Below are 288,358 nucleotides of genomic sequence, written 5' to 3'. Positions count from 1 at the left end.
TGGGTGTGGAGGAGCGGAAGCAAGGTCATATATTTTGATGCAAATACCAGATGCAAATAGGAATGAACATCTGGAAATGGGTCATTTATAATAACACTATTATAGGTGAGTGAATTTTTTTAGGGTATTTCAGGGACTACATATTTACATAGAGTTTATAAAAATACTCTTAAAAGAGTAAGTAATTGACCTATTTGCAATTGTGTCCTTGTTGTCAGTAAGAGGTTTCTTCATATAAATTCACAACTGTCACTTACAAAGAAATGCTCTGAGGCTGAACTCTTTTATATGAGCATTGTAATTTTAGACTGACTTCTGAGCTCCAAACCACTTAGAAACTTTTTGCCAGCTCTGGAATAGATAGCAAGCAGGGTAATACTCATTTAATTCCTTTGCACAGTCATCTGATGGCTGAATATGAATATGCTTCAGAGATTCTTTTAGGACTAGCTAGGGAATGAAATCAATCAGAGTGCATAAATTACAAGAAAAGTGCTGTTGGTATCAATTACCTAAGCTCTGTGAATGTAAGTCTTCTAATTTCCTGTTAAATCACTAATGTTACCAATCTCACTCTATTATTTTAAATACGACTGCTAACTGCAGTTGCTAGGAGTTGAATGAGGGCAGACAAATGTGAATAGTAAATGAGTGTCACCAGCTAATAACAAATTGAAGGTGTCAATAACACCAATATTATAACGTGGCTCTCAGTGCTCCACCCTGATGTCTGCAAAAGAGAATTTGATTCTGTTTCCTTTTTAATTTGTGTCCCTACCCTCTTCCTGAATCTGTTTTGTACACAGCAGATGCCAAGTAGCTGAGGTGTTCCTCTTGCCACAGCAAGTCTCTATCTTCCCCCAAAGATAATGATCCTGAGCGGGCACAGGAAGTCTTGGCTGCACTTTCCCTCGTAATCTACCCACCCGCCCCGCTCACGGCTACATTTCACTGACTCATAATTTCCAAGTATGATCAGCATGCTAACAGGAAAGATCCAGTCACTGGGCAGAGCAGCCACCCTAGAGGCTGGCCAAGGTCTATCCAATGACCGCTGGTGGCTGCCACCATTGATGGTGAGACAGAAATAAGGACAACCACAGAAACAACAGCACCAAAACCTAGAGTACGAGGACGCTGAGTATCAAAGTCCTGCCTTCTGGTTGCTTCCTCAGCACAGCACACACCTCCCATGACACACCAACTGAACTGAATGGGGTTGGGGGGAGTGCAGCTTTATTTAGCATCTAGCTAGTAGTTCACTTCCTATTCTCCAGAAATAATAAAATTAGCAAATGGCATATCACACTGAGTGGCGTCACGGGAATCAAACTTGCTGGGATCCAAGTTACAACTGAGGTTTGGACAGTCCTAGATGCGAGTCCCAGAAATCCCATATGGGATGGTCAGGTCAGGTCTCTTTCCTGTGAGGAGACATCCTCTCAGGTGCACGCTGGTAGCGCCATTCCGCTGGTTCTGACAGGAAACATAACTCCGCCCTTCTTCTTTCCTCTGTAAAGCCTCATCTTTTATTGAAGAAACCCTAAATCACCCCCATTCTTTTTCAGTTTGCATTCTTCTGTTTGTCATCACCTTGCAAACGTAAAGGTGCCTACAATTCTCTAAATCCATTTACAAAGTGCCCTCCTTAGTTCTACTTATACTCACAGAACTCCTGATGAACGAAGAAGATTCTCGAAACAAAGGATAACTATTAATAAGTTGGTTGTCAACCAGCCCGATGAACCAAATAGCTAAATGCTGAATAGTCTTAAGGAACTGGTGGGGAGCTCAAGTTAAGTCAGGTTTTAGTTTTATTTAGTCACTTGGTCAGTTCACTCCTTGCCCAACAGACTTTCTCAGAAGAGAAGTTTGCTTTAGTGCTACAGAAATTAAACGTAGAAATGAACCGATGAGTCAAGGAAGGCAGGCCAGGGAAGGGAGTGGGAAGAAGGCAGCCCAGGTCAACCCCAGTATCACTCGTTGCTCCAGGAGCTTTTGGTAGAACTGAAGAGAATTAAGATCAAGGAAGCTGGCAGGCCTCCCAGGACATACTTCTTTTTTTTATGTATACATTTTATTTATTAATTGACAGAGACACAGCGAGAGAGGGAACACAAGCAGGGGTAGTGGGAGAGGGAGAAGCAGGCTTCCCGCTGAGCAGGGAGCCCAACTCGGGGCTCGATCCCAGGACCCTGGGATCATGACCTGAGCTGAAGGCAGACACTTAATGACTGAGCCACCCAGGTGCCCCCAGGACATACTTCTTAGGTTCGGAAAAAAACCACCGCAGTCCTACATGTGGCCCTGGTCCGTCTTGTACCACGACTGAAGACAATGTAGCAAATTAAGTTGAAATACTTAGAAAATGAGGATGCTGTACTGTATGAGGATGGGAGAGATACTGAGAGAAACAAACTGAATTTGCACATACAGCAACGGGGTCACGAGAAATCAAGGAACTGTAGGAGTCACAGGACTCATTAATAGCCGACTAGAAGCAGGCCCCCCTGTCCAAAACCCCTGCCATGCCCCACATGGCTTCCACTCCTAGGGCAGCTGGATTACTTCATGGACTGTAAAGTACTTAAATGCTGATTATCTATTTTCAACCTCTGTGACTGTAAATGAGATTAGAAAGTTTGTATGATGGGAAATTCAATGGTGTATCATGTGATAGCAAGAAAAGAAATGTACTTACGATAAAATCCTTTCTGACACAAATAACTCAGCAAGCTGTCGAGGAAGGCCAGGTCTGTACACATCGAGGTGTTATTATTAGCCAAGACTCTGGCTACCTTTATGTTTCTGGTCAGGAGCAAAGAATAAAAGACACCAAATTCCTAAAGAAAGATTTACCTAGTACGCAGTTCTTCAGAAACAGAGTTATTTCCTGTTTCAATACGAAAATGTCTATTTTTGTGAAATCATCTCTCCAGAAACATGCCTTCTCAAGGAATATTGTAAGACTTTCTCACATCAGAAAATGCTCTGATAGAATCATCAGAGACTTTTTGAGTGGCAAAAACAAAACAAACAGAACCTCGTACACTCAAAAGCCTGTATTTACTACCAGGAATTATGGTCGTTGTTATTTCAGCCTCTTTTCCCGGGAGGATCATATATGAACATGATTCAAAAGTCTCAGAGGGACCCAGCCGATCCCAGATTGTGGCAGCCTGGCTCAAAGTTGGAAGGTGGAACGGGCTGTCGCTGGGAGTGACACAGGAAGGGCAGGGGAGAAAGGTACGGTGGCGGGAAGGAGCGCCTGGTCACCCTGAGATACTTTACTGCTAGAAGTTCGAAGCAGCCTGTCCTGCCTCGGGCCTTCCCCACAGAAGCTGAACATAAAAGTACCGATTTCTAAAGAACAGCAACATTAACTGTTCATGTGAATCCTGTGCTTGCCACATGCCAAACCCCGAGCCTAGCACTTTCTCCTTCCAACAACTCTGAGAGGGTATAAGGGTGAAGAGGGAGAGGAGGGGAAGGGGTGGGCGAGGCCTGCTCACTCTGCATTGGCCCAGTTCAGTCACATGGTCCCACCTGAGTGCAAAGATGATAGAAATATGCTCTGGTTTGGCCCCTGAAGAAGCCGAGAACGTGGGTATTGGGGAGCACCAGTAGCCTTTGCCTCAGGAACCAGAATCTTCACTGGATTCACTATTTAGTTCCTTCTCTCTTTGCTGCCCAACAGTTATTTTTACAAAACGGTTTTTAGGAACAGTAGATACAGAAGATTTCCTGAAGGACATGGGATCTACTGCTTTCTAGACAGTGCCGTGTATATTTAGATCCATTACTTGCTCCCACACTCAATACCCTGAAAACACGTTTTCTGATTTGCATTAGGTGTTGTGCCTTTGGCTTGCACTAAGGAGTACAGTGAGAAATCGCGGCATGAAAAACACTGTTGTATCTACCCCAAATGATAGTTTTAAGGGGAAAATATTCTCTCTGGTCTTAGTATGAGTAAAAGCTATGCTTCTCTTGAATTGATTTTTTTTAATCTTATGAATATTCAGAATCTTAAAATTGCTCTTCTATCCCACTTTGCTAAGTCTACTAAGCAACTGAGAGCCAACGTTGACACACTCTTCCACACACTAAACAAAGACTTTATCATATTCATTTCTTTGTACAGACTTTACCTATCTTTATCATTTTCTTGTCAAACACACAACCACTTTCCCTTCACCCTAATTGTTCCTATTATTTATTTTCTAGTTTTGTATTTTACATATAGAGATAGAACCTTATAATACAAGATGGGGAAAACAACATTAATTTGGTCATAGTTGCAATTTGGAATCTATGCCAAATTCCAGCTTCACTCTCAGGGTTATTCGGAAAGACAAATGTGATAGATACTCCCCAGCTGTCACACTGCCTCCGTGAACAGGAAACTCTGTGAGCAGCTGACCCTCAAAGCTGATCTTAGGCCAATGGCATTCTTGGTGGAATCCCTACATCTTAGAGGTGAAAAGTGCCTGATGTGGAATGTGTGACAAAATTGCTCTTTTAGTTAGGGCCTTTGCTTAATGAGGAGCTGTGAAAACATGGGAGCTGTGGGAATGGTTTAAGAATGACCCGTGTGCTCACACTGCAAATCTACTGGGACCGGCTAGCTGAGTGACCTTGAATAATGAACTTAACCTCTCTGGGCTTCTCATGTTTTTATCTGTAAAATAAAAGGCATTGGACCATTGGACTAGATACTCTCTAAAACCTCCTGTAGCACAATAAATCTGTGATGAATTCTTTATACACATTATAAAAAGTATAATCTCAAAATTTCCCCAAACATTTTAGAAATATATGATTATGCCAAGGAAAAAAAAAAAGAAAGCTAGTGGGACACTTACACATGATAAAGCAGGCTAGTAGTAAAGGTATTTAGAAACCACCACAGTAAAAGGTCGCTGCTTATCCTTCCTCTGTGTACAACGGGAGGTCACAGCTCCACTGTATAGACATAAAGTTTGTATCGGCACAATGTATTAATCTGAGCTGGAATCTCACTGGGGCACCTAGGCAGTTAATCCATCTCTTGGCTCCAGGAATCCAATACTGCCTTAAGAACCCTGCTGTGGAATTTCCAGGGCACGCTGGACATGGGAATCAGCTTGCTCCACTGGTGGGCTACGGAGAGGCTCATGTCAATGGACCACATCTCCCCGAACCATCCCAGTTTCCTGATTGCCCAAATCAACATGAACAGTGTAAAGCATCTCTCCACTGTAACCCAGGAGGACTATGAGTCGGCCACACCACTTGAAGTTCAGGACCTTATGCTGAAAAGACATTTTATGGTGAAACAAGGGATTAGCTAATCTTTCGGGCTAACGGAGGGCCAGCTACAAATGTTTCCTGTGTGTATTGTGAAACCCTAAGATGACAGAGAAGTTCCACATTGCACTCCGAATTTCCCTTCCCCCATGACTTCCATTGGTCACACAAGCTGGCCAAAGCATGATGTTGTAATTTTTCTTGGTTCAGACTTCTAAATTAAATCTGCTTAGAAAAAGAAAAGACTTTAAAAAAAAATTTAGTCCTTTCTTGAATTATGGAAGATTTTTCTTATTTTTCTTCACCTATTGGCTAGTCTTATTCTTTGTTAACAAATCCATTCTTTGGATACTTACTCAGGGGCCAAAAACAAAAGAAAAAAAAACAACACCCTAGAAACTGGGCACTTAAGCAATAAGAACTCAGACACTTGTGGTTTGAGACAAATGCACTGACAGAGAACACAGCCCCTGAAATTTCACATTTTCAGCCAACACCAATGATCCACTTTGATGAATAAATGTTAATACTATTTTCTTTGACTCATGGTGTATGCATTTCATATTCTCTTTGGCCTTACTTACAAGAGAGTTTCTCTCTTTCTTTCTTTCTTTTTTTTTTTTTTTAAGGGTAAAGGTGTGGGAATTTCCCAACCACATTGTTCCACTTCATATCTTCTTCTTTCTCTTCTGATTTTATTTTCACTGCAGCCCAGAGTGAAGGCAAATGTGTATTGTCTAATAGCCTATGGGAACTGAGGAGAAAATGACTAGGGACTACTAGAGCAAGGCATGCTTTGGAACCAGTAGGACTCTCACATTGACGTGCTCCTGGTTAGTAGAAGTGGAGTCCTAAAACATCTAACACCTCTCATAGCCGTGTTTTATTAATCTGTAAACACAAGCATACATGTCTAACGTAAAAGAGTGGGCGACTTTACTTTGTAAGGTAAATGGGGAAAATATGAGTATGCATTGGTATTTATTTATATTTACTTAAAAATATTGGAATGATACACAAAAAACTACAAAACAGATTTCCTGAAGAAAAAAAAAAGAGCAAATGACTATCTGCCAATGATCATTTGCTGATTTTGTCTGACTTCTTTCTTTATTTCTTCAATAATAAATCTATTGTCATGCAGTTAGAGTAGGCTGAACTCCCCCAAAACCCAGGCTGAGAGCACACTCACCCTCCCCAAAAGCATGAGATTGTTTCTCCTTAGTTTCATTAATGCCATGAAAATTCCAGAATGATACTGAACGAGAATATTTTGGATGTTATCACATTACCAGCTGAGAACTCCCCATGTACATTGCTGTTTCACTTACACTCAGCACACGGCAAAGCAAACATGGCGTTTCAAAACCCAGCGAGTTAAAGCTCCGTTAAGAGAAGTCTGTAGCCACAGCTTCCTGAGTCCTGTTTACATATCTCATTTGTTAAACCAGATTCCTCCCAGAACTCATCTCACCAAAGTTCGTGTTTGACTCCACTGTGGTGTGCATCTCTGTGAAAACAGTTTAGTGGCCAAGATGCAGGAAGGCTGCTTAAAACACACATCGAGTCAGGAATTACTGCCCGCAGCTGCCTGGGGATGGAACAGTTCACCAAGGGCCAAAGATCTGTGCAGACCCTCCACACGAAAGGTTTTCGGAGGCAAGGTTTCAGGAGAAATGTTTAGAAGCTGCATACCACACAGCTGGAAATGAAGGCTGAGCTATTTTCTGGGGAATTTGAATTATGTGTACAGCCAATCAGGAACAATAAATGGATTTGTGTCCAGTGATAATAACTCCCCATAGTTACAGATGGATTTACAGTTGATACAGCGTTTCCTATACATTCTCTCTCCCTGAGCCTCAAAACACTCCCGTGCAGGGCAAACAGGGCTGCTACACTCCTGCTGTCTTAGAATGAGAGCTCCAAGGCCTGGAACATGTAATGGTTTGTCCCTTTGAACCAGATACACAGGGCAAGCTGGAACTCCCATGTAGGTTTTCTGAGGATACTCTCTACTGAGCAGGCTGCCTTGGACCTTCAAATCCAGTCACTGAATTAAGGAATTCGCCCACTTAGCCAACTTTCCATCAGACAAACGTGAGTGTCCTATTCATCTAATACTGAACTTTCCATCAGGCTATTTGCATTATACTGAGACACGGAAGACACATTCCCATCATTAAGTAACTTGCGACAGTGGTGGTGTTTTAGGTCTCTTTCCCCCTCCTGCCTGGGTTGTCTTTTCATTTTTTTTTCACAGCTTTTGTAACTCAGGCTTCATGAGCAATTAAAGGCTTGAAACTAGATATATGGGTAACAAAGGTCTGGAAGGGGAAATACAGCCCCTATTTCTAGGCTTTTGTGGGGAAATCTGACAATAGGAGCAGTCCCGTCAGGCATGTTCTCCACAGCGTCATTTTATTTTCCTGAAAACATTTGTCCTTGCTACAAGTGGATTAGACGTTAGAATGCAGGATTGGCAGGCAGGATTTGTGGTTTCTATTATTAGCCCCACCACAGTTTTATCTCACAAGGTTGAGCCCTGGGCAGTGTCGTTTATTGGAGAAAGGACTTGACTGGGAGATGGTGCCGGCCTTCCTGTGAATGAGAGGGGTAAGCGCCATAGTCAAGTGCCAGCCAAGCATCAGGGTCCACAGGACAGTGTCGCTGGCTGCCAGGGTTGATATGACTAATGTCCACAAGTCCTCTCTGGACAGGGGAATTGCAAGGAGATCCTATGAGTCCTTTCTTCCCCAACTTTCTACAATAGGAACAGAAACCACTCTTTTGGGAAGTCTCGTTCAAGGAAGAGGGGAAAACCCTGAGATTGTTTTCCCAGTGTGCTTTGGGGTCTGTGTGCAAACCTGTAGGTTTCCATCAGTGAGTGTGTGTGTGTGTGTGTGTCAGTCCAAATGTACACTAAGGTTGTTTGGAGAGGTAGAGATGAAGGTTGTGGTGGTATGTTCTCAGACCATCACTGGTGTTTCCTTGATGACAGATATCATAATTCAAGCTGGATCAAAGAATCTAGGTAGAGAAGGGAAGAAAAATAATTTTGCATGTGCTCAACTCTGTAAGAGATCTACAATCACCTTCAGAGCTTAAAAAAGATGAATTAAATCAAATATGTTCAAAACACAATGTGTCAGCCATGCATTGCTTCAGACAACATAACCCCAAGACCACTCCACGCTGCTGAGAACACCTGTGGGCACATATGCTCAGTCCTAATCCAAAGCCCCAGGACCTCACATTACCCTAGGCAGGAGAGACAAAGAACTTTGGCCCTGGATTCTGAGTCTCAGCATCGAAGACTTACTTCTCTGGTCCCAACCCATCTTCGTTTGATAACTGTGATGTTTGCCTTTGTCATCAACAAAGCACTGTGTGCCAACCCTACCAGTTAGCCCAGCCCCTCTGAGAATGAATGCAATGAGCTCAAATTAATTCACTTATCCAGTCAAGAAATATATACATGCCTGGTTATTATGTGCCAAACACTGTGCTAAGCCTGAGGATAAGGGAGCAATGATAAAACAAGACAAAAATGCATAGTGTTTGCCAAAGGGAAAACAGATGTCAACTGCGCGCCTTCCTGGACATTTCGGTATTGCCCACCGACCAAGTCTCTCTCTTTTCCTGGGTTCTGTCCACTTCTGAGGAATTATTGCTCTAGAACCAGACCTTCTCCTAGAACATGTGGTGGACCACCTCCCCCAGATGCTGCCTTCACTCTGACACCCCGCTCAGCTCCATCAGACCACGATGAACTCATCAGAACTCAGTATAAGATTCTGACACTTGGTCTCTTAGCAATGGCCCTAATGTATAGGAAAATTTCATTCTTTTTCAAAAGAAAAAATTTTAAAAGCAAAACTAGTCCTAAATTTGTGGTAACAGAACAGATCCGTTCATGGAAAGGAGAGTCCTCAGGCAGCCCAGGGCTGGTGCCTCATAGGTCCCTCCTTTCTACTCTTCCTATAAGATGGCATGGGCACCATGGACTGAATATTTGTGTCCCTCCCAAGTTCATATGTGGAAATCCTAACCGGCCCCCCTACCCAGGGTGATGGGTATTTGGAGATGCACCTTGGGAGGTAATTAGGTTTAGATGATCTTGAAAGTGGAGCCCCCATAATGGGGTTGGTGCTCTTAGAAGAAGACACCAGCCCAGAGCAGTCCCTCTCTGTCCCTCCCCCAGGAACTCCTCCCCAATGTGTGAGGACACAGTGAAACTGTATCTGTCTGCAAACCAGGAAGCGGGCCCTCACCAGACACTGACTCTGCCAGCACCCTAATCTTGGACTTCCCAGCCTCCAGAACTGTGAGAACTGTGAGAATAAATGCCCGTTGTATAAGCCACCCAGTCTACGGTATTTCGTGATGGCAGCCCAAGCTGACCTAGACAGGAGGATACTCAGAAGACACTGTTGTAAATGCCAGGAAACCTGGTCCCTGGCTCTACCACTAACCTTGTCACCTGTGTCACTGTCTACAGATCACTGAGGAGTTTGGTTTGCTTAGGATTGGGGTGAGGCTCAGCTGTGGGGTAAGACTATCTGTTGAGCACATTTATGGATTCTTTTCTGAAAGCTGAAAGTTCAGTGGTTTATTTTTTAAGTTATATCAAAAAGCTGCTTCTCTGTCAAAGCTCCCACTTCTAGATGCCATGTACACTTTGTACATTATCTGTGACAGCCCAGCATCTTGCCACTCTAAGTCATCCACTCTGGCTCTTGGATAACAAGCAAAGAAACCAGCTGGGAAAGAGTGAGGGCTCAATATGGAAGGGGGTGGGTATAGAAAGGGAGAGAGCATGAGAATACGTGACTCTGTTTGTAGCTGTGAGTACATTTTTTCTTGATTTTTCTTTTTTGTATTAATAACATTCTATTTAACTGAAATTAGAGTTTAGTGAATGATAAGCATGGGTCAGCCACTTGGGTAGGATCTCAAAATGAAATGATAAACAAGGTTGCCATGGTCTCAGCTTTCAAAAGAGCACAAAATCTTTCCAAGATAATACAGTGAAGTGTATAAACACCACAGGAATAATCAGTCTTAAAGGCAGAATCCAAGAGGGCACCCAATTCAGATATGGGAAATAGAGAAGGACACAAGCCTAGAAGAAGAGGCATCTCGGTGGACGCTGTTGCCATCTAGTTACAATGTTTTAATGGTAGTTGATAATAGGAGACTGATGGGCCATAATTTGCTTAAACACTCTTCAGCTGTGGAAAATTTAAGTTCCTCTCCCTCTCCTTCTCTCTCTCCCTTCCCCAAGGCATCTCCTCTACTGTAAATAATAACAATAACTAACTCTAGCAAGTGGTTTGTTGCTACAGTGAGCCTCATTTTTGCCTGTCAAATGAGTGGGGCTTATGCTGGTGAAGTTTATCCAGGAGGAGAGCTCTCTCATCTCTAATATGAAATGCAACCTCATGTAGGTGATTTCACTTTGCAGATTGCAGACAGGCAAAAACACACATCTCCGGACCATTTCTGACACACAGGTATTTCTTTCTTCCAGTAATCAGCATATATACGAGGAAAATGAATTCATTGTAGATTTTGTTTAAGTAAAGCATAATTATGTTTTCATGTGGTTTTATGAAAAAAGTTATATAGTGCATTCTAAAATCAAATATAAGTGATTTTGGATTAGCCGCATTTTTAAAACTATCTTTGCCATTGTTCATTGAGTAGAAGTGGTTTGGGTATGATCTGTGGTTTGTATTATCTGTGCTTTTCTCCACTGGGACATATAGTCATTGAAAGTTGAGTACAGACTTTATGACTATGTTTTTGAATTGACCAAATCATCTTACAGTTGCTTTGTAAAACTTAATTAATGCTTCTTAAATGCTTCAAGATTTTAAAGGCATGGAAAGAAAGTTTTATTCTGAATTCTAAAATATTAGACTTCCACATTATATCTACAAAGAATATGAGGTTTCTTTTATGTCAAAATCTGCTAAAGCAAAGTAGGAAATGAAGGAATTGAAGAGATGATCCTGTCCAAAATAAAACATAAATGATGACATTTCCACTCTGCTTCTTTGTGCAACGCACTGCCTAGGAGAATTATTCCTATCTTCAAAGCTCCTGTAATTCACATCTTACAATTCATAATGTCTAGGCTCATTGTGTGCCATGCTTACCAAAAGATGACCTCCAACATTCAATCAGAGAAGTTTCCTATGCAATTTACTCAAAGTCTGTATGCATAAAGGGGAAAAAAGTAATGCTAAAATACTCTTCTTGAATCCGTATGTACAGTTTCCACTTCAATGATAAATGTGAAATAAAGAGATTCCAATTTCTTTGTCTCTTTGTTAATAATAGTCTCTTTAAACCAATGAGATGCTTATTCTTTTACAATAAATTACATGGGCTGGATTTGATTATCAATTATGAAGAAGAAACTTTAATTTTTTTAAATTATTTGAAAAATAGATCATTCTTCTACCTGGGATGGCTAAAAATCATAATAATAACAATCCCCTTTATTCATTCTATTCAGGATAAAAGTCTTTGTGGAAATGTTAGGCAACTATTTTGTTTTTGTCATATTCTTTTGCATGTAAGGCATTCAACAGAATAATTGTTTAAAGAAATGACAAGTACATACTCTTCTGTAAAAAAAAAAAAAATCTTGGCTCACCGTCATTTTGTTATGTAGATGTGTATGTACTAAGGATTTTTAAAAAGTTAATTAAAGACTGGATTGCTAAAAGGGATTCAAAATCATGATGGTGATTCAGGAATATTAAATGGGAACATTTTCAAGGGAGAAAACAATTAGTACCCAAAGGACCTCCACTGATCAAACTGTCTCTTGTTTGGAATACCATCCCCACATCATTCGCCACCACCCCAATATTCTCTTCAAGGTCCCACTAAGATGTCACTTTTCTTTCTTTCTTTTTTTTTTTCTTCAAACACAGTTAGTGACAGAGCTAGTCACTCCCTTCTGAGAGCCAAGCCTTGGACTGAGATATCAGGACCAATAGGAAACAGCCTCTGTTCTGCCTCTGAAATGGGGGAAAATTACAGTCAAACAAAGGAGACCTCGTTAGAATATGATCAAGTGGGCTCTGGGTAAAAACAGGAACATATATTTATAAATCCTGATGTTTTCACAAAACTCTATCTATACTTCTACCTCAATAGTTTATTTGTATTCAGGTCAATTCTCAAAAGTATGCATTTAGTTTTCTTCTGTGGGCCAAACACACCAAGCCTCACCCTGGTTCTGACACAAAGGTAACCCTCGCCACAGTGGACGCAGAGCCCAGGACAAGCCCAACAAACATATAATAGGGGTTTGATGGATTCTTATAGAATAAGCAAACAAATAACAAAGTACCAAACGAATTCATGTTGGCAAACAGGGAAGGCTTTAGAAAGTACCATGCAAAACATATTCATTCGGGTGTAACTGGGCATGGCCCAGGAAGCCGATGCATACCTGGCTGCAGGGAACCTGTGGCTTCATTTGGTCCTGCTCAATATGGTACCTATCCCTTATCAGTCACTTCTGACAATTTAACGTTTCCCAAATTCTTCAATCTTAATAACAATTGCAGAAAATCAAAGCAAAGTGAAGAACCAGGCAACCGTTCGTAGGAGTTACTGTTGGATAACTTTTACTGCTCTGAGAGATTTAGACTGGAAAATGAGAATTTAAACATACATTTTAATAATTTTAGGAAAGTGTTTAGAGCAGCCTTAGTTGTGAAAGTTGGAAACAAGAAACAACCCAAATATCCCCCAACAGGATGATGGACAAACAGACTGTAGTATCTTCATACCATATAAAAAGGAATAAGCTTCTGATATATGTAGGGATGTGCATGGACCTCAAAAACATCGAGTGAAAAAATGCCAGGTGTAAAAAAAGTACATACTGATTGACTACATCTCTATGAAGGTCAAGAAAAGGCAAAACTAATCTCTGGTGATAGAACAGTGGTTGCCCAGGAGGCTGGAGGAGGAACTGACTGAGAAAGAGCAGAAGGGGACTTTCTGGGATGATGGAAAGATTTTACATCTTATATTGAGTGGTGATTACACGGGTACATACAATTGTCCGAATTCATTGAACTGAACCCTTATGGCCAGTGCATTGTATATAAATTGTACTACAATAATAGAAAAAAAAAATCCTTAGGAACATTGCACATGTTCTAATTATGGTTTCGTTTTCAGGATTTTTATTTAAAATGTAAACTTAGAATCCTCACCTTCAGTCTGCAGAATTGTAAAGATGCTTCTTAAAATCCATAGCATTTCTGTAAATCATACCATAATATGCACATTTTCAGGGTAAAATGTTTAGTGCCGATAAGAGATGGCACTAAACCCATTGATAATAGAGCCTTTTGCCATATCAGAGTCTATTCAGAAACTAGAGGCACTTGGTTTGATGTATTTCTTTTTTGTGAATTAGTTCAGATGGCAGGAGCGTGTTCTCTCCTTCAGAAGCACTCACACAGATTACAGGCATATCTATAGGACGCTGAGTTTCTGCCCTTGGAGATGGCAAGGCTTCTTGCTGACTCACTCACACCTTCTCACCTGGCCTCCCGTTACTCAGCACACATATTTGTAAGGCAGTTGTGTGCGTTAGGGATTTAATCTGTGGTGACTGAACTTCTCTCTCCCTAAGTGTATTTGACTGTATGAAAATGAGAGCCTTGACCTTGGCCTCATTAGCACTCTCTTCCAAACAGCTAAGTGAATCAGCCACTGGCACATAACAGTAATAAACTGAAAACATGTTGGGTTGATGGTGATACTAAGGTGCACACAAAGCCCTTCTTTTCCCTTCAAGCCCTTGATGAGAGAAAGCAAATTCTCAAGCTCTCTAATACCCAAGACCACAGTCCCATCATCACCACTGCCCTGCTTTTTCCTTCTGTGCCCCAAAATAAATACCCAAGTAGGAGGTGTGACTTTTACTCCACACAAAGGATTTTATGAGAGATGCCACAATACTTCATTTTGTTCCAAAATCAAAATACATCTGAGTGTAAGTCCTCATCTTGAGGGCCTCCCTGTGCTGTATAAAAGCCGCTGGGAACTTACCTAGATCACATCACTTGGATGAAGCCCTCTTGTCCTCAACCCAGACCAATCACCACCCACGTGCTCATTGTCCAAACGCTCACAGTCTGTCAAGTTCAGACAGCTCTGCGATGCCTGCCAAGTTTGGCACAGAGCTCTGCCAAAGCTGAAAAGGCCCAGAGCCTAATATCCAGCCTCGCTAGCTACACTGCATAGCCATTCCCCTCCAAGCTCTTGCCCAGGCTGCTTCAAGGAATCTGGGTGTGCATCTCTGTTCCATGAAGAACAAACTAAAGACCACCATTCTTTCCCAGTCTTAAAAAAGTCTCTTCTATTCCTCTTATGATAGGAATTGTGAAGGGAGAAAAGAAGAGAGGAAAAAAAAGACCAAAATATGTAAATTAACATTTCAGTTATGTAAACATATGCACACCTCCCTAATAATATCACCTGTATCAGTATATCAATCAATTTAGCTGGTTTTGGTTTGAAACTCTGTTACTGATCAACTGTGAGAACTCGGGCAAGTTACCTGAACATGGAACACCTCACTTTCTTCATCTGTCCACAAAGAATGCACCTTAGCCTGTTTTACACGTCTATTATAAGAACTCAAGTAAACAGCTGTGACCTTGCACCATTTACAGAGTTTGTTTTCCATTATTGATTCATGTATCTTCCAAATAATTCTTTAAAGATGTGACAGTGTTTTATAATGAGCAAAGAATGGTACAAAAGTCATATGATGTCCTTTTTAAATGAAGACCCAGTAATCCCATCTTGACATGTTTTTTAGAAGTGTCTTCCACGGCTGCTCCCAACCACCATATTAGATGCCACATACTCCACATTCTATTAATTGTGAAGAATTTTATTCCAAATATTTTCCCATTATCTTCCAGGCCCAATTCTAACCTTCTATATGATGGCCCTATATTTGGGCAGCTGTTATTCTAATAAATGCTTTTTCCTCCATATCTGTTTAAAATGTCAAATGGACTACCAGAAAATACCTTCATCATTTTGTCTTAGGGCCATGTCAAGTCTCTTGGCATAATCTAGTCTGCAAGGAACTTAATCCCACAAGAGATTAAACCGGTCCATTGCACAGAGGACATTTTGACATTTGAATCTGATGAACAATAGGTAGCACTTCCATTAGTTACCCAAGACAGATGTTTATCAGAGGGTAAAAGTTACAACCTATGGAATTCAGGAGCCAGTCACCTAGATGAGATTTCTAGGAATCAAATATTCTGGACCATCCTGGGATATTCCCTCCAAAGTGAACAACAGTTTCTTACACCTTGCACCAACTATAACCAAAATCAATTTTCACCATTTGGTGGGCCTCCATAATTTGGAGGCAACATACAGCATATTTTCAGTGTGCTTCTCTAATCAATTCAATGTTTAACCCATATGCGGCCAGAATTGAGTGATGACAAAGTAAAAGGAGGTTCAACTAGTCCAGCGTGTAGCCTGTCGACTAATCCAGTGTAAACTAATCTTTCTACTACATGGGCTTTATGTCTCAGTAGATCCAGTAACACTGGATGTCTCTATGGTAAATAGGGATGCTATATGGAGTCCATGGCAAGCCCCCCAAAGTTGACCATGGTGCATACCCTGAGGATTTGAAGGAAAGTGGTGCCCTCTTTTCCAGAGAGCTATTCTCCTTTTGAAAAACTGTCCTTGCCTTTCTCCTGGACCTTGCAGAGAATGAATCTCTGACCTTGTGACGAGCTGCCCGTAATTGACTGGGTATTATCTGATTCATTCGACCACACAATTAGGCATGCATAGCAACACTTCATCCTCAGCTAGAAATGGTATGTGCGATATCACGCTCAGGCAGGTCTCAAAGGAACAATAAAGCCATGTGTGCTGATGACTCAGGCTCCTGTGTACATTCTTCTGCTGCATATCTATCTTCCTTTCATCCAGTGCTAGATTTTTATGGAGATATCCCTGTGAACAAATGACTGAGAAGTGTTCTGGTTTACAGATGTTTCTTCCTCAGTATACTGGTAAACTAGGAATAGAGCTCTATAGCCACAAGCAGGAGTATGCTAGCCACACAGAGTATGCAAACCAAAAGAGCACAAGGAAAGAAAAGTCTTCTCAGTAGGCAGAATGTTAAGCAGTATGTCTCACTGTCCACTTTGACTGGACTGAAAGACGCCCCCAGATATGGGTGGACCTACACTGCTTTCTGGGTAATAACTAATGGTTCAGCTGGATCATCAGAGATTTAGAAAGAAAGGATCAGAAGATGGTCTGCAAAGCAGTATACAGATGGACCTCTCAAACCGGCACCAAGCATGGGGACATTTGTATGAATTTTAATTATGTGAATGTTCCCAAAGATATATGTTGCAGACAAAGCTCTCAATAATCAGGTAGAAAAGAGAATCTGTCTGTCCATTTCTTTCCCCAAACACCCATGTACTTGGCCAATAAGCTCATGTACATAAGATGCAGTAGCCAGAACAGAGACTGTATTTGGATCCAACAACTTGGTCTTCCCATCATCAGTTGTGATCTGGTTATCACCACTACTCAGTGCTCAAGCTGCCAGTAGCAGGATCCAATGCCAGCTCCTACTATGGCACCATCTGATGGGGAAGGAGGATAATTCAGCCACCCTCTATACTGCACCCCTTCCATAAAGGAGGGGCCGCAATTGTCTTCATTGGAATAGACAGTTGTTTTGGTTATGGATTTGTCATCTCTGCTTGCAATACTTCTGTGAACATACCATCCGTGTTCTTATGGATTACCTTATTCACCTTCCTGGTATCCCATATAAACTGCTTCAGACTTAGCAACTCATTTCACAGCAAAAAAAGAAAAAAGAAAAAAAAAAGAAAGAAAAGAAAAGATTATAGCAGTGAGTTCATGCCCACGGAACTCACTTGTCTTACCTCGGATACCTAGAAGTAGTGGGTCTGAGAAACGTCACATGGTCTCTTAAAAAATTCATATATGTTTCTGGTTGAGAGAACATCCTATGAGGTAGAATCACTATCCTACAGGATGCAGCATATGTTTTTTTCTTTTTTTTTTAATTATTTTATTATGTTATGTTTAGTCACCCTACAGTACATCATTCATTTTTGATGTAGTATTCCATGATTCATTGTTTGTGTATAACACCCAAAGCTCCATGAAATCCATGCCCTCCTTAATATCCATCACCGGGCTCACCCATCCTCCCACCCCCTCCCCTCTAAAACCCTCAGTTTGTTTCCCAGAGTCCATAATCTCTCATGGTTTGTTTCCCCTCTATTTCCCCCCCTTCATTTTTCCCTTCCTTTTCCTAATGTCCTCCATGCAATTCCGTACAATTCCACATATAAACAAAACCATAGGATAATTGTCTTTCCCTACTTGACTTATTTCACCTAGCATAATCTCCTCCAGTTCCATCCATGTTGATGTGAATGGTGGTTATTCAGCAATTGTACTATTGTATATTTACCCCAAAGATACAGATGTAGTGAAAAGAAAAGACACATGCACCCCAATGTCCATAGCAGCAATGTCCACAACAGCCAAACTGTGGAAGGAGCCAAGACGCCCTTCAACAGACAAAAGGATAAAGAAGATGTGGTCGGGGCACCTGGGTGGCTCAGTGGGTTAAAGCCTCTGCCTTCGGCTCAGGTCATGATCCCAGGGTCCTGGGATCGAGCCCCGTATCGGGCTCTCTGCTCAGTGGGGAGCCTGCTTCCTCCTCTCTCTCTCTCTGCCTGCCTCTCCACCTACTTGTGATCTCTCTCTCTGTCACATAAATAAAATCTTAAAAAAAAAAAAGAAGATGTGGTCCTGGGGCACCTGGGTGGCTCAGTGAGTTAAAGCCTCTGCCTTTGGCTCAGGTCATGATCCCAGGGTCCTAGGACCGAGCCCCACATCGGGCTCTCTGCTCCTCTCTCTCTGCCTGCTTCTGTGCCTACTTGTGATTTCTGTCTGTCAAATAAATAAATAAAATCTTTAAAAAAAAAAAAAAAAAGATGTGGTCCATACATACAATGGAATATTATGCAACATATGCTTTAAACCAATGACCAAAATATGTTTTTCTCCCATTGTCAGAATCTGTGGATCTGGAAACAAAGAGGTAAAATTGACCCCATTTCCTCTGTTATCCCTAATAATTCACTTACTGAATTTTTGCTTCCTATTCCCACAAATCTGTGTAAGGAGCACTTGTTAGAAAGCTTGGTTTCAAAAGGAAGAGCAACAATTTTTTCTATTGAATTGGCAATTAAGATTGCTATCTGGCAACTTAGGTTTCTTCATGCCACCGAACCAATGGACACAGGAAGGAGTTAGTGTACTGGGTAGGAATGATAGAGTCTGTTGACCTCCATCGGTTGCTACACAACACAGGCGGGAAAGACTGGGTTTAGAACTGAGGGGATTCTCTAAGTCATCTGTTAGTCATTTATTATGTCCAAAAAAGACGAGAGGAGCTAGATGTGATGCAGGTAGGGAGACTAGAAGGAAGAAGAGATTTGTGTCCTGCCTCTTACAGCTGTCACATCTCTCCAGCACAGATAGACAACATATTTGTCTATCATACCTTTGGGCACCCATGACAGCCACGAAGAACCCTCTTTGGGGCCTGGATGCCAGTCAGGTAGTGCCCTCTCAGAAGTCCCAGCTTCCCCAATACTAGCCAAGAGAATCCCCCTCCAAACTGGAGGCAGCCGACTGATGCCCTCCGGAGTCTGAGTACGACTGCATGGCTCCCTGTCAGCTTGCTCAGTGCATGTAGGCAGGGCCTTCCTCCCACATCCCCTTCTGAGGCAACAGTTTCTCAGCCCAGCTCCCTGGTTCTGCTCTCTCTGCCTTCTTTTTGTCCTCCCATCTGAAGGGTGGTAGCTGCTTCCAACTGACTAATTTCTGGGTTGGCTCACCATCCTGTGTTTTATTTTGTTTTGTTCTCTCAGGCTATTCCTTGTGTTGAATCCCCTCGGTTTAAAATACCTCATGTGGTTTCTGTTTTCCTGACTGGACTTTGACAGATACTGGCATATATCTTAGAAGTAGATTAATAAAATATCTTAAGACACATAGCCAAAATAAAAATATTTAATGTTTACGAACACCTTTTATTATCCTGAGTTTTAAAGAATATTAAACCTCCTGCAGAATCCAACCCGTTTTTCTCTGTGGATAGTATGAAACTTCGGTATCCCCTGGGGTCACATAACTATATATCAGTCTACCAAGAGGTGTTTTGCCTGGCTTCTGAGCTTCTTTCCCCAAACACAGAAACAGGATATATAACCCCTCCCAGAGTGTGAAGAGCAGAGATGAAACACATTATTTGGATATGAGGGTCAGGAAGTCAAAACAATGACTTTTTCCGAAATCGCAGCCTCAGCATGTGCCCATTACACAGAATGTTTTCTACTTCTCAGCTCATGTGCTATAAAAACATAGTGATCCACTTCCTGTCTGCTGTTGGAGGGGTCACGTGGGTCAATCATTAGGCTGACTCAAGAACTTCCTAGTTCTAGCAACTATCAGATTGGAAATGAGGACTTAAGTAAACGTGTGTGCCAGTGGAAGAAATCTTCTAAAGGACTGAAAGAAAAACAAGCTTCCCTGAGAATGTGACATTTACAGGCTTCCTAAATGTTCTATACAAGTGAGGTAGTTTCAAAATGAGACAGTGAGCAGAACAATAATGTGTTCCTCCTTTGATTTTCATTTTATTTCTGTAACCCACCTGTACATAAGAACATGAAGCAGTTTTCCATTTGGGCATTACTTTGTAAGCTGAGAGGAAGAGAGACTCTAGCATAAAGTGAGGGCTCCAACTGCCACAAGGTATTAGAATTCCTATTGTAGATAAACAAGTAAGGGTGAAACTTCTAGAAATATGCTTTTCTTTCCCTCATTTGGTTTGTCCCACACAGGTGGAGATGACAACTTAAAAACCTTTGCACTGGGAGACCAGGACTTGGGTTTAGTGTTGTGCCAGCTTCCACAGACGGGCAACAAGCACATACAAGATAATGCGTTTGTCCACACTGCCATCATGGGCCTCCTGTTACCCTATCCCCACCAGGTTCTAATTTTATTTTTTTTTTAAAGATTTTATTTATTTATTTGACAGAGAGAGATCACAAGTAGATGGAGAGGCAGGCAGAGAGAGAGAGAGGGAAGCAGGATCTCTGCCGAGCAGAGAACCCGATGCGGGACTCGATCCCAGGACCCTGGGACCATGACCTGAGCCGAAGGCAGCCGCTTAACCCACTGAGCCACCCAGGCGCCCCAGGTTCTAATTTTAAAGGGGTCCTGGCCTCTAATTTGAGCCATGTTACTTGTCACACGAGCTTGAATCATCGTCAGGCTACTGGAAAAAGAATGAAGAGGGAAAAAAAATTCAGCCACTTAAAAAAATATTTTTATATGCAAAGAAGGGGACAATGGCATCATTCAGAATGTGAACTGCTGTTGATTACAAGAACAGTCATTTTGACCATGCCCTGCAGATGAGGTAGGAGAGGAAACAGCACAAGAATATTGAGGAAGGGTGCTATTGTTTCTTGGAGGCTTTCTAGAAGTGCTCTGCCTAAATCTTCTCCTTGATCCAAACCACAGGTACAGAATAAATTGCCCCACTGAGAGTGGAAATTTAAGATTAGAGAGAACGAAAAGAATCTGTGAAATCCAATAGAAACATCACCTCCTCCAGGGAGGATTAATTTCTCCTTCTTTGTACACCGATGTTCACATTGGTTGTAATTATTTACTTAGATCTGTCTCTTTGCTAGAAGGCAGGAAACACGTCTTACTCCCCTTGGTGTGTGCCCAGCATTAGCCAGTGCCTGGCACAAAGGGTTCAATGAATGTTTGTCGTCATGATTGAACAAAGGAGGCATGCTTGGAAACTATGTCTTATGTTCACCTCAGTAATGAAATGCCTGATTATTCAGAATGAAATTGTCGGCAGAAGTTGGTTTAAAACATTCTTGAAGCACATTTCCCAAAGTTTCAGGATTTTAGCAACAAGATAAGGGACGATAAACAATCTGGAGACCCCAGGTGAAGAACATGGTGAAGGAAGGGGGAAAACAGTGGGAAGGACTTCCTGCTGACTTGATGTGCCCCATATCCCAAAGACCTTACCTCTGAAAGCCATCTTCCTTCTCCCTCCCTCGGAGACTTAGACTATCAACTGCTAAGATACCCCCAAGTGCATGCTTATATGCACAAACTCACACATTTGGGAAAAATATGTTTTTATTGTCCATCAGTCTTCTAGTTATCTGAAATATTTTGTAAGAGTACCTACCAGCAAAGAAAAAACAAAGCAAAACAAAATTCCAAGAAGCAAATAGTGAGAAATAAATGGTGAAGAGTTGAAGTCTTGAAAACAACATTCATTCAAAATGATTGATTATTGTCTAGAGAAAAGAAATGCTCCTTTATTTTTCTGGATATGAGGAGGGCTGGCATAGCCATGCTGCAGGCATCTTTCCTGCATTGTTCCCTTCAGAAACTAACTAGATCTGGGAATCAAGACCCTAATGACTAGTGGGAGACTGAAATGCTGCCCAAGCACTGGAAATCTCTCCAAATTATGTTCCCTTTTCTCAGAACAAGCATCCGCTTTAGTTCTAATCATATTCTTGCCCACATCTCCCTCAGGCATTAGAGTTCTGTGCCTACCTTAGACAGGTGATTAGAGCCTTCTGAGATGGTAACCAGGCTGCCTGACATCAAAGTACCATCCTCTCTGGATTCTCTATTCTTTCAAACTGTTGCCTGTACCTGTCAAAGATAATACACAGAAGAAATCAAGATAACTAGCCCACTTATGAACCATAGATTTAAAAAAAAAAAAAAAAAAAAAAAAGCCTAAGTAAAATGGTGGCCATTCCAATTCAACATTGGATTGGAATGATACGCAAATGGTGGCGGACTTCATAATGGATGGCCCAGACTGCAAGCAACATCGAAACCACCAATCAATCCTGCCGCCATGAAAAGTAGGACAATGAGGTTTTTGCATGCCTCCTACTGTGGTACAAAATCAAGCACACAGCACCACCTCTGAAATATTCTTGCCTAAAATTTGAACATTAGTCAATCAAGTCTCCATGTCTAACTCCAAGTTATAGGAAATGCAGGGGAACTCGTCAAATGTCTTATTGGAATTAAACCCGTAGTGTTTACAGTGTTCCCAGTGCAATAATGTTATCCGAATAAACATCAGAAGCCCTACTGGAACAGTGTTCATATTAAACTCCTTGAACTACCCTGAGGTAATTAAGTTACAGCAACTATATTTTTAAATAATTCCTATTTTACAACTTTGCATATATATGTCACAAAGTCTGAGAAAATACAAAAATGGAATCAGCTTTTATATGATAGGAGATTCAGGAATTTCTTCTTTTCCATGTTTGTGATGATGTTATAAAGAACAAGAAACTATGGAGAACATTTGAGAATGACTTGTATCCAGAGTGGATTCAACTGTTAAAATTTCAGTCAAAGAGGTAGCTCAGTCATCCCACACACACATATAGACACACACAAATGCAGTACTTCCTGATACTACTTTCATGAAAAAATAGGAGATAAACCCATAATTTTCTTAATCAAATACAAAACAAGTTATTGGGAAATAGATTAAAGTTTTATTTTCAGGGTGCCTGGGTGGCTCAGTGGGTTAAGCCGCTGCCTTCGGCTCAGGTCATGATCTCAGGTTCCTGGGATCGAGTCCCACATCGGACTCTCTGCTCAGTGGGGAGCCTGCTTCCCTCTCTCTCTCTCTCTGCCTGCCTCTCTGCCTACTTGTGAACTCTGTCTGTCAAATAAATAAATAAAATCTTTAAAAAAAAAAAGTTTTATTTTCAACCGTGTTGCTAAAAATCTAATCGTTGCGTGAACCATATACTGATAGTACTGAAGTGCAAAAAAGGACCCAAAAAATGAAATAAACTAAAAGGATTTAGATTCAACAAACAACCTCCTAAACTTGATATTCTCTGAAATTCTGTCACTGAGCCTGACACTTCAGCTCCGTTGTAAATCAGACTGAACTGCTCTTCATGAGTGGATTTGCTTTATCTTCAGCCTAATTATTAAATTTACATGGTAGATATGTACTTGCTTACAAAAGGGCATTCCCTAAGAAAAGGTAGTTTTATAATTAACCTTTAAAAATAAACTCCTGTGATGGCTGGAGGAACAGCAAACAGGCTTCTGTCCTCATTCAAACACCCCCCCCCCCGCAATTAGCATGAAGACCACTGTGACCTCAGAGGGAGGTTGGCCTTATGACGGTCAGTTGGACTGCATGTAAATGAAGTGCAGGAATATTGTTTAGCATTTAGGACTATTGACCTTCTCCCTATATTCTGTTTTTTTGCATCCTCGAAAATATTAAACTATCTTGAAAATTCTCATTTTCCAAATGGCCAGGGTAGACCTGATATAGATGATCCTTGACTGATATGGCCTGACAGTGGTATGATATCACATTCTTCATTCTTCTCCTAATAATAGAAATACATGCACCCAAGGTCTTAAATAATCTAAATCAGCACACCCAATTTCCACGTAAGTTGTTGCACTGCGATTTTAGATGATTAGGTTTTAGCCTATGTTTTCTCATCTCTTTGACATGGGTTCCAAACCACAGTTAAAGGACATGAAATATATAATATTGAAAGTAAAATTTATAATACTGAAAGTTTCAACTTGAGCCAAGTTTTGAAATACCATAAGACTTACCTTAATAATAGCATTGTTTATTCATTTAATTCCAGTGAATTCAAGGGCTACATGATATATCAAAGAACCTAACAAACTGCCATTTTTAAAGTATTTTTAAAAATTTTTGATACATGTCTTATTGGCATGCAAACATGCAACTGTAGAAACTCAAAGAGAAGTAGAACATTTAGCCTACCCTTTTTTTTTTCCTTTTTTACTGTAATAAAATCTAAAGTAGAGGTGAAGATACCACCCGATATGATAAGATATTCCTTAGGGTTGAAGTTTTTGTTTCTTGCCAGTCTAAAATTTATCAGAGAAAAAGAAAATGGACACACACGTAAACTACAGAAAATAGAACCCAGTGTTAATATTAATACATTTTTTTAGAGTGGAATGATTATAACCATTGCGAAGTGGTCCACACTTAATTTCGAGTCATAAAACTTGAGATAAATAGTCCTTTTCAATTGGGCACTAGGATTTCTACAGGGATTTCTCCAGAAGCTATAGTTCTATCCATGTTCTTTCTTTCCTGAGCTCTAGATCCAAATTTCTACTTGCCACCTCATCATCTCCATCTGGATTACCTATAGATCATGTAGGTAACTGGAACTCATTTCCCCAGCTCTACACCCACCCATGTCTTCCCCTGAACTCCTAAACTCAGAAAATGGTGCTGCTATCCACATAGTCATACGGTTGTGAGGGATGGAAACTTTCTCTCACCACCATTGCTTAATTAGGCATCAAGTCCCATGAAACCTTCTTCAAATCTGTATATGTATTCTATTATATTACCAATGGCTTTGTCCTATTTGGGTTATCCTTTCTCCCCAAGAATAATATTTTAAAGGACTCTAACTGGACTTCTCTTTCTGGTCAACATGAAAGAACAATAACTGAATTCATTCTCCCTCCTGAAACAACTGAACAAATATATGAAACAATGGTTCACAAAACCTTGGTCATCAGGCCGCCAAGGACGGTAATTCTTGAGAGATGGGAAACAAATAAGGTTAGCTCAGGGACAGCCCTTGCTTTGTGCCTAGACAAAGTTTCCAGGTTTGGCACAGGAAAGGGAAAATCAAGCACAGCCTGACTGTCTCCCTGAGCTGGAGACAGAGCTGTGAGTGTGAGAAAGCCAAAGCATCTGGAATCCACAGGGCAGGTTACCAGACAGAAGAGAACTGGGCATCTATAAGAGTGACCCTGGGTTTTTAGCTGAGTACTTACTAATCACTCACGTAGGTATGGAAACTACCTGAGGCAAGGTGAGAAAAAAAAAAAAAAAACTGAAAATATTAAAGGGAACAATACCCTAATCTCATGTGGAATGAAAAAATTGCCTGTTCTCATCAGTGAAACCAGAAAACCTCATCCTTCAAGAGGGCATCAGTTGGAGTACTTACAAGGGGGTTGCCCCAGTAAAGGGGAAAAACAAGTCCTAGACTAAACATTGCTTTGGTTCTGCTTAACGAAGTTTTAAAGCCAGACACAAAAGGAGCTACTGTTTCCAAGAAATTTAGGCGCAACCCAGAACAGAGCTCAAGAATATTTATAGAAATATAAAAATATCCAACAAGATAAAAATCACATGTCTAGCGTCCAACCAAAATTTACAAGGCAAGAAGAGAAGCAGGAAAAAGTGACCCAGGATGACTGGAACAATTGATCAAAATCGACCTACAAATTCACATGGTGATTGTACAGATGATATATGTAGTGGATAAGGATATTAAAAACAGTTATTATAACTGTATTCTATGTGCTCAAGAAGCTATAGGGAAGATTAAATGTGTTAACTAGAGACATGGAATATATAAAGACTCCAGCTGAATTTCTAGAGATAGAAACTGAAGTGTCTGAGATGAAAAATGTCCTGGATGGAACTGATGGCAGATTAGACATTGCAGAAGAAAACAGTGATGGATTTGAATACATAACAAAAGAAACCATCCAAAATGAAAGTGAGATTTTAAAAATCTGAGAAAACTAAAAAGAGCTTCAGTGAGCTGTGGGTGTACCTTCAAGAAATCTAATATGCCTGCAATTGGAATTCCCAAAGGAAAGGGAGAGGGGCAGAAAAATATTTAAGTAATAGTGTCTACAATTTTCCCCAATTTGATGAAAATTATTTACCCACAGATCCAAAAACTGAAAAGACACATGAATAAAACTGCACGAGGGCACATTACAATCATATTACTTAAAACCAGTGATAATTAGAAAATCTTAAAAACAGCCAGTGACGTTATATGCTAATTTAAAAAAAAAAAAAAAAAGCCAGTGACAAAAGAAGCATTACATAGAGAATAATGTATATATATTTTCTTGTTGGAAAGCAGATTTCTTGTTGGAAACAACACAATCTAGAAGATACTGGCATATAGCCTTTAAAATGCTGAAAGAAAAAAATTGTCAACCTAGAATACTTTAGCAGTGAAAATATCTTAAAAAAAATGAAGGCAAATAAAGACTTTTTCAAACTCAAAAAAAAAAAAAGCTTCAAAAATTTATCATCAGCAGACATGCAATACCATAAATGTTAAAAGTGGTACTTCAACAAGAAAGACAATGACACTATATGGTAATATATATGTCTATACAAAGAAATGAAGAGCACCAGAAATAGAAACTATGAAGTATAAGAAATTTTTGTCAGATTTTAAAGTATCTTTAAGAGATAACTGATTGCTGGGGCACCTGGGTGGCTCATTCAGTAACTGTCTGCCTTCTGCTCAGGTCATTATCTCAGGCCCTGGGATTGAGCCCTGCATCCTGCTCCCTGCTCAGTGGGGAGTCTGCTTTCCCTCCCCTCTCCCCCTCCCCCTGCCCCTGCTCATGCTCTCTCTCTCTAATAATTAAATAAAATCTTTATTAAAAAGATAACTGACTGTTTAAGGCAAAAAATAATAACAATGTATTGTGGGTAGATAGTATCTGGAGGCCTTAAGTGAATGGAATCAAAGCACAAAGCCTGAGAAGGAAGAAAGGGAGGTACACTGTGGTAAGATTTGTAGACTTTATGTGAAGTAGAATAACAGCAGTTGAAAGGAGGTGATGATAAGTTATGTATACTACACTACCCATAAAGAAACCTCTTAAATAACATAACAGAGATATGGCTAACAAGCCAATAAAAGAGATAAAATTAAGTCATAAAAAAGACTCAATGAATTCAAAGAAGGCAGCAAAAAGGGAACCAAAAACAGATAACAGTGGGTTTCAAGTTTTGCTCTTTTTTTTCTCTCAGCAAAACCTTGTATATATATACAACCTTATGGTTAAGCTGAATATAATAAGCAGATAAAAGTAAGACTGCTCTGGTTAAAGCAGGAGTGGGAGAGCCCAGAGCCCTCTCTGAGGATGCACCTGAGCGATCCTCGAGGAAGAGCCAATCCGCAGGCACCTGTGTGGGCACGCCCCCGCCCTTGGAAAGTGTCCTTTCTGAGATGGACACCAGAGACCCAAGGACAGAAAGACTGAGAGAACACACACCTACTGCCCTGTGATAAATGCTGGGTGTTTTTACTCATGATTAACTCCACCATGCTGCTGAGAATAGAAAAACATGGGAAGCACATGCAAACTACCAACTATTGAAGCAGAAGAGTGAAGAGAGTCAAAAAAGCGTAATGTGTATATCTTGACAAACCAAACCATAAATCTTTTTTTTTTTAACCCAAGGTGAAAGAAAGCCTGTATTAAGTATTTGACCTGACATTTCTATTAATGCACATTAGTATTTGTTTTTCTCAATCTGTGTTGGCCTTTTTTGGATCCATGACACACAAGGACAGCCCAGACAGTGAACTTCAGATAGGCTGAATCTGAAATAAAAACAACTTATTAGTTTCAGTGAATAAAAACACCACACCCTGCATGTCCTGCCAAATCAGCTAAAGGCTGAGGAAATATATAATTCTTTCAAAGAGGGCTCTTTCTCCCTTTTTTCTTTTTTCTAACCATGAAACAATGGTATAATAAGTTCTGTAATAATGACCTTCCTTATAGTATACTGAAATCAAGGTTTCCATTTTCAATCTCTGTTTCAGGTCTGAAATAATTATGCTAATAAGTAGTAAAGAAAACAGAACTATAAGGGACATACTCCCAAATAATGTGATGGATCTATTTCAATATAACATGAGTCCTAAAAACAAACTCAGCCAAAACATACTGAAGAACTGGGTTACAGGGGCGCCTGGGTGGCTCAGTGGGTTAAAGCCTCTGCCTTCGGCTCAGGTCATGATCCCAGGGTCCTGGGATTGAGCCCCACATCGGGCTTTCTGCTCAAGTGGGAGACTGCTTCCCTCTCTCTGCCTGCCTCTCTGCCTACTTGTGATCTCTCTCTGTCAAATAAATAAATAAAATTTAAAAAAAAAAGAACTGGGTTATAAATTTCAGTGGATGATTCCCTGAACTATAGCAGTAGGAATAGCGTTTCTAGGGTAAGTATTTAAATGTTGGGTTGAGAGGACCATTTCATGAACACAGGTATGGCTTCACTGTGGACAGTGAAGCAGTCATTCTCCAAGGACAAGAACAGTCTTGGGTTCTGACCAGCGTCAACACTTCATCTCAAGTCTGTACTTAACAAATAATGGACACCCTGACTGTTGTCTTGCGACTCGATTTCTCTGACTGCCATTGAGTTCTAGTGCTACAGGAAACAGTACACAGATTACATAGATTCATTATTACAGTAGACTAAATGAATGCAAAAGCAATACCATCACTTCTTAAACTAAAATTAAAAACCATAATCACCATATAAAGAGTTTCTTTTAAAACTCCTCAATCCAATATTGCTCCCACCCAAACCAAGATTATTTTGAAAGCATGAACAAAGTGGAACACAAAATCAATGATGTCAATGAGCTTATTTGACTTTCCAGAATGTGTGAGGGTATGAAACCTAGTCCTGTGTACTGACTGCCTTTTTAAAAATGTGTATTTAAGAAGGAAATTTTTAAAAAATCAGCAATGTTGAAGTTGAATAAATAAAACCTCAGTTTTCACAATAAAACTGCTAAGTGAATAACTCATTTGGTTTGCATGATTCAGGCTTAGTATTATTATAAACAAGGTTTATTACTCAAGTCTCTGTGGTCAAAGCTTTCATAGCTCTTCTCCTTCAAGCCAGTAGAGAACATATCTCTCATGCCTATGTTTTGAAAAGAATCTTAAAATTAAGAACAGTGCAAATCTCTTGAAATCCAAAAGGAACCATGTAAATATTAAATCAATTAATGCTATTAACTCTTTAATATAAGGGTTGCTTGGACATCCTATGCATATTTATGAAAACATAGAGCTATAAGATAACTTAGTCACCTGCCTTCAGGTAGGTAAACCTCTAACCTCTTACCTCCCAGGGGAGATGAGAGATCAAAGACAGAATAAGCTAAAAACATCCTTCAAAGCCTGCACATCCCTCTCCCTATCAGGTGAAGAACAGGGAGAAGGGAATGCCTGGAAAAACTCCCTGGCTTAAGCAGGTCAGCCACCTGACCCTGTTGAATTCCGTTCCAGAGGACTCTGGTCTAACCATCTTTACAACAATCTTTACAAATAAAAGCTCAATAACAGTAACTGTAACAACAAAACAATGATAACATCTTATATGAAATGCCGCTTGGCTATTTACAAAACCCTTTTATTTAATTACCTTATTTGAGCTTCACAATAGCTTTCTGAAATAGTCACGGTTGACAATGTCATCCTATTTTACAGCTGGCAAAGATGAGGTGCTTTCCTCAGTTTCAGCTGTGCTTGCTGGAGCTATGGACTAGAACTGAAGGTTATCTGATGCTCAGTTTGGGTCTCCTTCCCTGTGCCATCCAGTCTACTATGTCATAATGAGATGATGCTCCCTAAATTTAAAACAATAATTGCTCTGATTTAAATATAGATCGATTTCTTCATTTAATTCCCTCTCCTATCATTCCAACTTCTGGGTTAAGTCTTCGAAAACCATGAAAGGGAAACAAAAGAAAGACTTTCTCTCCTCTAATACATAAAATTTGAGCAAAATATAGATTTCAGAACACTTTTAGGCAACCAAGCAAGGAAAAGGGTATAACCTGATGTCATATTTCAAAATGTAATGGCTAGGGAAAGAGAAGATTCTGAGGAAAAAGAAAGAAAGAGCTGGTCTAACACAGTTACTAACCCAAAGATCAGACCTTCAAAGCTAGATTAGCTTCATAAAACAAATAAAAGAAAAAGTACTCAGCTTCAAACCCTTTCTCAAGAGAAGAAATCACATTGGATTCATTGGGAATCAAGTTAAGAAGTCTTCCACACGGTTAGAGGCAACAGAACTGAACAAGCAAGTATGGGGTGAATATAAACACCATGAGGCACCTGGGTGGCTCAGGCGGTTAAGTGTCTGCCTTTGGCTCAGGTCATGATCCTAGGGTCCCACGTCGGACTCTTTGCTCAGCAGGGAGTCTGCTTCTCCCTCTCCTTATTCCTCTGTCCTCTCTCTCTCAAACAAAATCAATCAATGAATCAATTTTTAAAAAAACAAAGAGAAATTTAAAAAAAATAGAAAGAAATTAAATGCCCTGAAAACAATACAGGGAAAGAAGGAAGAATGGGAGGGAGGGAGGGAGGGAGGGAGGAAAAAAGGATAGGTAAAAACTTAGAAGGACAGCATTAACATTTGCTTTATGTCATATCATAAATTAAAGAGAATATGAAATCAATAAAGTGTGAGCACAGAGATGATGAAACAGTAGATGAGAGTAAAAAGACTTGATCAAAGTATTATCATCATAGGACTAATTGATAAACTAGAGATGGCAAGGAAGACTACACACCAGTGAATATGAAATTGTAAAAGACAAACTATGAATTCAATTAGGATGACACTAATAAATGTAGATGAAAAATTACTAAAATCTCAAATAATGGTCATTGGTGCCTCTGTGTTACAGAAATTACAAATGAGGCATAAGGTGTGATGAAAGATAAAGTAGCAAAAAAAAAAAAAAATCCCCCATATGCACACCCCAAGTGAAGGAAAAAACTGGACATGCAAATTAGTTCCGAGAAAATTTGAAACAGAAGGCTCAATACAGACATTACCTGGGTTAATCAACTGTTGAACCCTACTGAACATCAAGAGTAAACAAAGAATACCTTAGATGTCCAGAAAATCACATTCCCACTGTGATGGTTAGTTTTATGTGTCAACTTGACTAGACCACAGTGTGTCTAAATATTTGACTAAACATGACTCTGGTTGTGTCTGTGAGGGTGTTGTTGGATGAAAGTAACAGTTGAATTGGGAGAATGGTGGTTCTCACCCAGTCAACTAAAGACCTAAATAGAATAAAAAGCTGACTGAGAGGGAACTCCTGCCTGGTCACTGAGCTGAAACATTCATCTTTTCCAGCACATGGGCTGGGACTGAAACATGAACTCTTCTCGGGTCCACTGGCTTTCAGACTGGACTTCACACCATCAGCTCCCCGATTTCTCCGGCCTTCATCTATGACTAGAACTTCACATCAGTTCTCATGGACCTCCATTTTTCTGATTACAGATCCTGGGACTTCTCTGACTCCATGATCACAGGAGCCAATTCTTTCTCATAAATCTCTATATAAATATCCTGCATACAGGATGGATATACACCCACACACACAATGAGTTCTGCTTCTCTGAAAGACTCTGAACAACACACCTCCTAAGGTGAAAAATATCAGATTGGCCTCATCTTATAGGTCTTCATAACAACATGCAATAGCAGAAGATGAGAGAAATAGACACAAAATTCAAGTGAAAAGGACTCAAGAGCATTGATACAGTCATGATACCTTTCTAGTATAAAAACAACAGATTTTTTTTCAAACATGAAAGAGCCAGGGAATATGGTTCTGATGTGCCCCTTTTGAAAAAAAAAAAAATATTTGACAATGAAAGCCAAACAGATAAGGGATGAATCAAAGTAAAGATCAAAGAAATTATAGTATGAAGACTGATGGGGAACAATATTTCCATTTAAACAAAGAAGTCATACTAAAACAATGGAATAATAATTACAAAATATAAACATTTTCAACCTGGATAATTTGAAAGTAATAATACAATAGCATTTGCGAAATGGGCAAAGGGGACATGGAAGAGTGACATTGTTAACGGTTGCCCTTTATACCATCTAAAATGGGATAAATGTTAATTAATGTTCTTCACAACCTCTTTTATCACTGTAGAGAGGTACTTAGGAAATACCCCTCGTGAAGAAGAAATAGTTACTTAAGTATCAGTAAATTCCTCCAGTTGGGTTCTATTTGATTTTTCATCTATTAAATTCAAAGTTTCTTGTTAAGAAATAATGCTATATCATGAGGCCACCTTTATTATTTTTCATTTAAATTCAATTAATTAACATACAGTGTATTACCAGTTTCAGAGGTAGAGTTCAGTGAGTCATCAGTGTTATGTAATACCCAGTGCTCATTATATCATGTCTCCTCCTTAATGCCCATCACCCAGTTACCCCACCCCCCACCCACCTCCTCTCCAGCAACCCTCAGTTTGTTTCCTATGATTAAGAGTCTCTTATGGCTTTTCTCCCTCTTTGATTTCATCTTGTTTTATTTTTCCCTTCCTTCCCCTATGCTCCTCTGTTTTGTTTCTAAAATTCTGTGTGTGAGTGATATTATATGATAATTGTCTTTCTCTGATTGACTTATTTCACTTAATGTAATACCGCTTAGTTTCATCCATGTCATTGCAAATGGCAAGATATCATTTTTTTGATGGCTGAGTAGTATTCCGTTCTGTATATATACCACATCTTCTTTATCCATTCATCTTCCTGATGCCATCTTTATATAACGTCTATCTATTTGAGTGCATGCATAGAAAAATACATGTCTGTCCAGTACTAGTTGTGACGATTTCTGGACTACGGATTCTGGGTGATTTATTTTCACTTTACATTTTTGCTTTCCTAAATAGTTTGAATTATTTTTAAAACAGTCAAACAGTTTCTCTTTAAAAGAAAATATTAGAAGCTAATATGCCAAGGACTTAACCATAATTCTTTACTTTTTAAAATAAATTTTTAATTTCTAAAAATATCAAGTCAATTCCTAGCTACTGTCTTACTATTAAAATTTGACACAGTGCCCAAAAACATGACCCAAAATTTTCTCATATACCTTTCCCTATGCTCTATCTCAATGGAAAGATCCAGAGAATGTTTAGAAGGAAAAAAATTAGAACTCTTACCCCCTTCTACTTAAAACATGCATGACTATAAGACCTGCATTGTACCTCCACAGTAAATAAGTAAAAATGACCTAGATACTGCCTTAAATACGTAGAATTTGTGTAAGTGTAGAGGGTGGCAGTAGGTAGGCCTAGGGATGTATGTAGACTCCCTCATTTTCTAGGTGTATGACTTTGGCAAGTTTTTCTTTCTGATTCTCAGGCAATAATACTACTGAACATGATACGTGATGGGAAGAATTAAACACAACATGTGTAGATAAATTGGTACATATTAGGTCCTCAGTAAATGGTAGCTATTACTACTTTCAAGATAATTAATTATTTCATTTAACTGAAGGGAGAAACTGGAGGAAGGAGCAAGGGGTACACTCTAGAAACCTCTAGAAAGATAGCTGTTCCCACTTCATGACGCCTTTTAAAGTAGTGATTCGTGGGTGGGAGTCTGAGAACCCTTCCAGAGGAGCTGAGCATGCCAGTTGCAACAAAGGAAAGTAGCACAAGAGCCTTGTTCCTCCTTGGCATAACTTGGCCCATTCTGAACTCAAAATCAAAAGGAGACCTTTGCTCATTCTTTCATTTCATGGTATCAGTTTTGTAGCATGTATCTGGACTAATTTTTATGAGGCCTTAGAATATATCATTTACCAAGTTGTAAAGTGCAATCAGGTTGCCTGACCTCTCAGAAACCAGGTTCATGAGATAGTGTTGAGACTTTCTGGGTGAATGAGCGCCCGACATGAACGCCCTTCCTAGCCCTTCACTGAACCATGGCACTCCAGGGTGTCACTCGGCTTACATCACTGGGCCACAGAAATGCTTCACAGGCCAGCTCTCAGAGGGCGCACATTTCTCCTCTGTCTGCCTCCTTTGTAGGAGGGTGTTTATAGGGAGCACAGCTGTCCAAAGAGGAATAAATCCTTAATAAAATAGGCAGTGTACCTTAGGCTTGGCTTTTGTGAGAGAAGAATAAACACATGCTTTGTGGAGATTAAAGATAAGAAAATACTGTTTTCTGGCTACAGGTCCAAGTCCAATCTTTTATGCTCCTGGAGTCCATCTGAGTCACAAGCACAGAGTTTACCAGGTGTAAGGGCATTCTCTCCAGCTCTGGGCCAAATCCTGAGTCAGTCTAGAAGACAAACTCTCCCTCCCTTAGGAGCTGACAAGATAATACTTACATCAGGTTCATAATTACTGGAATTATTTTCCCCACTTCCATTTGGACTTTTGTTTTCTCTTACTATGAGACAATGTATGAACAAGGGACGAAAGTACTTTGTAACACTCTCTTAGGGTGTCTCTTAGACACCCTGAAAAACCTTTGAACTTTCAATTCTGTGTTGAAACAGATGTGGGCCTGGCCTCAGGCCTAAGTACAGAAGAGGGGGAAATAGTTGGGGAAATAGTTCCCCAAGCGTTTGCTTACAGTTCTTCTACCATATATATATCTCCCCAGAATGGTGGGCTCTTCAGAAACCATAAGTGTCTGGTGAATTAAAGAATCAAGGAATTAATGTGGAGATAATTATAATAACTTTTCAAATGGATTCCTTATTCCTAGTCTTTTCCTTCTAAATCACTCAATGTTGCACTGCCAGCTCCCTCTCCTCCAAATATTTCACTCCCTCATTCAGAAATCCTCCCTGGATTGTACTTGCCTACACAGAAAAGGCCAAACATCTTGGGTTAGCAATCAAGGCCAGACAACCCTTTTCCAATATAAGAGATCCATAATTCCCTTCAGACTTCCTACACATGTGCTATTCTTTCCCACTCCCTCCCACAAGCCCATGTACCTCTACATGCTCCCAGCCCAGGTTGTTTTATTAACCTGAACCTCCTTTCTCTCCCATCCCTACATATTCACTGGGTTTTAAGACCTGGCAGAAAGAGGTTCTCAATAAATAATGAACAGTCACTGGTCTTTGCAAAACTAATTTCTTCTCTCTTGTTATACTCTGAGTATAAGGCTACGCAACAGCTTCCATGATTTAAGAAGAGTTGTGAGTAGACAATGTTTGTGTAAAGTTTAGTCCTCAGAATAGCTTCCATACGAATTAGGGCTCTCCACAGAAACAGATCTAATAGGATGTGTGTACGTGTGTGTGTATAGAGAAAGAGATTTATTTCAAGGCCTTGGCTCATGTAATCGTGGAGGCTTGGTAAATCTAAAACCTGTAGGACAGGCCAAAGACCCAGGAAGGAGTCCAAAAGCAGTCTGCTGGTACAATTTCTTCTAGTTCAGGGAAGGCTAGTCTTTGTTCTATTCGTGCTTTCAAACAATTGGATGAGGCCCACCCATGTTACAGAGGATAATCTGCTTTACTCAAAGTCCACCAATTTAAATGTTAACCTCATCCAAACCTTCACAGAAACATCCAGAATGATGTTTTACCAACTATCTGGCACCATGGTCCAGACAAGTTGTCACATAAAATTAACCATCACAGCTTCTAAACACCTATTATAGCTTCCTCCTAGTACCATCCTTACCAACCATGAGAGTGGGAGCTTCTCTTCACCCTTGGAATTTTCTCACTATTATTCCAGAGCCATTACCTAGATAACCCCATGGATATTAGGCTCCTCCCATAAAGAATGGACACAGAAAGTCAGAGGGTTTGAATGTGGGGGTAAGGGGATACAAGGTTCCTCCAACACAGCTGAAATATGCCCAAAATAAAAGGAAATGATTACAGAAAACTCTAGTAGCACTAGTTGCTAAGTTCCCAAAGAACAGATCTCTGGTCCCAGCATCATATGCTCTTTCACAGTTGTCTCAATCTGGCCACACCTGATCCCTGCCTGGGAATCAAGAAGTTCTTACCCAACAATTCCTCTTTTTAATTTCTAGAATTATGGCTCCTCCTCCCCAAGTTTTTCTCTCTTCCTCCCCCTGGAAGACTGGTTGAAACATCTGTAGATAGACCTTCCTAGGAAGACTAAGTAGTTGGAATTTCAAGTCCAGCCAAAACCTTCATCCTTGTCTCACTGACACTTGTCATTTAAGGAAATAGTTATTTTCTCATAGCTCTTTTCTTACCAGTTTTACCCTTAAACCAGAAGCTCTAGAACAAACCCCTACCATGCAGACCCACGGCTTGAACAGAGAGATTACATTCTCTATAGTGGGGAAGATGTGGCCTCCTTGAAGCTAATGACCTGTGGAGTTTCCATAATATATAGTCATTCTCCTGAGGATTCTGCTGATAGGCCACCAGTGCATAGCATGGAGTATAAACCTATAAGATTTTCTGCCCAGCACATCTTTTCCAGGAAATTGTCCCCTCCCTTCCTCTATTCTCACAACTCCTCCATATATACATTTTGTCACAGGAGCCACCATATGGGCCCAGTTCCTTGGCTACTGTTCATGTATCCACAGGCTACAACAGACTTGGGCTGAGCCACAGCCCTTCTTTGTGGCTTGTGGTCTTGCAGTGAAGTACAAGTCAAACTAATCTTTCTCCTGTAGGTCCACACAAGATCTAAAACTCAGTTACTTTTGGCAAGCATGTGTTCCATCAAGTGCAGAGAGCACTTGATTTAGCATTCATGCACATTTTACTTCCTACACTATAATATACCCAGGTTTGCTCTCATATAAAGCTTGGCAGCACATAGACCTAACCCTGTAAGAAGATGCACTCCATTACATTCTGGCCATAGGTGACCCTGTGAACACTGTCCAGCCAGTTGAGGAACAAGCCTGGGAAGCACAGAACCCCCACAGAAGTCAGAGGAGGAAGGCATTGAAATAGTGGTAGGTGAGTACCCAAGCCAGTGTATGAGACCATGGGACGTGTTTGTCACTGTGGGCGGGCCCATTCAATGGGAGACTTCCCTACTGGACCCTGGGAGTGGGAGGAGGGGCAGAGGAGCTGTGGGAGCCGGGAAATGAAGAGGTAGGCCGGGTTCTTCCTCAGGAGGCTCTGCTCCCTTCGCTTCTGGCCAAGAAGGCTGCTCTGGGCCCACAGTAACCTTTCCTTCCACTTCCTCTTTCCTCTTCTGCTCCTTTACCTTATTTTTGTTCCTCCTTCCCCTCATTTTCTTTATTTCCTCTTACACTGTCCCCTTAATCCAAATGTAGGCTTTCCTACTGTCTGTGTGTTGGAAGGTGGGGGGATCAATATTGTATCATCTCGGGGCACCTGGGTGGCTGGGTGGGTTAAACTGTCTGCCTTTGGCTCAGGTCATGATCCCAGGGTCCTGGGATTGAGCCCCGCATCAGGCTCTCTGCTCAGCAGGGAGCCTGCTTCCTCCTCTCTCTCTGCCTGCCTCTCTGCCTACTTGTGATCTCTGTCAAATAAATAAATAAATACATAAATAATTAAATCTTTAACAAACAGACAGACAGACAAACAATGTACCATCTCTTCATGAAGAAGAAAACATTTCCGGTTCCTTTAATTTCACGCCAAAAGATCTAAATGGATGCAAACACAATGGGGAAGGGGAAAAAAAGAACATTCTGCCACTTTTTTCCACTCTGTACTAATGGGTATTAATGCCAGTGTTGGAAGTGGCTTTCAACGTCACTGAGATGTACTGATTCTCAAGCTTTTGCAACAGAGAAACTCTTTCTCAAATTGATTTATCAGAAACAAACAAACAAAAACAGTATTATTTTTAGTGTATATATTTAATCATTGTGTTCAATATTTGGAGCCCATGAAAAGCAACAGAAAAAAACCTCATGCCTTTCTCCCCACTGTCCCTGCATGGCCTGCCATGCTTTGGGGCTGGCGCTCCTTATCCTCTGATGCAAGACAGAGCCAGCCCTCTCTGGTCCTTCTCAGAGTTAACCAAGAAAAAAAGAAAGCCTTCTGCTCACTGTATTCCTCCAAACAATTTCAGGTCAGTGATTAGTCCGATGAGTCCCATGCAACCAAAACTCTGAGCTCCTTTCAAAGTTTATGATTTTTCCTCTTCTTGAGGCTGAGCTCCAGAAGTAGGGAAAGAACACTGGGCAGGCAGAATCTTTACCTTCCAACTTTCCCACATTTTTGTATCTCTTTTGCTCCCAGCTAATTAACGAAGTTTCTGACACTTCCAGGATGAAGGGTCAGGAGAAAGCGGGGAGGCAAAGGGGCAGGGAAAGTTTGACTCAGCAGGTGCTGTGATGTGTGGCACGGGTGCCTGTGGGACCCAGGAAGTATGTAAAGTTGCCTCTTTCTCTCCTGGGCTGCAGTCATAAGTTCTTAGGAGACTCTCGCTTCTATGGACTTTCATTCACTGTTCCTGTGACAAAGGTCTTTAGACTGGTGATTAATGAGACTTCCATTGATCCCTATCTCCAGGCTCTTCTCCTGAGGTCATCTTGCCATCCTAGGTAGCTCTCTTAAACAAAATCCAAGGCAACTCCCAGCTAGCTCTTGCTCTTTCTTACCTACATCTGTCCCCAAGAAGCATGAACCTCTGGTCTTTCATTCAAGTGCGGCCATGTCCTAAACCACACCCTCCACTCCACATGAAGGGCTTTAGTCAGCCCTGGTACTAAGTCTCTGACAGGGTCCATGGGGTCTGCTTAAACCACAGGAGGACAGATCAAGTACGCCAAGTGGTCTCCCTGAAGCTCCTCTCAATGATCATGGGGTGAAGGAAAAGCACCCGCTTTTACCCCCTCCGTGGGGACAGAATACTACCACCATCCGACAACCCTCTCCAAAAACATCTTCCAACTCCATCCATCCTTGGCCTCTTCAACTTTGACTGTTTTGTCTTACAAATGGGGTGAGGGATGAAGTTTGCAAAACTAGTGTTGGTTCTACATATCAATCTGGTTTCTCCAACAATATTTTAAGTTCACATTGATAACAGTTGAACTAAAATACTATTGATATGAACTGAGACATTTGTAAACAGGAGTTAAAAATAGTCAAAGATCAACCTCTGCCTCCATGCTGTCAGCCAGGCATTTGCAGAGCCTTGGAAACACCCCACATGAGGCCATCCCACTGACAAACACTGGTCTGGTCAAGCTCTTCCTATTAGAAAGGAGGAAACTGAGGCCTCAATGAGTTAAGAAATTCTCAGGATCACACAACTACAGGCAGCAGAATGGCAACCAAATCACAGTCCCTGCATGTGTGGGTGGTACAGTCGGTTGAGTGTCCAACTGGATTTCAGCTCAGGTCATGACCTCAGGGTTGTGAGATCGAGCCCCAGGTCACGCTCCACACGCAGAGCAGTGTGTGCCTGAGATTCTCTCTCTCCCTCTCCTGCCCCTCTCCCTACTTGTGTTCTCTATCTCTCTTTAAAAATAAAATAAAAAATACAGTACAATATAATACAATAAAATAAAAATCACAGTCCCTTGATGCCTACCCTGATACGTTTATCACCACATAGTCCTGGTTGGCTCCTGGGTTTCTTGGAGAAGTATAGGAAACTTGCATGGGCTGGGTAGCCCCTGTGACTCTAAAGTCAGAAGCCTGGCCTCACATCCTAGCTCCTCATGCACCCCCCGAGTGATTGTGGGCAACTCTTCTGTCCTCTACAAACCTCGGGTTCCTATCCATAAAATGACATTGATAATGGTATGAGGAACGTAATGGGTAATTTCCAGGGAAATACTTCCCAAACTACTATGCCTTGGGCAAATGTTAGTTTTCGTTATTATTATGACATGAGGGAGGTGGTGATCACAGTTTGTTCAGGATAACCTTCGTCTTAGAATTATTACGAGGTTTATAATTTGTGACGGTGCTTAGTCACGAGAAATGCATGACCTAAACAAATTCCAAAAGCCTTTTAGAAAACCTTTATGCAACTGTAAGGCTATCTATTATCTAGCCTATTTATATATATATATATATATACTTAAAGAAAACAATACCCATGTTCTACAAGTACTGTGGCATTAAAGAACAAACAGCAAAGGACAGATACATTTAGTCTCCATCCAAGAGCTGTAAAGACAGAGCTAGATAAACAAAGAGAGATTACAGAACACCCTAGAACAAAGGCACCGGCATTGCCACAGGCCAGGGCAACACCTGTCCAGAGCCATAGGACTTTAAATCCCAAGTCTGTGGAAGAGGGAAGGGCCTTGCCCTGAGGAATCATTCAATAACAGGGCACAGGGCACCCACTTCAACACCACATGCTGTCTGATAGTCTTCCCAACACACGGAGGAAAAACACAAGCCAGGTGCATCCCCCGGCAGTTGATGCAGAACCTAAGCCAAGTCAAAGGCACAGAAAATGTCAGGGGACCTCAGGGAGTGTCTATAGAGGCTCAGAGGGAAGGCTGCTGGTGTTGGAGGGTGCCCCAAGGAGGAAACCCCACCCTTTACCCTTGCTTGATCTCTTCGGGTTGCAAAATATGTGCAATGCTCTTGTCTGACCTAAGAGCCCTTCACAAAGAGGAAAAGAGGGTGGAGAAAGAAACACTCTATAGAGGGAAAAGCTTTTATCTTCATGTCACCATTTTGTGAGAGAAATAAGATGTCAAAAGGGAAAGGGCTTCACTCAGACCAGAAAACTCGAGTACTTACTAGCCAATTTCAGCCTTCCTAGAAGGGATCACAAGGCCAAGCTTATATCTGTTGTTGTTGTTGTTGTTTTAAGATTTTATTTATTTATGAGAGAGAGAGAGAGACAGCATGAGTGGGGGAGGGGTAGAGAAAGAGGGAGAAGCAGACTCCCTGCTGAGCAGGGAGCCCAACAAGGAGCTCAGTCCCAGGACCCTAGGATCATTACCGGAGCCGAAGGCAGACGTTTAACCGACTGAGCCACCCAGGCGCTCCTACATCTGTTTTTATTTACATTTATTAAAAGCAAGAAAAGCAAGTTTGGGATTAACCACATGTAAGTAAAAGCACTGAGCTAAAGGACCAACGTGTGGGAAACTAACACCTGGGTACACCATGACCTAAGGTGACTCAGGTCCACCAAAGGGCACAGTGGCCCAGCGAACTCCAACAGGCAGCTCAGATCATTTACGCCTGATACTTATAGCTATGTCAACTTGCAGAATTTTCTCAATATAATCATACATATACATGCTGAATCAATTTAAAAGAACATATGCACACCAACTTTATTTTGTTTTCTATTTAAAAGGTCATTTCCCCTTCAGTTTTAGGGCACAAGGGCTCTGAGAATGATTGCTCCACCAGTCTCAACTGTGAGTCTAGTCAGACCGACCCTATTGCGAAAGGCCAGATCTCGCCCAGCCCTGAAGAGATACTGTGCAGCCTGTTCAGGACACCTGGGAGACCCTTGGGCATCTAGGCAAGATATGCCTGAGTGTGGTTAAGTGAGGAATGGGAAGAGCAGTGAGCAGTTTGGAAAGTGGCCTTAAAATTAAAATCTCTTATAAAAATCTGCATTCAGCCAGCATCCATTGGCCAAGTTGGGGACCAATTCTGGATGTGCTCTGGAGTTTTCAGACTTACAGCGTATGCGTTCTGTGACTCTGAGCCCTTCCACTGGAGACATAGAGTTTTAACAATGCATGTCCACAAAGAGAGAAGCCTAGTCCCTGGAACATAGTACTGGCTTGACAGACATTGAACTATATGACTCTTAAGCCCCAAACGTATTTTTTTTTTTTTAATCTAACCCTCCTCCCCTCATTTACTTCTTATCTCTCATAGAGATCAGTGCTGTACAGGCAGGAACTAGTGAGTGAATGAATGAATAAATGGTTGTGTTAATTAATGTATATTGTCTGATTACACATGAAAGTATTTGTATAGCTCATGAATGTAATAGTGTTTTTTTTCTAATGCTGTTTGCTTGAATGAAGTGCCATTATTCATTATGATAAATGCACCTTTATATTTGTAAGACTTTGTGCTATTTACAAAATGCTTTCACATGCATTATCTTATTTAATCCTCGTAGTACTGCAAAGTGGATATTATTATCCCCCACTTTAGATAAGATAGGTGATTTGTCCAAAGTACACACTGAGCACAGAGCCAGACTTGAATCCAAGTTTTGCCGCATTTAATGAGCAGTCTTTTCCCCTGGGCTGACGCATGAGTCGGGAGGCAGAAGTTCTATGCATTTGTAAACAGACACCTGTTTTGGAAGATGTACTAGTGTTTACTGTCCAAATAGGGGAAGTGGCATCTCTAAACTCGGACAGGCTCTGCCACAAGGCACCTGGCTTGCTGCTAGCTGCATCTGTTCTTGAATCACAGCCGTCTTATGCCAGGCCACTCCACAGGACTTACATTTGATGATAACCACTTGATTCTAACATAACTAGTGTGAAGGGAGGATATTCAGACAATTATCCAGTTATTATTTTATTCACACAATGATAAACAATCTTTGGGGGAGATTTTTGTCCTTGAGTTGAGTTGCTCTATTCACGGAGATACCACAGTTGTTTCCTTTCCAGTTAAATGTCAGCCCACAACAAAGAAGCCAGCAGGCTCGAACAGCAGGAGTCAATATTAAAAAAAAAAAAAAAATACTAGGCTCAAAATATGGCCTGCTTCCTAAGCCCCCTGGTGCTCTTTTTGTGTACTAATGATCTGTGTTGTGAGCACTGCGACTATGGACGCCCTTATGATCCTAGAGCTGTAAGGACCTTAGAAACATTTCAGTGTAGTAGTTTTCAAGCTTTGGAAAGATGGTACTGAACAATTTATTTAAATGAAATCTACTATAGAAGCCTGATGAGTAAAGCAAATCGAAGCACATTTGCTTTGGTTGATGAGAAGACTGTGATGAGCCTAAGGGTCCCCTCCCAAAAGAATTCTAAAGATAGGGGAGCCCTTGTTTTACATATGAGGAAAGGAGGCTAAGAAAGAGAAATGACAAAGGTGAAGAATGAGGGAATGCACTCACGTAGTTCTGCTACCGTTTGGATTTCTCCATACCCCATCTCCATTCAGTTTTTATTTCTACGTGGTTTCTAGTCTCCTCCCACATCCCATCCTAATTCCACCACTGACCCCTACTTCTGGCACACAGAGCCACCCTGACATTCTAAGTGTGCCCCTACTGCTGAGAGAACATCCTATTTCCCAAATATGCTTGGTCAGAAGACTTAACAGGATCCCTGTTTCCAGAGTCCAGGGAAAGAGGATATTAAACTCATGTTAGGGGTTTCCTCATGGACAAACTCTAGTTACTAATCTTGTTTCTGTCTCTTGAGGTCTTCAGAGAGATCTCCCTCCATAATCCCTCACTATATGAATAAGGATCCTCTCTCCATAAATTATATTTACCCAACATACACACACCAACCATACCCATATTACTCCCCAACACACACACACACACACACACACACACACACACACACACACAGACCTATATGCATGCACATCAGGACAATTCATAAGATAAATAATCCATAGCAACATTCTAAGAATATCACACCTATTCATGAGCAGGGGACACGAAGACAGTTTGGGCTAGGCTCCAGGGCTCCATATCCTGTTTATTACAGGATTGTGGTGCACACAGAAGATAAAGCTATACCACTACATTATTTTGTAGTTTCCTCATTATAAGTTTGCTTCTGTTAAGGTATCATTGTCCAATGATCACCAACATCTACTGTAACAGTGGCCTCCCTCTAACCTAGGAGCTTAAGTGTACAGCACTTCTGGAAACAATGACTTCTTTCTCTTTGGCAGGTTTAGCAGGAAATTTACAGTCTTGAAACTTAAAGGCAGAAAACTTATAACCAACAAGGATAAGAGAAGCTTAACAAATAAGTAGAGGAAATGGAAGATCTAAATAATGAGAGCTAATTTCTACTGACTCAGTAAATGTAACTCCCTCCCTTGATCCTTTTCCAACAATCCTGCTAAGACCCACAGTGGGTAAAAGTGAAATGACATTATCATTGCAAAAAAAACCACTGGGAGGCAGAAATTTAATTTTAAACCACCATTCCTCAACCTCACCAGAAGAATAAATCATCATTTGACAACACCACGCTAACTCAATCCAAAGAATGGATGTTATTAACCCCATTTTTGTATTTGCTTTAATAACTAATAAGCAAACTCAGGTAGCATTTACTATGACCCAACAACATTCTATGCGATTTTCACATACTGGCTCTCCTTTTCCTGACACCTCTATAGGTACAACCGCAGGTACAATTGTTTTTCCCATTTTGCAGACAAGGAAGCCAAAGGCACAGATACATTTCACAAGCTCACTAGTAGACTAACTATATCTTAGTAGGTGTGGAAAATGCCATCTTGCAGAGATTTTATTGTTGTTGTTGTTGATGATATGCTGAGTGTTAGTTTTTGATGAGCTGTGACTATTTACAATTTCACTCACCATTTCCCTTCCCCAAAATTACACTCCACAGAAGCTAATCTGCTTCCTCAGTGGGAAAAAAAAAAAAAATCTACCTGACTGTTCTCTTGTTCAAGAAATTACATCTTCATGATTTTTTGTTGTTGAGGGGGTTGTTGTTTGGTTGTGTGTGTGGGTTTTTTGTTTTTTGTTTTTTTATTTTTATTTATTTATTTGACAGAGAGAGAGCACAAACAGGGAGAGCAGCAGGCAGAGGAAAAGGGAGAAGCAGGCTCCTAACTAAACAGGGCACCCCATGTGGGGCTCAATCCCAGGACCCTGGGATCATGACCTGAGCCAAAGGCAGATGCTAAACAACTGAGCCCCCCAGACACCCTGCATCTTCATGTTTTACAGAGCACAGATCTCAGTGTTGAAAGTTTTCATGTTTTACAATTTATTTATTATCACTCCAGTTTTTTTTTAATAGAACATCTGGTTTATTGCTATATAAATGCCCATAAGAACTAGAATACTAATATTTATCTTTGCTTTAGAAAAAAATGAGTATTTAAATACTTTCAAAAATCTATACTCAGTGAGAATCGACACTTAACAAAGACTCCACAAAAGGTACAATGGATTTTGAACATTTTAGTTTCGAGGCAGCTCTTCCAATGGAATTTATTTGTAACTCTCTGTTTTCTTTGAATAATTCCAAAGATTTTTTATAACTTTTTAGTATCAAGACAATACTATTGTATTGTATTGTCACATTGTTTTATACTATCCAATTCTACCATTGAAATGTTGAAATATTTTGTTTTGCTGCTTGTCAATTCAAACAGTCCAAACTGCTTTTCTTTTTTAAATAATACTAATTTTTGCCTATGCTATATATGGCAATAATTCAAAATTTTCTCCTTTCTCACCTTTTTCCATTTGGGACAGCAAAATGCTTGACCAAAAACTGACTAACTAAAAAACTAACTAAATGTCTTAACACTATTCCCTTGCAGATAGAAGTGGCCATGTGTTCTGACCAATGAGATATAAATGGATGTCACTGATTGCGAGCGACCTCGTTAAAAGCAGCAGTACAGGGGCGCCTGGGTGGCTCAGTCAGTTAAGCACCTGCCTTTGGCTCAGGTCATGATCTTAGGGTTCTGGATCAAGCCCTGTATTGGGATCACTGCTCAGTGTGGGGGGAGACTGCTTATCTCTCTACCTCTGTCCCTTCCCCCCCACCCATGCTTGCACATGCGCACACTCTCACTCTCTCTCAAATAAAATCTTTTTTTTAAGATTTTACTTATGTATTTGACAGAGAGAGAGAGAGAGAGATGGCGAGAGAGGGATACAAGCAGGGGGAGTGGGAGAGAGAGAACTGGGCCTTCTGCTGAGCAGGGAGACTGATGTGGGGCTCGATCCCAGGGCCCCAGGATCATAATCTGAGCCAAAAGCAGACAGTGAGTGACTGAGCCACCCAAGCGCCCCTCAAATAAATAAAATCTTTAAAAAAAAAATTTTTTTAAGCAGCAGTGCAGACTCAGCTAACAAATATTTTCCTTTGCCCTTACTCTTCTTCTTCCTTCCTTCTTAGAGAGTAGATACAATACCAAAACAGGTTCAGGGAGCTTGGGCTCAGGAGGCAACACGGATCCAGTAAGGAGAGCTGAATGGAGGCACAGAAGGGTCCTGAATTATATTGGGATTATATTGGTAACAGGCAGCTACTGCACCAACCCTGTAAAGCCTGGCTCCAGACATCACAGAATTTGAAGAAATAAAAACCTTCATTTGTTTAAGCTTCTGTTTTTCTGGTTTCTGTTACTCACAGTCAAGTTCTAAGTGATTAAATAGTAGCAGAGAATATAAAGGTTTTCAACATCTTGAAACTTAAAAATTGGGATAGGTCTACAAAGCATGGTTAAACATTCTGTTATACAGCCATTAGGTATTTTCCAACAATATTGGAAATCAAATCATCTGTTGGTGAATCAGATCAATCATTTGAAAATATGATTCAGTTATTAAGAAAGACAAAAATACTAATGCTACCGTCCACCCTCCATTTATTTCAATAAAATAAATTTGGACATGAGGGAAAAAAACATGTAGTATTATTTTTTTCCTTTGGAAATTGATAGGAAGTACAGAAGGTCTGGGGATTTTCAACATGAAAAATTCTTGTGCTCAGGAATATGCATATATGTAGTAGGAACCTCTAAATTGTAGAGTCTTTAAAAGTATGAAAGTATTAATATATAGGTATACCTATATATTATATATACATATACCTAAATATATAATATATAGTTATACCTATATACACATGTATAGATGTATATCACAATAGTGACAAGGGCCTCCATTTAGAACATGTCAATCATAGCCAAGTTATGTACTAGATCTTGGGACCCAGAGGCAGGCCTTTAGACTAACCCTAAAATCTGGGTTTTCTTTTCTAAATCACCATTCAAAACATAAGAATCCTATACCTGAGGAAGAGAGGTATTCAGCTGGTTCAATGATGTATTGTTGAGTTTACTCTCTTCTTGTCCCATATCCCTGAGAAAGTCTCCATTCCCAAAGCATATATAAAGTGAAGAGGTAGGGCACCTGGGTGGGTCAGTTAAGCATCTGCCTTCGGCTCAGGTCATGATCCCAGGGTCTTGGGATCAAGCCCCACATTGGGCTCCCTGCTCTGAGCTCCCTGCTTAGGGGGAAGCCTGCTTCTCCCTCTCCCACCCCCCTGGCTGTGTTCCTTCTCTTGCTGTGTCTCTCTAAAATAAATAAAATCTTTTTTAAAAATAAAAAATAAAGTGAAGACACGTGGAGAGGTATTTTACATGATTAAAATTTCTCTCAGTGATAGCTCCTAACCACAACTACATTAGTTTTCTATTGCTGTATAACAAATTACCACACACTTAGTGACTTAAGCAATAACATTTGTCACTTTCAGTAGATCAGAAGTTCAGCAGGAATAGCAGGTTATTTGCTCAGGGTCTTGCAAGATTAAAACTAAAATGTCAGTCAAGCCACATTTTCATCTGGAGGCTAGAACTCTCTTCTAAGTGCACTCAAGTCGGTTGGCACAACCCAGGTCTTTGTGGTATAAAACTGAAGTCCCTATTTTCTTGCTAGCTTTCAGCCAGAGGTATCTAGGTTTTAGCTTTGTGTCCTTCTTCTCTCACTACCTGGCAGTTAGCTTGTCTTCAAGTCCAGAAAGAGAATATTTTACAGGTGCTATACTTTTTAGAAAGAGATCATTTGATGAAGTCAGAACAACCTAGGATAATCTCCCTTGTGGTCCATTCAAGGCATTGGCACTCCCTCACTTTCCCTGTCGCCACCCACCCTCCAGAGGAGGGGATTTTGGAGGGTCTGTGTACCAGGTGACAGAATCTTGGGTCCATTTCAGAATCTTTCCTGCCACAACAACCAGGAGCATTTTGTTTTTCCAAGAAGTAGTCATTATGGTCATTTTTAGTGCACAGCTCTGAAAAGGGAAGCAATGCCTACATTCTCAACCTGATCTGGGAATATCACTGTCAACACTGCACTGTCACCACTGCTTTGAAATTAGGTATTCAAAATTTCAGGATGACTATTCTTTCAAACTAGCATTTTTAAAAAGATTAACTGTTTCTATTTCATTCTTTTGTATATATGCCATAAGCAGTAACACTTTGACACCTACCCATGGGGTTGGAGCCCAAGAGCTACAATGATGACAATCCCCTCACTAGGCTAGTTCTTTAGTGTGGCCCTGGGCTTTACTGATGGAAACTTAGCAGTTTTCTCTAGCCTTCTCGATTATCCACCAAGCTACTTAATAATCTTTATTAAATCTATTTCAACTAAAGCTAGCTAGAGTGAATTCTTATTTGCAAATAAGAACGTTGACCAAGGTAATAGTTGATGGCAGATGCGGTGACAGTAAGAATCCAGAGAATCCAGACCATGGCAGCAGTGGAGAGGGAGTTACTTAAATTATCACTTGGTCAAGGATACATGAGGAGTCTATCAATGGCAGGACTTTGGCAGAGATCAAGTGATTGCAGGTGTACAAGAATAGGCAGGAATATGGAAGAAAAGAGTGAAGATCAGTCTGGGTGCTTCTAATAGTGATGAGACAAAAAGACAGTGTGATGGCTAATTTTATGTGCCAGCTTGGCTAGGCCATCATACCTAGATATTTAGTCAATGTATACCTATATAATCATTATATGTATATACATCTCTCTCTCTCTCTCTCTCTTTATTGATTCTGTTTCTTTGAAGAACTCTAATACAGATAGGCTTAAAGTTTGACCATGACCTGAATCAAGTTATGATAACAGAACTGTATATGATCTTAAAAAGAATGTCTTATGTGGCTTGTAAGGTTGTAACAGAAAAGGTTGTAACAGAAAATATAACACACAGGAGTATTCTATGTATTGCTGAACTATACCAGCTTATTTCAGTCTTATCGCTTCTCTTGTATGAAAATGAAGATATTTAGGGAAGAGTAGTACCACTTCTCAGACCCCTAATAATAAGAATGGGAGATATGGGAGGAGTCTGAGGATTCATCACACTTCAAACTTCCTAATTTCACTGAGCCAATTCTGATCTGTCTAAAGAGGTTGTTCCTGTCTTTCTTGAATTCCATGTAATGGCCTAGATAGAGGCAATTATTGTATAAGGAAAATCTACTTCTCCTTACTCTCCTCTTCTGAGAATCCTCATGGCCTATTGGCTAATAATTAGAAATTTCCAAAGGCCCATTACAAAATCAAACCAGAAAAGAGAAAGCTTACACCCATGAATATTACACACATACAAGCAAGCACAATTTTGCTAATTTAAATCAGCCCAGAACCTACCAAATATATGTGGAAATGGATTTTGAACATGTTTGAAATAGATTTTCTAATAATGGCAGAACAGTATCTTTCATCCCATATGCTTCCCTTTGTTTTTCCTTTCATTAAGAGTTGAATTCTCTCATTCCTTCACCTTGAATTTGAGTGGGCTTATAGCAAAAGTGAAGTTATATAAAGTTATACAGCTTCAAGGCTGGGTCATAAAGAGCAATAGTTTCCACTTGGACCTCTTTTTGGAATGCTTACCCTAGACATCATACTGTGTGCAATCCAAGAAACCCACAAAGAGGCCACATGTGGAGTTCTTATCCCATGGCATCAGTTGAGTTCCCCAGCAGAGGCTTGGCATTGGTCACAAGACAGGTGAGTAAGCAGGCCTTCACTTGGCTCCCCACCATACCTCAGCTTTTGAATCTTCCCAGTTGAGGCCTCAGACCATCGTGGAACAAATATGACCTGTCCCCACCACACCCTCTCAATTCCTAATGTTCAGAAGCCATGAGGTCAACAACAACAAACTTTATGGCACGGAGCTTGGAGTAGCTTGTTACATGGCCCTAGTAACTGAAGCCACACCAAGGCCAATGAACATAAATTTAGATTGGTCCTGGTGACTGATAGGATTATACTTATTACAGATTCTAGAGTCAATATGCTAGGTCAAGTAGTTAGAATTTGAAGTTTTGTTCAACTGGTTCACTGAAATCTGAGTTCTATAGCCGTCTTCTCAAATGAAGATGTAAAAGAAGTTGTCTGACATTATGAAGAAGAAGAAGTACAAAGATTTAGGGATGAATAAGAATGTTGGTGAATATTTATAATTTGTAAACCACACACACACTGTGGCCCTCAAGAGAGCCCAGAAGAAACTCTTCCCACCAAACCATTGAAAAATGCATTGGTGAGAGCCAACACCTTTGAAAAGGGCTATTCTCTGTGGACAAGGGACACTGCCATGGAAATGAACTCTCTGATTAGCAGATCTTTAGTTGATTTAGTAGCTCTTCTTAACTTCAAAAGACAAAGTGAACATGGGTATGGTAACAGACAATTGGGCCAGCACAATAATCATTTGATTAATGAGAAAGTGATCTTTGACAGTACTAATTGGTCAAGTGATTCCCAGTACAAAAACATAAGAGCAACCCACTAAAATCCTTTTTGATATAAAAAGAAAACAAAAATGGGGCACCTGGGTGGTTCAGGTGATTAAGCAGTTGCCTTTAACTCAGGTCATGATCCTGGGGTGCTGGGATCGAGCCCCATATTGGGTTCCTCGTTCAGCTGGGAGCCTGCTTCCCCTCTCCCATTGTCTCTGACCCTCCCTCCTCTCGTGCTCTCTCTCTTTCTCTCAAAATAAATAAAATCTTAAAAAAAAAAAGGTAAATGACAGAACAGTAAAAGCTTCAGAATTTTGAAGAACAAAGGCATAAAATGATCTGCCATGATAGAGTTTGAGCCCAACAACCAATGCCCAGATCTGAGTCATTTCACAGACCTGGAAGCCCACCAGTGAAGGAGGGAGCCCCAAAAATCCTTGAGAAAAGACCTTAAGATAACATCACATGTAAATGATGTATAAATCTTTCTTCTGGCTTCTTCTGTGGGATCTACAGCCATTTTGCAAGGATGAGAGAAAGAAAAATACTTTTGGATATTACTGAACATTGGCTCTGAGCTACAATTAATCTATGAAAATCCAAGTTTTTACTATGTCCCACTGGTAAGAATATAAGCTAATGGGGGCCAGTTGATAAGTGAGTTTGGTAGACTTAGTCACTCTTAAAGGGGATCTGGGACTTCCACAAAACCATCTTGTTACCATTTTCCTGGTTCTTAAAATAGAATTTGAATAAAAATACTCAGCAACTGGCAAAAACCCCATATTGGCCCTTGACTCCCATGATAAAAATTTAAATTATGGTAGAAATTACCAAATGTAAGTCCCTAAAGGTACCTACACTCCCAAAACATTGAATCAAAGTCAGTACCACACATCTGGGGTAATCATAGAGACTAAAAGCCGCCATTTGACTATTATCATATTCTTATCTAATTTACCTATGTGGCCTTTGCAGAAGAGAGATGGATCTTGCAGAATGACAAAGAATTATTTTACAGTTAGTTGGGCTGTCACATCATAAGGATGCTATCATTTGGCAGAGAAAATCAATCCAGCCCCTGGACACTAGCTGGAACATAACTATTGAACTGGCCAATGCTTTTTTCTCTGTCCCAATAAATAGAAAACACTAGGTGTAGTTTGTTTTTACCTAGCAGGGACAGACACATACCTTCACTGGCTTTGCTATCTAAGAGCATTGAACTCACTGAATGTCCCATAATTTAGCCCACAGAACATCACAGTGGTCTGTAAACTGATAATTTTATGCTAATGCAACCCAGTGCAAAGGAAGAGTAAGTATTCTAGACATGTTCCTAATGTACACATACATATCAAAAAATTAGAAGACATAAAATATACAAAGACCTATTACTTCAGTGAAATTTCCACAGACCAAAGATCTCAGAACTTCTCAAAATATCACTCTCATCATGAAAGAAAAGTATCTCCTTTTATACCCCCATCACTAAGAAAGAGAAGCTGTGTTTGCTCAACTCTTGTATTTTGTAGAAAATACACATGACTTTAATTAGGCTTCCCTAAATAATTAATTGGTCATCCAAAAGTCTTCAAGCTTTGAGTGTGGTACAGAGCAGTAGAACATTCTTTAGAAGATCTATACTTTAATACATTTCCTCAAATTTCAAAGTACAGTATCTTTTTCAGTAAGTATAGCATTTTCCTTTTGAGAAACCCTTGGCTTTCTATTGGACCCTGGTAGAGACTGAATGTTTAAAAGCAGTACACCATGTGACTATAGAAATTAAGCACCCCACCATGAACTGTGTATTATCTCATTTACTGAGCTCTAGTCAGCTATTCCTTGCAACATTCCATCACCCCAGGAAATGGTTTATATTTGAACAGGCTCAAGTAGGTCCTAACAACTCAAGTTGCAAGAGAAGCTGACTCATATTCTCAGTGCATCTCCTCATGCCAAGCTGCTGGTCTTCTCTCAAACCACACCTCTGCTTCATTAAGAGAGCTCTATGACCAGGTGACTGAGAAGAAAAATAATCCAGTTTATATTGACTCCATTGGACATAACAATACTAAGAAGCTCCCTATAGGAACCTCTGTATAGTCTTCTGGCCCACATTGTGTAGCAGTATTTCTTTGTCCCTTTTAATGCAGCTCAATCACCCCTCCTATAGATGTGGACTGCAACATCATGCCAGTCTCACTTGGGGGTGACATGATGGTCAGTGTAGAAAAGTAAATAATCCCAATGGGCAGAACTTCAAACAGTACACATCATGATCCATTTATCTGTAAAGGGAGATAAGCTACAGGTCTACATTAATTTATGAACAAGAGCTAATAATTTCATTGGAAAGCCAGGGATTTGGGAAGAATAAGATTGGAGAATTAGTGAACAAAGATTACAGTAAAAACCAGTCTAGACTTTTAGACTATTTTATAGTTGAGAAAGTTTGTGTCCCATGTGAATACACAAAAAGACTGATAACTTACACAGAAAGTTTTCAGTAGATGGTTGGACAAGATGACCAGCCATGTGCATTTGCTAACCTCTTTCAATAGTCACGCAGTAATTCTTAAATTATAAATATATATAAATATAAATAAATACACATAAACCGCTCATGGGAAAAAAGTGGTCATTGTTTCAGCACTTATGCATGAGCTTAACAATTTAGACTTCCTCTTCCCCAGATGTCTGGATATTACTTCTGCTGAGTACCCAGTTTGAAAGCAACACTGAACAAACATGAGCTCTGCCATATGGTACCATACCCCAAAAGGAATAACCAGCCACCTGATGGCAGGTTAATTACATAGGGCCTCTTCCAACATGGTGAGTGTTGGAATCTGTCCTCTCTGAAATTGATACATTCTAGATATAGATTTGTCTGTCTTGTCTACCGAGCTTCTGCCAGCAACACCATCTGTGGACTTACCAAATGCTCACTTGCTGTCACTATAATTCACATAACATCACTTCCAACTAGGGGTCTTATTTTATACCAAAATTATTAGGACATTAGATTGATGCATTTACAATGCATTAAGATTCCCAACCAGAAGCAATTGGATTTATAAACCAGTGAAATGACTTATTATAGATTTAGTTTTGGTACCTATCAGGAGCTACCTTACAAAGTTGCAATGACCTCTTGTAAAACACAGTATATCTACAAAATAGTAACCAATGCTTAGTGTTTTTTCAGCCATGGCCAGAACATAGGAGCTTAGGAACCAAGAAGTGAAAATGGGAGTGGCACTTCTCATTATTCCCTTAATGGCCCACTAACATAAATTTTATTTCACATCCTTGCTACTTTCAACTACATTAGCTTAAAGATCTTAGTACTTGAGGAAGGAATACTTTCACCAAGAAACAACAATGTCTCAAATCACTTAATGAAGCAGACAAGATTACTATGTCGGCTGCAGGGTTAAGCAAGTTTAAAAAGTAATAATTACGGCTGCACAGTGTAAACATAATATTTCTTTAACACAAGAATCTCCATAAGGTGCTCCTTAGTATTTCCGTGTGCATGAGCAAATATTAATGGAAAGCTAGAGTGCCCTCATCGATGCAGAACCACCAGGAGCTCAAACCCTAAGGAATAAATTTCTTAAGTAAAGAACGCCAGTTAACTGAGCCAATACTAAGCTAAAGATAAAAGTAATATGGAATGGTTAGTTGTTGATGAAGAAAGGTATACGTACCCAACTAAAGACAATATACAGAAAACATAACAGATTTTCTGTTTTATCCTTGCTTTATTCAGTATATTTTGATAATATTTACTTTATAATTCAGTCCACATTTAAAAATATCAAGGCAAATTTGAGGAAATATAACCATCATTACATATATTAGATCTAAAAAAGATTGTACTAACTAGAGGATCTTAGAGTCTCCTCATCTGGGAAGAGGGCAAAGATTTTGTTTATAAGAAAAATTATCAACTTATTGGGTGGGACCATAGTTTTTGTTGCTATTGTGGTTTTCAGTCTGGAAAATGGATATATGTCCAGATAAGGGATGACAGCTGTTTTCCTTGACTGCTCAAAAAATTTTCAATACTCGTCTTGTTTTGGATTGTTTCTTATTTTATAAATCTTACTTTGCCAGGTAGAATCCTAGAAACCTCCTCTTTACAGATTCCTTTACAAACAGCACAAACCACGTTATCTGGTTTCTGCCATGTGGGAAAAGAGGATCTGCATGGGGAATTCATTTTTTTGGTGGTGTGAATGGCACCGAGGTAAAGGTAGAGATGGAGGCCCTCTATGGAACCAATCTATGGCGTGGTTCTGGAGTTCATGGTGGTGACAAACCACAGCTCCCCAGTTAGCCCAGTTCTGTGGTGTACCTCAAGGTATTGTCCCTGGAAGCTTAATTTATTTTTCTGGCTCTTCCAATGACTCTGTGGAGGGAACCCTATGGTTTATCATTTGAACTAAGATACATTTGGGAGGGAAAGGAACTGCTATTAATAATGTCAAGGATAAACTAGAATTACACTGAACAGATGGGACATGTAGTAACTCTAATGCTATGATTTACTTCATACATTTTGCTGATTGAATTAGTCAGAATAGACTTGTTTTTTTATTAAAAACCCTAACCAAAATACCATCAGATTTTTAAGATTATAAAATGAGTTAACAATATAAGTGGACCCTATGTACTATATTGTGCCTATATAATGTGGGGGAGAATATTCTATTCTACAAATTCATAAAGCAAGTTCAAATTAATTCAAATTCATTGTCTAAAATATCAATATTAGTTGACTTAATGTAACCATATGTTGTTTGTCTAAAGAACTATGACTTGCACTGATGTTATATGTCCTTAATGAAGCTTAGGGAATGGAAATAAAGATTGTAATGTTCTTATAAATAGTGACTCACTAACACGTAGGTGAGTTAAGGTTGTTAAATGCAATCCTACTTGTACAGAATATATACTTTAAGAAATCTTTAAGTTAATTTCCATGTTAAAATTGTCATTATCGAATTTCTATGTAAGTTGCTATAGACATATAGCTATAGGCATATTGTCGTGTGCTATAAATATAAATATTTGCACTATCATACCACTGATGTCAGAAATCCAAGAAGAAAATGTGTCACTCTCACTCATCATTCCAGTGTCTTTATTAAAAAAATATTACTGAACAGTTACTGGCACTTTTCTGACTATTAAGCAATTCATGTAGGCACTAGGCTAGCAGCTGAGAAGACCATGACAAGCAAAACAGATGTAATCGTAGAGACAGGAATCTAGGTTTCTCAAACAGGAAATGGAGCAATCAAGTCATAATACAAATAAATAAATGGTTACAAATTCAAATCAGTGCTGTGAAGGCAATACATAGGATGCTCCGGAGCCCCAGGGTGGGTGCTGGGTGAGGGAAGAGCTTTCTGAGAAAGTGGATTTGGATGGATACCTGAAAATGAGGAGACAGTGACTGAAAGTAGGAGTTTGTGTGGGAGAAGAGGCAGCTCTAGACACAGAAAAAGCACAACAAAGGCTATGAAGCATACCTGGGCATGGAATTCTGTTCAAAGCACTGAACAGAGACTTGTGCAGGTAGAGCTGAGAGCAAGGGTGAGTGGTACCTTGGGGACACTCGAGGCAGCAGCCACCCACCCCCAACAAAGCCCTAGGGAAATGAACAGAAAAGAGGTCTTGCCTAAGTCCCCTCTGCTATGCTGGGGCACTGGGTAGGTCAGTAACAGCCTTAAACAGAATACCAGGAGCTAGTGCAGAAGTTCAAAGCAGAGAAAGGAGAGGGACACTCACACCAAAGCCCTTGCAGGAAAGCCCAAAATTAGGAGTCCAGACAAAACAATCAACACCAAAAAATGACATTTAGATCAAGAGGTCGGACTGAAACAGATATTACCTATTCTCTCTTTCCCAAATCCCTTAGCCCAAGGGGTAAAAAAAATTAATTATTATTTACAAAGGATAATTGTGCTGAAAAACCAACCAAAATAATTATACCATCACGTAACCAGAAATTCGAGGAAGAAATAAAGCAGATGGGAAATTGGAGGGGAATAAGAGCCAGTAAATCCCAAACAAAATAAACAAAAACTCCACCCAGCCTAAAACGCAAACAGGAGAAAAGTATTTAAGTGAATTTGCAGTTTATAAAAATTGTTTCTAATCAAAATCACCATTGAAGCAGGCTTTATTCTCACTGCACTCATTTGTATATTTAAATGTAATGCATTATGCATGTATTATGTTGGGAATCCTTTCAGGAGACCCAGGTCTGCTAGGGGCTTAGAACACCTGGAAAAACAGCCCAAGAAATTGATCTCCAATTCATCCATTCTTAAAGTAAGCTCTCTGGAATGTGCTGGAGTGGTCACGAGTCAGTTTGCATCTGGTGAGCATTAGAAATTTAACCAAAGTCTCCAGAACAGTTGAGAGTGATCAAAAGGGAGTAAAAACCTCTGAGTAAAAGCAAAAAGATGTTTTAAAAACCCTGAAGAGTTCTCTTTGTCAACAGTGGGTGCTACGAGCAGCAAGACACCTTGGGGTGAATGATAGTCTCCTACATACGCTGTCACTCCAACAGAGTGATTGCCGTTGGGCCTTTTGCCCCCAGAACTGTCCAGATAGAGCAACTTATATCTTCTCTACTCCAAGTTAAGGAAGTTGTGTTGTGTATCTGAAATTGTGTTGTCTTCCAGTCAACACAACCATCTTTATAAAAACTGCACAATTACCTATTTTTTAAAAATAAATGAAAAATTATCCTTGTTAAGCTCTTGAGAATCAAAATATCTCTGAAGCTCCCAGCACAAGTGATATTTCCTTATTGGAACAGAATATTTCTTTGGTTAAACACTTTACATTTAGAATCCATGCTACAAAGGACAAAGCTGTATCTCTAATCATTATCGTCACAATAAATGTAGTGAATGCTTTCAGGACAAGAGGTGTGTGGATGCCAAATATGGTGGAAAGAACAACAGAAATACATCTCCCATCTGAGATTTGCATGATCTGGGACAAACCTGATAGAACAGAATGACAGGCAAAATCACTTACCATATTTAAAATTTTGTTTTTCTTTATGTTTCTCCTATAATGTAATTGAATTCTGGAAAATTAAGTATGAATGTAATATAATTCCACTGCAAAAATAAGAGCCATTCCAGATATACTCTAAGCTTAGAGGCAAGAAAAATAAAAAGTGGAGTAGCTTCAACACAATTATCAGAGTAATTCTTAAAATTGTGAATTCAGTAAATTCATTAAATTCAATAAGAAAGTGATTTATTAAATCATTTGTGAGTCAGGAAATTGGGCAAATGTCAATGGCGTGATTTTTCTATTCCTTGTGTCATCAACTGATTTCACTTGATCATATGCAGCTGGCAGAAAAAGGGGGCTAAAGTTTCAAAGACAGATTATTCAATACCTGGTGGTGGCTAGAAGAATGGACTCAATGGGAACTCTCAACCAGACACCTACAAGTTGACTCTCAACTTGGCAGCCTCAGAGTAGTAAAACTTCTTACATAATGGCTAGCTTCCCCAGAACAACAATTCTAAGAAACCCATGTGAAAGAGTCTTAGGACCTAGGGTTTCTTGTGAAACCCAAGACTATCACTTCTGCCCACATTTTAATGGCTCACATAACTAAGGCCACACCAGATTCAAAGGTAGAGAATGAGAGTCCACCTCTGATTGGAAGGAATAGCAAAGAATTTGTGACCATGTTGAATCTACCACAGATAGAGAGTTTCCACTTATAGCCATGATGGAATATATGCAAGGTCAACATACAAAATTCACTTGCATTTATATATATTAGCAACAAATAATGGGAAAATGAAATGCGAATAATATCATTTAAGATAGCATTGAAATACAAAAGATGCTTAACAAAGTACATACAAAACCTGTGTTTTGAAAATTATGAAGCACTGCCAAGAGAAATTAAAGAAACCCTAAATAAATAGAAAGATATACCATATTCATGGTTTGCAAGACTAAATGCAGTTATGATGTAAATTCTCTCCAAAGTTATATATAAATTTAAAGTAGTCTCAATCAAAATGTTTTTTTGCATAAATTGGCATACTGATTCTAAACTTGTATGGAAATGCAAAAGGCCAAGAAAAATCAAAACTATTTTAGAAAATAAAATTGGAGGACATACACTACCTGATTTTAAGACAAAGAAAAACATGATATTGGCATAAAGACAGACATATAGATTAATAAAACAAAATTGAAAGTCCAGAAATAGGCCTAAACATATATGGACAGTTCAATTTTTCAAAGGTGCCAAAGTAACTCAATAGGGAAAGAACTGTCTTCAACAAGTTTGCTGAAGCAACTGGATACCTAGGTTTCCAACTGGGGGGTAGGGGGAAAGAACCTTGTTTTTTTTTTAATTTCTAGTTTTTTTTTTAATTTTTATTTTTTATAAACATATAATATATTTTTATCCCCAGGGCTACAGGTCTGTGAATCGCCAGGTTTACACACTTCACAGCACTCACCTTAGCACATACCCTAGGGGGAAAGAACCTTGAATAATTCATTGCATCACACACCAAAAGCACTAACCATAGAAGAAAAAAATTAAAAATACAGTTATAAATACTTCATGAAAATTAAAATTCTCTATTCTCCAAAAGATAGCACTTTTCAAAAAATACCAAGAAATAAGAAAATAATGTTAAGCCACAGACAAGGAAAACCTATCTGCAACACATATAAAGGTCTTGTAACCAGAATCCTTATGAATCAGTAAGATGACAAATGACTCAATTTAAAAATGGGCAAAAAGATTTAAACAGGTATCTCCAGGAAGACACATGAATTTCTCCAAAGCACACAGAAAGATACACCACATCATTACACATTTGGGAAATGCATGTTTGAACTATGACATACATGCCTATTAGAATGGCAAAAGTTTGAAAGCCTGAAAATAACAAATGTTGATGGCGATGTAGAGCAAATGAAACACCCATACATTGCTGGTAGGAATGCAAAATAGTAGAGCTACTTGGAGCTACCAGTCTTATGAACTTAAACATATATTTACCATACAACCTAGCAGTTTCACTCATTGGTATTAACCTAAGAGATGTAAAAGCACATGTCCACACGAAGACTTGCAAGTGAATGATGTTTGTAGCTTCATTCATAAGGTCCACAAATGGGAAACAACACAAATGCCCATCCACTGGGAAGGTGATAGATAAATTGCGATATATCCCTACAAAGGAATACTACTAAGGACTAAAAAGAAGAAATTACTGCTATATGCAACAACATAGATGGGCCACACAGACATTATAATTAGCAAAGAAAGCCAGATAGAAAAGACTACTTATTGATCCTATTTATATAATCCTATATGATCCTATTTATATAAAGTTCTAGATTGTGCATAACTATAGTGATAAATTGCAGATAAATGGTTTCCTGGTATGAGGAGAATCGGGGAGTATTTTCTACACCAAAGCACCATGAAACTTGGAAGTGATGAAGATGTTCTATATTTGGGTTGGAGATGAGTATATATTCTATACAAGAGTGTATACATTTGTCAAAACCCATCTAATTACTTAAAATTGGACTATTTTGTTATATGTACATCATACCTCTATTAAGTTGATTTTTAAAAAATAAAAACCTTGGGGTGCCTGGGTGACTCAGTTGGTTAAGTGTCCAACTCTTGATTTTGGCTCAGGTCATGATCTGAGGGTCATGAGATCAAGCCCCCCCCCATCAGACTCTGTGCTGTCTATGGAGTCTGCTCAAAATTCTCTCTCTCCCTCTGCCCCTACTTCCTCCAAAGAGGACCAAACAAAACAAAACAAAACCCCACTTTATTTTATAAATGAGAAAAGTATATCTCTGAAATTAAAAGGTCAATATGTGGGATAAATATGTCCTATAGACTCAGTCGAAGATCAAATCAGTATACTAAAAGATCAAAAGCAATGTTTCTTAGCCCAAAAGGTCATGGCAATCTGAAATATTATAAAGTAGTAGGATATTTCAGAAAACTGAAAAGTTCTAGCAGTCATCAACAGAAGTTCTATAAAGAGGAAATAAAGAGAAAGAATTTTTTATAGAAGGAAAATACAATTTCCCAGAGCTGAAGAAATGTCAAGAGGCTTCACATGATGAGTATCACTGGCTGTGGAGAAATCAAGACAGATGAAAAATTTTTTTTTCAATTCCAACATAAATACTGGTGAAACTTCAGGATTCTCAAGAAAACAAGAAAATCCTAATAGCTTTTGGACACCAGACAACATACAAAGGAACAAAGATCAGTTGGAATCAGATTTCACATTGGCAACACTGATTGTTAGAAGACAATAGTGTCTTTAGTATTCTGAGGAAAAAGTAATGATTTGTAGTCTAAATTTTAGAAGCAAGTCAAATCAGCATCTACTTATGAAGGTAGAATAAAGATATTTTCAGACACACAAGAACTCAGAAAAGTCACCCTCCTAAGGCTTTTGCTCAATACCTCAGATCTTTCCCCTGATTTCCATCTCCACTTGATTTACTGTCTAGTCTCTCTACATCTGCTTCTGGTCTGTCCCATATATTTTTCACTCTGCTGCTGGTTTTGAAAATGGTATATCTCTTGGGCCTGGGTGGCTCTTGGTTAGGTGGCTGCCTTCAGCTCAGGTCATGACCCCAGAGTCCTAGGATTGAGCCCAGTTTCGGGCTCCCTGCTCAGCGGGGAGCCTGCCTCTCCCCTTCCCTCTGCCTGCTGCTCTGCGTGCTTGTGCTCTCTCGCTCTCTCTCTGTCAAATAAACAAATAAATGAAGAAGAAGGGAAGGAAGGAAGGAAGGAAAACAAGACAAGGAAATGGCAAATCTCATCAATTACTCCTCTAGTAAAACCCTTCACTGAATTTCTTCTCCACATTCATCTCCAGCCACTTTCCTTTTACTCCAGCTACTTCTGTCTCCTGGGAGCCCTTCTTTCTCCCCTATTTCTCTCTGAGCTATAGTCTCTGAGTCTCTAGAATGTACCATGTACCTTCCTGATTATCTTTGCTGGGGAATGCTCTTCCCTTGCCTCATTCTTCATCTTCCTTCAGGCCTTTCTTGGTCTTAATGTTATTTCCTCAGAAAAGTGTACCTTGGACCCTCACTCCCACCCCTCACCCCTCCAGCAGATTAAATTTGACTCCTTTGTTCATGAAGCTAACAGCACCTGTACTTTTACTCATAATTATAGTAATTACATGATACAGCTATAACTAAATACGTACTGGTATAACCATTTGTTTAGTGTCTCTTCTACCCCAGTAGGTAGTAAACTCTACAGATGTAGTCTCATTTATCCCAGAGCTCTGTGGGTGAGAATGCTGTCTGTCCCTAATGTTTGTTCTTCCCTTCATGAGGAACAGACAAGATTTTCCCATCTCCCTTGGCTATGTGTCCAGGTTCTAGCTAATGAGGTGTGAGCACAACCTATGGGTTGTACACTTACAGGAAACAGGTTTGATCTTCAGTTCCCCACTTGACCTACCTGATTGCTAGTAAACCAGCACAAACCTTACTAAGGTCAAAATCTTAGAGGAAGATAATCAACAAGGCAGGAACAAGCAAGCATCCCTGACTCTGAGGGGCCACTCATACCAATCCTGGCATGATATTCTTGAACTATTACATGAATGAAAAAAGAAAAACACTCCAGATGAGGTTGCCAGACCACAGTTTGAAAAATATTACTCCTTCCCCCAAACAAAGAGTTCTAGAATTGCCTCTCGTTTCACTTATGATTTCTTACACACTTTCTCCTTTCACTCCTGGGTACCATAAATATTTATTGTATTCAATGATCTATTTATACAATCTTTCAATTTTTTATTATCTATTTATCTAGATGTCCTCTATAAGACCCCCTGCTTCCATGTTATCAATCTTAAATTATAATGGGGAAAGAAGACGTAACTGAGAAATACCTTCTTATGAGTTCTATGTGGAGTCCTAAAGTGTCCTCACCTCAAGCAGAGATAGGCTTGCCACGCCAAAAAAAGGAAATCTGAAGTCCGTCTGGAAAGGTCTTACTGTATCTTGAGTTTCAAGGGACACTGGCAAGGACAAGCTCACACAGACGGGACAGTCAGTCGTGTAAGTGTAGCTATCCACAGAGGAACACACTAGTCCCTGAACTGATCTACCTATTTTCCGCTATGAAGCCCTCAAACTGTCTGCAAAATGATCTTTCTAAAATGAAAATTTGATGATGTTATTTCCCTGCTCAAAATCCTTCATTGGCTTCCCACTGCTTTTAGGATACACACCAAACCCTCCGTGTGGCTTGCAAGCCTCTGTAGGATCCTCTCTCTGCTTCTCTAAATTTCATGCCTCGTCCTCCCTTGCTGAGTCACTGCCATGCTTGCCTTCTTCAGTGGCCTCCAAAACACCAAACCTTTACCTTTGAAGAGCAAAAGGTTATTCCTTTTGCTCGAAATATTTTTCTCCCTCATGCCTCCCTCTACTTATTTCATTCCTACTTAGCCGACCGAACTCACACATTACCTTCTTAGGAAAGAAGGCCTTGCATGAGTCTTCAGTCGCTCACACTCCCCCATTCTATCTATACTTATACACTGTTGGGCTTTTTCCTAGAACTTATACCACTGGAATTATCTATTTGTAAACATATCTGATTCAACTATATCTTGAATCAGAGTTTCTCAACTATAGCTCATGGACCACAAGACTCATGAGAGCAAGGGCCCTATTCTGCACACCATTGTATCTCATGGTTTATGAGGGGATTTAATAAATTTTGATTGAATAAAATGAATAAATGCATGGTGTGTGATTTATAAGGTAAAGGTAAAAGGCAGTCCTGACTATCTTCGCTTTTTTAAGATTTTATTTATTTATTTGACACAGAGAGAGAGAGCATAAGGGGGGAAAGAGAAAAGCAGGCTTCCTGCTGAGCAGGGAGCCCAGTTTGGGCCTGGATCCTAGGATCCTGGGATCATGACCTGAGCTGAAGGCAGACTCTTAACTTCTTAACAGACTGAGCCACCCAGGCATCCCTGTCTATCTTTTCCAACACCCTGCTATTAGGGCCTGGAATTCTGTGTTTTAATCTAATCTAACATGGATTGAGGACTTCTGGAATTTAACTGTTAAGACAGAAACATATGCTTATGAGGCTCTATTTCCACCTGTACCTGTCAACTAGAAGTAAAAGAGCTATGCCCTGTGGAAATTTTAGGCAATCCCCTACTATGTACATTCTGGGGTAAAACGGGAAAAAAGGCTTCCAAGAAAAGAGGTAGCATGGAGTGGTGGTTATGAGCTTGGACTTTGCACAGTGCTGGCCTGCATGGCCCAGGCCCACTCACCTAAGCAAGGGAATGAAGAGTTCTCTTCAGTAGATCGTGAACAAAGTGTTGGGTGGTACTTTCAAGCCATGATGGTTCTACTCTCCTTTACACATCTAAGAATCTTAAGACTCTGATACCCTCTTGGAGCAAAGAACCTTCTCCAATTCCAATCCAACATTTTTCTTTGTTATGTGAGTTTAAGATTAAAGCCTAGGGGTCTTTTCAATAGGTTGTCATTACTGAGAAGCTTGATGAATAGCTTTATATTTAAAAACTATAGCTTACATGAAGTTATAGACTCATATTAGACTATTATGGGAGCGAGAAATAAAATTTTTATTGTTAAACCATTGAGACGTGGGGGTCATTTGATTCAGTGTACTCTGACGAACACCCAAGGAATGGGTTGGGTACTTGGATCCATTTATGTAATTCGGTTCCAACTAAGATTTCCACAACCATTGTAATCCAGATATGCCCTTCAAGTCTCAAGTTCTTCTGCAAGATTCCCAGACGTCTATAAGGGTATATTCTTTTTTTTTTTTTTTTCAGTGAGAATTTTAGACAGGCTTCACGCCCAGCATGGAGCCTGACTCGGGGGGTCGCTCTCACAACCCTGAGATCATGACCTGAGCCCACATCAAGGGTGAGAAGCTTAACCAACTAAGCCACCAGGCAACCCTATGAAGGTAGATTGTCACACTCACCTCTGGTACCGATCTCTTGGTTCTGCTGAATTAAAACTTACTCTGGCCACTTCTCAAGTGCTTCTTTATCCTCAGCAGCATCAACTAAACATGAAATGCAGGCTCTCCTCCATGTCCCCCTCCTCCTCCCCCTGCAAATTCCACTCTCACAATACTTTCATTATCCAGTTAACTTCACTGCACACTAGAAGCACAGTGAGACAGTACAGGCATATTTACCTTGTACAGTCCATGGAGCTTCAAAGAGAACAGCAGACATTTTGTGTGACATTCTCTTTAGCTCCACTCCACCCCAGGAAATGACGAGACGTGATCCACAACCTCACTAGAACCTTTCTATTCCTTGATGCTCTGCCTTTGCCCCAAATATGAGAACATCAAATTTTTCTCCCTGGTGTATGGACTCCAGCAGTTTTAATTTCATGAAATTCACCTCTAAACTCTAACTTTCGTGCCCATCTTTGCAATGCCACACTCATTAAGGTCATCCTCACTGCAAGAGGACCCTCTGCATTTCGAGATCCTTTTCCAGAGACCCCCAAAATACATGATCACCTTCACAGGAGATGTATAGTCTCGTGGAAAAGAAAAATACACCAATAATGATAAATCAGAGTGTGTGATTACACCTTCACAACCAAGCTACTTCTTTCACACCCCACAGGATTCTGGGAGGGAGAAGCAAAGCTGGCATGGTTCCTCTCCACTCGGCTCACTAACAAAGATCTCTGAGCTTTGGGGGAATTAAAAACCATTTCCCCTCACAAAAGGAGAAGGACCTTTGGTCTACAGCTTTTTAACTTCATGACAGTCTTCTCTCTCCCCACGGAGAATGAATTAAATTGCAACTCTCCACTCCAACTCCTCAAACAGTAAATTGAGGCTATAAAGACAATTCCAATTCAAGGTTTCTTTTTGTTATGTGAGCTTAAATTGGAGCCCTGGAGTTATTTTAATGATACTTTCTTTGCTGAACAGTGTTGTGAATGGTTTTATATTTAATACTAGCTTTGTTATTGAAGCTATAGATAAATGACTCGCAGTAATAGTAACCTTTGGTGCTTCGGTTCTGAGACGGTACATTTTAATTAAAGTGCAATGCAGAAAACAACTCCAACCCTGTAACAGTTTGATTTTAGTGTATTGCTGATCCTGGGCCAAATGGTTTAGTGCATCAGATGATGTAAATTAGAGTCAGAGTGCAGAAGGGAATATTGAGCACTTATAATCACCCATTATAGGGCTGATAGTTGATAAAAAGTGTTAACTCATTTTCATTATAAGTATCCCCTGAAAATGCTATCATATCATAGTAGTATGATATAGATACTATCATAATAATATGATCTCTGAATGACTCATATTTTTATTAGAATTTAATGATTAAACATGTCTTCACTGATAAATTAAAATAATAAAGCTTTTTCCACTTAAGATGATACATTTTTAGGCCTCAAAATCCTTGTTTTCTCTTTTGTCCTTTAAATATTAATAGATATAATCTTCCTTTTACTGTGGTCATAAAGAAAAGTTAAATTCTATTACTATTTACTTTTAAAATATAACATAGACTCTAAGTTTTTCCTCTGATTCACTGTCTTTATTCCTTTGACGTAGAAGATATAAAGATTAATATGAAACTGAGGTGAGTTAGAAATATTTTAGCTGCCCTTATTTAAGGATGAAAAATGAAAATACTACATATTATTTCTCAGCCTTCTATATTAGCCCCATTGAACTGATATTCAAAAACAGCTGAAAACACATCTTAGATAAACTATGTGTTCTAAATTATTGGTTGACTGTACCTTTGAATCAGTATATTATGTTTTCTTCTCCCAGAAAGAGCTGAATTTCAATAAACCTTTTATGTTAACGTGTTCCCCATAGAGTTAGAGAGTCGGACCTGCCAACAATCTGTGTATTTTTCTAGCATCTATAAGACTATCTGAAATAAAATCATAGATTTTCAGAATTACAAGTGACTTCAGACTCTTGAATTATAATCTAAACAGCCCACTTGCCATTTGTCAGATGGCATCTCTTTGAACACCAAGAAAAACCTTAATCGGGCTTTGAAAAAGAATAAAATGGAATTTGGGGGAGAATTTATTTAAACCAACATTTTAATAACTTAAATAATAGATAAACTAATAAGAGGCAGCAGAAGTGAGATTATTTTATCTTGGTTTTAATCTCCTGCTTTTTAAAAAAGATTTTATGTTTTTATTTTATTTAAGGTGGGGGTGGGGAGGTGGGGAGGGCCTTGATCCCAGGACCTTGGGATCATGACCTAAGCCGAGGGCAGATGCTTAACTGAGCCCCTTAATCTGCTTTTTTTTTTTTTTTTTAATTTATTTGACAGAGATCACAAGTAGGCAGAGAGGCAGGCAGAGAGAGAGGGAGAGGGAAGCAGGCTCCCTGCTGAGCTGAGAGCCCAATGCGGGACTCAATCCCAGGACTCTGAGATCATGACCTGAGCCGAAGGCAGTGGCTTAACCCACTGAGCCACCCAGGCGCCCCCTTAATCTGCTTTTTAAAAATGGTTCAAGAACTTCATTTTCTTAACTTCATTAAGGAGCCCCGTAATCGGTTTTTTAAAAATGGTTTGAGAACTTCATTTTTTTAAAACTAACTTTGTTTCCATGTTTTCTTTGTGTTATTACACATAATCTATCTGGCTGCAAGGAAAACTGTGTGGGACCCTAAGGAGATGAGGAGGGGAAAGGATGGAATAGTTCTAGTAGAGGAGAAGCCTTGAGACATGACCTGTTTTAGTAGGTCCCAGGCTACAAGGCATTGGAAATACTCAGGGAGTTTCTAAAAATGCAGATTCCCAGGACACCTGGGTGGCTCAGTGGGTTAAGCCTCTGCCTTCGGCTCAGGTCATGATCTCAGAGTCCTGGGATTGAGTCCCGCATCGAGCTCTCTGCTCGGCAGGAGCCTGCTTCTCCCTCTCTCTCTGCCTGCTTCACTGCCTACTTGTGATCTCTGTCTGTCAAATAAATAAATAAAATCTTAAAAATGCAGATTCCCAAGTCTTGTCCTAGAAATGTAGATCTGAAAGCTCTAAGTCAAGACTCAGAAATACATATTAAATTTCTCAGGTAACTCAGGTGATCAGTTGACCTGTTGCCCCTCATCTTAGTCCCGTTTCCCACGTTAAAGAAACTGAAATGGTTTTCATAAAGTTAAGTAATTAAAATTGAGATTAAATCCAGTTATCTCTAACCCATGGATAATAATTATTCTAACTAGTAACTGGAAATGAGACTGAAATCCACATCCATGTTCTTTTGATGTTACTGTGCTTGAGGAAGAGAGGAATGAAGGTACCACAGGCTGAACATTGAGAACAGATGAACCAGCTCCATGCTTGACCCTTGAATAGGGCTAATATCTACTCTGGAGGATTTGATTCAGCCATTCCATTAAGAATAATGAAGATAGTGGAAAATTAGAAACATTTTAACTAACCAACAACAGGATATTTGGTACATAAGTTATAGTACATGATATGGTACAAGGGAAAATGTGTGTCTTTAACAAAGACAATATAGGTGCATTCTTGGGACAGGAAAATATATTCACAACATATATACATACACAGAAAAAAGTCTGAAGGACATACATAAAAATATTGTCAGTGATTTTCTCCGTGAGTGGTTTTCTCGGTGGTAGTAAAATTGAGGACATTTTTCTAAAGTTTTGCTCATCATGCTTCACAGGTTTTGACAACAATCACATATTGATTGTAATCAACATGCACACACAACACACTCACATACAAATCCTGAAGTTTTATGGCTTTGGAGGCAACTTTTCAGTGATTCTGTTGAACTGAGGTTCAGCCCAACTAGAATAAAGACAGTGAGAAGGCTGCAGGTTTTTTCCACTTCTCTGTGGGCTCTTTAGTGTGTGTGTCCTGTAAAACCCAAATAAAATTATGCATATGTGTATATTTAAATTAATTGTGTAGTTGTTGAAGGTCTGCATTTATGTAATGACTCTCCCACAGTTCCTAACATATAAATGTTAGTATAACAATAAATGTTAGTTTCCCTTTCCCTTAGGGATTTGATTGGTGGTGTAGAAGGGGTTATAATAATACAAACGTATAGCCATTTTTTATTGGAGGAAAGGAGAGATTCTGTAATTGACCTAATAATAGATCTACGGCTCTACCAAAGACCTTGCCTTCTACTGTATCTATTAATAATTTAGCTGTAGTGGTGTACAAAGGAAGTGGGGTGTATTTACAGAGAAAATATTGAAACCTCCGTTGAAGATAAGGTTGTGCAGTCTAGCAATAAAAATGTGTGCATGGGTAATATATTACTATCTTTTCTGTGTGGACTGCAGCTCTAGTAAGTCAAAAGTGGCTATTTCTTCTATAAGACAGGGTGTGAAGGAAAGACCATTTGCTGATTTCATGATTCCTGTACTAGCTCCACGGTTTGGGGCAACAGATAAATGTTCAGCTCGGGATTCAAGACAAATCTAACACCCTCTGTAGGAAGTGCCACATTGAAATGTGTGTGGGTCTACACAATTGCAAGTATACGTCTACACATGTGCTATGTATCCATAAGCCAAACACACAACATTCTTACAATATATTCCCTTTATTTTAAGTTTTTATTTAGATGAGCTCTATACCCACCATGGGGCTTAAACTCATGACCCAAGATCAAGAGTCACGCACTCTTCTGACTGAGCCAGCCAGACATCCCTCATAATATATTCTTAAGCTGAGGATTTCAGAGTCCATAAACTAGACTTATCACTCTTTTATAGGCCATCTAAAAATAGATCATTATCTTTGGTTAAGTCAGATGCCCTGGAACCTTAAAAATTAAACATTAAAAATAGAGGCATGACAGCACAAGGTGTTTTTCATAATCCCTGCTGCTTACTGCCTTGGGAATTTTTTGCTCATTTTCTGATGGTAGGTACAGCACGCTGGGGCACAGGGCAAACTGCTGGGCTGGGGATGGGATTTGGTGAGGTCGACTCCATATTCTGAGGTTATGACTTTGTATACCCACAGGAACCTGGGCAAAATCCTGGCTCATGGCCCCAAAAGTGATAACAACTAGTGTTTATTGAGTGTTTATTGTTTGTCAAATCCTGTGCTAAATATTTTATATAAATTAACTGGTTTACTCTTAATTTCTAGATGAGAAGATGAGGCAGTAAAAGGTTAATTAACTTGCCTAAGCTGACCCAACTAATGAGAGATAGAGCCAGGATTTTCACTTAGGGCATCTGGTGCTGGAACCATACCCTTAACAGTGTCCTATACAGTCTCTTCTGATATGACGGCCATGCTCCATGAGGAGAGAGGCCAGGTCTCTTGTGCTGGCATTTTATTCACAAAGCCTGGTCCTGGGTATATACTCAATAAATATACCAAAATAATGAATAGATAATATTGGCGTTTCTCAAATCAGTTGCAAGGTATTTTGCAAATGATTTGTTTCAAGGGATAAAGTGCCAAAATTTTAAACTGTTGGCTTTAAAAAAATAAAATAGAGCAGAATCGAGGTTGACTGGGGGGAGGGAAAAAATGTGATAATTCTTTACTCATTTGCCTTTCGATGTCATAATAAACAAGCCCAAATATCTCAGTGGCTTAACACCTAAGAATTTATATCTCACTTACAACATGTCCACTGGAAGGTGAGCAAGTTAGCCAGGTACCTGTCCTCATGCATTGCCTCCATACCCAGGCTGCTCCCATGAGGCCCCACCATCCCAAGGTAAGACTTAGGAAAAAAAGCTGCAAGGTCAAGCAGGACTTCACACTTCAGCCTAAGGTAACAGAGTCAGGCTATGCCACTCCCACTCAAAAGTCATTGGCCAGAACCAGTCACACAGCCCCAGCCAACTACATGGGATCCCATAACTACAGTCTTCTGTGTACCCAGGAGAGAATTGTATAAAGGTGAGCTCAATAATGTCCTCCATAGAGAGAAAGGAATAGGTATTTAGTAGGTGCTGGAATTGCTCATAACCTTAGAAAAGCCTGTTGAAATGTGTCACACTGACTAGTGCAGCTTTAAGGGTAGGAGAGAAATAAGAAGTGGGAAGACATAATTAAAAAGGCACAGGAGGAGAGAATGTTATCATATCTCCTTTCACTTGTGAGTTGGAGAATTTGTACACAATTTGTCATTCACATACAGAATGAAGGAAATTACCTCGCTGTATACAAACAAAACATTTTCAATGGGTTAAGGTGCTAAATGTAAAAAGAAAAGCTATACAAGTATTTGCAAACATGCAAAAGTATATGAGTATTTCCTTAGGGTAGGAAAGTCTATCTTAAAAAAAAAACATAGTACAAACTCTATAGAGGAAAAGACTGATTTTTTAACCACATGAAAATTAAAACCTCTCTTTGACAGAAGATACCGCAAACAAAGTTGAAAGAAAATTGATATACCAGGAAAATATATTTTCAACCTGTCCAACAGAAAAAAGAATTAACGATCAAAACGTATAAAAAATTCTAAATGTAAAAATAAACCAACAACAACACCACCTCATCAAAGAGGAAATGCCAAATGCCACTAAACTTACGAAAAGACACTTTTCCTTAATAATAATTAAGAAAAAGCAAACTAAAACAGCAGTGAGCTAATTTAAACTCCTCTGATTGGTAAAAATCAACATGTTAGGAAGAGTCTTGGAAACATTGTACAGAATTATGCCTTTCTCTGTAATGTTGATGGAATGTAGATGGCAGTACCTTTCTGAAGATCACTGGCAGTAGTTATTAACATATATATTTCATTAACCAGGCAGTTCTACTTCTAGGTTTTTATTCTACACAAATTTGTATGTACACAAAACTACATGGGCAAAATGTTCATTAAAGCATTATGCATAGGAAAAAAGTGAAAGCAATTTAAATGTTAACAATAGGGAATGTGAGATAAATTACAGTGCATCTATGTCATAGACTATCACACATCGCAGTAAAAAAGAGAAAACGGTAATTAGAAACACTAGGGAAAGGGGCACCTGGGTGGCTCGGTCGGTTAGGCACCTGCCTTAGGTTTGGGTCATGATCTTAGGGTCCCAGGATTGAGCCTTGTGTCAGGCTCCCTGCTCAGTGGGGAGTCTGCTTCTCCCTCTCCTCCACCCCTCCCACTACTTGTGCTCTCTCGCTCTCTCTCAAATAAATAATTAATCTTTAAAAAAAATCAGGAAGAATAAAACAGAACTCCATAAGAAAAGGTCTGATGCTAATATTTTTAAATGAAGCATGATTTGAGCAATTGGTAGACTAGAATAGGGAGAATTCATTCTAGTATTCCATCACCAGTGTTGTTACATTGGAACAGCAGAGAAGGAAGTACATTAACACTATTTATCTCTGCAGTGAACAATATTTACAGTCAAGATAATGTAAGTGCTGCTTATTACTTTTCATCTTTCAGAACCAAGTTACAAAGCATTAAAGACTTAATCAAGGTTATAAAAGACTCAAAAAGTTACCAACAGAAAAATGTTACTGACCATAATAACACTGTTACAATAAAAGTAACAATGGCTAATGTGGTTGGTAGAGGCTCAAAGCAATATGATGGCAAAGGTCAGTCAGCTCACATCCTGTCTCTAGAAGGAGAGACCTTCCAGGCGGACTTTTGCTTCGTGTGTAAGCTTCAAATTTTTGTAAATATCCTATATTCTTTGTAGACTTAATAATAAATTAAAAATTCTAACTTCAGCTTTTAAGAAAAAGAAAACAAAATGTGGGAATAATTTCTCGAAAGCCCTCTAAGACCTATATAAATATCTAGATACATCTGAGTGTATTTTTTATCTAATTATCTGAAAAATTCTATTTTCCATTTTAAAGCAGAATCATTGTTGAAATCCAACACACTTTTTAAAATGTTTCCTAGTATGAATGTATGTATGAATGTATGTGTATACACACACACACACACACACACACACACACACACATATATATATATATATATATATATATATATATATATATACATAAAGAAGCCACAGTATCCACCTTTAATTTTCCTATTTAGATCAATGTGTATTAAGTAACACATGTGAAATTCCTATAATATTAATATAAGACCAAATGACAAAAACAGAACAGAAACATCATCCTAAGGTGATGTTAAAAGCATTTAATCAGGAGCACCTGGGAGGCTCAGTCAGTTAAACGTCTGCCCTCGGCTCAGGTCATGATCCCAGGGTTCTGGGATCAAGCCCTGTGCAGGGCTCCCAGCTCCACGGGAAGCCTGTTTCTCCCTCTCCTACTCCCCCTGCTTGTGTTCCCTCTCTCACTGTCTCTCCCTCTGTGCAAATAAATAAAATCTTTAAAAGAAAAAAAGCATGCACTATAATTCCCTCTTAAGCTCCAATTATAATATATTATTATCCTTACTGAAATTCCAACTGTCCTGGTTCATAGATAAAATTAGTAGCATTAAAAAAAAAAAAAAAAAAAGCATTCCTGGTCTGATAGTCAATACCTATTTACCATTTAAAAATACCTTGGTGTCTATTCTCCTGAAGCTGTTTCAAAAAATTGAAGCAGAAGGAAAACTTCCAGACTCTTTTTATGAAGCCAGCATTACCCTGATCCCCAAACCAGGCAAAGACCACAACAAAAAGGAGATTTTCAGACCAATATCACTGATGAATAGGGACGCTAAGATTCTCAACAAGATCCTAGCAAACAGGATCCAACAGCACATTAAAAAGACTATCCATCATGACCAGGTGGGATTCATCCCTGGGTTACAAGGATGGTTCAACATTCGCAAATCAATCAATGTGATAGAACAAATCAATAAGAGAAGAGAGAAGAACCACATGGTCCTCTCAATTGATGCAGAAAAAGCATTTGACAAAATCCAGCATCCATTCCTGATTAAAACGCTTCAAAGTATAGGGATAGAGGGAACATTCCTGAACTTCATAAAATCTATCTATGAAAGACCCACAGCAAATATCATCCTCAATGGGAAAAAGCTCACAGCCTTCCCATTGAGATCAAGAACACGGCAAGGATGCCCACTCTCACCACTCTTGTTCAACATAGTATTAGAAGTCCTAGCAACAGCAATCAGACAACAAAGAGAAATAAAAGGTATCCAAATTGGCAATGAAGAAGTCATACTCTCTCTCTTTGCAGATGACATGATACTTTATATGGAAAACCCAAAAGACTCCACCCCCAAACTACTAGAACTCATACAGCAATTCAGTAACGTGACAGGATACAAAGTCAATGTACAGAAATCAGTGGCTTTCTTATACACTAACAATGAAAATACAGAAAGGGAAATTAGAAAATCAATTCCATTTACTATAGCACCAAGAACCATAAGATAGCTGGGAATAAACCTAACCAAAGAGGTAAAGGATCTGTACTCGAGGAACTACAGAACACTCATGAAAGAAATTGAAGAAGACATAAAAAGATGGAAGACCATTCCATGCTCTTGGATCAGAAGAATAAACATTGTTAAAATGTCTATACTGCCTAGAGCAATCTATACTTTTAATGCCATTCCGATCAAAATTCCACTGGTATTTTTCTTTCTTTTTTTTTTTTAATTTTATTTATTTCACAGACAGAGATCACAAGTAGGCAGAGAGGCAGGCAGAGAGAGAGAGAGAGGAGGAAACAGGCTCCCCATGCAGCAGAGAGCCCGATGCGGGGCTCGATTCCAGGACCCCGGGATCATGACCTGAGCCAAAGGCAGAGGCTTTAACCCACAGAGACATCCAGGTGCCCCACCACCGGTATTTTTCAAGGAGCTGGAGCAAATAATCCTAAAATGTGTATGGAATCAGAAGAGACCCCCGAAATGCTAAGGAAATGTTGAAAAACAAAAATAAAACTGGCGGCATCACATTACCTGATTTCAAGCTTTACTACAAAGACACCAAGACAGCATGGTACTGGCATAAAAACAGACACATAGACCAGCGGAACAGAATGGAGAGCCCAGATATGGACCCTCAACTCTATGGTCAAATAATCTTCGACAAAGCAGGAAAAAATATACAGTGGAAAAAAGACAGTCTCTTCAATAAATGGTGCTGGGAAAATTGGACAGCTATACTTAGAAGAATGAAACTTGACCATTCTCTTACACCGTACACAAAGATAAACTCAAAATGGATAAAAGACCTCAACGTGAGACAGGAATCCATCAGAATCATAGATGAGAACATAGGCAGTAACCTCTTCGATATCAGCCACAGCAACTTCTTTCAAGATATGTCTCCAAAGGCAAAGGAAACTAAAGCGAAAATGAACTTTTGGGACTTCATCAAGATCAAAAGCTTCTGCACAGCAAAGGAAACGTCAACAAAACAAAGAGGCAACCCACGGAATGGGAGAAGATATTTGCAAATGACAGTACAGACAAAAGGTTGATATCCAGGATCTACAAAGAACTTCTCAAACTCAACACACACAAAACAGATAATCATGTCAAAAAATGGACAGAAGACATGAAGAGACACTTCTCCAATGAAGACATACAAATGGCTATCAGACACATGAAAAAATGTTCATCATCACTAGCCATCAGGGAGATCCAAATTAAAAAGCACATTGAGATACCACCTTACACCAGTTAGAATGGCCAAAATTAGCAAGACAGAAAACAATGTGTGTTGGAGGGGATGTGGAGAAAGGGGAACCCTATTACACTGTTGGTGGGAATGCAAGTTGGTGCAGCCACTTTGGAGAACACTGTGGAGATTCCTCAAGAAATTAAAAATAGAGCTTCCCTATGACCCTGCAATTGCACTACTGGGTATTTACCCCAAAGATACAGATGTAGTGAAAAGAAGGGCCATCTGTACCCCAATATTTATAGCAGCAATGGCCACGGTCACCAAACTGTGGAAAGAACCAAGATGCCCTTCAACGGACGAATGGATAAGGAAGATGTGGTCCATATACACTATGGAGTATTATGCCTCCATCAGAAAGGATGAATACCCAACTTTTGTAGCAACATGGACGGGACTGGAAGAGATTATGCTGAGTGAAGTAAGTCAAGCAGAGAGAGTCAATTATCATATGGTTTCACTTATTTGTGGAGCATAACAAATAACATGGAGGACAAGAGGAGATGGAGAGGAGAAGGGAGTTGAGGGAAATTGGAAGGGGAGGTGAACCATGAGAGACTATGGACTCTGAAAAACAATTTGAGGGTTTTGAATGGGGCAGGGGGTGGGAAGTTGGGGGAGCCAGGTGGTGGGTATTAAGGAGGGCACATATTGCATGGAGCCCTGGGTGTGGTGCAAAAACAATGAATTCTGATACGCTGAAAAGAAATTTTTTAAAGAAAGTAAATAAAATAAAATTTTGAGATTTTGTCCATCAAAAACAAACAAACAAACAAACAAACCTTGGTGTCCTACAAGTTCCTTTGCTATGTTGCTTCCAATCTCAAATTAAAAAGAAGGGGAGAGTTGAGGCATGTGAAATGTATGAGTGAGAGCATTTTACTCTTTGCATTTTTACTCTTACTCTTTGCTTCCTCTTTATCTTCCTTGGTGCCTGCAATAACCTTGCACAGAGCATCAAAGAGTTTCTGCCTCCTAAGGTCTGGAGGCTGCCAGAAACTCTGCTGACGTTATACTCTTGAGCCCCAGGGGCTGAAATGACAAAGGCTGCCCATCATCATCAACAGAGGAAAAAGCCAAGGGAGGCTGCTTTCTGTCTTCTGCCTTCCAAATCCCTCACCAATACATTTGTTTGGCAGAGCCCAAATTATATCTGAAACCCTACTGGCAATGGAATATGAAATATGTTGTTCCCAGGTTTCTAGCCCCTGCAAAACAGGGGAGATACAAGAGTATAAAGGGGAACCAGATACATATAGACAATATCTAGCCCCTTTGTGTATTACTAAATTAATATGAATAGCCCTGTTTGACTAGAATAGAAGTATTGAATATATACAGAGAAGACTGATACTGGTTGGAGAGAGTTGAAGAGGGGCAAGGAAAGGGAAAGAAAACCAGACCTAAATATGGAATGGGATAAATGGCTATTTACTAGAGATCTGTTATAGACCATAACCGGGAAAGTTACGTCATTAAAGGCAGTCCTTGAGGATGGCGATATCATTGATGTGACAGAAAGACTTTTTTAGTGTGTTATGGGAGTAGAAAAAAAAGAGGAAGGTAGAGACTTGAAGTAGGGAAACCTTTTAAGAGACAATTTTAGGAAATCACAAGTAAGGTTAGAGAGGCTGTGGATTAGGATCAAAGTGGCAAGAATGGAGATAAAGGGCACATGTGAGAGGTATGGTCTTGGGGTCCAGAAACAGAATGTTGTTCCCAGGAGCATTCTAGGGTTCACAGCAGCAGCATACCACCTGACTTATCCGGGTCCCCTGGAGGTGCAGCTGGCTGACTGAAGAAACTCAGAGCCTCCCTAACCAGCCATTCATGTTTGCTTCTTCCATGTTATCTCCTTTTCCAATTTCTTTGGGGTAGATACACTAAATATGGAAACAAAGTAAGATGAGCTGAGGAATTCCATGATGTTTCCTCTCTCTCTCTCTCCCATTGCCTAAAGAAGACTCCAAACTTTCTTGTCTCAAAGCCAAAAGTTTTACAACGAACTAACTGCATTTTCTATCTCAACCCCATTGGAACACTGTCCCCATCAGACTGATCTTACCATTCATTCATTCACATCCTCTTCAGTCAACAAATGTTTACTGAGTAGCTACTCTATGCTAAGCCTCACTGAAGATTGAAAAGTTAAAGTAACAACAACAACAACATCCTCGAATTGAGGATCATATATTGTAGTAGGGAGAGGTCAACACATTAAGTACAGCATATGTCATAAGGGAAGAAAAACAGAGCAAGGCCCACCTTCATAGAATTCTCTCTATACATTTTTTCCCCACCTTTCCAAACTCAGTCCATTTTTCAAGATCCAAAGTAAATTTTCTTTCTACTCTATGTCTTCCATAACCCTTCAGCCCACAATGACCTCATCTCACTCCATTTCTCCTACTGTCCGTGTCAAGTTTTTGTGTACTGTTCATGCAGACAACACTCCTCTCTTCCGAAAACCATTATATAGATGTGGTTACATGTAAACACAGGAGCTTGAAAATTTTTCCTTTTTTTTTTTAAAGATTTTATTTATTTATTTATTTACTTACTTACTTATTTGACAGAGAGATAGAGAGCACAAGTAGGCAGAGTGGCAGGCAGAGGGAGAGGGAGGGACCCCAAAGTGGGGATCAATCCCAGGACCCTGACATCATGACCCAAAGCAAACATAGACACTTAACTGACTGAGGCACCCAGGCACTCGAAGAATTTTTCTTTTAAATGTTCAGTGAGATCACATGGTTTTAAGAATTTTTCTTTTAAATGTCCAGTGAGATCACATGGTTTTTGTAGCAAGATGATAATATTTTATATGTTTGATTGATGTATCTGAAGTAACAAAGTAAAACTTTAAAGCAAAAGACATAATGGCCTGTATTGGAAATTCAGGGTTAAGCAATAAAAAGGAAGGATAAGGTCACAGTCTGAGTGGGATGGATTTAAAAGAGGAAGAGAAGTCTTTGCCATGAAGCCATGGACACAGAAGAGATGGGATAGAAGGAATTTATCTGGAATAGAACATTCTGAGAGGAACACATGAGAGTAACATTTGAAAGAAAGAATATGAGGACATAGAACTATGGTAATATAACCCTGTTCATGATGATGTCCTAAGAAGTTGAGTATTTATGACCAGAGCAAGAATAATCAGAAATAGCCTGTGAAGTAACAGCCCTCAAATTTGTTTGATAAGAAAAAAAATCCTGGGGCACCTGCATGGCTTGTTTCTTTTGCTCAGGTCATAATCCCAGGGTCCTGGGATTGAGCCCCACATTGGGCTCCTTGCTCAACGGGAACCTGCTTTCCCCTCTCCCTCTGCCTGCTACTCTCCCTGCTTGTATTCTCTCTCTCCCCCTCTCCCTCCTTATTTATAAATAAATAAATAAGAAAGAAAAAAATTTTAAAAATCCACTGGTGTCTCTCTGTGTGTGTGTGTGTATACACATGTGAGTTTAATAAAATTCCTGACTCTCTCTCTAGACCAACTAAGTTAGACTCTTCTAAGGAAATGCCAAGGAATGTGTACTTCTGTTTATTATGTATTCTAAGTGATTCTTTTGATTTGGTAAGTTTAGAAAACAGGTTGACTAAAACCATGATAGTAGTTATCAGATTTTGCTATCCACAATGCTTTCTGGTTGTCATTAGCCTTGAGAAGAACAATAAAAAACAATGGTCTAGGTCTAGGAAAATGCTGGCAAAGCTGGTTATGTCAAATCTCCACCATTTATAGTGGAAAGTTGTGGTAGATACTGTTGCTTGGCTGACCAAGAGTCACTCTAAGCTACCTTGCCATTTTCATTAGTGTCTGGAAAAGCTAAATACTCACCTTCCCTAGTATTCTTACTGCTAGACATGTCCATGTGACACATACTGGTCGATGAGATCTAAGCTGAGGTTTCCTGGGGTTTCTAGGAATGCTTTTGTTTCCTTGGCCTGAAAGACAGACATGACTGGTACCATTCCATGTTTTCTTCTTGGCCCAAAATCAGGTATGATGCTTCTCTAACCACAACAGCCATGGTAGGATTGAAGGGAACTAGCAGGAAGGACAAGTCAAGAGAGACAATGACCCTAATATTATGGACCTGGATTGTTTGCAGTGAAGAGGAAGAAGGAGGAAGGAGTGGAGGAGGGGGAAGAGGAGGAAAGGGGGCTGGAGCTCATTTCTCAAGAGCTGAGGAGAGAAAAGAAGGGAAAGGAGGAGGAAAGAAGACTTCTATTTTTAAAAGCGGGTTTTCTGTTACTTACAACTGAAATCATTCTTAACTGAATCAAAGGAAAAGTGGGGTAAGCCTAGGCCCGAGGCAAGAAAAGACCCTTCATCTTGAGAAGTGCGCCTGAGTGAAAGAATAATCTCATCTTCTCATTAGGGCTAGATGAGAACAGGAGTGCAAGGATTTGGAACACTGGAATCTGAGTCTCGGGGAGAATTACAGAAGGGAATAAAACAGAGAGAGCTGATACTTTAGGTCTGTGCTATCTCAATAATATATTTTCCCAGTATAAGGCAAAATTAATTTGCCTTAACCACATAAATAGTAGCTTCACATTCCCTCAATGAAATGTAAAATGGGCATGAGCAAAGTATAGTAGTAATGGGGTTTCAACTCTTAGGATGTCTTTTAGAGGTCTTGCTGCTAAAAGCGAAACTCTGATAAATTAGTAATTTATTTTTCTGAGAATTTCACCTCTGATAGGGTAAAGAAAACAATCAGATGAACTGGTACTTTGTATTTAATTCGAACCAAAAAGATAGTTGGGGTGCCTGGGTGGCTCAGTCAGTTAAGTGTCTGCCTTCAGCTCAAATCATGATCCTGGGGTCCTGGGATCAAGCCCTGCATCAGGCTCTCTTTTCAGCAAGGATTCTGCTTCTTCCTCTGCCTGCCACTCCCCTGCTTATAAATACAATCTTTAAAGAGATAGAGAGAAATAAGTTGTACAATGGATGTGGAGTCAGAGAAGAAAGGGCCCAGGTCACCCTAGACTCTTATTTCAACTCTCCATAATTCTTATTCTCAAGGAATTTATATTCTGTGGATCGAGGAAAACAAGACAAGTACTCAAATGCACAGCTACCATTTATTGAACATCTACTGTGAAAAACAGTATGATTAATCATTTATATATAACATTTAAAATATTTACATATGCTCTGCAAGGTAGATATTATCCTCAGTTAACAAATAGAGAGACTAAATGTTTATCCTGGTTAAGTAAATTGTTCAAAGTCACGCAGCTCATGAGGAAACTAGCCCCAGTCCCACTCCTCTCTCATTTATTGTATCAGCTTGATCCTAGGGGCCTAGTAAGGCAAAAGGAAGCTTTACTCTCTTCTGCTCTCTCCTATGTATATTCAAGAACACCAAGAGTTCCTTTGCGTGGATTTGGCCCTTAAAACTAACAACTTTTTAACAACTGACTACAAAGGAGTAAAATTAGTCCCACCTTTGAAATCAGAATATCTGCGGAGCTTCTGGTAGGAGAACTCATTCCCTGAATGAATGACCATCACCAATCCTTCCATAATTTAAAAATATTTCTCCTGAATTGTCAGGAGCACTTAAGATAGAACTCCTTAATGATAGAATATGTTTAAAAAAAAAAAACTTTATCTTAGCATTGTAAGAGAATTTACATGTTAAAAAAAATAGATCAACTCTTTAATGTTGAAAATAACTTAGTTGTGCAATGCATTGAAGGCTTAAAATGTTAAGTAAATAAAATTATAACATGAAAGTTTTATTTTAAACTTTTAATGAATTATGTGCTAGATTAAATGGCTGACCAAATACTACTGAAGATGACCGATTACTGACCAATTCAGGCATATATATATATATATATATATATATATATATATATACATACATATGTATACCTGAAAAAGAAATATATATACATATATGTATTGTGTATATGTATTATGTACATATACAGGTGTACATATGTATACCAGAAAAAGAAATATATATATATTTCTTTTTCTGGTTTCAGTGAAATAAGCTAATTATTCACTTTCTTCATTATAGCAGTTAATCCTTGACTGAATTATTGGAAAACTAAATTTACACTCCACATTTATTTACCTATGTAGTATCAGCTTACATGTTTTATACATAAATAATAAAGTCAATGAAGTCACTAGATGTGAGTATTCTAGGAAACACATCTTAAGGTTCACAGGCTTTGGTTAGATACCAGTAACAAGAGGCAGTTTCAGCCAAAGATCTTCACTGAATTGAAAGAGCCACATAACTAACGATACCCCAGATCTTGTATATTCCTGGAAGGGGAAAATATCCAATAAACTGAACACAAAGATTACATTACAACAACTTTTAGGGTACATAACACCAGCTCTCCTGAAAATTGAGGGAACAGTTGTCCATGCTGTTCTTTCAGTGGTAAAAAAGAATTATGTTCAGACATAAGTAACAATAAAATCTGGTCCATTCACGTTTCCCCAGATGCAGAGAAATTAAGAGAAAAATCACAAGGCACGTTGAATTGGTTATTTGCTTTGTACTGATATGCATGTAGATTATTTCAAAATCTTCTCATTACCTTGAGTGCTGCTGTGTTGCTAGATAGGGCTGAGCACATGCAGCGCGACTGGGGGTTAAATCCTAGCCTGCCTCTCTGGCCACACCCTGCAGCTCAGCACTCAGTGAGGGCCCAGCGGAGGAAGGTATATCTAATTCTAACTGGTCCACTCAGAGGGAGTACAAAGGACCTGCGTAAGTTGCCCGAGTTCCTCAGCAGCCCTGCTCTCATGAGTGACAAGGACAGAAGAGGTAGTCCAGAAAGACTTTCTTATGGGAATGAATGTATAAATGCAAATTCGATGGGGCCCTTCTGGGCTCTGGGTATTCTGGGCAGCACAGATCTGAGACTGCAGCATGAAGGGCCACATCCTTGGCACTTTGCTAAAGGGAGTGGGATGGTCCTATGGCTGCACATAAATATGCACTTCTAGACAGAGGGCATTCCTATGATCCTGTCGCTCTCCTTATTGGTCTGCTAAAAATCTGACCTCAAAGAGACCCCTGGCCAATATTATTATATGGCTCTGCTGGAAAATATTCAACAATTTGCTCTCCTCTAACTGCCTTGCAGTTCCTTTTTTTCCCCTTGACCCTAATTACTCCTTGACCTAGAATCCCAGGGTGTTAGAAAGTGAAGAATCCTTTGAGGTCAAACCCAGCAGCCTCATGCTTTCTGCATGATAGAACTGAGGCCACTTTGTGCTTCCTGCCCCACTTAATTCTTCTGATATCTGCTCATATTCTGCATCATTCACAAGTTCCTGGAAAATATGAGCTAGAAAATTTGCTTGCCGCAAAATCTTGCTCTGCCTCGTCCCAAACCCAAACTAAAGAGTATAAGAAAAGGAAAGAAAACAAGAAACCTACATGCTTTGAAATTTAAGGAACTGTTGATCTTCATTATATTATTTATACCCTATATGAACTTTTTGTTTCACTGGTTAAAACTTACTTTGAGTGTAGGTAGGGGCTGTGTTTTTTAAATTATCTTTAAATATACACAGAGTCTAGTACAGCATCACAAATGCCCAAGAGCTTAATAAATATTATTTGTTGATGATAAGCTGGTCTATCCCCTTAGCTAACAAGGAGTATCCTACATAATCTTCCTAGACAAGTGAGAATCCATCCTGCTCTTAAAGACCTCCTGGGAGTGAGAATCTAAACCTTCTTCCATAACTCATTTCAGTGTTTAATAAGGCTTAGACTTTGCTAGAAAATTCTTCCCAAAGAGGTGGCATTTAGGAATGTTGTGTAGTAAACCCTGGACACTCCCTATAGTATTGGAACCAGTCACTCGAATGACAAGGAACTGTCCTGGGAGATGGGGTGAGGGAGCCTAGGTAGGTGTTTGAGGGGAAGGTAGTCACATGAAGAAGAGATTAGGTTTCTTTCCTGTTCAGAGGAAGTGACATTGTTCATACTTGTGAGACTTGCCCAGCATTAAAGGGATTTGGGATGGGTAGAAGTCAGGAAGTTGAGAATGTGGGGAGAGCTCTATAGATGGTGGTGGAAGGCAAGTCTGCCTTTGGCTACCTAGCTCTTTACATCCCTCCCTGGAGCTGTCTGTGAGGATAAAATTGCCATTACTATCCCATGCACATCAATGTTAGTCCTGTTAATAGAAAGGAAATCCTCATACCCTAACCATGCTACAAGTGATCTGGATATTTCCTCTGCAGAGAGAGAGAGAGAGAGAGAGAGAGAGAAACAGAAAGAAAGAGAGAGAGCGTGCCCACATAAATGAAAGGCTCGTGGAGGCAAAGGGCTACAGTGACAGGAGGTGAAGGAAAGATTAGTAGGCACATTGCAACCTCTCAACCCAAAGTGGACTCAGGCAAGGGACCCAAGTCAGGACTGAAAATCCAAGCTGATGACCAAACAGAGGAATTGCAAATTCAGTGACAATCCTAGTGGAAGTTGGAGGGCAGAGTTGGAGGGAGAAAAAGGGCAGAAGTTAGGCAGTGCAGGTCAGAGAAAGTAGGTATGCTGAGATACCTGTCCTGGAAGGGATACAATATAAGCTGTGCCTCCAGGAAAATGGGTTGGCAAGATCCACTTGAGAAGTCAGTTTCAGCCTAATGGTTGAGATACACATCAGGGCTTCCACCTACACTGTGCCCATATCATGGGCTGCTGGAAGGGCAGGAGGAGTGTGATCCAAGGACCTAGGCAGGGGGAAGGTAGGTTGGTGGCCTGGCTTTCCTTCTGGGGGCCTGGGATGAAATGCACCTGGATGAAGTAGGTACCACTGGATAGATCCGAGGAAATACTCAAATTAGGAACAATTAAGACAAATTTCAAATTCTGCCATGCTCTGATTGTTTGGAGGAGAGACATAGCTTATACCTAGCTAGAAGTTTGCTTTGAGGTGGCTGAGACCAGGCAGGGTTGGGGCACGCAAAGCCAGCAGAGTGAACTGGTACATCCATGATGACCAAATAATTAGTCACTAAGGAGAACCCAGGTCAGTTTGGGTGACAAATGCCCTGGTCCACCATGCCTTAGCCAGTCTTTCTCAGGGTCCACATAAACAGAGAATGTAGTTGATTGGAGAACAGTAGGAAGCAGTGGAATTAAAAATCCGAGATAACACAAGAAGTCCAAAGTGGTATTAAGAGTCTGGAGAGGAAGTGTGGGTGGAAGGGAATGAGTCATAAACAGTGGGTTATAAGCCTTCTAGGATTGTCAACCCCATGGAATAGAACAAAGGCCCCATACACTTGTTCCATTCCCTATTTCTTACTAGCTCCCACAAGTCATTTTCTATAGCTCTGCAGGAACCTGATGTCATTGTGTTCAAATTATAAATGATTTATTTTATAAATGCTGAATCACAGGACCACGATTAAAGAAAATAATCTCCACATATAAGAAAAGAGTCCCTAATCTGTTCCCCAAATTCTTCTTTTCCTTCCTCACTTGTGTGTGCAAATGTGTGTGTTTGTGTTGATTTGGATGTCTGTTGCAGATATCAGCATTGTCCTTAAAGCACCAGTTTTGAGGAGGCTTCAAGTAAAAAACTTGAATTCAAATCCAAAGCTGGCCAGAGCCCTAAATACCAGTCCTGCTTTTCTTGGCATTTTCTAATTTCTCTGGCACATACCCATGAAAAGTAATGAAATACCATTTATTAAATATTTTGTTATAGTGGTCCTTACATACACTTTTGCTTATATGTTATTAAGTCTCTGTTTTATATCAAATCAAGCTGGGTAACTTATTTAAGGTGTTTACTAGATGCAAGGCTGATCTGTCTGTGATAGTACTGGGATAAGAGTCTACTAGCTCAAATATTTCTTCTATAAATCAGGGAGATGTATATATTTCATATATATGAATATATAAAAATATGTATATATATGTATATATATATATATATATATATATATATATATATTTAAATATGAGACTCTTCACTTTAGAAAACAATGCTTTACCACATTCTGATTCAGGCTTAAGAAATTGCTAGGGTGTGGGCATGGATATTACTTATTACTAATATTCTAATCTCACATTTTAATAAGATTAGAGAGAAAGGAATCCTTTCTCCATATTTAGGATGTATTTTGTAATCTTCTTTTTTATACACTTGTCAACATTCCCACTATGCTATTCTTTTTTTTTTTTTTAAAGATTTTACTTATTATTTATTTGACAGACAGAGATCACAAGTAGGCAGAGAGGCAAGCAGAGAGAGAGGGGGAAGCAGGCTCCCTGCTGAGCAGAGAGCCCGATGTGGGGCTCCATCCCAGGACCCTGGGATCATGACCTGAGCTGAAGGCAGAGGCTTCAACCCACTGAGCCACCCAGGCGCCCCCCACTATGCTATTCTTAATGGTAGAACTTGTGCCCCTATAGGTTGGCTGAGAATGGCGGTGGCATAAGTCTGAAGAGCATGCCCTAAAGTTTCTGCCCCCAACTCAAAGGTCTTTAAATTTTCTTTTATCTTACAATTCTATAATATCTCTTTGTTATGCTATAAAAATGTCCCCTACAGTACCCCATGAATGAATTGACCCTTCCGAACAATATGCCAGGTTTATCTAATAGCTTGTTTTGTGTTTCTTCTAATTTGATTGACTACTTTGGCATCATTCTTATGCATTGGTTAATTTTTGTGTATGTCAATTTTGTTAGTAGTAAGCTTGTAGAGAGCATTCTAAAAGACTCCAGATGAAGCACTGGTCTGCTGTTCCAGATGTATATAATGAAAGCTCACCTTGAATGCTTACCTGTGCCTTGTACATTAATAAATAAAACAAGCATAACCTTTACCATGAGAAGATCATGGTCTAGTAGATGAGACAGACTGTAAATCAAATAATCAGACAGAAACATACAAAATGGCCATTGTGATAAGCACTGTAATGGGGCAGAAACCTGTTATCAAGAGACCATATGAATGATAGGGAGATTTGATTCTTGTCCAGGGGTCAGGAAAGTTTTCCCAAGAAAGTCATGCTTGAACTGAGATCTAGAGGAATAGTAGTAGTACTGGGTTAAATAAGGAGAGGGGATGCAACATGGGGGGGGGTCCCCCAAATTTGTGAAAATTTGTGGTGGGAAGGAGCATAGCAAATATTAGAACCAGAAGAAACTCAATGTGGCAGCAACACAGAGTCCAGTGTCAGAATGGTGCATGTAGTTGGGCTTCAGAGAAGTTTGGACATTCAAGGTTTTTAAGCTGCTTTGTGCAAACATTTTGGAAGGAAGCAGGGAGTTCGGAGTTTATTGCCAACGAGAGATACTGTCTCTCTGTTTATGTATATTTAATCAATTCATAGGATTTAAAGAGATCTCTAAGATAAAATTTATTTCAAAGCTTCCAAGTATTAATTTACCTAGACCACTCCAAGTAGATCATTGTTGATGAGTTTAAACCCCCAAGGATCAAGTTCCTAAAATTTGTTATGGGACAATTCTCTTATTACTGTTTCTTGGTTAATATGTAGTCTAGGTGGCATGCCTTGGTCAACACAGGTGCCCTTATCAGGGAGATCTTATTGGGCTGCCCAGAAAAGGGGAAATGCAACGAGTTCATTAGGGAATTCCTACAGTTGCTGTTAAGCAAGGAATTGTAGGTTGGGTAAAATGGCTTCCAAAACTTTTCTGCGCAGCCAGTGGCTCTTCTCTGGCCTCTAAGCTGTGGTGAAAGAAAACTGCCCTACTGGGCATTTGGCTTGGCACCCGTTCTCTCATTTTTTTCCTTCTCAAACTTATTGCCTCATACCATAAAATCTTCCCCTCTATTCCATTTTAAGAGGTCTCTCTGACACAGTAATTCGTGTTAAATGTACTGGAAAGTTCTCATAATTATTATTATATAATATATATATTATTATATATATATGTAATATATATAATAATTATTTGGAAACCATGGATTCCTATTCAATTCTTAGGAGAGAAACAAAAAGTGAGTTGTACGTACCCTCCCCTCCCCACCTCCCTGCCTTAAAACCAAGGCTTTGTTGTTATCAAAGAGTCATTTGACTTTCAGTTCAAGTTCAAGGTGAGGTGAGAGGACTCTTTTCTGTCAGATAGCTTTGGGCAGATGGTAGGACAATGAGCTATCTCTCTAATAACAAGATATATAAAGTTGCTTGTTTTTAATAAATGGAACTTCCTTATTGTATAGCTAGGCTCTCTACGGGAGACATTATAACTGAGAGTCATGTTTACTAAAAAGTACTGTTTCCTGGGGTGCCCGGCTGTCTCAGTAGAGCAAGACTCTTGATCTCAGGATTGTGTGTTCAAGCCCCACATTGGGTATAGAGGTCACTTAAAAAAAAAAAAAAAAAGTGCAGTTTCTTCCTGCTGTGGGCAGGCTTTTCCTAAATACATTGAGATTTTCCATTTTGGGGTACTGAGTAAGGTGACTCCTCCATTTTCCCTGAAATGGAGTAACACTGAGTTTCAATGCTTTGCAATACTGTCTTGGGCCTAAGTTCCCTAATGGAATGTGGCATGAAACAGAATTCTTGCCAAGTTGCTCATGTGAGCAGCTGTGCATGGCATGGAAATCCCCAGAGCAAACCTTCAGACTGCCAGAAAGAGCTAGTTCCGAAGCTCCTCGGCGGAACGTACTTCAGGTTTCACAAAGCATCACCAGAGTCAGAACTATACACCTGTTCCTCAACAGAGCGTCTCTCCAGCTCCTTGGGGCCCTCATTCGGGCTGAATGGCCAACAGGGGAGAAGGCAGGGTCGGATCAGGGAAAGTAGTGAGGTTTACAGTTTATTTCTTTAGAGCAGGAGTTGGCAAGATATAACCCGCAACCAAATCCAGCCACAGCCTGGAGCTACGAATGGTCAATAAATGTTTAAAGATAACGGCAGAAAACAACAACAGCAACAAGGAAGCCTATGGTCCAAGAAGCCTCCAGAAGTTAGTACCTAGCTCTTTACAGGAAAAGTTTGCCCACACAGCTCCAGAGCCCTCCCAGCTCCCTTTCTCTGCACTCACTGCTCTTTGGCTCCCAGGAGGAAAGGAGTCTGGCCCAGCCCTCATCTCCAGGTTTATTTACTCAGCAATTAGAGCCCACCCACCCACCCAAAGGCAAACCCATCGAACTGTCCTTTCCCAGCTGGATGAAGAGTTGCTCCCCCACTTCTTCCTCCCCTTTTGCCCCTTCTTACTTCCCTTAGATTCCACTACATGCTATGGTTGGAGGTGCCCTCCTCAGGCTATGGGTACAGGTTTCTCTGCTAGCTATCCCAAAGTAGAGCATTCCTATGGAAACGTTCATAAACCAAAGTGGCATCAGGCAAAGAGGCAATTACCGTCAATTTATATGGAAAAAATTTCAAACATTCCCAGACCCGAAAAAACACCTCTCTTAGGTTTTTTCTGATACATTAGAGCACATCTTGCTAACGGATGCAGAAAATAAATGGAGAAAAGCACAGATGCTCACCAACACAGGCCAACACCTTGTGACATGGCGGCTGGACGCTGAGACCAGGAGTGTAGCTCCCAGGGAAGGAGCCTGGTGGAGCCTCTCTTCCTGCTAAGGCCATGCACTCCTCTAGAACAACTTGCTATCCAACAAATGGTGAATGCTAGCTTTTTGCTTTTTGCCTCTGCTGTAAAAGGGAAAATTCTCTCTGGATTTTTTTTGTTGTTGTTGTTAGCGAAAATGGGTATGAATGGAGGACTTTTGTAAAAGCAGAGATGTAACATTAACTTTGAAAAGTGAGGGATACCTGTACCCCAGTTTTCAATGTCCTGAGGTAAGCATTCCCACCAGCCAAAAGCATCTGGAGACCCAGGGGCTTGTATATTCTCTGCAAAAGTAGTGAAGAGGTCTGCTCCTTGGGACTTCCTTGAGTTATAAAACCTGAGAGAGGCTTTCCAGGACCTCTGAGATCAGCTCGTGACCCATAATGCTCTCTGGTTCCACCCCTATAGCAGTTCGCTCCCCTGCCAGGCTCGGATCTGTTTGCTCTACAGAGAGGTGGTTAAGGGCATGAACTCATCCACCTAGATGAAAACGAAACTGATATTTACAAGCTAGGAAACCTCAGGCAAGTCACTTAATCAGCCTGTAATTCAGTTTCCTCATCTGTGGACAGGGGATAATAATGGTTCCTCACTCATATGTCTGTGACTGGGATTAAATGAGTTAATCTGTGTAAAATTAAACAAGGCCTAAACACATGGTAAGTACTCAATAAAGTGCTAGCTCTTACTACTGTTTGATATTCTGAGATTAAGCTGTGTCATGGGCTGGTCTTGGCTCAGGTCTCCACTTTCTCAGGCTCTTGCTCAAAGTGTTGTCTGCTCTCAAACTTAGTCGGGCTACCTCCAGAGCGTAGGCAAGACTGTTAACAGGTGAAATGTGTTTAAGAGGCTTCCCATCTTCCTTATTCCTTTTTTGTAAAAAGATTTTATTTATTTATTTGACAAAGATCACAAGTAGGCAGAGAGGCAGAGAGAGAGGAGGAAGCAGGCTTCCCGCAGAGCAGAGAGCCCCATGCGGGGCTTGATCCCAGGACCCTGGGATCATGACCCAAGCCAAAGGCAGAGGCCTCAACCCACTGAGCCACCCAGGTGCCCCTTCCTTATTCTTTATACCTTTAGTATTCAGGATAATAATGATTAAAAATCCCTTGCTTCTGTACGGAGGTGGTGATCAAACATTTGATTCACAAACATTATTTAATTAGGTCCATACAACAGCCCTGTGAGATGGCTGGCATGTGGTAGGCACCCCTAAATGTGGACTGAGTGAGAGAGGTGAGCTGCGAGGCTGCCAGTCAGCAGAATGACCTGGCATGGCCATGTAGAGCAGGTTAATAAATATTTTTAATATCTGCTCTCGAGCAATATTGTTAATGTGGTCCTTATTTTATCAACGAAGATGCTGAATTTCTGAGTTGGTTCAAGTGTTGTCTAATATCACACAGTAATGCAGGTAGAGCTGCATCTAGAGCCAGGTTCCTTGGGCTTCTAAACTAGCCCTGTGGCTGTTATACGGTCATTAAATAGGTATAAAATCAAATTTGTTTCACTTTTTCCAATAACAACCTTGTTACTGGGCGGTACAGTCTTCTCAGTTTGTTGCCCAAAGAGGATTGCAATATTAGAAGGTTGTAGAGGGCAAGGGAGCTCCCCTGCCTCACGGGAAAGTTCTCTGCAGGCCTTTTTCCCCAAAGGACAGGTGACTTACAAGATTGTGGGAAGGAAGTGAGAACAAGGTGCTCAGTGACTTCCCCTCTCTTTTTGGTGGGGACTTGCCACAGGACACAGTTTCTCTCAAGGGTGAGCATTTTTCTCTGTAGGGAAGGGCTGCAACCGTTCAGTTCTGTCTATGGCTGGGTGGGATAAGTTTAGGAGAAGGGAAATATTAGGAAGCTCACTTGGTTGTATATTTGAGCTTCAACCTCCCGAAAACAAAAAATAAGAGTTTAAGAAATAAAATAAAAACATTTGACTAAATCTGAACACAATTTACCAGTGTTCCACAGAATGCGAGCTCTGGCAAGTTTTAAAAGATATGTGTTTAAAAAAGAGATTCTCCAATGGGTGGCTCAATCTGTTAGGTGTCTGACTTTTGATCTCATCTTGGGTCTTGATCTCAAGGTCATGAGTTCAAACCCCTCAATGGGCTGCATGCTGGGTGTGGAGCCTACTTAAAAAAGGAAAAAAAAAATTCATTGGGTTTACAAGATTTTCATACTGCAAAGTATCTCCGTCTTTAATGTGCTAATAAACACTGCAAATCTCTAGAAGGTGGATTTAACATGTGAGATTTCCCAAACTTCTTTAATCCTAGAAACTTTTACTCCCAAAAGCAAAGTCTATGTGCCCATGATGAATGGCACACAGTCTGAGAAATCTTGACTTAAGGATATAATAGTATCTATTTTTTAAAAGGGGGGAAAAAAAAAAGGCTGTACCTCTCAAAGGGCATTTTGGGCATTCTTTTCCTAAAGCTAAGTCTGCTCACTTTTCAGTGGCTATAATAAGGGGGGGGGTGTGGTTGGAGTCTGCAAAGTCAGTCACAGACATGAGAGTGTGCAAAGTTAATTTTCATAATTGTAGTCCTGCCAGAAAAGAAAAAAGAGTGAAAACAATTCAGAATAACAGGAAGTAGTAGATAAACTGTTTGACTCCAGCTATGTGTGTCAGCAATGTACCCACAGGGGTACAGATTCCAATCTTTTGGAAGCATTAAGTGCAGCCAGCATCTGTGGATATCAACTATGGCCAAGCCACTGATTTGAAAGCAAGAATGTAGTTTTCCCATTGGTGGTCATTAAGGAGGGTTCAGCATGTCTCATCAACTGTGGGAAATACTGTCCTGATGTCTGCATCAGAGCCAGAACCTCTCAGGACAATAAGCCACTCAGCCCACTGGAAAGGCATTCCAGCTCACCTGGGCCAGTAGCATTGTTTACTTACTGCATGAATTTTATTAGCTTCAGGAAAGCATCAAGTAAAGAGATGAAGTCAAGTCATACTACTATTATTTTTATTTTTAAAGATTTGCTTATTTTAGAGAGAGAGGGAGCATGTGAGTGAAAGTGCATGAATTAGGGGAAGGACAGAGGGAGAGAATGAATCTCAAGCAGACTCCCCCCCATCCCCAACATACCCCACCTTCTACACTGAGTGCAGAGTCCAGTGCAGAGCTCCCTCTCTTGACCCTGAGATCATAAGCTGAGGCTGAAATGAAGAGTCAGACGCTTATCTGACTGAACCATGCAGGCACCCTGCTATTATTTTTATTTTATGTTTGGAAATAATTTCTGCATATTTGCATTTGGTATTTTAAACATTTGTAATGTTTAAGATAATTTGACATTTTAGAATGCCTAACAGGTTGTACTTGTGATGCCAATTCAAAACATCTACGTGGATCTGTAATTGATTTAGGTTTGTGATTTCAAGTGAAAAGATATGAGGATTTTATTAAATCTGTAAACATTTTTGCAATGTTCAAGAGAACTTAAGATTCATCATATTTTATAATTAGTTTATCATATTTATAAGCATTACTTAACTACTTGTGATTCTTTTGTTTGTTGAGCACTGTAATATTTTTAAAAGAAAATTGAATACATTAAATGTATAAACGCAGTTTAATAATTCAAGGGAATTTAATTAACCAAATTGTAAATATTTCCTTAGAAGGACAGTTAGATATACAACTTGAAATTCAAAGCTTAAAGAAAAAGTAGGTTTTCAGATTTGTAATAAATGAAATTAAATTACTGTATGTTATCTTCTCACCCACAAAACTTGTCTTCAGGAACATTCCAGACCCAAATTGCCCTGTGGTGGCAGGGGTGATGGTGATGAGAGGTAGGGAGCGAGTGGGACAAAAATCTCTCCTGTGAAATCAGTAGATACACTAAGACTATCAAAGAGTGGATCTAATTGATTGATTAAAACCACATCTATTCAATAAACATTTTTTGAGATTCTGACCTAGGAAACGATGGGTCACATAAATGTGATTGAGACATGGTTCCTCCCCTCAAGCAGTTTCTCCTTTTCCTCACTTTGCATTTTTTCTGTTCTCCTCACACACTGAAGGGCTTTTCGGTGAATGCTTGCACTTTCTGGCTTGAACTGCTTAATTTCATTCAGTGGGTCAACAGATGCTACAATCAGAGAGCCTTGAGTTCAAATCCTTATTTTGCCATTTGCAGCATGTTAGATAAGCTCTTTGGTCTGATTACTTGATTTCCTCATTTATCAAACCAAGATAATATTATTTACTGCTTCAAGTTGTTGAGAAAGTTGGCGACAACAGGCAAGTGCTTGGCAACAAGCTAAATAAATGGTACCAGTTAACATCCACAGTGTCCATCAACACCCTCACCCAAAGAGAAAGTCACTTTATGCCCACCTATGATAAAATGATTGGGCTTCTGTCCCCATCAAGAGCAGAGGAGTACTGATGATAAGAGAAAACATTCGAGGTAGGAGTCAATTGAAGGGAGTAGAGGACTTTTCTTTACTGACACTCACCCTCTAGTCAATGGTATCTTGACCTATGATTTCAAATATCATTACTGAGAAACCCCAAAATTGTGTTTCCAGCTCCAATACCCCTTCTAGAGGTACCTACACTAGATTTGTATATCTAGCTGCCTATTCAACATTTTCACTGGAATGTCTGATAGCCACATCAAACTCCAAAATGAACCTCTGGATTTTTCTCATAAGCTTTCTCTTCTCCCAGCCTTTTCCATCTCAGTAAACAGCAACTCCATTCTTCTACTTGTTTGGTCTAAAGTCTTGGAATCACCTTTGACTCTTCTGTTTCTCTGACATGCCACAAAATATATCTGGATTCTCTTGTTTAACAGGTACACAGCGTGTACCTGTACTTCTAGTCTGCTGCGGCCACCATCACCCATGCTACCGTTCCCCAACTGGGATTTCTGCCAGCCCCTAACTACGCATACCCCCTCCTCTGTTGCACTGTTGCAGTGGATCTTCTGCCTAGTAGTCTTTTTAAAACAGAAGGTGGGTCAAGTCTCTTTTCTGCTCAAAACCTTCCAGTGGCTTTCCAAACTCATGAGAAGAAAAAGGCCCTTCACGTCAGACCCCTGGCTCCTTTTCCTGCTACTCTTTGGCTTACTTCATGCCAGTCAACTGGGATCATTTTTATTTCTGGAATATAGCACTCTTGATTTTGCCTCTGCTCCTTAGTACTCGATATTCTCCCTACCTGGAATGCTCCTTCTTCTGGTATTTGCACCCCTTCCTCCCAGCCCACTCCCCAGCTCTCTGGCTTCACTAAGTTTTCTGATCACACATCACCTTAATTGAGCAGCCTTCTCTAAAAGTCCTTTCTAAAAGAACATATGCTCCCAACTCTCTCCCCACCTTATTTTACTTAGGCTGGATAGCTGTCATTTACCTGACTTGCTAGGGTAGGTATGGTCAAATGCCCAGGTTCTGGCTAATGGGGATGAGTAGAAGTGGTAAGTGCCACTGCTAGGACAAGCCCTGAGGGGGAGGCATCTGCTCTCTATTTCTTTTTTTTTTTTTTTTTTTTCCCCTGGCTCAATGCCTGGAATCTGAATGTGATGGCAGGAGCGGGGGGGGGGGGGGGGGAAGCATTTTTAGGTCAACAGGTAGAAGATGTATGTGGAGATAGCAGAGCTATCTGGGTCCTTGATACCTTATCAGCTCTGGAATGCTTATATTTGAATGGCCACATAAGAGAAGAAACATTTATCATGCTTAAGCCATTTTTATATTACCTTTGTTAGAGAAGTCAAACTATAGCCTAACCCAGACAAGTTTCTGGGACATCTGTCTGTCCTTCCAACCCTTACTGGCTGGACTCAGGACTGGCACGTACATTCCATGAGGATAAGAGCTGTGTTTGGTTCATTGTAAATAGCTTCTGGAACAGAGTCTAGCACACTAAATATTCAATAAATGTTGGTTGCATGAATGAAAATAGCAAAACCATTGACATGATGCAGGATCTTGGTGAGTGCTGCCCTGAGGAAGCACAGAGCTGGTCAGTATAAGCAGGTGATGGCTATGGAAAAGAGCTCTGTGTGTGGTTGGGTTTCTATTCTGACTGAATCACAAAGACAGGATACAACCTGCTATTTCCATTATCTGAGAGGCATAAATACTTGTAAGATGGTTATGTGTTGCTTTTGTAATTTAAATGAAGACTCCCAAGTAAAGTTCATTGTTGTAATGAAATCAGGTCACAGAGTCAAGGAAAACTGTGACAAGGTTCACACTGATGAGGAAAGGTCAGAAGGCGCATGCTAAGCACAGATGGAGAAAAGGAGCGTGTATGTTGAGATCTTGAGATGTGTGGCTGAGATGTGCATCAGTCCGGATGGCAAAAGCTGATAGCTGGAAGAACCACAGACGAAGAATTGCACAAACTGAGTCAAAATGAAACAGAAACATATCACAGGGTATCAGCAAGATGTTTGGGGGTAAATACTGCAGACAGAAAGCCACTGAGTTCCTGGGTGAGTAAAGATATAAAGAGTTATAGTTGCCAGGCTAATATTTTTGGTATTAAATATCTTTTTATGCTATTAAGTTTGTTCTGAACACTTTAATTACATAGATCAACTAATGTAAACAACTTAATATATGGTGGCTTTAAAAACATATATAGTAATGAGATCTTGTAGGCTTGGGATTAAGCCACTTTAATTAAAAAATGTTCTATTTCCTGGGTAAGGAGAGTTGCAAAGGTTAGGCAATCTTGCCATACCACACCCCCTCGGGTGTGATATTACTGAAATAAAACAAGTCAGGATTTGTTTAGTCATTTTATAATATATATGTAACTTCTGGTAACAGTTACTGGTACGAGGTTTCTCTTTGTTGAGTAATTAGCTGAGGAGTTCAAGGGAACTTTCTTAATAATGTGCCTCTTTGCTTTAAAATTTCTTAGTAACCATAATTCCTCCTTTTTAGAAACATACTAACATTTATATTCAAAGCACAAGGATAGCTTTACAATTAGGACAAAGCACTGAAAATTAGTAACAATTGTTATTTCTTTGTCTTTGCCTCACTCTTGTGCCTAGTTCTTGTTTGAATTTTGGTGAGATCTCTGACCATGTGTACTGGATATGTTGGAATGATTAGAGGGTGCGGGTGACAATACATGTGACCTTTTTTTATGGCTGCTCACTTATCTGAACATTTCATGTTGAGGCCACTCTGTCATTTCAGATAGGTACCAGGATGTAATTTAAAGTGATCAAAATATGGTTTCATATAAAACTCCTTCCTGATGGGAATCATGGTTTTTCCCATTCAGCACATTTTTTTTTGTTTGTTTTTGTTTTTTTGTTCAAAAAGGCTTTAAGGTAAAGCCTTGTTAGCATGGCAGAAGAGGTGTACTTTACTGGAATTAGTTCATGGCATAGGTCCCACCTTTGGTGATTTTTATTATGATATTTGTATGAAGTAATTTATGCACAGAGATACCTTGTAAAGTACAAAGATGTAAACAAAATACATGGATTCTTATTATGGTGATAATAACTTCATTAGGAAAGGAAGCAGCTTGGTGGAACGTATAAGAATTTCAGGCTGTGGGGCTGGCTTTTTCGGGGAAGAGATTGTGACTCTGGATCTTAGGGTTGTGAGTACAAGTCCCACGTTGGTTGTAGCAATTACTAAAACAAAAAAAAAAAAAAAAAAAAGAAGAAGAAGAAGATAGAACAGAAAAAAAGAATTTCCGGCTGGAAGACACCAGACCCTGTTACCTGAAGGAAGGTGGGCAGAAAGGTAGAGGTCATTTTGAGGGAGACCAGGCTCCAGGTATGGAGTTGACTCTATTAAGAATCAGTGTGGGGGCGCCTGGGTGGCTCAGTGGGTTAAGGCCTCTGCCTTCGGCTCAGGTCATGATCCCAGGGTCCTGGGATCGAGCCCCGCATCGGGAATCTCTGCTCACCAGGGAGCCTGCTTCCCTTCCTCTCTCTCTGCCTGCCTCTCTGCCTACTTGTGATCTCTGTCTGTCAAATAAATAAATAAAATCTTAAAAAAAAAAAAAAAGAATCAGTGTGGCTGGGAGCTTTTATTCCCTGGAAGAGTGGTTTGACTTCAGAGTAGCCATTGCCTAGAGATGACCCATGCATGGTGGCACAAAGTGACCCTTCAAAAACAAGCTAGGACTATACATTTGTTTCATTTGGTAGCTCAGATAATGAACTCTAATTATACTGAGTTTACTTACTGAAGAGAGGATTATGTTTAGTGAAATACAGGTGTCATTAATCAAAGCTTAAAAAAAAGAGGATACTATACTCCTCACTTCTGAAACAGTCTTTGCCAAGGTGCTGGTTCTACAGTAAATAAGCCTCATTTTATAATCTTACTAAAGTGCAAACCTTGCTTCCTTTGTGCTGTTTCCCTGTATACTCAACACAGTGTTTTGGAAACCTTCAGTTATCTAAATTCCCATCAGGTGACATTGTTTAATCTAACATTCTCTCTTTCATATATGAAAACAGCTCTAAGGACAAACTGTGGAGCTTTGAACTCTCTGGTGGTTGGGTGGGAATTTCCAATATCTCTCCCTTTCCTCTGTGCCCCACCCCCTCTCAGGAAAAATCTCTGGCTGCTTTCCCCTAACCCACCCTACCCAAGCAAGGGCACAAGGGGAAAGAACCTTTGACCTTCGCTAAAGGAAGTCACTGTCTAATCAGTGAGCGTTTTAGGCCACCAGGAGTCCACATGTGTAAAAGGTACTTGGAATGAACTTTTTTCTTTTTGGTGTGAAAATTTAGGTCTTTGAGACTGAGAGGAAAAGTCTATGCTTTAAAATAACGAATACACCTATTTAAAATATTACGACCAAAGTATGAAAACAGAACCCCTTTACCAAAAGAGGCCGCAAAAAATATTTTATTTTGAAGACAGCAATAACTGAAAAAAACAAAAACAAAAACAAAAAACCCCCACACAAAACCTAAAACAACAAAAAGATTTCTTTCAGGTCAAATCTTAAAAAGGTCCTAGGATTATGCAAAGGTCTAAAACTCCCAACCCCTGCTTTCTGAGGGCCTTAGAAAGATTAACACATATGTTTTAAAAACTGGGGTGCCTCCCTTTTTAAAAACAACCGGCTGCCCTCCTTTCCTTAATCATATTGTCCCATTATCACTCATCTAAGTTATACTTTATAAACCGCTTTGATGTGGTACACACATGCAAAAAGTACACAGAGTGGTTAAACTTCTACTGTCAATGCTGCCGTAGAGGTATATATTTAGTAAACATTTAGTTACATTATTTTATTTTTGTGAAATGAGAACTGATCGACCAAACCTTTCAAACAGACCCACCAGACGATAAATATCACCATATGTTTGATTCACAGTACATTTGGGCATAAACACTTCAATTACAGCTTTGTGTTTAGTATCAAAAACCTTTTCTTGTGTGCGTGTGTTTTCTCTACAGATCCCGTGCTCTGGATTACATTCTGAAAATCGCTTATTACAGATAAAGCCCCCTTCCAGGTACGCTTCCGAGAAACATATGTATTTATGCACACAAAGGTGTGTGCAGATCTTTTCACAAACAAATGTCCATATGATGCCTGCGTCGCGCTCCCCTGCACATGCCCACCGCGTGGTGCGCCCAGCCGGCCACGCCGCGCAGCCGGGGAGCCCATGAGGACAGGCTTGCCCCCGAACACGCGGGAGCCCCGCGGGCCTCCCGGGGAAAGTTAACCGGCGTTTCTGCTCTGGCTGCGGCGCGAGCCTCCCCGCCCCCACCCGGCCTCGGGCCGCGCGGCCAACACCCAAGCCGCCCCGCACCCGGCAGCGCGCGGCGGTGGGGGCGGGGCGGCCAGTGCCCCGGCGGCGCCTCGCAGCGCCTGCGGGTCTTTATTTTGAAAAGACTGCGCCGCACAGTTCCAGCCCCCAGCACCTCCAGGACTGGAGGGAGCGAAGAGGAGCGAGGCCGGCGGAGGCCCCCACCATTTCCCCCCCCCCACGCCCCCCCTGCCGCGCCGCCACCTCCCCCCCCACCCTCTCCCCCCCCCCCCCCCCGGCCGCGGCGCCCCTCCCCCGCCGGCCCCTCCCCCGCGCGCCAGCCCGGCGCAGGCCGCTCGGGTTTGTTTTGCTGCGCGGCCGCCGCCGCCGCGGGCCTCGCGAGCTCATTTGTGCCTGGCTGGTCCCCATTCCTCTCTCCCCAGTGTTGAGTGTCTGAGCCGTTGGCTGCTCCGAACCGTTTGGCTCTTTCCCTTAGTAACAGCTTTTACCTTCTGCCTCAATTCCTCTCCCCGCTCGCGCCCTTCCCCCGCGCGCCGCCTCCCCCCGCCGCCGGCCGCGTGCGCCCCCGCCCCTCCCCCCGCGGCGGGAGCACCTCCGCTCGCCACCTGGGGACCCGCGCCGCGCTCCCCGCCCCCGCCCGCCTGGCGCCCATCCCCCGCGCCCTCCGCTCGCCGGGGTTATAATTGCCTCTCACCCCCCGGAGGGGTTATTTTGGGGGTGGTTGGAGGCGGCGGCGGCGGCGGCGAGGAGGGGAATTTCCTTGTGCCTCCATTCCCGGGAGGGGGGAGCGGCGTCGGAGGCCACCGTTTCCAGGTAAGCGCTGGGGGCCGGACCCCGGGGTGGGGGCGGCCGCGGGCCGGGCGGGGGGCGCGAGCGGAGGCGGCCGGGGGGCGCCGGGCCGCGGGGGGGATGGGCGCAAGTGGAACATGCATTTTTCAACTTGGCCCTTTGGGGAGCTGGGGTTTTGGTGGGGGAGGGGAAGGCAAGGAAGGCATTTAGGGTGCCCCATCCCCCCCTTTTCCTCTCTCAGGCTTCTTTGAAATGCTCACGTGCCTGCCCACCCCCTACCCTTTCCTGATCTCCGGGGATCCTCACCCTTATGTTGTCCCCGAAAATGTGCACCTCGGCCTTCTCCCCTGCTTCCACCCTTCGTGCATTTACACCCCCTTTTTGTGTGTGTGTGTGTGTGTATGTGGGGGGGAGGCTTTCAGGAAAGAATTTGCAGCAAATTGAATCAAGGAGCCATCATGAGGCCGACTCTTTTATAGCCTATTTTTAGCAGAGGAGAGGGATCTTTTCGGTGCATGTTATTCTGTTAGCCATGGAAATCTGCTCCCCTCCCCAGGCGCGTCCCCGGTGCAGGCGCGGCGACCCGGGCCGGCGTGCTGGGGGCTGCGGGCGGCAGTTGGGGCCGCGCGCGGCAGTTGGGGCCGCGCGTCCCGGGCGGGGGCGCCAGCGGGGGAGGGGCGCGCGGCCGAGAGGCCGCACTCCGGGACGTGTTTATTTGTAACTTAGTGCCTTTTATCGTCTTAAGGAGGTATTTGCTAGAGCCTCTTTGAAGTTGGGTTCAGAAGTGTAGAATTGGCAAAGTTATTGCCAGCTTCCTGGTAAGTTTTGGGTGGCACAAAGTCACATTATTTTCTGACAGTGTAAAGGCCACGTTGTGAGGGTGGTTTCTCGGGAACTTCCTCTTTGCAACCGATGTCTTTTTTTTTTTAACAGAAGCAGACTTTTATTCAAGTGAAATTATTAATCTTAAATGGCAGCTCGAGGGAAACCATGCATGTGTTAACATGTTCAGTATTTTTGGAAGTTCCGAATTTGCTGAAAGAGGCATCACTTTGCAGTGGCAACCGAGATTAAATTTAGGTTGTGAAAATGGTGTGTTTCATGTAAAATTTGGGTTGTAATGGTGTTTAAAAGAATGTTCCTTTTACTAGGTTACCCAGTAACATTCTCTAAAATGATTTAGTGATTACAAATGATAAATATTGTTACCTAATTAGAAACTAGATTTTTTTCAATGTCTGGAGTTTACTTAATACTTAAAATCTTGGACTATGCAGGCACCAAGGTGAGGAGTTTTAATAGCTATGTCATTTATAGTCGGCTTAGGAAGTTTACTATTGGTTTTCTTGTTTTCCCAACAAGAACCTTATGCTGTTTTAAACAAGCTTGTTAATAAAATGTAGTGGGTGAAATGATGGGTTATTTTTAGTGTGAATTGTCCCCCCTCATGTAATTAAGTAATCATTTGCCTCCTCCTTTTTTCCTAAAGGCTTCTTTATCAGATTGGATAATATAAGGCCCTAGTGGTGGTTTCATTTACTTACTAAAGCAAATTATAAAAAGTGTCCTGGTTACACATTGAAGATACAAGCAAGTGACTTTTTGGCTTTCCCACTGTGGTTCGTTTTCACTTTGTTAAATAAGACCTGTGCTACGTTGGTGTATTTAAGTAATCCTATTTCCCGGGACTGTGTGTTCTCACCGTTTTAATAAGTTTATAGTCTGGGGAGATAGGGCAGCTCTGTCTGCATGAAAACTGTTGTGTTGTATCATGGGAGTTCATGGCAAGCAAGCTTCCGAGATCATCACTGAGGGTTCTAGACGTAATTGTCATTTACCTGTGGAGGAAGCGTGGGGGAAAGAAAATATGCCTGAGAGTGGTTAAGCATGTGGTGTGTGTTTATACTTTTTGCTCTGAAATCGTGTTTTCCTGCCTGTTTAGAATATGATTTTTTCCCCAGTTTTCTGTAATACATTGTGTGATGTATATAACCACAGCTATTAAATCCACAAATAACCACTATTTATTTTTGCTATTTGAGTAGTTAAGATTCAGACCTATAGAGCAAAATACTACACTGGATGGAGTAGTAAAACAATATGTATGTGGAAAAAGTTTTTCTTACTTTTCTGGAACTTACTTAATGGACTTGTTAATGGCTTAAAAATTGTTGCAAGGATCGCCTCAGTTTTTAAAATGCCTTTCTTCTGTATCAACTTCTGTTACTAATATGGGAGACCCATGTGGTAAATGGTGTGGCCCCTTGTGGAGCTGGTATTTCTGCATTGGTTGCCTCAAAGAAGTGAGAATCATTTTAATAACTTTTTACATGTGCCAGGAAATTTTTTGTTACTTGTGTTCTCAACATCCAGTGAAGGTTTATCATGATTACCTTAATAAGTGTCTACCAAGAGAATAAGAAGTAACTATTTTCTAGGAGCCTTTCAAGCTAATAAGCAGAAAGGGCAAAAGATTAATATAAAAATAGGGGTTACTGATAAAAAGAGATATGACTAATGGACCTTTGGAACAACAACCTGTTGAATAAATACATCTGTTCATGTATAGCAATGAAATGTAAGTATAGCCTTGTCAATGAGTAGCTGACAAAGGAATTCTTGTACAAGTTACTCCATCCGTATTACTATAAAGAATTTTTTACTTGATGCACTTTGATGAAGTTAGTAGAAATAATTTGTTGGGTTTATTCAGTTCCTTTGTTTTTTTTATATAGAAGAGAGGAATGTGAACGACAGGGGAGAGAGATGCCAGAAATACTGGCACCATCCGGGACTGTATTTTTCTAGTGCATGTGAATTTGACTCCATTCATAAAAAATATTTACAGTATAAGTCACTAAAATGCAAAAAAAGGAAATCAGTAACATTAAGATATTTATAATCCCCATAGTATAGAAGGGTTAGGACCAGGGATTGTTTAGTAAGAATGTGGTCCAGTTTGTAGACCACCATAGTGGTATCTCCTGTTCTGACACCAACAGAAACTTGAGTTTAAAAAAAAAAGAAAGCTGTGTGAGAGCACTGATGCTGGAGAGGTTTACTATACACCACCTATGGGATTAGACTCCAGAAGAGTACAATTAATTACCCTGTTAACAAGAGCCAGAGGAAAGGGACTTCACTTGGGTTAGGCTCTAGGAAAGGTGTGAGGTGCTTTCTGTGCTAATCCCATGAAGTAGGGAGTACTGGACTCTGCAGATGATGAAATAGGTGCAAAGTTAATTCACTTGTCCAAGGCCACAGAGCCATCAAATGATGTGTCAGGGTTCATATCTAGGTCTGTCTAAATGCTCGTCTGTGCTCCCTCTAGATGACTGCAACACTGCGAAATTTTCCAGCTGTTTTGTCAATGTCCTTGCAAAAAATTAGTGTTTTTAATCAAGTTTATAATTCTATAGTTGGGCGGCTCTACTGACTGGGTCAAATAATTGTGTGGATAAATGGAATTCATAGGAATCAAACATTATTGTGTTTACTCTCTAGAACCATTTAATAAGGTGCAGTCTTCTTGCAAACTGCTGTATTTCCTATTTTAGGACTGACAGTGGTGAAGTAGCCTCTTCAGGTACTGCCTTCAGAAATAATAAAATATGGTTCTATACCTGCAGTTAAGAAGGAAAGGCAAATAAGAGTATGTCCAACTATCCTTCTGAGTTAGTTTTCCTGAAAATTTCTATAAGAACCTCGCATTAAAGCTTTTGTGTAGCATAGTGGTTTGTCAGGGGTCCTTGAGGCAAACTGCCTGGGTTCAAACTCAGGCCCCATCCCTTACTAGCTATGCAACTTTGGAAGAGTAACTCCCTCTTTATCTCAATTTTCTCTTCTGTGTAATGGGGACAGTCAGCTTTGTATAGTTGAGAAGATTGAAAGAACTCTATGTGTAAGGTGCTGAGAGTAGTGCTTGACATACAAGCATCGTGGAAATGTAGGCTGTTAAGGATAATGATGATGGGTTTGGATTTGAGTTTTGCTTCTTTGTATTATATTTTGTGTGCTTGTTACTTATTTTAGTGAGGACATTTCATAGAATACATTTGGCAGTTTTAGTTCCTGAGTAAAATATTTGAAATAAAGTTTGCTTAATGTATTTACTCTTGAAGTTATGATTGAAGGCTTACCTTGAAAAATTAGATTGGATTTTAACACCAGATATCAAGTTACATTGTGTAGGTACGGTGTTTGGTTTTTTGGGTGACTTTTCTTGGTTTTTCTTTTGTCACTTGGGCTTCTTAAATCTTGCACCATTTGAAACATTTTCCAACTCTTTAAATAAAGGAATTTTGTTTTTCAGGGCTGGACCCATCAGTACACCTAGGGTCTCCTTTGTAGATTGGAGTGATGACTTTAAGTAGGTTATTGTTTTCTCCAAGCTTGACCTTTCATCTGTGTTCTTGTTCTATATTTTCAGCTGCTGTCAGGTCAGTTCTATTTGGAAGTTCTGTTGCTCTGACGTATCTGTAAGCCTTGTCTTATTTTCGCTTCCCATTTTTTTAAACCATTTTTAATTCAGTAATATTAACTACCGATATGATTTACGTGTCAGGACTACACAGCTGCTTTGACAAGGACTTTGACAATCTGAGTGGCTGATACCCAGATTTTGAAGAGGGAGGAAACCTAGGCTCAGGTAGTAAGGGATGCACAGAGGGATTTAGGCCCTAAGTACCTGGTTTTTAGGCCAGTATTCTTAACTAGCAGTTTACGGTCTTCACTGTGAATGAATGAAAGACTGAATGGCTTTAGGTCTGCGTTACTACATTAATTTTTGAGCGGGTTGCAGCCCTTCTTCTCCATTCTGTCTTCTGTAACTTCTTGGCAGTATCATTTATCTGAAGTACTGGTTTCATCATGTCAGTTTCTTTGCTGGAGAACCCATTATGGCTTCCCTTTGCCAACTGTATAGAGTTCATAAGCTTCAGTGGGGCTTTTAAAGCTCTCTTCTACCTATTCAGCTCTATTTCCCTCTCTTCCCCGACTGTGATTCTGGCCTGCCTATCAGAGACTGCAGTTTCGCCATACTCATTACTCCTCTGCTTTTGCTTATGCTGTTCTTTTCCTTTGTCCTTTCTATATTCTAGTTTCAGTCCTACTTCTTTGCTGAAGCTTTTTCTGGCCATCTTGACTCAGGATAGTTCTTTACTGAGATTCCATTTTGTTTAGGGCATATCACAAACTCCATAATTATTTACTGTTTCATGGGTTTGTGTCTCGCTCATAGCCCCAACTACGTGTTCTGTTTTTTGAAGGAAGGGACCTTTTTTCTTATGGTATTAGCAGAATTTTTTGATTTTTGTACCATACCATCTGTGTGTATTAGACTGGATTATTTCTACAAGGGACCATGTTAAAATAAGCAGTGATGGATCCTGTACTACTGGTGTTGATGTTGTAGAAGTTTCTTTCTGAATTAGGCCTTCACGATTTAGGTGTACTATGGTAGCACTTACCTGCTAATTGGAGTTTTAATGCCAGTGTTGATGAGGAAGAGAAAAAAAACTTTATCAAAATTTAGAATGAAATAAAAGTTGCTGGTTTTGTCCTCTTAATCCTGGAATTGTAGCCATGACATTGGTGAAGAACCTAGTCTGGTTGGGAATCCTGTCACACTAAGTTGGCTTTGTTTGGTTGTATTTGTTACAATGAAATTTAAGATTTTGGACTTTATTTTTTTTAATCTCTTTGGGTTTTTTGCTCATTATTTTCTCTGTAGTGTGTCAAGTAAGATGGTGTTTTTAGCTTTGTTTTACAGCATTCTGACCACATTGGAGTCTCATTTGAGTCATTACTGTGAGGGTATTAATACTCCAGATAGAGTGTATATTTTGTATAGTGTAAATGGGTTTAATCTACCAGAAGAAAGTCATCATAACCATCTCTCTCCAGTAGGTAAGGCTGTGGCATATCAGTTCTACATAACCTGGGTAATTTATTCTAAAGTGACTAAGTTGGTATTACATCCTTTTGAAATTTTTAATATTTGGAGTTCTAAAGTATGAGCTTTCAGCATAATTTTATTTGCGTCAAACAAAATGAGTTGGTTTCTGAGAGCTTAGATTCTTAACTTAGAATTAATACAATCAAACTGTAAAGGTCATGTTGAAAGAGGAACAATTAAATTTCAGTAAACATAGAAAGAGTATCCAGATTAAGGAAAAGATTTATGTGAAATGAATAATTTGAAGAGTGAATGAGGAAGAATAGGTATTGAATGTTTAAACTGGGGAGTTTGCCACTTGTTTTCCTCTATGTGATTGTAAATTTTTTCAGGAGGTAGAACAGAAAAGAGCATGGAAAACGTAGGTCAGAGATGGTCATTTCAATATCTTAATAGAATAATTTTTCTTTATATGAAATTGTACTCTGGACTCTCCAACTTTTATTTTCAGTGAGATGTTTAACATTTTTAATTATCTTAAAACAAAAGCAGTGAAGAATTTTTACTTTTTAGGAATTAGATATCAGTGTACTTCTTATCTTCATTTTGTTTGGGATCAAAGGTGGTATCAGTACTTTTCTTTCACTTTTTTTCCTTGTGTCCTTTTCAGCACACTGTGTGATAGGACGTTGTAATGAGATAATCAGTTGTTAAGTGGATGCTTGCTATATTGTTACTATGCATCTACTTGAATGGTGGGTAGCATTTTAACATGGATTCGGCATTAAGCAAATGAAGTTTTACTATTTTTTGCAAAGCCATAGTTACATGGGTAAATCATTTAGTTTCTAGAAATGCATGTGAAGTGTTATGTAAAGTTAGCTAATTCATTCAAGCAATAGGTATATAATCAATTACTGTATTAAAATTCCGAGATTCTGTCATTTAATTTTATGTAATTTTTTTGAGGAAGATCTACATGGAAAATTTGCTTAGAGTGTTTAAAGGCTAAAAATCCATAGCCTTACATAGAGTAATAGAAAATACTTGGCATTAGCATAAGCGAACACCTCCAGAGAAGTTAGAGTAATAAGGATATTTTGCTAGTTACCTTCAACTGCTAATAGAATACAGTTTATAGGTTAGTGAGAGGTGTTTTATGCTTTTCCCTTAATTTGAACAGCCTAATTGGGTAGAGTGTATACTAATTTTGTTCCATTTCTATTTTTTGGCTATCAGATGTCATTAACTCACAGTATAAGGCAATTGGGTCATCTACTTTGGGTTTCTGAAGTAAGGTAATGGAAATAGATAATGAATGAATTTCCTTAATGTCTTTTTTTTACCCCCTGTATAATTGTTCTTTTATGGGCTAGAATTTATCATACATGAGTGAATTTTTAGATTCTATTTGTAGCTGTAGTAGTGGTCTTTGGCACCTTTTTATATAAAAATGTGATATACTCTGTACTTAAATTGTGGCCCACTAAAGTGACGAGTTATCTTTAAATCACCTTTCTCTGTCTTCATTAATAAGAAATGAACATTTGTGAGATCATAGACTGGGGTTAGGAGTGCAGTTTGTTACTGTGTTAGGGAAATAGTCTTCCTATTCTGTGTAAAAACTAACACGCTCTCATGAGGGGTGGGGTTACTTCTTTGACCTTGGACTTCCTTCTGTCCTGCTAACAGAGGTCACCAGTTTTAACATCTGTGAGAAATGTTTTGTGTGAATTGTTTCTTTACAGATTTGTTTAGAATTGATGTTGATGACTTTCTTGTTAGTATTTATAGGATATTTCTCAAAAATACATTTAAGTGAAAAAAGAGGCAGAAGATGAAGTCTGCTGCCATTTTAGTTTATAAAATGAGAAGAGTAGAAAGGACATAAACATGATGGGAGGGTGTATGAGTTCTGTGTGTGTGCTTTATATGCTTAAGATGACTTCAGAAAGGTACACAGGAGACTAGTAACAATGATTTTAGGGGGAGGGGTTGGGATGGGGTGATCATGTGGTCAGATGTGGGAGAAACTTAATTTCATGGATAATCTTTTGAACTGAATCTTGCAATGCGAGTATTACCATTTTTTAATAAGTATTGACTTTGAAAAATCAAGGCATCTGGTTAGGAATTCTAAATCTTTCTATTGCTTTTGATTTGGGCAGTCAAAAGAGAGGAAAAATTTATTTTTTCCCATGTTTTTCAGTTTTTAAAGAGTTGGAATTGTGTACATTTCTGCAAACACTTCTTTTTATTTCTCAGATTTGTTGACAAAATTAGAGCCACTGAGTGATTAGAAGCTGTTAGTTATGTTTCATGATTGGGTGATCAGAGCAGTTGAAGTATTTAGTGATAGTGATGTGATTTTCAAGTCCTGTCCAATGTTGATAATTAGGAATTAGTTCAGTGGAAATATTAGAAGGCGATAACTGGTACAGAAGTACATAGATGTTGTCCTATTTCAAAGGTGTTTTGCCAAGGGTTTGGAAATCTGGTGAGAATTATGTTTCTTATAATTCATTAGTTGATTTTTAATAATTTTGATAGTCTCTGGTATAATGGGATTTGTGGGACCATAGATTCTAATATGCACGGACCCTGCCATGACTTGTGAATTTAGATGTATGTATTGTTGACACAAAGGAGATAGAGAAATTCAATTCTCATTCCATTTTAGGTTGCAGTTGGTGTTACTTGTTAATTGTTCATTGGTTGTTTAGTGTACTGTAAAAGATTTTGCCTACTAGTTGTGCTTATCATTTTCAACTTAAGCTGGAAAATTTCAAGAGAAAGGTGGTACCTGTTTTTGTACATTTAATTCTGCTTCAGTGTGACCTGCTTCCCTCAGAGTTTTGTCTCTCTCTTTAGTGATAAGAGGGCTAGGTAGGGTGTGTGTTTGGTCTTAGGTAGTTAACTCTTAACTGTAGAATGTTTAGTGTGGTGAGAAGCTCAGTCTCTGGAGCCCGGCATACCTGGCTTGTCACCCCTACTTGTTATTGCATGGCTTTGGACAATTATGTAACCAAATCCATTTGGTTTCCACTGTGAAAAATGGAAAAAAAGAATATTTAATACTTTCCTTTTAGAGCAGTTGTGAGGATTAAAATGTGAATGTATGTAAAGCAGTTATAAGGGCCCAGCACATAGGAAGCACTCAATAAACGCTCGCTACTACTTGGTAGCTTTGTTAGCAACAGCAGCAACAGCTGTAGAGAGAGGGAGAAAAGTGACACTTGTCGAGGCTTCCTGTGGTGACTGCAGGGAACTGGATGCTAGAATTCCCGATTCAGAGGGCTATGACTGCATTTGGTGACTGAGCTTTTGTTGCTCTAATTCTCTGAAATGAGAATGTGGGGATGCCTGGCGAGGTCAGTTGGTGGAGCATGTGACTCTTGATCTCTGTCTGGCTCCTGAGTTTGAGCTCCATGTTGGGTGTAGAAATTACCTAAATGAAAATAAAACTTAAAATGTGAATGTGTACTGTGTTTCATTTCTAATACATATGTCATTTTGTATAATATTTTGTATTGAGTTTGGTCATATCTTGATATTTCAAGAAAAAAATGTTACTACCTTTCTTAAAAAAGAATTCTGTTTGCTTTGATCAGACACTGCTCTCTGACTCTCCAGTGGATGCTGCTTGTATGGATCAATGATTTCAAATACACATATTACATGGTAGGCAAACTTTGATTTGCACTTTCATATATATGACATGACAGGGTATGTATGTATGCAAAAATACTGAAGGAAGTTGCTTTAATAGTACACCTTTTCTGTAGTTTCTGATTTAAAAACATGATTTTACAAAGTTCTAATTTGATTTTATTATTTTATGATTTTTTTTTTTTTTACCAAGTTTAGGGAACACTGGTTTAAAGTAGTGTCAAATTATAATTCTCTTAAGCTTTATGGATGTAGAATCAGTAATCAAAATTAGAAACAAAATTTCATTTTGAATGATAGAACATAGCACATTTATTGGTGCTGATTTCTGAGGCTCTATTAGGATTCTGAAGTTCTGATCCTCCAGTTTTGTAAGGTATATAGAATAAGATACAGAGGATAAGGAAATTTGATTGCTAATAAAAGGGAATACAAGAAAATTTTTTGAGGGTTAATGTGCAAGCTGATTAAGAACTATGAATGCTTCTCATAAAGAACAGTAATTGGGGTACCTGGGTGGCTCCGTTGGTTAAGCATCTGACTTTGGTTTAGGTCGAGATCTTAGGGTCCCGGAATTGAGCTCTGCGTCTGGCTCCTCACTTGGAAAGGAGTCTGCTTGTCCCTCTCCCTGTGCCTCTCCCCATGCTCCTGTAAGCATGCATGTAGGGGTGCGTGGTCTCTCCATAAATAAATAAAATCTTAAAAAAAAAATAGAGAATAGTAAGTATTACCAAAAGAATAACCATCATACTCAGTTTCTTATATTTCATTAAAGAAATTTGGGTATATTATTTTATATAGTTTAAAAACTGCTATACCACAGCATGTTGGCTGAATGAAGTTACACCATCTGATTGAAGATTAAGGTTCCTTCTGTGAGAGTCTTAAATTGACGTCCTGGCCTGTGACCCCTAATCATCTGTTTCTAGCACAGACCTCTCCTTGATTGAATTGTTTGTTGACTCCTGTCTTGGGGCAGGGCCTTCTTTGAGGACAGTTGTTTTTCACCCATCTTTATTGTTAGCATCTGGTATAGTGCTTAGCACAGCCTTCAGTGATATTTTAATTAACTCTTTGTAAATCAGAGTTTTAAAATTCATCAATAAAAATGTTTTGAGACTGTGTCATGCACATTGAGTGGGGGAGGGGCAGAGGGAGAAGGAGAATCTCAAGCAGCCTCCACACACAGTGTGGACCCCCAGACAGGTTCAATCCCACAACCCTGAGAACATGACCTGAGGCCATATCAAGAGGCGTATGCTTAACCCGGGAAGCCAGCCAGGTGCTTTTATTTTTTTTTTTTTTTATTTTTTTTTTTTTAAAGATTTTATTTATTTATTTGACAGAGAGAAATCACAAGTAAGCAGAGAGGCAGGCAGAGAGAGAGGAGGAAGCAGGCTCCCTGCCGAGCAGAAAGCCCGATGCGGGGCTTGAACCCAGGACCTGGGATCATGACCTGAGTCGAAGGCAGCGGCTTAACCCACTGAGCCACTCAGGCGCCCCAGCCAGGTGCTTTTAAAACAATGGATTTAAAAAGTACCAGGGATGGTACATTTAAAAAATAATTATTTTCACTTTTCTCAGAATGTTGTTAAAACAGGCAAGGTATTATGAAATGAGAACAGAATTTATCTTTGAAGGTCTTACATTAGTTACTCTTTTCTCCTTGTCTGTAGGAAAGTACTTTTTGTTGAAGTAGATAGCTTAATCTTTTATATCCTTAGACCCTCTGCTTCTTGAATGTGGGTTTGTTTTCTAGTTTGGTGCTCCTCTGCTTGGTTTGTTCCCTTTTTTGGGTCATATACTTTCATGAGTAGCTAGTTGCTTTACTTCATCTAGTCTTGTTTGCCCTTACTGCATTTTCTTCTTAATGTGACTCATGTATGTTCTAGTAGATAACATTGGTTGGTTTATTTGGTCTGACAAATCAACGTAGAGGTGACTTCCTGCAAGTGAGAACTGGTACTAACAGGAAGAGTTACCTGTTCTTTAGATCGTGTGTAATAGCATACTAATGAGCTTTGATAAATATGATAAATGCACATGGCATAACTTACAGAAATTGCATATACTGTTTTCTAGGATACACAGTGGAAACATGCATACATACTGTTTTGCTTGGCACTGTAAAAGGTGCTCAGTAAATGTCAGTTTTCTTCCCTATTCCTTATCTGATGGGTTTTTCATCACACTCACTATAAAATCTGAAAGTCCTTCCTTAGACTGTGAGGGACCCCCACCACTAATCTGCCCTGTGACCACCTCACAGTCCTTACCCTGTTTCACATCACCCTTCTTCCCCTTGTGCACTGTGCCTGGCCATACCAGCTGCACTCCCACCGAACAAGCTTGTTCCTGTCTCAGTGCCTTAATTGCTTTGCTCTCTGCCTCAGGCTTTGCCCTGAGATTGTCATATGGTTAATTCTTTTATGTCCTTCAGATTGTAGTTCCAGTGCTACCACCTGAGAGGTCACACTGAAATAGTTGCTCAGTCCTTAGTCATTTTCAGTTTCCTCATAGCACTTACCTCTCTGAAATAGCCTTGATCATTGTTTTTGTTTGTTTGTTTTACTCATCTCTGGAACTTATACTTTACAAGAACAGGGACGGGTTCTGTCTTGTCACTCCAGGACATAAAACAGGACCTGGTGGGTGTTGTGTAAATATTTGAGCAAATTGTTCTCTCAGAAATGCTTTTGTAACCATCTGATAGCTTTAACCTTGTTCATCCTTACAGCAGAATACTGGAAATAACTCATTAAAGGTCAGCATTTAGGGAAGGGTCAGAAGAGGCTTTATTACATTGGTATTTACCATTTGGAAGCCCAGGGACATATGTGAGTGCTGGATGCTTTTCTTGGAGGAACTATTTACAGATGGTATTTGAATCAATCTGGAAAAAACAAGTAAATGATTAATTGATGAACCAATTTGAAAATGTGCTTCTGTTATAATAAATGTTAGATTTTAAGGAGTAACACTTTATTTTTAAGTTAAAGTACATATTCAAGTTTATGATGACAGCTAGATACCCATTTTATAATTTGCCTTTAGTTACATTTACCTGTGATAATTCTGTTGTGGATTAATCTTGGCCAGTTTCACCAAGTTGGTGTATGAGTCAGAGCTCTTAGTTGTACAATAGAAACTCCATTCAAGTTAGCTTAAGCCAAAAAGGGGGATTCATTGACACATGGAATCCCCAAGTGGATTGAGTAACTCAACTAGGGGAAGAGCATTGAGGCTGTAAGGCTTTAGGCACAACAGGACTAGAGCCATTTGAATGTTAACAGAAATCTCTGCTGACAGAATGTGTTGTGTGTGTTTTGGTAGGTTAGTTTCATTCTCTCACAGAAGATTTTGAGTTTCTTCACATGGTGGAAAATGTAACTTGTCAGTGCCAAGAGTTTTTTGTCCTTTGTTTTCCCCTGCTGTAGAGGAGGGACTGTCTCTATCTCATTTGGAAAATTCTTGAAGTACTGATTAGTTTGGTTTGGGAAGTTGCCCACCATGGCCAGAGGCCATATAGAAACTGTAGGTGTGTCCAAGTACCTGGTGGGGGCGGGGGTAGAGCAGTGGGAATGATAGTTGAGTAAACAGGGGAGCTGCTGGGCAGACAGCCTTTTTTCCCCATCTGCCACACCAAAATGTGTGCCCATTTCTACTTGGGAAGGTTGTGCCATTAATCCGTGATAGATTGTCACTTAAATTTCTCCTTTAACTGGAACTGGCACATACTTTATTGTCAACCTTTCAAATGGATATCACTTAAAATGAGAAGTTGAGGTTCCTCATGTGATAGTAACTGTAATCTTATGTACTCTGTGGCTAATATGAGTGTTCAAATGAATTTATCTTCTCAAAATGAGTTACATATGAGTTACATAGTAAAAAATTTGATACTATTTGTTCTGGCTTTGTTTTTAAACCTCATTCTGCTACTTTAGCAGCCAATGGAAACCTAAATTTGATGGCAACTGTTAGAAAAGTATCAATAGGTTAATTATACATATTTAGGGGACATTTTAGATCTTGAGGAAGATATAACTACCTAGCATATAGCAAAGTTAGTGAGTTGTATATTCTGAGCAGTTATTTTCAGTAATATTTCATCAGTCCATTAAAATAAGAAAATTGTTAGCCTTGTAGAAAAAAAGTAACCCAAGAGATAGTAATTTTGTGGACTTCAGTTGCTTCATTTTTAAAATACCGAAGTGGGTTTCTGAAGGTCTCCTTTGGATCAAATGTTCTTTGACCCTATGATTGCATATATAACTAAAAATTAAGTCAGTGTTCAGCCAAATTAAGTGGGAAATAATGCAGTACTGATTTCCTTAGGTTAATTATTATCTGAACTGGTTTTTCCTAAAGAAATATTTCTCTGACATCGTCTCCATTTTGAACAGATATTGTCAGGGAAAATATTTTTTAGATCTCTGAAGAAGGAACTTCTATTTTATCCATTAATCTCTGAGTTGTGATGTATTTGTTATCTCCCATTTTACCATTGGGAAAACTAAAAGAAATGGCACCAAACATATTGATGACAATTTTTTCTTTCATTACCTTATTTTTAATTATATGATTATTGACTATCATAGCCAGTAATTTTTTTTTTTTTTAGCAGTTTAGGTTTGATCTTTGTGTGCCACACATTTTAGAAATTGCACTAAAAGTATGTCTAAGTACAATGAGAAGCTGTTCATATGAATAATTTTTTAACTAAAATATATGTGAAGTGTTACCCACATTAACTACTAATTTAAAATCTGTGTATGTTAAAAGAATTTACAATGAAAAACAGATGTGTGAGTGGTATAACAGAAAAGCATAAAGATGCCAAACATGTTGGTCTTTTCTGGGAGAGTTTGGTTTATGTGTAGCATATGGTTGGTGAATTGTAGAGTGATGAGAACCAACAGGAAAGGTAAGCAGGGGTCATATCATGAAGTGACTTCTTTGCTGTGTTAAGGGATTTGGACATTCTTCTGTGACAGGAAACTCGTGAAGGATTTTAAGCAGAACAGCAGGATTATGTTTCAGCCCTGTTGATGTAGTGCAATGAAGAATGAGCTGATGGTTTGAGAAGGAAAGTGGCTTAGCTCTGAATGGGAGAAAGTTGAGCGGTAGTGTGATGATGGGTGAGAATGTCACCACATAATTTTGAGAGTATTGCAGATAGGTCCACATTTCTGAATTCTGAAAGAAAGCATTTGAAAATTCAAAAGAGAGATACTAAAAAGAGCTAAGCATCAATTTTCTTCTCTCTGGCTCTCTTTCCTTGTGGAGAACAGGGTTATAAAGGATGGGGGTCTATAGGGATGAGGAATTAATATGATAATCCAGATAGCTAATGGACAGAAACTGGAGGGCAACACCAGGCCGGGGGGGGGGGGGGGGGGGGGAGGGGGTGGAGAGAAATGGCCATATGGGAATGGGAAATTCCCTTCTCATCATGACACCTTAACCAAGGGGTAATTAAATTAGGTGCTTATTTGAGAATAGTTATAAACATAGATTGGTATAGAATAACTAATTCATGAAGTTTCTAGTGAGTGTAATTTTTATGGAGTTCTAGGTTAATTACTATGTATTTTCAAAACTTTTCTAAAGGTTTTACATTAATATAAGTAATTCAACCTCAGTTTGATAACTTTAGGAAGTTGATCTGAATTAAGTACTATTTAATTCATTAAAATTACATAAATATTGCTTTTTTAAAAACCATCTTGAAATAACTTTAGACTTATTGCAAAGATAGTGCAAAATTCCTGTGTACCCTTCATTCAGCTTCCTCAGTGTTAAAAATCTTACATAACTGGTGTGCTTAGCAAATGTAAGAAATTAACATTGATAACAGTTAACTAAACTACAGACTTTATTTGGATATCCCCAATTCTCCCCCCCCCCTTTTTTTTTCTTATTTAGGATTCAATCCAGGATCTACAAGTCAACAGGAAATACTAAGAGCTCAAAGAGAGCAAAGGTTGCTTTTAGGAGCATATGAGAGGGAGTTCTTAACACTCTCTTGGGCCAGGTAGAGAGAATGGAGCAAGTCTTGGAAAATGACTATATCTTAGTTGGATGTGGGATTGAATGGGGAGGTAGAGGAAAGGTAGGAGGAAGGGAAGCCATTTCATGATGAGTAATAGCAGTGCAATGACAACTAGGGTTAATAATTTATTAATTAGATCTAGAGGTAAGCACCTGGCTACGAGAGGGGTTGGTGGAGGGGATGGGAGGAGGTGGTGGCAGGATCCATATCACGAAAGTCCTGAAGGTAAACTAAGGGCTTGGAAAGTTGAGGGACTTTTGAAGGAATTTGAGTTGGAAGGTAATGTAATCAAACCATCTTGACATCACCTTGGAGTGTCTGTTGACTTCTAAGAGGCTATTGCTATGATAGAGGTAAAAAGTGAAAGTCCTATCTAAGAACTGTGTCAAGAGTTCTCAGATGTAGGGTGAATCAACAGGAGAGCTTATTAAACACATATTTTAATATTGTTCAGCTCTACCCCCAGAGTTTCTGATTTACTGGATTTGGGTTGGAGCCTGAGAATTTACATTCTTAGTAGATTCCCAGGTGAACTACTGATGCTGATATTGCTGGTTTGGGGACCACACTTGGTATTCTCTGGACTGTGATACAGAGAATGAAGAAAAGTGAATAATAGGTGGAGGGATTTAAGGAGGTGGCCACTGGATATTTATACTTTATGATCTTTTTGTTCACTGCTCATATGCTGTCTTGATCTTGGTTTCTTGTGTCCTTTTAGAGTTGTTGGTTTTTTTGACTAGTGAGGAAAGGGTGGGGATTAGTTTTTGAAAACATTTATGTGGACATATGTGCAGTTCTGTATATTAACTGAAAAATTGTATGCTCCCTCCATTACTAGAAATCTGTGTCATTTCTCTGTTGAGGTCCGATTATAATAGCAACTGGTTTTACGGTGGTGCTGCCTAGTGTATATGCAGTGCCTAGTTTCCAAAATGGTTCAGTGTGGTAGAGTTATTTCAGATAGTTTTTTTAAAAGCATATATGGTATGTCTCTTTGGCTCTTGAATGATGTTCCATGAAGAAATATGACTGAAAGGGGAATTTGATTTTTTTAAAAATAATTATTAATCTGAACATGTCAAAATAGTGTTTCTTTTTAAAGTATGTATAGTTTTAAGATTTGGAGATTTAGCTTTTTTTTGGTTGCAAGGTGGTTATAATTACTTTTCTTTAGACTGGTGATTATACAGTATATAACTCTAGAATTAAAATCTGTAAAATATGTATCCATAAGATTCAGTTCTGAATGAAATATGGACATACTGAAGTGATAAATCCCCATTTTTCTCTGTTGACTCCTCAGTATTATCCAAGAAAATAATAAAATGTAAGGGCATGTGGGTGGCTCAGTTGGTTAAGTGCTCTGCTCTTGATTTCAGCTGGGTCATGATCCTCAGGACGCTGAGATGGAGCCCCATGTTGGACTCTGTGCTCAGCATGGAGCCTGCTTGAGATTCTCTCTCTCTTTCTCTCTCTCTCCACCCCTCATCCACTTGTGTGCATGATCTCAAAAAAAAAAACCACCAAAAAATAAAAACGAAATTAAAAATAAAAGAAAATGTAAGCACCATCACTACATTAACAGCTGAAATGGAGTTTTCATTTTGTTAAAAGGACATAAATAATGTGTGTGTATGTAAACATGCATTTAAGTTTTAGGGTTCAAGAATACTAAAATAGTAAAGGAAAGCGAATTTTGTGAAAGGTTAGAGGACAGAATGATAAAAAGCTGATTGCTTAGATTAAGATGATTGGTTATGGAGCTAGGTACGTGTTTTTAGAGGTATATGCCTCTTTCAGACTTGGACAAAGTAGTGCTTAATATTTCCTATTCAATTGTAGTAACTTAAATTCAGACTTTGAGGGGGCTCTGAGTGGCTCAGTCGGCTAAATGTCTGCCTTTGGCTTCACGTCATGATCTCAGAGTCTTGGGATCCAGCCCTCCATCGGGCTCTTTGCTCTCCCTCTGCCCTTCCCCGCCCACTTGTGTTTTCTCTTGCTTGCTTTGCTCTCTCAAATAAGTAAATAAAATATCTTTAAGAATTCAGACTTGATACTTTTTAAGGATTAAAAATATAACAACAAAATAGGGGCACCTGGGTGGCTCAGTGGGTTGGGCCCCTGCCTTTGGCTCATGTCATGGTCTCAGGGTTCTGGGATCGAGCCCTGCATCAGGCTCTCTGCTCACCAGGAAGCCTGCTTCCCTCTCTCTCTGCCTGCCTCTCTGCCTACTTGTGATCTCTGAAATAAATAAACAAAATCTTAAAATATATATATATAAAAAACAACAAAATAATCAGATTAAGGTACTTTTTTTGGAGAATCTATGATCATTAGATACTTTGCACATTTATACAACTAACTGTATAGTAAGTGATGTATAGGAAGTGAAGCTGATAACTCCTTCAAAAATGATTTGACTTTCTAATAATGTGAACATGTTATCTAAGCAAAAGTATTCTTTCTCCTCTTGTTCCCCCGAGACCCCCATTCAGTTACTTCCCTGGAATCAGCCAGTGTTATCAGTTTCCTCTGTGTCTTTTCAGAGAAATACTATATGCTATGTAAAAAAGCCAGTAAGTGTGTACTTTACGTCCTCTCCTTGATATTGCTATAAACACAAATGTAGTCATTGCTGTAACTTTTTTTCACTAGTATGTTTGGATTTCAAATCAACACTTAAACAGAGCCTTCCCTCTTTTTAGTGGTGGCAAGGTATTTTATTCTGTGGATATACCATAATTTAACTGGTTCCCCCAGTTGATGGATATTTAAGTTGCTTTAGTCTATTGCAATGATAGTGTTGCAGTGAATAACCTTGGTGCATGTATCATCGTGTATGCATGCAAGGATGTCTGATGATAAATCACTAGAATTGGAACTGCTGGATCAAAGGATGTGTATATTTGAAAGTAGATAACTACTACCAGACGGACTTCACAGAGGCTTCCTGCTCCCAACTGGAGTCTCTGCCTATACTCTTGCCAACATAGTATAGTGTTGCCAAATGTTTTGCTCTTCCCTAAACCGATAGTAAAGATGGTATTTTAGGGAGCCTGGGTGGCTCAGTGGATTAAGCCTTTGCCTTCGGCTCAGGTCATGATCTCAGGGTCCTGGGATAGAGCCCCGAATCGGGCTCCCTGCTCAGCGGGGAGCCTACTTCTCCCTTTGCCTCTGTCTGCCTCTCTGCTTCTCTGGCTACTTGTAACTTCTCTCTCTGTCAAATAAATAAATAAAATCTTTAAAAAAAAGAAAAAAGGATGGTATATTAGTGTCTAATTTTTTTTTAAAGTAAACTGCATGCCCAATGTGGGGTAGATTTTACAACCCCAGAATTAAGAGTCACATGCTCCACTGACTGAGCCAGCCAGGCACCCCTTGTTTTTTATTTTGAGTGAGGTTGAGTGTCTTGTATATATTTGAGTCGTTTCTTTTAGTGGATTATTGTATTTTGGACTCTTCCACCATTTTTTATTGTGACATAATTACATAAGGTAAAGTACATAAATTTTAAATGTATAACTTTGTAAACTTTATTTGAGGTATAATTTACTTCCAATAAAAATAACAGATTTTAAATGTACAGTTCTGGTGAGTTTTGACAGCTTTATATGACCATAAAATTCATCCGGGTCAAGATTTAGAACATGACCTCACCCAGAAAGGAGTGCCTTCAGACCCCCCTTTCATTCAGTTTTCTTTTCTTTGCACTTCAGGTAATCATTGTCTTCTCTTCTCTTACTGTAAATGAATTTTTGTTGTAGTATACATGCATATCATTACCAACAAGATCAAGCTACAGGACATTTCCTGCCATGCAGCAGACTCCATTGTACTCCCCCCCACGCTCTCCCCACCGAAAGAGACCATTCTACTGGCCTGTACCCACTGCGGAGCATAGATTAGTAGAGCTGGGAGTCGTCATCTTTGTTGCCTTGAGCAAGACTTATTTTCTTTTCCATTGCTATGAATATGGATAAAGCACTATTAACTTTTTGTGAAGGATGCATTTGGGTTTTTCCACCTTTGAGCCGTTTTGATTAAAACTGCAGTTAATATTACTGTGTGTGTGTATTTGTGTGTTTTGGAAGATTTAAGTACTTGTATCTTTTTGGTGTATTAGAAATGGAATTGATGGGTTACAGGGTATATGTATGTGTGTGTTTAACTTTAGTAGATACTGGAAAACAGTTCCTCAGTTTGTACCAATTTGTACTTGTGCTAGCAGTGTTTGAGAGTTGCACTTGCTCCATATCTTTGCTGGCACTTAGTATTTGTCAGTTCTGTCAGTTTTAGCCATCCTGATGGGAGTATAGTAGTTTCTCATGGTGATTATAATTTGAATTTTATTGGTGACAACTGATGGTGAATGCCTTTTCACGAGTTGATTGTTGATTTGTTGATGCGTGTTCTTTAACTGGGTGATGGCCCATCTTGGAGGTTTCTGGGTTTTTTTCCCAACATGATCTGCAAATATATTTTTTTAGTAGTTTTCCCAGTGTGTCTGCAAATACATTTTTTAGTGGTTTGCCATATGTCTTTTGATTTTCTGGCAAATTTGCTGGATTTGGTATGTAAGGTTTAAAAGAGAGGCTAACAATTGTTTTCAGGATTTTTCTCCCCATCCTGTAGAATGGCTGACTGCCATTCTACAAATGTTGTTGCTGATTGTATACTTAAAAGCAAGGACAGAGATGACATGATGATAGCTGGCCCACACCAGTTATAACATAAAGTCTGATTTTACACTGTGTGTCTTTTAGTTAATGAATACAGTATGAAATCAAAGAAATGCATTTTTATCTAGATTGACCTGTTTGAAATATTGTCCTAATTTAAATAAATGAAAATATTTGTCCTGTTAAATGACTGTAATTTTTACACATGCATGCGTGTGTGTGTGTGTGTGTGTGTGTGTGTATAAAATTTAGTTCAGAAAGGGGGAAAATAAACTGTTATGTGTGTGGCTGAACTATTTACTGCCTTTGGGTATTCACAGCCTTGCCCAGTGTTTCTTGGGGGAATCGGTCTGGTGGTCATCGTACAATCCTTTATGTAGAATTATACATGCTTACTACTGAATTCAGAGTCTTTGACTTGCATTTTATTAATTGAAAACGGAATTAGCCTAACAGGTTCATTAGGTACATAAAAATGTGAAGTAGTGCAGGAAATAATCTGTTTACCTACTGCTTGTAGAAATCTCTAGTAAGAGATTTGGGGAAAAGAAAAAGGGCACATAGCCTAGCTAAAATAATCATGTGAAAAGTGAGAAAGGCAAGAACTGGCAGGGTTATTGAGATAATAGGAAGGGAGAACAGAAAAATGGCAAATCATAACTTAGAATATAACAATTGGAAAAGTATGGTGTTAAATAAACATTTGTCAAATAAAAAAAATCCCTAGGCGTGTTTGTGTATACTTATGTACATAAGATTGTTATTTAACTGGATTTGATTGTTTAGTACTTAATTATACATTTATAACTTTATTAAGGATTCTAGAGTGTTGTAGACTTTAGACTTGTTTGATTTAGGGCTCTTGAGTTTTCAATAAAACCCAGTAATTGAGAGGTTGTTGAAAAAGCAGAAGTTACTGGAAATTATCTCATGAACTTGGTGCAGGGATATGTTCTGGAATTGGAAACAGTGGGAACTAGGGACTCAGTGGAGTCTGTGTTGGACATTATTTCATTCCCTTTTCTCTCTGTAGACCAGATATTTCTTACGTGGTCCACCAATCCACAAAACACGGCATCCAGCAGCTCTTTAATTTATATGTTATTTGTCTAAGCTCCTAGAGAAAAGGACTCCTCTTCCTCTTGTCCTCATATTTTTCTTTTTTGCTCAGGTTAATAATATACTCAGCATCACAGGCAAATATGGCTCACTAGCTAGCTTTTAACCACTACTGAATATTAAATTAAATGAGATCTCAACTATGAGGTTAGATATATGAACCCCGGGGGTAGTATCAATGACCTTGACCTACTGATAAAGCTTTTTGAAAATTTTAACGGATGAACGTGCTAAATTTTACTCAAACAAAATATCGAGTCCTTATGAAGATGTGTAAGTAGTGTCTTTGAAACTCAGCAGCATAGCAAGTTGAGTTTGGGGCCAGCACAACTTGTGGTAAAAGCATGAATGGCCATCATCAGTCTTAGCCAAGCCTTCTATACCAAGGTGGCTGCAGGAGTATTATCTGCTTAGAGAGGGCTTTCTTGGTGTCATAGGAGCTGGTACTTTTTCTTAATATTTACCTCTGATTATAATTGTACATTTACATGGGTGACCTTTTTTTTCTCCTTTCCCAGTAGAATGTTAAGGACTAATATACCTTTGTGCTTGGAAGCAGTGTTAGAAATGCTTATTTTAAGAAAGGAGAGAGAATGGATACAAGAATCCATGCTGCTAAAATGGGATGAGAATTTTATGTCTTTGTGTTTTCAAGTAGTTATTTTGATCAGATTTGTCATTTATATGTGTGTAAATTATATATATTGACTTTATATAGTTTTCTTCTTAATAAATCATGCACTTCTCATAACAGCATTGAACGTGTTCTATTTTAAAATAGAGGGTCCTTATTTTCATAAATTGGTGCTCTAAATTGTACTGTGAGTGGTAAATTACTTACCATTTTAGAGGGAATCTTTTTAGCATTAGAGAATTGATATAATTTCAAGAAGCTTGTTCATTCAGTTTTGGAACTGAGCTGTTTACTTTCCTCAGTAGCAGGAATCAGGCCTAGCATTTTAAACCCGGGGTGGAGACTGATTTCTATTCTTTTCCCTTTGAGAAAATCCAGCTCAGTGCCACATAAGTGAAAAACATCCTTGTCATTACAGGACTTAAAAAAGATTTTTTCCTGTTATTTTTACATTTTAGAGTAGGAGAGCTAAGGTTCTAACAGAATATCTCTACGTTGAGGCTTTTTGAATGTTAATAATTTTAGAGACCATATTGTATTTTTTATAGCTTTTATAGTTTTGGAGGTGGGGCCTTAAGTCTTTTTAGTCGTCTCAGTAGTTTAAGTGTGACCCATAGGGTGGATGTTCCTGTTTTTGATTTGTACTGAGTCGTGTGTAGAAGAAGAATACTAATTTAGTATTATTTCAGGAAGTTACATTAATCTGGGGAGTTGATACAACCTTAAGTTTTGTTAGTGGTTGTGCACTTTTCTTGAAGGTAGTGGTGGTTGATCAAGGTGTTTAAAGTGCTACAGATGATTTCCTAATCACTTCCACACACAGGTTAGTAAGCTTCTTAGCTCCTCTTGCTGTTTCTGAACTGTCTCCTAGAAGCAACACCATGGCAACACACAGGATTCCTAGTCATTAATGTATAATATGTAATTTAGGAATATGTGAATACCAGAGTTGTGGCCTTGTTGCCAATTCCCATATTTGCACTGGAGTTTACAACAGGCTTTTCTTCAGAAATAATCTATAAAAGGTGTTTAGTTCTCCAGTGGTTAATATTATTTCTTCCCTAGTCCTAGTGTGTTTTACTGAACAGTGCCATGGTGGGAACTTAAGGTATATGAGAAAGGTTGGAGAATTGAAGTTACGGCAAACCTGTTAAAGCTTTTGGTGGGGGGCAGGGTACGTAACCAAAATAAAACACCTGATAAAGATATTATTTATGAATTTAATATACACTGGGTTGAGGTATACTTAGCATACAGTAAAATAAACCCATTTGAAATGGTTAATTCACTGAGTTTTGATAAACGTATATATTCATATATACATATGTATGTGTGTATGTATATGTTTGTACAACCACCACAATTCAAGCCAAGGCACATGTTTGTTACAGAAACATTTCCTTGTTCTCAGGTGCAGTCGTTTACACTATTCACTCCCAACCCAGGCAACCACTGATATGCTTCCTAACAGTACAGATTAGTTGTGCTGCTTCTAGATTTTGTATAAATGGAATTCCATTCCATTTTATGGTAGGCAAAATAAAAGCCTTTCAAAGATGTCCATACTTGAATCCACAGAACCAATGATTAAGTTAAGGGCCTTGAGATGGGAGATTATCCAGGTGGGTCTAATCTCATCCTTCCAGTCCTTAAAAACCATAATCTGAGAGATGACTGTTGAAGAATGGTCAGATCCAGTTAGCAAAAAAGCAGGCTTTGAAGATGGAGGAAGGAAAGTGTAGGAGCCAAGGCTGCCTCTTAGTTGGAAGGGTCAAAGAAATGATCTCTTTTGTAAGCCTCCAAAGAGGAATATGGTCCTGCTCTCTCACATTTTCATCCATTGAGACCTGTGTCAGCATTTGGGATAATAAATTTGTGTTGTTTTTAAGTTACTAAGTTTGGTAATTTGTTACAGAAGCAATAAAAAGTAATACTCTGTGCTGTTTTCTTTTGTGGCCCCCCCTTTTTTCAAGATTCATCATACTGTTTCCTATATTAGTAATTAGTTCCTTTTTCATAACTCATACTGTGGAAATACGCTTTTTAAAATTTACTCACCTATTGATGGACATTTGGATTGTTTCCAATTTTGAGCTATTAGAAGTGAAGCTATTTGTGAGTATTTGTGTTCCAGTCTTCGTAGGGACATGATGTTTCTTCTTTTTACCTTGGAGTGGGATTGCTAGGTCAGGTGGTAAGTGTATGTTGAATTTTATGAGAAACTGCCAAACCTGTTTTCCAAGTACCAGTTTACATTCCCACCAATAGTTTTTCCACCTTGGAATCCCTTCCTTTTTATTCTTAGCCCTTCTAATTGAACTGTAGTATTATCTTCTTGTGTTTGTTCATTTTGTTGAGGACATTCATGTATCTTCTGTGAATGGTTTAAATACTTTGCTCATTATTTGGATTGTATATCTTCATATTATTGTGGATTTTTATATATATATATATTTTGAATACAAGTCCTTTGTCAGAACTTCATAGAATATTTTTTTTCCAGTATATGGCTGGCTTTTTCTTTCGTGCTTTTTTGTAGAGTAAAAGTTTTAAATTTGATCAAGTCTAGATTATACATTTATTTCATGATCTGTGCCTTTTGAATTTATCCTATGTTGTCTTTTAGAAGTTTTGGGATTTTAGCTTTTATTTTTAGGTCTGTGATCAGACATTAAATCACTTGGATTTAATTTTTGTTATGGGATGAGATAAATTCATTTCTTTTTCCATGTGAATACCCAGTTGTCCAGTACTGTTTGTTTGTTGAAAAGACTATCCTTTCACTATGAATGATCTTTGCACCTTTGTAAAAAAAAAAATTTTTTTTCAACTGAGTAGGCACATCCAGTACAATGTTACATTAGGTGTTGGTGATGTAGGACATTCATGCCTTGTTCTCAGTTTTAGGGGCAAAGCATTCTTTTGTCATCAGTTATGATGTTAGCTGTAGGTTTTTCCGATACTCTGTCACATTGGGGATGTTTTCTTCTGTTCTGACTTTGCTGAGAATTTTTATTGTGAATGGGTATTGAGTTTTTTTTGGTCAGATTTTTGTTGCATCTATTGATATGATCATTTATGTATTTTCTCCTCTGTATTGTTAATATGATGGATTATATTGCTTTAACATTTGAAATCATCCTTGCTTGCATTCCAGAGTCATGATGTATTATCCTTTTTATTTATTGTTGATTTAATTTCCTGATATTTTATTAAGGATTTGTCTGGTTATGAGGAATTGACTTACAGTTTTTGTGTTTTTGCTACTGTCTTTGGTTTTGGTATTGGGGTAATGCTAATTTCAGGAAATGAGAAATGTTTGCCTTTTGTATTTTTTCAGAATTTATGTAGATTTGGTGTATTTTTAATGTTTGATACAGTTCACCAGAAAAGTCATCTCGGCGTAGAGTTTTCTTTGTAAGGTTTTTAATATATTTTAATGTATTTTATAGATATAGCAGTGTAGATTTTCTCTCTTTTCTTGAGACATTTTGGTAATTTGTCTTTTCAAATTTTTTTCTTTTAATTGCAGAACTTACTGGCTTAAGACCCTTATTTTAATGAGTGTGGAATCTGGTTAAATTACCATTTTCATTGCTCATGGTTAGCAGTGTGTCTTCATCAGTTTAGGAAGAAGTATATAAATTTCATTGATTTATTCACAGACTTGTCTCACTGCCTTTTCTCTATATTGTGTCTATTTTCTTTTGCTCTTATTTCTACTTTATATTCTTCCATTTACTGAGTTTAATTTGATCTTTTTATAACTTCTTAAGCTTAGATCTGTGATATCAAAAGCTAGCTCTTTTGTAATAGGGTATTTAGTGCTATAAATTTCTCTTTAAGTGCTGTTTTAGCTGCATCCCACAATTTTTGATAAGCCCCTTTCATTTTCATTTAATTAGTGATGATTTCTAGTTTTCCTTGTGATTTTTTTTTTTACCCCCCCTTGGCCCATTAGTTATTTTAGGCATGTGTTTCCTGATTTCTGTATATTTGAGAACTTTCTACATGTTTTTTCTTTGTGGTTAGTGAAAATACTCTGTGACTTAAATCTTTTAGATTTGTATCTGTTTAGTAGCTCTGCATATGGTCTATCCTGGAGATGTTCTGTTTGCGCTTAACTGTGTACTATTTTTGTTGTGTGGTGCTTTTCATAGATGCCAATTGAAGTCAAGTTGGTTAGGTGTTCAGATCTTCTATATTTTTATGATTTTTATATTTATTTTCATTATTTATGGAGTGAAAAGTGTTAATATCCAAGTTGATTTATTTGTTTCTCCTTTAAGTGCTCCCAGGTTTCATATCTCATATTTCCAAGAGTGTTAGATGTACACATTTAAGATTTTTATGTCTTTCTGATGGATTAAGCATTTTCTCATTATGAAATGTTCCTTAGTCCTTTTCATGAAAGTACCTTGTTTGATATCACTGTAATCACTTCAGCCTCCTTATATGTAATTTTTGCATAGTATGTGTTTTCTATTCTTTTTACCTTTAATCTGTATATTGTTAAAGTGGGTTTCTTTTAAACAGCGTGTAATTGGGTCTTTAAAAAAAACTCGGTTGACAGTTTTTTAATTGATTTAGATCATTTACATTTAATGTAATTACTAATGTGGTTGAATTTAAGTATACTACCTTTTTATTTTATTGTCTCAGTTTTTTCTTTTGTCAATTAGTAATTTTTAGCAATTCATTTTGTTTCCATTATTGGCTTATAAGCCATACCTCTGTTTATTAACTTACTTAGTGGCTACCCTGTATTTTACTTTTTGCATACTTTCACAGTGTGTCTTCATGTAAAATTTATAGCACTTCATGTGTATTGTTATGATAGTCTGTTTTTTCTCCTTTTTTTGTACTGTTATTGCTCTACATTTTATTACCAGAGGTGTTACAAACTTGAGGATATATTATTTTTGCCTTGAACAGTTAAATACATTTTAGAGGAAAGTTAAAGATAAAAAGTTCTTTATATTTGCACGCATATTTACCAATTCTGGCGTTCTTCATTCTTTTGGGTATATCAAAGTGTTTACCTGCCTGTGATATGTTTTTTCTTTCTTCTTGAGAACTTTTTTCAGCATTTCTGCTAGTCAGGTCTGTTGGTAAGGAATTCTATCAGCTTTAGTTTTGTTTTCCTATTTTTGGATGAATATTTTGACCAAATATAGAATTATGTGTTGTTTTCTTTATACTTGAACAGTTTAAAGAAGTCTTTCCATTATCTTCTTACTCTCATAGTTTTTGATGAGGAGGCAACAGTTCTTTGTTTCTTTTTTGTTGTTGTTGTTTTCCTGGCTGCTTTTACGGTATATCTCTTCACTGATTTTCAACAATTTAAGAGTAGCATGTATAGCTTTCTGTATATAATTGTGAAGTTTTCTGTTTATTTTACTTGGGTTTATTTGAGTTTCTTAGATCTGTGGATTTATACTTTAATAGAATTTCAAAAATTTTTAAGATTTTTTTTTTCTTTTCCATCTTACTTTTGCAGCTCCAATTCAATGTTTGACTGTTATTCACACAGATCACTATGACTCCCCCCCCTCAATTATAAATAATCTAATTTCTTTTAAAAATAAATTTAAGTCTTGCAGAATTGTGGCTTCTGATAGATGCTGGGTATTACTGTTTTCTTCTCAGATTTAAAATATTTTGTGTTGTTCTTATGAGTTCACTCGGCCCCTGTAAGGTGCTTCATGGCCTGTTGGGGAACTGTGAGCCTGTATCTCTATTCAGAAATTTTTATGAAGGTCTTGAGATCTACTCTTGTGTGTTGAGGACCTGTTACATATAGGTTTTATATTATTGAAGATGCTGTTCATTATCTTCCAGTGTCTTTTCTGTAAGTACTTACGATAGAAATGTCTTTATGGGTTTAGGAATAGGAATTGATGTGCTGTTTAGTAGTTGTGGCTATGAAGTTTCGAATCTTTTAGCACATTTAGGTTGTTCAGCAAGAAAACTGTTTTTTTTTTTTTTGTAAAATAGAATATACAATTTACCATTTTAGCTGGTTTTAAGTGTACAGTTCAGTGGCATTGAGTACATTCATGATGTTGTGAATCATCACCATTACTCATTTCCAGAACTTTTTCGTCATCCTAAACAGAAACTCTGTATGCATTAAAGAATAATTCCTCAATCACTTTTTACTCCAGGTAAACCTTTATTGTACTTTTTGTGTCTAAGAATGTCTATTTAGGTACTTTACGTAAGTGGGAACTTCATGTTTTTCTTTTGTGCCTGATTTATTTTACTTAGTATAATGTTTATATTATTTTAAGTATAAAGTATGTAAGTATAACATTACCCCTCCAACTTTGTTGATATATAATTGACATAAGCATTGCATTAGTTTAATTAGTTTATATCATAAAATGATTATTATATGCTATATAGCTTCACATAGTTACAAATTTTTTTTTCTTGTGGTGAGAACTTTTAAGATTTACTCTCTTAACAGCTTTCAAATACACAATTCAGTATTGTTAATTATAGTCCTCATGTTGTGTGTTACATCTCCAGACTTACCTTATAACTGGAAGTTTGCTGATCACCAATGAAAAAATATTTCATTTCTTTTTATGACAAAATTATACTCAGTTATGTCTGTGTTTATACTACATTTTGTATATCCATTCATTTCCTGATAAATACTTGTCTTCTTTTCACCATTTGGTTACTGTGAGTAATGCTTCCTCCGGCATTGGTGTACAAATGTCCCTGTTTTCAATTCTTTTGGGTATATACCCAGAATTTCTGGGTCAAATGGTAGTTCATTGTTTAATATTTTGAGGAACAGCCATACTGTATATTTGTCATAGTGGGTATACCATTTTACATTCTCAGTGTGCAAGGGTTCCAGTTCATATATATTCTCACCAAAACTTGTTATTTTCTTTTTTTTTTTTTAACATTATTTTGGTTATGGTAAAATACAACTTAAAATTTACCATGTGTACTTTTTTTTTTTTTTTTTTTTTTTTTTTAGATTTTATTTACTTGAGAGCAAGACAGATGGTGATAGACATAGGGAGAGAGAGCATGAGGTGGGAGAGAGGGAGAAGAGAGGGGAAAGAGAGATTAAGGTGAGGCTAGATCCCAGGACCCTGAGTCAAAGGCAGATGCTTCACAGATTTAGCTACTTGAGTGGCCCATCACCGTGTGTGTGTGTGTGTGTGTGTGTTTAAAGATTTTATTTATTCATTTGACAGAGGTCACAAGTAGGCAGAGAGGCTTGCAGAGAGAGAGGAAAGGCACCAGGCTCCCTGCTGAGCAGAGAGCCCGATGTGGGGCTCGATCCCACGACCCTGGGATCATGACCTGAGCCGAAGGCAGAGGCTTTCACCCACTGAGCCACCCAGGTGCCACCTGCCACCATGTGTGTTTTTTTAAGTATACCTTTTAATTGTGTTAATAAGTAAATTTATGTTGTTGTGCAACCAATCTCTAGAACTCTTTTTAATCTGCTGAATTGAAATTACATTCATTAAGTAATTCCCTGTTTCCCCCTCCTAGTCCATGGCAGCCACTCCTCCAGCTTCCATTTCTATGAATTTGAGTACTCTGGATATCTCATAAGTGGCATTATATGGTATTTGACTGGTTTCTTTCATTTAATATAATGTTCTTCAAGGTTCACCTTTGTTGTAGCATGTATCAGAATTTGTTCCCTTTTTAAGGTTGTATAGTATTTCATTGTATGGGTAGACTATGTTTTGTTTATTTATTCATCTTTTGATAAACAGTTGGGGTGCTTCCAGCTTTTGGCTGTTATGAATGATGCTGCCATGAACATGAGTGGATAGGTCTTCACGTCCCTGCTCTCAGTTCTTTCACACCCATAAGTGGAATTTCTGGATCATACCGTTAATTTTACTTGAAATTTCTTGTGGAGCTGCTGTACTGTTTTCCATAGAGACTGCACCACTTTGCGTATTCACCAGCATTGCAGAGATTCCATTTTCTCCACCTCTTGGCCAATAATGTTATTGGTATTATTATTTGATAATAGCTTTCCTAATGGATGTGAGATAATGTGGTTTTGATTTGTTAATTCCCTAATGGTCAGTGATATTGAACATCTTCCCATATGCTTGTTGGTGATTTGTTTCTCTTACTAGGAGAACTGTCTTTTCAAGTCTTTCTCCATTTAAAAGTAGGATTTTTTTATTTTACTTTTTTCCTAATTGTTGTGTTGTAGGAGTGCTTTATTTTTGATATTAATCTTCTACCAGATATGAGTTGCAAATATTTTGTTCTATTCACTATATTGTCTTTTCACTTTGTTGATTGTGTAATTTGATGCACAGATTTCTTTTTTGTTCATTTGAAAGAAGCTGTTCTAACAGGTGTAGGGTGGTATCTCACTGTGTTTTTGATTTACAAATCCCTAATGATGAGCATCTTTTCATGTGCTTATTGGCCATTTTTGTATCTCTTTTGGGAAAGCATAAGATTTAAACAGATGTTTTTGTTCATCAGCTTCATTCCGATTTCCATTTACTTTTCTACTTTTATTTGTATTATGTATTAGTTTTAAATTTTAATTAATATTTTATTCATTTTTTTATAATCCTCTGAATTAATTTTGAAGCCATGCTGGTTTAATTCTAGGTAAGATGTATTTTTGGCTGGTGGAGAATTACTTTACTGTATTATATGTTGAATTTGACATTAACCAAATAAGAGGCACTGGGCAGGTCAGTTTACTTTTTTTCTGGGTCCATAAAAGACAATAATGATAAATGATTTGGTTGCAAACCAAGTCTTCAAGGACTGTGGTTCTGCAGGGTAGCATCAGCTGAATAGGAATGTGAGTCTGGGAATTGTAAAGAGCAGGACTTGGACAGACTTCTAGGAAAGATGTGTGGAAAACTGAAAAAGAACAGAGGGAGATGGAAGCAATAATAGTTTGATTAGGGCTAATCAAGAGCAAAGTAAATGGGATGGGATGTCAGATGCAGAAGAGGCTCTCTCTGTAAATGATGGCTACAGAGATTGCCATGGAGAATACGGAAATATGCAGAACCAGGATCAACATTGCCTGAGTAGGTGAGGGAAATTAAATACGGATAAGCCTTCTAAGTTTTCTGCAAAAGCTTAGAGTAGAATGGGGCTCAAAATAGTCAATCATTTGGCTCTGGAGAAACCAAAGAGAGAAGGGATAGTGGTCTAGGAGTGAGAAGTAAGTTGTATCATCCGTGAGTATAGCAACTTAAAAGTCTTATAGACTGAAAAAGAAGGATGACTGTTGGGAGCATTTTTGGAAGAATTTTTGCAACACAGCCAGGCCAATTTAATTGAGCAATCTAAATAAACTTTTAATTTGCTGTAATTGTAATTTTATCCTGAAATTTCCTCATATTGTTATCCATTTGAATCAACTTAGAACAAACTGTAGTTAGCAGCATTTGGGACGAAAAAGTATTGTATCTAATGGGAAAATTCCTTTTACCTTTAGGAGGTGAAAAATTACTCTGGGATTTCACCATACCTGATACAGGGAATATATCACAGGTGTTCTGGAGTAGACCTGGGTTCACACTGCTTTATGTAAACCATCACCAACTGAGAGAATGTGATGCGACTGGTTTTTAAGACACACTGATAAAATTAAGCTATATTGAGATACATACATAAAAATATTTCATAAGTGGTGGTGGTGTAGTCTGAAAATACAGGGTTTTAAGCGTCAAAGATCTGGCTCTCTTTCCTGCTTTGGTTTTATTTATTTTTATTTATTTTTTTGAGTAATCTCCATGCCAGCATGGAGCCCAACGCAGGGGTTGAACTCATGACCCTAAGATCAAGACCCTAGCAGAGATCATGAGTTGGAAGCTTAACTGGCTGAGCCACCCAGGTGCCCCACTGCATTGATATTAAATAGGGCAAGTGACCCATTTTCTCTTCACCAGAGCTGCATTATCTGTAAAATAAGGGAGTTGAACAGCGTCTTTAAAATCAGCATCACATCTGATTCTGTGATCCTGTTTTATTACTGTTTTTTTCTGAGCCATCTTAGAAACAAGTACATTATATGTAACCTTATTTCTAGAATAGAATGAGTTTTAAGTTCTGCTCAACCAGCTCACATCAGTGAGTCTTTTCATCAGTGGTGGACTTGTATTACATGGTGAGATGAAATCGAGGTTCTCACAAGTTCTTTCAATGTTGTATCCTAATTTTTAAATGAAGGTAATGTAAAACTTTGAGTGTTTCTCATTAATTAATACCTTTCTCTACTCCACTGTCAGCCTACTTTAACTGGGATTGTGTCGAAAAAACCCTACACAGTTATATTTTGGTTGCTTTCCTCATGGCACTTGAACAAAGACATATATGGCCTGTATTTTTCCACACAGAGCTAGTCCTTGTGGGGGTTGCAGATAACAGATAGAGCTGGGAATACTACCAATAAAGAGGAATTTTTTTTTTCTTCCCCCCCCCCCCAAAACATTGAACTAGATGGGAGGAAAAGTAGTGTCAGAATCTGAGTACTTTGAAGGTCAAATTATTTTCTTTTTGCTAGGTAACTGTAGTTGCTGAAAAAGGAAGAAAGATTCAGGGACTGGTCAGTTTTCAATTTTAGTGATCTAGTGACTTTTGAGCCCTGAATTTTGGTAAGCAGAGCAGGCACCCTGCTATGAACATTTCTTAACAGCTGCATGATCCAATCATTTGTCTTTGAGTTTTCTCTTCTTTTGACTCACTTTGCTTTGAGGACTATACCCTGCTTAAAGTGTAAGCCCCTTTGACACCGGACTATTTTTTCCTCTTCTGAATTCTTGAACCATGTTCTCTCAACCCCCTCCCCTCAAAAAGAAAATTGAGTTAAAAAAAAAAATCTGCTTTGCTGCAAGTTTGTTAATTAAGAATTTAATTTCTAATTTAGAAATTAGAAATTTCTATAATTTTTTCCATTTTCTAAAGGAGATGAATAGTCAGGCACATTTGACACTTGGTTACATGCATTCTGATTGTCCTGAAAGTAGCCTTTTGACACTGACTTCTAGTCTGATGTTTACTCTTGTTCAATAGTAGAGGTAGGTGAGAGGAAAAAAAAATGGGACTTTCTGGTTTAACCTTAATTATGGGGTAAATTGTGCAGTGTTACAGGTCTCATGTTCTCAAAGTAGGTAATCAAAGATGACAGAAGTACATATATTTCTGCTTGAAGATTTGCCTACATTGGCATTTCCTCAGTTGTTTAGAATAATTTTAGAGCAGAAGATGGCATACTGTTCGTTCTGTAAAGGGTCAGGTAGTAAATATTTTAGGTAACCACTCAAGTCAGCTTATTTGTGGTACCATAGACAATATGTAAGCGAATGGACAATACCGTTTTACTGACACCAGACACCGAAATTTGAAGTTAAGGTGATTTTTTCATTCTCCTTCCCCAACCATTTAAGAATGTAAATACTATTTTTAGCTTGTGGATTGTACAAAAACGGGTTGGATTTGGCCCATGGGCCATAGGTTTTAGAAGAATGACAAGTTTGTTTCAATTGCTGTCTTATGCTATTTCAGTAATTAATTATAAAATTAGTAGAATATGAAGTTAGCAAAATAAGCTTTGAGATCTAAGAAACTTGTCATCAGCATAGTATGTAGCCATTTTAAGCCTTAGATTTCTTATACATAAAATTAGAATAATACAAGTACTGCAAATTATACTTCTTTATTATAAACAACAATCCACCCTGGCTATTATAAGCAGAGTAGGGAATTTTTAAAGATTATCAGGTAGCTTCCAGAGTCATGGGGGGGGAGTGCTAGAGATACAGACTTGAGTCCAAACTTCTGGGAACCTTTCTAAAGATGTACAGTGGAGCTAGGTTTTAGAAAGTTGCTGATGCTGAGCAGTAAATGCTAGATACTCAACTTGATTACAAGTGCTATTACTGTTGGCTCTGCTGCTTTCCCAGTGATAGGAGCTCTTAAGTTGTAACCAATTGGAAATGTTTGGTTTGCTGCTGCCACCATCAAAAACCCAGTATGTCTGTTGTTTTGGTCATGAGCAAAAATGGACACATTGCTTACCTCTGTGTCAAAGTTTCTTGGAGGTATGTATTTTAGAAATAGATTAATATACTATGTCTTTTTGGGGATTTTAAATTCTAATTTTTACATGAGAAATGGTATTAGTAATTTAGAAATTACATTAATTCATTAGGTGGTGGACCATAAAATGTGGAAATATTCACAATTAAAAGTCTGTTTAAATTTTCAGTAGTGATGAATATGATGGTTGTCCACAACAGTAGACAGGTAATTGTCCTCCATTAGCATGTGTACCTCCAGTTGTACTTAAACTGCAAACAACTATAACATGCTCTTTCCTAAAAACTATACTTTATGAAAGGTTTGTTTCCTGAGTTGGTGTGTGAGTTGGTTATTTAGAGCCTAAAACCTATTCTCCTCTCAAAACCAGGATGTTATAAACAATGGACGTGTTTCCAGTGTAGCTAGTATGAGATTGTTTCCATAAACCAGTGTCTATTTCATGGAGATATGTTCTTTCATGATGGGAGCATCCTGAGTGTTACCCTCTTGCTGCTACTAGGTAGGTGGCTTTTGTCCACTGTGAAATAATGTATTTCTTGGTGTGGAGGTGAGAGGGACTCAGTTACTGCTTATGGTAGATTGTATTATCTAAAAATTTTGCTTCTTGTCTTTAGTGGGCTTCTCTTGCAGAGTTCCTACCTGTGGGAGGAGTACTTCTTCCCACTGACACCAGGCTTCGCCATGGGACTTGCTTTGGTTAATGGAAGATGAGAAGTGATATATGTTATGTCTAAGCAGAAGCTTTAGGAGCCATTTTGTGAATTGATTTTTGTTTATTTTCCTCTGCTTCAAGAAAAATAGGTGCCAGATAAAGGTTCATTCTTTTGCCAGGATCCCAGAATGGAGAAGATATCTGTAGCCAGCCCAAAGCCAACAGAACAAAAATGAGAAATACATTTTTGTTCTTGGAAAAACAGTTGTAAAAGTGCTCTCTGTTGAACCCAAGGCCTGTTAAGGGTTAAAACTATTTTAGTAATAATAGGTGCCTTTTTTACTGTCTTGATCTTGCATTATGGTTAAGTAATAGTGGGGAAAACTGCTGGTGCCTTAGGAAAAATCACCGCAGTTGCTTCAAACTGTATTCTTTATCACCACATTTTTATAGTAAACAAAAAAGTTTTATTTACTGTCTTTGATGAAGCAGTAAAAAGTTACTGAGAAAAATTTGATCCTGAGTTGTTTTTTGTTTTTTTTCAAGAAGCCCTTCTGTATGCTGAAGTATGATGATTGTCACAGAGAAAAGTACTTGTGCAGTTATTTGAGTTACGAACTGAACTGATGGAATATCATTTTCACTTGAAACAGTGATTCATTAATGTAATTCTGACATGAGCATTTGACAGATGTTTTCTCAAGTAAACAAAGTAAGCCCTTTACATCAAGGAAAAGAACTGGCAGTTTCTGTTGCTAGTGATAAAATCTGAAATTTCAAGTGAAAATCGGAATTTTGGAAAATTATCAGGTAATGTAAACTTGACAGTTTCCAGGTAGTTAGGCTTTTTCTAATGAGCTTGGTAACAATAGTTGTGAATGTAATTAAAAAAAAATCTCGGTGCTATGTTATGAAATGCCAGCATTTGGGAGATGTATCTACCTCAGTGGACCAATATTTATGATTGATGAATGATATTACAGAATTATGCATGAGTAAAAAATTCATTCATATTGCCAAACCATTGGATTTTAATGTAACAAATATGAAAAGTTCATTGATGGGGTTTAAGATTCCACATCTCAGTGAATTTTCAAGATACTATCACTTGTTGAGTTTTGGTATAAAATCAGATACTATTCATAACTGCTTGAAAAAGCCATGAAATATTCCTTCCTTTTTCAACTGCCTATCTTTTGAGAGTGAGGTTGGATTTCCTTCATACAATTCAATCAAAATGACACATTGCGTCTGATTAGGTGCAGAAGCAAGTAGGATGATCCAATATCTTCTCTTAAGGCAGACCTTAAAGAGATTTGTAAAACCATATACTTTTAGAATTTTATTACTTTGTTTTTTGGGAAAATATAGTTGATTTTAAAATTAAAAAATTTACATTAATATGTAATTGGTTTATTATTTTTAAAATGAATTAATTTTAAAGATTCTTTAATTTCTAAAATAGTATATGAAGCTGTAATTCATATAAACCAAAGTTTTTTGAGATCCTCAATTTTTAAAAAAGATTTTATTTATTTATCAATCAGAGCGAGAGGGAGAGAGAGAACAGGTGCGCGCGCACAAGCAGGCAGAGTGGCAGGTAGAGGCAGAGAGAGAAGCAGGCTCCCTACTGAGGAAGGAGCCCGATGTGGGACTTGATCCCAGAACCCTGGGATCATGGCCTGAGCTGAAGGCAGCAGCTTTACCTACTGAGCCACCCAGGCATCCAGAGATCCTCACTCTTTTTTAAGAGTATAAAGGGGTTGTAAGCCCAAAACGTTTAAAAACTGCTGTTGTAAATGATTAGGATTTTTAGGGACTGTTTGTTGCATCATAGCTTAGAGATAGTACATTGGCAGTAAGTTATCAGTCTTCTTGAGAAATACAAGCTGGTACTATTTGTTGACTGTTCTGTGATTTGACTTATTTTTTGTGAGGTCATTAATTAGGCATTGAGGTTGCTTGGGAAAGATTTTGACTGACTTCCAAAAATGGATTATTGTGTCTTGTGTGATTCCACATGATTATGGAAGTCTCCTTTACAGCAGGGAGCCTTCACATGGGACAGAACTATTTTCACATTTGGTCAGTCCATGCATCCATACTTCTCTTCCTTAAATCATTCTGCACACCTGTTTTATATAAGGACCTGACCTGGAAATCTAGCCATATCAATACTCCCCATTTAAGAATTGGTATGAATCTTAACGGTGTTTCCCTTTCTTGATAATGTGGATTATCAGATGTATTACCCAGTGGGAGGATTTCTTCTTCTTCGTCTTCGTCTTTGTCTTCTTCGTCTTCTTTGTCTTCTTCTTCGTCGTCTTCGTCGTCGTCTTCTTCGTCGTCGTCTTCTTCTTCTTCGTCTTCTTCTTTGTCGTCGTCGTCTTCTTCTTCGTCTTCTTTTTTTTAACTTTCCTTAAAACCTCCTTCGGATGGGGCAGGAGTGTGATTGAAAATGTCCATTTCTGGGTGATAATCAGCATGTAATGCAGAGTCATGTGTAACGCGTAGGCTCATATTTTTTCCTCTCTGAATTAGCTAATCATAGAGCATCTCCTGTGTAGTAGGTAGGCCTTGTTTGAAGGAGAAATCATAAGGAGTAGGCACACTGAGAATGTGAATCATCTGCTTATGCTTCACAAGCATCCTGAATCTTGTTCTGTATACACTATAGCCACTTCGTGATGGAATATTTGTCATGTCAGCTTTGGCTTTGTCGATCAGATGATAATTATTTCTGACAGCTCAAGTTTCATAGTTACCTGTGGCTAGTTGTTCACTATCGACCAGTATAAAAAGTACAAGAATTATTTTCAAAAGACAATCTTGGTTTGATGAAGAAGATACGGTTTTGCCCTAGAAACTCTTAGTGGTTTCTGCTCCGATAGTCCTGGAGGGGTTTGCTAATAGCACCTTGTGGCACTGATCTTTTGACATTTGCCGCAGCTTTGGAGTCAGAGTTCATTATGGTCATGTGGCAGAGCTATTTGTTATTTGCATACTAGATTGGCTAGAGAATTTTTCTTTTCCTCTGGGCCATATTTAAAACTGCTGGATTTCAGATCACTCAGTAAATAGAGGCATACATGTATATTGGTATATGTTGTTTCCACTGAGCTTTCTGCTGCTTTCTTTGTTGTAGGAAATATAGAATTTTTATTTTGGAGTGGGTATTCTGACTTGCCACACTCTGTTGGCTCCTAAAACTAAGTAGTGGTGGCAGGACCCTATTTTTTCTGGGGACTTTTTTAATTGTTTTTTTTTTTTTTTTGGGCATATATGTCTTATTAAGACATCTAGAGTATTGCTATTTCTCAAGGTCTTACTGACTTAATTTTATCAGTGTGGTGGACCAGTGTGATGTGTAGTGGGGTGGTAAAAACAATGTCATACAAAAGCTAGAAACTTTGCTTCAGGCATTACAGGGAATATGTACTGCTGTCCCACCCAAATGAAAGGAAATTGCTTCTGAAGTTCTCTTTGTAGAGATAGAGGAACCATTTGTCAGAACTATAGCTGCATATCAGCTACTGTGCTAGAGATCAAATTTGAATTACCAGCTGTGCTCATAGGCATTAGATTTAAATACAGTTATTCTGTATGAACAGTTGTATGTCCTTTGTTAGCCAAATAGTTGTATTAAATGAATATCTGGCAGGGATTGCAACCCTTGCATCTTGTAATTCTTTGATAATTCTCCCAGGAATGCAATACTGTGTTTGGAAGGAGTGCTCCAGGGGTTTATGTCTGAACTTTCCTGATTCAGTATTATCCTAATATTCCACCTGTCATGGCATCATTGTGGGATTTTGTCAGTTGGTAGTTAGCTGGAACTACTGTCTTCAGTTACATTTTCAGCACCTGGAGAAATAAGAATGAGGGGATTGATCTCTCTGATAAATGGGCTTGGGCCAAAACCTGATAATATCATTTGAATACTGTAATCCCTTATTCTGACACATACATCACAGTGGTGCTAAGAGGGCCTCAGGGATTAGTTTAAGAATTAAATTTTATAGTCCCCAAAAGGTCAGGGTATTTCCCTTTCCTAAGTGCATGGTTACCCTGATAAGTGGCTGTTGCTCTTTTGTGGAAAGCCAAGAGGAAAATAATAGTACTTGTGTTTGAAGGGTACTTTGCCTTACCTTCATTCTAGAGGGTCTGGGTCTAGGAACTTTGAGAGGCTGTGATTTTCTGTTTTGATGGTTTATGTGCCCGTCAGCCTCTGTGTGCCATACCTCGAGTTGTTTATTTGTGTAGGTTGGGGATCAGCAAACTTTTTCAGTGGGTGCCCACATATAAAATGTTTTAGAGTCTGTGTGCTGTGGTCTCGGAAAAAACTGTCCAACACAGCCATTGTAGTGCTAAAGCAACCATACAGAATACATAAGTGGGTGTGTCTGTGTTTGCATAAAACTTTATTTTCAAAAACATGGTGGGTCATATTAGGGGTGCGGGTTGTAGTTTTTCTACCTCTAGTACAGATCTTACAGGATAATGGTGGGATGTCCTAATATTATGATTTTAGGGACTTTTTGCGATTCTTGAAAACCAGTTTGATAACCACTGGGTTCCTATTTCTTTAACCTTGTTTGATACCACTTGATGTTATAATTAAGCAATCAGCAAAATCAGACTATGCATTTTGGTCACGACAACTGAAGAGCAGGGTTGGCAAGCTACAGCCTACAGGCCAAATGTGGCCTGCATTTATTTTTGTTGACCCACAAGCTAAAAGTATTTTTCACATTTTTAATTGATTGAAAAAAAATAAAGGATGATAATGTTCTATAAGTGAAAATTATATGAAATTCAAATTTTCATATACTGTGTGAGGATTTACTGGAGCACAGCCACATTAGCTTGTTTACTGATAGTTTATGGTTGCTCTCACTTAACAGTAACAGAGTTGGGTAGTTGAGACAGAGATCTTATTACAGCCTTAACCTAATGTCCGATCTGGCCCCTTATAGAAAAAAAATTTGCTGATCCCTACTCTGAGATAGAAAAATTCTTTTGTTTCACACTCAGTAACTGCCTTGTTCTCTGTCAGTGCCTTGACTCAACAGTTTACGCTGTGAATATGTAGCTTTCTGTTTTTGAACTCTCCAATTAGAAGCAATGCCCTACTACTGTCCTTGTGTATCCACCTCCTGTCTTTCATAGCTTCCTACTGGTGTCTCCACTTGGTCCCCAAAGCTTTATTTTAAAGGCACTTTATTACAGATGACTGCAGTTGGTAATTTAATTTTGCCATAGCCTGAACAAACTTTCAGAGTCCCATCTTACATGATTGTTTCCTTATTGCCTTCAAACCCAACTAGATTACATAACATTCTCAGATTCCCATTACCTTGAAGGTTTGCTCATCACCTCAGTGATTTCAGAATTTAATGGTATAAATAATCTTAGCCAATATTTTATTGAACTTCTACTGTGTGCATGCACTGAGCTAAAGCACTTCTTACAGATACGTGCATAGTATAGTGTCTGCCACATCATAAGTATTCACAAAAGATTGGCTGCCATTTATTTTTTCATTTAGAAATAAATACCCCTACCCCTATACTTCATGTACTATAAAAAAAGAAAAAACTTCATTGGCCATTAAAATTTTAAAAATCACATTAAGGGTAAATTGGAGGAAGTGACATAAATTAGTATTTTTTGTATATAATATTTCTCCTTTTCAAAAAAGTTCGTAGATAAATATAGTAGATTCTCATTTGCAGTAGTTAGGTTTATAAAGTTGTTGTGTACACTGAGTTAGCACATAATGAACCATTGCTCCTAAGGGAAATGCAGGATGAGGTTCCTGTGAGCTTCTGGTCATAACATTTTCAACAGCTGGTCAATAATAACCTTGTCTTGTGTGTGTCTGTTCACAGACCTCTTATTTTATATGTATTTTGATTCATTAATGTTGCCTTCATGGCCAACAGCATTATAACTTATCCATGAATGGAGTCCATCCATCACATATTTTCTCCATTCAGTATGTCACATAGCCAGGGACACTACAGAACTTTAGCACTATGTTTGGTGCTGAAAAATGGTAAATAGTAAAATCACCAGCAAAAAAAAAAAAACACAAAATATAGAAATTTGGCTCTACATGTACCACACAAAGGACATTTGTTTATAGAATGAGAGCTGAAGCAAGAAAGCAGAATGCCATGTTATTTGCTGGGTATGTGCACAATAAGCAACTCCAGTTTTTTGCTGTTCTGTACAAGTCCAAAGGCACTACAAATACTAATTTTGTGGTCACATATAAATTGTAGCAAGTAGGCAGATTTCACAAATATGTGAGATCAATGAGTAATAAGGATTGACACTATCTCCCCAGATGCCACAGGTTTTTTTTTTTTTTTTTAAAGATTTTATTTATATATTTGACAGAGATCACAAGTAGGCAGAGAGGCAGGTGGGGCGGGGGTGGGGGGAGAAGCAGCCTCCCTGCTGAGCTGGGAGCCTGATGCGGGGCTCCATCCCAGGACCCTGAGACCATGACCTGAGCAGAAGGCAGAGGCTTAACGCACTGAGCCACCCAGGTGCCCCTAGATGCCACAGTTTTTCATTTTAATTCATCCTTTATTTATATTTTAATTTTTTCACTTTTAAAGCTTCTTTTTAAATTGTGTTAAAATACATATAACCTAATAGTTTAGTTGTGTTAACTATATTCATATGGTTGTACAACCAGTCTCCAAAACTCTTTATCTTTGTATTCATTAAACAACTCCCTGTTTCCCTCTCCCTCCGTTCCTGGCAACTACCATTCTACTTTCTGTGACTTTGCGTCCACTAGATACCTCATATAAGTGGCCTTATAGTATTTGTCTTCACTAGCTTCTTTCACTTAGCGTTATATCCTCCCAGTTTATCTGTGTTGTAGCATGTGTCTGTTTCCTTTCTAAGGCTAACTAATACTCCGTTATAGATAGAGACCACAGTTTGTTTATCCATTCATCCCTTAATGGACATCTGGGTTGCTTCCACCATTTGGCTGTTGTGAACTGTGCTGCTGTGGACACAAGTGTGCAAATACCTCTTGGGGACCCTGCTTTTTTTCCAACACTGTTTTATCTTCTATATGTCATATATATTGCAAAAATAAATGCCAATAACTAGAACAAATGTATATTGTGAAGCAACAGGTCAAAATTGTCAGTTTGAGGTGTCTGGGTGGCTTGGTTGGTTAAGCATCCGACTCTTGATTTCAGCTCAGCTCATGGTGTCAGAGTTGTGAGATGGAGCCTGTGCCTGGCTCATGCTAGGTGTGAAGCCTACTTAAGATTCCCTGTCTCCCTTCCCTACACTCTCACTCTCTCTCTCTCAGGAAAAAAAAAAAAAAAAGGCTCTCAGTTTGACTTCCCTCATTCACCAGAGACCACTGTTATTTATAGAGTTCTTTCATATGTACACAATTCAGATGTACACATAAAATATGTAAAAACTTTAATGACTTATTTACATTTATAGTTTAGTAGTAGTAGAGATCGTGTGCATATTGTTCTATATACTGTAGCTTTTTTACATAAATATATATATCTTGAGTACTGTCTAGTACTCTAATTTGTTTTACCATACTTTTTAGAAATCAGATTTTATTTATTTTTTAAAAGAGATTTATTTATTTGACAGAGAGACAGATCACAAGTAGGCAGAGAGGCAGGCAGAGAGAGAGGGGGAAGTAGGCTCCCTGCTGAGCAGAGAGCCCAATCGATCGATCAATGTGGGGCTCAGGATCATGACCTGAGCCAAAAGCAGAGGCTTAACCCACTGAGCCACCCAGGCACCCCTAGAAATCAGATTTTAAATTTAAAAGTAATGCATACATATGGTAGAAAATCTCCAAAATGGTACAGAATCATGCGAAGAAAACTAAGAATATCTTTTCTACCTTTAATTTTTCTATTCCTTCCCATCCTTATTTCCTGGTGGCAGGCATTGTTTGCCGTAGTAACTTTAAATAATAAATTGTATTAGGTGCCTTTGTGGCTCAGTGGGATAAGCCTCTGCCTTCACCTCAGGTCCTGATCTCAGGGTTCTGGGATCCAGCCCTCCATCAGGCTCTCTGCTCAGTGGAGGGCCTGCTTCTTCCCCTTCTCTCTCTGCCTGCCTCTCTGCCTACTTGTGATCTCTGTCAAACAAACAAACAAACAAATAAATAAATAAATAAAGCTTAAAAATTAAAAAAAAAAAATAACGTGTACTAAAGAGTCTTATTTCTTTATATATTAACCATGAGGCACATCTAATACGAAAGTTTTGAGGAAATTGGTGCATTTACTCTTCCTTATACTTCCTCTTTACAACCTTTTAAGTATTACTCCAGAGTACAGATTAGACTTTGCAACTACTTCGTTCTGTATCTCCTTTTTTGCTATAGGATGTTCTTAGAAACTGAAAAAGAATTTATAATTTTTGTGGTTATTTACTGTGTGATATTAATGAGAAAAGAATATAATACTGTTACTACACTTCTGTTCAAGGAGGATCTCCCACTGTCAGTGAGAAGAGTGTCCTCTTTTGTTTTCTCATGTAAGTAAAATTTAAATTTTTCAGTGTCTAAGAAGTATTTTGACTCAATGGCAAATCTGACTAGTGAGAGGAGTGCTTTGCTTTTCCTTTATGTTATGTATATAGAAATTGATACTATTTTGGGGGTGATTCTGCTTGCAGCAGAGGTCTCTGGTAACCCCTTTATTTGTAGCATACATAGTGGGGAAAGCTCTGGGTTATAGGAACCTAGTTTCAATAAAATTTTTTTCCTGGAACTTGGAGGACACTGCTCTGCTGTCTCCTAGCACCCAGTATTTCTGATGAGAAGATGAATGTTAGTTTCTTGTTTCTCTTCGGCAGCTTTCTTGGTATTCTGGAATTTAACTAGCATGGGTCTGTCTAGTCATGGGTCGTTTTTCATGTGTTATGTTGTTTTTGTTTTGTTGAATCTTTTCACTTTTTTTTTTTTTTAAGATTTTATTTATTTGACAGAGCTAAGAAGTAGGCAGAGAGGCAGGCAGAGAGAGGGGGGAAGCAGGTTCCCCCCTGAGCAGAGAGCCCATCACCTGAGAGGAAGGCAGAGGCTTAACCCACTGAACCACCCAGGCACCCGAATCTTTTCACTTTGATGACTGAATCTTTATCTCTTGGAAGGTTTACCACATTTCCCCAAACCCAACACCCCCTTTTGAAATTTAATTTCCCTCCACCTCCACTTTTGGGTGCTTTGTGTAAGTGGATCTTGGATGCCCTAGATCTTAATTTATATTTAATTTTTTCTTACAGCTTTTACCTTTTTGTTTTTGTAGGGGTTTTGTCTTTTTTTCTTTCTATCTCTTGTTTTGTTTCTGCTTTGCTTTACTTTGGAAGGAAGATAAATAGCTTCAGCCTTATATTATAAATAATGTGGTGTTTAATCATGCCCATTTTCTCCTGGATTTCTGTTTCCTCTGTTAACAGTTCTGTTTATTTTGTTCCATTTCATGCTGTGAGGTTTCTCCACATGTTTAGTAGATCTTGGTTAGTGTTGGGAGTTGGGTGTGTCTGCTGTAGTCTTTAGTTCTCCAGGCCTCTATCTTGAATGGTAGTTTTGGTGTGGTAGGTTCAGTGAAGTTGGGATTAGGTGTGGACCAGCAGACCAGGCCTCCTTCCAGGAGTGTGGGTGTGAGGCGTTGTCGCTTGGATAATAATGGTGTCCTTAGCAGGTGGGGAGTGCTTTGATAGATTTCACTTGGCAGGTATTAAGAAATTGATCTCTTTCTCCCTCTTTCTTCACCTGACTCCCTTTATTTCCCTTTTTGTGTTGGAGGTCTCGTGTGCTTGCCATCTTGCTGCTCTGCTTTTCTCTCATGCCTGGCTACTCTAAACAGTAAGACTAACCTAAGTGGAAATGCCTACTTCATAGAGATCAATTCTTTGGCTTTATCCTAAAGGCAGAACCTGCCACCACCATGTGTCTGATCACAAGTCAGAGGAAGAGGGGTCATTTATCCACAGTAGAGTAATGCAGCACCCTTATGAAGCACCACAGTTGTTTCCTCCTTATAGCTGTGATGAGTTTGATTGTAACTTGAAACTTCTCTGACATGTCCTTGAAAAGATTTTGTAGTCCTTCCCTATATGATTTCCTTTTTTTTTTCCCCCCTGGTAATCCATCTTTCCTACTTTCTATCTGCCCAGATTTCCTTAAAATTTATGATTGTTCAGTGATACCTTTTCTTGTTTTGCCACAGTGCTATCATTTTAATGTAAATCTTTTTCCTGCCCTTTCGGGGGGACCTTGGGAAGGAGGAGAGAAAGATTTATTTAGTCTGTTACCTTGAGCTATAACTGACTAATTTGTGACTGACTTTAAAATGTAGATAAGTTCTCAAACACATTTTTCTTCTTTGGTGCCTTAGAAGAATTATTAAGTCATCTTTTTTGCCCCAGTAGCAAAAAACATTTTAATTTTTAGTCTACGCCATAATGCTCACTGCTGTTCCCTGGGCATATGGCTTCTTGTAGAAGAAAGCATGCAGGGGTGCCTGGGTGGCTCAGAGGATTAAGCCTCTGCCTTCAGCTCAGGTCATGGTCTCAGGGTCCTGGGATGGAGCTCCTCATGGGCTCTCTGCTCAGCGGGGAGTCTGCTTCCCCACCCCCACCCCTGTCTGCCTCTCTGCCTACTTCTGATCTCTCTGTGTCAAATAAATAAATAAAATCTTAAACAAAAACAAACAAACAAAAAAGAAAGCATGCAGAACCATAGTGACATTGCTGGTCATCACCTTCTGAGTGGTTGATTTGTTTTACATAAGGTTGTATGTGTGAGTGAAGTCGTCTTTTTTTTAGGAGACAATATATATTGGATAATATTTATTCAGTCACTCATGAAAACGGTCAGAAAATGATAAAATTGGGTTGTTACCTCTAGTGAAGCATAGCAAAGCTGAGAAACATTTTTGAAAATGATTTAATAAAAGCCTGAGGGAAGAGAGTGAAAGAACAGTTAACTCATTTTTGTTTTTTACCAGCTTCTACCGATGTGTAGTGCAGTTTTTAGCATAAACTTTGCTGGAGGGGGAGAAGCATGGTACTTATGTCCCAAATACCTTTTCACTTACCACCTCGTAAACCTTACTTGCTTTTTGTTGTGTTTTGCTTTTGTAATGTCTTGAGGGTATTAGGTGAAGGGTTTTACTGCTTAAATGCTTTTAAACATTAGGCCTTTAACGAAAAATTGAGAAGATAGGTCAGTGCGTACAACTGTAATCAAGACAGTGCTTATGTCTGTGGCTCTCAGACTTTTTTGATCTGTAGTCCACAGGAAGGTGTGCATTTGCATTGCAGCCTTATACATGTGTGTATATATGACACTGGGATAAGAGTTTCATGGAACAGTGTTTGCCCTTCATGTGATGCACTTACATTGCCTATTTCATTAGCAAGAAGGGTATGGTCCACTAACTTTATCTCATAATCCACTAATAGATTGTGACCTGCAGTTAAAAAACCCCTGATTTAGATCCTCATCTGTTAGAATAGTGGGAAAATGGAGAGATTTGGATTCAGGGGACCTAGGTGGTTCTAGCTTTATGGTCTTGGATAATTTCCTTCTTGGAGTCTGTTTTTGGAAGTGTAAAATGGGAATAATAATATCTAGTTAGCTTGATTATGAGGTTTAAAAATAAATGCAAAGTGCTTAGCAGTGCTAGGGATAATAGTAGATATTTAAAAATCAGAAGGTTTTTATTATCTTTGTTAGTTTTACTATCTTTACCACTGTCCTGTTGAGTACGCACAGAGATTCAAACGTTCTTGCCTTTAGGGAGGTAGATAACATATTATTAATATGGAGACACGTAGACATAACTGCCTGACTGGTGAGAAGGATGTTAATAGAGTATATAAGAGGCATAGTAACCTAATGGAGGAAACCAGAGTTGAGCAAGTACAGGTATGCCTTTATTTTTGAAGTTTCAGGGAACAGAGTCCCTCAAATTACCTCTAGCTGTATGGGTTTTACCTTAAGGATACATAAAGGAGATAAGGAAAAATAGGAGTTATTTAAAGCTGCAGAGCTAGGTGTTTCAGAGAAGTACCATTCTGTTTTGACCATAATTGATTTCATTTTCTGACTTCATGGATAATTGGCACATCTTATAAAATATGACAATTCTCTTGTGTTTCCTGCAGTAGCAGTAAGACCAGGTCTCCAAGTCCAGTGTGTTCTGTTATTATAACTCATCTCCCTCTCTCACTAGGTCATGTTCTACTCTTCTTTGCTTTATGACCTCTGCTGGAGTGTCTGCTGACCTCTGTCACACTCTTGGTTTCTTGACTCCTCATTTTTTGGTTGTAAGCAACAGAAGCAGACTCTAGATACTGAAACTAAAAAGAGGAAAGTGGTGGCTCACCCAAGCGAAACAAAAATGAGTAAGACATCTAGGACATAGGAATCAGTGGGCTGACTTGGCAGTTGTTAATAATCAGTTCAAATTATTTTCCTTTATGGTTTTTTTCTTTATATTCAGATATCTGGGAGGGAGTCTGATTTGTCTAGCTTGAGTTCTGTTTCTGTCCTTTGGCCAGAGGAGGAGAAGACACTGATTTAAATTCCAACCAAGACTCTGTGATAGAAGCTATGTGGTTCCTTTAAAGCAGAATTAGAGTGCTGCTCCAGAAGGGAGACTGGGTACTGGCAGCCAGAACCAGCATATGCCCAGTACACTGTAAATGCATGTTGTGTTTGTGGAGGGCTGTATGCATTTTAGTCAAACTCCAGAAAGACAGTGTGTCTGGTTCTTCATCATTAACTTGCATAGTGTGTATTAGTGGACCCACATCTGGTTTAAAAAAAGAGAACAGAACTTTGGAACAGTATATTACTAGGGCTTAGGGCATATATTTTGTAATCATGTGTTGTGAGAAGAGAGAGATACTAAAGATGATGCCATCCCAGGGATTTTTGATTCATTTAAACTGTGAAAGTACATGACTTTATTTATCTTCTAGAATGTTTAGAGGCGTTATAAAGGTTGGAGTTAGGGCGAATGGCTATGTGAGGAGATAGAGGCAGCAAGGCCAGTTGGAAAGCTATCAGATTAGTTGAAATCCATATTTTTAAGGCCCTCTATGATCGTCCCAGCTACTTCTCGGATTTAATTTTTGCTATTTGTCCATTGCTTACTCCTCTCTAGCCATACTTACCTTTTAATCCAGTCAGAATTGTTTGGGCCTCAGAGCCTGTATACTTGCTTGGAATTCTCTCATCTTTGGTTGGCATTTGCTTGGATTCTTCTCATTTGTACCTCGGCTCATAATGTACCTTCCTTCTTTCTTGGCTCTCTTTTCTAATCCCATTGCCTGTATATTTTTTCACTGTCAGATTACTCTGTTTTATTTTTTCCATAACAGTTACTTATTTATTATTATTATTTTTAAACTTATTCTGGTAACAGCGACAGGGAGGTAGGGTTTGGTTGCTAAAGGAGACTCACAGGACCCTAAAACACTGCATATCTGACTAATTTATTGCTGAAAAAGGATGTGTGGTACAGCAAGTGCCTTGATGTAAGGTGACACATCACAACCAAAGGTTGCCTCCTAGTGTGGACCTGCAGAGGTTAAGTGTGGACTCCAGCTTGTCTCCCCTCTGTAGAGTCATACTGTCCGTGTTTTCTCTTGCAGACCAGGATCACTGAAATGTGCAAGAAGCACCATGAAACCAAGGAGCTCGCAGTGGAGTCTCACCTGGGACTTCCTGTGTCCTGCTGGTCACATAGGCTTTTGACATAGTCCTCTGGGTGGGCTGTGGCGGGGGGAAGGGGGGGGGGGTGTCTCTACAAAACCAGGTGCAAGCCATCAGTTTCACTGTTAACAACGAACAGTGCAGACAAGCAGGTACGAACAGCCCAAAACTCACTGGACCCATGGTTTCAAGGCATCATTATTTTATTTATTTTTTAAAAAAAGATTATTTATATATTTATTTATTTGACAGACAGAGATCACAAGTAGGCAGAGAGGCAGGCGGGGGTGGGGGGGGGTGGCAGAAGCAGGCTCCCCACAGAGCAGAGAGCCCGCTGTAGGGCTCGATCCCAGGACCCTGGGATCATGACCTGAGCCTAAGGCAGAGACTTTAACCCACTGAGCCACCCAGGCGCCCCTCAAGGCATCATTATTAATCAGCATGTGTTGTGCCTTCATTGGGTGTCAGTGTCATGAAGGTACCCCTTTTATTTCAGTGGTTTCCTCAGGCCAGTTCTAGGCTGCTGGAGTTTACTGAGTGCTTTTTGCTTATGTGTTTGTTTCTTTCTCTTCCAGAATGTAAATGCCAATAGAGTGGGGCCTTGTCTATGTTGGAAGATATCACTGATTTTGTTAATGTGTGTAAGATTCAACAATGGATATTCAGAATGTCCAAAAGTATTTTTCTGTTTTAGGTCTTCTTCCTTTTCTTTTTCTTTCTTTCTTTCAACTTTTAGGTTTGGAGGGGCCAGGTACTTTATGTGGTATTGAGGTCAGGACACAGTGACTGTTCCCCTTCTTGTTATTCCTTCTTTGTTCCTTGAGTATCTTGTAAGGATCTATATGATTAGGCAGCTAAGATAGTTTGCCTTTTTTTTTTTTTTTTTTTTTTGTATTATGCCATGTGTCTTTTCTTTTTTAAGTAAGATTTTATTTATTTCTCTATTTGAGAGAGAGAGAACATGAGCAGCAGTGTAGGGCAGAGGGAGAAGGAAAAGGAAAAGCAAGCTCCCTACTGAGCAGGAAGCCTGATGCAGGGCTCCATCCTAGGACCCTGAGATCATGATCTGAGCAGGAGGCAGACGCTTAACTGAGACTGAGCCACCCAGGTGTCCCTGTCATGTGTCTTTGAGAGTTGGACACACAAAAAATTTTCTCTCTCTGAACTGTTTCCCGTTAAAAAAAAATTACAGTATTTTTATAAGCAGGTAAGGCAATTAAAGCTACCTTTTTTGATTCACCAAACACTGTGCTAAGTTTTTGTTTTTTGAGAGAGGGAGAAAAGGCGCATGTTCATGCATGGCAGGAGAGGGGCAAGGGCAGAGAGAGAATCTTCAGCAGGTTCCATGCCCAGCATGGATCCTGATGTGGAGCTTGAGCTCACTACCCTAAGATCATTACCTTAGCTGAAGTCAAGAGTTGGATGCTTAACCCACTGAGCCACCCAGGCACCGCTAAGTTGTTGTTTTTGTTTGTTTTTTACATACATCATTTGCAGTCCTTATGAGGACACAACAAGATAGACAGTAATATCCCTGTTTTAAAGAAATATAATGTGAGGGTCAAAAGCTAAGCCTCAGGGCTCTGTGTGCTTAAGGCTGTTCTCAGTAATAACATGGAACAGGTAGATGTGGACCTAGGTTTTTAGAGCTCCAAACCCAGAGTTTTCTCATTATACCACATAGTAGGAAGAGAACATGGCAAGTACCTTACAGTGGATGCTAGGGAGATAACTTTTCAACATATGGTAGAAATACAGATGAGAAAAAAATCAAAGTTTTGCCCTTTACCACTTGCTGATTCCATGTTAACCATAACTTCTGGTGCTTTGTCTTCTCTGTTTCCTTTTATACTTAAGTATTTAAAACTTTCTTATCTCTTTTATTGAATTCTTGTCAGTCAAATAGATATCTTGAAATGATGGCACTGATGTGCCAGATAAGTTGTGCTCTTATATCCTCTGAAACATAGTTTTCTGTTGCTCCTGTGTTTCTGACCTCACAATAACCTTCAGTAATTTAATTCATTTTACAGTGTGTATCTGAATCCCAAATATTTTAGCCTTTTAAAACATTTCTGGAATGTCCTTCTCTGAGAGATGGTAAGCATTTTTATAAATCTAGGTTCCGGTCATCTCTTTATGCGTCTCTAGTTTTGCTTCCCATTCAGGTAATTATTTTTTAACTTCTTGTGTTGAACACTTGAACAGCTTACATGGCTCAAAGTTTAAAATGTTACAAAAGTATATACATTGAAAAATCTCTTATCTGCCCCCCTGGCCACTTGGTTCTTCTCCTTGGAGCATTCAGTGTTGGCATTGTCTGTGTATCCTTCCAGAGATGATGTTATTATATACAAACAAATTTATAATCTAATCTGTTTTCTCTCAGCACCCCCCCATATTATATATTCTACATAATTTTTTGCCTCCCCCACCCTTCTCCTTTTAGCCCAACAGTATATCATGGTTATCATGTCCTTGTCAGTGCCTGAAGAGATTGGATAATGTATCACTATAACCCTAATTTTATGAATGCTGCAAGAGTAATTATATGTAAGTTATTTTGTATGTATGCAAGCGTGTTTTGAATAATAAATTCCCTACAGTGAGATTTTAGGATCAAAGGATATGTGCATTTTAACATTTGGCTGCCAGATTGTCTCCATGGAGGTAGTAGTAATGGACACTCCTAGCAGCAGTATTTTAAGTATAACACCACAAGATGTTGTAGCACTTTTTTTTTTTTTAAGCATTTTTTATCTTTACCAAACTGGTAGATGAAAAATGCTATCTTGTATTTTTTAAGATAATGGACATAATACATAAAAAGGTATAAAATACAGCTTGATGAATTTTACAAATTAAACATACCTGTAACTCCTACCCGGTTATTACTCTATTCCCAACTTCTCGAAAGATAACCGTTATGCTGACTTCACATCATCAATTATTTTCATACTTCCTGGAAATCATACAAGTATATGTCTTTATTTATGGCTTCTTTGCTTAACATTGTATCTTTTTATTTTTTAAAGATTTTATTTATTTATTTGACAGAGCAGGAGTAGGGGAAGAAACAGTCTCCCTGCTGATCCCTGCTCCCCTGGGCTGGATCCCAGGACCCTGGGATTATGACCTGAACCAAAGACTGAGCCACCCAGTGGTCCCTCAGCGTTGTATCCAAGTTGTATCGGCAGTTCTCAGTTAAATCTTAATTTGCACTTCTCTTATGAGAGAATCATGTTTCAAGCTTTGAAAATTTTATTTTCTGTAATCTGTTTTCTGTATTCATACAGGGTGAATGATCATTTTCTTATGGATCTCTTAATATAAAGGAATTTAACCCTTTACATTGGATGGGAGTTGTACCTATTTTCTGAAATTAGTCATGCCTTTTGACTTGGCATATGATGGTTCCTACATGAAGATTTTTATTTATTTAACTTATTTTTTAAAATTTTACTTATTTATTTGAGAGAGAGAGTGCACAAGCAGAGGGAGTGGCAGGCAGAGGTAGAAGCAGACTCCCCACTGAGCAGGGAACCTGATATGGGGCTTCATCCCAGGACCCTGGGATCATGACCTGACCTGAAGGCAGATGCTTAACCTGCTGAGCCACCCAGGTGCCCTACATGAAGATTTTTAAAAGCTATGTAATTTTTTTTATGGCCATTAAAATTTTTTCTCCCATTATATTGTTTTCCTCAGTAAGCCTACTATTTTCTGATCATCCAATAACTTTTGTTAAATCACACTTTAATGTCAATGAAGATGCAAGTGTAAGGAAGAAATGAAAAATGATAACGCTGACAGTGAAACTTGAGTCAAATATAAATGGGGTAGAAGAAGAAAATATTACCACTGGTCAAGAGACTCTAGATATGCGGTCAGAGGAACTTAACAAACTTAATGGGCAAATGATGAAAGTGGTTGTAATGAGGAGGATAATGTTCCAGAGGAAGTGATGCTGGCAAAAAACTTCATACTAATGGGACTCTTTCAGAGATACTCATGACCTTTGAAAGGCAAGGGCTAAAATGTTAGAAGCTGGTCCCAACTCAGAAGGGAGTATGACAATTCCCTAGTATGTATAAAATATAGAGGATGCCCTGTATTATAAGTTACACCATGAGAGAAGACAAACGTCAAACTACTTCATAAGTTATTTACAAAGAGATAAAGCACTTTAAATCATAGTGGTTTTAATTTTAAAATTATACTAAATATTTTTTAAAATACAATTTTATATAATATAAATATGTATTAATATATAATTTTATATAATATAAAGTATATTTTAACTATATTTCTTATATAACAGTTTTTAATGTCTTGGTAATTTTAAAGGTCACAGAATGGGTCCCACTGATTAAGTCCATTTTACTTGATTTAATTTCACATGGTCATTTCTATGACCATATTACCATACAAAATGAGGACTGACAGTATATGTTTAGACAGACAACCCACCCCCTCCAGCTCCTTAGAGGGACCTGATATGTTTCAGAAAATGATCTCTTTATTGTCCGTTCTGACCTTGGAGCCCATCACTGATTAAGTAGAACTGCAGAAATGGTGTGTTTCATGTACTTAGGACTTGAGTTCTTGTTGCTGCTCTGTATCTCATTTCTTCCCTAAATTGCCAAATGTGCATCTTAATAGTTTCATGAGCGTCACGAAGTGGACTGTGCAAAATAATGAAGGACAAGAATGGTTTTGTGTATTTCTTTAGAACCTATTTATTATGTACCAGACAAGGTGTAAAGGATGTACAGACAGATGAAAGCTGATATAATGGAAATTGTTTAGAAATACCATAGAAGTATTAAAGTTCATGATGCTGAAAAATTTAAGGCATTTTTACAATGTTGCTGAATTCTTTGCTTGTATTCTGTAGTAATGGTGATACCACCTTGTTTTCAAGGAAATTTGTAGGAACTGTGTACGCAAATTGAACATCTTTATATACGTCAGGTGGCAGCATGCTTAATACAGGCCATGAAACACATATTTTAATGTAAATAATACGTTACAGAAATAATTATACTTGGGCAGCAGGTCCCATACTGGTTGTAATCTATGGCAGATTGATGTTTAAAACACAAAGCCTAATTTTGGATTATTAATGCTTTTTATGAGCAGAGTAATTAAGTTAATTGATGAACTCAGGGCTTATATTGTAAGTTATCATTGACTCTAGGTTTTGAACCTCCCAATCCAGTGTTCTTATGCCTAAAAAACCTGAACCTGAATTGTTATATATTATAACTCAACATCATGAATAGTTATTTACAAAGGATTTGATTTTGACTTCATTTCTCTGTTAAAGCTTGGTTACTGCTTCTTCATTTTTGGGGGGGATGAAATGAAATTTGGTTCTAATTATTTACTGAACACATTTTTATTCAGAATTTTTGGAGAGCCTCTGCTAAGTGCTCTGAGGGATATAAAAATGGTTGTTGGCTACCAGGAAACTTTAATAGGTGAGATAAGTCTGGATACAGATGGCCGAACAAATAATATAGCTGACAGTCATTATCTTATGGGTGGTACAAGTGAGGGCTTAAGTTCAAAGGAGTACGCAGTAGTTTCCAGCCAGGAGAATGCAAGCAGGATTCATGGATGCAGTAGAGATCAAGAGCTTGAAAGATAGCTTACAGTCATGTTAACAGTAGCATATACCAATTGGAGCAGACAATGCTAGGGAAGTCCTAAAGGTAAAGAAGCGTCTCTGATATGTCTTCATTGTATTACATAACCCATTTTGTTTAATGATGTTGGACAGTTGACTTTTGGAGTATTAATGTTACCAACTTTGTTCTCAAAGGAATGTTGCTGTATGGCTCAGAATTGTACAGTAGAGTAGGTCTCAAGAGTGTGGTCTCTGGCAGCATCAACGGCTCTTTGTACCGTGTTAGAAATGCAGATCCTTGGCTCCACCCCCGCCCGGCCTGGCAGTTGGATCCAAAAGAACCAAGCAATCTGCTTTAGCAAGCCTTACCTTGTTTTGTTTATAGTCCATTATTACCTTTTGAAATAAATCTGTCAGCTTTATTTGGTAGAGCTTACCTTTTTGTATGTGATCTTTCTCTAGAAGCGATTAATGGTTAATTGCTCTTTTTGTGATTTTGATTTAAAGTCAGTACTCTCCAACTTACTTTACTTTGATTATAACATTTTTGTCAGTTTGAAGGGTAATTTTTCTACTTGCAAATCTGGAAATTATTTAGGGGGCTCTTTTAATTGTCAGTGATGATTATGAAGCAAATTGCCAGTAAATCTCCTTGGCACATAAAGTACACTTGCTGTTTTATTGTCACCCAGAATTTAAAACTGAGGTATTGTGGTCATTGGCTCTATAGGAAGGAGACATGTCCTGATATAATTTTTTATTTTTATGAAAATTTTTAATGACACCTGTCAGTTTTATACTAATCTGTTCTGAAATTGTGAAAATTCATGATTTCTAATTAAAATCTAATAATTGAGAACTGCCAGACTTTCCCAGAGTGGCTGCATTTTACATTTTGACCAGCAGTGTTTGAGGGTTTCAGTTTGTCCACATCCTCAACCACCATTATTATTATTATTTTAAAATCTTATTTATTTATTTTAGAGAGCTAGAGCATGAGAAGGAGCAGAGGGAGAGCGACAAGCAGACTCCTTCCTGAGTGCAGAACCCAACATGGGGCTTGATCCCCTGACCCTGAGATCATGATCTGAGCTGGAATCAAGAGTCAGACCCCCTCAACCACCACTATTATTGTCCTCTTGTTTTAGTAGTCTTTTTAGTGGATGTGAAGGTGGTATCTTATTGTGATTTTGATTTGCGTTTGCTGATGGCTAGTGATGTTGAAGGTGTTATCATGTGCTTATTGGGCGTTTGTATATTGTTTTTGGTGGAATATTCATTCAGATACTTGGTCCATTTTAAAGTTAGGTTGTTTGCCTTCTAATTATTGAGTTGTACTATTTCTTCATATATTTCTAAACACAGGTCCATTATTAAGTTTTGCAAAAATTTTCTTCTGTGGGTTTTCACTTTCTTTGTTCCTTGGAGTGAAAAGGTTTTAAATTTTGTTGGTTGTGCTTTAGGTGCTCTGTCAACCATTTCCTAATCCAGAGTCACTTAGTTAGGTCTTTGATCCATTTTGAGGTAATTTTTTTGTATGGTATGAGGTAGGATTCTACTTTCATTCTTTTGCATGTGGATATCCAGTTGTTACAATACCAGTTTCTTATAGTGACAGATTTTTGTGAATTTTTATCTATACTTTCTAGATCTTTTTTTGCACTTGAAGAGATTGAGTTTTACTGACTACTCCCACCCCATTGTCCAAAAAGGAATAAATTTACTAACTATTGAAAAGATGCTGTGAATAAAGCACTGTGTTCTGTTTTTTTAGGAGCCATATTGTTAGAAGGACACAAACTGGAGCAGGTTTTTGCAATTGTTATGTCACAAATTTTTTTAAAATGGGAACTAGAACACTTGGGGGTGAGAGACTAGGAGAAACTCCTTCCAGTAGCTAAAGATTTTCATTTAAAGTAGAGTCAGACTGGTTTAGTATATAGCTCCAGAAGCTCTGGAGGTAAACACATTTGAATCCTAGAGGTGAACTTTGAAACAATTAGAGTTGTCTAATAATTTAGCAAAATAGCACCCTTAGAAGCACTCAACATCAGAGGTGCTCAAGCAGAGGTTGAATGATGGGTCATTTTGTCATTAAAATTACAGAATGGATTTCTGTGTAGAATGAAGTTTGTTGGAGGTTTTCTATTTTCCTGTTGTAGTTTGCTTTCACAGTTGTGAAGGGTTCATCCTCTTCCAGACTTCTGTCAAGTAGGAGAATGAGGGTGAGTGAAAATAGATTTTTGTCCAGAAGGATTAAATGATGAAATGATACTCCAGTTTTTGGTTAGCTAACATTATCATGGATTATCCTGAAAATCAGTCTTAATGCATGAGCAGGGTGTATTTTTGTGTATCTGTGTGTGCGCACACCTCTCCAACCTTGTTGGGAGACATAAACAGTGGGGATGAGGCACTGTAGCAAGAGTATTAGTCTAACACTAACTTTAGGCCTGGTTGTGATTTGTAGATTGTGGAATGAAGAAAGCTTTCATAAATGCAGGACATTGTAAATTGTGACAGCATAAATGGGATTTCATTTTTTTTTTTTCCAGAAAGATCTGTGTTACCCTTCCTGATTGAAGGAGTTAATGTTCTTTGTAAATGATCTCTTAGAAGAGTACATATTGTTAAAAGGAGAAAGTGCGCTAGTGTGTATTTATAATTTTATGATAGGTGTATTTAAAGCATATGTCTTAAGGTTTGGAAGAAACCTGATCATTATATAAGCCGATTGATGCAAAATAATTTAAATACCTGGCCTTTAGGCAAAATAATTTAAGGATCTTTTAGTGATAAGATTCACATTATATGCTCGAAATAGAATTGGGAATGTGAAAAAAATCAGATGAAAGAAAATCACTTTCTTTGAAGTGAGATTTTAGAATGAGCTTTAGAGTTGAACTTAGTGTGTTCCATGTTTTAAACATTTATCTTGTTTGCCCAACTTTGGAGGTTTTACCTTCCTTTTCTTTTTTCTTTTTCTTTTTTTTTTTTTCTTTTTAAGTAGGCTCTATGAGCAACATGGAGCTTGAACTCACAACCCTAAGATCAAGAGTCACATGCTCTACTAACTGAGCCAGACAAGCACCCTATTATTTTAAAGATTATTCCAAAATCTCACTTTGGGTGTACCCTAAAATCTTGGTTGGGAATGCTTGGCTTCAAACAAAAGCTTTTTTCTTATTGTGTTGTTGGTACAGGTATGCCTTAATGAGCAATTGGTACAAATCTATTAAAATGAAGTTGTCTTCTATAATCGTGGCTTTTTTTTTTTTTAAGATTTTATTTATTTATTTGACAGAGATCACAAGCAGGCAGAGAGGCAGGCAGAGAGAGAGGAGGAAGCAGGCTCCCTGCTGAGCAGAGAACCCGATGTGGGACTCGATCCCAGGACTCTGAGATCATGACCTGAGCCAAAGGCAGCGGCTTAACCCACTGAGCCACCCAGGCGCCCCAATCATGGCTTTTTAAGACTTTAATTTGAAATGTATGTTAATGTGTGTATTCTCTTATGCTTAAGAATGTGAAAATACTGGGCGCCTGGGTGGCTCAGTGGGTTAAGCCGCTGCCTTCAGCTCAGGTCATGATCTCAGGGTCCTGGGATCGAGTCCCGCATCGGGCTCTCTGCTCAGCAGGGAGCCTGCTTCCCTCTCTCTCTCTCTCTCTCTCTCTCTCTCTCTCTGCCTGCCTCTCTGTCTACTTGTGATCTCTCTCTGTCAAATAAATAAATAAAATCTTTAAAAAAAAAAAAAGAATGTGAAAATACTGTTTTTAGTATATATGAATTTTCCCCTGAAGTTACTATGCATTAACAACAACAACAAGAAAATTAAAGCATACTATCCAGATTGCCTTTGCCTTTGCCTGTTTTTGAATGTATCACCTAAAGACTACTAATGTTTATAAGGTCTCTTTCCACCTTCTCTGTTGGTAAACTTGCAGTATTTTGGGTTCTAACCTTTTAGGTCAGAGATCTTGTCTTCTTCAAGTGCACAAGAGTTCAATTAGTATGTATAGAGCCAAATTTGACATTTGTGTTAGAGGCAGATGTCATCACAATATTAAGGACTTTGGGTCAGTACTTGGTGATTTTCAGGGGATGTGCTGACCTTTTTGATGCTGTTCTCTTTGTTCTGTCTTCTCAATTCTTTTGTTAATCCAGGCTGGAGTAGCATTCTTTTCATGCATTTTTAGATGCTTTGACACAGTCTTACAGTGTTCATCACATTGGTCTTGTATATCAGTTCTGGGTCTTTATATGTCTTATTTTAGAGGAGGAGGAGGAAATACTTGAATTGTACCCTGTAGCACCTAATAGGACGTATTTCACTTAGGCATGGTATTATGGAATATATAAATTTGACAGTTGTACCCAGAAACAGAATTTTGGTGAATTTGTCGACACAGATGTATTGTAATTTAAGTATATCTTCTATTAATAGAATAAAACTTAGCATATTAATACTGCTTTAGTTTCCAGCATACTTCACAATTTTGACTTTACATAGATTAATTGGAATGTAGGGATTACCCTCATTTCTTCATCTGGGGGATTGGGGCTGAGGTGTTTTTTGTAATTCCTTTAATCACTGTCTCATTCTAGGTTTCTGGTGAGCTATGACTCTTCATTACTTGCAGCTTCCATAGATTTTGCTTGTTTACTTACAAAAAATCCTGTAAAATTTAAAGGTGATTTTGATGTGATGGCAGTTTTATGAGAAACAGGCTTGCCTTCCTTATGTCTTGTAAGGGGTTGTAGGAATTTAGGGATTTTGTTCATTTCCTCTATGCCAAGTGTCAAAGAGAGACTTGAATTCAGAGCTAGTGAAGAAGGATGGTGCCTAATCCTCTTAGGTCACCAAATTTATGTTAATCAGATAAAACCCTTTCCCTCAGGGAGTTAAGGGTTTAAAAAGAAAGAAAAGCACAGTAGCCTGCAATCTACAGGAAATTAGTCTGGTTGAAAAAAACGGGCACATTGTTTGGAAGTAAAGAATAATGATTGAAAGAATAAAGATGTGTAAAGTCAAATTGGGACTTTTTTTCTGGAGGAGATGAAAGACTGACATATAGGAAGATTTCTCAGCAAAGGGTTTATTTTATCAGCTCATGGTCAATCTTCAGTCTTTTTCATCTGTCTCAAGAGTCACAAACTAAGATAATGGTTTTGGTAAATAGAGTGTTTTGGAGCATACCAAGCCCATTCATTGAGTTACTGTTTCTAGAATGTCTTTGTGCTCCAATGGCAACATTGAGTAGAAGAGACAGACTGTATGGCCCCCATAGCCTAAAATATTTACTTCTTGGCCCTTTACAGAAAATGTTTGCCAGTCCCTGATCTATATGCCTACCCATTCCTCTCAACAATATATAATTTTTTACCTTTTCTGTAAATTTGAACTCTCATATACCTTTCACATAGATTTACCAATTTTTGATATTTTTGCATTTTGCTTTGTATTATTAATCTCATTATTTTTATCTTGTAATTACTTTAATTGAGCCATTTAAGAATAAGTTTTACACATTACGATATTTACCTCTAAATACTTGTGTATATCTCTTAAGAACAAGGATATTCTTGTATGTAATAGTGTAGTGATCAAATTCAGGGGACATTTAACCATTGATAACAGTATTAATACAACATATTATTTAATATATTCTATATTCAGATTTTGCTAGTTGTCCTATTGATCTTGTTAGTACTTGTTTTGCCCTAATCCAGGATCCTAGCCAAGATCACACATTAAATAATCTTTAATTTGGCATAGTTCCTTAGCCTTTCTTTGTGTTTTATTACTTTTACATTGACAGCTTTTTTTTTTTAAGATTTTATTTGTTTATTTGACAGAGATCACAAATAGGCAGAGAGGCAGGCAGAGAGGGCTGGAGGGGAGGGAAGCAGGCTCCCTGCTGAGCAGAGAGCCGGATGTGGGGCTTGATCCCAGGACCTTGGCATCAGGACTTGAGCGGAAGGCAGAGGCTTTAACCCACGGAGCCACCCACGTGCCCCTACATTGACAGTTTTAAAGAATGTTTTTCAGTTTGAGTTTGTTTCCTCAGAGCAGAATTAGGTTTTAACTGGTTTTAAAGGAATGAAAAGTATGGAGTCACATAACAAGGAAAAGCTATAGGTTAGAATTGAAATAATTTTGGGCCAAGTATCAAGAGTGAGGTCTGAATTCTGGTTATAGGAAAATAATTGCTTGTCTGTTATCTCCCACATAGTTTCCATTGTGTATGTTAAAAAAACAAAAAGAATTAGAGTATGCTATATTTAAAGATTTTGGACTTGGACTTTGAAGGTGGGGACGTAGTTTTAAATTTTAGCTGTATTCTGATTGTATAAAGGTGAGCAAATTACTTAGCATCTTGTCATTTGTAAAATATGGCTAATACATTTCAAGTTGGAGAAGTAAATGAGATAATATATGCCAAGTAAAAGGATGCTACGCTGTGTGTTATTTAGTATAGTAAATTTAGAAAAGAGGAAAATCAGTATGAGTTAGAACTGTCAAAAAATTTTTAGTGGAGAGGATTGCACTTTACCTGTGATTTGAAAGATGGGTTCACTTTGGATAAACCATGTAGGTATGAAGAATCCAGTGACAGTTCTGGAGTATGAGGGGATATAGTCAGATTAGTGTAGGAAATAATGTTAAGAGTGGGGGATTGGTAAAAACAAAAATTTTGGAGTTGGAGTTGGAAGGTCTGGATTATAAAAAAAAAAAAGTCCAGCCTTTTCCATTGGCTAGTTGTATGACATGGGGTACCTTGTTTCTTCTGTCTGGACTGTGTTTGGCATATTACCAGCGATTTTCAGAGAGGAGAGACATCTCTGATAGGTTGGGAGTAGTAAGGGAAGGCTTTCAGCAGGGAGTTGAGATGGGTCTTGAAAAATGGGTAGGCTCTTGATAGGAGGAGAAGGAAAGGGAAAATCATTAGATAAGCATACTAAATTAAAGAAGAACTAAGCCTATGGTATCAGAGGTTAAGGAATGATGCATGTTGGAGAGTAATGAGAAATTAAGGTTATCAACTCTGAGCTCTGTAAGTAGGGTCTTTATAATTATGTGTGGCATTTAGAGTAGGAGTAGAAAAATGACCCTCTTAGTTATTTCAGTAATAAAGTTTGGTGAGACACATATTGGAATATACTAGATTCACTTGGTGCAAAAATTTTGGGGGGGGGGGGAGGGTGATGGTTTTTGCTTAGTTTCGTCGAGAGCTTAAGGGCTTTCTGTTGGAGATGAAGTTACCTCAAAACGACTTCTCTCAGAAATTTAATTTAAGAAATACCAAAACTTAGTGGAAAAAAAGGGCCGTTACAGGACTGTAATCAAACGACCTTGAAGAAAAATGGGTGAGGTTGATGTATAGACCAGTTAGGCCAGTTAGGCCAGTTATTGGGTATATAGGCCGGAAAAACCTTTGGAATGTTTCTGCCTGTTAATTGATTCTGGAGCTTCTGTAGACCCAGTCGCTCAAATACGGCAGTTGACCTTGGAAGAAAGTTGAAGTATAAATAAAACAGTTGGCAAAATTGGTGGCCAGTTGTGTTATCACCATGCGGTAAATGACCATTTTCTATTCAGAGTAAATTTCAACAGTCCTATCATGTGGCAGTAAAGAAAGACAGTAAATGAATAACTGTTCTCTGTACATCTCTCTGCCTCATGATTAATAACTTTTCTTCTGTCAGTGATCCATATCTATTTACCTGTGTATAAATAAAATCCACAGAAGTCCTGATTACATATGAATCCAGCTATTCCTTGGAGAAATAAGCAGGGTGAAACATATTTGAAACAGGTTCTGGGAATAAACTAAATTGGGTAGAGTAGTTATATTCTTTTTTTTTTTAAGATTTTTATTTATTTATTTGACAGAGATCACAAGTAGGCAGAGAGGCAGGCGGGGGGGGGAGCAGGCTCCCTGCTGAGCGAGAGCCCGATGTGGGACTCGATCCCAGGACCCTGAGATCATGACCTGAGGTGAAGGCAGAGGCTTTAACCCACTGAGCCACCCAGGCGCCCCGAGTAGTTATATTCTTGATCCACAGAACTGCTTTTTTTTTTTTCCCCTCCAAAACCTGGCAATCCACGTTTTTCTGAACTAATGCTTTCAAAGTCCTGTTCTTAGTGGTAAACATAAGTATCTCTTGGTTTTATAAGTTAAGAAATTGAGATAAGACAGTTCCCATTTATTTTAATGTGCTCATTTTGTTTTTCTCTCCTACCCCACTAGATTAATAAACCTCAGGGGATTTCCGTACTGTTCTGTCCTTAGCATTTGTAATGATACCTGGCATATGGTAGGCACTCAATAAATAGTAATCATATTGAATGAAGAGATAATGGTATTTCAAAGCATAAAATGAAAGTAAGCCTATTAAGTAAGAGAATTTACAGATGAAGTCCTTTAAAGTTTTTCTAAAGTTTTTCTTAAACCTTTTCTCCTCCTTTTGTTTGATGGGCTTTGTTTCAGTCAGTGAGAGGGTGGGTATGAGAAGCTACATTTTAATTTTGTCTAGGAGTCTTAGTCATGCCTTTGGATGACAGTGCCAGGGGTGCCTGGGTGGCTCAGTTGGTTAAGCGTCTGCCTTTGGCTCAGGTCATGATCCCAGGGTCCTGGGATTGAGTCCCACATCAGGGTTCTTGCTCAAGGGGGAGCCTGCTTCTCCCTTTGCCCCTCTCCCTGCTTGTGCATGCGCTCGCTTTCTCTCAAATAAATTCCTAAAAATAAATAAAATACTAAAAATTAAAAAGACTAAAGCCAGCAATTCTTTAAAAAAGATTTTATTTATTTACTTGACAGAGAGTGAGCGAGCACAAGTAGGCAGAGTGGCAGGCAGAGGGAGAGGGAGAAGCCGGCTTTCCACTGAGCAGGGAGCCTGATGCGGGGCTTGATCCCAGGACTCTGGGATTATGACCTGAGCTGAAGACAGCTGCTTAACCATTTAAATCTTAAATCCCATACTTTAGGGGCACCTGGGTGGCTCAGTGGTTAAATCCCATACTTTAAGAATTTCTACCTTAAAGTTATATTAAATTTTACTAACTTATCAAAGATAAACCCAGTGATGGTGATGTGCAAAAGGTAAAATTTGTTATCTGCATAAAGGAAGTTTATTTCCGGGCCCTGGGTGGCCTAGAAAATCAGAAATTTCAATACTTTTTTTTAATACCACAGAAGTAATGAATTTATATAATAAAATGAGAAAAAAAATGGGCTTCTTTACTAGTCCTACTCTCAGGAGACAGCAGAGCTTAAGATACCTGTGTTTTGGTTCTTTTGGTGGTTATCATTATATGTTATGTCTTCATCTATTAGCTTTAGGCACAATTTATTATTTCTCTTCAACTTTAAAAATGAAGTGTCCTGGGGCGCCCGGGTGGCTCAGTGGGGTAAGCCGCTGCCTTCGGCTCGGGTCATGATCTCAGGGTCCTGGGGGATCGAGTCCCACATCGGGCTCTCTGCTCAGCGGGGAGCCTGCTTCCCTCTATCTCTCTGCCTGCCTCTCTGTCTGCTTGTGATCTCTGTCTGTCAAATAAATAAATAAAATCTTTAAAAAAAAATGAAGTGTCCTTGATAATGTTTTAGTAAAATATGTATTCTTTAAGTAATGCCTGGTGAGAGAAAATTGTTTAGATTGGCATAAAACATGAGAGTGCAATAAGAGGTTCATTGGGCAGGAGAAATATTGGGAACTGTCAGGAAAAACATTCGTGTGTTTTCCTTTACTCACACATAATACTTCTGACACTTCTGATCACCACATGTGTGGTAATAATTTTCCCATCAAGCAGTTCTCCACAGCACCAGCTGGATGTCCTATAATTCAACTCAGTTCTGACACTGTCTTCATGGAGTTAGCCTCCGATCCCATAGGGTAGGGGCTCAGTCCCACAGGACTCTACTTCAGATGCCAGTTGCAAGTCCCAGGCTGTTGGCTTCTGAGTGACTGGCTATGAGTTGGAGTTCCCATGATGCCCTCCTGGGTTTGATAATTTGCGAGAACTTGGGGACCACTTACATTTACCAATTCATAGTAAAATGGTATGATAAATGAATGAACATTCAGGTGGAAGGGGTGCTTGGGGCAAGTTATGGGGGGAAGAAGCACAGTACTCCCATGCTCTAGCTGCCACTTCTACCCTCACAGTATCTCCATGCGTTCAGCAATCCGGAAGCTCTCTAAATTCCATACTTTTGAGAGTTTTATGGAGGATTCATCACATAGGGCATGATCAGTCATGAACTCAGTCTCCAATCTTCCCCTTCCTGAAGGATGGTGGGTGGGGCTCACAGTTCCTGAGCTTTAAATCATGGCTTGGTCTTTTTGGTGATCAACCCTCATCCCAAAGTGTACAGGATCCCACCAAGAGTTACCTCTTTATAACAGAAGTCACTCTTAACCAATTCTCCAGCAAATTCCAAGGCATTTTGGAGTGTTGTGTCAGAAACCTGGGTCAAAGAGCAAATACTGGAACAAAGACATCCCTAGTGCTCTTACTAGGAAATTAAAAGCTTTGGAATCTCTTTGCCAGAAATCTAGTATTTCTCTGTGTCCTCCTTACAGACTTAACTTTAGTCTAGGTATACATCTCTGACTAGAGTTAGACTTCAAGGAGATTTAGCCTCTGCCAAGTCATTTTCCGCTCAGAGAATTCTTTGGGTACTCGGAATTTGAAGCTATTCTAGAAGTTTATTTTTGCATGTATAGTATGGTTCTAACTACACTGTTCTTTTCCTCTTTATAGTGTAAAATCTGTGGTCCTTAAATAGGCTCTGAATGAGTGAATGTTCAAGAACACTTGAGAGTAAAAAGATTGAATGGTTTTGAAAGATCAGGCCTTCTGTGTTGGCCTGGGATGGAACCAATTTCTTAGAATGTGGTGTAACAGTAGTCCTCACTTGAATGTTCTACAATAATGTCTTGAATTTCTGCCTGAGAATATGGATAAAATAAGTGGGGGGTGAGGGGTTAAAAATTTATATACTATATAGTAAGAAATGTGTAAGAGACCATTGGCCCTAGCCTCCTAGTTTCTGATTGCTTATACTTTGCACAGTATGAAAAATAGCAAATTGATGGGGTTAGAATTCCGTGGTCTTGGTTGATAATTCACCTTATGCTGAACCCATTCTACTCTTCAGGACTGGTTCTCTGCCCTTTGAATGAAATAACTGGTTTTGCTATATATTTCTCCCAATCAATAACATGGAAATTAAGTGGAATTTATTGAAGCTCCAAGTGGGATTTGCTGACTTCTTTCAGATTAGAAAATAAGTCACTGTACTATGGAATTTGAAGTTAGACATAGTCAAATTGTTAACATCTTTATTACTACACTAGAGAAAATACATATTAATAGGATTTATAGAGCATGTTAAATTATCCAGGGTAGCAAACATTAGGGAGAACTGAGAGCTTACATTGCCTATAAGGAATTTCCTGAAATGGGAAACTGCAAGTTATTTCCTATTACCTTTAAAACATTTTTTGGATATTCTGTCTAGATGGAAAATAATTTTAGGCTACACAGATATTCATTAATTTATATGACATTCAAAACCAAAATAAAGGTACTATTTTAAAATGTGGTGTAATTACAGAAAAAGCTTAATGAAACCTTATTAAATTTACCCATTATTTGATGTCACCGAAAGTATCCTTCCCAGGAATTCAGTGTTGCTGTTTAGGCAGTAGTTTTATAGCTTCTCAGCTACTACTTGGAAGCCAAGGTACAGGAATAAAAAACTGATACTTTTTTAAAAACATAGACATTTGATTATCCAATACCCATTATAGATGATTGGTTGTGATGTTAGTTTTAAAAATGAGTATTATTTTTTAGAGGCCAAAATCTTCACCCACTCCTGCTTTCTTGTCCATCCAGTAATTCTCTTTTTTTCTTATTTTATATCTAGTATTTAATCGAGACTGGATATATCATACTGCTAGTAGCAGTCTGTTTAAAAACAAAGTCACATTTTTATTTTATGAAATAAACTGTTAATTAACATTCATGAAAACAAAGTAAAGCATTCTAGACATTTAGATTGGGTGTACCGATTGATAGTTTATTTAATCAAGTCTGTGGTTCTATTAAAGGGCAGCTCAGTGTGTCCCATAATACTCAAAATCTGTTAAAATGATGACTGCCATTAATTAAGTGCTTCTTATATTTCAGGTACAATTACATGCTTGATATGCATTATTTTCTTTAGTTCTCATAACAATATTCCTCTGAGTAGATTGTGTTAAAATCCTCATTTTACAGATGAGCAAACAGGTTAAGAGAGATTAAATCAGCAGCCTCAGGTCTGGTGCTTTGAAGTCAGTACTCTCGGATTTGGTTCTGTTGTAGTTCTATGTGTGGTTTCTTCCACCTTAAATCTAGAATTTGGTAAATAATGGATAAAGCTGTGGAATGGAAAGCAATGTAAATATTTACTGAATAAGTGAATGCACTAATGTAATTGAGTAATTGTTAAAAACTAGACATTTGTGTATGACTTTTGCATTTTGTTAAGTTTGGAAATGAATGTCCTGGCGTAGGATTATTAAATGCATGTGGGAAAGAGTAGAATGGTATGGTTAGAGGAAAGCAAGAGTATGAAATATTCAGGTTGTTGGAGAGGGGGAAGCAAAAAGTAAAAGTAGGAGGAGGTATGAGGTAGGGATGTAATTTCACAGTAGCCGCCAGTAAATCTAGAAGATGTGAAAATGCAGAAGAACTCAGAGTAAATGTGTAAGGGACATACATCTATATTCTTTGAGATGTTATTTTCCCCGGTGTTAGAATGCCAGTAGAGCAAATTTATCTTTCTTGTCCTTCTTCCTAGGACTATAGGGTCAGAATCTGATAATGAAAGGCGTCCTCCCTGCTTACTGTAAGCTGTCTGATTTCTTGAAGTAGTCTTTCCAGTTTTTGTCTATAGAACAGTGAAGGAGAAATAGCAAACTTTAAGCCTTTCTCAGTGAACTTCAGTTGCTGATACTTCTTCCTCTTCATTCAGTTCTCCTTTGCCTTCCCACTTTCCTCTGGCCTAAAGTAAATAGTGGGGTCAGAATCAAACTGTGTACCCTAAAAAAGCAAAACTTACGTCTTTTAAGAGTAACTGTTGTTTTTACGTTTGAATGTGCATTGTAAATAGTACAGCATTAAAATGTTTCACCAAGATGTGATCATTACAATAATGTGTTTAGGTTATAAAATATTTCAGAGCTGAGTTCTTGTTAAATAATTGGCCATAGTTCTTGTTCTTTACCTTTGGAACAAAAATTATTCTCCCAGTATCCTGAATTTCAGATATGGTTTGCGTCAGACTAACATTTGACTTCGTTCTTCTTGAAGTTATTTTGTGAGGGAGTGAAGAACAATAGAACAATTTTATTGTCATTGATTTCTATAGTACTGTAAAAATAAGGTCTTCATTTTAACCAGTAGCCCTTTTATGAGAGGGCTACATTTATATCATGTGTGTATGCTTTTTTCTAGGCATCTAGAGTTGTAAAGCTGAATAAGGCATCTTTGAAGATCTGTACCTTCTAGTGAAGGGGGATAGAAGTATAAAATGAATATCTGCAGTGGTGATAGAGCTTAGGTGGGATATAAGGGATCTGAAATTTGGCCAGATGATGTAGTATATCCAAAGTCACGAAGGCACAGGGAACTAAACATGTACTTGTGAGGTAACAGCCTAGAGATAGAAAGTAATGGTGTTTGATGATTGATAAGCTATAGCTGTTCCTAGGATATAAGGGAGGAGAAAGGGCCATATTTCTAGTTTGGGTGGCTCCCAAAGAAATGTAAGAAATGTATTGGTATTGGATAATATTAATTATTGGATATTAATTATAATTATAATTAATTATTATAATATTAATTATTGGATAATATTGTATTTGGTATTGGATAATCAAATGTCTATGTTTTTAAAAAAGTATCAGTTTATTATTCCTGTACCTTGGCTTCCAAGTAGTAGCTGAGAAGCTATAAAACTACTGCCTAAACAGCAACACTGAATTCCTGGGAAGGATACTTTCGGTGACATCAAATAATGGGTAAATTTAATAAGGCTTTCATTAAGCTTTTTCTGTAATTACACCACATTTTAAAATAGTACCTTTATTTTGGTTTTGAATGTCATATAAATTAATGAATATCTGTGTAGCCTAAAATTATTTTCCATCTAGACAGAATATCCAAAAAATGTTTTAAAGGTAATAGGAAATAACTTGCAGTTTCCCATTTCAGGAAATTCCTTATAGGCAATGTAAGCTCCGATGGAGCCATGCCCAGATGTAGAGAATATAGGAAGAGGAACCAGTTTGGGGTGGGAGATGCATAAAGTGTATGCATAGTAACTTTGAAATGCTTTGGAGATCTCTCTGGGGAAAATAATGTCCAGTTGGATTCAAGTAACTGAAGATACTAATTTAAACAAATCCAGAGGTAGGAAGTTGCAGGTTTTTTTTTTTTTTCCTCTTGTTTTTAGTGTGAAGAATTCCATCAGGCCTTGGTTGCCGTTGCCTTGGTTGAAAAATGGCTACTGTTTCAGGAGGCATCAGGTTTAAATGGGAAGAAGGGCTGCACCCATTACCTGTTCTCAGGAAAATAAAAGCTTTCCTTGCTGCCTCCTGTGCTGGGATGGCTGGGAGCCCCTGTCCCCACCCCTATTTCTTTTTAGATCTTTTTTTTTTTAAATTAATTTTTCTTCAGTTTTCCAAAATTGATTGTTTATGCACAACGCCCAGTGCTCCATGCAATACTGCCCTCTAGACTGTTTCACATGGCTACCTCAAGCCACAAGAAAGGCTGAGAAGGTGTTGACGTGGATACGTTGGTGCTTTGAACAAAATTGCCATTATGTTAGTGGAGAAGCTGAAGGCCACTAAATAGTTGTTATGTAAATAAATAGATAATTAAGCAGTGGCCCAGCAAAGAGACCCACTATTGCCTCTTTCACTTCAAAATTTAAAGAACAACAACTGAATTTTCAGATAATCAAGTGCTGTTGCATTATAAATTTTGGGATACATGCCTATTAAAAATAACTTGAGCTTTAGATTTCATCAAAATTGTAGGGGAAGGAGATTGAGGACTACAGGTGGTGGGATTCAAGGAACCAGTAGGCATTGTAGAGAGATTTAGGAAAAAGAATTGACCAAATTTAATGATTGATAGGGCTCACAAAGAGATAGAGGGAAGAGTCTAGGATGACTTTCAGGCTTTTGATTTGGGTGTTGAAGATTAAGCCAGAAGCAACACAGTATTTGCTGCAGAAATGGCTTTGGTGCTTTTATATCTTCCAAGACTTTTTGATTAACTTCCAAAGTAGGGGTGTTATGCATTTTAAAATTCCATGCGTTCTTATGAGTACTGATAGGTAATTTAAATAAATTTAATCAAACTCAAATCAGATGAAGTTACTGATTTCTGTATATATCTGCCTTTTTTTTTTAAATTTGATTTATTTATTTGACAGAGAGATACAGGGAGAGAGGGAACACAAGCCGGGGGAGTGGGAGAGGGAGTAGCAGACTCCCCGCAGAGGAGGGAGCCAGATTGCTGGGCTGGATCCCAGGATCCTGGGACCATGACCTGAGCAGGTGGCAGACACTTAATGACTGAGCCACCCAGGCACCCCTGTATGTATCTGTTTTTAAACAATTAAATCCACATGGTATTTCAAGTACCTAGTTAGTTGTATGTAATATTCTAAGTCCAGAGTATTTGGGAGCTGGGTAGGGACGGGTGACAAAACATATTATTTATTGGTTGGCAGACTTAAGCTGTCTTCTGGTGGGTGCCTATGATCCTTGCTGTACTGATTTTACCCTATCAGTGGCAATAAGAGAATATGGAGCTAGATCTCTTTCTCCTAATAAAATGATTGCTTCCGTGAAAAAAATCTTTGTCATGTTGGAATCAAGGAAACTTTTGGGAAGCAAAAGCTTTGAAAAGAGACTCAGGAGGCTTAGAGAGGAGAGTGGTTAAGAATTTAACCGGGCATCTGATGTCTGCTTACTTGACCCCTTATTAATTGTTGATCGTGGTTTAGGAACTGCATTGAGCCTTATAGTTAACTAGTTTTTAAAACAGACACAATACAGTTGTTATAAAATATAAATGATACTAAGTGTGCAAGCAGTGCAGAGTTTCATATTTTGTTATTTTGGGGAAGAATATTTAACCTCTGGGCCTCAATTTCCTTTTGAACTCAACTGCTTTTCTTTAGCTTTGTTTAGCCTTAATATCATCAAACGAGATTTTCTGTACTATTTGTAAGTTTTTTTTTGTAGTATGTTAGTTTGGATTTATGTCTGTGTTGCCGTATTTCTCAGTTCAGTTCAAACCTGGCCATTACTTACAGGAGGCGAATCAGTCTCATAGAAACTAAGTTACAGGCCCATGACCACTGACAGCCAGGTGTGTTGTGGGGAAAGGGTTCACCAGATGTTTTCTCCTTCTGTGGATAAATGTGGTTCAGTTTTTAGCGGTGGTTCACTTAAAAGTGGAATGTCCAGTAGTATTCCTGGCCAACATGGGGGTATGGCAGTGTGGCTGCTGACTGGTGAGCTGCATCTGGACTGGGAGTACCTGGGTGGAGGGAAGGTGTGACACATTCTTACACTGGAGCATGTCCTATGATGGGCTGGGTCCCTAGGAAGTTATGCCCATGAAACTCAAAATGATATTGGTCCCTCTGTGGAGCTTGGAGATTTTAAGCAGAGGTAGCTTCCACATGATTTTTGAGTCCTTGCCCCTTCCTACCTGAGTAGGGAAGTGGTGGTAGGAGGAAGAGGTGCAGAGACAGTAGCTCCCGGATTTCACATTCTGCCTACACGTCTGGCCTCATGCTACAGGATAGTCTTTTCCTGTCCTATATCCTTGCATTTCTGAGTAAATTCAGTGGCCTTAGGTTTTGTGAGTTCGTCTAATCCAGTCTTAAGTCATCAGAGTTCTTTTTATCATTAGCCCCAATTTGAGATCAAGAGGCCAGTGAACAGTCACACACAACAGGTTTTCATCCTCATTGTGGGAAAGATATTTTCCTCATAGTGTTCGTTCGTTCGTTCTTTCCTTCTTTCTTCCTTCCAAGATTTTATTTATTTATTTTTTATTTGGGAGAGAGAATATGAGTAGGGGGAGGGGGAAGAGTAGAAGGAGAGGGAGAAGCAGGCTCCCGCTGAGCAGGGAGCCTGATGTGGGTCTTGATTCCAAGACCCTGAGATTATGACCTGACCTGAAGGCAGTCACTCAACCCACAGAGCCACCCAAGTGGTCCTCCTCATAGAATCCTTGAAACAGTTTCTGGCTTACATTCCTTCTTAAAAAGAAGAGGTTAAGATTTTGTTGCCCTTCTCCTATCTCCATAGATAGTCACCACCCAGTTTTCATTTAATACTTGTTGGAATCCAGAATTATGTTTTAGGTGTGATAATAGGCACAGTTAGGCACGGTTATAGAGATAATCTTTTTCTAGGAATTTACAGTGAATACAATACACAAGGTATTGAAACAAATTCAGTTAACCTTTATAGTCTTGCTTTGTGCATTTTCATAAATTAGTCTCACTGTCTACGTTTGTTCTACTCAAGAATATTAAACACAGGGTTGGGGGGAGACCAGCGGTTCTTAAGCATTTGAGGAAGTCTTGGTCTGTATCCACATTTGTGTTTTGTTACTTTTACTTAGTTTGGCATTTTAAGGTAGTGATGGTAGATAAATACAGACAGTACCAGGCACAATGTAAACATTTGCTGGATATTTAAAAATTGAGCCTGTGTCTAAGCTGTAGTAGAACGTAAGTGACCAAACTTTCATTTCAGTGGCATTTTTTTCTGTGTGTTTTTGTTTTTGTATCCTGTGTCTTGAAAAAGTCCAAAGCTTTTTGATGTTAACTGGGCAAGAATGCTTGTATGAAAAATAATTGGGCTAAACAATTCTAAAAGTTTTGCGTGTGTGGTTTTTTTTTTTTTTAAAGATACTATTTTTTTACTTGTCAGAGAGAGAGCTAGCGCACGTGTGTGCACACAAACTGGGAGAGAGGCAGGTTCCCCGCTGAGCAGGGAGCCAGACGTGGGACTCGATCCCAAGATCTTGAGATCATGATCTGAGCCAAAACAAAGGTAGACACTTAACCAACTGAACCACCTAGGTGTCCCTACAAAAGTTTTTTAAATTTAGCATATCTTCTTTCTCATTTGAAAGCCTTTATGATGACCACCATATTATTATAGTGCTAAAGATTTATTTTTAAATTTTTTATTTTTATTAAAAAATTTTTTTTTTCAAGTAATCTCCATGCCCAGCATAGGGCTCAGACCCATGACCCCAGGATCAGGAGTCTCATGGTCTACTGACTGGGCCAGCCAGGCGCCCCTATAATGCTAAGTATTTAGATAAACCTGTCGTTTGTGATGCCTGATATTTATCCTAGAATTACAGCTCTATTATATACAGGAGATCTAGGCAAGAATGGACAGTTCAGAGAAAAAATTAGAGTAATTGAAACGTAAATGACTTATTTGGTAAATATAGATGTTCCAGGTATGGCTTCCAACAAACAGGAAAATGACAGTAAGATGACAACAGTAAGGTAAGAAACATCTTCATACATGCCTGCCTGCATGCAGAATGTAGAACGTACAGTAGCTTCTCGAGCGTGTCGCAGCTCTCACTTGATATGCAAACTGGTTCTGAGCCTCCTACTTACTCCTACTGCCTGGGGGCACCACCTTCTCCTCATGAAAAAACTCCGGAATCCCTTACTCTACTTGGACTTGTTCTTTTTTTCATAGCTTGTCAACTTCTACATAATGCTTAATTCTAAATTATGCTGGAATTCAAATTCTGCTAGGGCAAAGATCATTATTTATTGATGTATTCTAGTAAGTTTTGTTCCGTTGTTAGTAAAGGGCTAACTTTAAAAAATTAACAGTCTAGTAGAAAGGTTAACAAAACTTTTCTTCCCCTCTCATTTCCTCTTTCTTCCCACTATGGTTCTATGGTCTATAGCGGGATAACTCTTTAACAGTCAGTAAAAGCAACAGCAACAATGACAGTTGTGCCATTCAAACTTGGCTGAGAGATAAAACATAGGCTTTAAGTTATGTTGCTTTCTAATCTTCTGATGAAGAATTTGGCTTTTTGGTTTGTTTTCTTGAGTAACTAAAGCATCACTAATGGAGAGAGTTCATTTCTAGTATGTAGGTCCTTTGTTGATGAAATCTTTAGTTGCTTCCATGTTAGAGAACTGGGAAAAGATAAGAAAAATCGACATTTTGTTTTAATTGCAGTTCTCTCTGAGGCGCCTGGGTGTCTCAGTGGGTTAAGCCTCTGCCTTCGGTTCAGGTCATGATCCCAGGGTCCTGGGATCGAGCCCCGCATGGGGAATCTCTGCTCAGCAGGGAGCCTGCTTTCTCTTCTCTCTCTCTGCCTGCCTCTCTGCCTACTTGTGATCTCTGTCCGTCAAATAAATAAATAAAATCTTAAAAAAAATTAAATAAATGCATTCTGTCTACAGGTAGTTTTATGAAGATTTAAAAAGTAATTACAAATATACAGTTTGTTTCTTTCCCATATTTGTTAATTATATTATGACAGAGTTGTTAAAAAATTTGTAAAAAAATCTTTGCAATAACATTGTAGCTCACATTACAGAAGTGATTTTTGGTGTCCAGTTGTCATTAAAGTATGTCAAAAAACTAAAATACAAGCTCATTTTCTCTTAATTTATAATATGCATAATAACTCTCATTTCTTCTCACCTACTCCTTGATGAACATCAGCTGGTTTTGGCAAAACTTATGGCTAACATGTTTTCCTGCTTCCATTTGCTCTAGTGAAGGGGGTTTATTTCCAGGATTAGTCTGTTATTCTGTGACTTCATTGTTCTCATTTTACAGCCTCATTTTACAGATGAGGGCGCGCTTATGGTTATATGAATATGATATGAAAGAACTGAACTTTTAAATAGAAAGAGTAACTGTTCTTTCCATTCTACTTCTACTGTCCTTTAAGTGTCTGAAGATTGATCACAGAGAACTACTCAAGTTTTAATACTTTTTTTAATTGAACTTCATTGTTCTGTATGGTGTCACATAAGGTATTTGAATGCTTTAGAAAATTTCTTTCCCATAGAATGGTTATATGGTTTTCAGCGGAGAATGCTAGAATAATTTGTTTTTTACGTCGTCGGTTAGTTTGATTTTTTTTTTTTTTTTTTAAATATATCTTTAGGTCATCTAACCTAGTACATTTATGTTTCATCCTGGATCGGTAGACTTTTGGACAGTTTTGGGAATTATTTCAGTAGCCAACATAGTATATTGCTAGTTGCCCTGTGCGTGTATGTGTGTGAATAGTTTCACTGGAAAAAGTAATACCCATTCCTTCATGTATCCTCTGTGGCTGCTTTTGCATTATAATAGCGGAGTTGAGTAGTTGTGACAGAGACCATGTGCCTTGCTAAACCAAAAATACTTAACTTTCTGGCCAAGTTTGCCAGCCTCTAAACCATTGCTGAGGAAGGGCTAAAAAGTTAGATTAAGCAGTTGCAGTATTCATTTAGTTGCAGTCTGTACTTTATTTTAACTTGAGTGGTAGGCAGTGAGAGGAGAGTTGTGTTCTGTATTGAAATAAATAAATTGAAATTACTTAAGAAAAGTGGTCTTCTTTCTTTTCATGACCCCTAGAGAGGGGTGTGTGTGTGTGTGTGTATCTGTATCCCTTTCTCTGTATTTGTGTGTCCTGAGTGGATCAGGCAGACAACATGGCTTGTATTTGCTTGTTTAAATGTGTCATTTTAAATTTGGTGAAAACAGTTAAATGGAAACCAGTTTGGCAAACCAACATCAGATAACAGTTTGACATATTTTAGAATTATAAATACATCATTTGTCATATGTTTAGAGTAAATTACATTAAGAGAAAGGATAGCCAGCCCTGATTTCTTTAAGGATGGTATTCCTGATACTTTTTTTTTTTGATAGAAACATTGTAATTAAATGAGCTTGTTTTGATTTACTGAAGGCAAAACACTTATTGGTACTGTCTAGATTATAACAATCTTTGAAATACAAGCTCAAAGCAACCAGTTTCTATGTTTTTTTCATGTGAAAATCTGTAAGGAAATACTTTTAGTAAAGACAATTAAGACTGACTTTTACATCCTTCAGTAGTAAATAGAAATAACATTTAAAAATTCTCAACCTAATATCTCGTTTAATATAATGTACATACATTTATTTTCTCTGTGCTCAAAAGACTTCAGAATGACAATTTTATTTATTTATTTATGGAGAGAGAAAGGGGGGAGGGGCAGATGGAGAGGAGAGAGAATCTCCAGCAGGCTCCAAGCCCAACAGGAGCCCACGTGGAGCTCTATCCCATGGCCCTGAGATCATGCCCTGAGCCTACAGTCTAGAGTCAGACGCTTAACTGACTGAGCCACCCAGCCACCTCAGAATGACAGTTTTCATTTAAGTAATTATCTGCTGGCATGTTTTGAATTAAAAAAAAAAAAAGTTTATCCTTTTCTATTACAAAGTGGAAGCTGAAGATTAAGTTTTCAGGTGTGATTGAGAGGCTCTGCTTCACTGAGATAGAGGGTCAGGTGTGTTCATTTTGTCACTGGGTGTTATCACACTAGTAAGGTGTGCTCATTGTCACTGTGTGGTCACACAGGACAACTGCCGTATGCTCATTGTCACTGTGTGGTCACACAGGACAACTGCCGTGTTTGGGCACACTCCAGATCTGTTCTAACCTAAATGTTTTATCAATCTTTCTTTCTTTCTGTTTCTTTTTTTCTTTTTTTTTTGAGGAGTAATGCTGTTATAAATGAACTCATGAAAGATCTAATGTATTAACAGGACTCTCCAGTCACAGTAGTACATAGCACAGCAGAATATGAATGGGCAGTTTGTACCTCACATAGAAGTGTGCAGCCAAGGGAGCAAGTGGGTGCTCACATCTGGGCCACCAGTGTCAGCTACGATGTTTCTCTGGTGTGGTACTATGTCATTTCAGAGGGAAGGGCTCCTCTTGTGTGTGTGTGTGTGTGTGTGTGTGTGTTTAAGATTTTATTTATTTATTTGACAGATGACAAGTAGGCAGAGAGGCAGGCAGAGAGAGAGGTGGGGGAAGCAGGCTCCCTGCTGAGCAGAAAGCCTGATGCGGGGCTTGATCCAAGACCCTGGGATCATGACCTGAGCTGAAGGCAGAGGCTTAATCTACACTGAGCCACCCAGGCACCCCTTTACTTATGTATATTATTTTAAAAATGATTGCATGTGAATCTTAAACCATGCACTGTTTAGCACTTTATAAATATTAAGTTATTCAACTCTTAAAACAATTTATTTTCCATATGTGAAAACTGAGGTACCAGGAGGTTAAGTAACTTGCCTTTGATGGGCTAGTATGCTGCGTTTCCGAGCCTGGGAGTCCAGCCCAATCTGTGTGGCTCCACAGCACAGGCTCTTTAACCCCCTCTACTGTAGTACAGCCTTTTTTTTTTTTTTTTCCCCTCTTAATTTGTCCTCCTGGAGTCTAACTTGCACAGAGGTGGCCACAGAAGCTACTGATGGGCCTAATAGTATACTTGAAAGCCGAGTTGGAAGGAATTGGACAGGGCACATGTATGACCCCTTACCATGTGATACTGTAATAACGTTCGTGCTGAGTGATATATATAGGTTTTGTTCGAACATTTCAGTTGATTTGTGTGACGGTTTTCCATCATATTGAGCAGAAAAAAAATAACTTTCTATAATTCCTACCTACTACTTGCAATACTGTCACATAAAGAGTCTCACTCGGGAAACTCTTTATCTAAATTTAAGTATCAGCATTGCTCCTTTTGTGCTTTTTAAATGATAACTTCTCTGTCTTGTAGTCTTTTTTTTGGGTCTCTTTCTAAGATGTCTTCACTATTGTCCTTTCTTTCCTAATTCATTTTTAGGGAGAGAGGTTGAATTTATCTTTTGTTTTTTATGGTTAACCTTAAAATCAAATTAATAAAACTTTTAATTTACTTGATACAGTATGGTTCCCACCCTAGTTCTGAGAAGTAGTCATTTTGCAGTGCTAATATTTGAAAGAATCGATCCCTCCATTCCTCCCCACCTCCTCATCCCGCCCATAGATTATTTACTAGAATCTGACTAGTAAAACCCCATCTGCCCTTTCTTGCCACAAAGTCCAGTGTTTTTTGTTTTTTGTTTTTTTTTTTTTGAAGATTTTATTTATTTGACAGACATCACAGGTAGGCAGAGATGGGGAGAAGTAGGCTCCCTGCTGAGCAGAGAGCCCGCTGCGGGCCTTGAGATCATGACCTGAGCCGAAGGCAGAGGCTTAACCTACTGAGCCACCCAGGCTCCCAGTCCAGTGGTTTTTAACCCCAACTAGGATCACCTGGGGAGCTTTTCATGTACCTGATGTGCAGATTCTACTCTAGGCCAGTTATATCTGAGTGAGGGACCTGCTGTGTCACAATCTGGAACAATCTTTCTGTTAAGACCCAACATCCCTGGCAGAACTGTTTCATTTCTGCTGGGAATGTATGGTTCAGCAGAATGATTTTTGTGTTGTCCTAATTTAGCTGTTCAAATTCTTGGTATCTTGAATCAAATACTCAACCTTTGGGAAGAATGAGAAACCTAATAAGATGTAGGAATTGTTTCAGTTTTTTCTTCTAACTCTCCAGGTGCTGAGGTAACTTACCTACCTACATATGTGGTCACAGGCAAAGTTTGATTTTTCTTACGCATCCTGTTACTTCTTAGATCCTGAACTATTCCTATTGCCTTTTGTCACCCCTCTACTTGTTTCTTTCTCTGAAACTTAAAAAATAAAAAGTTGAGCTGTTATCAGCTTTGCGTTAAGAAGAAAACAGTGTCAGGTCTGTCATGTTTTTAAGGCATCATAAATTAGAAGTTGCACAATTAATTTAGTAGCAGTTTTTTTGGAAAAGGAAATTATAGTTTCTTTGTTGATATGTTCACTTTTACTTTTAAAGCAACTGACAATAGTGCGTATTTATCCATATGTTTTATATCACCTTTCTAGTATCACAACTCAAGTTTGAATCTAAGCCTTTTCACATGTTCACATTCTCTTCACGTTTTGAAAGTTAGTGAATTGGAAACTTTTGATGGGTAGATATCGTGCCTGAAAAATAAATTGGGACTTTCAGTAACACTTGAAACTGCCCAAACTAAACTTTAATTTTAAAAACTTTGTGACTTTCTCTAATTGAATTTGTGTTTTTATTGTCTTTAACTGGATTGCTTACTCTCTGACAGGCAGATTTCAGAATAAATCTGATAGCTGTCTTATCAGAATAAATTCAGATAGCTGTCTTATTCTTGCACAGTAATTTTTTTTAATATAAATTTAATACAGAATTCAGCTGCATACGATGCAACCAATGAAACTAACTCAACTGACGTAAGTAATAATAGGATGATTAGACACCAATGCATGTTTAAGTTGTTTCTGATGTGGTTTTGTGGTATTGAGTATATCTAATTTTTAGGAAAATGGGATCATAATATATAGCTTTTGAATGCATTTTTCCTGAGTCACCTAAATAACAAAAGGGAGTGGAAAATCATAGCCTGTGACGGCAGAGCTGTTTGATCTGTACCATCCTGCCTTTCACTCTGACCTCAGGGTTGGTTTTCTTAAGATATTCTTCTGTTACGGCTCTTTCCCCCTTCCACTAGCTTCATCATCTGGATTCCCAGAATATTATCAGTGTACGTGACTGGGTGGGAGATAAAAATGGGGAGAGGAGAGCGCAGACATCCAGATGCTTACTTAGCAGCCTTGATGAATGAATGCTTAGTATGTTACTAGAAATTGCCATATGGAGGAAAACAACTAATAAAGTCTTTAGTGAAACGGATTAGTGGAATTGAGAAGATACAGTTGAAAGTTTTTGTTTTACAAATATATATATATATTTATTGTTCCAGTTGCAGGTAATTACTTTTTGTTGTGTTTTCAGTCATGTGCTAAGCAATTTAATTTGGCCTTTATCTGTGACTTTTCTTTTGCCAAGAAGTTCATTTAATAAACATTTTCTTAGCAGATTAATTATGTTAGGATTATTATGTTTTTCTCTTAATTCCTGGAATGATTTCCCCAAATTCTCCAGAAATTTAAATTCACTTGTAATTTCTATTTGTTAAGGATACGAGGTACAATTTCTTGAATTTGTTTCTGGCAACTAGGTTCTAGATTAGATTATGTTGCTACACTAAACTATAAGCACGTTTTTGTTTTGCTTGTACCTTTCCCTAGGGAAAGAACTCATAATCCATTAACTTCTCAAGCGTAATAATTTTTTTTATGATTTTATTTATTTATGTGACAGAGATCCCAAGTAGGCAGAGAGGCAGGCAGATAGAGAGAGAAGGAAGCAGGCTCCCTGCTGAGCACAAAGCCCAGTGCGGCGCTCCATCCCAGGACGCTGGGATCATGACCTGAGCTGAAGGCAGAGACCTTAACCCACTGAGCCACCCAGGCACCCCTCAAGCGTAATAATTTTGAAGATCAGTCAGAATATACTGTTGTGCTGTTTTAAAAGGATTTTTGCATCTTAAAGAAAAGTTATCCTAATTATATGTAGGGGGTAGATTTTAGATGTGTGCTGAGTTAGTGTCTATTTTTGTGCTGAAATTCTATTCTGAAATTAATACTTCCATCTACTTCAGGTAAAATGTCCTGAAATATAGATTGTAAAAGCAAAGCTTTGTATTTGGATACAAAACCAAAGCCTACAAACATTTACTGCATTACAAGAAGTAAAGCAAATGGGTTTAGTTTATGTAGTACACAAAGTACTTGCTTGTTTTAACACTAATTTTATAATGTGACTGATCACATGCTCTTTGAGTTTTCTTTTAATGGCTAAATATCAGCCTTTATTTGCTACTTCCTAGAAGTGGTACTAAAATTACTGGTAATAGCCAAGCTTTCCTAAACATTTTTAAATCAAAAATCCACCGTAAGTTGTCCCTTATCAATATAATTAATTTGTGCTGTAATAGTCTGTATTGTGTTTTATTTTCAAATACATGTGTACCTATTCCTATGTTATATTACGAATAATACAATACTTAGTCAACTTATGGTCTTAAGAACTGTGTCTTTCCTGTTCACTATTCTTAGGTCTTTTGTGGTACAGTAAGGTGAACAAGTAAGTCCCTGGTCTCAAGAGGTCTGGTAGGGGAGGCACGATAAGAGTATAAGGCACTACACAGTTGTAATAAAGGAGGCTCATATGTGTCTCAATGGGTAGTGGGGTGAATAATCAAGGGAGAAAGCAGATTTGGGCTGAGCCTTGAAAGGGATGGACTAGGTTTGTGGCCAGAGTGATAGTAGAAGGTAATTTCTGCTATGAATGAGTTACGTCATAGCAGCCAAATTGACAGAAAATTGAGGGACTGGTGACATTCTGTGGTGAAGAGTAGGAGATGTGCGGCAAGTGTGATTATAAAGGCAAGTGTAATGGATACACATTTTGGTTTTTTTGGACAACTTGAATTACTTTAGTACAAATAGTTTTAATATATTCTGTCAGATTATCTTAAAAACACCTTATATTTTTGTAATCTTTTTGTAGGATATATAATTCTATCTTTTAAAATTCAAATAATTCATGTTATAAGCTGAAGAATTGTGTGATATGCTTTATAAATGCACAAAATGGCCAGGGCATGGCTAAATGAGTTGACTAGGAGAACAGCTAATGTAGAAACCAAAATGTGGCCCAGGAAATATCAGATCATATTATATCATATATCATATATCTATATTTTTGAAATCCCTCTGTTTTGGGGCACCTGGGAGGCTCAGTTGGGTAAGTGTCTGACTCTTGGTTTCAGCTCAGGTCATGATCTTGGTCATAAGGTTGAGCCTCATGTCCAGCTCCAAGCTCAGTGGGGAGTCTGCTAGAGATTCTCTTCCTCTGTCTCTCCTCCTGCTCACAAAATCAGTCTTTCTGTGGAATAAAGAAATAAGTTTTTTTTAAAAAAGGAAATTCCTCAGTTTTTCAGATTGTGTTGTATGTGCAAATGGGTGTACCTGTTGACATATCGTTTTCCGCCAATTTATTTACCCTTCAAATCTTAGAATCAGATATTTAACTACTTAAATGTTTATTAAATTGCTGTTATGACCCTCTCCCTTAAGGGGGTATAGTCTGAAAGGAAAAGCTAAATGAATCAATGAAGAAAATAAAAGTAGAGAAAGGATAATTAGAGACCTCTGCGAGAGTGATGAAAGAAAAGACTCACTAATCACAGAAAAGTAAGAGAAAACTAAGAGAATCAAGCAGAGGAGGAACAAGAAAGACTAGCAACTGGAATGACCTAGTTTAGGATTTTCCAAAGGTAGATAGATTGGTGTGAGTTTCTGTGTGGTATGTGTATACCATACACATAGTGTATGTGAAAATAAGTATCCATTGGCGTACAGGGCTCTGTTAGTCTCTTTGTGTATTTTTAAATTTAAAAAATTAAATGTTATTTAACATAGAAGTTCAGATTTCTACCTTTTATTCAGTCCGATGTCAGAAAGTCCTGTCTAAGGTGGAAGAGTGGGAGCTCCACCGAGTAGCAGTGACCCTCCCAGCCCTTCTTCACCCCTTTTCTGGGAATTGCCATGTGTCTGAGCTTATTTCTATAAATTTACTTAGGTTTGATCATGTTGATTTATGGCTTAATTATCTAGTTTCTACCAGACCTCCCAAAACAGACTAATAATTTAAAGATTTATACATAAAAACCTGACTATAAGAAATGTGAATAGGAAACAATGTAATGATAGCATTGATACTTTAAACTACTAGAATGAGCTTTTCACCTACCACGATCTAATCATTTTAAAAGATGGTTAAAATCATAAGAGATTATAAAGAAGGATATTTGACATATGAGCACACATCTTTTTTTTTTTTTAACTTTTGTTTTCTGTGTTTTAAGATGTATGTAATTTAGGAGCACATGTTAATTATTTATAAATAAGTAGAACTAATGTATGCAAAACTTTTCTCTGATACGTTGTAGCCTGCCAGTTTTTAGATAACAAGTAGCTCTATATAGCTTATAACTCAAAAATTCATGAAATCTTTATGATAAAACAACTGATATTTGTAACAGATAATCCAGAGATAGAGCCTAGTGGTAACTCTAATTTAGTTTTTGTTTGGACTCAATCATGATGTCTGTAGAACATTTCTCTTTGTAGGTGTTAGAAAGGGTCTACTGACTAGTTCACCAGCGTCTCGTGCCAAAACACCTTGGTGCTCACTACAGTGTTCTGAAGTGCCAGTGACTGGTGGGATATTGTGTGTTGACGTAGCTATCTATAATTTCAGTGTGTTCGTGCCATGTTTAATAAATATTATTTTAATTCCTAAAATTGTAACTTCCTGAAAGTTCTGTAGTAGCACTGCACTTGTTTAGTATGGCCTTGGAGTTGACAGCGAGCACAAATGAGAGTTCTAGTCTGTGAAAGATCAGATCAGAGAGGAGCAGATGTCAAGGGATTAAATTCTTTCTCCATTTATTCCGTGTATTTGGTGAGTTATCTTTGTAGTGTTTGCTGACTTAATTCACTAGTGAGGTATTGGCAGTAAAGCTCCTGCTTTCCTTTCTGTGACAGTCCGCTTGCCCTCTCGCATGAAGCTGTGCTCCGGCCCAGCACATGGTGGCGTCTGCCATGGTCCGTGTTCCACCTGAGAGCTGCCACTTTGGCAGGGTACGTGAACAACAGCTTGTATATTGACACAGAAGGCTGTGGCTTAGCAATTCAGGGGACTGCGTCAGCTCTGTCAAACGTAAACTCTGAAGAGATTGAACTTGAAACCAACCATGCGTTTGTCTTTATTAAACAGAATATGTAGAAAACCAGTCGATACCAGTCTTCATGACTCATGATCATAGATTATGAACACACACTCCTGGGCCCTGTTGCAGTAATATTTGCACAAGTTAAGTTGAATCAGGGTGAAGTGTACAAAATTGCACTTTGTGCAGTTTCATCTCTTCCACTCTCATTTTGTTCATTGTGTTAGCCTTCTAGGAATGTTGTAAAGATTCTGGGCCTGCCACATACTACTCAAAAGTTGCTGCTGTTGCTCCTGATAACAGTTGTGGAAGGAGAGAAAGATAATCACTGGTGATGGGGACCTTACAGACATAAATAGAATTTGATACATGAATATTTGGTATGTGAAATTTCTTAAGCTGAACTTGTTTTAGGGCACACTGAATATTTTACTCTCCTTTTTCTCAGCATCAGAAACTTGTGATTGGCGGTACCGGATATTCAATTGCACATCCCCACATCAATGCACTGCCAATGGTAAGAATCCCTCCCACTCCAAATGCTAGTATTTTAATTGGTCTTTTTATTATTCTCTTATTTGTCAACATCTATTAAGAATTTTTAAAGTTTCTCACAGTTTGACAAAATACATCTATGTTCTGGAGTAAAGAAATGGTTTAAAAATGTGTGTAATTACTTAAAGTAATTTTTATTATCTAATTAAAAAAGAAAAGGGTGAACCCTTAGTTTGGAGATTTCCATTATCCATAGATTTTATAGCCTCTTGGCTATGGTTGCCAGGATGAAAAATATTATATAGCAATGATACTATTTTAACAAGTGGGCTATACTTTGTGAATAGAATTTTTGTGTTGGGGTTATAGCATCAGTAATAGCTCTTTGTGTTTTGTCAATCATCTTACAAAATAGTCTTTTTGCATGTTGTATTTATCTTAATATTTACAGATAATGGGCAGTTAAATGGCTAAAGGTCTACCTGTTTTTAGTGAATGAATGATTTTCAGGAGAGCCATTGTTACTATTTAAAAACATCATTTTATTTTTTTATTTTTATTTTTTTTAAGATTTTATTTATTTATTTATTTGACAGAGAGAGATCACAAGTAGACAGAGAGGCAGGCAGAGAGAGAGAGAGAGAGGGAAGCAGGCTCCCTGCTGAGCAGAGAGCCCGATGCGGGACTCGATCCCAGGACCCTGAGATCATGACCTGAGCTGAAGGCAGCAGCTTAACCCACTGAGCCACCCAGGCGCCCTAAAAACATCATTTTAGAAACCTTTCTCTCTGGAATAAAAATCTGTGAACTATATTATACAGCAGAAAAGCCATTCTGTAGGAGTTGAGATTTGCTTTCTTTTCTGTGTATGTCTGGGATTTTGGCAGAAACTTGTAAAATTAGATGATAAAATCGGGCTAGATTTCTAAAGTTTATTCTCACTGTAGACTAAGTGATGTCATTACTGGTAAGTAAAATCAGAATGATTCTCCCATACAAAAAGTAATTCCTTATCTAAATGGTATTGGTATGTATTTTAGAGTTCAGTAAATGTAGAAGAATGAATTTTTACTTTCTGGGTTTTTTAGAATTAATGATCTATTTCAAAATATTTTCTATAGTACATTATTAAAATTTTTAATTATTTTTACTTAACCAGACTTTTATTCAAAACATTAAATCAGGTAGCTATAGAAACTGATAACGGTTCATAGAATTTGGTGGGAAATAGTGGATGCATCAGTCTGAAATAAAAGCTACTAAAAATTAACTAGAACCAGGATGAGTGAATGAGATGAATTATCTGTGAACATATCCTAGGAAGTGATTCATTTTAAAGATGAACTTGTCAGTATGTTCTTAAAAGGAAGGTTTCCTCTCCCTGTTGCCTTTCTCTCTCAGCAGTTAATGGCAGATATTGAAGAAAATAAGAATTTTTTTGTACGGCCTTACCTTGCATGAAGGATCTGTGGTTCTTCGTTAATTTATGAGACACTTGCTGGGTTCTTTAAGGTGCTTGGGTGACTCAGTAACCAATTTAACATTTAACCAATGTTAAATCTGCTGTTTCCTTTGGAGCATTACAGATTCTCATGCAAGAAACAGCTCTGTGGTAAATCAGCGCCATCATTTGGATTACCTGCCCTTGGCTTTATGTTTGAAGTTCACATTTGAAATCTGTTGGTTTTCTTGATTGTTGGAGCCTTAACAATTTATGGCATGTCCCCCTTGAGAATCCATTAAGCAGGCCTATTGGGTATCTGAGGTTCTGGTGCTGTGTGCAAGGGGCTCTCTCTCTCTCTCTCTCTCTTTTTTTTAAAGACTTTTTATTTATTTATTAGAGATCACAAGTAGGCAGACAAGCAGGCAGAGAGAGAGAGAGAGAGAGAGAGTGAGTGAGTGAGTGGAGGAAGCAGGCTCCCCGCTGAGCAGAGAGCCTGAGGCGGGGCTCCATCCCAGGACACTGAGATCATGACCTGAGCCAAAGGCAGAGGCTTAACCCACTCACTGAGTCACCCAGGCTCCCCGGGGCTCTCTCTTCTTAGTGCTTATCTTCAAGTGAATTTTTTAGTGTGCCCCTCACAGAAACTATACATTGTGATGTTTTCTGGAACAGCTCTTAGACTGTATTTCAAATCAGATTATTTCCAACTCCTTTGCCAATTTTGTTGAGAAGTCCTGAAATGATTTTTAAGTCATGATCACAGAAATTTATGTTCATTTATGTTGGTTCTAAATTAGTGTCAGCATTAGAGACGAAGAAGGCCAAGATTACAAAAAAACTTGCTTGTGGTCTGAGGACACCACAGCCATTTGTACACATTTGCATGATGTGCAAATAAATTTATAGGTATTGGTTCTTGGTGGTAGTTTTCTCATGAACCTGAGAGATGCCCAGGTTTTTAGTGAAACCTGTGCTACATAGTATCCTATATTTTTTCCCCCGGAAAATGCCATCAAGGAATGCTTTGTGGGAATGTATAACTTCTGTCTCCCACCCCCAACCTCAACTTTGTTTGTGATACAAATAAGGATGGAGGATTCATAATAACTCTTTTTTGCTTACTCTTCACTTGCCTAGGTACAAACTATTTTAACTCTAATTGCACCTTACATCTTTGTGATTTACAGCTACTTTCCTAAATAAATGTTGCATACTCTTTTCAGTAAATATCTCATTGATTAATAGAAGCCATTGGCCAACAAGTGTATATTAGTATTTTAACTTTTTATTGAGCACATTTTCAAATATACACTGAAGAAGACAGAATAACATATGAACTCTCACCCAGCTGCAGTAATCACCAGGTTTGTTTCCTCTTTAACCCCGTTGTTCTATGTCTCTTTTCACTCCCCCCCCCCCCCCCAGTTATTTTGGAGCCAATACATGTACCACATTTCATTCATAAATATTTTAATATGTATCTATGTAAGATATGGACTACTTAAAAATATATACCACAATACCATTTTCACACTTTAAAAATTAACAATAATTTATTTTTTATTTGAAAAGGGATTCAAATATACTTTTGAAAAATTGTAGTAAAAAACAAAATTTGTTATCTTTTTTTAAGTGTGCAGTTAGTATACTTAAGTGTAGTGTTAACTATATTCTCATTGTACAGCAGTTCTTTAGAACTTTTTCCTCTTACAAAACTGATACCCATTGAACAAAACCCTCCCATTTCCCCTTCTTGGCAGTAGGTGGCAACAACCATTTTATTTAATTTTTGGTTTTGAGTTTGATGTTAACTACTTTATACAGTATAAGTAGAAACACAGTATTTGTCTTTTGTGACTGGCTTATTTAGCATAATGTCCTCTAGGTTCATCAGTTTTGTAGCATGCAGCATGTGACAGGATTTCCTTCTCTTTAAAGGCTGAATATTCCATTATATACATATACCATATTTTCTTTATTCATTCGTTATTGAACATTTAGGTTGCTTTCATCTTTGGCTGTTGTGAATAATGCTGCAGTGAACATGTGTGTGCATATATCTCTTCAAGATTCTTTTACTTCTTTTGGGTATATACCCAGATATGAAACTCTTGGATCATATGGGGACCTCCAAACAGTTTTCCAGAGTGGCTGTACCATTTTTCATTCCCACCAAAAGTACACAAGAGTTCTGATTTTTCTTTTCTCTACATTCTTTCCAACACTTGTTATTTTCGGTGGTGTTCCTTTTCTTTCTTTCTTTCTTTTCTTTCTTTTCTTTCCCCTCTTCCCTTCCCCTCCCTTTCCTTCTCTCCTTCCTTTCTTTCTGGATAGTGAACATTCTAATGGATATGAGATCATATCCAATAATTTCTTAATGTTACTAAATAGCCGTTTAGTTTGTTTTCCTCATTTGCTCGTAAATAGTTGTTTCTATAAAATCACAACAAAATCCATGTAATTACATTTGGTTGGTATGTACATCTTCCTCTTCTGTCTCTTACTGCATTTTTTCCCTTTTAATTTATTTACCATGTGAGATGCCTCATTTTGTGTTTTGTTAATTGCATCTCTATAGTAAAAAGCCTCTCTTTCCCTTGTGCTTTTTTGCAAATCAGCAGTCATAATCTAAGAGCTTAATCTAATTCAGGTTTTTCTTTATTTTGTGGTGTCAGGGTGACAGAATATTTCATAAGAAGGTCCTTAAGTACTCCATGAAGATGTACATATTTAGTTGTCTCTGTGATATTAGGTCACTGTTGCTCACTGTTCAGATTTCTTACTTCAATGAGAACATGCAAGATGTTGATATCCTAATTATATCAAGGCATTATTTATGACTTGTAATATCTCTGTAGAGAGAAACTTTTCTCATCAGATACTTGGTTACTCTGTGGCACAGTTTGCACAGGAAAGGCATATGAAATACTTGATTCTTTCCTTTATTTACCACTTTTCAAATTATTGAGTTGTTTCCTAGAGTCTTGGGAAAGCAGACCAATGAGGACTTTTTTTTTTAAAGTATCATTGGGCCTGTGGATTTAAATATTTTATATGTGTATTGCATTACAGTGTTTATTCTTACTATGATGCTCAAATGGTCTTGGCCAAGGAGCCTTTTTAAGTTGGCTTTTACATAAACTTTCCTTTTATATATTTATAATATTATGTATTATTAAATATAAATGTAATAGAAAATAGCATATATTATTAAAATATAAAATACAGACTATATAAGTGAAACCTGTGAGTTAAAATATATAAAATGCATATAGAACTGTCATATTAATACTGATTTTTATCTGAATATGTATTTCTATATTTAAACCAGTAGCACTAATATGATTCCTAAATTTCGGCCTATGTCCCACTGAAGTTTACAGTCAAAGTATTACTTTTATAGTACTTGAAGTAAATCCACTTGGAAGAAAAATCCACAATTTTTCTGCCATCTTATTATATAGTCAGGTCCATTTATTTCATTTTACGAAATAAATATTTGAAATATGAAATTTAATATTTAATGTTATATAGTAAGGTCCTTTTATTTCATTTTATTTTTAGTATTTAGAATTTAAATATTTTGATAGTGTTGTTTTATAATTATATATAAAACACTTATGCTACTTCAAAATAAGGTACATTTTTATTTTCTTACTTCCCTTTTAGGTAACCGATTTTTATCTGTAATTGCTAGTTTAAAAAAAATAAGCAGGGGCTCCTGGGTGGCTCAGTGGGTTAAGCCTCTGCCTTCGGCTCAGGTCATGATCTCGGGGTCCTGGGATTGAGCCCCGCATCGGGCTCTCTGCGGGGAGCCTGCTTCCTCCTCTCTCTCCATCTGCCTCTCTTCCTACTTGTGATCTCTGTCTGTCAAATAAATAAATAAAATCCTTAAAAAAAATAAAAAAATAAAAAATAAGCAAACCCACGTATATACTTATATTGGAGATCATCTTATAGCACTGTATGGACTCAGTCCTCATTCCTTTTCATGGCTGTGTGATAGTCTTTTACATGGATGTACCATATCCGTTTCAAGAATGGGAGTTTTAGGTGTGATCATAAATATGCATTTTTTAAGGCAATTTGCCAAATTCCCTTAGGCATTATGGCATCTTAAATTCCTTCCAGCAATGTGTGAGGTTGGCTGTTTACTCACTTGCAAACAGTGTATAGTCAGAACTTTCTGGGTGTCTGTGTGTCTGTCTGTCTGTCTATGTGCATTTAATCTGATAGATAAATGGTATCTCACTGTAGTTGTAATTTGCATCAGTTTGTATGTTTTACTGCTGTTTGTGTATCTTCTACTTTGAACTATTCGAAAGATAGATCCTTATTTTCAAATAAATGTCTTTTTTTTTTTGACCAGTTCTTTAGACCTCTTATTTTCTCTTTTTGTGATTTTGTAGTCATCCCACAACTTCTTAAAATTAATTTGGCTTAACAGTAAGATTTTCCTACTAAGAAAAAATAACCATGCTCACCAGTTGTCTTAGATTTGATTTCAGTGGAATGAGACCCTTGAAAGAACTGTTTTACTTGAAAAGTGAACCCAGAAAGTTCCTGTGGGAGTGGGGAGTTGTGGGGAAATAAGAGACAAAGAGGCCAGGACAGCCGCCTTAAAGAGTAGGTTACTGTTGTGGACTTGGGGGCTTACATCCTATACCTTGGGAGATAGAATAGAACAATGCCTCTGAGTTGTTGCACTCCAGGGCCAATGAAGCTGGAGTGATTTGTCTATCAACTCTCATTCCCGATTGGTGGAGTTATGCTGTGCGGTGGGGAGGGTATCAGCTCCTTGGCAACTCCTCCCTGACCTAACCTCTGGCCAGAGCTGACCCTCAAGTGTTTGTGGAAAGAACCTGCTTAGTTCCTAAGGAAATTGAGTGGCGAGATGTGGACCGGGTGCTACCAACACTTGTGCATTTGTGAATACTCCGGGCTGCAGTTGTGTTTCTCAGTGTGAATTAGTAGATCATTCTTCTCGTTCTCACGTTGCTCTAGTGTGTTTTGTTAACATCTGTTCACCCAGAACTTGATTATCTGATAAAGCCAGAACTTGAGAACTGATAAAAGTTGTGGCTTGTTAGATTGAAGATAAGGCCCCAAAGAGTTGTGACCCTCCCAAGTAGCTCCCAAGAAGCAGTGATCTCTGTTCCCTTTTACTATCTACTTTTTAAAAAAAAAATTTTTCTGTATTTAAAAGATTTTGTTTATTGTGAGAGAGAGCACACAAGCAGGGGGAAGCAGCAAGGCAGAGGGAGAAACAGACTCCCCACTGAGCAGGGAGTCCAGTGCGGGACTCGATCCCAGGACCTGGGGATCATGACCTGAGCCAAAGGCAGATGCTTAGCCAACCGAGCCCCCCGGGCGCCCCTCTTTTACTGTCTACTTTTTAATCATATTATCTGTAAATTCATTTGTTCTTTTTGTTGTAGAAAAATTTATTGTCGTTATTTATCATCTTTCACTGTCCTGTAATTTTGAAGTGGTGTTATTAAATGTGAAGAACGAATGGCATTACCATATAGATGGCATTGTGTGAAGTATTTTCTTTTGGTTGAGAATTCTTGCTTCTGGAGAACTAATTTTCAAATCAGTAGTAAAATGGATATATTAAAAAACTCTTAGTCTCTAGGGTATTTTTCCTCCCTTAATGGATGAAGCTGAAAATACATACAGGCTCAATTTCTTTCAGAAGGGCTTATGCCTTTGTATATGTCTGAGCAGTTGTCTCTTTGAAAATGTCTAGTTTATCTTTTATTAAAAACAACAAAAAAAGATAAACTCAGAAAAGGAGAGCATATACATGTTGGAGTTATATTTAATTGATCTCCTGTATCTTTACCATTGGATGATGTTACATAATGTTGAGGTTTCTATAGCTAAAATGGGACCTGAAAGATTGTGGTTATCTATCATCTGAAAGTCAAAGAAAGCTTGGATTCTTACGTGGATTTAAGCCTTATATTAAATGTTGTAGTAGAACTTGTTATGGTGGGTTGTTTTTGTTATTTAAAAATTTATCTTCATGCTTCACATAATTTTGGTGTCAGTTCCATAGATTCTTAATATAGGCACCATGCAGTCAGAAACAAAACCTAGCTCTCTTCTTACATCAAGGGACTCAGAGTAGAGTGAGAGCAAGAATTTAAAACCCACATAGAGGTAGAAGGATGGGTGGTTGATGGAATAACATTGAAACAAAAAGTGTACTATTTCTGATTGTTTTCTGGCCTTATTTCTAAGTATTTCCAACTTCTCAAACTACCCAGACTATGTTAAATTCAGTCTTACTAGGTTCTAACACATTCAGGGTTGGGCCACGTGCTTTCATATTAGCAAGATAGCCATAAAATTTGAAGCCTACAGGCCATTGCAAGTTTTTTGGGTGTATTGAAACCGTTAGGAGTCTCTTTTTATTTCCACTGCTCCTTTCTTTCATCAATCCATGTATCTTTCTAGTGCACAGTAATGCGTTTTGTTGTTATTGTTGTTGTTGTTGTTTCTTAATTTTTAATTTTTTGCTCCCAAAGAAATTCTTAGTAAAGTTTGGTATGTAAAAGACAGGAATTTTTGGTTTTAATATGTGTACTGTTTGTTCTCTTCTCCTTGTTGGCCCTTTTTATGCTTTCAGTCATATCTTTGGATTGTTTTTGGTTCATTGGAATAGAGATCCTTCTCATTGACTATTTTCTCTCCTTCCCTCTGATTGCTGTTTTCCTCCTATAAGGAGGATCTTTTTTAAAAAAGAAAAAGATGCTAAAGTTCTTATTTCACTATATTATATAAAAGACAGTCTGATTTGATGTTTATTTTTATTCAGATGTTTAATGGGATCATTTTGAGTTCATTATAATCGGATACTTTAAGAGTGAGAGAGTGTGGAGAAGAGGCAGAGGGAGACTCCAGAAGAGAGGGACTCTTAAGCAGGCTCCACGAACAGTGCTGAGCCCAGGGCAGAGCCCAGTGATGCAGGGCTTGAACTAATGACCCTGAGGTCCTGACTTGAGCCAAAATCAGGAGTCAGACACTTAACCAGACTGACCACCAGGCGCCCCTATAATCTGATACTTTTAAAAAATGACTTAGGAACATAAGGGTTTGCGAATTTAGAACACATTACACAGAAATAATTTAAATGTGTAGGAGACATTTAAATTATTTCTGTGTAATGTGAAAAACATTTTGATTGATTTAAAAGTTTTTTGATAAATGATAAAGTACATAAAAATCAGACCAGAAATGGAAGGTGTAGTGAATGTTCTGTGTTAGTAAATATCTTGCTTAAATCTCTTGTGTAATCTTGTGAGGTTGTTAATATCTTTGTTTTATAGATGAGGAATCCATTATTCCTGTTCATAATTGCATAGATAATAAATTGTAAAGTCCACTCTGAACCAGGTCTTGTTTCCACAGTCCTTTCCTGAGTATGTCTGCAATTCTGAGAAGATTGAAACTGTGGCAAGATGAAACTAGGGTGGGAGCCTAGGTTCTCACAAAGATCCCTTTTTTTTTTTTTTTTTTTTTTTTTTTTTGCATGAGAAACAGTTAAGGAATAAAATCGTTATACTGTCCAAAACAAAAAAATTATACCTGTTTTTAAAATAGAGAGAGGTTTCGGTATTTGTAAATTTACTTAAGACTTTTTGTTGCTTTCATTCAAAGCAGGGATTTGATATTTTGGCCGAAATTTCAGAAACTAAATCACAATAAAACCTTTGATGTTAATATTGTCTACTTTTGAAGTATATTTTGGGTTTCCTTCCCTAAATCTTTAAAACCATTTAATTGAGAAATATTTTGTTTTATAATGCCTTTTAATATATTCCCTACATGATATTTCCCCACAGTTGTGGATAGGATGAAGTAAACAGTAGCTTTCATAAAAAGAAATACTTTAAATTCAGGTAGTTTGAAATGATATGGAAGTCATTTATGTATCTTTTTTTTCCCCCTTAAAGTGGGCTCTAAAAACAAACTTTCTCTGATCTTCTTGCCATGTAGGACTGTCCTTTTTATCATTACCAGTCTGTAGTTTGTGTGTGTGCGTGTGTGTTCTGTGACTCATCCAGACACCATGGCCCTTGTTTGCCATTATGTCCCTTTCCCTTTGCCCTTCCACCGCCATATCTAGACCTGCAGTATATAGTGTAGCCACTCGCGATGTGTGGTATTGAACACTTGAAATACGACTAGTCATAGCTGAGATGTGCTGTAAATATAAAGTACATACTAGATTCCGAAGACAAGGTATAATCTTGATTTTGAAATATTGATTATAAGAAATCCCATTTGGGTTAAATATATGTATAGATCATATGTATTTTATTGGGTTGTATACTGGGTTAAGTAAAATATATTATTAGAATAATTGCCCCCTGTTTCTCTTTAAATTTTTCATGTGACTACTAGAAATTTAGGATTATATAATGTAGTTTGCATTGTGGCTTACATTGTATGTGTGTTGACAGTGTTGCCCTAGACTTTGCTAGTCATAGCTTCCTGACCTGTGGGTTCTCCTTATCTGCCAGAAACAAGTAATCAGAGCAGTGAAGAACTTGGCTAATGCTAAGGCCTGGGGAAACAGGAATGACCTTTAGAGCATTCCTAGAATTAGATCATGGTGTTGCCAGGTGAACTGGGGGAGAGACCCAGCCTGTGTTCCTAAGGTGCCGTCACCAAAGGTTCTTGGTCTTGTCATAAGAAAGAATTCAGCGACAGAAACACAACACAGGGGCGAATGACACAAACAAGAAAGTTTATTAAAGTGAAAGTACACACTCTGGAGATGTGAGAGCTGGGATGGGAAGAAACTGGAGCATGTGGGCTGCCCTGGGGCCAGGGCAGTGGGGGGGTTGGGGGGGGTTGGGTTTCTGTCTTTTATTGAAGGTTGTTAACTAGGGGTTAGAATATCCATTACTTGGAGTGGGGATGAGGGTTTTGTGAATTTTCTTCGTCATTGGGTCAGTGGTTTCCCTGTGGTGGCATCTGCCATCGTGGGCCTGTCTGGTTCAGGTTTCATGTGGAGTGTGGCCAGGCAGGCCTCTGATGTTCCCCACAGCTGGCTGTGTGACTCCCTTGCTGTTGACCTCCAGGTATCCTGTTAGAGCCTAACTACCTGTCTTCTCTAACAATGCGTCTGCATTATAAAGTTAAGTAAGTTGTCCTAAGTAGGTCCTAATTTTACAAAGAAGGACTTAGAGCTCAGAGAACTGATGCCATTTCATCATTTGTTATAGTTTTTTTTTTTAAGATTTTATTTATGTATTTATTTGACATACAAAGATCACAAGTAGGCAGAGAGGCAGGCAGAGAGAGAGGGAGAGGGAGGGAAGCAGGCTCCCTGCTGAGCAGAGAGCCCGATGTGGGGCTCGATCCCAGGGCCCTGGGATCATGACCTGAGCTGAAGGCAGAGGCTTTAACCCACTGAGCCACCCAGGCGCCCCATCATTTGTTATAGTTACAGAACCAAGACTTGAACCAGATGAACTTCAGGTAGTCCAGCATTCTTTAAAATTCTAAAGATGCAAAATTTTGGGAAAAATTTTTCTTTTATTAAAATTAGATATTTTTCTTATCTGTTTGTGTTATTTTCTTTCTTGGGAAATCAGTTATTCAGTGTTCGTGTTCTTTTGTGCTTGTACTTGTCAAGTCATTTTTTTTCCCCTAGATTTTTCCCACTTGTAAAGTTTCCATTTGGTTCTTTTCATACTTCTGAGAGCTTCTGTCTTTTCTGTTAATACACTTTCACCTTGTGGAGGGTGGATTAAAATAGCTGCCTTAACATTTTGTGTTTGCTAATGCTCACATCTGAATAATCTCAAGATTGGGGCCTCATTCTGGTCTTTTTTTGTGTGTGAGTTGGTCAGATTTTCCTGATCCTGTGTATGTTAAATAATTTTGGATTGTATCTTACGAATGTTGTGGGTTTTGTTTTTTAAGTAAAACAGGTGATCCGCGTGGTTAGTTCTCCTTGTCTGTGGCATGGCAGTGTCAGCCTCCAATGCCAGTTCAGTGTTCAGAGGCTTTGTTGTGCTGCTGTGGGCCTACTCCTTGCATGTACCACTCAGGGTTAGTGTGGTATCTGAAGAGTGGCTTATGTCAAGGGTCTCAAAATCTTCTTTGGGTGTGTTCTACATACATGTCTTGGGTTGCCTTTGGAACTTGCCTTGGTTCATGGACAGAATTACAGTATTCCCTCCTCCAGCTCTCAACATCTCCCACTCACAGAGACCTTTTCTTGGTTTAGTTTGACTCTTTGGATCGAAAGGGACTAGATTAGTCAAGCCCTTGTGGAAAAGAAAGAATAGTTTTTCTGAAGTGGAAAAATAGGGAGTTATAATTTTAAATATGAAGTAGTGGCTCCTCCTAGACAAATCCTCCCACTGATTGTGAATACAGCCTCTGGACGGTATGTGAAAAAACATGTGGACACTGTAGAGCAAACAAAAGTAGGAACTGGACTTGAAGCAATTTCTTTAACAACAACAACAACAACAAAAAGGAATGGCCCTTGGGTGAGTTTCTCATCTTGCTGGTGTTTTGCTTCAGGCAGGCTTCTCCTGGCTTGTTTGCAGTCTTTACTGGCTTGAGGAATCAGATCAAATTCAGGAATACCACAGCAGCTGTGGAGTGATGGGAGTCCAGCAGGAGGAAGAGAGAGGAAATCCTGCAAAAGAAGGAACCACAATGGTGGAATTCCAGATTCTGTATAGAAACTGTGCCAAATATGTGGCTGACCCCTACACTGGAAACATTTCAGATGTCTGTCAACAAGAAAATAGATAAACTGCTGTGTGCATACAACCCAACACTGCTGAGCAATAGAGAGGAACAGAGTCTTGATACTGGCAGCAACTTGGGGGTAATTCCTGAACCAGAATGCTGAGTGAACATAGCCTTATGTAAAACTAGGGCATAATGATGATACCATTTATATCATGTCCTAAAAACAGGCAAATTTTACCTATTGTGTGTTAGGGTGGGGCAGGCAAAATTAATGTTTTAAAAAAGAGTAGTTGGCAGGGCTAAGAAAAATGGATGCATGGGTGTTGGAGACAGGGTTTAAGCAGGAATGGGCATATGAGAACTTTCTAGGGTGATGGTAATACCCTGTGTCTGTTAGGGATTTGGGTTACTCGAGTATATCTTTGAATGGTAAACCTAATATCTATCCATTGTATATTATGTAAATTTTTTCTTTGAAACAAACACTGTATTAAGTACTTTACTGTAAATAGTTAATAGAGAAGCTGAAGTTTATATGGGGAAGGTATACGGATCTGCAGCTTACTTTGAAATGCTTCAGTAGTTAGATCAATTGAGAGAATGGTAAGACAAATAAAAGGAAATGTTAATTCTGAATCCTAGTGGTGGCCGTGTGAATACTTCTGTACAGTTTTTAAAGTGTTTTCTGTGTGTATAAAATTTTTCACAATAAAATGTTATAAAAATAATAGTAGGTAGTATTTTTCTTAATCAGCTTCCTATTTGTTAATAGGTTGTTAGTAATCTAATGAAAATTGATATTTTTTATTTGAAAATACTTAAAATTAAGTTTATGACTGTCATTTTTGTGCCTGTACACTGAGCTCTGAACTTTTTAGGATACAGAAAGATACAGAAGTGAAAATGAACAATAAAAGTGAGAAGACAAAACATATCCACACAAATAATTTGATTCCTTCAAAGTGATATAGCAAAGGTTCATTAAGATCATTTATAATATACAAATTCTGAGGGGATGGGTACATAATTAGAGTATGCTTAGAGTCAAGTATGATTAATGGGAGATGGAATCCCTTGGGTTGCTTATTTTGAACAAGTTTGTGAAAATAGTATTAGAGACAACTATTAGATCTCTTTCCATTTTTTAAATTGACCAGTTGTCATTTATGAATTTTGACTTAGGATGCATTTTTTCTAAGTATGTTGTATTCATTTATCAAAAGAAGAACGCTGCATAATTTTTATGCTAGAATTGTTCGCCAGGTTAAATTAGAATTTGGGTTTTTGAAATTATTTTTATTAACATATAATGTATTATTTAGAATTTGTTTTTAAAAACCTATATTTTAGGAATGTGGTCATAGTATGTTAATGAGTTGTTGGGTTAAAAGGCAAATGATCATTGTTCCAGAATTTTGTGGTTCTTTTATAACACTTGGAAAGATAGGTGTAGTGCCATTAAAATATAATACCCAATATTAAGTATAACATTTATAAAATACTAATTCATTTCTTATCCTTATTTACCCTTAGGAAATCTATTCTGATAGGCTAGAGTTTTAAAATGTTATGTATCAGAATAAATTTTAAGTAGGTGAGGATGAGAGAAAAGTAAAATAATATTAATAATTACAAATTAGTAATTACAAATTGTAATAGTGAGATGTGAGATTTTTAGCCATTCATTTGATCAACTCAGTTGCTTTCTTATTGGTAGCTTTTTTCTTCCCCAGTCCTGAAACAAGAATTTCCAACAAAACTAAACAGTTATTAAATATGTTTTAGAAAACAAAAAGCTTTATGAAATTGCATGGTGTTATAAAGGCTTCATGTTTTCTTAGTAACCAAAATAGTCTGAGTTGGACTTATTTTTAGCCTTTTGTTTTTTTTCCTCTCCAGTTGTATTGCAGTAATAAAAAGAATTACCATTTCTAGATATTATAACTTTTTCAAAGCATTTGTACTGCTATGTTGTGCCCAGCTCTAGCCATTTATAGTGTTCCAAGAATTCTATATTATTGATAACTAAATGAGGTACTTTGGTCTTTGAGCAAATTATACCATGTGATGACTTACATAAGTGGTGGAAAGAATTACAAATGTGTTGATGTTCTACAAATAGAAATTTAGTTAGGAACAATCCAGTGGGCTTCATGTGATGTACCAACTAGTTATTTAAATTTCAAATTCTCCTTTAGCTCCTGCTGATCTTGGTACCAACCCTTCCTAGAGGAGAAATTTACCTAAGTTAGTAGTTTGGTCCTGAATTTTGCAGGACCAAGTTTTTTTTTTACATCTGTATAATACTGGCTAAAAACAATATGGCTTACAGTATTTTATCATTTGTAGTATTTTTGTCAGTAAATAAGCTAAGTGTTTAAGTCTCTCTGAAAAAAGTCATGGGGGTGGTAAGGTAGATGGAAAAAATTTCTGGAAACAGCTCATGCTTAAAATAGAACCCTAAATATGCTTTGCATATCCATCCTGATTTCTGTTGTTTGCCATTAAGTAAGGTTATTTTAATCAGCTCCTTAGGATTATAAGTCAAAATACCCAAATTAAAATGGAAAATAAATTCATTGTAAAGGAAAAGTTTGTTTCACAGATTTTTCTTTTATCTCAAAGATAACAAAGATATCACAACCATTTTAAGACTAATCAAGAACAAATTTCATTGCCATCAAGACTGCTTTATTTTTGCTTTTGTTTCTACCAACTAGAGAGAATTTTATTAGTGATTCTAAATAACTTACTAGGCAATATATTGCCAAGGTGAAATGCTCAAATGAATAATTAATGGAATTGCCTGTATGTCAAGTTATTTTATAATCACTTTAGGTAGTTTGCATAAAACAGGCTTTAAAAAACAAGTTGTTTTTTTTTTTTTAAGTTTTTTTTTTTCCACTGAATGTTTTGTTGTATATTTATAGCCTTTAAAAGATAACAGATTACATTCTTAAAAAGAGTAGGTTTGTGACAGACCTTGATTGTGGATAGGTTTATCGGTTCTTAGATCTTTGGAGTTTTAAGTCTGCCAGGTAAGAACCATAGCATTCTTGTAAGCAATAAATAAATAAATAGCAGAATGTCAGCTGATGTATGAACTTAAAACGTAGTATTCAGTTTAATAGATTCAATATTCAGTTTATTAGACCCTGAAGTATTTACTCAGACCAGGCAATTAATGTTATTTAGGTAATTGCAGTTAGACAACAACCAATTTTTTGAGACTCCAGAGCCTTTCTATTATTTACTAGTAGAAGCTTGATTTCTTTCAGTGTAGAGAACTTAACACTTTTTAAATGTTTCTAAGTGTCATTGGGAAAAGAATTTACCAGTTAACAAAAAAAATTATTATGCATAGGGAATATATGCTCATTAACAAAGAAGGATATCACAAGCATAATTATTTTATTGCATATTAAAATTAAATAATTGTTTAATTTACTCTAATCACTTTTTCTTGTCATTTTATTTTTTGTTCAGTTAGTTAATTGGAGACACTTGTGAGGCACTTTATCACTTAACATAATTGTTAGACAAAGGTGTTTCTGCACTGTTGTCTAGGTTTACTTGGGCTGTCTGGCAGACCAAAGGTGAATAGGGTTTTTCAGGTCAGAATTTGGTCACTCATTTAGATGGTAATGCTGCTAAGGCTGGTATATTGTAAAAACCTTTCTAGCTGTTAAAAATTATAAAGTAATTGCTGTTTGAAGTTCAAAATTTTATGAACATTGTTTTCATCTCTGTTCCCACCCACTGTTTCCAATGTTAACAGTTAAACTTCACTGTTAACAAAAGTCCTACATTTTATTGCTGCTTCTTGAGTTTGTCCGTAGACTCCCTCAATGTTAAAGCTAGAGGAGCCCTCTCAGATCTCTAATTCAGCACCCTCATTTTACAGATGAGGAACTGAGGCCTTGGACTAGAACAGAGGTCCCCTCGCTCAGTCCAGGACTCTTTCTATTACATCATGCTGCCTGATGTTTGTTTATGGGACTCAGCAACATCACATACAGGGTGAGCTTTTTTTTTTTTTTTTTTTTTTTTTTTTAAATGAACACACACAGTAATTTGCTTCTCATCAACTGCTGTTCATCATTCCTGTCTAACTCATTCTTTCCTTTTTACCCATATCCGTCTTAATCCATAATATGGCCCAGTTACTTGTGACTTTATTTTGGTGCTACTTGTTCTTGGCATTCAGCCATTATTTTTAAGAGTCAGACTCTTAGTAAGGTTTTTTATCAGTAACCATTGAAGCTTTACCAGGCACTATAGCAAGAGTAGTTTAAAGTTTATGACTGGATGATTTTTATAGAGTTTGTAAGTTTAGATTTAAAAATGAATTACAGGTATGTGCAAGAGTGTGGATATGACATATAAGAGCGGATGTGATACTAGATACGAGAGCAGTTTTTTTGTGAAATAATAAAATGCCAAGAAACACTAGCCAGTGGTGTGACATAACCTGTGAACTCATGGATTTAAATAAGTATATTTGCGTTTTAGATTTTTAATAATTTTTTGTATTGATGCTCAGATTCTCCCATTTTTGGCTAGGGAGTGCCTGTTCACGTTGGTTCTTGTGTCCTTCAGACAAGACCCTACTAATTTTAGGTAGCTTTTTTGTTTTCTGGTGTAAGATGTTACATGGTTTAAGATACAACATGGTTTTCAGGGCTAACTCAAGGACTTCAAGTTCTCGTAGTATATGATTTACAGGTTTCTATAGGACCAAAGTGGTGTTTCCCCTCTCCATTTTATTTTGAATTTTGGTGAACACTGCCCATCATTAATTTTGCTTTTGTATAAGGAGGAAAAAACAATCTTTCAACTTAATGAATTAATATGTTTCTCTTGTATATTCATTTTTTTTAATCTGTTGTCTTATGTCACTGAAATAGCCATGATGTCAATATTTACAATTCTAAGGTAAACTAAAACACTAACGCTCAACTATGAATGCTGGATAAATTTGTTGGATTGGATAGTATACCACCATGACAAGTCACCTCACACGGGTACTTTGTATTACTTACATATTATATATTGTAAAATTTTTGGAGTTCTTTGATTATTTAGTTATTTATCAGCCATTTTAAAGGGTCCCCACCCGTCAGATAACTAATTGGGTTTCAGGTGAACTAAATCAGAGGTCCAGAAATATCATGTGGATTTTTTTTTTTTTTAAATCAGTGCATGAGTATATATAAATAGTGCATGGATTGTATTTCTCATGCTGGAATGGGAGTGCTATGTTTTATGACATGAAATTAAAAAAAATACATTTGAATAGCTACTATGTGTTGGGTGCTAGATATAAAGTGTAGACTGTTTTTTAAAATATTTATAATTTGTGGTGGAAAAACAAGTATGCATAATAAAAGGTGATACAATGACAGCATTAGCACTTAAATTATAATTGATCTTCCTTACATTCCTACCTACTTGTGAGGTGTGTAGGTTAATTTTATTCCTATTTTACAGAACAAGAAACTGGGGCTCTGGAACATGGTTTGTTGTCCAGATGTCAAAAGCAGTAGCATTTGAAAGAAGCCATCAGCAGTCTAATTTCTAGTCTGATACTCTTTTGCTACTGCCCAGTTTTCAGAAAAATAAAACACCCAACTGTGATGTTGGTATTTGAATAGGCTTCATAAGGAGATGGCATTTGAAGAATAGAAGAATTTCAGCACCTACAGTTGGAATGAAGAGCTGAAGAAAAAGCAGGGCTTTTAGAATGCTACACCCGAATATATGCTCCTGAGGAGTAGGGTGGATTCAAGGGATACTGTATGGCTAGATGCTCTGAGATCACAGAGCGGGAGCTTAAGTGCCTGGCCAGGCTCTTTGGAGTGAAATGTGGAAGTTATTAAGTAGCAGTAAATAAGCATGATATAATCAATCAGTTATGGTTTATGCCTTGGTGTCAGAAGATAGTAGGAAGAGACCTAGGAGACTCTGAGGCTAATGTAGTAATACAGGTGGCAGGTACTGTAGACAGAAAGGCCTGGCTGAAAGTGGTGCTTTACTGTAATAGGAGGTGGACTCTATAAAGTTCCAGGTAAAAACTGAGGTTAAGATTGACATCCAGGGACGCCTGGGTGGCTCAGTTGGTTAAGCAGCTGCCTTCGGCTCAGGTCATGATCCCAGCGTCCTGGGATCGAGTCCCACATCGGGCTCCTTGCTCAGTGGGGAGCCTGCTTCTCCCTCTGCCTCTGCCTACCACTCTGTCTGCCTGTGCTCATGCTCGCTCCCTCTCTCTCTCTCTAACAAATAAATAAATAAAATCTTAAAAAAAAAAAAAAAGAAGTTACATCCAACAGGATACTAAAGTTTCAGGTGTTGTGAGTAGTAGAATCAGTGGTAATTATGGGCAAGAGGAGAAACAAATTTGGGAGTATAGGATATAAGTTGCCTCAGATAATACTGAATTATGAGATTCCAAAAAGGCATGTAAATAGATGTGTGCATTGGTCATCTGGAACTGAATTCCTTGAGTGGGAAAGATCAGGATGTGCGGAGTGGCACATAATAGGAGAGGTATTTTCTGATTCTTTAGAGTGTTTGAGACCCTTAGTTGGGACAGTAGACAGAAGATCAGAAGGCTAAAAAGACTGTGTACATATGTTAGGGCAGGAAGAAAAATGGGTTCAAGAGTGGAAAGAGGGCAGAGTCAGGAAGCCAGCTGTTGAAAGTTCAAAGACAGTTGTGATTTTCTTCTTAAATGCTGAAAATGGCCAGGAGTGGGGATTAAGGAGTATGAAAACCCATCAGATTTGACGGTGATTAATAATAAAGTGTTTTAAATTCAAAAAGTCAAAAGTAGAACTTTAGCAATAACAAAAATAATTTTACAAAAATATTTTTTCCTTTATACATTATATTTAAATGTGTAAGTATGATTATTTACATTTTATACATAAAAGGAAACTCTTCCCTTTGTCTCCCCAGCAGTTTATTATTTTTAATGATTGTGTAGTACGTGAATATTATGAATATACTATAGTCTTATTTTGGTACTCCTCTTTTAATGAACATTTACTTTCTTTGTTTCCCCTTTTTTTTTTTCCACTAAAAAAACAATGTTTCTAAAACAAGTGTCCTTAGGAACTTATATTTTATTTCTCCAGGTTGTAGGGTATGTATATTTGTTGACTGACCATTTTAACAACAAAATAACAAATTCTTATGATTTAATCTAATATTTTCACTTGTAACAGAGTTTGACAGATTGTTTTCCAAAGGGCTTTTTCACATCTTCACTTGAAATATAGGGAAATAGCCTTCCCCACATTTCTGTCTGAAATAGGCATTCTAGATCTTTTAAATATTTACCAATTTTACTGTGTGTAATTTTACTCATTGTCACTTTGATATGTATTTCTTTGATAAACTAGTAAATCTTTATGTACTCAGATATAGCTGTCTTTTCTTGCATAGTTTTTTGAGTTTCTAGTCTTGGTTAAAAAGGATTTTTTTCTGTTCTCTATATTGGACATGTAGCCTCAATGTTTTGTTAAGGTGTATATGTGAAGTATGTGTGTGTTAGGTACATGGACACACACATTTATTTAAAATATACAAATATTAAATATATCTGGAATTTATTTTTGTCTGTTGTAAAACATGTGTGCCCACTTTTCAGATGGATAGTCACATGTTGCTACTATACAATACCAATCCATTCTTTTCCTTTGCTCAGTCTTTGTGTCTTTCAATAGAATACTGTTTAGTCATATAAATTTGGTAAATATTTAATAGGGTTTTTTGGTCTTTTAAATGGAATATTTATTTCTTTGTCTATTTAAAGGTGCTTATTATTGGAGCAGAGAAAAAGCTATTATTTCTGTTAGCCTCTGTATTAAATTCCCAAAGAAAGGCTAGTAATTTTTGCTAATGATATGGTAGTATATCATAGGAGACCCAACAATTTCTGTGGTACAATTTTTTTCTCGTTTGTATCTTTTTTTTTTTAAACTTTTTCAGAAAGTCAGCACAGAACAATAGGATAAATAAAGATTTTGAGGTAAACAAAAAGTCAAGGAAGTACTAATAACTTTTATCAGAGAAGTTAAGTCACTTGAGATTGAGAAGCTTTTGGTGAGATGGGTTCTTTGAGGGAAGTTGAATTTTTTTTTTAAATCCATGATGGAAAATATGACAAGGTGTTAAAGGCATAATAAAATGATTACCAAATGGCTCAGAAGGAGGACAGAATGATGTTAGAAACCATTATAATTTGGGGTTTACATAAGTGACAGGGCTTGAGTGGGAATCTCAAGGCTATTTGAAGTGAGTGTCAGGATCACAGCATTTGTTGTTCGTATGTCAGATCAGTAGATTTGCATCAAAGTGGAGGGAAAATAGATATGGTCCAGGAAATATGACGGATTAAAGGATACTGAGAAATATGAGTAATTTGAGATGGCCACGAATACCTGTTCCGTTAGAAAAACTGAGTAGATGAAAGATTGAAGGAGCTTACAGTAAAAGAGAGGGGTCTGTGTGTGTTACAGGATTCAAAGGTAGCGAAGCTTTTGAATTTTGTGACGTGATCCACAGGTCATGGTTTGCGTGACCTGAGAAACTTGTCAAAATATGCATGCCTGGGCTGTACCTCTGACTTCCTGAAACTTAAGACTTTTCAGGGTTGTCATGAACTTTATGACATTACTTTGTAAAGGCTGCCACAGGTGAATTTGGTATGCCATACTAAGCAAGGACTACAGGTGGGCTAGAAATGAGTGTGGTGGGCCTTTTTCTTTTTTCATATTCAGAGTTTGCCCAAAAAGAAATGGAGATACAAGCTATTAAAATTGCGCAGGTAATGGAGATCAAATTGGGAATGGATGAGAAGGAACATAGAATGTCATTGAAGATTGTCTTTCTTGTCTTTTAAAACACTATTGACTAAGTAGAAAGGAAGAGCTTTATTTACTGTTTGCAACAAATAATAACTGAGTGTCTTTTGTGAATCGGGCTATATTCCAGGCACAAGTATAGTAGTGAATAACAAGGATCAAGTATCTGCTGTTATGTACCTTGCATTTTTTTTAATGAGCGTAAGTTGTCATTCATAGAGTACTTGTTGAGTCACCAGTGTTTGAAAAAATCTCGCCTATGCCACACATTGTATGATCCAGTGCTTATTTTTTCTTTAGAGTAGTGATCTATATCAACAAAAAACTGAATTTTGAAATGAATGCTCTCACTGTTGTTGTTAGCTCTGACCACTTCCCTCTTGTTGTTTAGGTATTGACCTCGGTTTCTTTTACCACTAATAATATAAGCAGGGACAAGAAAAAGGTGAACGAACCCATTTCTACCACGTAATGGAAAAAAGGAACATTCTTTTAGTTTCTAGCAGTCTTGAGTTTCAACACAGTATGCTTTTTAAATACAGAACCAGATGAAAGGGAAATAATTTCATACTCCTGCCTGCTGGCCATGAATAGATTAAAAAATTTTTTTAAAGATAATCCAGTGACATGTGATAAAATAACCAGAAACAGACTAGACGGGTGGAGGTCTTCATTTCATCTTCTCCCTCTTCCTCTCCTAATCCAAATCTCTATAGAAGTTTTAGAAATGATAGCAGATGTTTTGTATTCATCTCTGTTTTGCAAAGGCACTGTTCCAGTGGGTTCAGTTTTCCATAATGTTCATACAATGCTATAGCCATCACTTTCAGTCTTTTAAATCAGTTTTTTTTTTTTTTTTTTTTTTTCAAAAAGTGATTATATACATGTAATTGCTGTGAGATTTTTCATCAGTCTGGGCAACCTGTAACAGAAAGGAAAAAATTCTCTTGTTCCATTCAGCTCTAAAGCCTGTAATTCTTTATAGTTATTATCAGTTAGCAGTTAATTTTATATCAGCAGACCCCCCAAAATATTACTTTCCTCCTGATTTGTGTTATACTTATTATAATTTATATTTTGAGCTTTTAGGTAAGTAGAGCACCTATAAAATGCCAAGACACCTTGTAGTAGAGTGAAAATAGGTGTGACTTGTGGGAACAGTTTTAGTCTTAAAAATGTATATAACTCATGTCAAATGCTTTTCTCTCTCTTTTTTTAAATTGTATAGTTGGCACACACGTTATATTAGTTGCAGTTGTACAGCTTAGTGATTCAGATGCTTATTTCTAATTTAATATGTATTCATTTTCACTATAGTATTTTATATGTAACAATTCTAACATTTTAATATTAATTATTATATATTAATATAAAATTAATACTAGATAATCTAATATTCTATAATTCTAGTTATAACATTAGGTATTTTAATTGAGGTCAGGTGTTCTTGAGATCAGTGGCCCAAGCAGAACTTCATATATTTTTGAAAGAATATCTCTTTTTCCTATCATTTGTTTTAGAGAACTGTGCAAGAAAATTGGGGGGGGGAGGGGTTAGTTACATAATTAATTGATTAAAAAACAAAGGTTAAGTATCTGATTACCATGTGGTAATCAAGGGGTTTCGCTGTTCTAATAAGAAAGCTTTACTACTTATTTCTTAATATTTTTGGAATAAATCAAATGGATTCTGAAGTTGCTGTCTACAGGTGTAGATAGTTTCCTTTTTTGTCTCTAAATGCTTTCTTTCTCCAAGAAACAGTGAGGTTGAGAGCAGAGAAGAAAAACGCCCATTGCACGGCCTTAGAATTTTGTTTCTTTAAAACTTTATTTGAGCACCTTGCATACATTTGTGTTATGATGAAGGAATAAGGCTATTTAAGACCTGTACTTGAGAAACACTGAATTGATCTGATGAAAACCGTTGATATGTCTAGATGAACTTAGAGAGCATCGGCTCTGGAGCTACTTTCCACAGAGTCAACCCAGGATATTATATTCAAATGAGGATCTTAATCTTTAAACAAAGTAAGGTTTAGAAGACAACTAGGATACATGCCGAGTATGAAATAACAGTCATTATATTGTCTCTGTACTCACTGCCCTCATTGTTATAGTTTCCCCATCCTTCCGATTAATATGGAGAAAAGGTTAGGCTTCATGTATTACAGTGGTCCACAAAAGATACAAGCCTTATGAGAAACCGAAAGAGGGAAAGAGAATTAAATTTTTTTCTTTTGTCTCTCAATTGACCTTTTCAGATGGTTAGTTTTGTCAGAATCCAAATAAGGTCTACATACTGCTTTTGGTTTGCTAAATTTAAGCCCCTTCCACTTATTGGTATTAGAAAGTGATTCATTTGTTGAATTTCCTATATTCTGAATTTGTCTCTGCATCCTTATATTGCTAACATATTTCACTGTTGTCCTGTATGTCTGTAAAGTGATAGTTGACCTGATTAAATTCACTTGGAGTTCTTTGATCATGACCATGTGCATGACACCACATGAGGCATAGAGCATCTGGTTGTGTCACTTTCAGTGATGGTGATATTGATTAGTTGATTCAGTTGTTGTTAGCCTAATCCACCCTTGACACAGTTGCGCACCAGATTTTTCCCTAGTGGGCTTAGCATCATTAATAAATTGTTGCTTAGATTCATTATTTTCTTAGATATAGAAATGATTATTTTCTAATTTTATTTTTTTTTATTTTATTTTTTTTTATTTTATTTTATTTTTTGCATTGACTGGCTGGAATTCTGTAAAGGACTCCTCCTGATCAAGTATTGTGATATTCTGAAATAGAATTTGCCCAAGAAAGGCAGAGTATGTGCCTGAATGTTTTAGTTACCAATTTTTGGAATACTGAATTGGTGGTACCCTAGTAACCTTTCAAGGTGACCAGTGATGTGGATTTTATTTTTATTTTTTATAATCTATTTTTGAGGTGGTTTAATTTACTTTATTTCTGTCTCCTTTTGACCTGACAGGAGTGGTCTTTGGTAGTCTTCTTGCTTTCTTGCATGACAAGATGTTCTAAGCTTCCTGTTTTAGCCCTGCAATTGGCCATACCTGTAGGGAATTCTGACTTCTTTTAGTGGACAGTGTTTATTTAAAGACTGTAATCCAAGTATAGAATGCTTTTTACTACGAGGATGCTATTAACTCCTTGTAGGTCGTTTTAGGCCTCGGAAATGTATATTTTTTGTAAGAGAAAGACAAATCACGAGTTCCTAGTTATATTTTAATCATACATATGATTATAGGGCTTCAAAACTTGATTGTATTGTGTGAATTTTACTGAAAATATATGTGTGAGGCTCCTGGGTGGCTCAGTTGTTAAGCGTCTGTCTGCCTTTGGCTTAGGTCATGATCCCAGGGGTCCTGGGATTAAGCCTCATATGGGGCTCCCTGCTCAGCAGGAGTCTACTTCTCCCTCTCCAGCTCCCCTGCTTGTGTTCCCTCTCTTGCTCTCTCTCTGTCATAAAATAAAAAAAATCTTTTTAAAAAATGAATATTTATCAGTGTATTATAAATATTAAAGTAATCTTAATTTTTTGTACTCAGTTCCATCAAATACGAGTTTCATAATAAAAGTAGAATGATCATAATGTATTTGCCATCAAGACAGACTGTTCTCTAGGACAGTGTGACACATTGAGCTTCTCACTTCTTACCTCCCTAGTGTATTGCTCTGCGTCCTCCAGACATAGCCAGCTTCTATAGCACTACATCATGGAAAGAAGACAAAACAATTTTTACTGCTTCTCTATTTGTGTCTATTTTTCCTTTCTGAAAATGTTGGTTTGAAGATTACTGAAAGCAGTTTAAAGTTTCTTTGCAATTCTTATTTGTCCATAGGGATTACATGCAGTCAGAATTTTGCTTTAAAGTATATTAGTTTTCTTTATGACTACAAGTAACTTTGCTAGTTTTAAAAAGTGTTTATTTTCTGTGTATCTTAAATGTAGATAATGTTGGTTGACTGTGTCTTTGTTCTGTGTCTTCTCACTTGGGGATCCAGGCTCTTAGAGCAGGTCCAGTATATAGGACATCCTCATTCTTGTGGCAGGAGAAGAGAGCAAGAGCACTGGCAGATACTTGTAATACCTTTAAAATTGTGATTGGATGTGGTATGTATCACATCTGCTCAATTTCCATTGGCCAAAACATGTCACATGGAATGAATAACTCACTTGTAGGAAAAGAGAAGAGTGATTTGAATTCTGGACAGTAATATGTTCACCCACATAATGTCACTTAAATTGATCCCTGCATGTTGATGCCTTCATAGTCACCATAATTACTATTGTTTTGAATTCTGTTTTAAAGGATTTATCTATCTTATGGGCATGCTGAGGAGATAACTGAAGATCAGGGAGAAAAGGCTTTTGTTAACCTTTATCTGTATCCTGTCATTTAACCTTTATCTATACCTGTCATCTACACTTTTGAAGTACAGATGGTGGCATCTGTATTTACTAATCCTGGGCTTTATCATCTTTTTTGTTATGGGTTGAATTGTATCATCCACAATTCATAAACTGAAGTCCAGACTCCCAATACCTCAGAATATAAACCTACTTGGAAATAGGTACTTACAGAGATAAGTTCTCTTTAAGAGATAAGTCTCTTTAAGTTAAATGAGGTCATTAGGTAGGGTCTAATCCAGTATAACCAGTGTCCTTATAAAAATGAAATTTGGATACAGACACAGGGGGAAAGAATGTGAAGAGTCCTAGGGAGACTTGGTGAGGTGGCTAGAGTAACGAATCCATAAGGCAGGGAAGGTAGGAGGAAGGCCTGGAATAGACCCTTCCTTAGCACCTTCAGGAGCATTGCCCTGCCAGCACCTTGATTTTGCACCTCTGACTTCCAGAACTATGAGGCTATAAATTTTTTTGTAAGCCACCTAGTTTGTGGTACTTTGTTATGGAAGGCTCTTTTGTTGATGTTCTCAGACTCAGTTTTTAATGCAGGATGGTGTTTCCCGCCCCATCAACAAACAGTCCTCAGTGACGAGTAGGTTGCCCCCTACTGGTATCTGAGAAATAAGCTCAGTGTTGACACTATCTGCCAGAGGTTCAGTCTTGAAAGATTTGTCCTCTCCCCCTCAGGATGCCATTTACAAGCCCAGGTTGTCACCTGTGCTTCTGACCAACCAGCAATAAATGGCCTCCTCTTTGGGATCAGTTAATTTGCTAGAGCAGCTCCTAGAACTCCAAACATTTTACATACTAGATTATTGGTTTATTATGAAAGATTACAACTCAGGAACAGCCAGATGGAAGAGATGCATCAGGGCAACCTCAGGGGAAAGGGTGTGGTGCTTCCATGTCCTCTAGGCATGCGGCCCCCATCCCCCACCCCCCAGTCTCCGTGTGGTCACCAACCTGGAAGTTCTCTGATCCCTGTCTTTTTGGGTTCTTATGGAGGTTTCATTACACAGACATGATCAAATCATTGGTGATTGATTCAAGCTCCAGGCCCTCCCCCTTCCCTAAAACTTGGTAGGTGTGGAACTGAAAAATCCCAGTCCTCTAATCACAGGGTTGGTTCTCCTGGCAACCAGCCCCCATCCTTAGGTGTGGTCCCAAAGTCACCTCATCAGCATACCAAGAGACACATTTGCCACTCTCAACACTTGTGAAGTTCCAAGGATTTTGGGAACTCTGAGTCAGGAATGTGGGACTAAAACCAAATAGGTATGAGAAATACACATTTGGTCATTTGAATGACCAAATGTATGTATTTTTTCTTGTAAATTGCAATATTGAAAGCTTCACAGTTTCACAGTGACAGTTTCACAATGCAGCCTGGCTTGATTGTAAGAGTGGGAAGGAATAGAAGCTGTTACTGTAGGTTGCTGTATTGGAAGGGACTTCATTGCCAGACTAAAGAATTTTGGACTTTGCTGAAACAGTATCTTGAAATAGCAGTTTGGCAGCCAGAGCAAGAAGAAACTAGCATGAGGGTAGTTTATTTTTGTAATCTTACTGCTTAATAATGGAGTAGTCTAGCTCCTGAAGGGATACAAGAAGATGGATCCTCTGTTTAGAGTACCTTCACATCTGTTGTCCTTTTAAACTCTGAAAAGGTGTAGCATTTATGAATTTGTTCTCTCAAAGCTGGAATTCTGCATTAAATCATACAGCAGTCAGTTTTCTCGTTTTAAAAGTTAGGTGTTATGGATTGAATTATGTTCCCCAAAAGATATGTTGAAATTGTAACCCTTGGTACCTGTGTGACTGTGACTTTATTTGGAAATAAGGTCTTTGCAGATGTAGCTAAGATAAGGTCATTAGGGTAGGCCCTATTCCAGTGTGACTGGTGTCCTTACAAGAAGGAAATTTGGACACGGACACAAACACAGAGGGAAGACAGCCATGTGGAGATGGAGGCAGAGACTGATGTTAGGTTGCCACAAACCAAAGAACACTTAGAGGTACCAGAGTCCAGAGTGCTAAACATTACACCATGGAACCGCCACTCACTTAGAGGAACCAGAAACTGGAGGAGGCAAGGAAGGATCTACCCCCACTGAGGCTTTGGTGGGAGCGTGGCCCTGCCAGCAGCTTGATTTCAGACTTTAGCCTCCAGAAATGAGACAATGCTTTTCTGTTTTAAGGCACCCACATTTGTTGTGCTTTGTAATGGCAGCTCTAGGAAATTAAGGACATAAGGATTTTGAGAAGTACTTTGTGATCTGGAGAGCTCTTTTTCTTAAGTTATCATATTTTGCAGATTATTAGAATGCTTTTGGTTGGGTAAACAAAAGATTCCCAAACTTTGCTGTGCATTGTATTTACCAGAGAATCTTTTTTAAAAAAAAACTTGTATCTGACTCCCACCGCCTGAAATTCTGGTGTAATTAGCATGTGATGTGACATGGGCATCAGGATTTTTAAAAGCTTCCCAGAGGATGTAACATGCCACATTTTGAAGAACCACTGGGGAACCTTCTAGTTTAGATATTCTCCCACCCCTCCCTACACATACAATTTTGTGTTCATTTAGCTTTTATTAGCCCTTTACCTCCCATCCCCTGTTGTAAACTCATTTGTGCCTTGGTCTTTTATGATTTTTAAAAAATTGCTGTATTTTATTCTTTGTTCTTGCCAGCCTGGCTAGACATGTGATTATGTTCATCTTCATATATAAAAGATTGTGTATGAAGTTGCTATAAGATGTCCATTTGTATTAAAACCAAATTTTAGAAATTTCTAAGTCGTGCACATCTGCATTTGAAAGTTGAACTATATTCGTATTACCTAAGTGCAAGTAAATGAAAAATTACATCTGTATTCAGGTAGACTTGCATTTCATTAAGTATTCAAGTAGTATAATTATTTAAATTATTAATTGGCCATTCTCCTGCAAGATTGTATTGGGAATGATAAATTGAAGGACATGGAAACATTCACTTCCCCAAACACTGCTTTTTATTTTTCAGATCTCCCACTTTTATATCACTTTTTTCACACTCTTAGTTCACAAAGTAAATGACAGTCAATATCTGTGGATGTGTTCTGGGTTAATGATTTCTTCATGGAAAGTTTTAAGTTGTGAATATTTTTTGTTTTTTGTTTGGCCATGTGCTAGTCCTTATTTCTATATTTCTATAGTTTCTCTTTCCATGATTTCAGTTACCTGCTGTCAACCGCAGTCCAGCAAGCACATGATCCTTCTTCTGAGTGTTGTCAGAAACTCTCTAGTAGCCTCCTACTATGTCACAATGCCTATGTCAATCGCTTAACTTCATCTCATCACAGGTATTTGATCGTCTCACATCAAGGCTGGAAGAAGGGTGATTACACTGCAATAAGATATTTGGAGAGAGAGAGAGAGACCACATAGACCTAACTCCTGGTATAGCATATTGTTAGTAAGCATGCCTTACTGTGCCTAATTTATAAATCAGACTCTCTCATAAGTATGTATGCATAGGGGAAAACATAGTATCTATAGGGTTCCTATCTGCTGTTTCAGGCACCTGCTAGCTGTCTTAGAATGCATTCCCCAAGGATAAGGGGGGACTTAAACAGCCCATTTTAGATCATCTGCATGTCCACTTTGTAACAAAGTAAAACTATTTGTGTTTATTTTAATCCTGTAGTTTATATTAGACATCAAACACTTTGGAACTGATAAGTAAATTTTTTTTTCTTTTCGAAGACACTTGGTATATTACTCAAATTGGAGAAATTTAAGGAGATGTATTTATGCCTTTGCTGTATATAAATTCCTTGGAAAGTAGACATTAAATCATTATTATTCATTAACCTGTTGTTAATGAAAGCGTGTCATCTACCTGGCTAGAAGTGATGAAATGTGTTTGTTGGTGAGAGTTGAGTAATTCATGTAGAAAACCTAGAATACAAGCACTGTTTCAGTGAGCTCAGTTGGTTTTAGAATATAAGGGTCAGAGGTGGGGTTCAGGGGAAGGTGGAAGGTGTTGTCAAAGCAGAGTTTCATTGGTAGAATAGTGGTAAGTTTGGGTGTGCTGAGTAGGGTTAGTTGTCCCAGTGAAAGGGATGATAGGAGATTTTAGGGAGAGCTGTTTTTATGCAGCACTTCTGCCTAGGCCTCAGCTTCTTTACCTGCCAAAAGGGTGACAATGGCATGTGTTACAAGGACTTCAAAAAGAACTGAAGCCCTATTATGCTTTGAATTTCTTTTAATGTATTCACAGCAGTTACTGCTCTAGTTAGGAGTAATAGTGTGTGCAATACTTAATTTACCATGATTAAACACAGATGTGTCTCTACTCCCTAGATTTCCTCTGTTCCCTGCGTTTCCTGTTTTTTCTTTTGTGTCCTCAGAATGCAGAGGAACAGGTGTGGAAATTGTACCAGGTATAACCTGGAAATCTGACCAAAAAGAATTTCAGATTTGTTGCTCAGCTTGCCACCTCTCTTTATTTCTCGTGTTACCAATAGATTGAGTATATGATTGGAACAATTCTGTAGTGCCAAAGTTTTACATGATTTGATTCCATATAGTATAGAGGAGCTGCCATTACCTAGTCTTGAATGTATTCCCTTTGGGAAATAAAGGCTACAAAACAGAGACCAGCTTCGTTACAGAGGTGTAGTCCCAGATGGGTCATTTTTATTCCTCCATATTTTATTTAGTAGATTCCTCATGTTTTATCAAAAGTAGAACTTTTGCATGAAGTTGTTCCTGACTTCTTTAAGTATCTTTTTTGTTTACTAGGTGTGAATTTACTAGATAGCTATGTGTATTCCAGCATGAACATAACAGAATTCAAACAAGGTTTATATCCTGTTACAGTCTGAAAAATGCTCATGGCTTAAGAGGTCTTTTCCCCAAAAAAGTTGCCAAAAAAGATTAGCACTAATATTGCCAAGAAGGAATCAATTTTTGTACTAGCAGATATATATTCTTCATTTATGTTCTTGTTACATTAATGATGCCAAAGAACTTTTATTTATTTGTGTTATAGCTGTCAATATTTGCTGCATTAGAAATTAAAACTATGAAATTTTATGTTGCCAGTGCATTTTAACATAACAAACCTATCTATAACATGTTAACACTAAGAATATATTTAATGAAAAATAAGTATTTTCCAAGAATTTCAAAAAAGAATTCATGAGAAGGATGATATTGATTTATATATTTGCAAATTTCTATTAATCCCTGGTTTACTAGACTATAGCTGTGTTCTCACATATGCTTCTGCATTCACATGTTGAGATATGTTGTTAAAATCAAAGTCTAGGAAAAATAAAATCTGGCCTTACAAAGATGTGTAATTGGTACTTTTTCAAATCAAAATAAAATTTATTTTTCAAATGAATTTGAATATTTTCTTTGATACTGCCAAGTCTCAAGTGGGTAGTTTAATGATTAGTGCAGTGCAAGGTCTGAAATTGTATCCATGAACTTTTTGTATTATTACATTAAAATCTGTTGGTCTGTTTTGAATTTAGAATAGTTCATTTCCTCACGCATAATTTTGTATTGGTGTTTGGGAAAATATTTGTTTACTGAGTTGTGTATACTTTCCATATGTTCATTATGCAGTAGAAACAGTTATTGAACATCATGATCTATATAACAACTTGATCTTATCAGACAAGTTTTTGAGTATTGGGGTGCTCTTAATCTTAAGTTCATGGTGGCTGATAAATTTCCCAAATCCTAATTTTTCTCTAAAATCTTAGGTTTTATTCTTGCCAGCAAATATTGGCTAGTTGTTTTCTTTAAATTGACAGTTTCACTTTGTTTATTTGCAAGAAAATGTCTGCCAAATTCGCAGTCTGAAAAAGCCATACTTTGTCAGTTGTTCTTTGAAGTAAAAATGGTGTTCCATGAAAAAAGTAGCTAGTTCAGGGACGCCTGGGTGGCTCAGTTGGTTAAGCAGCTGCCTTCGGCTCAGGTCATGATCCCAGCGTCCTGGGATCGAGTCCCACATCGGGCTCCTTGCTCGGCGGGGAGCCTGCTTCTCCCTCTGCCTCTGCCTGCCATTCTGTCTGCCTGTGCTCGCTCTCTCTCACTCTCTCTCTGACAAATAAATAAAAAAATCTTTAAAAAAAAAAAAAAGTAGCTAGTTCAGCTTGCAATTCACTAATTGCACAGTGCTTTTCTTGCAGACAACCATTGTTTTAGTATGCAGAAGTGCTTTATTTGTGCTTAATGTTTTGTTATAGGATATTAAACAGATGTATATGTGAGGGCTAAGATTTTAATAAACTTAAGTGGTTTTGGTGCTTTCATGAAATTCTTCAGTGAAAGATTTGTTTGGGTGGTTTTTTTTTTTTTTTTTTTTTAGAGTATGGTAGTGAAGAATATCTCTACCATACTTACTATCTGCTAAGATAGTAAGATGTAACACCTTGATTTGCATTAGGGTATGAGCAGTTTACCCACTACTGCTTTGTAGTAACGTCAGGGTGGAAGTCAATTCTGTGAAAAAGGCAGGTAATGTCTTAGTACTATAAAAATCATTTTGACCTGTGGACCCCTTAAAAAGTCTTGGGAACCCTGAGGATCTACCTACCTCACTTTGAAACTTTTTTTTTTTTTTTTTAAAGATTTTATTTATTTACTTGACACAGCGTGAGAGGCAACACAAGCAGGGGGAGCGGGAGAGGGAGAAGCAGGCTTCCTGCCCAGCAGGGAGTCCAGTGTGGGGCTCCATCCCAGGACGCTAGGATCATGACCTGAGCCCAAGGCAGAGGCCTAAGGATGGAGCCACCCAGATGCCCCCTCACTTTGAAACTTAATTTGTATATAAATAAAAAGCCAATCAGTCTTTGTTATGGGCACGATAAAGATAGCAAATCTGATTTTTAGTTTCGAGCACTTTGAACAGCATTAGCATTGAAATACATTTACAGTGAAATGGAAAGAAATATTCTTAATAAGATGGTACTAAAAGTCTGCCTTTGCAGTTTGTCTGTAGCCTGACTGGTTCGAGTACTTAACAAAGGATGGGCACTGCAGGGCCTCAGTGTGGTTATGGAGTGATGCACTTGATTTGTTCCTAAGTGGGCTTTTTTGTTTGTTGGTTTTTGGAAAAAAAAAAAATCTTACAGGACAATACTGCCAACTGTGTTCTTTCACCCTGTGAAATTGACCTCAAACATTTTCATGGTGGATTTCCCCCAGTTTTCAATAAAACTTCAAAGCCTATCTCAATTCATTTTTGTCATCAATATCTACTCCCATTTTCTTTTGCGTTTTGTCTTCGCAGGTTTACTGGTAGCCGGCCTGTGGCGGGGGTGGGGGTGTGTGTATTGGTACAGGTGTGTACCAACTTGTTATCTGAGTATTAAACTTGGTTTCCGTTGTCTTCACTTGATTTGAACAAGCGTTTATTGCCTGTTAGGATGGGTGTTGATCTCATCTTGTACCCCCTCCGCATACTTGGACATTTGATGTATATTATTCATAAATTTTTGCTAAGAGACCAATCTTCTGCACATTTTTTACCTTTGCATTTCCAAATAATTTACCAAATATAGTCTGTCCATGGACACTTGTTTTGATTCACTTAGGACTTAGTAATCTTAGTTTTATTTACTTAGTCCAGCCCCATCTTTAATTTTTTTTTTAAAGATTTTATTTATTTATTTGACAGGGAAAGCGCTCACAAGTAGGCAAACAGGCAGGCAGAGAAAGAGGGGGAAGCAGGCTCCCTGCTGAGCAGAGAGCCCCATGTGGGGCCCGATCCGGGGACCCTGAGATCATGACCTGAGCCGAAAGCAGAGGCTTAACCCACAGAGCCACTCAGGCGCCTCACCCCCCATTTTTTAAAAACCAAAGAATAGTTAGTTCTTCTGTGATAAACTATTTCATAAATACTATTATAAGTAATATTTATTTCTAATTCTGAATTCATTATACCTAGTACCTTCTTCTCTTTATTTGCCTATATAATATCTCAATTTTAAGCAAAGTTTGCATTCATTCTTGTGGTTGTCCTTTTAAACTTTAGCTGTGTTCTAGTCTTTGATGTTCTCATTGCATGTCTGTTCAGAGCTGGAATAGTAAGTCAGTTTGTTTCAATTGAGAAAATTTTATTACCTTTCTTATACTGGTTTCCATTCAAACAAACTCAGTGCTTTTCTTGCTAGTCAGAGGGGACTAGCTTCTTGATTTTCATTTCCATACCTGACTCTTCTTTCCCAGACTGAAAATGGTTTGCCTTAAGTCCTATGACTGATTTACTGTTCAACAACTGAAAAAGATATACCAAAAATAAGGCCTGTCAGGGCACCTGGCTAGATCAGCTGGTAAAGTGTGCTACTCTTGATCTTAGAGTTTTGAGTTTGAGACCCATGTTGGGAGTAGAGATTACTTAAAAATAAAATTTAAAAAATATATACGGCCTATCTTCTGTTACTTAGTGTTTTAATTTCTTATCCTTTTCACTCTTACCTTAGCTATAATTTATTTAATCATTAAACACGTTTATTGAGTCCATCTTGGAGTCACGTAATTTTGTATTTTAAAGGGTTGTTAGAAGACAGCAGTGTAAACCACTTCTGTTTTATATGTGTGGCAAGTTGAAGTCCACACTGATGGACTATGAGGCCGTTCTTCAGAGGCGTTTTGGGTATAAAAAGAAATGGGCCTGTAGGTTTAATGACTGTGTAACTTAAATCAGGGTTGACTCATCACATTATAGATGCTTTTTTACTGTTCTCTGTCTAGAGAGCTTTGCCTAGACTTAATATTGCTTAATTGGGATTCAAAATTAGTGTTCCCTGTTGTCAAATCAATGGCAAATGTTCTGTTAAAAAGAATGTTCTGTAAAAACCATTCTGTGTTTTGTAAAAACCACAAGATGTTGTGGGTTGTACAAAAATAGGTGATGGGTTGGATTTGACACACAAGCCATAGTTTTTAGACCCCTGGTGTAAATTGCAGTTGAAATAAATGGTTGATGTTAGAAATCTCAATTACTAATGAATAATTGGTTTGGTACACCATTTGCCCAAGTCTTTACATATGTCAGTGTTACAAAAGATAGTTGATCCTAATAAGCATCATGCATAATACTTAACTGTTTTTTAATGAATTTGTTTTCTCTTTTCCAAATTCTGGAGATGTCTATCTGAGATCTGACAGTCTTTAAAAATTTGTTAAAAATGCTTTATTAAAAATCACTGTGTGATTTGGTGACTCTCTGCATAGGGTATTATGTACTTGGACAGAATTTAATCATTGAAGTTTAGAAGTGAAAGAGACCATCTAATGTTTCCTCATTTTATAGATGAGGAAACAGAAGCCCAGAAGATTCAAATCTATTAACCAAAATTATATAAGCTATCTAATATCTTATTTTTTGGTCATATTATTTTTAATTTATATCTGAGAGCTCTGGATTCCAGTGAAATCAAGAAAGAAAAAAAAAGGTAATTTAGGAGTTTATCTCTTCTAAGTTATTATCACCATACTCTAATTTTTTTTTTTTTTTTAGATTTTATTTATTTGACAGAGACCGAGATCACAAGTAGGCAGAGAGGCAGGCAAAGAGAGAGGGGGAAGCAGGCTCCCTGCTGAGCAGAGAGCCCAATGCGATGCAGGGCTTGATCCCAGGACCCTGAGATCATGGATCTGAACTGAAGGCAGAGGTTTTAACCCACTGAGCCACCCAGGCGCCCCCATACTTTAATTTCTTAAGACTCCTCAGCTTTGGAACTTCAGTGACCATTAATTTGATGATAAAATGAATCAACAAGAACCAAAAGAAAAATGTTTACAGCACAAAAATTTCCTATAACTATTAAAAGAAGAAGAAATTAGCCTTTACACTGTTAGAAAAATTACTGGAAGATGCTTAAATGAGCCAAAATTAGGAGGTAAAATGCCATCGCCTGCTAATTTCCCTTCACAAACTATCTTGTTCACCTTTTTAAAAAATATAAACTACACTTGTTTCTCTTGAAGATGCCATAGATTTTTTACTGGCATTTTATATTCAAATTACTAAAAATACATTGCCCCCCCCCCCCCAAAAAAAAAACCTTAGATAAATCAAATGAAATACAGAGCTTATTTTAAAAAGTTGTTTTCTCCTTTTTGGTGGGAATGCAAATTGGTGCAGCTACTGTGGAAAATAGTGTAAACCTTCTTCAAAAAAAAAAAAAAAAAAGAAAGAAAGAAATACCCTATAATCCAGTAATTCCAGGATGGGTGTTTTGCTCAAGGCAAAAAAAAAAAAAAAAACCCACTAATTTGAAGATATATGCACCCCTATGTTATAGCAGCATTATTTACAATAGCCAAGATATGGAAGCAATCCAAGTGTTCATTGACAGATGAATGGCTAAAGAAGAGGAGGTGGTAGACTATTACTCAGCCTTAAAATGAGACCTTGCTATTTGCAACCACATGGGTGGACCTAGAAGGTATAATGCTAAGTGAAATAGGTCAGAGAAAGACAATGTCTGATTCCATTCATATGTAGAATTTAAGAACATAACAAATGAGCAAACAAAGACAGATTTTTTTTTTTTTTGAAGATTTATTAATTTTAAAGAGAGAGTGCAAACAAGCAGAGGAAGGGGCAGGGGGAGGAAATCTCAGACAGACTCCCCACTGTGTGGGAGTCCAGTCATGGGGCTTGATCTAATGACCCTGAAACCATGACCTGAGCGGAAATCAGGAATAGGATGCTTAACTGACTGAGCCACCCAGGTGCCCCAAAAAACATTCTTAAATACAGAGAGAACAAGCTGATGGTTATCAGATGGGAGGTGAGGGGCAGTTGGGTAAAATAGGTGAAGAGGATTAAGAGTACAATTGTGGGGATGAGCACTGAGTAATGTTCAGAATTGTTGATTTGTATTGTATACCTGAAACTAACATAACACTGTATGTTGGTAATACTTAAGTTTATAAAAGGGTGTTGTCTCCTTTTTAATAGTGTGAATAAAAATTATCTCATGAGATTGGGTCTTTAAAAATACAGTTTAAACTTAATATTTATCTTAATGTGAACAGTGGTAGAATTTTTGTTTGTTCTATGGAAACATACTTCTTTACCTTTCTTTGGACTTAATATCACAGGAAGCTTTAGAAAGATATCCTTAGAGTGTTTGACAATTAAGCCATAGTTGTAGTTCATGGTTAATATAGAAACACGTGTATATGCTCTTGTTTGTTGTTGATATTTTAAGAAATCAGCCAGATAATTTGATTTTGTTGTACTGGGTTTTGGTTTTGTTTTAGTTTGGTTAATATTAACATAAGCTGAAGTGTTTCATTTAGAGCTTTGTGTTCTTTTCTTGAGATCTGTTTCTAAATCTTAATGTTGCACTTTATAGTTTACAAAAGTAATTTGGTAAACATGATTTCATTTAGTTTAATAAAATTTTGTGAAACCTTATAAGATTTAGCAAGGCAAAAGTTGAGAATGTATTTTATACATATTTTAAGCTATATTACCAGTGACTTTCAAAGCTAAATCTTAAGATATCTTCCTTCATTCTACCGTATTTTATACATACAACAGCGTTATTGCCTAACACTTGTAGGATTGTAATTATTTTTAATGAGGCAGGAAATTAAGTGTAATGCATTTTTCAGTGCTATTCCTGAGAGTGTTTCCTGGTGCAAAGGGGGCCAGTTCAAGGAGAAGGGGCATTGCGGGGGCAGATGATTATAAAATGTTAATGTATCCTGTTAATCTCATTGTCTTTGAACAGGATGGTTTCCTGAAAATAGAGGCAAATTTTCAAAAAAGGCAGATCCTAGCAACTGTGAATTTTATAACATCAATGATTTTAAAGGCTTCAGATGAATGATCATAGTTTATAAGAATTGGTGATGATGGATATATATGTTTGCTAGGTCTGCCATAACAAAATCCACAGACTGGATGACTTAAACAACAGGCATTTATTTTCTCATAGTTCTGGATGTTGGAAGTCAAAGATCAAGGTGTCAGGATAAATTACTTTATGAGGCCTCTCTCCTTGGCTTGCAGATAGCTACCTTCTCTCTCACTATGACCTCACATGATCTTTCCTCTGTGCACATGCATCCTTGGTGTTCTCCCTCCTCATCTAAGGACACTTGTCATTATTGGGTTAGGATCCACCCTAATGGCCTCATTCTACCTCTTTAAAGACCGAATCTCCAGACAAAGTCACATTCTGAGACATTAGAGGGGTTAGGTCTTCAACATACGAATTGTACGGACAGTTCATCTCATAAGATAGTAGTAAAGCACCATGACTTTGCTAATGAGTAGATTGATTTAATTTCTTCCCTCTGTCTCCTTTCCTTCCCCCACACACTTTGTTTTTTGTTTTTGTCTTTTAGTTATGATAATGTATTTTTGCAGTGTGTTTTGGTTTTAGCAAGACAGTTTGACCAGAGTTTCTTCAGGTAACTCAGTAGGTGATAACGGCAGCAAGATTTTACTTTGCTGAAATAATCTACTTTGCTCCACAGCAGATTGAGAACTCACACCCAAAGTAATTTTGATACATGATTCTGTGTGAGTTTAGAGACTGTTGTTGAGCGGGGTACTGTCATCATCTGGAACTTCTGTGGGTGGCTGGTAGTCTTTTTAAGCTGAGGGCCAACAGCCTGTACTGTACATGGGGCTTTGGCAATATATGTCACGTCTCGAAATTACCACCTGCATAGGACCTTCTAGTGCTGAGAATTTTCATTCTTCGTAGTTATTATTTTACATTATCTATTCCATCCTATTTTCCATTTTTTTTTTCTGTACTGAGGAAATTTTAGTATTTTAATAACATTTCTAAATACATATGTCTATATATAGAAGTGCTGTTTTCATATGACATTAAAATGAGGAAGTTAATACTGAAGAGGAAATGAAATAAAGTGTAGAATGCTTCGTCCCATACAATTCCTCAGTAATCACAAATATTCTTCTGCTTCATTTTCCTTAACACTCGAATGAGGAGCAGAGGTGACTTGGTACACTTCAGACATTTGAATTTAAAGGAAAATACTCTTCCAACACTGTGCCTATTATGGAAACCTGTAAGCCACTTGCATTTTACATCCTTTCCTTACCTATTCTCTCAGCCTTAAGGTTTATGCTTTCATAATTTTCTTTATTTTTTCTTACCCAAGCTAGTATTGTTTTCTTCACGGCAACCTGTGAAGTTGCCAGGTCTGGCCCTGGTCTACTTCATTTAGCTTTGTTTAGCCACATCTCCAGCCCCTGTTATGGTGCCTGGTACATTGGAAGTGTTCCAGTTTTGACTGAGTAGTGCTTTAGTGCATTTGTCCCCTCTCAGGTTTTGTTAAAACTGCATGACTAGTGTAGTGTTTACTTTCCACTTTTCACTACCCCACTGCCACAACTGTATCTCATCTATGTTTGTTTGGACTGGTTTATTACCCTAAATAATTGAAGTAACTTAAGAGAAATCCATTCCTGTAGGGGAACAGGATCAGAGGTACCACTTTCCATAGGAGATGAGCTGTAATATTTTAACTACTCCAGAGCATTTCTGCAGGAATGTCCTCTGTTTTGTTTCTAGTTTAACACATACAAAGTGTGACTCCCCGGAGGGCTGTGCTCTCTAGGCACCCCACTTTTATAGATAATTCTTTATACTTTCTAGTCTGGAAACAATTTGAAAAAATGTGACCCCTCCCCCCTTTTCTTATTTCCTCAAATATAAACCTATCACTAATTTTAGTCATTTTCTTGTTTTAAAAAATCTCTTGGATAATTCCCCCTATTTGTCTGCCTTTTTTTGTTGCACCTGAGAAGTCTCAAATTGGGTTAGACAATAAAATTAATTTTTGACTTCTTTAACTGAATTAGAATGATAAATTGGTTTCTGATAGTACTTAATCCAGTTGCTTAATAATTTGATGTCATTAATAACATAGTTTCTCTTGTCTATCTTCCCTCGTGTCCTCTGTTTTTCTCTCATCTCTGCTCTAGCCTCAGTGATGTACATAGTGTCCTTGTTATCTGCCCCCTCCTTTCTGAAAGGAGAAGGTTGTCTTTCCTAGAAACCAGCAAACGTCTTCTAGCATTTCATTTACTAGGTGTGATTGAGGTGAGGTAGAGGGAGGTGATGTGTATATGTGGGGTTGGGGTGTCAGCCCTAAACTGAAGATATAAAATATGCTGGTTGACCTAAGCAATTAAGTAAGTGCCTTCCTTTGGACCAGGAGGTCCATGTCATTTAAACCACAGGGCTGGGAAGGAATGGAGTAGTCAGTCCTCCAGATGGAAAGCGGGAATAGCGATGTCTTTTGTCAGACTGTGGCAGTGCACACGGTTGGAAGAGGCAAGCTGCAGTTTTTACCATCTTGCTGGTTATAGTCACTCAGCAGTTCTCACCTGCTGAGTTCCAAAGAAGCCTAAGGTATCCTCCTTTCTAGATGATCTCCCAGCACCATACCATCCCCAACATAACAATTACCTTGAGCACCTGTGGGTCATTCATAATTATTTTTAAAGGTAACCCAGAATGTCCCAAGGTGGCATTGACAGTTACTTGCCAAATTAAAACAATTCTTTAAAAAAATTATGTATTGGGGCACCTGGGTGGCTCAGTGGGTTAAAGCCTCTCTCTTCGGCTCAGGTCATGATCCCAGGGTCTTGGGATCGAGCCCCGAATCTGGCTCTCTGCTCCGCAGGGAGCCTGCTTCCTCCTCTCTCTCTGCCTACCTGCGATCTCTCTCTGTCAAATAAATAAAATCTTTAAAAAAAAATTAAAAAATAAAAAAATAATGTATTTATTTGAGAGTGGGAGCATGTGCGTGTGTGTCTGTGTTGGGGGAGGGACATCTCAAAGTAGACTGCCCACTGAGCATGGAGCCCATTGTGGGTCTCCATCTCATGACTCATGAGATCATGACCTGAGCAGAAACCAGGAATCAGATGCTTAACCGACTGAGCTACTTAGGGGTCCCAAAACAATTCTTATTTTCAACATCAAAGTTCTTTTAGTAGCTTGTTGATCTTTTTCATCTTGCAATAACAACTGTGGCAGATATTTGTAGATGAATTTACAGCTGTATTTTTTGTTTTGTCACAATTTTGGTGATGTTGAATATTTAAAAATCTTTATTCATGTTATGGTCAGAATGTTCTTGTGTTTATTGTTGGTGAAATTGAATGTTTTCCTAATGTCTCAGCTAGAGGGGCCATAAATTGGTTTGTTCTCTTGAGTGGGCCCAGTCTGTTGGTATTCAGTAAGAATCAGAATAGCCATGGGAGGAGGGTAAGAGAGACAGAAAAATAGGTGAAAGGAGAGTGGGGGGCACAGGCTTCCATTGATGGAATTAGTAAGTTGGGAGGTAGAAGGGTACAGCATAAGGAGTATAGGCAGCAGAGTTGTAGTAGCTTCGTATGGTGACAGATGGTAGCCGCACTTGTGGGGAGCATAGTATATTGTGCACCATGCTGTGCACTGGAAACTAACATGGCATGTTAGCAACACTTCCGTTTAAAAGAAACAACCAATTATTTATTCCCTTTCATCCAGTTACTTACTTGTAGAGACTTTTCCTGATTCTGAGAGCTTTAATTAAAGCACACCTACCAAAAAGAAATAACTTTAAGGTTAAATATCCTGATGGCAGTCTTAGAGGAGTGAAGGTTTAGGATCATCCAAATAGTTGAGCAACTCAAAAATTAAACTAATGTGTCTGTTATAAGATAGTACGCCACCACTATATACTGTGTAAGATAAAATAATTTCAATTAAATTTGATTTTGGATCATGCAGAGGGTTTCCAGATCTTCTTAATAATGTGTGGTAGGGGGGCGCCTGGGTGGCTCAGTGGGTTAAGCCGCTGCCTTCGGCTCAGGTCATGATCTCAGGGTCCTGGGATCGAGTCCCACATCGGGCTCTCTGCTCACCAAGAAGCCTGCTTCCCTTTCTCTCTCTCTCTCTCTCTCTGCCTTCCTCTCCATCTACTTGTGATCTCTCTCTGTCAAATAAATAAATAAAATCTTAAAAAAAAAAATAATGTGTGGTAGGCAGGACACTTAAAATCTTTCTGGTTTTATTTCTATCCATAACTTTCCCTGTCCTTTCATTCTTTTAAATTTAAAATGATATGATACAGGTTTATAGTTGGGTGCTGGCTTACTCCAACAATGGACTCAGAAAAGAATGTATGTCTATGTCCTGGGAGATGATTAAATTTGTGAGGCACTTACTGTTCAGTGTGTGTTTGCTGAACTCAGTTTTGTGATGCTGAAAGTGTGTGTACATCCTCAGTTGAATGAATCCTAGCTAAATTGTCTCAGCAATCCTGTTCTTGTAATAGGTGTTAAATTACTGTCTGTTAATGTCTTGAAGTAAAATATTTCATAGTGAACTTTGAAAATATTAAGTGTACTATTAATATAAACACTTGGCTAAATATTAGTTAAGACTAATTTTTATATTTACTTTTGACTAATATAGCTATGGATCTGACTTAACTAATTGCCTGTAACTGATAGGAGTTTTGGATAAAAACTCTTAGAGTTTATAGGCTGTTCTGAGAGTTAGGATGGAGAATACAAAGTCATTTACTTTTTTTCCATTTTTAGAACTCATTCATTTACTATTTAAGGATAAATAAGTATGATGAGGCAGAATATACCAAAAAATTGCTTTGGGTCAGGGGGCATGTGGGTGGCTCAGTTAAGCACCCGACTCTTGGTTTTGGCTCAGGTCATGAACTCAGGGTCATGAGATCAAGCTTCTCGTCAGGCTCCTTGCTGAGCATGGAGCCTCCTTAAAATTTCTTTTTCTCCCTCTGCTCTCCCCCTCCCAAATCACTTTGTGAGTTTTGGAAGTATTATTCATTTCGAATGTCTTATTCATTTAATAGTCCATCAGCTCCTTGAGGGCAGGACTTATTTTTACCTCTGCAGACCTGACACCCAGGTGGTATAGGATAGAGACGCGATGAATGTCTCGTTGCTGTTCTGTGATCTTGTTTAAAGATAGTTGTACACGATGGAGGAGATGTGGTGGTAAGGCTTTTTGTATACATTATGAAAATGAGTGATAGCTGGTATCTGAATGTCTGGTCTTCACCTGGGACGGATGAAGAGTACTACATCACATTATAGAGGACCCATCTTAGCTGTGTTAGCAAACAGACCAAAATGGAGCAGTTGTACAAAGCCATCGTGGATCCATTAAAGAGGTAGTCTGATTTCACTCTTTGGCACACAGGCTTTTAAGGTATTTTGAAAGTGAATACTGATGTTTTCAGTCAAAAGTGTGTCTTAATGTTTTCTTTTTGTTGTCCAATCTCCTGTTCTTTTCAGGTGTCTTTTTGAAATTATAATTTTAAAAGGGTTAGTTTAATACCAAACCATACTCCAGAATTAAGTGTCTTTGAAAATGGATAAATTCAAGTCTTTGTAGACTCTGTGTAGTTTTACTACAATTAGGACCAAAACCTCTAGTACAGATTGCATTAAACTTACAGTTTTTTGTTTTTTTTTTTTTAAATGATACCTTTGTATGTTTCTCTTCACTAACTGAACTCTGCAAGGTTTGGGTGAACCTTATTTTATCTGTCTATTCCTACTCTCAGCATAGAGATTTGTCTGCCCTAACAACACACATGAGGAGCAATAAGGTTCTTTCTAGGAATGTAAGAGCTAGCTGAAGTAAAACTACAGGTGGAACAATACTTTTAAATTTGAACAGTTTACCCCTTTTCCTTAAAAAATATTACTCTTGATTCCAGAAATTGCTATACTTTAGCACTGTAATCAATGGAATAAAAAAAATAAATAGCAGTTTGAACAGATAGGAACTTTTCTGCTCTACTTCTTGGGCATTTTTTTGTGATGATCTTTTAAAATCTACCAGTATTATGTAGTTATTATAAGAACATTTATAGACAATAACATATCATTTTGGTTTGTATTTTTCTTTGCCCTGGCATATATTAGGTAATGCTGAAGCATCACTGATCACCACTTTAAGTTGAGACATTGATGACCTTAGCTTATTAGAACCAAGCTTTATTGAAAATCTATGAATCTTAGGTACTTCAGCACCAGTGTTTGAATGTTGAAGTGAATGATATATTAGAGGAAAATAATAGTCTGGTTTTTTTTGTCAGTCTGTTTCACTTGGATTCCACCTAGCACATCTCATTTTGGGAAATCCTGTTAATGAAATAATGATGAATTGTTCCCCTTACAAATAGATATCTATGATTGGTCAAATTATTTAATTTCTTAGAATTCTATAATGGTGTGGGATTGGGTTTGTTTTGTTTTTTGAGAGAAAGCACATGTACATGCAAGAGTGGGGGTGGGGGAGAATCCCAAGCATGCTCCATGCCCAGTGCGGAACCAGATGTGTGAGGCTCAGTCTCACGATCCTGAGATCATGACCTGAGCCAAAATCAAGAGTCAGTCCTTAAGCAACTGAGCCACTCTAGTTGTTTTGTTTTTTAAAATTATTCAGTTTAACGGGCTTTCGAAATTGACTATTTAATATATACTCTGAATGCCAGATACATTGCTACATATTACTTACTGTGTGTCAGGATAAAACTGAGGAAGATACCCTCCAGGGCATGAGTCACCTAATGTACCATAGTAGCATCTAGACAAGATGTCCTGAGCCAAAATCATCAAAGGAGTATTTACTTTTGTCATTCCAAACATTCAGGTTATTAATTGTACCTCCTGAGTTAATTTTGTGGAAGAGTACCTTTTTCTTTCTATGAAGATAATTGTGACTCTTTGTCTGTGGTTTCTCTTCTTCTGTGGAAGTATTGTGAATCCAGATTTCCTCAAAGAATCTTTGGTTCTTCCTTTCACCTCATTCCTTTGTCCGGCTGGTCACACTTTGGAATCCCTGTACTTCTCCCTGGCTTCAGTGCCACAGCCCAGGTTTCATTCATTAATTAGGTCCCTGCAACACCCTACTACCTCAGCTCTCACTCCAGTCCATCTTCCTTCCAGTCTCTTCTACGTGTCAGAGCTAGGATGATCTTTATATAGTGTTGATCTGGTGATTCTGCCACCCGCTTAAAACCTGTCAGTATATTTTCTCTAAGTGATGCTGTCAAGGCCCCACAGAGCAGGGTTTTGTTTGTGTTTTGAGCCTTACTTCCATGTTTTGTTTTCTCTTTCTTCATCGAGCCTTTCCACTAACTATTACTGCTCATTGGATTCTTTCCGTTCCCTGCCTTCTTCCCACAAGTATTTATGTCCTCCCTCTCCTAGTCCATCCTTCCGGGTCTAAACACCAGTGATACTTTGTTCAAGCTGTATTTCCTGGCTACTAAATTTGGTCAGGAATTCCTCTGTGTGTGTCATTGGAAAATTATTATTACTTTCTTGTCTTCTTTCCTGTGACAGAAGCTTGTTGTGCTTAATAACCACTTTTTCCACAACTTAGGGCAGCAGCAGTTTCCCTCACACAGTAGCCTACTCAGGTGTTTGTTAATTTATGACTTCTAAATATCCTGTGAACTCTGCATCATAAAGAGACTTATGATGTAGCAGGACAGTCTGCACAGGCACATAGTGTTAGATAGCCCTTTACTGAATAGATGTCAGTCTATCCTTTTAAAATGCAGGACCAAAAAAGTATACAGTCTGTGGGTAAGATCTGGCCCACTAGTCTTTTATAAGGACCACAAGCAAAGAAAGGTGGGTTTGTTGTTGTTGTTTTAAGTGCTTGAAAAGAAGTCTGAAGAGAAATATTTTATGATCCAACTTTATCATGTGAAATCCAGATTTCAGCATCCATAAATAAAATTTGATTGAACATGGCCTGACTCATTTGTCTACATCTTGTTTGTTGCTGCTTTTGTGCTACAACCGTAGAGTTGAGTGGTTTTAATAGAAACTGTGTATGGGTGGCAAAGCCTAACATATTTACTGTCGGACTCTGTACAAAAGATGTTTGCTGACTTCTTTTTTAAATAATTTCTGTGACATGAGAACAGATAAGTATAATGAGAACATATTTAAGTTAGGTCTCTGTTTCCTTTTTTCCCTCTCTCTGAATTCAAGATTTAAGTATGCCCGTTAAGAGAATATCATTTAAGTTTTGAAAACTGTATTCCCACCTCTCTGCTTTACAATGTAGCCAGATCCTTCTAAAACTTGAACATTGCAGGTTAGATGTTGAGAGAACAGAGACATCAAATCCTCTCAAATTATGTAGACAAAAACCAATGTAGATGGCTCATCCCTTACCCAGTGGTCTAAAATCATTCTTTTCCTAAATATATAATATTCTGATTCCTAATATGTGCTGTTCTTTTTTTCTTTTTCTTTTTTTGCAGTTAAGGAGAAAGAGGAAACAACTTTTTAATGCTATTTGATATAGTCATATAAAATACAGTGCTAAAGCCCTTCTCTAAATTTTGAATCCTTTTTGCAAATATGTTACCTTGCAGAAAAATAGACCAGCCATGTTTTGGTTGTATAATCTATTACTAATTATTGGAATAACTTTATTTGTTAGGGTTTATTATTAGGCAACATAGAACCTTCATTTTACATCATTTAATAAAATCAAATGGTTTTTACAACATTGTTTACGTTTTGTTTAAAAATATTTTATTGAGAAAATACTTAATTAACTTTGTTTTATTTTTAGGGTTATATCCTGTGTTGTGACCTCATGGTTTAAGTGGGAATAAAGATGAGTATAAGCAGTGATGAGGTCAACTTCTTGGTATATAGATACTTGCAAGAGTCAGGTGAGTACTTTCATAAAGTAAATAGGCCTCAAATTATTTTAATATTTTCAAAATAACCTTTTATGCATTTGAAATTTGTATCAGTCCAAACTGTTGAACTTTGTATGTTTCCTTAATGTCTGGACTGCCATTTTAAAGCTATGTGTTACTGCATGGTTTAACTCTCTGACTCTTTCAAATATGTTGGAATCATCTCAGGCAAATATTTGTTAACAAATGGTTTGGCTTTCAGTGTTCAAAGACCCATTTTTTTTATAAGTTGTTATAAGATTGTACACGGTCAGTAGGAACATATAAACTTTCAGATAGCATCAATTTGATAATGTATGTTCAGAATCCTCAGCTAAATGTTACTGATCCTAATTGCAGTTAGCATTTCAATAACTAAATTAACCATATTTTTTCAGAATGTTTTCTTAATCATTATCCCTATTGATTTAGTTTATTCTTGACCTGAATTCTTACTGATGTATTTATTGGTGGGTGATCAATATATTAAATCATTGGAGGTCATTTGTAATAAATATTAAGTAAATCTGTTCATTTTTAAACAGATTAAGAGGCATCTTAAAACAGAAGGAAGACTACAAGGGAAAATGTGGGATGGATTAAGCAAGAAAATGTAAAAAAAGAAGAGGGAAAGCTTGGGGTGGATGGGACACAGGACCTGGGAAAGATTGACCGCACTGGTGCGTGCAGATTGTTAGCAGGACATTTTACCATTTGGAAGTTGAAAATAAGCTGGAGAGGTTGAATTTTAGAAATCATTAAAGTTGGGATGTTGTAGTAGTAAGTTGAGGCATAGTGTTTGTGTAAAAGGGTAACTGTGGTTGGCTCATGTGAGGGAGGACAGAAAGCTGGAAGTAGGAACTGAGCCCTCAGTTTTGACTTTGAAACGATAGTTATTCTTCTGATAGGGCTTAGTCATTGTCCTTTCCTATGCAGGGAGTGCAAACGCCCCTGTTTGCTGAGCTTTTGCCAGCTGTGCTCCAGTTCTGAGCTTTGCTGTCCCCTGGGGGTTCCTAGTCCCAGGCACCATCGCTGCTTTTCGCTGGCCTGAAAGAGCTGAGAAAATGATGGCTAATGAGGGCAGAAAAGGAGAAACTAAAAGCAGCCAACTAAGGCAGAATAATTTATTCTGAAGCTTTGAAATGAGTGCATTTTATTTTGTTTTTCTTTTTCAACTGGTCAGCTGATATTGAAGGCAGATCCTAAAATGATATCCATTGAATATTTTGAGCAAGATTAAAATGATTAATGAAGTGGAAAAAGTAGTGACCTAACCTAGTGATTATTGACATATATAAGACAGATGCACATGCCTTAATATTGTTACTTGGTAACTTTGGCCAAAATTGAAAGAATTGTTGGGTTAAAACGAGCTCCTGCTTTTTCTGCCTTTGAATATGACTGCCATTTGAGCCAGAGCTTTGAGACCTCAGACACAAAAGTAGAACATGCTGTGAAGGGCCAGTAGAGTAGATGAGAAATGTATGTAATGGCTTGTAGGTGTATTGTAAAGGCAACTGCTTAGGTTGAATCACAAGAAACCGTTGTTTCTGGAAACAGTTGGAATAACTCAGCAGCATCCTGTAGTTCAGCCTATGCTGAGATGAAATGAGGCAAGGTGAAGGTAGAGATGTTGATGAATGCTCAGATTTTGTTAGCAAACAGAAGCCTACAAATTGTTGTGTGATGTTGCCACCAAAAAAAAAAAAAAAAAACCCCAAAAACAACAAAAAAAAAAAAACAAAGAAAAAGAAAAGAAAATACAGCAAGTAGAAGAGGCAGTAAAATAATACCCTGGAGTAATTTTTGTAAGAGTATCCAGTGGTTAAATATTATCAGAAGTCTTCTTGAAGTTACTAATGTTCTCAGAGAAAATCCTTTGAAATAACACATTTTAAGGTGTTCTGTGTTGTAGTAAATAAAAATAAAGCAAGAATTATGTTAAAAAAAAACTGTGTGGTACACTGCTCCTTATCATAATAAGTCCTTTATTTTTTACTTACATAGTAAGTCCTTAATTTTTTACTGTATTCTTAGTTGTGCTTTGTGTATTTAGAAAGGTTTATATTTTATAGTGTACCCATCATGAAGTGCGATGTTAAGCCACATCTCTGAAAATGTGAACATCAGTCCCTTTATTAAATGTGTAACTTCCTATTTACATTATTATTTACATGGGGGAAAATCAGGTTCAACTAATGACATTTGACTCATGGCAGTTTTTCTAGGAATGCAAGTTGCCATAAATTTAAGAACCGCGTATATCAGAGTTCTGTTTGATCCTCTGACCACCTGCATCAGAATCACTTAGAGAATGGCAAGTGGGGTTCAGGAATCTGCATTTTAAAAATGTCCCAGGTGATTCTTGGGTATATAAAGTTTGAAAAGTTTGAAAGCCACTGGTCCATATTAGTTGTAGGACAATTAGAACTTGGCAAGAAAGTTGACTCAGGTATGTAGCATGTTCACAGTGTGTTGAAAGAAAAATTATATTTGGCAGCTATTTGAGATAAAGTAGAAAGCATGAAATGTACAAATTGAGATTGGGGTGTGAGAATATCTCCTACTAAGCATTAGGGAGGTGCCACTAAAAGTGGCGTATTTGTATTTATAGGCAGGATTTTATAGGATTGATGAGGCATGTTTATATCGTAAAGGATACCATGAGACATTCATTTGAAGTTACTTCCAGAAGTAGGAGATGGGAAAGAGTTTAGGAAATTGATAGTTCTGCCAGCTCAGATGAGGTTTCAGATAGAGCTCAGAATCTGGCCATCTCAGCACTTGGTGACTTGTTCCTTCTTGATTCTGAACTCTAATTATATGTAAAAACGACCATTTTGCAAGTAATTTGATTTTGGAATACAGTAATTCCTTTTCTGGGTGTATTTTGGAGTACTGAATTAGATTAGGAGATAGGAAGAAAAGAAGTAATCATGACAAAGAAAATACCTGTGAAAAGACCTTCACAAGACTTTTTTTTTTTTTTTAAGATTTTATTTATTTATTTGACAGAGATCACAAGTAGGCAGAGAGAGATGGAGAAGCAGGCTCCCTGCTAAGCAGAGAGCCCGATGCAGGACTTGATCCTAGGACCCTGGGATCATGATCTGAGCCAAAGGCAGAGGCTTTAACCCACTGAGCCATATAGGTGCCCCGAAGAGAGAGTGGGAAACAAGCTCCCTGCTGAGCAGAGAGCCCTATGCGGGGCTTGATGCCAGGACCCTGAGATCATGACCTGAGCCGAAGGCAGAGGCTTAACCCACTGAGCCACCTAGATGCCCCCCACAAGACTGGTTTTTAAAGACTACCACTTCTAAGGAAAGTAAAATTTTTTCTTGCTTGTCTCATTTTCTAAAAGCCCTCAGATAGAAAGTCCAAAAAATACCTTATGAAAGTTTGTTCTTTTTTGATAAATGTATAATTTAGAAATAATGTTTCCCAACGAGAACTTCTAATATTTGTTCCCTGTAAATACTGTTTAACGTTGACTGGACTATGGTATCTGTCTCCAGAGAGAATAAAATCTCTTAAATTGTTTTAAATACTTTATACTATGTGATGACTATCCTGTTAATGACTATTATCAGCACTAGAAGATATTATCTATTAGAAGTCTGTCCCTCTCCCCAAATTATATAACTTTTGATTTTTTTCTTCATCCATAAAAGTTGTTGCTTGTTCAAAAGGGATTACATTATGATATTCAGCCTTAAATGTTTTATAGGCTTCTGTTTGAAATAAGTCATCCTCCCCTACTCATTAAAACTAATTAAGAGGAAAGTATATTTATTGTAAGATGTCCTTATTAAATGTTGTAACTTAATTTTTCTCCATTTTGTCTCTAGCCAGTTACTTTAGTCATCACCATTTTGTACTTCATTGACATAGATGTAGGCTTTCATAGGCAACAAAAATTTTCTAGGAAAGAAAATTTTTTTCTCTTTTGAGATGACTTGAAAATCGAGTGAGTGTATTTGACAGTGTAGTACCGTAAGTAATGATTGACTTGATTATTCAGTATGCTCCATTTAATTAGCATTTGCCCACGGGCATTAATAATTTGATTGCCCTAATAACTCACATCTAGCAACCATATGCAGAATAAGCACTAAGGGGTTACTGCTAAGTTGTATGGAGCAGAACTTGATACAGTGTTAATTTTAAAAGAGATAGGGTGGTTTGGACCTTTTAAATTTCCCTCCCTCCCCCACCCCTTACATCACCTTTGAGTCTTCTCTAGTTATTGAATGTTTTTTTCTGGAGAAATTATACTGGCAATTATTTGTGAATTTGTGCCACCTTATTTCTTGTTGCTTTGTGTAAGATATAATTTTATTTTGCTTTAAATTGTGTATTTGGTTTGGGGGAGAATTCTTGTTTCTATGTAAAACTATCATCTCTGACATGTATAAGAGCTCAGTAGCATTTCGTTGAATGGTGTACTTAATATTGGACACTGTGAAACAGTTGCATTTTATGGTTGAAGACTAACTGGAAAATGCAGGAACAGTATGTCCTTATGACTGAACTATCTTCTAGATTTTGATTCTGAATGCTATCATTTTTTTAAATCCTCATGTTTTTAGAACTAATGTTCATCTTGCCATCCAGTCTCGGCTTATGAAAAAGTGATGATGTACGTAAGCTTAAAGTATTTGGTTCATGAAAGATCATCTTGTGTCTCCCATCCCCAGCTCTCTCCACTGTTCACGAACTGTTTCCAGCGGATACTCAGTCTCTCTGAATGTAGGCTTTGCACCACCCCACTTCTTCTGAGACGGTGCTTCCTTCAGATGTTATTTATGAGAGCATACACACTTAATTTAGAAATCTACACATAATTGTAGTAGGCACACACTAACCTGAATGTTTATGTATAACATAAGATTCTGATCTGTAACACCATGGAGCCTATTTGTTGTGTTGTGTTTTGTTTTGATTTTTTTCATTTAATGATTTGGTATTAACCCCTACCTACAGTGGCTAAGAAAATGTCAGCAATCAGATGACAGTGTAGTTTCTCTTGATTGAGATAAAGGTAATGGGGCCAGATAAACATTCCTTCCTCCGTGTCTTTCTGCTGGTGCCACTTATAAACACACTTGAACAATGAACTGAATGGAGTCAGATTAAACCAGGTCTCAGTGCCACTAGCCATGAAGCCCTGGACTGAGGAGAGTTCAGGATTGGGTATGTCCACCTCTAGTCTTTCTTTTCATTTTTATGAGTAATTGGTCAGCTACAGAAATACAGGTTAAGTATATATACATTTTGATTTATAATCAAATAAAATATGCAGTAACATGGATTTGTCACATATAGTTGTACACACGACTAATTAACAATAAAGAGCAAGTACTTGTCAAAAATAGTGGTAAGTTTTATAGTTCCAAATCAGTTTTTCTCTTTTATAAGCTGAATGACTTTTTTTTTTTTTGCTGATAAAGGAAAATTCCTATTTACACATTACTGCTGACATGCTTGTTAAAAGACAGATGTCGTTTAATAATTACCAAATAGAGAACTTGTTCAGTCTTACTAGTAATCTTCTTGCTAATTTTGTTCAAGAATAGCCAGCATAATAAGGGTGTAGGGAAACATAAATTGCTGATGGCACTGTAGATTTTTATAATTTGGGGGCAGTGCAGTTGTGCAGTTATGAAAACTTCCTTTAAAATGCCCGTGCCTCCCCCCCCAACTTTTGAGGGAATCCATCCTAAGGAGAGAAAAATAAATACCTGTTAAAAGCCTATACATGTAGGTATTTGAGGTAACATTCCTAAATAGTAAACACTGAGAAAATCTAAGCTATCCATCGATGAGATGAGTAATTTACTAGTTGAGTGCATTCATCGGCCAAATAGTATGATAATAAAAGTATATATATTTGATAATATAATTCATGTAGAATGTTCGTGGTTATATATATTTTTAAGGACAAAATTAGGGCACAGAAGATAGCATCCCTTGTGTGTTATATTGTGTTGTATTGTGATGTGTTATATTGTGTGTTATATTGTGATGGAGGAAAACGGTGTATAGAGAAAAAAAGGAAATACAAAAATATTAACAGTTACACTTGGGTTTGGTATTGTAATGTTTTTCCTTCTCCATGTTGTCCATTACTTTTTTAATAAGTACTGGGTCTAAATCTCCCAACATGCAAGATCCCCTGTAGCATTTTTTGCTCCTCCTCCTTTTCACATTGTCTAGAATCTTTTAAGCATGTTAAGTATGAACTTTTCAGAATAAACAAAAATCTGGGTCTGCAGGACACAGTTGCAAATGGATTTGGGGACAAGGAGGTTTTGTCGTGATGGGAGCAGGGATATAATTTTCTGGGTTGGTTTTTGTTTTTGTTTTTGTTTTTTACCTGAAGCTTCAGTAGGACATTGGGTTATTAGACTTTCCTTCTGGACTGTGTCATGATAATAGTTCAGCTTTGTGTGTTGTTGGTGTTGTTGAGTCTCTCTGTACCACAGCAGTGATGTTCAGGGTCCATTTGCATATTCCTATAGTCTGTCTGAAAGGTGAGTTGGGTCGCTCTGGACAACCAAAACCTTTTTGAGAACACAGTCCCTGTCATCCCAAGGGAATGCCTTCCCTGAAACAAGCAGTGTGTAGAAAACAGTGGTTTTGTGATCTTGTTTTTTATATGGGAACCATGCGTAGTCTCATGGGCTCCTGAGTCACCACACCTCTCTCGCCACTGCTTGTCTTTATTCCTGAGTTACTCTATACGGAACTTCATGGTTTTTAGCCTCACTTTCTTTCTGGAATCTCTTTTCCACCTCCCAAATCTTAATCACCCTAGCAAATTTGTAGAGTACTTGATTATGGAGGTATTATTACATCAGATTTGCGCTTACTCCTGGAAGAAAGGGATGCTATTTTAAGCAATCAAGCCAGTCTTTAACATCTCACAGATATAGGTGAATTTCTTTTGCCTTCTGTACTATGTAAATCAAAAGTGTCCCTAAAAAAGTGTTTCCTGCCCATGTATTTACAGATAAATGGAGATATTCTTTGGCATAACCTGGTTCAAGTTTTAGAAGGAAGATTTAAGTCATATGTTGTTTGTTTGTTTGTTTGTTTGGTTTTTTTTTGATTCATAGGTTTTCTCATGTGCCAAAATACATTATAGTAGAATTGCGTCCTGATTTAACAAATATTTATTGAGAATTAGTTAAATTAGGTAACATTCTAGGTTTCCAGAAGGAAAAGACATCAACTCTTTCTTCAAGTAGCCCAGTCTAGCATCATACACATACAAGATAACCATTCAGTGTGCTAAATACCATACATGTAACAAACTGTAGGATTAACATAGCAGAGAAAGATCATCCTCTGGGGTAGTGAAAAAAGGACTTCCCCTTCATTCAGATAGGAGGAAAGAACTTAGGAACACATAAGCTATAAAAGTGTGAGATAGCATAGCATATTCACAGTACTACAGTACTACATATAATTGAGAATCACTTAAATTTAATGTGTAATGGGAAGAAGGGTGGGGAGCATGGAACTGGGGAGATGAATATGGAGAGATAAGTAGGGTCAGATTACAAAGGTAACTGTGTATTGTACTTAGAAGTTTGACCTTTATTAGGAAGTGCCAAAGGGATCAGGGATCGTTGAAAGTGCCTTAGTAAGGAGTGATGTGATTTGTTTTGTTTCACAGATAATTCCCTGGCTGTAGTGTGGCAAATGGACTGGGCTGGGGAAAGAGGAACTTAGGGTAGTAATTGTAGACAGCAGATGATGGGGACTAAACTCCAGATGCCAGCACTAGCAGAAAAGGAAAGCTAAGCTAGTATTGTTAGGATTTGGTGACTGGTGGAGTACCAGGGCCAGGGTGAAAGTTAGGATGACTTTCAGGTATAATAAAGGAGGTCAAATTTCTAAGGAAAATGAAGTTTTAGGGAGGGGAGTAAGAAAAGTAGTTTTGAATATAATTTTAAGCTGCCATGTAATGCTAGGACTATAAATTTAAAAATTACAGTTGAATTCAACATTTACTGAGGCAGAGTGTTTTTAATTATGGACCTTTTTTAGAGTAGACATTAAATGTGACGTGTCCAAACAATGCTAATAACCCTTTCAGTGTTGTTTTCTTACTATTTGAGAGCATTGTAAGCACATGTGTGATAACTGGAGATGGATATAAGCACCTGGGATAGCTTCTCTCCTGGTCTGATAGAAAAATTCAGGATACATAACATGCCAGCCCCCAGTCGATGTTGTTCCACCTGCTACTCTTAGGATATTCTTGAACATAAGCTTGAACTCTAATTTAAACAGGTTCTAAATATGATGAATTTTGATTACTTAAATTATATTCATGAATTAGAGGGTTCAGAAGTCCTGGACTTTGCTAAAATTTGTAAGGCTTATGAAAGTCAAAACACCTGAAAAACATTGCTAATAAGATGTCTTAATGTTTCATGCACTATTTTTTTTTTTTAAAGATTTTATTTATTTATTTGAGAGAGAGAGAGACAGTGAGAGAGAGCATGAGCGAGGAGAAGGTCAGAGAGAGAAGCAGACTCCCTGTGGAGCTGGGAGCCCGATGCGGGACTTGATCCCAGCACTCCTTGGATCATGACCTGAGCCAAAGGCAGTCGTCCAACCAACTGAGCCACCCAGGCGTCCCTGTTTCATGCACTATTGACACCACTTCCTAACAGCCTGATTTGAAATAAAACAATGATGTAATCCTTTGTTTTCTGTTAGTAAATAGGAGCTCACTCTGTCTTCACTTTATCCTTGACCGTATATCAACTTAATTGTTCAGTAGGAGAAACGAAATGTAGTGGTTACCTCCATGGTCTCTGAATGAATTTAAATCCTTATCCTCTTAAAGATAATGTGGTGTATATACACAAAGGAATATTACTCAGCCATAAAAAATGAAATCTTGCCATTTGCAATACCATGGATGGAGAGAAATAAGTCAGTGAAAGACAAATACCATATGGTTTCACTCATATGTGAAATTGAAGAAACAAAACAGATGAATCAAGAACAGACTCTTACCTGTAGAGAACAAACTGAGGATTACTGGAGGCAGGGGTGGGTGGGGGACTGGATTAAACTGGTTATGAGGATTAAGGAGGGAATTTGTAATGAGCACTAGGTGTTGTATGATGTTGAATCACTAAACTGTACACCTGAAACTAATATTACACTGTATGTTAACTAACTGGAATTTAAACAAAATCTTAAAATATAAATCCTTATCCTATTAGTGGCAGTTTTCCCATCTGTTAGCTCAGATTGTAAAATAATAAAACTATGTATGTGTGCATGGTGGAGACCCTCCGCAAATGGTACTATCTTGAAGTCTTTGTAAATCTCTGAGCCACTTGGCTGTTTAGCTTTTCTTCCCATTTATGATTGACTGCAGAATTTATTTAGGGAAGGGCATATTAATGGAAAATGGGACTCTGCAGCCTCACTGCTTATGGATTTCACCGCTTTATCTTTTACCGTCTCTCCACATCCTTCCCAACCTTTAGTCTTAGCCTTCTACCCTGGCAATCTGGAATCTCTCATATTCAAGTAGTTGTGGGTTTCCTGATAGGGACATTGATGCAGAATGATGCTCCTTTTCGTTGGTATATTTCTTAGTTTCATTGCTATGTCTTTTGGCCATCTCTGTGGGCTGAAAACCATAAATATGTTTAATAATTATTGTGCCTGTAGGCAAAATCATGAGTTAAAATCTAAGTCTTAAAAGTAACGTCCTTTCACTTCTCACTATGGGTTGCAGGAGTAGAATAGCCAGGTGTTTCCAAGAGGGAAGGAGCCATGAGGAAAACCAACTTAGGTGTACTTTGTCTACTGACCAATTAAAATCTTTCCTAGCCACATGCTTTGTGTGAGTCCATAGTATTTTATTTAGACTGTTCATAAGTGCCACAAGAAGCCTAAAACTGGAAGCACAAAATGCAGCAAGAAACAGAGTTAGCACTAAAAAACTAGGATAGGCTAGGTAACAGTTATTACATGGGTTAAATCCATTTAAGACACAAGTAAGCCCATTTTCATTCAGTTTACTTAGTATGGAAATTTCTTAACATTCCATATTATATGTATAATGTGATTGAATTGTTTAAAATACATTAACGACAGGTACTGTGTAATGATAAGCTCTGATGGATGTTTTAGTAAAGAGAATACACATGGATCTATCATTTTACTAGAATTTTACCTTTGAGTTTGAACTTAACTTTCATAAAAAGTAAGACCGACATAAAGAGATTTTTATTATGTGTTTTGGGTTTAAGTATTTCAAATTAAAATAAAGAGTAGCTGATAGAAACTCAATATTTACTTGCTAACTTTTGTTTCCTAAAGCTTTCATTTAGATGGGTTATTACTAAGTGGCAAAAAATTAGTAATTTTTTTTTTGCATTTAACTCATACATAGAGTAAGATTTAAGCATAAAAATTATTTTTATGTTTTATAAATTAACTTTAGTTTGCTTTTTATTTCCTAAGTTAAAAAATTCTGCAAAATACTGGATTTATACTGTGTTTGATAATTTTTATGTAGAAATTCAAATACAGTACAGAATAATAAATGTCACCTTAATTTATCTTGGCCTAAATTATCTTCAGTGAAGCAATGGATTCACATGATTTCCAAACCCCCAGCTTTAAAGTTTGATGCTATTCTTTGAGGAAAATGATGTGCCATGGCTAAATTTTATATGTACTAGAGACTTTATATCATATTTTGTGTAATTAAAGTGAAAAGGAAAATATGTAAAAGTTAATATGCTTGGATTTGGTATTTCTTTTTTTTAAAACGTATTTGACTTTAGTTAACAGTCTGGGATTTTAGATGGATTGTGATTTTGAAGGATTACAGAGGTCTTTCATTTGTGTCCTATAACGTGTTGTCACTAGGAAAATAAATTCTTATACCTTTTCTTTGCTTTTAGGATTTTCTCATTCAGCGTTTACCTTTGGTATAGAAAGCCATATCAGTCAGTCTAACATAAATGGTGCCCTTGTCCCACCTGCTGCATTGATTTCTATCATCCAGAAAGGTCTACAGTATGTAGAGGCAGAAGTTAGTATTAATGAGGTAAGGAAAATTTATTTCAATACAAACTCTTAAATTTGTCCTTAAATCTGCTCTCTTGTTTGTTCATTCATTATCTGACTTCAGCTTCACTAGGTTAACAGAATCGAAGAGTGTTGTTCCTTATGTCACAATCAGGTTGAACGGGCAAGGCCTGTTGGCTTTGAACTGTAAGAACCATTAGTTCTAGTTTATTTCCCTTTCTAGGGTTTTATAAGTAAATAATAAGAAATAATTCTCTATAAAACAATAACATTGTGCTTTGTGTTTCTTTAAGACAACAATACTGAGAACATAATTGATGGTCTGAAAAATTACAAAAGCTCAGGTTATTTGGTTAGACCTGTTTTTGGAAGGCAGTTTATAATTAATGCCAACTCGTGATACTTTTGCCTATCTAATAAGATCCATGTATAGATAAATTCAGGTGTCAGCCAACTATGACCCATGAGCCAAATCCTGCCTGCTTGCCTGTTTTTACAGTGGAACACAGCCATGCTCATTCATGAATTGTTTTGGCTACTTGGCGGAGTTGAATAATTGTGATAGAGACCTTATGCTCTGCAAAACCTAAGATAGTTACTTTTTGGCCTTTCACAGAAAAAGTTTGCAAACCCTGGTCTAGCTAAAAATTTTCATATATGGTCAGGATTTATAACACGTGGAGCTCAGAGAGATGTGCCAGGTGTTGTAAATCAGAGCACCCCATCACCCCTGTCCACCAGCTTATCATGAATCAGGCCTTACAAATGCATTTTCCTAGCTCATTTATCCAGTTTCTATTTCTGACTTGTTCTGTCTCCTTGTGCCTCCTGGAGAACTTCTTATTAATTGTGAGCTTCCTAATGCCAATGAGAGGAGCTTTGGAAAATTAAAGCTACTCCATAAAATTAAAGAGCACCAGTCTCATAGTTACAATGATACTTCTTAAGTGTTAGTGTGCATACGACTACCCTAGAGAGCTTGTTAAAACACGGATTCTTGAGCCCTTCAGAGATTTCCATTCCGTAGGTTTGACTGTCCATTTACAAGAAGCTACAAGATGTGATGGCAGTGGTTTTGGTCCTCAGGTCACACTAGGAATAGCGTCAGTTAGGAGATCCTCATTGCCATTGACTGGGGCTGTGTGACTTCTGCAAGTCTTTCAACCTGATTGTGCTTCTGTCTCAGCATTAGTAAAATGAGATGATTGTATGGCAGGATATCTGAAGTCTGTTTCTTGTTTCAGTGTTTGAATGAAATCACAAACTTTGAGTCCAACAAAGCTGTTTTAAAAGTTTTTAGCTATAAAGAGGTATTTATTCTAATGTGGCACCAAGTCTCCTACCATTGTATGAACTCTTTCATATTGGTCATTGCTTTCCCTGGCAGAATTGTGGAATCTAATTAATAAACTTTGTATAACCTGGGCCTACATTTTATTACTACTTTCAATATTTTAACTTTCTCTGTGCAATATTTCAGTATGACCTAGGTGAGGAGGAGGAAAATTGAAACAGCTCTTCGCAGTTGCTTCATCCTAAATGTGTTCTCTTTCACGGTTCTTTTCTCCAAATTTTCCACATCCAGGATGGTACCTTGTTTGATGGTCGGCCAATAGAGTCTCTGTCCCTGATAGACGCCGTAATGCCTGATGTAGTACAGACAAGACAGCAAGCTTACAGGGATAAGCTCGCACAGCAGCAAGCGGCAGCTGCCGCCACCTCCACAGCCGCCACAAACCAGCAGGGGTCTGCAAAAAATGGAGAAAACACAGCAAATGGGGAGGAGAATGGAGCACATACTATAGCAAGTGAGCTGAAATAAGAATTTCTAAAAATGCCTTTGCAGAAAAAGTATTTTTCTTTATGTGGATGTCTCTTCTTCCAGACTGAAGTAACATCATCTGTTTCATTTATGCCGACTTGTTTCCCTAACTTGTATTACAATTCAGATTTTTATTCCTGAAGCTCCAAAAAAAATAGCTAGACTTAATTTCATGGATTTTATTTTCTTCTTTAAATTTTTAGAAACCATTTTCTACTGTTAGATAAGTTTTATTGTTTGCATTTGATTTCTAAGGAAAATTTGTAATACTAGTCATTAACACAGTAAAACTCTGACATGGAGATATAAAGGCAGCTCTCATGTTATATGAATGATATCAGCAACCCCTACTGGCAGAAAGTCAGAACAGTGTTGACATGGATTATATTTGATTCAGATTATTTTATCAGTTTAGCCTTGTTTGGCTCTAACCTTTTTGCAGTCTTTCTCACTGCCTCCCCACCACCCAAACACGTACTCAGGTACATCTTTTAAAAATAGTAGGGTCATACGAAACTAAAGATAGGAATTTATTTCTCATGTACAGTTATTTTCACCATTACCTGACATAGTTTTAAAAAAAAGAAGTTACACTGTATATTATAAAGGAGGTATTTGCTGATTAAGAATTATCCCCCCCCCAGATGTTGTAATATTACCTAACTGGCATTTTCTACTTGTTTCTCATGACACAGATAATCATACTGATATGATGGAAGTGGATGGGGATGTTGAAATCCCTCCGAATAAAGCAGTTGTGTTACGGGGTCATGAATCTGAAGTTTTCATCTGTGCCTGGAACCCTGTTAGTGATCTCTTGGCATCGGGGTATGTTTCTCAAAGTGAAACTAGAATGTATTTTTTATAAACATATCATACTGAACTATTACACATTTTATGAAAGCATTACTTACATTTCAGGTTTTTGCTGCTTTGTGGTCCTTTTTCCTCTGTAGATCTTTATTCTTCATAACACAATCTTAGAAGTTATTTTTTTAAGATTTATTTATTTTAGAGACAGAGTGAGCACAAGTGGGAGGGGGAGGGGCAGAGAGAGAGTGGGGAGAATCTCATACAGACGCAGTGCTGAGCATAGATCCGACACAGGGCTTGATCTCATGACCCATGAAATGGTGACCTGAGCCAAAACCAAGAGTCAGTCGCTTAACTGACTGCGCCATCTAGGTACCCCCATAATCTTAGAAGGTTTAAGTAAACTTAATTCTTCAGAAGCGCCTAGGGCCCCCATAATGGAGACTAAGGAAAATACTGGAAATGGAGTTCTCAGAGAGTCTAGTTTTTATTTGCCTTATTAATAATAGTATGTTATATGTCACCTTGATTCTGGGATACTTGAGAATATCATGAGGATTTAAAATATGTTGCATACTTTATAGGTCTGGAGACTCAACAGCAAGAATATGGAATCTTAGTGAAAATAGCACTAGTGGCTCCACGCAGTTAGTACTTAGACATTGTATACGAGAAGGAGGGCAAGATGTCCCAAGCAACAAGGATGTGACATCCCTAGATTGGAATGTGAGTATCACTGTATTATCCATGGTGAATGTAGTTCCTAATCTGCGTCACTTCTCTGAACCTCAGACTGATAGGAGGGTTTGTTCATTTGTTGAGCTGCTTTTGAGTTTCACTAATAAGAACAACGAACTAGGATGGCCATTCTCAAATGTGGTGTTAAAAACAAAGACTGGCCCTCCAGCAGTTGAACCTTTGTCCATCTGGTGGTTGCCCACTCTTTGCTTTTACTTCTTCAATGTAAAGTACAAGTGTTATAATGGTACTTGCATAAATGAGGTAGTAGATGAAAGGCACATACTAAGTCCTTTGTTGGGGTGGGTAGGAGAAATCTCCATAATAAAAGCATGTTCTTTTTTTCTTATCTTGTATGGACTGATGAGAACTTCACTGCTGACTACCTTTTAGGGACCATTTCAAGCTCTGTTCTAGCCATAGGAATCTCATACTTCTCTCATTCTCTTTGTCGTTCCACATCTTTTGGAGATAACTGTTCTGACTTACCAGGTTTGAGCTCCTCGTTCTTTATAAAGCTTCACCTTTTCAGTTTCAAGTACGTGATAAGCAGCTTAGTTTGTTTCCATCCCCATGATTAATTTGTGGAAAATTAGCATTTTTTTAAATTTAATTTTATTTTTTATAAACATGTATTTTTATCGCCAGGGGTACAGGTCTGAGTTGCCAGGTTTACACACTTCACAGCACTCACCATAGCACATACCCTCCCCAATGTCCATAACCCCACCCCCTCTCACCCAACCCCCCTCCCCCATCAACCCTCAGTTTGTTTTGTGAGATTAAGAGTCACTTATGGTTTGTCTCCCTCCCAATCCCATCTTGTTTAATTTACTCTTCTCCTACCCCCTTCACCCCCCATGTTGCATCTCCTCTCCCTCATATCAGGGAGATCATATGATAGTTGTCTTTCTCCAATTGACTTATTTTGCTAAGCATGATACCCTCTAGTTCCATCCACGTCGTTGCAAATGGCAAGATTATATTTCTTTTGATGGCTACATAGTATTCCATTGTGTATATATACCACATCTTCTTTATCCATTCATCTGTGGATGGACATCTAGGTTCTTTCCATAGTTTGGCTGTTGTGAACATTGCTGCTATAATCATTCGGATGCACGTGCCCCTTCTGATCACAAGGAAGGAAAAAGGCAACATGGAATAAAGGAAAAGATATGAGACCTTTAAAAATTAGCAAAAATTAAAAAAATGCTAATTTTTAAAGGTCTCATATCTTTTCCTTTATTCCATGTTGCCTTTTTCCTTCCTTGTGACTTTGTATCCATTTTTTACCTGCTCTTTGTGAAGTTTAAGAAGCGTCTTAGATGATTTCAGCGTTCCCAAGCATTTCATGGGGTTCACCATTCTTTCCTCAGCAAGTTAACACTCTTTCCTCCTCTGACCTTTTTTCAATAATTTCTGTGCAGCTTTCCAAAGGATCTTCTTAAGTCTCTTTCCAGTGAATGAGATCCGTCTTTAAAAATGATATCTCTAGCTAAATTTCTCAGTGTCTGTGAAATTTCTTCTAAAACAAATAGGTAGGGTTTTTGTTTTTAGTGTTCCCCTCACAAAATTTCCAGCAGTGTATTCACTCTTTCCCTCCAATGAAGATAACAATTACAAAAATGAGAAAGAGGTTTAGCACACCCACAATATTTATTGTTTGGTTGTAGGGTCAGGACTAAGAATTATCTTCTTAATGGGACCTTATTAAATCTTAAGTCAAAGGCCTTATCACCTTGATATGCTGTTTGGTTGAGAGACCATATGTTAACTTAATGAGATTTACAGGTTACGGTGAAAAGGATATTTACAAATGTTTGTTTGTTGAGCTTGGTGATTCTCAACTGCAAGTTACAGTTTTTAGAAGTGTGGACTTTTCAAACATATATTATTCATTATGAACTTGAATCTTCCACTAGAAGGGGAAAACATTATCCTTGATTAATTATTCTTTTCCATGACCAAAGCAAGAGCCTACAAGATACCTTATCTTTAAAGTATTCTTTTCCTACTGTGGTGGTCCATGAAGTAAGACATTTGGGGTCCAGTAGTTTAAAGGAATCTTCCCATTGTGCCGCATCTGGAAATTATCTTTTGTTGTTGGTTTCAGCATGGCTCCTTCTTCCTCAGATAGAACCAGATTCTGTCAGGACTGAGTCTATAACCTCTTGTACCAGCATCTGTTTTTCATTTACCTGCACAGCTAAATGGCTTGAGAGGTTTGAAAGGGGGCAGTCTTGTTTTCAGTTCCCTTTCCAAAAAGCATCACAAAAAGCACTAAGGCGGGATTTCTTTCTGTGTCTTCAGTAGTGTTTACTAATCCTAGCAATAGTCTCTTTAACACACTCTGTAACTTGCACTTCCATAGATCTCTCCTGTTATACCATTATTCCAGTCCAGGCACAGTAAGGGAATATAAGATTAGAGAAATTGGTATGGATTTCTCCTAGCAGTAAAGTAGTTCCAGGCAATTGTACTCACTTCATTAACTATAAAGTCAGCCTACACTCTTTCCTGCCTTTTTTTTTTTAATTGGTAAGGATTTCATATTGAGAAAGAATTAACCAAGTAAAGAAACATTCAAAGATATTTAAATATCTGATCATCTGAAACAGCAATACTATTTGGTTCATACACAAGCTTCATTGAGATAGTAAAAGATTTAAAGGGATGACCATATAAAATTATCTAATCATAACAAAATGTTTTAGCCAGTTTTGCTTTTTATTCTTTTCAGTCATTATAAGATTATGATTTGGGTATTCTTCCTAGTTGACCCCCCTACTCCCATTTTGAGTCATGTGCATCTGTGAGAATACCTAGACCTTTGCATGTGTGTAAGGGTGGTGGTGGTCCTGCTCCAAAGTAGTTCCTGCCATTTTTGAGACTTGGATATAAGGCTCCCACACTGACTAGATGCTGATTAAATTTTAGCTTCATAGCAGGGAAGGGTGTTTTGTAGGTCTTTGGTACCATTCCCAAATTTTGAAGCAGAGAATGTCAAGATCTACTCTTCCTAGGGTTTAAACATGAAATAGTCAAATAACAAATGCCCTTTCTGGATTATGTAATTGAAGGAAGTGTGTTTCTCTGACAGAGTGAAGGTACACTTCTAGCAACTGGTTCATACGATGGATTTGCCAGAATATGGACTAAAGATGGTAAGTAAAGCATTTTTCTTTTTATATGTTTTTGTTGATCTAAGTTATAAAGCTTGAAGAATTTTTAATGTTTTTCTTTTTGAATATTAGGTAACCTTGCTAGCACCTTGGGGCAGCATAAAGGCCCTATATTCGCATTGAAGTGGAATAAGAAAGGAAATTTCATCCTAAGTGCTGGAGTAGACAAGGTAAAAGAAGGTTAAACTAAATTTTATAAAGGTTAGTGTGTTAGGGTATAACTTAAAGTAATGTTTTCTTTTGAGGCTCATATAAGCAAGAAAACATTCGTCTATGGGAAATTAAGGTATGAATTCATGATGATAATAGAAATACTCTTAGATTTTCTGTCAGCTGCTTCTTCAGTTTACTCATCACAATGCCATTTATCTTTTATCTTTGTGACCACTCATCTTTGCTCAAGTAATGGATGTCATACCTCCCATATTCTGCTTCCTTTCCCTAGTTTCTAGTTTATCTCAGCCATGAAAAATGGTTCTGGAGTGATTCCTTGAGAAATCTTAGAGCTGGTCAGTTAGCTGAACTCCTGCTGCTTAATTGAAAATGTGAAAAATGCAGGGTCATTGCAGCTTTTTCTACCTAACTAGACCTGGAAATAGGGGTAGGTTGAAAATAAGGCCTTCTTGCTTTTTCGTTTTCTTAGGTCATCCCCTCTGCCTTACCTCCCAAAATGAATACAGGTATAAGACAATTTTAATCCAGAAAAATGTATGCTTGTGTGCTTGTTAACTGAGTGAGTTGTCAAAAATGAAATCAGAGAGGAAGAAAAAGGAAGAAAAATAAAGGAGGCCAGGAATAGGAGGGAAAAGTCCTATTAATAACCACTGTCACTGTATAATACTTTACATCCCGAAAATTACAAAACTAGTGGTGGGAGGGTGTTTAAAGGAATTGTGAATATATCCATGCAGATTTATGGGTCATACTTGGATAAAATGTATAAGACATTGTTTTAAATACTGTCAAAATTCAAGCTGCCCGTATATGTAAATGTGAGCTTTAAAAATCTTAGTATTGAAAATTGGTTGATGACTTTATTATCCAAGAATTTGCCTCCTAATAGTTAAAAAGCTTTAAAAAAATTGCATTAAATACATTATTGCAATTGAGTTTCTTTTTTTTTTTTTTTTCCAAGATTTTATTCATTTATTTGACAGAGAGAGATCACAAGTAGGCAGAGGCAGGCAGAGAGGGAGGGGGAAGCAGGCTCCCCAAGACCCTGAGATCATGACCTGAGCCGAAGGCAGAAGCTTAACCTACTGAGCCACCCAGGCACCTCTGCAGTTGAGTTTCTTAAGCAGTGTAATATGTCTGGTGTTTCATAGACAACTAATAATAGTTCCTTGAAGGAAGTTGACTGATGAAAAATTACCAGGGGGAAAAAAGCAACTACTTAATAGTCATTTTCCCAAGAATGGAGTGTAACCTCGTTGTACTATTGGGGATAGAGTAAATGTTTAAAGTTAAATTCACCCTGACATTTCCTATTGCTTTAGCATAGTTAGGCATCTAATTTATGCACCTATGATGAGCTTCTTTTAACCTCTTAATATATTTTTCTTTTCTTTTCAATCTCAGACTACAATTATTTGGGATGCACATACTGGTGAAGCCAAGCAACAGTTTCCCTTTCATTCAGGTAAATCTTCACAATTTACATGAGAACTGGGGCTTCTGTTTTTCTAATTAAACTTTTAAAAGCCATAATTCATATAAAATCTTGAAATATAAAATATCAATCTTGTTACTAGTCCTTTGAGGAGTTGATGTTCCATGACTTACAGATTGTTAATTGTCAGGGGCTCATCAAATGTTTTCTGTGAAATGTACCATTAAAAAATCATTTGCAGCCTAGTGCAATTAGGTTGGTATTATCTAATGGTAAGAACGTAGATCTCTGAATCAGGAGGTCTAAGTTTGAATAGCAATTCCATCCCACTTAACAACCTTTTAGACGGAGCAAGTCATTTAACCTCTCTAAGCCTCATTTTCTCTATTTATAAATGAAGGATAATAATTATGCCTATTTGTTATAATTATGCCTATTATGAGGATAAAACTAAATAATGTATATATGGAAATACTATATAAACTTTATAAACTCATACGAATTTAGGTGGTGGTGGTTCTCATTTTGGACTCATGTTTCTAAGTCAGTCCTCCTATGTACCTGAAATTAAAAATTAGACTTGCCCAGCATTGTTGGAACTTTGGTGCCTTAAATGGGTTTCTCTTTTAAAAGATAATTTGATACTTAAATACAAAAATTCAGCCCACCTCCCAATAGTGTGCTCCTTGGTATAGAGCCATGCATGTGCCAGGATATACAACCTGATGAGTAGGACAGCTGGATTTTAGTACCTGCTCTCTCTTCATGCTATTCTCAGGGAGTTTTCCTGATGATCATTATTAAACTAGAACGAGATGCCTAATAACTACAGTTGACCCTTGAACAACACAGGTTAGAACTGTGCAGGTCCACTTACATATGTGGCTTAATTTTTTCCAATAAATACAACTGTAATACTGTAAATTTATTTTCTTTTTAATTATTTTCTATAGCTTTATTATATGAGTACAGTATAAAATTCATATAACATACAAAATATATGTTAATTGACTGTTTCTGTTCATGGTAAGGCTTCCAGTCAACAATAAGCTATTAGTAGTTAAGTTTTGGGGGAATAAACAATTCACTGCGGAATTTTGGCTGCATGTGGAAGGGCCTGAACCCCTGTGCCACTCAGGAGTCAGATAAGTTAGAGCAGTAGGACTGCCTGAGTTCACTGCTGCTTTAAAGATTTTGTTATAGTTGGAAAGAGTTTTTTATAACAAGGCTGATGAAATTTAATTGGTTATTTTCACATTATTGGTAACATCCTTTTCGCACATAGCCAGTGGCACAGCATTACTTTTAAAACTGAAACAGCTTCTGACATTCTGGCTTTTTGTCTTTTTTCTGTATAGTGTGACTAAACAAGCCAAGTAAGGTACGAAGTGACCACTATTCAGTGTTGGGTAACATAAGTGTGCAACCATCATGTTAAATAGTTCAGCTTCATTAAAGCCTATCACAATAATAGGTGTTTACACATCAGTTTTTGTTTACCTGTTTTACTTCCACCTTTGTTTCTAGTCCTCTTAGGCCACTGGCTCTTCTATCCAAAAATTTCTCCTAACTGCTAGGAGTAATGCAAATTTGAAATAAATTAAGCATTTGGTACTGTTACTAGCAACTATAAAACGTAAACAACCCTTGTGTTAGAGATGGTGCTCTTTGTATACAGGATCCCATTTAGTCCTGACTGCAACTTGATTAGGTCAGTGGTATTGAAGTCATTTTATAAGTAAATAAGCTTTTTACCCAGGATATTCTTTCTTGCCATGCTTTTTGTTTTTTTTAAACAGCTTTATTGAAGTCTAATTATCATAAAATGGGCTATACATACTTAAATTGTACAAGTTGATATATTTTGACGTGTACATACCATGGAAACTCTCACCACACTTCAGATGATGAATGCACCTGTTAGCTTCAGAAGTTTCCTCCTGCCCCTTCGTGATCTCTCCCCTTCTTCCCTAGACAACTACCCATGGTCTTTCCATGCCAGGAATTAGTTTACATCCTGTGAATGGAATCATCCTTTTTTTGGTCTGGCTGCTTTCACTCTGAAAAATTGTTTTGCATTCGCTTTAATTGATAAATAGTATTTTGTCGTGTGGATACACCAGTTTGTTTATCCATTCACCTGTTGAAGCAAATTTGGGTTTCCAGTTTGGGGGGGCTATTATAAATAAAACTGCTGTCGATGTTCATGTACAAGTCTTTGTGTAGACTTGTGCTTTCATTTGTCCTCTGCAAATGTCTAAGAATACAATACCTACATTGTATGGAAAATATATGTTTAACGTTAATAAACTGCTGAACTGTTTTTCCAAAGCCTACATTTTCACCAGCAATGGATATTCTAGTCCCTCCATATCCTTGCCAGCACTTGATAAGCGGTCAGTGTCATTAATTGGAGCCACTCTAATAAGTGGGTATTGGTATCCCATTGTGGTTTAATTTGCATTTCCTAATGACCAGTGATGTTGAGCATCCTGTCATGTGCTATTTATAGTATATAGATCTTACTTGGTGAAGTATCTGATCAGATCTTTGGATCTTTAATTTATTGTTTTCTTCTATTGAGTGTTGGGAGTTGTTCTTGTATTCTGGATACAAGTTTATCAGGTATTTACAAATGCTGTCTTACGGTCTCTGGCTCACCTTTGCATTGTTTTAACAGCATCCCTCTGTGTCAACTCTGTTTCAAAGAAAAGAAAAAGCAACAGTTTCCCTCAAAGATCAGGAGTTATATTACTGTTGATGAGTTCTGTAAATTATTTATTTGTTCTTTTATGTATCATGCTTTCAGTGTCAATCTAATTTGCTCTTTTTTTTCTATTTGCTTGATGTGGAAGTTGAGGTCACTGATGTAGACCTTTCTGCTTTTCTGTGATATGGATATTTAGTGCTATAAGTTTACTTCTGATTACTACTAAGTGACATCTCTGTTGTGTAACACTCTCTTTTCCAGTAATGTGTCCTAATAATTCCAGCTGCCTAGGTCTCTGTAGATTCTCAGCTTTGTCTCTTCAGGAAATTCATTGATCTCTGCCTAGAGAGATTCCTCTTCCCTATGCCAAAACCTGGACTTTTTTCCCCCCAGGTAGTAAGCTTGGGTAGTTAAAAGGGGCACACTGATGGTTGGTTCCCATTTTCTCAGGAACCTCTGTCTTTTATTGCCTGGTGTCTACTGTCTTAAATTGTTTCTCATATATTTTGTAAGTTTTCTGGTTGTTTTGGGCAGGAGGTAAATTTGGTTCCTATTACTCCATCTTGACCAGAAATGGAAGTCTATCATGCTTTTTAAATTACCGTATTTTAATTATTGTGCTACATTGTCTCCCATATACACTCTTGCATAAAGCATAAATCGTGATTACAGCTGAGTTGCAATAAGTGGCCATTTCATACCCATTAGTATGCCTAGAAGAAATAATAATGTTCATGAGAATTTGGAGAAATTAGGCCCCTTATACTTTGCTAGTAGGTTTGTACTGGTGCACTCACTGTGGGAAACAGGATAGTTCCTCAAAAAGCTAAACATAGAACTAACATATCATCATCCAGCAATTCTACACCGAGGTATATATCCAAAAGACTTGAAAGCAGGGACTTGAACAGATTCTTTGTTATTGTTCATAGGAACATTATTCACAGTAGCCAAAAGAGGGAAACAGCCCAATGTCCATCAGCAGAAAAATGGCTAAATCAAATGTAGTCTACACGTACAATGGATTATTAATCATCCATGAAGAGGAATGAAATTCTGACATATGCTGCAACATTTATACACATTATATGCATTATGTTAAGTGAAATGTCTGTGCAAATGTCCTTTATACACATTATGCTAAGTGAAATAAAGCAGACACAAAGAGACGAATAGTACGATTTTACTTATTAACTATCTAGAACAGACACATTCATAGAGACAAAGTAAAGATTAGAGGTTCTCAGGAGTGGGGGAAGGGGGAAACGGGGCATTATTGCTTAATGGCTACAGAGTTTCTGCTTGGGGTGATGAACAAGTGGGAAAATAGTGATGGTTGCACAACCTTGTGAACATAATACAACTGATCATACGCTCAATAAAATGACATTTTAGGTTATATATGACCACAATATTTAAAATTTTATAATAAAATATGCCCAAGCCCATTGAATTGTGCACTTTAAATGGATGAATTTTATATTTATAATATATTTTAATAAAGCTGTTTCTTAAATGCAGATGAGTAATAAATGTCTTTCTCTCCTTACTACATAGGGTTGGTTCACTTGTTAACTTTTAAACTATGAAAGATGGAGGAGGTAACAGAAATATATCAAAAATTGCAGGACACAAAAATTTTGATCTTAGCTCCAAGATTTTAAAAGACTGTGTAGCCCTAGGCAAATTAACTTCTCCTAGTCTCTTTTATCATGTATAAAATGAGATCAGTGGGGCGCCTGGGTGGCTCTATGGGTTAAAGCCTCTGCCTTCAGCTAAGGTCCTGATCCCAGGGTCCACAGGGAGCCTGCTTCCTCCCCTCTCTCTGCCTGCCTCTCTGCCTACTTGTGATCTCTCTCTGTCAAATAAAATCTTTAAAAATAAATAAATAAAAATAAAAAGTAAATAAAATGAGATCAGTAATAGCAAACACACCTCTCACATATCACTTACATAAAAATGCATTTTGTTGTGAGATGCATTTCTTTCTTCCTTTCTTTTTTTTAAGTTTATTAAGTAATCTTTGCATTCATCATGGGGCTTGAACGCAGAACCCCAAGATCAAGAGTCTTGTTCTGAGCCAACCAGGCACCCCATAGAGATGTATTCCTTTTCTAAAGAATTTGCATCACCTAGACTCCTTTTATTTTAGGAGTAAACAAAAAGGAGGTAGGTGTTCTTAGATTACACCAGTTTTGTAAACACTGTATTTTATGAGCCAAGTGTATCACAAAGCATAAATCCTACAACTCATGTTGCAGCATTCCCCAACTTCCCCCAGTTAGCTTTACGTGGTCATACAGTTTTTGTTTGGTTCGGAACCTAATGGTGTATTTGTTTAAGTGCCACTTTCTTAGCCTCCCATATCATATTTTTGCAGACAGCTCTGCATCAAATTAACATCCTGATATATTGTGACAGATTCTTGGCATTCTTCGTAGCATTTTATTATACTTTTGTTTTCTAAGTTTATTAGATTTTTCAGGCTCCCCCCCACCACCACCACTTAAGACTAGAACCAATTATTTATCAAAGAAACATTTTGTTAAAATTATTTTTGAAATGATATCTTATGTAACAGTATTTAATGTCAGAATGAAAATATAGTAAGTATTGAGTCATTGAGTCAGATTCCAGTCACGAAAACAGAATCTAATCCAAGAAGGGGAATTTAGTACAAGGAAATAGTTGCAGAGGTGTTAGAAGAGTGAAAATCAGAGGACTGTGAGGTAACCCAGAGTGTAACAACTGCAGAAAACCTAAGACTATAGAGAAGGCAGGATCCAGCTACCCAGTGGGAATTAGAACTGGAGAAACAAGACTGCCTGGCAAGAACAGGCATTTGGAGTAGACGTTGCCAGGCACCCAGCCTTGAAAGAGAGAGGAGAGCAAAATTGCCTGTCTTCTCTATTTCTCTTGACCTTGGGTTCTTGACATTGTCTCCCACTGTATGGATCCATCTGAAAACCAGTAGGCACAGGAGCCTGGGATATGTAATTTGCAAGAGTCCACCCACTGTGTGTAGAGCACAGCAGAGCAGAGTGTGGTCAAGAACGGCCCTGAGGGCAAGCAGACCATGAACAGGACAGTCACGAACATGTATCTGAGAGGATGCGATGTGTGCAGACAGCAGTACGGTTCATACATAGTGTTCATCAAAGTTGGCCTGCATTTTTGTTTACTGGTTGGCTTAAGTTGGATTCTCCCAGAAGCAGACCTTGAGCCAAGCATTTGAGTGACATGATTTATTAAGGAAGCACTCTCAGGAGAAACAAAGGAGGAATTGTAGGGATCAGGATGGGGAAGAGGGCCCCACTCAGCCTGATCCAGGCAGGGCTTTGGAGTGTTTAGTACACCTCGAAGTTCTTCTCATCTTGAACCACATGCTAGATTTTTGAGTCTCCCCTTTTTCCCTCCCAAACCCAACTACATACCACCAGACATTGGGTACTAGCCATCGTTTGGGGGCGGGGTGGGGGTGGGGACTGTTGGAGGCAGCAGAACAAGGCAGTTCTGAAGAAGTTTACCATGGCAGCCCTTAGCACCAAAACACTCAGAAACTGGGACTCGGACACAGCACAGGTAGACTGGGTCTGCAAAGGAGGGAGAGCACAGACACCTCTGAAGTCATATTGCCTTAGATGGTAGTAGAACACAACCTGCTCTTCACTCTGCTTGCTTGGCTTATTAGTCTAATGGTGCTCAGAATACGTATTTGTAATATGCTCAAAGTAAAAATAGCATTTACTATTATGCATAGATATATAACAGTGAGGAAGTGTGTTTCTTTTCTCTTTCCCATAGACACAAGTTCTGACCTACTTTATTAAATGCTTTGTATCTCTAATGGGAATATAGAGCTTCACTATAACTTCCTGTTTTTCTCCTTGTCTGTGTTTGCTCTGAATGGTAAATGGTTCTGTAAAGGGCAGAACATAACATTTTTCGGCTTTATAAGCTGTAGAATCTCTGTTGGAGCCAGTGTGGTCTGCCCTTGTAGTGCAAGGCAGCCATGATAATATGTAATCAAATGAACTTGTCTAGGTTTTAATAAAATTTTATTATAAGGACACTAAAATCTGAGTTTTATATGAGGTTCACATTCATAGGTCTTATTTTGATCATGTATCATCTTTTGATCCTCACCCCCAGCCAAATGAAATGTAAAAACTTATCTTGGGTAATGGGCCATAGTGTCCACACTACCCTAAATCCCTTGTTTTTGTGTGTGCTCCTATCGCTTAACCCTGTTACTTGCTATCATTATGTTAATCTGCATTACTAATTACAGAAAACTTTTGCACCTTGCAGCAGGGGGAAATGAAAACAAAGAATCTCCAATCATATCAGAGCTAAAATAACTATTAATAATCAGCCAGCTTTTGAATGTCTTTTTAAATTCAATGACATAGGTTTTAAGAGGTATTTGACAAGAATCACTTAGAAGAAAATGTATTTGCGATCATATGCAATATTATCAAGTTGGGTGGATTGGAAATTATTCAGCCTAACATTTGTCTAACTTGTAATTTACAAAGTCTGTTTCACACACATCATCTCACTTGATCTTCACAGTATCCTTGTGTATTAAGCTTAAGAGTTTTATCCCCTTTTTTAGATGAGAAAAATAGCATGAGAAGTTAAATGACTTGCTTGGGGCACCACGATTAGGGGTGGCAGAACCAAGCCCCCTTGTCCATTGAACACTCAAGAGAATTTTAGAAGTAAAAGGAAGTATAACATCACTTTTAAAGGTTTACAAATGCAATACCAAGAATGCAGTGCTAGTAACTTACAGAGCAAGCTCTAGGAACCCTAATCTCCTGTGTTACTTTCTGTTAGGCTGTGTCTCACATAGAGACAACTGAACTGAAATTTAGTATTTGCGGTATTTAGATATGTTCATTTTTAAAAGTTCTATTACTGACTTAAAAATTATAAACTAAAATGCTTAAGTTCCTATTAGCATACTTAACGTCCAAGCATGGTTCAAAACTAAAGCTCCTAGGTTTCAGTACGTGTGGAATGAACACAAACCTGGCCCTTTCTCCTTTTCAGCACCAGCACTGGATGTTGATTGGCAGAGCAACAATACCTTTGCTTCTTGTAGTACAGATATGTGCATTCATGTCTGTAAATTAGGACAAGACAGACCTATTAAAACATTCCAGGGACACACGGTGAGTAGCCTCCCCCCCTCCAAAGTGATGATGATGAATAAGTAATATTACAGAGTGGTTTTTATTTTTATTTTTATTTTTTTAAAGATTTTATTTATTTATCAGAGAGAGGGAGAGAGAGCGAGCACAGGCAGACAGAATGGCAGGCAGAGGCAGAGGGAGAAGCAGGCTCCCTGCCAAGCAAGGAGCCCGACGTGGGACTCGATCCCAGGATGCTGGGATCATGACCTGAGCCGAAGGCAGCTGCTTAACCAACTGAGCCACCCAGGCATCCCCAGAGTGGTTTTTAAGTGTGTGTGTTTAATATCCAAAGAGCAGTCAGGTCTAAAAATGAAAATGTGAATATTTCCTATTATTTTTAGAATGAAGTGAATGCTATCAAATGGGACCCAACTGGCAATCTTCTGGCCTCCTGTTCTGATGACATGACTTTGAAGGTAATTCGAATAGTGGGGAGACATGTAGTGTCATGAAGAATGGCTGCTCTGGCCGTTTTTAGATTGTTTAGAATGTCTGTCTTAGAGTTCATTGAACACTTAAACCCTGGGGGTCAAGATTTACTTTTTAATACTTTTTAATAGTTAATCATTGTTTTTTATATTTTATTTTGTGAAGTATTTCAAATGTTTAAAAAACACAAATTCTATTTAAAAATAAGACTGATAGGAATTGTGGTGCTAAGAAACCTGTCTTAAGTTGTCTTCTAGAAGATCATATACTGGTGCAATTAAAGTTTATTTGCACATGTAAAAATTTGACTAATAAGTAACAGGTCTTTATAACCTTTGTGGATTTTGCTGAAATTCTGTGAATTGTATAAACTTGATTTTGTGGTGTGAATGTATATCATCCTTGCTAGAAGCTGATCTATAGCAGAGAATTGCTTAGTTGGTGAGTGAGCCTCGTTGACATGCCAGCAGCAGCAACTCAGCATGGATTTATGTTTTTCTTGTCAGTGTGACTAAAAGCAAAACTAACACCTTGCACCTGTGCACATCATATTTAGAGAAAAAAACAGCATTTTTGAGATAAAGAACAACCTAATGCTAATCTCCAATATTAATGACGCTTTGAGCCCTTTCCTACAACATAGTAACTCTCCTGTAAATAATTTTATTCTTGACTCTGCAATGCCAGTGGCTGCAGATGTGGTGACCCTTATAGATGGAGGAATCATGAGGGAAAACTGCTTTTCCTCCTGTGAACAGAAATAAAACCTTGGTAACCTGGTGGGGTTTTTTCCTTAAATACCTACTGTGTTCTTAGTTACATAGTTTTCTCAAGCCTGGGCTCCCTTGCAAGCACTGCTAGTAAAAAGACTTTCCTTATTGCTATTGTTCCTGAGTTTTCTTTGCATGCACGTGCATTACAGTCATAAAATGAAAACCTTTTGGAACAGAGTATGGCACATATGTGGAAATGAAAGAAGGCCAGTGGCTGGAGAGTCTACTGAGTTGCAGTTAGGTTAAGTTTGAGCTAGAAAGTGTTAGCTTTTTGTCCTAACAATAATCAAGGGTCAGAATTTTAAAGCAGAAGCAAGATGGGTCAATAAGATATTGTGTAGCGGAGCAGTTCTGAGCACATGGAACATGAGTCGGAAGGTCTTGCAACAACTGAACAATGCAGGTGGAGGTGCTAGGTGGGCCTGATGCTCCAAGAAGAACTCTACCCTTGGCATAAACATTTGGGACTTCTCTGTAGGTGGGTGGTCATTCAAAGCCACGGACTTAGATGAAGCTGTATAGAGAGAGAGGACAGAACAAGAAGGGAACCTTAGAAATAGAAAATCTTAAGAAACGTCCAACAATTACCAGCTCAAGAAGAACGAGCTTCCAAAAGGAAACTGAGAAGGAATGACCAATGGAAAGAGAGTATTCAGAGAAGAATGTTTCAAGGGAGGTGATGCTGTCGAAAGGTCAAATGAAATAAGTTTTGAAACATATTTTGGGGGCTTATTTACATGGAGTTATAAGTGTATAGGATCCCAAAACATTATGGGTTTGTTTCATTATGTCTTATTATATACATTACAGGCAGACATGAGAAACACACCTAATTTTTGTGGAGTTTTTTTTGGTTGTTGGCAGTTGGGTTTTGATGTGTGTTTGTGTTTGTCAAGATTTACCCTCATGTCTTTATTGAATGATTTTGCCGCAAATGCCCAGGGTCAGTTTCTCTTAATTTTTGCTCAGTAATAATACAAATTTTAAACTTCTCTATATATATGTTTTCAGCTCAAGCAAGGCTAATTATTCTCTACTCATCATTTTAACTTTAATTATTGCTTTGTTATTTTTTATGGTTTGTTCTGTGTGAGTCATTTTCTAAACTTTTATTATGCTAAGAAAACACCTTTTTTATCTGATTTTTTAAGTGTACAGCACAGTATTGTTATCTATGGGCATGATATTATAGACTATAGAGCTGAAATTTTACACACGTGGATTAGCTGGTCCCCCAATCCTCTTCCCCTCAGCCTCTGGCAGCTGCCAGTCTTCCCTTGGCTTCTGTGAGTTTGACTCTTCTGGATACCTCATATAAACGGAACCATGCACTATTTGTCCTTAAGATTCATCCATGTTGTTGCATAGTTAGGAATTCCTTTTTTTAAGGCTGAATGATAAATACTCCATTATATGTAATACCGTATTTTCTTTATTCATTCATCCATTGATGGACACTTGGGTTGTTTCCATATCTTAACTTCTGTGACTAATGCTGCAGTGAACGGGGAGTGCAAATATATTTTTAAGACCCTGATTTCAGTTCTTTTGGATAAATACACAGAGGTGGGATTGCTGGATAATATGGTAGTTCTGTTTTTATTTTTTTGAGTATCCTCCATACTATTTTTCATAGCAGCTATCATTTTGCATCCCCAATAGTGTATAAGTGCTCTAATTTATCCACGTCCTTCTCAGCATTTATTGTCTTTTTTATATTATAATGGCCATCCTAATAGATGTGAAATGATACCTCATTGTAGTTTTGATTTGCCTTTCCCTCATGTCTAGTGACATTGAGTGTCTTTTCATATACCTACTGGCCATTTGTATATCTTCTTGAAAGAAAGGTCTGTTCAAGTCATTTGCCTGTTTTCAAATTGGATTATTAGGGGTTTTGCTGTTGAATTATAAGAGTTCCTCATACATTTTCAGAATTAACCCTTTATTTATAGGTACATGGTTTGCATATGTTTTCTCCCATTCTGTAAGTTGCCTCTTTATTGTCCCTTTGCTGTGCAGAAGCTTTTTAATTTTATATAGTCCATTTGCCTTTTTGGTTTTGGTTTTGTTGCCTGTGCTTTAGTGTCCTACAGGAATATATTATTTGCAAGTTGCTTATCTATTTGCCCTTCTCTGTTACAAAATACTTTCTGACTCTGAATCCTAAGAGGAATTTATAATCTACATCTTTTATTTGAGGGACAGTGTTAAAACTAATGCCTTAAATATTTTTTAAAAGAGAGATAAATATTAAACATGTTCTACATTTTAATTTCTTTGCAAATAGTCCCTTGATCTCTAATCATCATTCTGGTTGTACTGTTTATATTTTAGATTGGCACAATAGTATTTTAAATGTATCTTTTGTATGGGAAAATATAATTGCATACATTTTTCTTTTTTGCACAGATATGGAGTATGAAACAAGACAATTGTGTCCATGATTTGCAAGCACATAATAAAGAAATTTATACTATTAAATGGAGTCCAACAGGGCCAGGGACAAATAATCCAAATGCCAACCTTATGTTAGCAAGGTAATATTTATGTTTTACTCTCCTTTTATGAATCTTCCACATAAAAAGCTTCTAATAAATATGACAGAGTTAGGAAAGATTCCATGAAATGGGAGTGTATCCTTCAAAAAAAATGGATGGGAGCATTTAAACTTGGACGGGAGCATTTAAAATTGGGAGTTTTATTCTTATTTCAGGGCATAATGGATTTTTATATCGAGTTATCAAATATTTACTTGTATCAAATATTGATTAAAACTCAAGTAATTGAGGCATAGGATAATAAAGTTTCTTAAGCATTAAAATAAAATTAAAAATGTAGTCAATACATTGTTCAAAACCATGGATCAGTCAATACAGAAGAATTAAAAGAGCTAAGGAATACAGTGAAATTAGCTCATTTTGTTTTTTCAGTTTGGAGGCTTGGAGACACCCTTAAGCTGCCTTGTCTCCTATATAGTTTTGCTTCTAGAACACTTGCTTCCTAACAGCCCAATCTGCATCTCATAAGGAACCTGTGGCTGGCTACTAGAAATGGCTGAATATTATTGATTGGGGGTGGGGCTTGGGAATATTCCATTACTTATAAAGTCATTTTGTTTCCTCCTTGGTCAGTGCATCCTTCGATTCTACTGTTAGATTATGGGATGTAGACCGAGGAATTTGCATCCATACTTTGACAAAACACCAAGAGCCTGTGTACAGTGTGGCTTTTAGTCCTGATGGCAGGTACCTGGCCAGTGGTTCTTTTGACAAATGTGTGCACATCTGGAACACACAGGTATGTCTCAGTTATTTTAATCATCACCTGCTTTCATAGTTACAAGAAGCACTTGCCTATACAAATTCTTTTTTCTCTTTTGTCATTCCTCTTACGACATCACTCAGTCCTTAGTGTTTGAGTGAGTACTTTTTTTGAATTTACAGCCAAATAAAGGCTGAAGCCAATTGAAGTTATATTTTCCTAACATAGACCAGAATTTAGAAATAAATTTAGGTTCTTGTTTTTTTTTTTTTTTTAAGTTTGCTGACCTGAAATGTGAGAGTTTAAGATGCGTGTTTAGATAAATGATGTAGTTTCTTTATTTTTTTTTTTTATTTTTTTTTTTTTTAAAGATTTTATTTATTTATTTGTCATAGAGAGAGAAGCGAGAGTGAGCACAGGCAGACAGAGTGGCAGACAGAGGCAGAGGGAGAAGCAGGCTCCCTGCCAAGCAAGGAGCCCAATGTGGGACTCGATCCCAGGACGCTGGGATCATGACCTGAGCTGAAGGCAGCTGCTTAACCAACTGAGCCACCCAGGCGTCCCTAGTTTCTTTATTTTTAAAAAAACTTGTCTTTAAAGGAGCTATAAATGAGCAGTTCATAAAATGTACTAAAGGACAAGATTTTATGGCTGAACAGTGACTTATCAGGAATAGACTTAAAACTATACCACCTTTGTAGGAACAGTTGTGTAGAGAGAGCCTTTCCTAAAAATGGGGAAAACAGACAGTTACTTTATTTCATCTTCTCACCTTTTTAGTGTTTATGCTCCACGTACTGTTTTTTTTAATAGCAGTAGCTTGACTCCTTCACCCCATCAGTGACCACTTCTTAGGTGGTCGTAGTACACCCGTATGCAGTTACTGTGAGCTCTCTCTCTCTGTGTGGCTGATCATCATATTTGGTCAGACTATTGTGCATAAGTCATCATTTTAAGATATCATTTTTAATTAAGTTACGCATTCAGATGGTCTCCCCTAAACACTAAAAAGTTATACACTGGGAAGTCTTAGAGCTGCCATTTTCTTCCTGATCCCCTGCAAGTAACTATTTTTATTAACTTCTCTTTCATACTTCCTGATATTTTTTATGAATAAAAGTATTAAGATTCTGTCACTTTTATACTCTCACTGTTTTATTTTTTAATTTATATTTTTAATCCCCTTGGTATTGATTTTTACATGTATGATTTGAGGTAGAGATCTAATTTTTATATTTCTAATGGCTAGCCAGTTATCAAAACACTGTTTACCCCTTTGCTGTCTCATAATGCCACTTCTTTCATATACCATGTTCTTATTGTGGTTTTTTATAGATTCTCTTATACTGCATTGATAGACATTTGTGTAAACCTGCATTGTTAGCATAGTTTTGTTTTTGTTTTCTTTTTAAAGATTTTATTTATTTATTTGACAGAGATCACAAGTAGGCAGAGAGGCAGGCAGAGAGAGAGGAGGAAGCAGGCTCCCTGCTGAGCAGAGAGCCTGGTGCGGGGCTGGATCCCAGGACCCTGAGATCGTGACCTGAGCCGAAGGCAGAGGCTTAACCCACTGAGCCACCCAGGCGCCCCTGTTAGCATAGTTCTAATAACTGTATAGATCCCTTCTCATTGTCTTTTTTCTCCCTTCATTAAAGTCTTATCATTTCTTTATGAAGATCTTTTTTCTTAATTTATTCTGGAGTACCTTATGGGTATTATTGTTAGTCATAAATGACATCTTTTAAAAAATATATTTATGTTACTTACTGGTTGTTGCTTGTGTTTGGGACGTAACGAATTTTGGCATATTGAGACTGAATCCATCTGCCTGTCTGAGCTCTCTTAACTGGTTTTAATGGTTTAGGTTTCCCCTTGACTTCCCTTTAATCTTTTTGTTATGATTGAATAGCAGAGACTTTCTAAGTATAATCTATAGATAACCTGCCGGTTGTATACATTTCCAGTCACTTATTTACTCCATTGTGAAAAAATCAATTTAAATGAAAATTGGGTATAGAAATAAATAGGATTCTAATGGAGGATACACGTAGGCTCTTAGGGGGCATTTGAGCAGCTGTCCATACTGTTTAGATATATCACTATTGTATATCAAAAAGTATTGGGCTCCTGGGTGGCTCACTGGGTTAATAAGCCTCTGCCTTCGGCTCAGGTCATGATCTCAGAGTCCTGGGATCGAGCCCCACATCAGGCTCTCAAGAAGCTCAGCAGGGAGCCTGCTTCCCGTGCTCTCTCTGCCTGCCTCTCTGCCTCCTTGTGTTCTCTCTCTCTGTCAAATAAATAAATAAAGTCTTTTAAAAAAAGATTCATTTTACTTTTTTCTTTTAAGTTTGAAAATAGTAAACTTATATCTAGTGAATTTTTAGTGCACTCACTGTCTTTTTGTCAAATATAAATCTAGTTTTTTCTTTCCTCATTTGGATTGTCATCCATATGATATATTACCCAAGCATTTCACAGGTCAGTTGTATTAATCCATTGGTCTCCGTTAATGTTATAGCTCTAGTTTGTTGACCATGATATTTTAGTTCAATTATAGCCTACTTTGAGCTTAGAAATTGCTAAGTGCTTTGTAAAGAAAGTTGGGTTTTTTAAGCACCAAAGCTTACTGTCCTGTAGATTTTAATTCCTATACATTGATTTTAGATTTTGTTGGTGCCACTCCTTTCTCCTAATTAACCATGGAAATACACTCAATACCTACTAGACTCACACTTTCATTAATCTTTTAAATTGCAAAAAACTTTAGGTAGGGGGAAGAAAACAGTTGAACCTTTCTGATGTGATCAGCTGTAGCAGTGTACCTGTGGTTTCTAGAAGAGGAAAGCATGGGAAAAGAGACTTCTGGCTAAGTAATTAAATTAGGATTGGCTGTCTGAGGAGGTATTTACAAGGTACATGACTTGCTGCCATGTTGTTTTTAGGTAGATCTGCTACCTCTAGTTTTACCTTTTTAGGTTTTCATAAAGCTGAGACGTACTTCCCCCGGAAAGAAAACTGGAAGCATATTTTTTGTTTTTCAGTTTCTCACAGCAGTCTCTGATCTTTGCCCTGTTTAATGACTGGTTTCCTAGGAGAATGTATTTTTTTTTTTTTTTTTTACTGAGTTTAATTATTCAGTGTGTGGCTGAATAATTTTGGTTTCTTCTTCTTCTTTTTTTTTTTTTTAAATCACCTATCTTAGGGGGTTCTCAGTAAATATATTAGAGTAATTTAACAGACTTACACTGGAATTGTCTTTTCTCTTCAGGATGTTTTATCAAAGAAATTCGGACTTCATTTGGTGTCTCTGCATGTTAGCCAAACTTATGCACCACCCTTCAACAACAATAGTTTATTTATGACAAGTCATACATTGAATGTTTACTCCATGGTTAACTGTATCAAGGAGTCCAAAGATAGCTAAGAATGGTTATTATACCGGAGAAACAGAGAGAGAGCGGGGGAGAGAGAGTGTGTGTGTGTGTGTGTGTGATCTGTTGAGAGCAGGCAAGTGTTATCATTTTATAGAAGGATCATCACATTTCTAGTATTTCAAAACTTTAAATTTATTTTGGAGTCAAAGCTAAATTCTATCTGATTGCTTGAAATAATGCCATATAGTATTTTTACCTCAATAATTTGGATTTATAATAATATATGTTCTCATTTTTAAGAATTTTTTTTCATTTTTTTAGACAGGTGCTCTAGTTCACAGCTATAGGGGAACAGGTGGAATTTTTGAAGTTTGCTGGAATGCAGCAGGAGACAAAGTTGGAGCCAGTGCATCAGATGGTTCAGTAAGTATAATGAAGTGTTTCCAAGGGGGTGGGTGTGTAAGCATAGTAAATAAATGTGGCTTATTGTGGTCGTGACTACAAGTCTTCTTTTCAAAATACATTTTATGGCACTGATCTTTTTTACTGGAGGCTGTATATTTTTATGTTTATTTCACTCAAATAATATGAATAAAATATAGGCTGTGTTTGCCAAAAGCGTATCTTCATAACCAAGAAATGGATGGTTATTTTTAATGGAAACCTTTGTTGATGAAATTGAGTGTAGAAGAATACCGCTCTGAGAGAGATTTGAATTTTTTTTTTTTTAAAGATTTTATTTATTTATTTGAGAGAGAGACAGTGAGAGACAGCATGAGCAAGGAGAAGGTCAGAGGAGAAGCAGACTCCCCATGGAGCTGGGAGCCCGATGTGGGACTCGATCCTGGGACCCCGGGATCGTGACCTGAGCCGAAGGCAGTCGTCCAACCAACTGAGCCACCCAGGCGTCCCAAGAGATTTGAATTTTTAATGCCTATTTCTCCCTTGTCTTCCTTATGGAAGAGTGTTGGTGGCCCAGGGTGGGGGCGGGTAGAGGCAGTTGAGTCCTGCACTGAGGAACGTGTGATACTGAAAGACTTTCAGGATGACGTTGGCCAGCTCTTAATAGAAATACTAGTTTTGGCTTCCAAAGCTGTGAAGGCAAAGGGAAAATGAAGAGGATATTAGCCATTAGCTGTTTTCTGAAGGTATAGCTTAATATAATCTGAGATCTCTTTCACTTAGGCCCAAAAGATAGGAAATGGTCTATCTTGAGCATATTTTTTTCTGTTTTCTAATTAACAGAGAGTAGATCTTCAAAATTTTAGCCATGGTTCTTTCTCTATAGTGTTAGCCTGTAGTTGTTCCTCCACCTCTTAGACGATTTGTCTGATTTCTGTTCGTTAAGTGCCCAGTCCCATGATTAATGTTGCTTTACCAGTTTCATGAACTAGGAGGTAAACATTAAACTAAAAATGTACAATGAAATTCTTAACACAATTTTGATTATTTTAATTTCTTACAGGTTTGTGTATTAGACCTTCGGAAATAGCGCTACTAGTTGGAAGCCATGGACCGACTATGAATGTGTACATAGCCAAAATGACTGTCCCTGACCCATGTACTGCTATAGTCCCACTTGAACCATGGCCAGTCCACTACAGCCAAATCTAAAAGAAATATATACATACAGTGTATATAAACAAAATTGCACCCTGAAGATGACAGAATTTTGTCACAGCTTGTGAATTCTGTTCACCAAGTGCTGGAATCTAATCTGCTGTGCCCCTAAAATAGCATTTAGAAGTTTTGGATATGAAAAACAAGAGAGAGAGAAATATGCGTTATAAAAGCAGCCCATATGTGTACCAGTTTTTGGATACTAATGACAGCCTTGTTTCTCCCCTTTGAATCAGAAGACACCATGGATTATATTCTTTTTTCCCTTCAGTAGTTGAGCAGTTTGTATGTACAGAGAAAATGGACTTAACAAAAACTTGCAGCAGTAGTTCGTTCTTGCTTTTAAACTTTGTTTTTGGTTTAGTTTATGGATGCATGAAGTAAGGGAGTGAATCAGTTTCTTGTTTATATTTTTTTCACCTTTTAAACAGAAAATTCTTAAAAATATTTTAATGCATTCTTTTGAAGAGATAGATGTTTGGTACATTTTATGGCTCCCAGAGCATATATTCAATTGGTGCATGTTGTGGAAGGGGGAATTGGAAATTGAATGAAAATAGATGACTTTTGGTCATGTCAATCTGTAAGACACATCAGTAAAAGGATATTATGCTCTGTTTTTTTTTTGTTGTTGTTTTGTTTTTGTTTTTTTGTTTTGTTTTTGTTTTTGTTTTTGTTTTTTGTTCTTTTTTGGTGATGTGGCTTAAATGCAATAGTTTCTTTTTTGGGACATATTTCTGCCAATTAAAGACTAGAAGGGCACAATTTTTTTTTAATACCATAGAGAAGATGCATAAAAAAAATCTTCTGATGTTTTGTAGCCATAACTAAATTATGGTTAAAATGTGCACTATTGTGAAAAGGAGCAAAGTAGGTTTGGGGTTTTTTGTTGTTGTTGTTGTGTTTGTTTGTTTGTTTTGCTTTGTTTTTTAAGAGATTAAAATGTTTCTGGATAAGGATTAGCTTCTCAAAGTGTCCCATCATTCTATGTAGAAGCTTAAATATGTAATGTAACCAAACTCCAGTATTAAAAATCTCTCATGTTGTTTTTCTTTATACAAAGCAAGATAACGGCATATAACACTGCCATTACATGGCAAAATGTTTGCTACCTTAGTTTAAAAACAATCTTTAAAACAAAAGACTTGCTTCAAGGTGTTTTTAAATAGCAGTGATTCAGAATTTAAAAAAAAAAGGTATAATTGCACTAAGCTCCCTGCTGCTCTGATTCTGCGTTTGTGGTACTTGTGACTACATTTTTTTCAAATACGGATAGATTTAAGCTGCTATTTTTTTTTTCTTAGTAATCACTACTATATCATGTCTTTTATTCTGTTTATAATATCAAGTATTTTCTGAAAGATGAGGTATCAGAGCAAACCTCTTCTTGTGTTCATGCAACTAAAAGCTAAAATACACAGAATGTGCAAATGATAGATAGCATGGGGCTGTGTTTATATGTATGACTAACAGGTTTGTCATGATTAATGTAAGTATCCACAAGTGTCCATTTTGAAGAGAATAATTGTCAAATTTATATCAAAGATTTTAATTAAGGAGTTGCTTATTACTAAGCTTAGCAAATTTATAACACTATTTCTGTCACTAATTATTTTGAGGCCTTTACTACTAAAATTTTAACCTGTATTTTAAGTTGAAATAGAAACCGATTTAACCCAAGTAATGCAGCTTTGATTTTCAGCATTTGTTGTTTTGCTGTTTTTACAAAACAGCATTGATTGAAGCAAGTCTTGGTTTTACTAAGGTAGGATAGCATTTGCTATTGGTAAAGAGAATAAATACACTTAATTTCACAATACATTGTTACATGTACCCCAGTTGTTGTTAGTGGGGACTATGATACTGTAATAATATTTTTTAAAATTTACATCCAGAGAGGCAGTCATTCATGATGGTTTTGTGCCAGCTGTTTTTAGGGTTTTGGATCACATTATAGATATTTAGAACTATTACCCTGTGACCTATGTAGGAAACCTAATATGCTGAGTATCTGGCACTTGAAATCCTGCTTTTATTGCCAGAGGTCCACACCTGTGGTTGACCTCTGTTATTGTTTAAAAAAAATAAAAATTTAAAAATCTGTGCAATAATTTTTAAATGTGCTCCCAGGAATAGACACAAATGTTTTGAGTAGGTTAAGCTGCATTTTCCTTTAGTGATGCATCTGTCAATTGCACTGAATTTAAATCTGAAAATCAGAGGTGATTATTGATAGTACTTTTGTATTTTGATATGGACAATTTATTCATTTGCATACAGTTATTGACTTTTTTTCCCCAGCTGATTAAAAGATAGTCAAGAAGTTCTGCAGTATAGCTGCCAGAGTAGACAGCTACCTTTTGATGGTATTGTCACCTTTTCTTTCTTTCTTTCTTTTTTTAATCTTTGGCTGTTTTACTTAAGCATAATAGCCACAATAGGACATATAAAAGATTATAAATACAGAGCTTTATTATCCTAAAATCTTGGGTCTTTTAAGTATAAACCTTATTGGAAAGGTATCCGTTTTGTAGGCTTGGGTTCTTCATGAGCATACAGTCGTTTGTTTTTGCTGCTGTTCTCAACATCATCATTGCCTGCTGATGTGCCACGATGCTGCTCCAGGAGACAAAAGTAAGATTGCCTCAAATTTGAGCAGTAACTTGATTGTAAGAGACCAAGTTTCACGGCCTGCACAATTCTGTATTTGAGGTTCTTGGCTCGTTTTTCCTTCCTTTTTTTTCTGAGAACTTATTCCTAAAGATCAACTGATTCCAGTATATTTTTTATGGTATTCATTGTATATCGTTGTACAAGCTACGGTAAGAAACTTACAAGGAAAAATAGAAAGGAAAACTTGAATGAATAGAGTACTCATTGATTAAAGTAGAATAAAGAAAGAGCAGCTGTCACTCTTAAATTCCGTAAAGGAATATCTTCTTTTTCTTCTCCATGTAGGAATCGCATACATTCTTATATCTGTTCCAATCCCCATTTCTGTCATTGATCAGGTACCATCATTGACTTTCAAATGACTTCTAGAAGTGGTAACTTTTAATTTCCTAATAGATTTTAGAGTATATTGAATTCTGTTTTAATTAATAATTCTCTAGGTAAGTATGTTTTAGGATTAAACACCTTTTACAGATACTGAAAGTGCCTCCTTTTGTGGTGTAAAAACAAATTATGGTGCAAAAAGTAATTATTAGATTGAATTACATGAAGGTTTTTTGCTTTTTGACATATAAAAATGTCAAGAGAAAGGCCAAAGATTTGTACTTTTTCACTTATAAAGCACTCCTTTTTTCCTTAGACTTCTTTCTGTCAAATTAGATTTAATGAGAGAGTACTATTTTTAAGGAGCTATCTGTTTATGTAGAATGATTTTGTTAAGAGTAATGTAAACTATTATTGCTTAGAGGCCTGAAGAGGAGTATGCATTTTTGCTATTTGAAGGAATCACCTGTGATTCACAAATGATTGTCCTTATGTGAGCAAAAATGTTAGATTTTACTAGGTAAGCAGAAAAATAAATCTCAAATGCAGTGCTGTTTACTCTTTTCAAAACCGTTTTCATCTTAAGCACATTGTACATTTCTATAGAACCTGCATTTACTCTCACATGCTAAGGGTGGTGCTTGCATTTGGTGAATTACTGTTGACTGTTTCCACAGAAATTCTTTTTCAGTGGACCAACATTGTGGCATGGCAGCAAATGCCAACATTTTGGGGAATAGCAGCAAATCTACAAGAGACCCTGGTTGGTTTTTTGTTTGTTTGTTTTTGTTTCTTTTTCCTTCTGAATCAGCAGGGATGGAAGGAGAGTAGGGAAGTTAAGAATTACTCCTTCCAGTAGTAGCTCTGAAGTGTCACATTCAATATCAATTTTTTAACATGATTCTAGTTAAACGTAGATGAGAGAAAAAAGAGGAAGTGTTCACTTTTTTTAATACACTGATTTAGAAATTTGATGTCTAATATCAGTAGTTCTCAAGTATTAATAGCTTTCTTTATTTCTGCCTTTCTGTTGACCGTGTTGAAGCAGGGTGAATAACTAGGGCATCTTTTTCTTTCTAGTAAGCTGTTTTACGATGTTTTCTTTGGAGTTTCTGCATAAGTTCAAGAAAACATTCTGCATGTTGTATCTAAGTCCGATGTACTTACTTATCCATCTCATTAAAAGCAAACACAGACTGCGTTTTGTGGCTCTGTGACCCCTAAATACAGAAGCAATTTTCTTAACTGACTTTGACATTGTAGCTATGATGTTCTTATTTTGATTTTGGCAAATCCTTTGGGTCTAATTCTGTGAGCCTACCTATAGCACTGGATTAAAATGTCTGCATCATTTCTTTAGTTATCCAGTTAACTTTAAAACTGTTGTAAAAGTGTAAACCAGCCCATGACAGTTTTTTGTACGTGTTAAAGAACGTTCTTGTTCAGTTTTCATGATTCTTGTGCAAGGAAGACTGATCCAGATGTTCTCTGCTGTCCTGGACCATGTTAATTACACTCACGATGTACTTTGGTTCCACATCACAATGATTTGTCCCCAATGACCCTTTTATCCTTTCTAGGCACATTTTTGTTGTTGTTGTTGTTGTTGCGGTTTCCCTTTGCATTGTATTGCTTTGACAACTGTAATTTGAATCAGATCTGAAAGAGGTCCAGAATAAAATATATTTTGATATTATGTTGGCTGTGTACATATATGAAACCTTTGATATCTATGTAGTTTGTATAGATTATTTACTAGTCAAGTAAAGAAAGAGGGATGCTATTTCTTGTTTACAATTTCTTGTTTACATTTTAATTGCATTTACTCCTCCAATGTTTATTGTAGAATAAACTTTTTTTGCTCTGAGTTAGCCTTCATGACATAACAACATGTCTGTTCTCTACCACACTGGTGTTTAATCAGTTACAACAACTGCCGTCAGAACCCAAACCCACTGTTTTCCATAAGTGTGTTGTTTTCTAAGATAGATACTTTAAAGTAAGCCCATAGATAAAATTACAAATTTTACTATTTTATTACTTCTCACAGATGAGATTTTTTAAATGAAGGGATTATTTACTATTTTTATTAAAGAATAATAGAGCATTTAATCAGCTAAGAAGTAACAATCGCTTTGGAATTATTTTGGAAAATAATGCTGTATTTAAAGGACATCATTTCACATAAACTAAAAGAGACCTCAGATTCATTTGCTTAGTGTGCAAGTTAAGCACAAAACTGTGTATATATATGTTGCTGAAGATTTTAGGGCAGGATTCTCAACTTAATTAGTGACATTTTTTCCTTCATATAAACCAACTCTAATTTAATAATTTTCTTCCTTAGCTAGTTGCTTATGTTGCTAACAAACCTTTATCTTTGAAGAACAATACCAGTCACCTTCCGGTTTTAATTAATCCCAGCTCTTGAGAGTTACTTAGAGACTTTTTAAAAGAATCATTGAGCACCTTTTTTTTTTTTTTTTTAAAGAAACTTTTATTCTTCAGGTCTTCTGCCTTTCCCTTTCATTTCCTTAAGCAGAAACTAACACAGGCAAAGACTTGTCATGTTTTATTAAATGATAAGTTTTTACAGTTGCTAGAGCTGACAGTCTTTCATTTTCAAAGGGTTAACTTTTATTGCATGGCATAGATTAATAATATTCTGCATTTTACACTTTCAGAAAGTGTTGGACTAATAAGGATTATAATCCATCTAAATTTAAGGTAAAACCAAATCAGTTTCAGTAGTCATAGAAGGGGTTATTTTTAATTTCATAGTTCTTACACTTTGAAATAGATCAAATTTCTCACCTATTACACATAGTAGCAGATGAAAGTTTACTGTTTACCCAATATATTCATTTGCAAAATGCAGTGGAGGAAAAGACACTATGGACAGTAGATTTATGGTGCTTTTCTCTGCTGTACCAAAGCTCTCTGTCAACAATGAAATGTTAACCCTATGCTACTTTTTCTGCATGTTTCTTCTTAAATGTCATATCTCAATGCTTATTTGTCCTAACTTGTAATATTTTTGTATTAAATTTTTTTTAGGAGTTCCTTGTAATTTATAATTTTAAAATATATTAAACACAGTGTTTAGTAAAGTACAGAAGACAATTAATGTTTCTTGGTTGTTGGGTTTGTATGATCACTTATGCAAACAATTCACACTTTAAGAACTAGGACCAGTGGGATGGCATCTATGCAGAAAAAGATAATAACAATTCTTTTCTTTTTTTTTAAAGTTTGTATGTTATACTAATCCAGTGTCAGAATGGGCTGTTTTAAGAGATACTGCACTACCAGAAATATCAAAAACATAGTTTGGAGGGCCACTGGGCCAGACTACTGTAGAGAAATTCAAGGACTGAGGGAATACCTCAAGTAGTCAAACTCTTGGTTTAAAAATCCAGTCACACTGAATTTAGTCTGAGAAATTAAAAACATCAGGTGTCAGAATCTCATACATTCAAATGAAAGGATTTCGAAAAATCTACACATTGTCAGGTCCTTTTCCACATAAGCTCTTTTTGACTCAACCTGGTCAAGTAGTGTATGCAAATTATCTGATTTTCCAGTGTGGGTACTTGAGGAGAGTATACCTCAGTAGAGGATGAGGAATAGCACAGTTAGCACACCTACCATCATAAAAGCCTAGAGTCATCAAATAATTCAAATGAAGTTTAATAGCACATAAAATTGCAGCTATGTAGTATGTTTTAAAATATTTCAATTTAAGTGGTTGAAATAATTTGGTGTATGGAAATAAACTGAAGTATGAAGTTGTGCAAATGTGGTGTTGAAGGAAATGATGTCTTAATGATAAATCCAGAATAAATTAGAGGTAAGTAAACATTTTACAGCGTTATTCCAGGAGTCCATTAAAACTCTTTTCAAAATAAAATGCTTGGCCCTGCCCTGAACCTACTGGCTGATATGGTAACATAGGGATGTGTGCATTTTTTGTGCTTATTTGTGCGCCATAGATGATGGGGGAGAGGGGGAGGCTAGGGAAGAAAGGAGTTGGGTAACTGGCATATTGTATATTTATTATAAAACACATGCTTGTAAGGACATTGAAAAATAATAAATTCCCATTTCTATGCTCCCAGCCGGTTCCTCAGTGGAAACCACTTATATTTTGTCCTTGCAAACATTTTTAATACTAAAAAAAAAAAAAAAAAAAGTGAAATTGTATTTTTTTGCTGATTTCAAAAACTTTTTTCACTGAAATCGTCAGAGACTTTGGTCGTATAGGTCCTTCCCTATGCTGCAGAAGTAGGGTATACCACAGAGGTTCTATGAGCATGAATTCCTCCAGACGGCCTTGGCTGAATCCCAACTCACTGTGCAACTGTTTGACCTAAGGAGCTATTTTACTCCTCTTCCCATCTGTGAAATGTGATAAAGTGTTTATAAAGATGAATTTACCACACCCAAGCCCTTAGAGAATTGTGCCTGGTTGTAGCAAGTGCACTATGGGATGCCATTATTTTGATTTTTAATGGTTGCATTATATTATACACCATAATTTAGGCCCCTATAATGTAGATTTACTTCTTCACTGTTTTCCTATTATAAACAGCAGTGCATTAAACAAATACTATGTAAGATTCAACAGTTGATTCTGATGGACACACACTGGTTACTAGGCACTTACACAGACTCTAAAACTCATTTAGAGTTTCCATCCACCCATTTTCTGCATTCACCGAGTCTTTTTCAAAAGGAATCACTTGGGAACGAGAGATTTCTTGGGAAAGATCCTTAAGTCATTTGTCTATTTACTCGATGTGCCTACAGGAACTCAAGAGAATAATTGAGACCAATAAACAACATTCAGGTGACTGGAGTTAGCAGAAAACTAATCTTTTAAACCCGTCTCACTAGTTATTGACTACTAGAGGTAGGACCAAGATTTTGTTAAAAATGGAACATTTCTGCCATAGAGCAAAACACATAAATCAATTATAAATTTCATGGATCTATCAGTATTTAATGGCATCTACTAATGTATATTAATATTTGGGAGCCAAATTCCTAGTCCATGTGCTAGAATAGCAGACATTTGTTTGTTTCTAGGACTTCGTAAAATGCCATTTTTATACATTTTACCCTCTTGAGTCTTCAGCATATCTATATATTTGTTGAATATCTAGAGTATGTCCCAGAAAATGTGTTGACCACTGGATATACAACAGTGAGCAAGAGAAAAATGGGTTCTGCTCTTGTGAAGTATTAGGGAATTACCTTGAAGAAGCACCTGAACTTGCTGCTATTCAAGATCGTGTGTGTGGTTTTTGGTTTTTTTGTTTTTTGTTTTTTTTTTTTAAGATTTTATTTGACAGATTTCAAGCAGAGGGAAAAGCAGGCTTCCCACTGAGGAGGGAGCCTGATGTGGGACTGGATCCCAGAACCCTGGGATCATGACCCCAGTTGAAGGCAGATGCCCAACCATCTGAGCCACCCAGGCACCCCTCAAGGTAGTGTGTTTTTAGTGGCAGGGAGTACCTCATAGTTCAGACTGTTGCCCCCTGCACTAAGAGAGCTTAGCTGGCTGTTTTGTCCTGGGACACCCAGCATGGCCCTCCCTGTGATCCACTTTGTACCTGTAACTACTTGTTATAGGTCACTCATGTAATGATTGCAATTATAATTTTAAATAGTCTGTATTTTCACCTCCACTTATTACTTTAAACATTGTCTATCCTTACCATGAAAGGCAGAGAAATGAAACACTTGATCCCTCCTCACTGCAAGAGGTTTGTTAGGATTTTCCCTTTTTAATGATAGACGTTACTTCTGTTAATCACGGGAACTCATAAATGGAAACTCATGCCAGTCACTGTGTGTCTCTCTCAAACCTCATCCCTGCTAGGTTTTCAAAGTTGTTTACCCAAGAAACTGTATGTGAAGCAAAGCACCTCTTCATTAATAGCTACAGGAGCTACGCCTACCAACCAGTTAGGTGTCAAAGAGAAGCTAGTTTGGAGTTTGTGGTGTAGGGCTTTTCTACTCAAAATGGCCCAGCAATCTCACCTGGAAACTTGCTGGAAGTCGTTTCAAGTCCACACAAGGTCCTAATGGATCGGCAGCTAGGATTCCCCAGGTAAACTGTACACACAAAGTTTGAGAAGAAGTACTTTAGGGTCCAAGTCAAAATAGAAGATTTTGTACCACTTCTCCCCCACATCTCTCCTGAATTCTTTGAACAAAGTATCTTGAAATCCCGTAACATATTTGCTGGTTGTAGTAGGGTTAGAGGAAAGGAGGAAGAGGTCCCCAAGAGAGGCTAAGACACAGCTTACTGTGTCTTAGTAGTAAATAGTAGTAAAATGCTATGTTATTAAAGGGTTCTCATAAAACAGTAATCCTGCCAATCTTGATTTCGCAGTATCTCGGGCTCTGACAATCAAATTAACTGGGTGAGCATGGCAAAGGTGCCCGCTCTCTGTGCCCTTCTATTGAAGTTGGAACGATTACCTGCCCCAGGTTATAAGAAATGAGATGATGCATAGTTTTTAACACCATGCCTAGCAGATAGTAAGGCATGAGGTAAAGTACAACCATTTTTGTTTCCTGGTGGTGATGCAGCTGGAGGATGCTGGGATGATGTGAGGAGTGGAAGTCCCCATCCCCCAACCCCTCATGCTGAGATTTTCACTTTCCGTTGTCTTCTATAACCACAGCCGTTTACGCTCAGTTTCATTCTGCAGTAAGTTCAGTTCTCAGTTTGAGACCGGGGTTCTTCACTGCTGAGTACATTTGGACCTGTCCTTTAGTTGGATGGACTTTATCTACACCTATGACTAGCGAGTTCTCTCTTGAAGCCTTGTGTGTTTGAGACTTATGCTGTCTTACACACAAGAAATGAATACTGGATACATTGTTCTTGTACCACATTTTCTCCTATCTCTATTGATCATCCTTAAAGTGTAAGTCCAGATCTCCCAGCAGGAGAACAAGTGGTAGTCCACCCAAGGTGTACTAAATCCGAACGCATATGGAGTGAGGGTCCACAGTGCTCTCCAGAAGCTTCTAATTTCCACTAAAACTAAAGAACCACCAGGGTGGTACCCCACCATTTTCCAGCAGTCACCACTACTGTGCTGAAGCCCAAGGCCATCATGGATTTGCCTCCTTAGAGGTAATGTTTTTACACCTGGATTTCCAAGGATTCTTTGCCCTTGAAACTCAGTAACTTCTCGTGATATGCCTGGGTATTAGTCACTTCCGAGTCTGCCCTAGAACATGGCAAACCCTAGAAAGCACAATAGGCACACATTTACATTTTCCTTGACTTTAAAAAAAGCTTACTATAATTTTAAATATGTCTCTTACTCATATTTTGTGGAGCCTTGCTCAGCTGCAGTCAGTAATCATGACTCCCCAGCAGCACCAGTTGAGCCATCGTGTGACTCTTCTCCGCTATTCTCAGTAGGCCCAGAGAAGGTGGGTGTCTTAGGAGATGACCAGACGGACGCACCAAGGAGCACTGACGGGTGCACGTTTAGCTAGGGGATCAGCACTCCCAATTTTAGTATATGTGCTGCCGAAGCGAGCACGGGATCAGCACTCCCAAGGACTTACAGAACATGGGGCCCTGTAGTCAGGACAGACCTGGGACAGGTGTGGGTGACACTTGTAAGGAAGTCCTGGTTTCCGGTATCTGGGAGGTTTCCATGTTTCTGGAAGGAACCATCGTGGCCCACCTTAAAGGCAAGAATAGCTGGAATGAGTCTGTCTGCCTGGCACGGAGGCTTCCAGGGAGAGAGTTAGTGCTCTGCTGCAATGAGAGGACCTGCGGAACAGGTCATAGCGTTACGGTTACTCCGAGTTGGTGAGAATATGTGGCAGTGCCCAGGGGAGGCGGGCTGTGGAATCCAGGCTAAAGGCCGGCACACAGCCATGTTCTGATTAGCACTTGTGACTTTAAGGGGATGAGGAGGCTCTGTCTCCTGCATTCAGTCACAGGAGGCATGTACCTGCATTCAATCACACTCTTGTCTGGCCACGCTTGAAACAAAGGCAGGTACCTCCTGTAAACTTTCGTCTCCCCTTGACTCACATAACTGCCTCTTCCTGGAATGCCTTCTCTCCTTCCTCATTTGTCTAATTATCATTTTTAGATTCCACCAAGCCAAGGACTTCCGGGAAGACATTGCCTCCCACCTGCTCAGTGCTCACTTCCTTCTGCCCCTGCCTCCACTCCCAGGGGCTCAGCTGTCCCTTCCACTTTCTCAGTGTCCTCTCCACAGCTCTGGTTAGACACTTGCTTCCTGTGCTGCTGCTTATGTTGGGTTCCTGAAAGTCAAATATAGCTACTAGACTTCTCTCTGCATACCCAGAGCCTAGAACAGTGCCTGGAAAATAGTAGCTTTTTGGTTTGAGGCATTGACGAGAGTGGGAAGTCCCTCTAGGTGAGTACATTGTGAAACAAGAGAAGGCAACATACCAGAGTGAGAAAAATGCCACATTCTTCCTGTGGATTGGTGACCTTGACCAAGTTACTTGGCATCTGAACACCAATTTTGTTATCTGTAAGCAACATCCGTATAAGATACCTTGCTTTCAAGACGGTTCTAAGGATTAGCAGTCCTATAAATCCTATAGCACAGTGACTGGTCTAAGTTAGGCTTTTGTACCTGGCATGATTATTACTATCACTATTTTTACTGTTACAAACATGCCAGGCCCCCCTTCCCCCCCCCAAAAAAAAATTTGTCTGACAGGATAATTTGTTGAAAATAGTTGTAATTAGATTTACAAAGCACTACTATTACAGATATGAACATGGAAGTGGTTTATTGAACAAACTTATTCACAATTGTATTTTGTTAGGATGGAATGTATTAAAATGTGTCATTGTTTTTTGCATGAAAGCCAGTTGGATGATAATGGTGACGTGCGTGTCTGTGTGATCAGCTCCCTGTGTTACTTTATCAGCATTTGTTTGTGTCTTGTCCTTAGTCTCTACTACATTTTTCTTTTTTTTTTTTTGCATTGTCAAGAATTGGAAAATGCACTTTTAAAAGCAACTCTGTGCCAAACATCCATTTTGTGATCTATTATTTATAGAGAAACATCAGAAAGCGCATCAATATTAAGAACCGAGTTTCTAAAGACATAGCATTTCACATTTCACTTTCTTTTGGCTTCCATTTCAATTATCTCACTAGACTTCAATTTTGAAACATTAATCAAGGTCAAAAGAGCACTCTGCTTTTCAGTGTTTGGTCACATTTGTCTTTCATACACAGACCTTTTGTTCTATGTAATTTTGTTTCCCCTTGTGGTAGTAATACATGCTCATTTTAGAAAATGTTAAAGTACAAAATGCTGGGGGTGGGGGAAACGGTGTAAATAAAGAGAATACCAGAGGCGTAAACTTTATCTAGCTTGGAGCAGGATTCCAAAGTACTGCTAAGTGTCATCCTTTAAGCCGCTTTGTTTAGGAACAGGGAGGACGTCCTGCCAACCAACATGGAGCATGAACAGGAAAGAGAAAATGTTGTATCAAGTCCCTAAGATAGTGGAATTTTTAAGGTAGATTATTCACTTTTTTCCCCTTCCTCTGACTCACCTGGGCATTTTAGAGCAGTCTCTGTTAATTACACAGTATTTTAGACACTTTGTTATGCATTTGGAAGCCTAAATCAATAAGTTCTATTTCAAAGGGGATTATACAGCACTTGTTTTTGCGTGATTTGATTTGATTTCAGTTAATATATTAAAACATCTTTTCATGTTATTCTTGTTAAAAACAGCTTTTCTGAGCTCTAATTGACAAAGTATGTATTTAAATTAGACAAGCATATGTGTTCTGACCTATGTACACACCTGCAAAACAATTACCCTTACAAAATGAACCTACCTGTCGCTGTCTCTTGCCTCTCAGAAGTCCCTTGCTCTTAGCCCTCCCTGTCCTGCCCCTGAATTGTCTCCTGTCACTGGTCATTGCTTTACATTTTCTAGTATTTTATAAAAATGGAGTCATTATGTATTATTCTTAGGGGTAGGGATAGCCTAGCTTCTTTCACTCGGCATTATTATTTTATATCCATATTTCATTCTTTTTTATTGCTAAGTAGTATTCTATTGTAGGGATATACCATAAATTGTTTAACCAATAATTTCCTGAATGTCTGGGTTGTTTTCACATTTTGACTATGACTGATAATGTTGCTATGAAGATTCATGTAGAAGATTTATTTGTGTATAAGGCCAATTCTTTCATTTCCCTTTGGTAAGTGCCTAGGAATGCAATGGCCGAGGCATACTGTTACGTGTATGTTTATTTTCCTAAGAAACTGCCAAACTCTTTTTTAAATCGGGTATATTATTTACTGTTTAAACATTTCAACCAGCAAGGTATGAGAGTTCTAGTTACTCCACGTCTTTACCCACTTGATATGGTCAGTCTTAAAAAAAAAAAAAAAATTTGTCTTTTGGATAATTTTAAATTTACAGAAGAGTTACGAAGATAGTTCAATAAGTCAGCTTCCCCTGGGAGTAGTACATTTGCTACACTTATCAAAACTAAGAAATTAACATTGGCATCATACTTGAACAAAACTGGAATTTATTCAGATTTCACCAGCTTTTCCACCAATGTCCTTTTTTGGTTCCAGGATCCAGCCCAGCACCCCACTCACAACAGTCTCCTCCAATCTGTGACGCTGTGTCAGTCTCCCTGTTTCCTGTCCTTGCCATTTATGAAGAACTCTAGGCAAGTCCTACATAGGGTGCTTCTCGAGCTGGGTTTATTTGATGTTTTCTCATGACCAGAGTAGCATTATTTATTTTGGGAGAGAATACAGCAAAATTTAAATCTCATCATTACATCATTGCAAGGGATACACCATATCAACCCGATCTATGGTGATATGAATTTCGATAATTTGGTAAAGATAGTGTCTGCCAATTTTCTCCACTATAAGGTTGGTTACTACTTTTCATTCTCATATTCTATTCATTAGAAATGAATTACTACTAATTCCAGTTCATGCTCAAGGGGGAGAGAAATTAAGCCCACGTCTTGGAGGAAAGAGTATCAAATAATCTATGGACACAAGCTGAAACCACTACAGTATCTAGTACCTATTTGGAAGGATGTTTTGAGGCTGTGCAAGTGTCCTGCTTCTCTAAGTGTTGCTACCTCCTTTTCACACTCATTGGTAGATCTTGCCTGCATCCATTACTTATTGTAGTGTTTTAATAGTGATTTTTCTATTTTCCTCATCCCCCTTACATTTTTTTATTTGGAATTCTGCAAGGAAGATTTGTCCCTTCTCTCATACTTTGTTGTTTGTTTTGTTTAATAACTTATTTGTATTAGTGTAAAATGTGGTAATCTCTTAAGACCACCCTCACTTTTGATATCAGCTGCAAGCTTGGGGGTCCTCAAGACAAACTTCAGGCTCAATAAGTCACTAAAAGGGCTCCAGAGTTCAGCAAAGCCATTATACTCACAGTTGTTTTTATTTTATTTATATTTAAAAGATTTTATTTATTTGAGAGAAGGAGCCAGAGGGGGATGGGACAGAGGGGGAGGGGAAGGGACAAGCAGACTCTGCACTTGAGTGTGGAGCTGTTCCCGGGCTCGATCCCAGGACCCTGGATCATGACCTGAGCTGAAATCAAGAGCGGACCACCCAGACACCCCCTCACGGTTGTTTACAAGAGCAAATTAAAATCAGCCAAGGAGAAGAGGAGCATAGGACAGGGTCCAGGAGACACCAAATGCAGAATTTCCAGTTATACTCTCCCAGTGGAGTCATGCCAACAGCATTTCCTTCTCCCAGCAATGACGTGTGGCAACACTGACAGAGTATTGCCATAGTTTCCAGCCCCTCTGAAGACTGAGCTGATACTGTCTGGTCCAAAGCCCCCTCAACCTCCCCACACCCATCCCATCACTTTGTTAGCATAGATTATCTAGCATGGCCCAAGGCCTCCCGGTAAACAAAGACATTTTTATCAGGCAGGACCCCCAAGGGTTTAGAAGTTAACTCCCAGGAGTTGGTGGCAAAGACCAAAGCTCTCCTCAGGCAAGATTAATCCTTTACTGAAAAATTGTTATCAAATTGTAGATATTTATTCTGTTCTTTAGGTTAGAATCCAATGCTATCATTATTATGTTGTTCACATATTCCTTACTTGGCCATCGAGGTGTCTTTTATCTCTGCTTCTGTGTCCTTTCAACATGCCTTCTCCTAAAAAAGCACTTTGCCACTTTTTGACACTTCAAGATACTTCAAGTATATCTAGTATTTTCCCTGACCCAGCTATAGAGAAAGCTGTTTCTTCAAAGAGCTGTGTTTCCTTTTATTGGAGAAAATGGCATTTAGAAAACAAGACCTGGGCTTTAGGTGTGTTCATTGCTACTAGGTCCCTTTAGTGGCTAGAGTTTGCATACAAATATATGTATGTGTATTAACCCATGTATGCTTACATCTTTATCTTTCTTTATATATATTAAAATAAACATGAGTTCATACTGATATCTCTGACTCTAATCCAGCACCACTTTGGCTCATTCTAGCCTTCCCCCCTTGTCTACATGTCACTTTTCTCTTGTAATGTAGCTCTGGTTATCTAGAATTTATTTACTTATTTGTTCCATCTTAGTATACATGTAAAGTAGTTGCACAATTACTAACCTGTGTCCCTATATAAAACAAAATGTATCGACTATAACACAGTGGTTTTTTGTACAGTTCCTTACCCTTACAGAATCTAGTCAGAGCAGTGTTTCCAGCATTATGTACAGCTTTCCCTCCAAGAGGATGCCCTGGAAGACCCTGAACTCACCTCCAGGGACACACCAAATTTACACCTATTGACTTTATACCTGTTTTATACCTATTTATACCTATTTATAGAGCAGCTCCTCCTAATGAAGGGCAGAGGAGTGACTGAAGAGCTCCTACACCACAGAAGATGGAGAGAAGGGCAGGTACAGTGCAGGTGATGGGCATCAGGAGGGGAACCCCACTACCCAGCCTGGGAACTGCCATGGGGGCCAGGACTAAGGGCTCTGGGGTACAGAAGAAAAGCCTCAGTTTAAGGGCAACTAGAATATAAAGGAACCAGCACTGGAACCCAGCCAGGCTGTGAAGAGAGGGTAGCTACTGGGGCTCTGTCTGGGCTGGAGGGCTGGGGTGAGCAGGGTTTCTGCTCCCTTTGCCATAACAATGAAAACCAACCATTGGGAGCACATCCCCGCGGGGGAGGTTGGAGGGGGGCGCTCTGCTGCTTCTCAGGATCCAGAGCGGAGCTGCCCCAAAACCCCCCTCTCAACCCTCCACCCAACCCAGGTCACGGGACAAACTAATAGTGAAAAGAGCAACTGGAATATAAAAGACCCAGCTCCAGAAGTCCACCAAATCACGGGAGAGCTGCTGGAACCCGCTTCCAGTGGAAGGGGCCAGTGAGAGCCACGGTTTCTGTTCCACAGCTACTTGGGTAAGTTCCTTCCGCACCACCTCCCCGCACCACCCCCAACTCCTTCGGTGATGTTATGTCATTCATCCGTAATATAATGGATTTAATGTCAGCCTGTATTTCATCCTGACACCCTAGTTGAATTATTTTTTAATTTGCATGCAGTAAAACTCACTCTTTGTAGTGTAAAATATATGCATTTGACAAATGCCGAGTCATTTATACATCAGCCATCAAAATGCCACAAAGAAACTGTTCCATTACCCTCAAAATTCCCAGGTACAGCTGCTTTGTACTCAAATCCTCCCCCTCCTGATCCGTTTTCTATTCCTATACTTTTGCCTTTTCTGGGATGTCATCTAAAGGAAATAATAGATGTAGCCTTTGAAATCCGCCTTCTTTCAGCTTTTTAAAAGCAGTTATGATTCATCCATTTTGTTAGGTCAATCAGTACTTGGTTCCTTTTTATTGCCAATTACTATTCCATTGTGTAGATGTACCATAGCTTTTTATCTATCTTGACTGTTGAAAAGCGTTTTGGTTGTTCTCAGTTTTTGGCGATTACGAATAAAGCTACTATAAACACTTCTGTACGGGGTTTTATCTGAACAGAAAGTTTCAGTTCATTTGAGTAAAAGAATAGGAGTGGGAAGAAAACTTGTTTTGCAAAGCAGTTGTGTCATTTTTTTGTTACCACCACAAGTGGAATGAGAGTTCCTGTTCCACATCCATCGTGGTTGTCAGCTTTTTTAAAAAGATTTATTTATTTATGAGAGAGAGAACGCACATGGTGGGGAGGGGCAGAGCGAGAGAGAGTCTCAAGCAGACTCCGTGTTTAGCATGAAGCCAAATCTCATGACTCTTAGAGAATGACCTGAGCCAAAACCAAGGGTCAGACACAACTGACTGAGTCCGCCCAGGGGCCCCAATTGTCAGGCTTTTAAAATACCATTCTAATAACTGCATGGTGGTGTCTCAGTGGCTGTAATTTGCATTCCCCTAATGACCAATGAAGCGGAGTGTCTTTTCATGTGCTTATTTGCCAGCCATATGTCTTCCATGGCAGGGTCTGTTCAAAATTTCTGCTCATTTTTCAACTAAGATGCTTGTTTCCTTTTTAATTGAGTTTTGGTAGTTTTTCATGTTATGGATAGGAGTCTTTTATTAGATGCTTTTTAAGTTTGAACAGTGTCTTCCTAAAGCAGAAGTTTTTAATTTTGATAATGTCCAGTGTATCATTTTTTAAAGCAATCAGCAGTGGGTGTTATATCTAAGAGCATCATATAGTTGCAATCATATTAGGTATGTTGCCATCCGGATTGGGTTCTCTCACTTAGTAATATGTATTTAAGTTTCCTCCACGTCTTTTCATGGCTTGATAGCTCATATCTTTTTAGTGATGAACGTTGTCCGATTGTCTGTATGTACCAAAGTTTTTGTTTTCTTCAACTGAGAGCCCTCTTGGTTGCTTTCAAGTTTGGGGAATTATTAATAAGCTCTATAGATATCCACATGGAGGTTTTATATGGATATACATTTCAGCTCCTTTAGGTAAACACCACAGGGTGCAAATAATGGATCCTATGGTAAGAATATGTTCAGTTTTGTAAGAAACTGCCCATTGTCTTCCAAAGTGGCTTTACTGTATGAGCACGAGAAGAATGTGATTCTGCTGTGGGAGGCAGTTGTCTATAGATGTCAGTTACATCCAGTTGATTGATGGTGTTTTGAGGTGAACTGTGTCCTTACTGATTTTCTGCCTGCTACGTCTGCTCATTTCTGATAGCGGAAGTCTCCAACTATGATGGTGGGTTCCTCTACTTCTTGTATTTCTGTTAGTTTTTGCCTCCTGGAGTTTGGTGCTCTATTCTTAGGTAAGGTAGGGTAGGGATTGTTATGTCTTCTTGGAGAACTGACCCTTTTATTATTTTGTAATGCCTTTATTCATCCCTGATATCTTTCCTTGCTTTGAAGTCTGCTTTATCTGAAATTAATATAGCCACTCCTGCTTTCTTTTGATTAGGGGTAGCATGATGTAATTCTCTCCATTTACTTTACACCTTTATGTGTATATTTAAAGTGGATTTCCTGCATACGACATATAGTTAGGTCTTACTTTTTGATCCACTCTATCTCCATCTTTGCTCCCCCCAATTTTACTGAGGTATTATTGACAAAGAAAAGGTATCTATTTTTAAGGTGTACACGATGTTTTGATATAAATGTACATTGTGAAATGATTGCCACAGTTAAACTAATTAATATATCCATTGCCTCATATAGTTACCTTTTCATGAGTGTGTGATGAGAACACTTGATATCTACTCTTATAGCACATTTCAGATATAGAATATGGTATTATTAATTATAGTCACAATGCTGTACATTAGGTTTCTAGAACTTATTCATCTTACACCTGAAATTTGTTTCCTTGACCAACATAATAACCCCTTTTCCCCCTGCTCCCCAGCCCTTGGTAAACACTATTCTACTCTATGTTACGTTCAGTTAGACTTTTTTTTTTTCAGATTTTACATATAAATGAGACCATGCAGTATGTGTCTTTCTGTCACTAGCTCATTTCATTTAGCAGAATGTCCTCCAGTTTCATCCAAATTTCCTGTCACAAGTGACAGGATTTTTTTCTTTTTTTAAGGCTGAATAATATTCCTGTGTGTGTGTGTGTGTGTATGTGTGTGTGTGTGTGTAATCCACTTTCTGTATTTGTCAACACTTAAGTTGTTTTCATACATTTACTACTATGATAATTCTGTGACAAGCATGGGAGTGCAAATATCTTATCGAGACAGTAATTTTATTTCCTTTGGATATATGCCCCAAAGTCAAATTGCTGGGTCACACAGTAGTTCTATTTTTAATCTTTTGAAATCCTCCACGCTGTTTTCTATAATGCCTATACGAACTTATATTCCCCCCAACAGTGTACAAGTGTTCTTTTTTTCCCCATATCCTTGCCAAAGCTTACATTTTGACTTTTTAAAAATTATTATTAACATATAATGTATTATTTGCTTTAGGGGTACAGGTCTGTAAATCATCAGACTTACACAATTCACAGTACTCACCATAGCACATACCTTTCCCAATTGCCATAACCCAACCACACCTTCCCCCCATCCCTCAACAACCCTCAGTTTATTTCCTGAGATTAAGAGTCTCTTATGGTTTATTTCCCTCCGTGGTCCCATCTTGTTCCATTTTTTTACCCTTCCTACTCCTCACAGCCCTTGCCTTCTCTTGCAAATTCCTCATATCAGGGAGATCATATGATAATTGTCTTTCTCTGACTGACTTATTTCACTTAGCATAATACCCTCTAGTTCATCCATGTCATTACAAATGGCAGAATTTCACTTTTATTTGGATGGCTGCATAGTATTCCACTATATATATATATATATATATATATATATATATATATATATATATATATAAATATATACATACATACACATTCATCTGTTGAGGGCATCTAGGTTCTTTCCATAGTTTGGCTATTGTGGACATTGCTGCTATAAACATTCAGGTGCACGTGCCCCTTCGGATCACTACATTTGTATCGAGGATAAATACCCAGTAGTGTGGTTGCTGGGTTGTAAGGTAGCTCTATTTTCAATTTTTTTTTTAAAAATTTTAAAATTTCTTTTCAGCGTAACAGTATTCATTGTTTTTGCACCACACCCAGTGTTCCATGCAATCCGTGCTCTCTCCAATACCCACCACCTGGTTCCCCCAACCTCCCAACCCCCGCCCCTTCAAAACCCTCAGATTGTTTTTCAGAGTCCATAGTCTCTCATGGTTCACCTCCCCTTCCAATTTCCCTCAATTCCCTTCTCCTCTCCAACTCCCCTTGTCCTCCATGCTATTTGTTATGCTCCACAAATAAGTGAAACCATGATAATTGACTCTCTCTGCTTGACTTTTTTCACTCAGCGTAATCTCTTCCACTCCCATCCATATTGTTACAAAAGTTGGCTATTCATCCTTTCTGATGGAGGCATAATACTCCATAGGGTATATGGACCACATCTTCCTTATCCATTCATCCATTGAAGGGCATCTTGGTTCTTTCCACAGTTTGGCAACCGTGGCCATTGCTGCTATAAACATTGGGGTACAGATGGCCCTTCTTTTCACACCATCTGTATCTTTGGGGTAAATACCCAGTAGTGCAATTGCAGGGTCATAGGGAAGCTCTATTTTTAATTTCTTTTTTTTTAATTAAAGATTTTATTTATTTATTTGAGAGAGAGACAGTGAGAGAGAGCATGAGCGAGGAGAAGGTCAGAGGGAGAAGCAGACTCCCCATGGAGCTGGGAGCCCGATGTGGGACTCGATCCCAGGACCCGGGGATCATGACCTGAGCCGAAGGCAGTCGTCCAACCAACTGAGCCACCCAGGCATCCCTCTATTTTTAATTTCTTGAGGAATCTCCACACTGTTCTCCAAAGTGGCTGCACCAACTTGCATTCCCAACAGTAAGAGGGTTCCCCTTTCTCCACAACCCCTCCAACACATGTTGTTTCCTGTCTTGCTAATTTTGGCCATTCTAAGTGGTGTAAGGTGGGATCTCAATGTGGTTTTAATTTGAATCTCCCTGATGGCTAGTGATGATGAACATTTTTTCATGTGTCTGATAGCCATTTGTATGTCTTCATTGGAGAAGTGTCTGTTCATATCTTCTGCCCATTTTTTGATATGATTGTCTGTTTTGTGTGTGTTGAGTTTGAGGAGTTCTTTATAGATCCTGGATATCAGCCTTTTGTCTGTACTGTCATTTGCAAATATCTTCTCCCATTCCGTGGGTTGCCTCTTTGTTTTGTTGACTGTTTCCTTTGCTGTGCAGCTTTTGATTTTGATGAAGTCCCAAAAGTTCATTTTCGCTTTAGTTTCCTTTGCTTTTGGAGACATATATTGAAAGAAGTTGCTGTGGCTGATATCGAATAGGTTACTGCCTATGTTCTCCTCCAGGATTCTGATGGATTCCTGTCTCACGTTGAGGTCTTTTATCCATTTTGAGTTTATTTTTGTGTATGGTGTAAGAGAATGGTTGAGTTTCATTCTTCTACATATAGCTGTCCAATTTTCCCAGCACCATTTATTGAAGAGACTGTCTTTTTTCCACTGCATATTTTTTCCTGTTTTGTCGAAGATTAACTGACCATAGAGTTGAGGGTCCATATCTGGGCTCTCTACTCTGTTCCACTGGTCTATGTGTCTGTTTTTATGCCAGTACCATGCTGTCTTGGTGATCACAGCTTTGTTGTAAAGCTTGAAATCAGGTAACGTGATGCCCCCAGTTTTATTTTTGTTTTTCAGCATTTCCTTAGCGATTCGGGGTCTCTTCTGGTTCCATACAAATTTTTGGATTATTTGCTCCAGCTCTTTGAAAAATACCGGTGGAATTTTGATCGGAATGGCATTAAAAGTATAGATTGCTCTAGGCAGTATAGACATTTTAACAATGTTTAGTCTTCTGATCCAAGAGCATGGAATGGTCTTCCATCTTTTTGTGTCTTCTTTAATTTCTTTCATGAGTGTTCTGTAGTTCCTCGAGTACAGATCCTTTACCTCTTTGGTTAGGTTTATTCCCAGCTATCTTATGGTTCTTGGTGCTATAGTAAATGGAACCGATTCTCTAATTTCCCTTTCTGTATTTTCATTGTTAGTGTATAAGGAAGCCACTGATTTCTGTACATTGACTTTGTATCCTGCCACGTTGCTGAATTGTTGTTTGAGTTCTAGTGCCTACTTGCGATCTCTGTCTGTCAAATAAATAGATAAAATCTTAAAAAAAAAGAAAGAAAGAAAGAAAGAAAGAAAGAGTCTGGAAATTTTCCTTCTGCTTCAATTTTTTGAAACAACTTCAGGAGAATAGGTGTTATTTCTTCTTTGAAAGTTTGGTAGAATTCCCCAGGGAATCCATCAGGTCCTGGGCTCTTGTTTTTTGGGAGGTTTTTGATCACTGCTTCAATCTCGTTACTAGATATCGGTCTACGCAGGTTGTCAAGTTCTTCCTGGTTCAATTTTGGGAGTTTATAGTTTTCCAGGAATGCATCCATTTCATCTAGGTTGCTTAGCTTATTGGCATATAACTGTTGATAATAACTTCTTCTTTTTTTTTTTTTTTTAAATTTGACAGAGA

At 38.0% G+C, this 288,358-nt stretch overlaps 1 protein-coding gene across 7 annotated transcripts; it reads left to right on the top strand.

Annotated features, from left to right (window-relative positions):
• The first annotated feature begins 98,955 nt into the window (after window positions 1-98,955).
• On the top strand, window positions 98,956-268,923 carry TBL1XR1 (TBL1X/Y related 1). 7 transcript variants are annotated; one of them, XM_047730854.1, is made up of 18 exons: window positions 98,956-99,387; window positions 108,871-108,940; window positions 182,855-182,923; window positions 198,981-199,096; window positions 229,018-229,120; window positions 240,079-240,224; window positions 241,791-242,013; window positions 242,723-242,855; window positions 243,425-243,566; window positions 246,682-246,745; window positions 246,836-246,933; window positions 248,342-248,402; window positions 256,141-256,262; window positions 256,625-256,699; window positions 259,898-260,025; window positions 260,620-260,785; window positions 264,445-264,546; window positions 265,589-268,923. In XM_047730854.1, exons 5-18 carry the CDS (start codon window positions 229,063-229,065, stop codon window positions 265,613-265,615), a joined length of 1,545 nt encoding a protein of 514 aa, XP_047586810.1. In that variant the 5' UTR covers window positions 98,956-99,387; window positions 108,871-108,940; window positions 182,855-182,923; window positions 198,981-199,096; window positions 229,018-229,062; the 3' UTR covers window positions 265,616-268,923. The 7 variants fall into 7 exon arrangements, with proteins under 7 accessions (XP_047586810.1, XP_047586793.1, XP_047586786.1 ...); XM_047730837.1 differs by lacking the exon at window positions 198,981-199,096; XM_047730857.1 differs by lacking the exons at window positions 98,956-99,387; window positions 108,871-108,940 and adding an exon at window positions 100,058-100,181.
• The last annotated feature ends 19,435 nt before the right edge of the window (window positions 268,924-288,358 follow it).

The sequence above is a fragment of the Lutra lutra genome, chromosome 1, assembly GCF_902655055.1.
Source record: "Lutra lutra chromosome 1, mLutLut1.2, whole genome shotgun sequence".
Classification (NCBI taxonomy): domain Eukaryota; kingdom Metazoa; phylum Chordata; class Mammalia; order Carnivora; family Mustelidae; genus Lutra; species Lutra lutra.
The sequence above is the reverse complement of the archived record's forward strand: the minus strand, read 5'-3'. Positions and strand labels throughout refer to the sequence as shown.

Excerpts from the sequence above, each read along its gene's own strand:
- TBL1XR1 (XM_047730862.1), top strand. The coding sequence starts at position 229,063 with ATGAGTATAAGCAGTGATGAGGTCAACTTCTTGGTATATAGATACTTG. Across the intron at positions 242,014-242,722 it reads TGGAGCACATACTATAGCAA|ATAATCATACTGATATGATG; the intron begins GTGAGCTGAAAT and ends CTCATGACACAG. Across the intron at positions 256,263-256,624 it reads AAACATTCCAGGGACACACG|AATGAAGTGAATGCTATCAA; the intron begins GTGAGTAGCCTC and ends TATTATTTTTAG.